The 288,358-nt window shown below is 40.4% G+C and overlaps 6 protein-coding genes across 21 annotated transcripts in view; 4 read left to right on the forward strand and 2 right to left on the reverse strand.

The window, feature by feature from the left end:
• LOC113026583 (1-phosphatidylinositol 4,5-bisphosphate phosphodiesterase zeta-1-like) overlaps positions 1-8,328 on the reverse strand; it is a 20,325-nt gene extending 11,997 nt beyond the window's left edge. The window contains exons 1-5 of one of the 2 annotated variants that reach the window (XM_026175518.1): positions 7,947-8,328; positions 5,709-5,901; positions 3,804-4,005; positions 1,003-1,147; positions 590-742 (exon numbers count right to left, since the gene is read on the reverse strand). In XM_026175518.1, coding sequence (XP_026031303.1) covers positions 590-742; positions 1,003-1,147; positions 3,804-4,005; positions 5,709-5,895 — 687 coding nt within the window. In that variant the 5' untranslated portion in view covers positions 5,896-5,901; positions 7,947-8,328. The remainder of the gene's footprint in view (positions 1-589; positions 743-1,002; positions 1,148-3,803; positions 4,006-5,708; positions 5,902-7,946) is intronic. The other variant, XM_026175519.1, reaches the window with a different exon arrangement.
• Positions 8,329-26,496: 18,168 nt separating this feature from the next.
• LOC113026584 (pleckstrin homology domain-containing family A member 5) lies at positions 26,497-119,309 on the forward strand. 11 transcript variants are annotated; one of them, XM_026175520.1, is made up of 29 exons: positions 26,497-26,664; positions 26,786-26,862; positions 29,316-29,373; positions 82,294-82,377; positions 91,244-91,364; positions 91,508-91,612; positions 93,429-93,501; positions 95,349-95,449; positions 96,746-96,861; positions 98,736-99,230; positions 100,435-100,915; positions 102,021-102,104; positions 102,791-102,910; positions 103,902-103,955; positions 104,793-104,873; positions 107,211-107,273; positions 107,361-107,441; positions 108,054-108,203; positions 108,330-108,431; positions 110,390-110,548; positions 111,622-111,777; positions 112,592-112,712; positions 113,356-113,471; positions 115,790-116,005; positions 116,121-116,282; positions 116,864-116,997; positions 117,379-117,521; positions 117,817-117,901; positions 118,160-119,309. In XM_026175520.1, exons 1-29 carry the CDS (start codon positions 26,573-26,575, stop codon positions 118,215-118,217), a joined length of 3,888 nt encoding a protein of 1,295 aa, XP_026031305.1. In that variant the 5' UTR covers positions 26,497-26,572; the 3' UTR covers positions 118,218-119,309. The 11 variants fall into 11 exon arrangements, with proteins under 11 accessions (XP_026031305.1, XP_026031306.1, XP_026031308.1 ...); XM_026175521.1 differs by having other exon boundaries at positions 117,817-117,919; positions 118,160-118,224; XM_026175523.1 differs by lacking the exon at positions 117,817-117,901.
• A 1,179-nt stretch (positions 119,310-120,488) lies between these two features.
• LOC113026587 (zinc finger protein aebp2-like) lies at positions 120,489-145,729 on the forward strand. Of its 3 annotated transcripts, XM_026175531.1 has the most exons (10): positions 120,489-121,163; positions 121,736-121,946; positions 123,130-123,237; positions 123,364-123,550; positions 124,525-124,539; positions 127,165-127,289; positions 134,809-134,876; positions 141,753-141,866; positions 143,171-143,200; positions 144,247-145,729. In XM_026175531.1, exons 1-10 carry the CDS (start codon positions 120,607-120,609, stop codon positions 144,251-144,253), a joined length of 1,422 nt encoding a protein of 473 aa, XP_026031316.1. In that variant the 5' UTR covers positions 120,489-120,606; the 3' UTR covers positions 144,254-145,729. The 3 variants fall into 3 exon arrangements, with proteins under 3 accessions (XP_026031316.1, XP_026031318.1, XP_026031317.1); XM_026175533.1 differs by lacking the exon at positions 143,171-143,200; XM_026175532.1 differs by lacking the exon at positions 124,525-124,539.
• A 67,699-nt stretch (positions 145,730-213,428) lies between these two features.
• LOC113026588 (pleckstrin homology domain-containing family A member 5-like) lies at positions 213,429-216,479 on the forward strand. Its single transcript, XM_026175535.1, has 5 exons — positions 213,429-213,453; positions 214,034-214,167; positions 214,549-214,691; positions 214,987-215,071; positions 215,330-216,479. Exons 3-5 carry the CDS (start codon positions 214,550-214,552, stop codon positions 215,385-215,387), a joined length of 285 nt encoding a protein of 94 aa, XP_026031320.1. The 5' UTR covers positions 213,429-213,453; positions 214,034-214,167; position 214,549; the 3' UTR covers positions 215,388-216,479.
• A 1,173-nt stretch (positions 216,480-217,652) lies between these two features.
• LOC113026589 (zinc finger protein aebp2-like) lies at positions 217,653-242,859 on the forward strand. Of its 3 annotated transcripts, XM_026175536.1 has the most exons (10): positions 217,653-218,327; positions 218,903-219,113; positions 220,297-220,404; positions 220,531-220,717; positions 221,691-221,705; positions 224,332-224,456; positions 231,936-232,003; positions 238,872-238,985; positions 240,288-240,317; positions 241,377-242,859. In XM_026175536.1, the coding sequence occupies exons 1-10, from the start codon at positions 217,771-217,773 to the stop codon at positions 241,381-241,383; spliced, it is 1,422 nt and encodes a 473-aa protein (XP_026031321.1). In that variant the 5' UTR covers positions 217,653-217,770; the 3' UTR covers positions 241,384-242,859. The 3 variants fall into 3 exon arrangements, with proteins under 3 accessions (XP_026031321.1, XP_026031323.1, XP_026031322.1); XM_026175538.1 differs by lacking the exon at positions 240,288-240,317; XM_026175537.1 differs by lacking the exon at positions 221,691-221,705 and having other exon boundaries at positions 217,654-218,327.
• A 41,004-nt stretch (positions 242,860-283,863) lies between these two features.
• The window catches only part of LOC113024955 (probable phospholipid-transporting ATPase IM), a 7,645-nt gene continuing 3,150 nt past the window's right edge, over positions 283,864-288,358 (reverse strand). The window contains exons 4-10 of the mRNA XM_026172258.1: positions 286,711-286,769; positions 286,516-286,629; positions 286,329-286,427; positions 286,172-286,233; positions 284,498-284,570; positions 284,226-284,296; positions 283,864-284,080 (exon numbers count right to left, since the gene is read on the reverse strand). Of these exons, the coding sequence (XP_026028043.1) occupies positions 283,864-284,080; positions 284,226-284,296; positions 284,498-284,570; positions 286,172-286,233; positions 286,329-286,427; positions 286,516-286,629; positions 286,711-286,769 (695 nt within the window). The remainder of the gene's footprint in view (positions 284,081-284,225; positions 284,297-284,497; positions 284,571-286,171; positions 286,234-286,328; positions 286,428-286,515; positions 286,630-286,710; positions 286,770-288,358) is intronic.

The raw sequence follows: 288,358 nt of genomic DNA on the forward strand, positions 1-288,358 counted from the left end.
CATAAAGGTAAAAATGATATGGAGAATATGTGCTCCAAGGATAGAGCACAGCTCATTTTTGCAGCAGAAATCAGAAGTATCAAAGAGATTCTCATGAGACTGCACACATTCATCCACAAAGCCTTTATCCTCCTCGTCATAGTCAGTATACTGCAGTCTCATTGTCTTTCATACTGGTCACTTCATATTGAGCTGTGACAGATGCTTTCAAAGGAGAAGTCGGCTCGAGTGCCTCAACAGTCTCAAAGTGATGGACACTTATCAGGGTCTACTACGTTACGTTAGATTTGTGACTCTCTGAGATTAAAGAGGCTTGCAAATGCAGATGTCCATTTACCCCACATGATTGCGGAGGACAGGGAGCCTGGGAAGCCTAGGAAGGGAGACTAATGAGGCCCTTTGTGACGATGAAAAGGTCTCACTTTGTTCTTGTTTTGTTTTGCTCTGGCATACAATGAGGATTTACAGGTGCAAACACCATCATTCTTCCGCTTGCAACAGCTGTTCTACTGTTAAACACAGATTCATCTCCTTTCTTTCTTTGTTTTGCTACTCACACAGCCTAATTCTCACATCTTCTGAGTCTTACATTTGGACTTGGGAGGTCTCCCGCAGTTGGGTGATCCAAGGGAGCTATCAGCAGGTTTTCCCCCAGGATAGAGATAAGATACTCGGCCATGACCTCCTGCTGCTCCCGGGAGCAATGGTTTTCCAAAGACAGAATCACTGGATAAGCAGACACCTGTCAATAAAAATCCAAACCAGAAAGAAAAAAAGAACGTTTAGACCCTATTACCAGCAACTTGACTGTTCTCTCTGTATGGTCGTACATCACAGAGAATGGCCTGAAATGCTAAATCAAAGGCAGTTTGAAGGCAAGAGAGGTTATTAATGAGAGCAAATGCTGCTCGGTAGGGTCTCTTGGCGCCCGCAGAGGCAAGAGTGAGTGAGCTGGCTGCTACGCCAGAAGCAGTAATCATGTAACAAACTACATGCTGTTACCTCAAAGGCGTGCTGCCCCACAGTGGTGATGACATCCTTAAAAAGTATCTTGCTGGTGAGGGTGTGGCCATGGTAAACTACGGGCTCCGTGTCTGGCCCATCCCAGCAGTCAATCTCCAGGCAGCGACAGCCTTTCCTCAGAGCACTGTTCCAGACAGAAGCACACACGTGTACAGACTGTATCTTATACAAGATTGCTTTCTGACGGTGGAGGAAGAAAAACTTTCACAAAGAGGTTGGGGCAAATAACCACTTTGCTTATAATATTTTTTTCATGCAACACTGACACACACTTATATCCGCCTTTTTCTCCAGACATTTTCAATCAATGCTTGTCTAGAAGTTATTTGTGTTTTAAATGGAGCCTGGCGCATGCAAAACAGCTGAAGTCTGTGTAAGCTTTCAAGTGCTTTTCTTTGTAGTAATAAAATGTCACATAAGTGTTAAATGTGGCTCTGTTATTGCAGGCAAAGTTCATAGTATCACACTGTCAGTCTTTTGCTTTCTTTGGGTGAGTTACAGCAGACAGTAAAATAGTCTTTCCGGGTGTGATGTCATCATGCCTTCACAAGTATCTGTGCTCACATTCGGTATCGGGTAACCTGCACTATAGTGCTCTGAGTCAGTTACAACATGCCCAGCTAAAACTTGAAACAGAGACACAAACAAGATTGCATAAATACGGGTTTTCTGGCAGGTTGAAGTCAGCAGTGCAAAAAGTCGATCAAAGGCCATTCACACACTTATAAAAATAAGTCTCAGTCACTGACAGATTGCTAGCTGACTACATATACTGACCATTAGTACATTAGTGGTTTTGGGTGAAAATACACGTTTTTAAACAAATCTTTACAAGTGCCTTCAGAAGCATTTTTGAACTTCTGAGAGAGCCAAGCTAACTCTTTTCTTCAGCTTCTATTGTAATGCTAAGTTCCAAAGAAGGCTTGCTCATCTTTTTAGCTTTGATGCTTTGAAATAAAACTAGTGTCACCTTTTTCTGGAAAAAGGGGACCGAAGTGTGCAGTTCTCAACATTATGTTTTACAATTTACCTAACACAATTATCTCATATCACAGTTTTTGAAGTGAGAGTTAATGTGATACATACACAGCCACAGTTACGCAATCTTCATTTTAACAAGTACCAGGGTGCATATTTTAGTATTTTTGATGCATTCCTCGTAACTAGTATACATTCACTTCATGTTATTTTCATCCCTCTCCCACCTGTGAGCTAGTGGGATTTCTATAAAGCAGCTTGCTGTTCCTGCCAGTTTGCTTTCCTCTCAAGATCATTGCATCATTATCTAAGTAAACCAGAGCTCTCGGGCCGCTGGGTTGAAGGGTTCGCTCTACCAGTCAGCCAGGGAACTCAGCACTTTCACTGGAACCATAAATACAGCACTTCTGCTTCCATCAGCCTCTTTTGTAATCACCTCCATTGTCCCATAAAGGCACCACAGCAATTTCACTGTCTGCCTCAGCACAGGACTGGGTCAATGAAACCAGAGCGCAAAAGAGAATCCAAATGACAAACATGTTGGCCTGGAGAAGGAGACTAATGTTGTGTTGTAGGGCATTTAGAGCTTCATTGCAGCCATTTTTTGTGTTCTACTATTTTGCTTTTTTAAAAAAGATTTTTTTATTTGTCATAATATTTTACTGGTTAAATTTGCTAATTTGCAAGTAGACTTTCACCAGTATTGGCATAATTTTACATATAAATGGGTTGTGCAAAAATGTTACAATCTATAGATTATTTATTATATGACGTTTGCTATTTCTTGTCACTAAAGGCATTTGTAGCACCGAAAAGTAAAAATTTTAGAAGTAAAAAACACCCTTCAACTATTTTTTGGGTTATGACGTTAGATCATTTGTCTACAAGAGGGCACTCGGCAACTTCTCTGTTGGCAACACATGTTTGAAAAGGCACATATACAACAACTAGTCGATTCTGTGCAATGCAACAACAGGCACCACAAGGTACTTTATAGTGTAAGGTTAAAACCCTAAAATAAATGAGAAAAAACACCAGACAATCAGAAGACCTCCTATGAGCAAGTACTTGTTGACAGTGGGAAGGAAAAGCTGTAGTGCTTAGTATGTGGTACAACCTGTCAAAGAATGTGTGTCTGTGCAATGGAGCCGTGCAGTTTATGAATACAGTTTGCTAACCAAGCTTGGAAGCCTGATAACTTAGAACTCTATTCTTCTCATTTAAAGTAGCTCACTTCTGGCTCCAAAAAAAAAAAAAAATACAAAAATAACATGGAAAAGGCCAAAAAGATGAGTCAGAATTAAGAAACCGATGGGTAAGGTCATATTGACTACATCCATCTTTTATATACAGGCAGCAAATACACCAGGAATCATAAAAAAACTATCTTCAGAGGCAAGAAGAACAAAGAGTCTAAGAACTGTTGATATATCTCCCACAGAACCCTGATCTCCATTTCATAGAGTCAGTCTTGGATTATATGAAGAGACAGAGGGCACTGAAACTTAAAAGCAAAGGTTGGATACACCAAACATTGATTATATTTGTGTGTGTGTGTGTATGTGTGTGTGTGTGTGTGTGTGTGTGTGTGTGTGGGGGGGGTTGTTTCCATTTGCTGTGCTTGGTATAGCATACTCAACTTATCCACTAAAACCTATTTATGATATAATCTGTTCAAAGCATTCTCAATTTAACTTCAGTGCCTTAAAACATATTCACAGTACTCCCTCTGGCATTGGGCGAGGCTTTTTAAAATACTGCTAAGTGAAGAGGAACACTGTATGTAAACATTGCTTCCCTACCTAACATAGGCATCCAGGCTACTTTGCCCTACTAGCTGATCTCCGGTCAGGTAGGTGTTGTGTGATGTGGAGATGAAATAGCTGGTAAGAGGCTGGTCCATGTCCTGGTACACTGATGTGTGGGCCTGGTTGAACACACAGCACTCTTTGGACTCCATGTACCTGAGGAACCCTTCAAAGGTCATTGAGCTGTTTTCTCTGGCTGGAAGAGGAGGAATTGAGAAGACTTAAATTTCATCTTTAAGGATTAAAAAAAGAAGAAGAACAGCATCTACAATCAAGCCAGATAACTGCATTTAATTTCTATCTATACCACGTTACTTTAATAGTAAAACAATAGTCCTTCTTATAACATCTCTGGTAGAGTTACGGCTGGTGTGTTATAGATATTCATAAACCATTCATAAACCTCTTTGATGATCATGCTAGATAATAAAGTTAGGGAATCACTAAAGTCATTATAAGTCATCCTCCTACAGCCACAAGTAGCTGGGTGAAATTTCGTGACAGTCCATCAAATAGCTGTTTAGAAATTTGAAATTAGATTACAGCAGAGGACTGACCAGTGGAGCATCTCCAGAGCCATGATGTAGCCTCTGTGAAGTTTCTGCTGGTAATGAATTGTGATGTCACAAGTGTACTGTAATTATCTTTAGTCTGAGGTGGGAATAAAACTCATGCAGCTGAACAGTCAGCTCAAATGATGAATTTAATGGAAAGAAATCTGACATTAAATTAAAAAAGAAAAAAAAAGACTGCATTTCATTTGGGTGAACCAGCTGTGGGTTCCTGGTATTGTGTAAGCTGATTCAGTGCCATGTCTAACTTCATTAATAAAATATCTTTCACCACCATCAGAGCTCTCCCTGCTGTGACAAACTGTCTGCTGTGAAAACGGTTGATTTTACTGACTACACTGCTGATGGTTCATACCAACTGTATCTGCTTTTACATTTAGCAGTTTGGATGATTTTCTGATTTATTTTGAATAAAATCACCAACTATGGCATGATTTAATACGTTGTTTTTTTTAAAATTGCAATTCCTCTACGAATAACTGAGTTTGTTGAGAGAAATGTGTGATACAGTTTTCATGCAAGTGCAGAAAAAGAAAAACATGAGCACATTTGTTTATGCAAAGAATGGTAGAAAGTGAGGTCTTCTGTTAGGGATCCTTAATTATGACGCAAATCTGTATGAACATCATTGGACAATCTTATTTAATTCAATTACTCTCAAACTTCGGTAAAACAGTGGGTTTATTACACTTTAAAAAGAGCAGAAATATATCTTTGAAATAAAGTGGAAGGACTTTTAAAACCTATTTACTGTTTTTAATGTTTCACACCACAGTTGGCATGTTTGCAGTTTTGTTGTGCTTGTACAATTAGAATGGAGGTCTGGAAACTTGATTTACTTGAACTTAATAATAATTCAGAAGAAGTAACACCAAAATCATTTTAAAAAACTGAACTCAACTCAACGTTAGTAAACTAAAAGTATGTGTTTCGACAGCTCTTGTTCTGATAATTAGTGAAAGACAAAAGTCTAACTGAAATTAAAATTTGATTAATTTGGACAGCCCTGGCTTCTGTGTATTAATGGCACAGACTAGTTGTAAATCTTTTATCTTCTCTGTTTTGCTGTTTGTGTTGGTGTGAATTAGCCCACAATACATTGGAGAACATCCATTAGCCAGGTCCATTAGCCTGAGGCTGATGTGCCTTACTCTTCCATTTGTTTTTCTTTCCTTCTTTCATTTTGCCAGCCAGGCATCACAGCCTTTAAATTCTCTTACAACTAAATTAGCATCCTTACGTGACAACACCAAAGAATAGAGTATTTTTTCCCATGATGATGAACAGCAAGGCCAAAGACATTGTCCACATTTCTCCCTTTACTCACCTGTCTCGTTGATCTCAAATCTATCGATCAAACTCTCTGCTTTTTCTTCATTTGCTGTGAGTTCCTTCTGCTCCTTGTGGAGGAACGTCAGCAGTGCACGGGCACTCAAAGTTTCCAGTCCTGCAGCGTAGACTTGGTAGAGTTGATGGATTTCAGCTCTCCTGGAGGGGGGCTTGCTTTTCTTCATCTATCCCTGTGCACAATTATACAGCCTTGCAATCTCTTATTGTTACTCTTATTGCTCTATTTGTTCTCAATTCCAGCTCCTACAGATTGGCTGTTTGCCCATGTAAAACACAGATTATAATTAATCAGCCGATTACAGATCATTCTGATCTTAACTCTTATGTGTCTAAAGCCTGTCCACACAATCAGTTTCTTCTGTCGAACCTCTCTATCAGCGTAGGTAAGACGAGAGGGCTGTCAAGGGATGTCAGGGACAAGATTTTAGACCTACAAAAGGCTGGAATGAGCTACAAGATCATCAACATAATGAGAATGTGGTGAAAGGTGGTGGATCAACCCAAAATTACCCAAGAGGAGTGTGTTAATGATTTGAAAGCAATTGGGACCACAGTCAACAAGAACACACTACACTGTAATGGTTTGAAATCTTGCACTGCCGGCAAATGTTCTACTGCTCAAGAAGGGTCTTTCAGGGTCCTGGTCTTGACTTTGCCAGTGAACATCTAAATGATTCAGAGAATGCTTGGGAGAAAGTGCTGTGGTCAGATGACACCAAAAGAAAGTCAACCTGCGATTCTTGGAGGAACTGAAATGCTGCGAATGACCCAACACCATCTCCACAGCATGGTGGTGGAAATATTATGCTTTGGGGCTGTTTTTCTTCTATTGGTTCATGACAACTTCACCGCACTGAGGGCCAATGGATGGGAGTACTGTAAAATGTTAGATGAGAACCTACTTCCCTCAGCCAGAACACTGAATATGAGTCATTGATGGGTTTTCCAGCAGTTCATGGAGTGGTCTAACTTCTGTAAAGACTAGTGGGCCAAAATACCTCCTGAGATGTGTGTAAACCTGGCAACCACCTACAAGAAACGACTTACTGCTGTACTTACCAACAGTGATTTCTCCACCAAGTACTAAGTGATGTATTGCTTGGGAGATCAAATACTTTTTCTTTTTTTTTTAACTCAGTGACATGCAAATCAATTCATAACTTGTATGTGATGTGTTTTTGGTTGATATTTTGTCTCTCTCCATTAAAATGGAACTACCATAAAAATTGGAGACTGATCATTTCTTTGGAATTGAAAAAATTGCAAATCAAATAGTACGCATGAAACTTAGGAATGCTCATGACTTTCTGCAACACTCAATTTCCATAATGATAGTGTTGAAGGAAGAAAGTGTGAGATTTAGGCCCATTTAAGACTTAACAGCTTAGAATATTTTTCATGTCACCTTTTAGATATTTTACCTTCCCGTTTCAGAGACACAATACACCGCTTGCTCTCTAAAAATACACAGGAAGTAGTGAGTAGAAATGTCAAGCCTGAGATGCATCTCAGCATTTACCTCAGCTCACTGTTAAAACACTACTTTTTTTTTCAAACTCAGCATGAGAGAGAATAAAAGAGAAGCCACGGTGTTTGCTCTAGACAAAGTTCTCCCATCCTCTCATCCTCCATGCCTCCCCCCCATCGCCCCCATCTCCTGTCTGTATCTCTTCCATCAAATACTAAGGGTACATCTCTGTGTAACTTTCTCATTTTGGTCCCTCTCCTCTCCCTGTCATTCCCTTCAGTCAGTGAGACAAAAATGTCTGTGACTTTCTCTGACTTTGTGTGTCTCTTTCCCTCCACGGCTTTCATCTCTCTCTCTTCTGCAGCCCTTCACATTTCAGACATACGCCTCAGCCCTGCAGTGGGCTTGGTACCCCACTGCATCTGTCACCACAATGAGAGCAGCACGACGGCACCAGTACTGCTCTCTCCGTCATTAACGTTTCATGCAGTTACGTTAACTTTATCAACAGATCCCTTTGATTAATAACTGTCCAGGAAAACTTGGCAGTCTTACATAAGATATATATATATATATATATATATATATATATATATAGTGCAGCTAGTCTATTCTCACACGGACTAGCTGCACTATCTAGAAAAGAGCTGGGGGAGAATTAGTTAGCTTAGATGCTGTATCGTTTTGAGGCTAAAATGTTTCAGACAACTGTTTCCTGAAAACTCGATGTCATAAATGGAAACCTACCTCGGATATGGAAGCTCTTGGAGTCTCTGTAGTATAGGTATTTGGAACAATATCGGGGTAAAAATAAATTAATAAATAATCTCGGTTTTTAGCGAGTTTCTGGGGTAGTACACAAAGTTGTTGCCATAGTGACAAGACGTTGTCGTTATGAGGTCAAGTGTGGAAAAAACACACAGCGTACAACAGGAGGATTATACGCCCTATGTCTTTCTAGCGCTCACATTGCCAGGCATCGAGGGCGGACTTGCTGGTACCATAAACAATATAAGAAAGACACTTGGCACCTGAATATGAGAGAATTCTGCATCAGAGAAAAGGGTAGTGTAGGGCCAGCTGTCGTTTCCTGTGGACACAGCATTTTAAAATAGTCTTTATGGGTAGTCAATGAATTATCCAACTGCTGATTCTTCACAAGCAGTGTGTATGTCCTGGTGACCACTGAAATTGTAATAATTTTAATAATGCTTTGCACTGAATGTCCCTCCCTCCCTTAGCCTGATCCTGCTGGAGGTTTCTTCCTGTTAAAAGAGTTTTTCCTTCCCACTGTCAGCAAGTGTTTGCTCATCCAGGGCCATTTGATTGTTTGGGTTTTTTCTCTGTCATTGTAGGGTCTTATATATGCTTAGAGAGAAACCCATATCTGTCCTTCTCATGATTAAAGCCAGTCCTGTAACCTGCATAGCATTAGGAATCCCCCTTGGATGGCACAAACATACGCTTTACCCCACATTTAATTTGGTAAAATCTTCTCGCCCTATTATCCCTTTTATAGAGGAACTCTGATAATAAATTATGTAAAAGAAGAACTTTTTGCCTTCATGTTCCTGCCCGCATGGGGACAGTTTCACAAAGACATTTTTATAGTTTCAGACTGCTCAAAACTTTGCTAATGCAAGTTAGGCACTTTCACAGTTCATTTAAATGTACTTGAGCTAATTAGTGCTAGGCAGCAACCTCCTCTGGCTCATTTGCCACTTTTTATATTTTAGAATTCCCGCTATGTAAATGAAATGAATTCTATAAGGTGTACATAATTAGGGGCGTGGCTTTTTGAGTGACATTTAACTAATACCAACAGTTATTTACAGCTGTTGGTATCAAGCAGGTGTTTGATCCACCACTTTCATCAGCTAAGTTCATGCCAGTGACTTAATGGAAAATCTAACCTTTAGTTCATCTCCTGCGACTGAATTAATGGTATATTATTAGCCGTAGCTGCTTTATACTTCATGTTAGCGATGTACATTCTAATCTGAGACGGTGTGAAGGATTTTTCTTCTTGTCCATTCCCCCAATCATTAAGTCTGATTGCTCCCAGATTTGGAATAAAACAGGAAGTGAATGATGCTCCCAAATTAAGTCATGTTTCCTCTGTAAAACTGGAATATTATAATTGTGCAAGAGTAGCCGTGAGATAAATGTGTTCTTCGCACTTCAATTTTGATTTGGCTCAAATGCATTCTTGCTAACAGTTTCCTCCAACAGGATGGTTATTTGAAGCCGTGATATCTCCAGTGTCTGCTACAAGTGCTACAGGGTGTACTGAGCTACTGTATGAATATATCATGCAAATATATGCCGATAGAACAAGACACTGATTTCAGCGGTATTCGTTTTGTGGAACAAAGTCCACATTCTCAAAAATGCCACAGTGGATGAAAGTGTGAATACATCATGAAACTAATCTATGCATGTGAATGAAGTAAGCATATCCACTAACTCTGTGTTGGTTTGACAAGCACTTCCTTCCTGGTTGCCTGTGTAAATCGGTCTCCTATTGGCTGGTGTGAATCACTGGTGCACAACAGCAGTCATTGCCCAGTCATAGCCCTGCGAAGTAATTTCTGTCTACACCAGGCTTTAATGGTTTGGCCTTGGGCTTGTCAGAACCATTGGGCATACAAGTTTGATGTGATAATTCCCAGGCAGTGAACTTGAAGCTCCGTGTATGGCCCCATGTCTCTGCATCACTGCACCTCCCTCTCCACAGTCTGTTAGCTGGGCTCACTTGGGAGCACACTACGCTTGTGTACGTAGCTTTCAGGTTTTGTGCCTCTGCTTGTGCGCATCTGTGCATTCTGGAGAGTTGATGATGGTGAATACAAGATTAGCAGTTCATATGTGTGCTTCTCTAAGTGTGTGGGTGTGGGTGTGGGTGGGTGGGTGTGAAACAAATACTGCAATACTGTCCTGTGCTAAGATCTTGGTTTGATATCATCCCAGGGCTTAAGTGCAAGAGTGTGTCGAGACAGAGTTACGGCCACACCTGTGGGAGATGTTCAAGATGAGAATAGCTGAAACCCCTGCGCCTTTTTTGAAATGTGACTCTGCAGATGAATAGGGGGTAGTGTTGGTGGGGGTGGCGGCGAACCATTTTTCCTTTTGACAGTGTATTCCTGGCTGTATTTAAAAGCGCTGATTTGGTATTCATTGGCCGATTGGAACTTTGAGTCAGACAGCAGAATGCCAGTGGTAATGCCTGGTGTCGGGGGATAACTACAGCGGCTCAGTGCTGTGAAGCAACCAAAGCTCTAGAATACACTAAAGCATCTATACACAGTTAGAGCTTATGTGTTTTTACATTAAAAGTAAAGAGGATTACTACAATGGTATACACTTCATTAAAGAGTCATGTCTGCTTTAATGTAAATAGGCTGTGGACAATACGTAACAGTCTGGGAGATGTCACTCTCAGACTGCTACTTAGACTGAGGTTGAATTGCCTTGCAAAATGAGATTAGATAGGTAACTGTGAAATTGAGGAAGAAAATAATGGGACCCAAAACAGCCAAGATCTAGATCTAAAGTAACAGAGGTAGTTGGCATGCCAAAAATAACAAATAAGCACACAGAAAGGAAAAAACCCCACAGGTATCACAGGAAAACTAAACATGGCAACCCAGTAGACTGAGGAACACATCTTGTCATGACCAGAAAATTAACAGAAAATGAACCCAAATTCATAACTGCTTAGTATTCCTGCTATCTCATTCCAGTGATATTGTTATTGCCCTGAGCAAATGGCCATCTGTTGGAGAAAAAACTCCATCCAGCAGCATGCAAGTTGTTGAGGCATCAGAGTTTTCATTCTCTGACAGTGCTGCTGTGTTGAGGGAGGCAGGCAGTTGGTTATTAGGAGAAATTCCAGCCCAGGGAAATCAGCGAGTTAAAGCTGAAGGCGGCAGAGATGTTCATTTGTTATTCAGCTCAGGATCAAGACAGTGGTACAGATCTGAATCTATCCTAAGGAATGTGTAATACTGATACATGCAAACAGTATGCAAGCGTGCATGCAGTGACAGGTCTGCCAAATCCAGCTCATGCCACTAAAGACAAATAATGGTTACCGAGAGCCAGTCTGACAGAACAGGAATTATGAGTTCTATAGACACAGACAGGGAGGTATTATCAACACAGACACAGAGGCAGGGTATTATCAAAGCCTGTAGAACGTCTCTGGTGTCTTACTGCAGAGTTCAGACGATGCCACAAGTTCCTCTTTAGTGCCTCTCCTGAACACATTAAAATCTTTTAAGAAGGAACTGTTTATTTAAATGGTTTTGCCTTATATGTTACTTTGCAATTTGTCAAAATATTCCAGCTACTTAAACTGAACTAAATAAAATTAGCACTGTATGTATGTGCTACGCAAAACAGTATAACTACAAGATAATTAGAAAGCACCTTTATGAAGTGTTAATTTAATTAGCCCATTACAAATTATAGCACAATTGTCAAACTTTTGCTGACTGCTATTTTAATTATAGCTGGTTTCAGCCAACGTGCAGTGATCCCCAGCAAATTACATATCCCCTTTCTGTCTCAGTGTGCTTTCCCCATCTATTTTCTGGGTCCATAATAGCCATGGGAGATTAATTGTGTCTTTTAGCCTCACTGACTGCCAAGAGTGATGTGGGGAAAAGGCATTCACATGACTGGGAAAATTGGACCATTTAGCTTCCTAACATGGTTCATATACCTTCTCCATCCTCCCAGCTAATTACAGTCCTCTTATTAACCCAAATGGAGTTGGGCATCAAAATATGACCACCGTCCTCTATTAGACAGCTTTGACTCTACCGCATGGAAGAACTGATAATGTCTGAGTTGGGTCAGTTAAGTATTTGAACATCTGTCTTCATGTGTTTGTGCGCATGTATAAGTGTGACCCACTGTCCTGTGGATTGAGGCCATTTCTGGCACAGAAAATGCAAGCTATGTTTGTTCAACTACGGCTCAGCCAGCTATGATCATTGGGGAAAAAAGAAAAGAAAAAGAGGTTTTTCTCATCCACTTACACTGGCAACAAACTCCCAAAGCCTACTTCATAGGATGCCTTGTTCAGCACCCAGTACATATGCAGTCTCATGCCATGATTTACTCATGAAATTCTTTCTTTTCAGTCTTTTTAAATAAAACACATATTTACTGGATTTGTAACTAAATCTTAAAACCATGGTGCACAAGAAAACTGCAAAATTAGGACACTTTCGCAAGCAAATTACAATATGAGTATTGGAACGTCCATCCATCCATCCATCCATCCATCCTCTGCTGATTATCTACTGTGAAAAAAAAAGGCAACAAATTTAGAAGCAGGATATTTGTCTCTGTGGGGGAAAAAATCCAGGTAAACAAGTAAAAGTTGTCCCTTTTGAAATGTGTTTGTTGCACAACAAGGCCCATCTTTTACATGAACTTTGAAGGGAAAGACTTCGTTTCTGGCTCGCATTGCTATTGTTTCACCATCACTTGCTGGGTAGTTGCCCAGTGTTTGCAGATAATTCTGCATCCAAACAATGGAGGAATGTGGCAATCTGCTAGCAACAAAAGCAAGGTTGGATGAGGTTTTTGGGGCAGTGCCACTTTGTGACTGATTTCACCTGACACTACCACCAACCAGCAATCTATCAACCGGAAAATACACAGTTTACCCTGGCAATCTGTGGTTATCACGTACCAGTCTCTAGATCTGTGTACCTGAGGCCTAATGTAGCTTCATATATTGCCTTTACATAAGCAATTAAGCCGTCTTAAAGGCACTGTGTGTTTAAATAAATAGATTTTTCCCTCTCTTGGTTAAAATGTTTGAAATTTTGGGAAATAATGATAACTTGCTTTCTTGTGAAGAGTGAGATGAAAAGGTTAATACCCTCTCACTACTGTTAAATCACCAGTTGTTATTTTTTGCAAGCATAAGTGAGAAACAACCAGGCGTTTTCTGACTAAATGTAAAAAAAAGGAAAAATAAAGTTTCCACCAGCAGCTCTAAGAATCACTAATTAAGAAGTATATTATTTAGAAACACGTGAATATTGTCATCACTCTGCAGTTGGCAGGCAACCAGTGGATTAACTAGTCCAGCATATAATACTTTGTGAAATTAGCTACACTAAGATGTATTCAGTTTAAAATTTGGACATTAATCAAACCAAACCACCTGCTGTGTCTAACTCTGCAGAAGTCACGTAAGTATGCGAGTGGTAGTCACCTTCTCATCTAACACTGGGTAAGAAAGCAAATAAGTGCTATTTCCCAAATCATGTACTCAAGTATTCCTTCAAAAGTCTCCTTGTGGATATAAAATAAATGGCTCTCTATGTCCGTTAAGGTGTCAAAGCTGGTGGGGTCTTTGGACCACTGGGACTGAAATGAGCTCTCCCATACTGGCTCCACTGTTACTCACTCAGGAGGCTCTGCTAATTAATCAGTTGCTTGGCAACATCTGGCAGGGACATGATTTATGGCAAACAGCCTAAACACTTGTTATACTGAGACAGGAATGGGTGGAAGTTGAGTCACTGTGCAGCCCATTAGGCCCTTGCACAGGATAAATATCTGGCAGCATAATTTGGCTGGAGAACATTTGAGTTTAGGCTTTACATATTTAGGCCTCTTCCTGTCGATTTGAACAGATGATTTGGTTTGTATTGTAAACGAACACAATACCCTGAAGGATCTTTCAGCTGAAGTCGTATTTACATTTTTTTTCCACCAGCATCACTTCATCAGATCACTCACTGCGTGCCAGTTGTGGTTAAATGAACAGCATGCAAAACATTTCTGTTAGTACAGCTGATATAAATTCCGGCTTTGTGGCTTTACAAGTGTTTCCCTCACATCCTCATTAATAGCGTCATATTCAAACAAAGCTTAACTACAAAGCAGAGATTTCCAGAGGGTACCCCCAATTATCACCAACCTGCGTCCTGCTTCCTTCCCAAATCCTCGTGTTCTTGTACCTGCAGGGACATGGCAGCCATCCAGGGAAACTTGCTGTCTCACATTTTTCAGACTGCTTCCATGGCATCTGTCTCTTTGAACAAGCAAAACAAAACAAAAACAGAGATAGACCGTGTCCTCTGCTTGACACTCATTCCACAAAATAGGCTGTTTTGACATCTGTATCACCCCAGAGAGACCTTTGGTTCTTATTCTTATGTTTAACCTGGTGTGTGTCAGGGAGTTTAACACATTTTATTCTTTAATGTACAGCTGTAGTCAGAACTTTACACACAATCATGGGTGTAATTTCAGGGTTTTAATGATTTCTTTTACTGTTCTTTTCCAGGGTGGAATGATTTTGCAGAACACTTCTTTAAATACTTAAAAACAAAATAAGAATAGGGTGCACAAGTTTTAATTTATTTTGGATTTTCTATAACCTACACAGGGTCAAAAGTATATATAGGACCCTATATTTGGATAAATGTCCATTAGAAAGTTACACCTTGACAAGTCACTTTTGGCAGACATCAACACCATTCTGCCATAATTTGTCTGGATATTTTATCACTGTTCTTGGCAAGACTGGTAGAGAATTTTTAAATTGGTTAGTTTCCCAACACACACCAGGCTTTTAGGCGTATGCCATCACAGAAGCCTAATAGCAAACAATTCCAGGATCATCAGTTCAAACAGTTGTACATAAGTACAAGTTATTCAGATGTGTCACTACCAAGGTCTCAAAGAAGACCCTAACTATGACTATCAGAAAAGAGGGAATTGGTTAGGACAGGGGTGTCCAACCCCAGGGCTCAAGGGCCGGTGTCCTGCAGGGTTTAGATCTCACCCTGGGTCAACACATCGGGATCAAATGATTAGTTCATTAACAGGCCTCTGGAGAACTTCAAGACATGTTGAGGAGGTAATTTAGCCATTTAAATCAGCTGTGTTGGATCAAGGACACATCTAAAACCTGCAGGACACCTGCTCTTGAGGCCTGGAGTTGGACACCCGTGGGTTAGGATGTTCAGGGACAACTCAGCAACCACTAAGGTTCAAGCCTGCCATGAAAATTGACATTTGAAATTGGTTGACTGAAATTTGAATCTGCCCACACGGTCAAGCCAAATGTCTTCTGGAGAAAAGCTTTATGGTTATATGAAACAAAGATTGAGCTATTTGGCCGCAATGACAAGAGGTATGCTTAGAGGAGTAAAGGTGAGGGTCTCAAACGTAAGAACACTGTTCAGCTTGCAAAGCATGGCAGTGGTAGGATTATGCTTTGGGGCTGTTTTGCTGCCAGCGATACTCGTACACTATTACACAAGGTGGATGGACTAATGAAGGAGGTGGACCACTGCCAAACTATTAAGCCAAAATTATCCCAGAAGCTTGTTGATGGCTACCAAAAGGATCTTGCCAAGGGACATTTAACCAAATATTAGTTAGGGTGTATACCCTGGAAAAAGAACTGTTTAAAGAGTCCAAAACTGCCATGGCAGCCAAGCCCAGGATGAGTGTATGTAAACTTCTAACCACAACTGCAGCTACATCTAAAATTATTTAGATGTACTGTTCCTTTTTTGTTTTTTTGCACATCCTTTGAAACACACCTAGTGCTTACCCAGTGTGTATGGAGTGTATACTGCATTCTGTCTCAGTGAGCTCCCAGGAACTTGCTCATCACAGCTCACTAAATAAATTATGAATCCATTAATTGCATTTCACAGCAGTCATGATCTGCGAATTAGGAATCAGGGCACTCATTTTGTGTACACTGTCAGCGAATAGTACTGTAGTCAGAAATGTAATTATTTCCATGGTTTCTGCTCTAAATCTGGGCAAGTTTGTGCTTTTTCTGTCATTTCCTAATAATTCATCCATTATGAAATGTGTATTATTTCCTTTGAAATTGCCCACAAAGAAGACAGATAATGGTTAAACGGGGTCAGACGAAGAAGAGAATCACACTCTGTCATTTCAAATAAATAATTTATTTGAGCAGTCTCACCGAGTAACAGCTGAGCAGTTCAGTTTCTATTTCTCTCATCACCAGAGGCCAGCTACAGTTGACATTACACATCATGAATCCAGGAGGAGCAACCTGTGGATAACTTAAACCAAAATTCTAAATGTTATGTTAAAGATTTTATTCAGAGTAAATACATATCTGTATATTTATGTAGATATTTCCCTTAGTGAAATGATTAGAAATCATTAGATGAATTTTCATCTATTCATTTGTATTTCTTCAGTATTTTATCCATTTATCAAATATGAGCTGTGGGGAGAGAGCAGATATGACGTGCAGCAAAGATCTGACTGATGGAGAATTACGCCTGAAACCCTCAAGGCTATTTGTGCTCACCTCTCATGTATTTTTTTTTTTTGCCTGAAAGTGATTATTTCGACCACATGGTTGTACTCCACAAGCCAAATTGTTAACATCACTAGAAAATCTGCCTGTCTCTAAGCTCCATAAATGTTACATTGGCTTATTCTTCTTGATGTCAGGGACATGTCAAGGGAGTGGGATTGGGTCAAGAGGCACTACATTTATTTTAAATTTCTGATTAATATAATACAGCTACCAGTAAATTGTGCTACATTATTATAGATTGAGGTGCTCTGTAGTAAACAAATCATGTCAAATTATTACCAGCTTCAACATTAAAGTGAGAGATAAAACTAATTCATAATTAATCAGTGATAATAAAACTTCTTGTACTATGACAGTGGGAGGGGATAGGCTCCTGTCTCCTCCCTGACCCCCCTCACTGTATAATGAATACTTTTACTTTAGATGCTTTGAGTATATTTTGATGTTAATACTGACCCATGTAGAATTCTGAATCTAGGACTTTCACTTGTAACAACATATTTTTCTCTCTAGCATTCCTACTTTTACCTAATTAAAGCAAAACTGTTGTTTATCAATGCTGTTTTAATCTTAAGGCTCCAATGACATGTTTCATACAATACCATTTAGATTGGGGTCATGAACAACAACCTGTTTTAAGGGTATACCCACAAACGTGTCACATTTATAAAATATTGAAATACTGGAGAAAAGTCTGTGTAATGAAATCTCTCTTTCACAAGCAGTATGCTATATAATTGTCTAAACACAATTACTCGAGATGTCAAGGCACAGTGAATACATCACATATCTGCACAGAGTCAAAGACAGTGATAGCCAACACATGTCTGCAAAAGGAAATTCAAACGCATATTTCTTTATTGTCGCACTTAAGAATACTTTGAATTGTGCTTTTCAACACATTCAAATCTCAATATAGTGAGGATTTATTGGAAACTCAAAGGAGTTATGAAATATTGCACATAAAAATGTGCGACAGTAAATAGAAAAGGTGAAAAATTGGCCAGTGTTTAACATTCAGTGCACAAAGTCACAGTGGGGGATTTTTCTGTGGTACCAAACCATCATCTTCCTATGCTCTGTAAAATCTCCTGTCATTGAGCTCTTTGATCTGTAAGCTATGGAGCATTTGCATGCTCTTGAGCTTGCTTTTTGTGGAGTTTCTGCTGTTTTATTACGACTTGGAAAAGTGTTGATTATCTTGCCACTGTTACTGCTATTCTAGCTAGTTTTCCCCTTCTTTTTCTCTAGATGTGAGATCCCAAAAAGGCTTTAAAAATAGGATATTGTCAAAGGTCATTGTGACTTTGCAATCCATCTATCTTTGTGACTGTCAGTTTAGAGGGGTTGCTTGCTCTTTATTTATTTGAGCTGTCTGCTGAGCGCAGCAGTTGTGGTGAATGTGATCCATTCGGCCAACAAAGCACTTATTAATTGTCTGTCTGCATCAAGAGAGTGAGAGCCACAGTGGGATGAGGTTAAAAGATGGACAGTAAAGAGGATAGGAGCGTAACTGTCCATGCAAGGTTTGTCACATCAAACCTGTAAAAGTTGATGGTTCACTGGGTGGATAATTGCAGCCTTCCATTGCATGAATATACAATTTCAGTGTAATTATGCCTGCATGTTTGTTTCCTTAACATTACAGGTATGCAAGTAAAATTTTCCCCTTTTGTATATGTGAATGGAGTATATCTGTAACACAACACCATGCCTACCCAGCTAGCATCCCTCATTCCCCTCTCCCTGCAGGAGGTCAGAAGTGTGACATCTCATCAGCTAGGCTGTATTTGAGATAAGTGAAGAATCAATAGCCATTGATCAGGGGAGCTGCGACATGAAACTCTTTTTCTTTCCCCGCCTGCTTTGCCTGAACGTTCTGGTACTGGAGACAGATGGCCCTTACCCAGTGTTGCTTAGCACACGGGACTTGTTTAGTGGCCCAGACACAACCTCTCCACAGCGCTCAGCTGCGTCCTAATGCCTCTCCAACAGACTGACAAATTTAGATTTTCATACAGACGCTCTCTTTGGCACTCTGATCTAATCTTACGATTTTGAAGAATCTTATGAAAAGCTATAAAAGCTGTTTGATATTTTGTGGGGAATGTCATTAAAAAGCTCTTTTGTATTTTCAACATCTTGTCCTTCGGGTGAGTGAGCGTAAACACCCCTTTACATCTCTCTGAGATGTGCAGGAAATGTTGACGTACTACCCTTATATTTACTGGACCTTGAAAAGGGAGGGAATGAGCTCAGATTTCCCACAACCCAACACTCCCACTCATCAGTTCAGAGTCAATTTACTGTCCCAGCTCTTTTACTGTTGCTGACACCGGCCATCTTGCCACATAGCTCAACTACGAGCACTTTGACAATGCCAGCTGTAACCGGGAGCCTTGCATTCAGCACTCCAAAGAGAGCATTAAAATCACTACACCTGAACAGGTGCAGAGCAGAAGGGTGACTCAGCAATCTGCCACATATGGAGAAATGAACTACGAGATATCTTGTGCACCAGGAAACAAAGGCAGACGAGACACTCAAAAAACTTTTAGATTTTAGGATATTCTTAAAACAATTTCATTAACTTGGTTTCTAAAAATAAAACCATGCATCTGTTTGGATAAAACTGTAGCTGCAAATGACAGTAAATGTAAATTCTTGCGTTTGACACATATAGAACAAATTAAAACATTGTGTAGGAGTTTCACCAGTGTCTTCAAATGCAGAATAACAGAAAACCCCTGTTTTTCTTTGGTTGTATGAGCACCCTGTAAACCTTATAAGGTCTCTACAGAGAGCCTATTTGTGGCAGAACATTAAATTCTTCTGCAGCCTATCAGCATAATATGATGTCTGCTATAAAGCTGTGTGACTTCTGACTGCATACTTCATCAATCATTGACAGATCCATCTGAGAAAGTTACTACAGAGTGTGGCATCATTATATAAACAAATAAATACAGCAGCGCAGCTCGCGCTCAGATCTCTCCCTGTATCAGTGGAGTCGGCGGGGTTGTGAAAAATCAAGCACCTCGGTGACAGTTACGACTTCGCTCAAGTAGATTTAAGTCAGTCGTTCTCTTTTTAAACTGTACAGTGAAGAGCGTGATTAAGCACGTAGAGGCATTCACGAGGAACTCTGCGGATGAAAGGAGTGACCATTTTTCTGTTGAAATCCAAGATTTTGCAACAACTTCCTGTGTCCGACTCGTAGGAGTAAAGAGTAAAAAAAACAAATGAAGAAATTCCCCTAAAAGGAAAAGAGATGCATTTGAATAACTTCTCATTTAAAACAAAATAGGGAACCAGATGAAGCCATTACAGTATTTTCATTATGAGGAAGCTTGTGTGACTATATCAGTTATTCCATGACCTTGAATTTTAAAAACTTCAGGCCAAAAATAGCCCCAGAGAAGAGCAGATGTTCATACATAAATATGTGCACTGTGATGTCAAAGACTAGGTCACATGTTTTCTTTCCTTTACAGAATATCTAATTGAGATTTTGGTTTTAACTTAAGTACTTTGGAGGGGTCAGAATTCAGTTGTACAGTTAGCACAGCCAAAAGACCCTGCGTTTGAATCTGTGGCCTTTCTGTGTGGAGTTTGCATGTTTTCCTCATGTCTGTGTGGGTTTTTTCAAGCACTGCAGCTTCCTCCCACAGTCCAAATAGTACGAATGGCTGTCTGTCACTCTGTGTTAGCCCTGCTTAGAAAACCTGGTACAAAAACATGTACAGGCTGTACATCACCTCTCGCCATATGACAGCTGGGAAAGGCTCCAGGTCTTCCCCGACTCTGAATTGGATAAGCGGAAGAAAATAGATGGATGGATGGAAGTACTATTGTGCTTTTGCAAAGCCAGTGGTCTGTTAGGCATAAGAGTCAGTTTAATTCATCATTAAAAACTACTTTTGTGCTCCCTTTTTTAAATACATGCTCTTTTTCTTCTTGGAAAAAGGATCTGTACTTTGGCGTGCAAATAACTAAGCGTTTCGTTTCATTAGTAAATATGAATTAATACAGATCCTCTCAAATCCTTGAATTGCACGGCATAATAACAACAAAAAAATAGAAAGCAAGTTTACAAAGTCCAGCATCAGTGTTGTCCTTGAGGAGTTCCTGCCTTCCGCCTTAAAGAGTTATTCCGAGCCTTGAGCCTTTCTCGCTGTCGCTCACATGACCCTGGCTGCCCCGAGAAGATGCTCATGACCTGTTTGTCACACTGCTCTGCTTTCCCATCAAACACAGGATGTGTGCGCCATCAGGGAAGGACTGCATGCTGAGATTTCCTGAATGTTGCAAAGCCCAACAGATGTTGCGGTTGCAGTGTTGTACAGTACATGTCATCAGCTTCTGTGTTAAAAACAATAAATAAATAAATACAAATTCTCATCTGGCACGTCACCTTATTTAACGTGCATGCAGCGGAATGCTGCCTCTTCCATTCCCGCCACGCCAAGATAATCACGCCTTTGAAAGAGCACTTTTGCATTATACCAGCACTTGGCCTCAAGTAGTTCTCCACGAACTCCTCTATATCCTGCTACTTAAGCTATAAATGCACTGCAGGGTGAAGGCGCAGGCCTTGCACTCATGAAGATGAAACCAGGAGGTACTGCGTATCAGAATCTGTGATATCAGCACATGCGATGAGCTTTAACGAGCGCTGTGTGTTGGGGAATCGCACCCATGTCAGGTTATTTATGCATTACAGCAAAGTGGAGCTTGGATCCCTGATCAATGTTAAGTAGCCCTTCATCTTAATTAATAATCTGCTCCATTACTTAAATTACACAGCTGGGTTTTTTGAGTAATGACACCATCTGCAATCAATATAGAATCCGCTCCGGTTACGAGCGGATATACTTACAGTAGCCTTTTGTAGCACTTACCAAATGCAGATAGCAATTAATAAAGCAGTTTATGAAGCAGGGAGAGCCTCAGGGAGGCCGGCTAATTTCATTATCTAAACACAGAGGTCCTTGTCTAAACCAGTAAGGGGTAAGAGCGACATGTAGGTAAGAGTATGATGACTTTGTTGAATTAGATATTGAAAGACACATGAGTGTTGAGAGGTTGAGTTCTGGACCATCTTTCACAGATGAATGAAGTGTACCTGGTTCCACCGTTAGTCTCGCTGCTTGGGGTTCCTAAAGCAAAATAGTAAAACATTTCTGTTTCACTTTACATAGCAAAAATAAAAACAGTACATCTGGGAAAAAACACAGATAACACCCTCCCTCTTCACAGTCATTTACTTACAACCGAGTCAGGCCACTTGCAGCATCCTCTAATTACAAAATAGCATATCCACTCATTCATTCTTAATGACACATATCACTAGTGGAAGTCTCATAAAAGTAGGAGAGAAAAAAAATATTTGGACTGCACCCAAAAATCCGATAGATCCAGTGAAGTCGTCACTCTGGTGAACAGAGAGTCATTTGTGGGTTGGGTTTTTGTCAGGCTGTGACTAAGAGTGATTCAGGGAGGTGTGTTTAATGATTCAGAGTGGAGTTGTGAGAACTAAAACCGTCCAGCAGAGTCATTTTTCCACAAGCTCTCAAAGCCTAGCGACTCCTTCCAATCATCCATATTGTTACTTGTGCATTTGCGCGGCTACAGCTGAATTAAGCGTTAAACCATTTTTCCAGAGTTGCCAATTAACCTGGTCTGCTGACTTGACTGACCCTGATGGCTTTTTGGTTTGTGTGCTGAGCAAGCTAATGCGAAAAAAAAAGTGCTGTGCTGAAAGTGTATGACAGCGTATTTACATCATCTGGGAATCATTTCCATCGGTGATTTGGTAAAAGAGTGCAGTGCAGCAGGAAGTTATTGTGGCATGTGTTGATTTTACACTCTACTTGTGGGTATTATTACTATTATATTACTCCCTTCAAGCTTCAGTAGGCAAAACAACAACAAAAAAGATAGTGACCATGTTGAAGTGCTGTGTTCAGGCTTAAAGATAGCTCTATCTACACAGCCTTGTGACTCCAACAAATGAGAGGTTTGCACAGATGCCGAGCGGTTCCAGTCTAAAGAGGAGGGTCCTCTTACCTAGCACAGACAGGCAAGAGGCTACTGCCGAGCTGGCACCAGAACAAAGCCCTCAAACAGCTGCTTGATAATGTGCAACCATTAATTACATTCTGATGCCTCAAGTCTGGCCTGTGTCACTGAGCAGAGAACCCTCGCCTCGCTGAGCATGGAGCAATTATGTAAGAATATGTTGCGCAATGTTAACCAGACACAACGCCGCGTGTCTTTATGAAGATTCTTTATTGTACTTTTACCAGGTCTTCTTTACATTAATTAATGTTTTGTTAGTTGAACTAAATTTTCTGATACCTGCTTGCATTACGTTATTCAGCTGGAGACCTTTAATCTTCAAAATAAGCATATAAAGTAGGGTTGTCTTTACAGGAAGATGTTTCAGCAGAAGTTTCTGCTGAGTCAGTTGTGTGCTTGGATTGCATGTGACCAGAGGCTTGGGATCCCAGAGATGTCACTGCCTGACGAATGACTTAATGGCTGCAGATCTGTTTGGCTTGCTTCCCCATTCATTTTCATTTTCTGTAACTCAGTAGATGCTCCTAAGAAACATTTGCACAAAAAACATATGCACGTCCTGCACAAATGCTACCTCTCCAAGTTCCAGCTCTCATCTGACTCCCACTTTGGCTAATGGTATTAGGCTCTTTGAGTGAGGACCATAAGTTATAGCTCAGTGGAGCATTGTTCACCCTGGCAACTGTGAATGGCAGTTGAGAAATGTCTGCCCCTGCCAAAAGAAGAATTACATGACCCACAGTGCTGGACTTTCAGCTATATCAATACTGTCAGTACTGGAACTAGAACAGCGGGGATACTGTCAAGTTCTTTATCAACCCTGTAACTTGAGATTATATGAAAAAATAAAATAGCTGAAGGTAAACCTCACTGAAACAAGTGCTGTGTGATATACAGGGAATAGTACTTTCATTTTCTGTAAGTTATGAATGGCATGACACAGGCCTATAGGCTCTCTAAACAGATCAAAAGATGACTGCTTGAAAACTGAGACGTGAAAGGCTCCACTTTCAGGCACTACTTCACTTTCAGATCTCACGGGTAAGCTAGCACATTTAAGCAGGTGTCAGGCTCTAATCTTATCATTTTCACTCTGATGGATCCTACACATAGATATGCTGGAAAAAGATCATGGATTGAAAGAGGGCAGGTGAGATCCGCATTTTCCAGCAAGTCCTTCACTTAAATCATTATGCTGGTTGTTTGCTCTTCTCTGTCTAAAAAGACTAATTAAAGAGTCTTTGAAACGTGATTGTTTCCAATGAAAGCATCGACTCTCAGCGTGCTTACTTTGATTTTCCTTGTAATTTGGTTAGGTTTAGGCACAAAAATACACTGTCAAAGTTGTTGATTACCTGTATTACTCACAGACCCCCTAGAAGATGGCTAACATTATAATGTAAGCATAGGTCATAATAACAGCTTGCCAAAATGACAGACAGTACCTGGTTGTTTCTGGGGAAGACAGTCTCTTTTGTTTCCTTAAAAAATATATATATTTTGACTGTTTCAGAAAGAAAAGTTGGAATTTTTAAACTATATTTCAGAGATTGGGGGAGGACTTTTTCTAGATTGTGCATTTTAAAACACAGCTCATGTACTACTTCTCATATCAATATCAAGTTCATGAAAAGGGCAAATAAAGCGCAGCTTATTTTAATATTGTTATTTTCCCATCTTCTTTTAGACCACTGCCCCCTTACTTGGGAAGAAACAAGCAGTTCCTTTGTACGTCACATTACCAGAAAACTGTGTTACTCTGCCCCAGGTAAACAGAATACAAAGAGCTCAGTGTGTGACTTCTGACCAGGATTCAGTGTTTCACTGCTTCCTTGTCCTTTAAGAGTTCCTCTCCAAGTGGTTGACCTGGCAGTTGGCAGACATGTCCACCACCCATTACCACCACCACATGCTCAAAAACAGTGGCCTATCATGTGTGCAGAAAAACAATGCAACACAAAGCAACAACAGGCCTGGCAAAGTGGTGTTGGATAACATGTTTTTGTATTCTGTGAAAAGCTGATGCTGCAGTTTCGCTGCACAGTGACAAAAGGTGGAGGCCAAGAACCGAATGGTAGAGTTGAAACTGTGGGTGCGGTAGTAGACTGTGGATATTTTTCTCTGTATGTCCATCAGTCTGTGCCCCCCAAGCACATGAAGAAGGGAACTTTCCTATGACAATGGATGTTCCTCAGAAAACTCCAGACTGTCTGTGCATCATCTGGTTTGAGCTAATTTAATTGATCATTTGTTTTGGAATATGTACCACAAAAGCACAATACCATCTAACACTATAAGAGCCTCAAAGTGGTTCCTGCTATTAGCCGATGTGACTCGGGGGCACTATTTGAACATGAAGAGGAGAGAGGATTTGAGTTTTGATTAAAAATGTCTAAAGTGAAAAAAGGCTTTTGGAGGTCCAGCAGATCAATTTTGTCCTGGGGCGCTGGTGGCAGGTTTATCTTCCCCCCCCCCCCCCCCCCCCCCCCCTTATGCTTAATGTGCCTTTGTATGTAGAAAAGCTACAACGACAGCCATGGGCACAGGTTTTGTTTGAGCACTGGGGGGTGAGTGTGGATTAAGCAGAAGGTCTCGAGGTCTTCCCCAAGGAATTACTGACACTTATTTTCCTTCTGGTGAATTTTAGACCTCTTCTGCCCCCGTTTCTGATAGAAATGTCTTTTTTTATATAGAAGAAAAAATTTTTAAAATCAATTCAACATGCCTGGAAGTTATGTTATTATTGGTGGGAACAAATGTGTGAGATGGGCGCCTGCATTCACCACTGACATCTGTACTATGATGTAGCAACCAGATCCCACAGACGAGACATAGAAGGAAAAAAAAACATATAAAGAATGTGAAGAGTGTAAGGGTGCAAAACAGAAAATATACACTCACCAAACACTTTGTTAGGTACACCTTGCTAGTACTGGGTTGGACTCCATTTTGCCTTCTATGTCTAGAAATCTATGTCAAGTCTTCTTGACATAGATTCAACAAGGTGCTGGAAACACTGCTCAGAGATTTTGGTCCATATCGATATGATAGCATCACTCAGTTGCTGCAGATTTGTTGGCTGTGCATCCATGATGCACATCTCTTCCATCACATCCCAAAGCTGCTCTACTGGATTGAGATCTGCTGACTCTGGAGACCAATGTAGTATACTGAATACATTTTCATGTTAAAAAAAAACAAATCAAAAAACAGTTTGATATGATTTGAGCGTGACTACCTGTACTAAGAAAATATCTAATCCTACACCGTTACAGCAACTAATTTAGTTACAACCCTCTCATTTTAAAGCAGTGTCCTCTCACTTCATTGTGAGAGGAGACATTGTGAGAGACATTGTTGCGCAGAGTACATGTTTTTACACTATCTGTAAACACCAGAGATGGATCTTCGGGGAAAATCCCACCCAACCACAGACGATCAGGAGTTTCTGAAATACCCAGACCCAGATGGCACCAACAACCATACCACTTAAAAAGTGGCTGCTGGGAAACCGATGTTCAGTTTTCAACTTCAGCAGGTCGCCCTGACTATGTCTACATGCCTAAATGCACCGAGTTGCTGTCATGTGAGTTTGCTGATTGGACATGTGGTTTAATATCCTGGCTGTATATTTAAGTCGTAGAGAATCATAAAGAACCATAAATCCAAAAGGACTTTTTTGACTAAAGCCATGTACACAGCGATGCAAAAACTTACCTAAAAGTAAAATAACTCTTTTATTGTGTCAGTCAAGAAATAAAATACATTTTGGGTTAAAAAAAACCCCTCGGCTGTCCAGCCATTATTCTCCCATACAAATGAATGGACTTTACCTGTCTGCTCTACACCCTGCTCTCAGCCACCCGCCGTTGCCAAGGTTTCCGTGTACGCGCTGCCTGGGAGAGCGGAGCCGCGCGATTGTCATACAGTACTGCCAGACATGGCGGCGGAGCTACAACCCGAGTGGATTTCTTGTCTCCCGTCTTCCTGGAGTTATGGTGTTACTCGGGATGGACGTGTCTTCTTCGTTAAGTAAATATCCCTTCCAAAAGCAAACGCTTCAAGTCATTCTGCTCGTTTCTATTTCGAACAAAGTCACCGCTGGATTTGAACGCATATCTCGCTCTTTCTCTCTGTCTCTCCTTCTCAACAGCGAAGAAGCCAAGAGTACAACCTGGCTGCATCCAGTAAGTGGTGAGGCAGTTATAACCGGGCACAGGAAAACTCCAGGTAAAGATGTCACTGTCAAGTTTTTCTCTTATCTTGAACGCCTTTCGTGTTCGCCCCGGCAGTGTGTTGTTGTTGTGTTACCCAAAAGCGAACACTTCCCACGCTGTGCGTGTGTGTGAGAGAGAGAGGCTGTGATATCCACGCCGTGTTTCTTAACACACGAGTGGGTTTTTGTCGCTCGTGCTGTGAAAATTGAGCCCTCTCGTGCCCACCTCTGCCCAGCTAGTGCCACTTCCTTCGCTGCTGCCTCTCCCCAGGGTGGTCAGTCAGTGGAGTTGAAGAGTGGACACTAGCCAATATCGCCCGAGAACTAGTGAAGAGGCGACCTTTAGCCTAATAGCAACTAAAGCACGTAAACAAATGTAGGAAGTCGTTTTTTTGTTTTTGTTTTGGCTTTGAATAACCCAACGCATTATGTTGACCGTGCAGGGGAGTAAGATTAGTGCATTTAAGTGTTTTGACACAGGACCCTACTTAACAGTAAGCTCCTGTGTGACAGGTAAGCAGGAAAACTGTAGCAGATTGAAGTATAGCTCTGCTGAATTTCATCATTAATTTTTTTTGCAGTGAGCTTATATATATATATATGTATGTGTGTGTGTGTGTGTATATATATATATATATATGTATATATATATATATATATATATATATATATATATATATTCCTACAAAAAGCTTGACTTATCTTAGAGACATGGTACAATTAGCTGCTCAGTGCGCTTTTCTAGTGAGATTATGATGCAACTATATACAGCAGCAGCAAGCTCTTCTTTAACTTCAAGCACCCCCTCTCCTGTTAAGAGTGTCTGCTTCATCTGAATATGGCTGCAACCAATGAGTTGTTTTTTTTTTTTAATAATGTGTGAGTTCATACATTTTCTTTTCTTTAAAAAATTGTATTCTATTAGTATCAAAAATTGAAAAATGTCCATCAGTATTTCACCACAGAGCTGAAGCCCAGAAGGCAGGCAGCTATTCTAAAAAAAATAATTACTAATATCATGATATAGCTCTGTTCTTTTCAGTTGCAATGATATGCTTTTATTAGCGTTGTGTAATAGTAAATGAGATATTTTTTTGTGGTTTCCGGGGGCAAAACCACAAAATTTGAATGTATTCTCAGTCAGTTTATTGACCAGATGACTGAACTGATTTATCAAGAAACTAAGTGACAAATTGAGCACAGGCGGAATAATTAGTTCCAACCCTAAAGGTGATGCATAAAGCTGGCAGAGGCAGCATATTTTTGGTGTCACTCACTAATTCATGTGAATGAAGAGGGGAGTAAACTCGCACTTTTTCTGGGCTCTCGTTCAGGGCACTAGAAAATCTAGCTTGTAATGAAGTACTTGGGCAAAAAGTAAAGTTTGTGCAGAAAATATGCAGTAGTGCGATGGGTTAAGTAGAGGACTTTTACAAAGCAGAGCAGTTTTTGAATCCCATGTGAAGCTCAGCTTTGAGTGAGTTTTAGCTTTTGTGAAGCACGAGCAGATGCCTGCATTTGTCTGATGGGAGGGTGTTAGGAGGAGAGCTGCCAATTTTCATATTCTAATTTCATAGCAGTTTTATTTATTTATTCTTTGCCTCCTATTGCTTTTTTTCAAAACATATTTTTCAAATTTTTAAACATTTCTCCTTTTTAACAAACTGGAACTTTCGAAATTTGCTTGAAAATTTGAGAAACTCTAAATTTTCAAGGTGGTTGCCTAGTTTTGGGTAAGTGGGTCTTTCATGTCTGGCCAAAACACCTTTAACTTTCTGGGACAAACACTCATACATACATGCATGCTGGAGGTGTTGTGTAGCATCAGCTTCTACTACACTGGCTGCAGGTGGATTGCTGAGCGGGGCTTCATGGACTAGACTTGTTCTGGTGCTCACTCATGGAGCTTTAACCTCCTAGGACCTGGCATCTACATATGTGGACATCACATTTTGTGTTATTTAGACCAAAATACTCAATTTTACTCTGCAAGGGCCTGATATCCACTTAGGAGGACATTATACTGCCACTGTTCTATCGAAATTTTAAACGAATATCCTCATATGTGGCTCTCATTTTTCTTAGAAACAAAAATAAGGTTAAAAAAAATCTGGTAATTCTTTGTTTTTTACATTCATCGAGTGCCAATATGCCCAAATATCAAAGAGAAATTAAAAATGCATGCTTTGGAAGAGTTCGGGTCTTAAGAGGTTAAAGACCATTCACGAGAAGTATTTGCAGTCTGGCAGCACAAGTCGTCCCATCAGGAAATGTCTTTTTCATGGTGGTGTGTGCTCGGTCTGCATCTTTATGAATGTCAGGACCCAAGAGGCCCAACAGAACCCCAACAGAACATAGCATCGTAATGACATGATCAATGTTATTTGCTTCACCTCTCAGTGATTTTTAATGTGGCTGATGGCTGCATGATTGTTCACATATTTGTCCACCTTTCCTTCTTTCACAGACTTACCCACCGGATGGGAGGAGGGATATACGTTTGAGGGAGCACGGTGCTTTATCAAGTGAGTTTCCTGCCTATTTTACCGCATGACACGCACACCCATCGCAACCTTAGGACCTCTGCATACAAACATGTCATCTAAATTCAAAACACTTCCCCGTTGCGCGCCACCGTGGTACCTCGATTACAAGCATAAATTAATTTATTTCCACTTAAGTCACCTCAGAGGAATGAAACGCTCCTCTCAATAGTCTGCAGCTCCTGAAAACACGCCTTGTGGTGGATGTGTCAATATAAAGAGGTTGTAAATTTGGAACCTTTACTCCCTTTTTGTGTGGCCTATCCCAAAAGTTAATGATTACACAGCTACATTGTGCAAATAACAGGCAGACATGGACACAGTGTGCTTGCTTTCCTCTTGCAAGCTGTTTGTATTTATTCAGACTAGGGCTGCCACGATTTGTCGACTAGTCACGATTACGTCGACTATCAAAATCGTCGACGACTGATTTAATAGTCGACGCGTCGTTTGAAGCTTTGTAAGATCCCAAAAGACCCAGGAATAAGTAGCAGGATTTAAGAGTGTAATAACGGACTGAAACAGAAGATGGCAGCACTGCATGTACAAGGATGCCAGCTGCCGTTAAACCCCGAAGAAGAAGAAGAAGAAGAAGAAGAAGCAGCTTTGTCCCAGAATTCATAGCGCGGCCCAGCTTAGTTTCCAACAATGGCGATAGCTAGTTAGTTTTAATATTACTCTTATTATTCTTTCTGGGTCACAAAATAAACGTTTAACATATTTTCAGGCGAGAATGTAGCTGTGTAAACCTCAAATATCGGCTCAGTTTATCAGGACACCACATATTTTCAAAAGCGCTCCGACGTTTTCGGAGACATCTGTTACCCACTAGCTCGATAGCTAGCCGGGGGCTAGGTCACTAGCGCTGTGAGAACACCGGACTCCCGGCAAATTGTTTTCAAACCCACCGCCGTCTTTCGCTACTCAGGTTAAATATATATGAGTCACTTAGATAAATTAAAAATGTTGTTGTTTGGCTTTTTTTTTTCAGTATTTTAGTTGTTCCTGAGTAAATCGGTTTGTCTGAGATTAAAGTTATAGTTTTTACACAGCTGAATAAACGTCAGCAGACAGCTGATCATCAGAAGTGTGAGATGCTGGAGAATTTACTCCTGTGTCCTGTTATATTTTCGATAGCAAGGAGTTTATTAAACTCCACCGAGACAATACTGATGGTCAAACGGCAGATGGTCAAATAATTCACATTTAAAAAAAAACGCCCAAGCAAACATATTGCACATATAATTTCATTAAAATTGAATTGAATAAACTATCATCTTGTCTTTATTTTTAGTTAGCACCTTAAAAGCTTAAAGCTGTAAGCTAATGATAGTTATATAAGAGTAGATGCTGCTGGTGCAATAAGCTGTAGTTTTACGTCCAGTGGATGATGATCTGATTAGTCGACTAATCGCATAAATAATCGGTGACTAGTCGACTATCAAAATAATCGTTTGTGGCAGCCCTAATTCAGACTTACCCTGCTCAAAGCTGAGTCTGCTTGGAAGAGTTGAGCCAAAGTATAATGCGTTCTCTTTTTCTGACAGTTATCCTCGCTGTTTGGGTTTATACGGCTCCTCACATTTCAGGATGACACTTGTCCCTAAATAGATGCGGGAGAATATTTCCGAAATACTACATGCCAGTCCACTCCGCTAAAGGAAACGTAAATGGCTTCTCATTCAAAGTCTCCTTCCAGTGATTTTTTTTGACATTTTTTTATTCCTACATCATATCTCAGGTATGCTAATTTCTTGTGGCTGTGTGGGCAGGGGAGAATGTCATATATCCTCTGTGTCCACTAAAACACTTTGTTCAGTTCGTGACCCTCTCCGTGTGAAGCCCAGGTTCTGCATGAATTACGTGAGCAGTCGGCCATAGTCTTTGAAATACAGTAAATTTCACATTTTGCTCTCTTCCCCCAGTAGCCTGATGTATGCGGCTAATCAAAAGAGATCACAAGTGCTGTCATTCATTGGGGTCTGATTCATCATCTGTCCTCCAAATCCAAGGGTATGAGGGGGGGAAATATGTTGTTATTTTGCATGTTCTCTTGCAATTACGTTGCACGGCACGTATAGATGCGTAGTATGTGAACATCTCTGCCAAAGTACAAGAAGGCTTCTGAATGACTGAGGATATAGCATACGCGCCATATGAAAATAGGATATTATACCCTATTATTCTCATCGAATCCTCTCTCCTTTGACTTCCTCATGAATTTGAGGAGCTTCATGTGGCAGGCTGCCAGGCAGTCGGACTGAAAGGCAGTAATTTTATATTCCAGTATTTTATCTCAGCTTCTCGGTGCAAAACAGACTTGAGGAAGACATTCATTAGATGATCACTGTGATTTTGGCACAGTCCAATGACATGGTAATGTTGCCTGTAAAACAACTCACAAACTAATCATCCTGCCCCCCCACAAAGCAGGCCATCTGCATTTTTGTGAGAAAAAACCCATTTGGTTTAAGCCGTAGGTTGAATTTTAGTCAAAACTGTGAAAAAGTAAAAGCATTTTAAATGATATCGTTGCCTTTTATCTCATATACTGGCATACTGGCGCTTCAGCAGGGTCAGAGTAAACAAAAATATGCGGATGGCTGATTCAACTGAGCTTGTCCTAAACTGAAGCGAAGCAAGTAAAATACACAGAGAAACGGGTTCAGCATACTGATTCTCCCTTCTGTTGACCTTCAATAGCAATTCCCTCTTTTTTAAAACAGTAATGAAAATCTAGTAACACGGAGCAATGTGACCAACATTTGACCGACACTTTCACCATCTTCCTTCTGTGTCCTCTTTTAGTAAGTAAACATTTACCCCGTCCTGTTTCTTGGGAACGACTTTGCTTCTTTTGTTGTTTTAACTTAGCAAGAGCTTTTAGAATTTGAGTCATGTCGTCAGAACTGCGAGTGTTTTAAAGATGGTGGCACATGCTGGAAAAATATTTGGTCAACTTAGGGCACAAGATCAGCGATCAAGACATCTTTAAGGTGTTTTTATGCTTTACGTTACGAGGTTGCGTAAAACCATGCCTGTTAATTTCATTGTGACTCATGTTTTGACATAGAGCTTTGTTGATAGCTTTATGTGATAACTGTCTTGGACGGTCCTTGAGGCATTTTGAGGCTTTGTGTGAGGTTGCCAGTAAAAGCCTCTCAAAGCTCTCCAGTACAATTAGCCCAGTGACAGCTGTTCTTATGTTTTACAGTAGGTTATTATTGCTTTGTCATCATTTTTGTATTAAATATCACAAGTTTGGAGATCCTTTTTTTTTTATATTCAAGCAGTGGCTCTAAACACACACTTGTGTGAAATATAGACACGTTTATTGATCAATTTCTGTGGCTGTTTTGCTAGAAAGCGGAAAAAAAAAAACCTTGTGCCAAAGGATCTGGCTTATTCACATGCTGGCTGTGTGGCTTGGCTGTTACCGTCGGGTTACACAGTGTGAGCATCAAGGAGCAGATTGTGCTGACGCAGGCTGTCCTCTGATGAGATGTGCTGGGAAGGATGAATTGCAGGTTGTTGGTGTGATAGTGTGGACTAGAGGCATGCTCCGTCCCAAGATTTGATTAGTTTGTGTCGCCGTGAGTTCTGAATGAGTGAAGGTCACTGGAGATGTTAATTGAATCAATCATAGCTTACTGCTCTCCTCAGACTCGCACCACTTTTCTGGATTGGTTTCTGGGTTGCCTGATGCAAAAATAGGATTTTTTTTTCTTTTTTTTAACTTTGTGGTGTGTTCCAACTGGCAGGTGGTGGGTGCTCGCTACCCAAGTAACAGAGATCCTGGTGAGGTAGAAATCAGCAAGCTGTTAACTTGTTAATTTCATTCACAGGCAGTCAAAACAGTCAGTGCAGTGCAAGTGCTTTGCTTCCATGTCTGACAGGACTGCAGGCACTGAAAGTGTGCCGGTCCTTTTTGCTAAGATGCTTCAGTAAAAATGCCAGATGTACCTAAGTAGGACTGCATCCAAATTTTTAAGTCAGGAGTTTTGGCCACCTCCACAGCTGTTGAACTTGGTAATAAATCAGAGAACACTTCAGCTATTCTCCTGACTTTACTCTGAGATGATAATCCACATATAAGAATAGTAGACACCTTAGAAGTTGGGTCCTATCTCTCATTAACTTAACCTCTATGCACTCCTGGATGCTGAAGATACATCTTTTACAAAAGTATATACAAGCACAAAAACTATATGCATTGCTCTGTGCAGACTACTGCAGGCAAAGTCAAGCATTTCTACTTTTATTTTAAGACATTTTCTCTCCCTCGTGTCTATGAGTAAATCCAGCAGCCACCCAAATCTGTTCAGCTTGTTATTATTTGTGATGAAACAGTATTTTATGAGACTGGTCCATCTGGCAGATTTGTTTTTTCATTTTATCTCCATAGCACATAATCCCAGATTCTAACTCAAGCCTCATTTTGAACAAGAAGTGGGCCTGTGATTTAGGCACTTTTTGCTGTGTTTTGTCACATTTTGCTAATGAGCATTCCAGACCTGTGAAAACCTCTCAGAAGTGTGTGTCAGGGCAACTTAGGTGAAGTGACTTTGAGTGAAGCAAAGGTGTCATAGCATTAATATATAGTAGGAAAGCGGTGACACTAATTGTAAGTTTGCTGCCTCGTCGATGCTGTAAGTGTAAATATGTTTATGAAAGACAGGTGCAGAAGTCAGTTCCCGGTCTTTGTTTGCTATTCTTGTCTCATTAATTCTGTCTGGGAATGGAAAAAAAACAAAAAAACCCCGCAAACTGCTGAACTCAGGGATAATTGCGCTATGTTTGTCAAAGAGACTGCTGTTATCTTGTTTTGAAGCCTAATGAGTGAGTAATAAGCAGTCTGCATGTGACCCTACAGTTTTACTTGATGGCTGTCCAGTTAGTAATGCTTCATTTGACGACTTTTTGCAAGTGAGCTTTGAGGACAACTTACCGTTTCCAATAGCTTATCAGTGTGAAATGCAACATAAAATATACATATCGTGCTAGTCTGCTCTCCAACTACCATTTTCATTAGGCTATTCACTTCTGCTGCTGCATAATTCATCACTCAGAGCAGAAGAAAGCATGTCAATTAAAATGCCGTCAATTATGACAAAAATCTCCTCAGTGGATCTGTGTTTAGCTGTTGGCTTTCTCTGCTTTAAAAGCCCGTGTACTCACGTGTCAGGTTACTCCCAGACAAATATTCATTGGTGGTTAATGTCCATCAAAACTAAATAATGAAGTTCATATAATAATCTTTTTAATGACTGTGTGTTTTTTTTTAAATTGATAACCTAGATTCTGCTTATAATAGGTTTCCTGTTGGGATGCAGCAACATCGGTGTTTTAAATAACAATCTGACTGATTGCTGATGCAGTGTGGGGTTTTTTTGTTCTGCTTATTTGCTATGTTAATTATCTGTTCCATCTTTTGTGCAAGGGAGGGATCTTCATTCTTTACAAAAAAGCTTTTAGCTCTTTGACATTTGTATGGGGCAAATCTTGTGTGGTACAGCTGCTGGCATCTATAAATGTTATGTTATATGCTAATATGTTGATATCAGTTAGCATCGTTGATACTGGCCTATAATAAGTCAATATTTTTCATACTGACTCACATTAAATCTCTTGTTCAAAAGAAATACACTTTGAACCTAAAGAGGATGTTCTGTTTGAAATTATGTTAGTATACATCCAACTATCCTCCCTGCCTCCGGCTCGGCTGGTTATCCGGGTTCAGGTCACTGCGGCAGCAGTCTCAGCAGAGATGTCCAGGCCTCCCTCACCGACCACCTCCTCCAGCTCATCCCAGAGGACACTGACACATTCCCGAACAAGAGACAAAGTCTCTCCATTATGTTCTATCCTGGGGCCTCCTGCTGGTAGCGCATGCCTGAAAAAACGCTTTCTAGGAGGCATCCCAGTTAGATGCCTGAACCACATCAGCTGGCTCCTTTCCATGTGGAGGAGTAGAGGCTCCACTCTGAGCCCCTCCCAAATTATTGAGCTCTTCACCCTGTTTCTAAGGGAGAGTACAGCCACCCTTTGGAGGAAGCTCATTTCCATCGTTTGTATCCTTGATCTCATTCTTTCAGTCACTACCGAGAGTTCATGACCATAGATGAGGATAGAAATGTATGTTGTCTTACTCTTTATCACAACAGACCAGTATAGCGTCACAGGAGGATGCTGCACCAATCTGTCTGTCTGGAGGCCTACATGGTCCACCCTCCTTTGGGTGCACCACTTGCAGGAGTGGCCGTAGGGGTTCATCCCCAGTTGATGAGCTATTAGTATTTTTATATCTTAATTTTTATTTACCTCTGCATAGTTGCAGTGACTGTAGAAACAAGCTGTGAACACAACAGAAATATTACAACCTTTGAAGTTGGCAAGCTGGCTGAATGTCAGTGTCATCTAAGTAACAGTTATAGACATGTCTGACTAAAGTAATAACACCCAAACAGTTTTCGTGTCCTTGCAGGGTAAAAAAAAACTTAAGTAAACTTTTAGACTTAAAGTTGAGCTACTCCAGCAGCAGCAACCTTTCTCAGACATTTCCTGTAGCTGCTTATGAGACTTGCACAATGATGAGGAGGAATTTTGGATCTTTTCTTCCTACAAAACTGCCTCAGTTCATCAGTATTTCTGGGATGTCTTCATTCAACAGCCTTCTTCAGGTCATGCCACAGCATCCCAATTGGGCTAAGGTCAGTTTTGCAATACTAAAACAGGATTTTTCTTCATTTTTAACCATTCGTGTCACTGATTTGACTGTGTGCTTTGGGATTGTGATCTTACTGCATCTCCCAACCTCTCTTAAGCTGTAGGTCATGGACTGCTGCCCTGACAGTATCCTGAAAAGCTTACTGATACAATTTTATGGTATTGCTCTTTCAGTGACTCCAAGGTGTTGAGCAGTCCTTTGCCTCAGCTGAAACATACAGTGGATGAAAGTCAGAGCACTAATTGCAAATAATCAATGCAGAAGTCCTGGTAATTCGAATGGGTTCACAAACATTTTATTGCATTCGATGCATTCACCTTTACCAGTGTTTTTGGCTTGCCTTGTGTCTTTTAAAGTCTCATTTTCAGACAATGACATCTGGAGTTTCAGTAAACCCAGGCGTCTTATCAGCGATCATAAGATGGAGATTAAAAAGTCACAGCCCTCGAAGATGGGGTAGGGGGTGGGGGAGTTTGTTTTTATTGACCAGAGTGAAAATGATTTTTTTTAAATTGAAGAATGACTTCACTCTATTTCTCATTTCTCATTTCTACCTGGGTTTGCTGCATCATTGTCAGTAGCTTTTCAAGAACTCAGAGTTGAGGTCCTAATCCTTCTGTGTAAGAACGATGGGAGTCCCTATGAACCCTCCTTAACTGTGAGAATGACAGTTATGGCAGACATTTAAAGACACTCCCTTCTCTCCAGGAAATAAACCATAGCTGTGAGCAAAGCCTTATATCAGCCCTGATTATGTAACCCTGAAAATCCAGTCATGGAAGTGGAGAGGAAGGCACAGAATCAAGCCCTTGGACTTGAAAATAAATAGATGCAAGTTAAGGTTGTATATTAAATTGTCTGATAACACCTACAGGTTATTTAAACCCTGACTTGTGAAAGCAAAGCTGTGATCAGTCATGCAGAGAAGGCTTTTTTTTACCATATGTGCCCTGGCTCGTAGTATATCAAGAGATTTATTATAGAGGGAACAAGTAAAGCCAGTTCCTTTCATTTGTATTGCAAGAGCTGTAGCTTGTTCCACAAGACATTGTATGAGAAGCAGGGTGCGCATAGGAAAGCCTGCCAGTCTGCCTCACAAAGACAGATGACCACAATCACATGTACAAGGTAATTCATTTCTGATTCTACTAACTTCCTCCTTGTACATTGTAGGAAATTTGAGCACTTGTTAAAAATTGAGGTGACACACAAACCTTTAAGCTGGGAGGCCACACAAGAAACTACTCAGTGATAAAGAATTGTGACAGTGCACAGAAAAATTAATTAGAAAGCCAGAAGAAGGGAGTTAATATTCAGAAACAAACTCCTGAGTTTCTGAGATTAAAGATGCAAATTTATGAAATAAAGCCACAAATTTACAAGAAAAAACATTCAAATTTTCTGACATTTGTAAGGTTAGATCGACCTCATTACACCACAGATGCTAGTGGTAAACAGGGGATGCTGCATGCACACAACTGGATGATGTAGCGATATGCTTGCATGCTGTCCTTTGAGTTGTAGTCCCTCATCACAGGCTGTATAAAAGATGTATGAACCTTCTGGGTCTGAAAAGTGAACCCATGGAAAAACCTGCATTCTTCTTAAGGGACCAGTCGAGAGCAACTCCTGTGGTTATTTAGATGTCTGCGACTGTGAAAGCGCCTCTCAGCTCCCTCACTCCGTGACCACTGTAAACATTTTCCTCATGAATTTGTGCCTTTACTGGTTTCAGGTCATGTTAATAAAACCTTAAGTTAATTTTGCAGATTGTGGTCATTATTAGAATTAGAATTAGAAAACCACAAGTTGCCATCCAGTGAGTGAGCGGTTTCTCAGTCTGATCCAGCGCTCGCTCCTCGTGTCATATGTTAAAACAATGAGCTACTTCTGGGCAAACTCTCTTTACCAGGCTGACATCAGAAATGTATGAAAATGTTCTGCATGTGGACGCAGCAGGAAGAGATCAACGTCTGTGTGTATGGGGTTTATTTGTTTTATTTATTTATACACGGTGCACAGGTTAAGAGTCCTGCGTGTCTAAAAGCCAGCGTTGATTGATAGCTTAGATTGAATGCAAGTCTGTGGTGAATGACGGATGTCAAAACTGCTTTCCATGTGGAGTGGCCTGGAAAAAAAAAGCTTTGAAGTTCCTCTGTTTACCACTTTAAGACAAACTGATGTTAGTCACACGTGCATGTTTCAAGTTTCACCACAAAAAATCACACCCTTGGTTTTGAGGGTGTTCCAGTATCAGCAGCATTAGGTGGAACTGCCCGCTCCTTTCAGGAAGAGATCTATGAGCAACAGAGAGGAGCAGCAGGACAGAACATACAGCTCACGGTTGCAGATTACACAGAGGTGAATGAAATGCTGTGTCACTGCTCTGACCTTCTTTAGTACATTATGAAATTTTGTCCTTATTTTGGATTTGACTCAATTACAAACTTTGAGTCAAATGAAAACCAGATTTTAGTTTTCAGTCATAACATCAAAGCCTATTGGGTTATTGTTTGTAAGTTGGCCATTACACGTGACTAACTTTAAGAAAAGGCACACGGGACAATGTCTTATTCAAACTGCAAAGTGCTGAGAGAATATTTACTCATCCTCTTGGCAGGGGGAGGCTCTGATGTGTGTGACTGCTGACTCACTAACACTGTCTGTGCTCAGTACTCTTGCAGAGCACTTGTGTGTGTAATGTGATTTAAGAGGGAGACCAGACTGCTGTACATCATCCTGATCTCCACATCTATAACTCTCTGTTGTGTGGCTGGGTGCTGACTGGGAGACAGACAGTCAGCGAGGCGAGCTTTGAGCTGCTCGCACTGCTCTCACGCCTTTAAGTCTCGGTGGGGTCCTCACCATCTGGCTTCTATTGGGAGGGGTAAAGTGTGTATCTGTTTAGATGCTCTGCTTGTGAACATATGTGTAAGAGATGCTCTGATGTTGGTGGCTGCCCCAGGTGCTGATTAAGACAGTTTCTCAGTGTAAAGCCACATCAGACCAAGTTAGCCCTTTTGTAATGTGCATGTTGTTTACAAATTGTGTGCACAGAGATTGCTTCTCCTTTCATCCCATGAGGAAAAAATGGAGGACAAAAAATATGGGTGGGGTTTTAACATAATCATAACTCACCTTCTATGGCGTTTTAGGTGGGATATGGATGTGTTTGCACATATGACTTTGCTGTAGTCCACACAAGCCTTGCTGGTGATCAGATGTTGTGATTGTTTTATAGTTATTTCTGTAATTGAGCCCTTTCTGGTTAAATCTTACAAAATATATAAAGCAAATGTAGGCCCACACCTTTGGGTTAAGTAAGGGAGCATATAGATGACAGTAATTCTTTGGTCCTAAAGCCTCTTAGTTATGCGGCGTCTTTCATTTAATGCTGAGAGAGCTGTTGAACCTGATTAATCCCTGTATTAATCTGCAATGAGCCATCCTTTGTTGATGTTGTGTCAGGTTGAATCCAGGGACATCTGCCTCCATGGAGGTCATGCTCTAGTCTGCTATTACCCCACAAATGCTTTGGATTACGTATGAAAACTTGGTATGCTGGCTGTGTTGTAGTTTTTCAGATTCTGATTTTCGAGGGATAATGCTTAAGTCTCATTCTGCATTCGCTTCACTATAGTCAATTTTCCTTGATTGCAATGTGCACATTACAGAGGGCTATGAAGTCTTAAGTCACAAGGACAATATAGAACATTTCAAAGGGAAGGGAAAAGCGACTTTTATTTGCAACTGGAATACTTTACTTTTTGCCCATGTTATCAGTTCTCTGATCTATTAGTGGTGGATATCTCTTACGCTCTTAACATGTTACCGCTTCCATATCATACCCTGAAAAATCTTTTACTTTCCTTCCCCAGCTTTATCTTTCTCTCTCTGCCTCTCTTGTCTGTCTGCCTCGGTCCAGTGGACAGTGCACGGCCCAGTTGTTTTCCAGATGGTCTGTGATGATTAGGGAGCTTTTGGAAGCCATCATTCTGCTCAAATGCTCTACAGCTGTGAGCTCTTGGAGCACCGTGTTAAAATGTCCACAGAGGACTCCGGACCACTAATACAGATAAATTAAACTTCTGAATTCGTCTTTAACAAATCCAAGCAGGCAGGGGGTTGCCTCTTTCTTTTTATTTTTTTAAATTGTCTTTTTTCTTCCACTTTATGTATAAAGCGGAACCAAATCTCTGTTTTCACAGTGAAGCCTTCGTGTGAAAAGGGTCCATTAAACTATTGGGCCATATTGTCATTTCACACATTTCCAGAGAGTTAAAATAAAAGGAAAAGTGGTAGAAATGAAACTTCAACACTGCTGTTAATACCTACTTGGTCCTATTGATACTGTGGCTTTGCTTTTTTGTCTGTCTCTCTCCTGGCAACAGTGTTTCTAACGCTGTCCCTCTGCAACCCCTACAGTCCCACAGTGGGCTTTCATAGGTACGCATTATTTAGGCTCTGCATCTTGCATGCTATTAGCAGGACATTGTTTCTCTTTGTGGCTCTCCCCTTAAGTTTTTAATCCTTTCACGGCTCTCATCTGTGTTTCTTAAGCTCAGCCACGGCACAGATGCTTTAGTCTCCCTACGATGTTAGCCTTTGATATCACTACCTCATTTGTACAGTGATAACCCTTACCTAATCTCTAGTAATTGTTTGTTCACTTCTAGAAGAGAGAGCTTGATGCTTAGCCTTTAGCCCATCTGCGTTGCTGGCATTTGTAAAAGCCCTTCATCTATATATAAAACGTACCTGTGCGAAGGGTTTCCATAGCTATTTTTGAGCATCGCCTCACTTCATTTTTTTAAAATGTATTTATTTTTTTTAACAAGCGCATCAATCCCCCCCACCGTGTGCCAGTGTGCATGCATTTTAGCGCGAGGCCCATCGTGACTTGAGTGCACTGCTACTAGATGGGGCACTCACGGATATAAATAGTAGCAGTTTGTCACGACTTCTTCAGAGAGTAGAGATATGTAAAAACTTGTTGAAAATAAATCAGTATCTATATAGTATGCACAGCCAGTTACTTTCAGGGGATTTGGTTCACTTTATGTGGGACAGAGAGATGAGCACTGACAGTAGCAGTGATTGCATACAGTGCCTTTTGTTGCTCCTCTGTGGGCGAGTCGCTCCTCCCACACTCTGTCCTCAGCTGTCCCTGCCTAAACAAATATTTGAACTGTGTGCCAGGTCTGTCGTTGAATAATCTGTGCTGCTGTGATTGATTTGTTTGTATCGCATGCTGAATGGCATCACCTGAGTTACCACACGGGAGGAATTTGCCACAGTGAAACGACATATAAAAAAACAAACACACAAAACCCAGGGGAGGACAAACTGCTAAATGTGTATCCCTTGATCTAAATCTGTGCCATGGAAGCCTGCTGGGTTTCTGCATCCTGGAGTTTGAGCCGCCTGTTTGAGATCAGGTGATTCACAGTTAGCTAGAAAGAGATGCATGCCTGGGTACTGGACATAACCTTAACCCAAACTCTCACTTTGGATGTTCTTTTGAATTCAAGGTGGGTTTTTATTTTTTTGTTTTTTTAATAGAATGTCGGAAGGCATTTTGTTGAAGTTTCCTTTTAGTATGAGGGCTAGTCAAAAGTTGTACATGTGTCACTGTTAGTATGCATCTTAAACCCTAATGTGCCATGAAACATTTGCAAACCTCCCCTTTACATTAGGTTTACTGTTGTCTTTCAGCCTTTATAATACAGCAACAGCTCCAGCCATTTACTGCACTTTGCAGAAATGTGCCCTCGTACTCGGGATTGCATTACCAGTAGCAGTTGAAAAAGCTCCATATGTTACCTTTAGAGACTAGCTGCAATGAAATCAATCTTTTCCACCTTTTCATACGGCGTATCAGCTCCACACAGCCTGCTTTCAGTTTTGTTGGGAGGCTGTGTGTGAGAGATGAGGCCAGAGTGGTGTGAGCTGACAGGGGCTTCATAACTGTAGTAATGGCTGCACCTCATATTGATCCATCAGTCTAATCAGCTGTCAGCCCTCCGCAGTATGTTTCTGCAGCATTCAGCGACGAGTGCTTCCAGAAGTCGAGAGTCTGCTTTAAATATCAACGGTACTTGCTCAAGGATAAATGCAGCCTTCCCACATTTGTGCTGCAATTCACAAAGTGATGTGTGCAGGCATTCCTCCTCCTCCTCTGAATGAGAGGAAACCCACTGTTTTCCACTGTAAGACCCCTGCTGGTGGTGCAGATAAATGCACCTCTGCTTCTCATGTAAGGTGGCTGGATTTAGCCACCAGTTCAAATGAATCTTTTAGAGAATGCTTCAAAATGTCTCCCCGTGTGATGGCTTTATTACTGCCTGCCACTAGTCTGAGGGTCCTTACTGTGTGTATTCAACTGTGTGTTTGAAAAGGATGGGAAATTTAACCTGCGTAAATGTCAGAATGGTGAATAGATGGGCTATGATATCATTCTGATTATACAGTTAGTGCCACCACAAGGTAGATTTTGTCACCTCACATAATCTGCACTGTGCACATGTTGACGCATGCTGAGAGTGCAGAGTGTGATGATTAGAGCTGCTAGGGTTAGCTGATTGGTGAAAACTTAACATATTTTCAAGTGATTAACAGTTACAAATTTGACCGTTTCTCAGCTGTGTGAGTTAGTTTTACCTTAGAGTACAGTGAGCATATACAGTATGAGTGAGTGAGCTTGTATATGTGCAGATTACTTTACTTTTATCATTGATAGGAATTCAGAGCCCTGATAGACAGCATACAGATTTGCATGCAAACTGGTTTTTCAGGTTAGTTGCTGGTTGAGTAAATGCTTTCATGGTGTAAAAAAACAAAACAAACTATATTTTGCCTGCTAGTTAAAATTTGATTTGACATGATACACCAGCAATGAATCTCAGTTTGCTGTTTTCCATCCTACCAGTCTTAACAGTCAGAATAAAAAATGAGACATCATGTTTCCTTATCGACAGTCTGTGCCTTAAGCTTCGTGTCTAACTCTCGAGCAACTTTGTATTTTTGGTCCAAGTCAGACTTAATGAGTTCTGAGCGGTGAAGTGTTTGATAAATGTGGGCCCTGGCCTGTAATATGTCTGAAAAATCCAAAACCTCCCTCCACATCTATAGCAGGTTTTCGTGTAATGATTTAGAACTAGCTGTAAGTGGACTGCAAGCTGTTAGAGTTGCCACTCGTCCCGTTTGTTTTCATTGCTTATTTATGGAGGAGGGAGGCTCATTAGTCATTCGGTGTGACGGCGCAAATGTGTACACAAGAAGTTAGCTCTTTGCCAAGAACTAAAGCACAGTTGAAGATGGCTCACTGCCAAGCTTAAAATTGGCTTCACCCCTACCCACACTCAAAATGGCAATGTTCAAAAAATTCATGTTTATTCAGATTTAGAAACTTAGCCAGCACAATGCTTCAAAGACATTTCTTTGAAGCAGAAGCATTGTGTTGGCTAAGACTTGATTGTGGTTACATTCATCCAACTCAGTAATGTATTTACCTAAGTCATATCATTTTCATAGTTTACTAGTTAAAGACTAGTATGATAGTAATGTTGCCTGATCAGGTGCCTCCTGCATCTCTCTGTTATGTAGCTGGGTGGGATTCTTTGTGCTCTAAAGCTCTGGAAATGGTTATATTGGCCTCTGACAACCAATGGGCACATTTAACAGAGAGGCTTCATTAGGAGGTTGGAGAGCTGCTGGTAGAATAATTCCTGGGGTTAACAGCCAGGAGACCCTGGTTTAGCTTCATGCTGAGCCTTTTTCTTTCTTTTTACACTTTCCACTTGTTAGCTAGTTTAGGCACTAAAACCTATTTGGTTTGGGTTAAAACATACCTGTTTACAACAGTGGACACTTTGTGCCTAAATTAGCTAGCGGCTAGGGCTTTCTTTTGAGCACTCCTGGTGCCTCGTTGGGTTTGAAACTTCCACATTTGGATTGTTAGTACAACAGTGTTTTAAAATGTCTTTGACTGAATGTCAAAGCGTCTTTCCATAATAACAGAGAAACAGTCTGCTGTGACTCCAAAGCAGCATTTTAGTAAACTACAAAGAGTCATACAACTGAAATACTGTTTGTGTTGCTCACAGTTATGAGCTTCAGTGATACCCAAAGTGGCTCTGAATCAGAGGGTGATTTATGTTCTTCATGGAGACAGCTGTTTACCACAACTGCTTTTGTAAATTGCACATTGTATGATCTGATTGGATGGTGTGCTTTCTCTCAGCTGGTGTGATGCAATAGCACAAAAGTACTGCTTCACCTACACATTACTAGAGATGGACCGATCCGATATTACGTATCGGTATCGGTCCGATACTGACCTAAATTACTGGATCGGATATCGGAGAAAAATAAAAAATGTAATCCGATCCATTAAATATCACGAAAGCACCTCACAAAACTTGCAACACGCCGTAACTCACCTCAGAACGTATGCATCACGTGATAGAGCGGCTGTGGCATGCGGGACCTGTGGTCTGGATAGCATGTGGAGCTTCGCTAGCAACCCGGCATTTCATCTCCGACAAAGTTATCCCCGAGAGAAGTAAAGCAAGTGTGTAAGTCCATCTCTGAATGTTTGTAAAGCATTCCTGCGTTAACGAGCGACTGCCTCTCGCTCTCCGGCTGCTACTTCAATCGTGAAACTGCTTAAATCAGCTGATCGGCTTTTCTGTCGGGAGTACGTCTCTCGTTTGTTTTTGGTCCACTTTGCGCCAGAAAGAGCAAACCAGCGGCTGAACAACAGCAGCACGTTTAAGCTTGATAAGCTGTTGTTAGAATTTATTTAATATTAATTTCTACACCAGGATCTTTTTCTACGTAGCTGACGGCTGGTAACTGTGCAGGGGCGGATCTAGCAAAGTTTAGCCAGGGGGGCCGATAGGGCATTAACTGGGAAAAGGGGCACAAAGACATACTTTTCTTTCTTATTCTCATTTAAAATGTCTAGCTTTTAATAAATAATTATCTGACACCCAAAGTTTTAATTTGATGTAAAATGAATAGAAGTCCATTACTGTATATAGTGACTATTAAGTCTAATATATATACCCTAGTAAGCTATAGTACTTTTTCCTTTGGGAAGGTACCATCTGTGCAGTCTGCAATTTTGTTGAAGAAAGATGTTGAATCTATTTAATATTTCTTGAAAAAAAATTGATTTCTGTGCATTTTTTTTCACACTGCATCAAATTAAGGTTGATTACGTCGATTAAGCATCATGAGGTGGAGCGTGAGGGGTGGTTCCCTATTTTTTATTTATTTATTTTTGTTGTTGCTGGGAGTTGGAACCCTATTAGTTAGGTTGCTTAATATTTACGCTAAGTACTCTTTAAAATACCAGAATAGGGAGGATGGTGTAGGTCTAAGTTTATTAGATTGATCAGTATTGCTGAACTATGAAATATTTTTTTTGTATACAGGTATAACAGAATAGCTTTAGTGTAGTTGTTGTTTTAAACTTGAGTATGAACTTGCAGACTTGCAAAATGCAGCAAGATATTTTAAAAAACAGTTTTGTTGATTAAAAAACACTATATCGGATTCATATCGGTATCGGCAGATATCCAAATTTATGATATCGGTATCGGTATCGGACATAAAAAAGTGGTATCGTGCCATCTCTACACATTACACCTGCTTGGCTGCGGAAACCCATGGCATGAAGCTCAGCGCACAGTTTTTGTGCTGATGTTTTAGACTTTTAGATCAGAGGTCCCCAACCCCCGGGCCTCGGACCGGTACCGGTCTGTGAGTCGTTTGGTACCGGGCCGCGAGAGTTGAGGCTCAGGTGTGAAATGTATGGTTTTCAGGGTTTTTATCGGTTTTCAGCGTTATTTTGTTATCGTTTTTATCGTTAACTCGGTTTTCCTGGGTCTTTTCACGTGTGTTATGAATTAATCTTCTTTTTTTCGGTACCGGTACTAGTTTTATTTTGTTGTATTTATCCGCGACACCTTAAAGGCCGGTCCGTGAAAATATTGTCGGGCACAAACCAGTCCGTGGCGCAAAAAAGGTTGGAGACCGCTGTTTTAGATAATAACGCTATCGACACTATTTGACTTTCTCAGCATTTTTTTATTTGAGGGGAAAGGGCCCTTATTTGGGGTTTCTGGGTTAGATGAGACCCAGAAACTGATATTTGTGTCTCTTGGTTCAGCGTGATTCTTGTGGTCCCTGTTTATGTCAAACCTGGCTGTAGGCACTTTAGTGCTGTCCACACATATTGGTTCAAGCTTCCATCACCCTAAAAGCACAGGACTGCACGCTCTGTCTTTGTTTTTGAAGCATCAACTGATCTTTATGTAAAAGCCAGGGACCAATAATGATCCATAACCTTGTTGGCTATGCTGTCGGCGATGCTAGCAGAAGCATTCAGCTAATGAGATATCGATAGAGCCTTCTGCAAGGAAGGATAAGAGAGGTATGTGTGAATTAGGCCAGCTTTTCTCTCTTATACTCCCACGCATCATTGCAACACAGCAGACAATTTTAAAAACTGACAGAAGAAACCTTGGTGCATTTAGCTTTTGGGAATTGGCATCAATGAAAGAGCCTGTACATGTGAACCTTAGTTAACTTGACATGAAAAAAAAGAATAGCACCCAAAAGGGATATTTTACTTTACACAATCGTTCGTGTTTATGCTCTTTGATGGATTGTTAATGGATAGAAAAACCATGAATAGTAGCAGCTAAAAAGACCAGTCAGCAGAAACAATAATTCGATGATTTTCATATATTCTTTAATAGTTCTCACCTATATCAAAAGTGCAATTTACTCTTGTGATATGGGAGGTAACTGTGTGGGAGATATGAAATCACATGGATGTGCTAATTCAAACATTTTAGTACTGTGAGTGCTTTGCTGATCGACTGATTAGTCATGTCGTGCTCATGGTAGACCCATTAGTCCAGATTTCTCTAGTTTCCATTGTTCTTTTAACAGAACCTAACAGGTACTGCATAACGTTTCACTGCAGCTGAGTCGATGAAGGCTTGTGTGTAGGACATGTTCTGTTTTGTTTTACATAGAAAGTGTTTCAAGGTGCCTTAGACTGTAGATTTGGTACTTGGCTGTGTAATGGTTTTCTGATGTCTGTGAGCATATGTGAATTCCTCTTCCCTTGAATCAGATCTTGATTACCACCTTGGTTTATAGTTAGGCTTGTTTATAACTCTCCTGGGGAAATGAATCATGGTCTATCGGGAACAATTTTAGGTTCTGTCTGGAGAACTTATCAGCTCTCTGTCACAGTCTCGTCACGGTGAGGCTTACGCACTGTAAACTAATGGACACTTCTCAGACAGATGTTACCATGTCTCACTGTTAGATGCATTTTTTATTCGTGGTTGTCTAGATCTAGGTGTGTGGTGTTTTCATTCCTATTAGTAGTCCTATCAACTATGTTGATATGACTTTAAGTCAGTAATATGACAGGTTTAAGTATACTTTTGATGTGTGTGGGGTTTTTTTTGTTTGTTTGTTTGCTTTTTAACCCTGACATAAAATTTTTAAGATGGATACTGATATTTGATCGTTTTTAAAAATCTAATATATCAGCTGACATTTTTTCCCTTTCAGAACATCAACAGATTTCACCATTTGTTATATGTAGTCCCTACTAAGAAAATATGAAAATGCGGTTTAAAAATAGTCTTGTAGTGTTTAAAACAACAATTTGCCTGATACCCTGATTGCTGATATTGATATGTTTTTTTTCTTCTTTCTTTTTTTGTTGCTTTTTTCTATATTAAATTTTCTATATTAAAAATAGTTGTGTAGAAGTCATTCAGTTCTTTATTACACTGTCACCGAACACTAAACGAGCAGAAAATCGATGTGACACAACAGATAGCATCTGCAACTGACATTGATTAATGCCATTGTATTGCTATCATGCCGGTAATTGGCAACGAGGCTCAGCAAATATATTGGAAAATCACCACTATTCCCAAATGGATTTAACTACCTATTTGTGAATGTATGATTGCCTCAATGAGAAATATCCAACGTATTATCTCTGCTGGAAATATTTTATTGTAAAGGAACGAAATGGTGCAAGACCTGGTAGATTGTCAGGGATTTAGAAAAGGAGAAACCCTAGGAGCTTCAAGCCATGTGGTCTTTACATGCTTTCAGCCTGGTCACATGTTCACTGTCTCTGTTTCTGATGCCACATGTTAAGCCCCACCTGAGGCCAACATGTTTTATTCCTGCTGCTGAGGTGTGGTCAGAATAAGGTCTGACACTTTCTATGGTGGTTTAACCGGTCTGTAGTTTGTATGCGACTTACTGTTTTATTGTGGATGAGAGAGAGAGGGCAGCAGTTCAGTGTGGTTGATTTAAAACAAAGCATTTGTACTGATCTTCACCTCTGGTCAGACATAATGCCAGAGAGGCAAGCAGTCAAAAAATAGAAGCTTGCATCATTTGTCATGATGACAGGTGGAGTTCAGTGACCCCCCGCTGGACCCTGGAGCAGCACAGCTGATTCCCTCTGTATTGAGCAATTTGAAGTGATTTAGGCATGTGGAAAAGATAATGCCTCCAGCTTTACTTTCGGTTGTTAACAGATGACTGATAGATGACTTATGACTCAGTGGAGAGGGTGTAATGTTAAAACTGGCCTGCTGGCACCCAGGGATCCCCTACAAGCAGCTCGGAAAAAACCTGCTGGTTTTTTCTGGAATGGAATGGAGATAAATAAGAGAATTAATTGATGATCCTAATAGGGCGGAGCTCATGAAAGCAGTTTTTTGACTACTCAGGGGCTTCAAGAGCGTGCACTCCTGATTGTCTCAGTAACATGTGCTTGTTTTATTTTCCTCCAGCACAGCCATTAGCAGAACGAGCTGCACATCTACACGTGTGTGGGGGGTAGAGAGATGAAAGGCTCTTTGATCTAAATTATTTTGAGGTTTCATTATTTGACTGAAGTTATTTTAAAAAATTAAATGGGGGCTGTTCCTTTGATCAAGGGTTAGTTTCTGACATTGTCTGATTGAGTTTAAACATTTGTCTATTCTTTGATCTAAATAATATCTGTGCCTCTGTGGGAATAGAAAATCCATAAAGTTTGATTTTTTTTTTTTAAAAAGCAAAATAAAACTTTTGAAAGTAAAACTCAGAATCCCTGGTGGATTTTGTCTATATACACTTTGCTTTTGTTTGAATAAACAGTAGCATTTTTTATAGTACGTTTTGTGACATTAGCGTTGCATTTCTGCACAGTATAATGTCGTTTCTCATTAGGTCAGTATGCTTTGTCCTGCTGTCATATATATTTTTTGTCTTTGCCAAAGATAACCATGAAATACTGGATGAACTCAGCATTTTTCTGGATTTGTGATAGCATTGAATCTTGTTACTAAAAGTACACTGAAATACAGCAGTGTTGGGTTTTACTGCAGGGAAGATGTGGTTTACAAAAAGGAGAGGGAAAAAAGGCTCGTTTGTGCTTCGGATTTGTCTCCATCTATTTGTAAGGCTTCTCCTCCAAACACGGATGAGTCTTAACAGTCAAGCAGCTGTGCTCATAAATCGCCTTCATTGTGATCTCTTTGATGAATTTGAATAGATTTACTGGGATCATCCTGGCCTCCTACCATGTGCCGTTTATTGTTTACGCCCGCATGCATCCCTTTGCTCTTCTTCAGAGACTGATTTTATTGTGTATCCCATTCCAGCTGCAGGGGTAGCGCGCTGTGCTGCTGAAAGTGACAAATTAGCATTGAGATTAGGACCAGATGTCAGCCTGCATGTTATAATTGTGCTCACTAATGGTGTAATTGGATATTTTATCCAGCAGAGGGCATCATAGTAGCTGAAATAAGGCCGGAACTGCAACTGCAGAGAAAGTGAGAGATCTTAGTCAGATTGTCAGTTTGAATTAAAATAGACTTTAGTTCCAGTTGTGTTTAAAATTAGGTGTTTTATCTCAGTGGTTTTTTTTAATTCTTTAAATGCTCTAGGGGAAACCTAGACATAACATGCTGTGTGAATCCCCCACATTTCCACTCCAAAGAAAGGCTTATTGAACAGTGCGAATCGATGTTTAGAGTGCCTCTTTGTTAGCTTCAGAGCTGAGCAGTGCTCTAAACAAATGACAAGTTGCTAACCTAAGCTCCAAAAAAGGGAAAGAAGCTATTCAACAAAGGGCTTCTCACTCCTGCTACGTGCTTGTAGGTTTGCTTATATTTTTAGTGCACTGCTTGCAAAGTGAGGTGGATGTGAGCTGGGGTTTAAAAACAAAAGATCTGCTGTCATCCAGTGGTGCAATCCAGAAGCTGCAGTCTCTTTGAGTGAATCAATCACAGAGCCCCCACCTCCTCTGGTACAATGTACACCCCTCCTATACAACCTGAAGGGAGGAGAGGGATGGAGATCTAGCACAAATGTAGAGAACAGGTTCATAACATCAGAGGCCTGTATTGTAGTTTATGTCTCATCATTCACCTGACGAGTGTAAGATCCCCTGTTCGATCTCTGGAGGAGACACAGACTTTGGTGGTTACGCCAGGGGGAAGAAAAAGAAAAAGAAAAAAGCTAAATCAAACATGTGGAGCTACCTGCTGAGAAGACCCCTTGTGAATATTGGTGCCCTGCAGGTAGCTTACTTTTATTTGGTGATGTAATTGCACAGCTTTGGTAGGCATTAATAATTTATGCCTTAAAGGTTCTTGAAGCAGGTTGCTTCAGCTTTTTGATGTATTTATTCTGACTTGATTCAAATTGCCCGGGTCTGGTTTTGTTTTTGTTTGTTTTTTGTTTTTTGTTTTTTTTGGAAATGATGTGTAACATTTTGTTTTTGCCATTGGGAGGCAGTGTTGGATCTTAACATCTAGCAGCCCTGTGGTCACTGCTTCAATGTAGTTGTTATTATTGCCTTAAACTTTTCTTCATTATATATATAAAAACATGCCTCTGTTAGAATGTGTGTGCAGATTAATTAAGTTTTTTGTGCATGCTTGTGTTGTGTGTGTGTGTGTGTGTGTGTGTGTGTGTGTGTGTGTGTGTGTGTGTGTGTGTGTGCATGCTTGTGTTGTGAGTGTGTGTGTGTGTGTGTGTGTGTGTGTGTGTGTGTGTGTGTGTGTGTGTAGGATGACTCACAGCACTTCCTACTGTTGGTTTGCAACAGATTTTTTTTGTTGTTGTTGTTCTTTGCTTTTGTTTTCTCTCCCACCTTGGTTGTCTTTTTGTGCGCTTCTTGCATCACCAATCCATGTAAGTGGCACTTAGGAAGATGTTTCACTTAAAAACTAAAAAGCTCTGCTCTGCTGAGAGTAGGAGGATGACTGTGTGTTTTACCTTGAGGTGCTTACAGTTGAGTGTGGTGTCTAACTTGGAACATTCCTCCCTGCTGTTTTAACTGCTGTCTGCCTCTCACACAGCTGCTAACTCAGTTTTTAGAGGAGCCGCCAAAAACACTTTGTCCTCAATCCTTTTTTGTAGGTCTTTGTAGTTTCACCTCCTGAACAGGGAATTGGGTGACATATGCACTTTTTTTCTTACAATGTTTTTCTAGTTCAGCCAGCTACACTGAACCATTCACTCGATTTACTCCATTTCACTCCCCATCCGCTCCCGCCTCTCCGAGTCGTTCCCTCCCTTCCCGTAATCTATGTGGCTGTCGGGACGTTGATGAATTGCCTTGTGACCCCTTACAACTCTACACCTGACATATGCAGCTGTCGGTGGGAGGGCTACAACCAGGAAGGAGGTGCGGCCCGTTAAATTTAAAACAGGCTCTCGCGGAGCGTGTTGATAATGAAACAATATTGTCCTTTCACAGTTATCATAAATACGCTGGATCTGACCGCTTGCTTGTAGGCGTGCAAAGCTGCAAAGAAACAAGATTTGAAAGTCAACAAGAATAGCTTGTTGTCCTTTTTCTCAGAGGCGCATTTGAGAAATGCAGCTGCACCTACAGAAATAGCACCAGGGGACCTAAGAGGAGACACACCTTGTAAAACAGACTGAGATTTGGCTCCTTGGCTTTAAGGGCTTGTTTATAAAAGAGCTGAAAAATATGGAAAATACTTAAGACAGCCATATTGATGATATCCTCCAGACTTAAAGCTTTACAAATGTCTTTCACGCTGTGGAGACATACTGTGTTGATATGAATGACGACTATGAGGGAAGGTGACAGGGCGAAAGATGCATGAAGTGCCATTAGACTGAGTCACTAACTCAGTTGACTGCTCAGCACAGAGAGCTGTCCTCAATTTGTCAGCTGTGCCTTCCTCTGCACACTCCCAGCCCTTGTTTTAGAGTGGCATTGATTGGCCCCATTTCAAATATGGATTAACAGGATGCTATAATAGAGGGTCAAATCAGGACGTAAGAAGCCTCAGCGAGTATGCCGTTTGTTTGGCTTGCTCTTATGACCCCGCATTTTTATTTCACCTTTTTCTTGTTGTTGTTGCAATGCTTATTTCCTGCATGGAAAATAAATGGAAAGATTTTTCCCCTTCCTGCCAACCGTGCATGTCTGTGCTGTACTCTCATAAACCTCATGATTCATTCATGAAGTAAAAGAAGTAAAGTTTTATGCTTTCTGTTTACTTTAATATTTATAATTTATATCTAATCCTTATAAATAGGTTGCACGAGAAAACTGCGAAGATGCAGCTTTCATGACTAAATCATAAGACCTATAGATCTTACAAGCCGTATTCTAAAGCTTGGGTTTACCTTGAAAACGTTTTAAAAAGGGAACATTTGTTTTCATCTAATGCAGTGTAAGTTGATCATAAGGCTATAAATACCTGTTAATTTCTGTAAGCATATAAAAGCCTTTTAACAATCGCTCTTGCTCTAAAGGCATGTCATGTTACCTAATGCAAGCTTATCATATTAAGTCTCTAACTGATTGTGTTAGCACAGCTGATGTGATTCGGCTGGTTATGGAAGTGAGGAATTTGGCTTGTTGATTTTCTCATAATGGCCATTTTTTTCTTATGATGATTATTTACCCTTTTTACATGATAACCCTTAAATTATGTAACATACTGAGCTACTGCAACAGCATTACTGGTTGCTGAAATTGACCATCTTTGGGAATTTATTTATGCATTCCACCAAAAAAAGTCATATATACATAAATTACACTTAGTGTTACTTGGAGTTATTAATTTAAGGTTATTGTGCTGACCTGAACTAATCTTAAAACTAAAGCTAAGTGTGAAGAACATATTACACTGCCACTTTTTGATCATAGTGTAACACAAAGTTCAATCTGTCCAGTGAGGAAGCAGGAACAATTCTGAATGCGTTTTACCTGCTTTGGCACAACATTGCAGAGGGAGTGCTGGACAGGGCAGTCAAAGGGCGTCAGACCAGCAGCAGGACTGGTATCTGCTCCTTTCAGAAATGGTTCTGGTGTAGTCTGTTAAATGCCAGTGTTCTCTGCTGGGCTGTGAACACAGTTTCCACTAAAAGACGCCAGCCATTTTCATAAAGTCTGTGTCTCACATTTTGGTCAGAAACATGGCTGTGAGTAGCCTGCTTGTGATTCTGCATGGCTCTGGCATTGCTCCTCCTGCTCTTCCTGTTTCTCCTGGTACAAAAGAGCAGATACTGGTCCTGCTGCTGGGCTGATGACCTTCTACTGTCCTGTCCCACTCTTCCTGTCTAATGAGCCATCTCATGGTATCTCCTCCATTCTCTTCAGAGTCTGCTGAACAAGACAGCAAAATTAGTTGTGGCAGTATGCAAGGATATGTCATCCTTGAGGAAGCTGGACTACCTGAGCAACCTGAATGTGCTGGTGGTGGTACTGTAGTGGCACTAGCAAAAAAGCAAAACTAGAGAAAAATCAGTCAGGTGGGATAAGGAAAGAGCAATGGTCTGTGACCACCACCTGTAAAAACATTCCCTTTTGGGGGTTGTCTTGGTGCCTTTCAAGTGCACTTGTTGTCACTTTCAGTTCATCCAAAATGCTGCTGCAAGAATACTGACGGGGACTAAAAAAAGAGAACCCATATCTCTCCCATATTGGTTTCTCTCCCCGTTAAATCAAGGATGTAATTTAAAATCCTTCTCCTTACATACAAGGTCTTGAATAATCAGGCTCCATCTTATCTTTAAGACCTCATAATACCATACCACTGCAATAGAGGACTTCACTCTCAGACTGCTGCCTTACTTGTGGTTCCTAGGGCATTTAAAAGTAGAATGGGAGGCAGTGACTTCAGCTTCCAGGTCCCTCTTCTGTGGAACCAGTTTGGATTTAGGAGACAGACACCAGCTGTACTTTTAAGATTAGGCTTAAAACTTTCCTTTTTGACAAAGCATATAGTGAGTGCTGGATCTGGTGATCCTGCATCCTCTCTTAGTTACACTGCAATAGGCCTAGGCTGCTTGGGTTTCCCATGATCCCTTGAGTGTTTCTTCCTCACCTTCACCTTTTTCACTTACTGTGTGTTTCTACACCACTATGCATCCAGTCATTAGATATTGTTAATCTCTCACTCTATTCTACAGTATATAAACCTCCCCTCAACCCCAACCGGTTGTGGCAGATGTCTGCCACTTCCTGAACCCAGTACTACTGGAGGTTTCTTCCTGTTTAAAGGGAGTTTTTCCTTCCCACTATTGCCAAGTGCTTGCTCATCAGGGGTCATTTGATTGTTTAAATTTGTATTATTGTAGGGTCTTTCCTGGAGCTTGACTGACTTTTTGTTAATGTAGTTAACATTGTAGTTGTTGAGCAATGTCCTTAACTGAAAAAAATAAAATAAATGAAAGCTTTCTGTTCTTACAAAACCAACTAAAATAAATGAAAACAATAGAGTAATGTCCTTAGTTTTAGACTTTGTCAGTGTGGTCAAATATGTCAACACAACTAGCCTGTTTACTCAGATGTGGTATGTCTACATCACTGTGAGTCAGCTGCCTTCAAAATCTCATATGCTTGTGTTGTAATATCTAATCTGAACTTCATAAGTCCTGCCCTTGATAAACACCCTCTTTATTGTGATCTTTAAAAAGACTGAAACTAACAGTGAAGCTAATGAAAACTAGACTGAAGCTGACCATTTTTACACTATAAAAACAAACAAGCTAATGCACTGAAAACAAAAACTTAAAATAAGATTATTTCGGATTTATTTTAACATTTTCATGTTACATTAAAATAAATATTACCTGAGCTTTTTTTGTGTTTCTGGTCTATTTTGGTGCTTCCACAGATATACTGAATATCTCAGATACCATTATGGAAACTGCGTCAAAATGCCTCTACGCATATTAATAACACAGCGGGATGTGTTGACTTAAAAATTAAGTACATATGATGACCTCTGACTGTGGAGCGGTGATGTTCTGGGTCAGCTTGTTTTTCAAGATCACCGCTGCCTCTCTGTGTACTCTGTTTATCTGCTGGCTCAGATTAGGCCTGCTGAAGAGACAGCAGTCAGGTTGAAGTTTCAAAGCTGTGACCAATCCATTTCTCCTTGGATCGAGTGTCCATGACTGAATTGTTTGGTGCTGCACTGAAGTCTGTATATCTATTGGGGTTTATGTCTGTTCACAGCTCCTGTCTTATATTAAGTTTGCAGTCTACTTGCTTTATCTAATACATGTTATACATAATTCAGTAAATGCACAACAGAGGAAACAAATAGGCCTTCAAAAATTAGTCTGTACAGCAGATTCAGTAACTTTATATGCTGGGGTTTTTTTTTAGGCACTGAAACTGCAGGCAAGAGACCGAGTATGTGCTTTCCACAATGTTTGTTTAGTCATCTGCTGTTTGCGTTGCTTCAGCCTGAAGCTGATAATATTTGACAATCCACAGCATACGATGAGTGTTCTTATTTTTGTTGCCACAGAGCTCACCTTGTTTAAAAAAAAGAAAATAAAAGAAGAAAAAGCAAAAAAGAGCTTAGAAAACGTGATTCTAATAAACAAATATACATGTAATTTTAAGGTGCCACTCATATTTTAGTAAATATTGTCCATGATTACTGACTCTTTGAGGTGTAAACAAACACTGTTTACTCCTGAAGTCTGCCTCCTTCTAATTTTCAACATGGAAAGCTTCTGAAGTTTTAACCTCACATGAACTTCTGCCATCTCTCTTGCTTTCTTGCTGTCTCTTGGGTATCTTGGTATGTCACTCTTGCGGCTGACCCACTTGCATTGGTCAGCTTTTCTATAATCAGCTGCACCAAAGTGAGAGCGGCACTGCCGCGCCATGTCTCTGCTCACGCTAGCTGCTATCCTTGCTTGGGGACCAGAGGAAGTAGAGCTGAACAGATCCTGTATGGCGTTTCATTACATTGTCGGCTAAAGGCTGCCGTTCTTTAAATCTTTCTGTTGCTCTAGAATGAAAGTTGTTTTCCTTCAGCTGCAATTTAAGTTGTGCTTTGTCCTTTAACTGCAGTCTTTGCCTGTTAAAATTCTGGATGATGGACAGACCAATAATCCCCGTCAGGGGTGGTATTTTTTTTGCTTGTTGCTTTGGCTGATTAAATTGGATTTTTACCCATTTATTGAGGCCACACACTCTCCTCTCTGTCACTCATTGTCTGTCAGACACACGCACACACACACACAGTGCAAAGAAACTTTCCATGACATTATTGGTTTTATCAGAAGTAGGCCAAAGCAGGAGCCTGCCCCCCTGGCAGCCTTACTGAGCATGCTCAGCACTGCTGAGGGCGACGTAGTGGATCGAAACCTTGTTTTAGACATTTCCCTCTCTTTCTGTCTGTCACAGCACAGGCTTGTTGATTCAGACAAAGAAGGAGACAACACATGAATTAAAAATGATATGCCAATGCTTTATTCGAGGGTTTTGGCTATGGTAAGCTTTACTGTCACTGGCATTTCTACTGAGTCTTTTGAGTCTTTTTGGCCTTGAAGTCTTTAAATTAGTTATTAGTTCTCCAGTTTCAAATGTGAAGATAATCTATTACTAACTCAAAAGGCAAAGTAGTCAGCAAATTATCATATTAGGGATGCTGAAATGATGTAATATTTGGGCTTTGAAATGCCTAATGAATTAAATATCTATAGTCTTTAATTATCTAGTAGTTGTAGCTCTCTTTTATTTATAGATAAGGCAGAATTAAAGACGTAGTGGGATAGGTTGTATTCAGTGAAACCAAAGCAGAATAACATCTCAAAGAGCCTGAGCGACCCATGCAGATAACACGAAGTCTATCAGAAGCTATTCTAAGGTTTTCTCTAAACAAGTCAAAAGACACATTTTACCATTTCAGTCTTTTGTTCCTGTTTATATAGCTTCAGACAGTTAGCTTAGTCTTCAGTTGAGTGTCATACAAGTTTTATTGGGGAGTATTTCAGCTGGTGTTGTAGTCCCTGAACTGTGGTGTTTCATTCAGATCTTTTGTTGTGAACAATGGAGAAGCACTTATGAGAGAAAGATTGGCCTTTGGAGTCAGTAGATTGTCCCTCAGGCTGCAATAAATGAACGTTGTGTAGAAATCAGAGAAAATAAAGCAATGGATGTTTGAAAAGGAGATCACATTCATGTTTTTATACACATATAAATCTTAAATAAAACTGACAACGTACTACATGCAGACATATATTGCCTCAAGCTTGATGCAGCAGAGCTGATTGCATTCACAGCGTAAAATTTGACTCGGCTCACTTGCTGTAGTGTTTGGTGGGCATTCGTGTGGCAAAGCTGATCCGGCATCCGTTCTCTGTGATCAATCTGTAACTAAAATAATAATCTCAGGAAGGAAATAAGCTGATAGAGTGAGCCACAGTATTTTTCATGCTGCACTGTGGCTCTCCATTGTTGTATAATCATCAGTTTTGTGGTTGGTTACAGGGGCTCCTTGTGCATGTGGAAGAGGTTGTCATTACTGGCTTTAACAAATCAGTTTCTCAGCTTGCATTATCTTCTCCTGACAGGCTTATTATGCTCAAAGACAAGAGTTAATGTGTTCATTAGGCTCGCAGTGATGAACTGTGTGCAACTTGTGTGTCGATTTAGGAAACTCAGCAAGAATAAGACCTGACTTCTGATGCTTAATATTATACTGTAATACCAGCATTTGCTCACAGAAAGTGTGCCCACTATTTCTTATTATGTATAGGCTTTTGTGCTCTAGTGTCTGGTAGGCAATTTGACAACTTTTTCAGCTGATTACTTGATATTTATGTAATTTATGTAATCGAAATCCTCTATTTTTGTTATGCTCTGAAACTCCATTATTAAACCATTTAAGAACTGTGAATGGGGAAACACAACCGTTGTGTTTTCAACCACTGTGGTTTGATTTGTGACTCTTAAACTGATGTTATTTAAACCACTATCACAATTGCAGCCTGTAGGCAATATAGTGTGTAGACTTGGTTGTACAGCCATATTTTATTACGTTAACAAGCCTCTGCTGAGGCGATTCAGTCTACCTGAGTGTGCTTCAGTTGGATGGATAAAATTCCAGGATGCAAACTTTCATCTTTTACGTCAAATAGTTCGCACCATTTCTTCACTTTCTTCTTCTTAAACATTTTTACAAGTCTTTCAGATTACCTTCAAATTACACGAAACTGGGACATTTCTGTGTGATCTCAGGCAAAGTAATATAAAGTAGGATTTAAAGATCTAAGTGCCAAATAAGAGGTAGTGCTATGTATTACTTTTTAATAAAGGCACAAACGTCCTCTTTGTATTAATTATGCAGAACCAGCAAGTATATTTTTTCTGGAAAAAATATTGACTGTATATTGCTAAATCTAAGCAACTTATTTTCTAGGGGTACATACAGTATAATACACTTGGCTCATCATTCTGCACAACTGAAGCCCAGTGGATTGATGCTCTGCTTACCTAAAGGTTTTAAAGTTTACTTTGAGCGTTGAACTATAAATTATTCATGTCCAAATAATTACCTCTGTGTTTGGTTGCCTCGCTGGTGTAAACAAAAGTTGACAGGCTGATGCTGACAGTTGTTTGATGATGGATGTAAAGCATCAGTACATATTTCTTTAACGATAGGCATTGGCAGCACCTGCACTTTTTGCTGGTACTCTACATTTAATGGGGGAAAAAAAGAAAAAAAGAAAGTCGAGCCTGGTCAGCATGTAGACGCGATTGCAACAAGGGCTGGGTGAGGCCTCTTTGCAAGAGTGCATCACTGTTGGTATTTTGACTAGTAAACTTTGGAATGTGTGACTGTCAGTACTGCTAATGCTCACAATAAGCCTGAGCAGTGAAGTGAGTCAGTCCGACCCCCTCTGTTCACATGCTTACCTGTGATGTCACTCACAATGCCCACATTGTGGTTAAGAAATACTGCAGGTTCACTGCCCTGCTGACATAAATTTCATTCCATCCCTTGGTGTTTGTGACTTTAGCATCTTGGTCTATGAACATGAACATTAACATAACCCGTTCCTCCGATTACAATATGTGCTGCAGATTGAACATGTCATTGGGACAGGGATTTCTAGCCAGCTTTTACAGTCAGTAGGATTCTACACTGCCATTCACTTCTCCCAGACTTCCTGCCAGACTGTGAGTTTGACTTGTTATTGACTGAGTTACTTGTTTGCCTCTGTAAAATTAGCCATGTTGTTTTTGTGTGTGTGTGTGTGTTGATTTAAACTAATCTTTATTTCATTGTATCCGCTAACAAAGAAAACCATTGTGGTTCAAAATGCTAAGTGCAAGATCTTTACACAAGTTCAATACACCAAAAACAAATTATGTAAAAACATCGTACAAGTTGACTGTTTTCATTCAGTGAAAACACAATGACTGCAGTCAGTTTGGTTCCTCAGAAATGCTTTCTTGTTTGCATCAGATGTAAATGCTTTCGTTGTTGTAACCCAGGCAGATGATAAGACCCTATATTGTTGAGGGATTTCTCAGTTCCTGTCAACCATGTCTCCTACACAAAGATAGAAACAGCTCTGGTAGTCTCTCTCTCTTTTGCTGCTCTTCTTGTATTGTATTGGATAGCATCAGTGGTGGCTTGTATCTCCTTGGGCAGCATACCATGCCTTATCGCAAATTAGTAAGAAGTCCTTTGAATGCACTGAAAGATGCATAGTTTTTCATTCCAGATTACACTTCCCAAATTCATGTCCTTTGACTCGGATCCCTTGGTTTAATCAGTGCTAATCAGTCAGGTTCAGTGTTCACCGATTCCTTTATTGAATAAAAAAAAATGTAATTCACTGATGTTATTAGAGTAACTTTATCTTGGTCTTGTGTGTCTGGATGCGCTCACTCAGGCACACAGGAGTGAAATGTTTTTCAGCTCCATCTGACACACTCAGCTAATTACTGGAGCGGGAGACACCCCCATTCTCACACACTGGCACACCAAGAGGGTGGCCATATCAGCCCGTCTTCTCACTGGCTCCCTGGGGACAAGCTGGGAATTGAACTGTTTATGCATGCAGTATTTTATTCGCTGTCACACAGTAGGAACAGAGGCCCCCGCAGAGTGCTGGAAAACGTGCCGCTTTGATTCTGTGTGGCTTGTTCACAGTAGAACCTCAGGCTACTGCTAGTTGCAGCCATTGTACGTGCAGCATTTCAGAACACTGGCAGGTAATAATCTGCACCTTGGCGACAAAGGAGAGAGCTTGGGAGTGTAGGTGGAAGAGGAAAGAGCCAAAGACGAGAGCGAGTGGGCAGGTAGCAGAGGCTCCTTTGAGAGTGGATAAACAGTGTGAACACTTAGCGATTTCCTCTCCCTTCCTGTCTCTCACTGACTCTGAGTGGGCAGTTAATGAGTCTGAAAGCTTCTCCCTGAGATCTGTCAGCCGAGAACGAGATGAAACTTCTAGTTCCAGCTACACCTGAAGAGAAGCACTCTGTTGCCCACTAATAATCAGTCCAATGTATAGAAGTTTTTTAAATTTCTTTTTACTTTTTAGCTTCTTTGTTAGGTTACTATGTGGCTCCAAAGGTCCTGTAATGCACATTAACCACATGTTATTAGACTAAGTATTATTATTATGCTTTTAGAACAGAATAAAGTACAGTCAGCTCCTAATGGTACCCAAAATTTACTTTAAAGTTACACTGTGTAAAATCTCACCACTAGATGTCAGTACATTGCAGATTTCTGTCAAATGAATTCTGTTTTCTTAACCCTTCCAATTCAAGTGCATAATCCTAGCTAGAATGGCCGCTGTAGGACAAACAACTCTGGCCACTGTTCATCTGTGGTGAGTGTGGGCAGTCAGTCCACTGTTTACCTCAGCTGTCAATATGCCAAATGTTAACATCTATTACTCTGGAGGAGACTCTAAACCTTTATGAAAGGAGTGAGATACACGTCAATGAGACTTTTCTGTTTTTAAGAAGTTACGTTTTTTTGCTGCTGTTAGCGTCTGTTAGCTGCTGTTAGCCAGGATTACTGAGACTTCTTTGAAGTGGATTTAAAATTGTTGGACCGTAAACTCTCATATGACGTGACAATGCAATCAAGCTGTGACACCTGACCAAGCCTGGTTCTGCTGGATGTTTCTTCCTGTTAAGAAGGGTTTTTACTCCCTGTTGTTGCCAAATTGTTGCTCAAAGTGGTGGGTTGTTTTTGGGGCTTTTTCTCTGTAGCGTCTTCACCTTACAATATAAACTTCCACAAGGCAACTGTTGTTATGATTTGGCACTACATAAATACAATGGAATTTTTCTATTATCCAATCCAAGTTAAGCAACCTCAAAAAAGACTTACTATACTCTTAACATAGCATGTCATGCACACTATGAAACCTTTAACCTTTTTAAATAATAAAGGTCCAGAGGGGTTCTCTCTTCATTATAAGTCAAAAACAGAAAACCATTAACACATAACTCATCACCTGCCTGATAAGGTGCAATTCCAAAGGATCCTTTTTAAAGTTGGTGTATTACAGGTTTGTTGTTCAAGTTGCATTATGTTGCACAGATGTTGCTATTGTTCACAGCCTCTGTATCTGCTTCCACAGAAGGTGCATTGTTTCTTTAAAGGCTTTCAGCTTGGACAGCCAGACAGGAGGGGTGAAGTTAAATAATTCTGCTGTGATAACATCAACAGATCTGAGCTTGCCCCACTGTGTTAGCCTTTCGCTCATAAAGCTTAATGGTGCACTGCCATAAAATTAAGTGTAGCTGAGTTTTGGTTTGGGATGAAACAGACTGTATAACCTTGGTTTGGCTATACCACCACTTAAACTAATTCTTGGAACAGTTTTTAGGACTCTCACTCCCACTGAAACCTCTCTGGGGGTTTTCTGCTGTGAGGTTTAACTTCACGCTTCCTAATTTATAAAAAATGAAAAAAATGACAACAAATAGCATGCAGTTGCAATTGTAACAAAAGATCAGTGGCTGGGTTGATCGGGACTGGTTTCATTTTTTTTAAGCCGCCAGGCACACAAATCTGAGCTACTGAAGTTGTGACATGTATGATTTTGAAAACATCCTGCAGATCTGTGCCTTGGGGTAACTGAGACAGACCTGGTGGTTGCAAGGGCTACATTTTCTTTTTATTCTCATAGATGCCCTTAAATGGAATTAAGCATGATTCATAGAGCTCACAGTACACATCTCAGCAACGCAGACTGGTGCACAGCTAATGCAATAGCTAGTATTATTCCAAGCACATAAGCTGTTTTTATTTGTTTTCATAGCTCTAGATAGACTATAGACTAAATCGATTCTGAAGTCTTCTCTGTTTCCTACAGTAAGAGTAACTTTTGTTCAGTGTTTTGGCTCACAGTGCAACATGATTATCTCAGTTTCTCTCTCCCACTACAGCATAGGATTCAACACAAGACTATAAATCAAGCTTTACAACGAGTGAGCAGATAGAAACATTTTTTTTTCCAAGGGAGTACTTTGATAAAACTTGTTAAACAGAGCTTGGTTCTTGTGAGAATCAAATGTGTGGATGCGCTGTCGTCTGTAACCACCCTGTCACACTTTTATGTAACAAAGTGAAGACCTTGGCAGTGGACAGACTTTTGTGTAGATTAATAGACTGCTGTTTGCTGTTTGATTTGGGCACTGAAAGCAAACACTGATGTAGTCATCCTGGATAAAACCACCATGTTCGCCACACAGCACATACACAGATGGCTGAACAGCTTGCTTTGACTTTCCCCTCTGACACTTTTTTTTTTGTGGGCGTTGGAGCACAAGATCTTCATTCGCCATGGATTCATCTTCCTGGGATTGGGTCACTAAATATCTTATCATATATGTGCCAAATACTCATTATTCCCATCTCCCTCTGCTTTCTCTTGGGGTATGGTGTCTGTTCTGTGCCCCAGGTGGTGGCCATATCCCCTAGCTCTGAGCGCCAACATGGAGGCTCTCCCTGGAGGACCAAGGATGGCTGAAGGAGTGAATACACCCCCTTTACTGCTCTCTTTGTAATGGAAGCTCGATGCATTATTTATGTAGCTGGTCAAGGTAGTTCACGTATTACAGATGGCGTTATAATGTGTAATTCCGCTTTACTGCATTTTCTGCCTATAAAAAATACATTCAGTATTTGAAGGCATTTTTTTATCTGTCTCTTTGAGAGATACAGTATACTCCTTAAGGAGTGTTGAAGTATTATTAAACAGAGGCAAAAGGGAGAGAAAAGCAGCCGCTAAGAGTGCATTGACTGTCCCTGGGTGTCTTCCTGCACCATTCACTGCACCCAGCAGGTTGATGAGTGGAAGAGCTGTTTGGCTTCTTGGTAGAGGCTGGGGTCATTGTCCGTGCTTTCATGTCCTCAATAGCTGCGGGCTCCCTGCTGAATCTACTTGATATTCACTTCTTTCTCTTGCTCTGTCCTATTGAAACTAACAAGCCTCAACCAGAGATAGTACAGTTCCAGTAACTGGGATGCAAAGGAATCAAAAACCAGAGCTAAGAAAAACTAGTTAAATGTTTTAAGCGTGCTTACACAATGGCTTCAATGTTTTCCACATGTTCACAGCAACTTTTATCGCTATGATCCAAAGAATATTTTCAGGATGAGGCTGAGTTCACTTTCAACACGGCCCTTTGTCAGGACTTGTTGAAGAATGAGCTGAAGGAGGCGCACCTACCCACACTCATATTTAAGGCAGTAAATGCCAGAAATAACACAGCTCGGCTCACCCAGGAGCTACAGCGCTTAGACTCATTGATATTCACATTATTGACCTGCCTGGATGCATTCCTAAATAAACATCGGAGGGATGGTGTATGTTTCCATCTCAGATGTGGTTCAGTTATAAATGTGTCCAGCTGTTACTGGGCTCCCCGTATTTTTCCATGCAGTTATATTACCCCCCACCCCATCCCATCCCATATGAGCGGAGGAGTTGGGGAAATTTGCAAACTGCGTTTCAAGAATAAATCTTGCGTGGCTACTGTGGAGAAAAGTCCACCAGTCTTCCGTTTGTTTTTTTAATTTCGCCTTCACCACACGGGAGCCCTTCAAGTCTTTCAGCCTGCGTGAGTCAGGCTGTGCCAGCGTGGTATTGGCGGGTTTGTACCGCTGTGCTTTTCTATATATTAAAAAAAAGCGAGAACGCCACCGGTGTTCCAGATCAACTGGCGTTTAGATCAACTGGCGTTGGTCGAACAGATGTGTGGCAGTCTTGCGTTTCAGGAGCTCCTACCGACAAACCAGCAAAAAAAACGCCAAATGTGTCATCTGTGACACTTGTGAGGTTATCTCAAACACACTCCGTCAGTCTTGATGCTGTTGAACAACAAAATGTTTAAAAATGTGGCGAGTTTACCTGGTGATATCCTCATGCGCGACGCGATCGCGAAAACAGCAAACAAGTAACACCACGCCGTTGTTGTTCACAGGACAGCAAGAGTAAACGATCGGGAGACCCTTGTCGTCGTTATCGTTCCACTCGCACGGTTTATTTCACCGAATTCAGCGTTTTTGCTCCACAACTAAAGCGAGCAGTTTGCTCTGTGCACTAACATGGACTCGAGTCAACCAGCGCCACCTCTGGCCAAGTGCCACAGCCTACAGCCAGATCAACCTGTGACACACATCTGCACCACGTTTGAATTCGTGTCATGCACATTTGCACCTTTCAATTGTGTGTTTGTGCGTCATGCAAACAAACCTTTGAAATGAATGAAATGATATCATGTATTTAATATCAGCCTACATTTGTACAAAATGCCAAATGACATACACATAAGAATCACCATCCTGATATCAATACTTTTGCCCATACGAAAAATGTCGTGAACACACTAATATTTCACCAGTGTTGTAACATCACATGTCGTTAGCGTAGTCTGTCTGTGTCTTCCCTCTGCAAACAAACATGTTAGAGTTGGTTGTGATATACAGTCTGCATAAGTGTGGTCAATCTAATAAACATTTGTAAGGAGATGGCAGTTACTGTGAATGTACAGCAGGTGATTAGTAATAAACAGCCAGACAATGACTCTGACAATCTCATTCAATCTTGCAGATTGCACCTTCTGTGGAAAGTGGTACCACACAGTGTGTGTGGACTTCCCCTGTGCAGAAGGCGACTACAAATGTTGTGGGTGCTAAATAAACAGAAAAAAGTGATCCCTGTTGTCTTTGCTTACTGATTGTTTTCAGTGTTGACAATCCACATTGCTGGCATTGCATCTTTCAACATGTTTGTGGGCAGATTTGGATGTACCAGGGGTAAGTGCAGCCACTCAGCCTCTACTCACTGTGATCATAGCAGCAGGTGCAGATGTGTCACAAGTTAATCTAGTAGTGGGCTATGGTCATGTGTTAGTGGTGGGAACAGTCATATCCACTCACTCTCACTGGCTGTTTATTACTAATCACTGTGTAACTGCTGTGGATTCACAGTAACTGCCGTCTCCTTACAAATCTTCATTAGATTAACCACACTTATACAGACTGTATATAACTCCAGCCATGTTGATGAATTGCCTATATTGGCTGGAAATATTCATTTTCAGGGAAAAGACACAGACAGACTATGCTAGCGACATGTGATGTTACAACACTAATGAAATATTGATGTGTCATATTTGTCCAAGGCGTATTTCATTGTTATGGAAAAAGAGAATATTAAAATCATGATGACCAATTGGAGTGGTGATTTCTATGACTTTGTGTATATAATTTGGAATTTTGTACAAATGTAGGCCAATAAGGAATATATGATATCATTTCATTCTTTTCAAAGGTTTATTTGCATGACGCACAAACACACAATTGAAAGGTACAAATGTGCATGACACGAATTCAAACGTGGTGCAGATGTGTGTCACAGGTTGATCTGGCTGTAGGCTGTGGCACTTGGCCAGAGGTGGCGCTGGTTGACTCGACTCCATGTTGGTGCACAGAGCAAACTGCTCGCTTTAGTTGTGAAGCAAAAACGCTGAATTCGGTGAAATAAACCGTGCGAGTGGAACGATAACGACGACAAGGGTCTCCCGATCGTTTACTCTTGCACCCCGGCTACCTTCCTTTCTTTAAACCCGGACCGTGACATCATCGCCTCTCGTGTTTCACTGTGTCCCTACTACAGGGCGCACGCGGCAGTCAGCAGTCCACACTGAGCCGTGTGTGAGAGCAGAGCAGCCGCGGACGGGGAAAGCGCACCCTACGACGCACGCTTGTTCTTCACTGACAAACTGTTCACGTCGTTTTTTGCAACGTTCACATCTGGATAAGACGGTGTTTGTTGATGTTGTTTTTCTTTTTTGTTTTACCTGCTCGTTTTCTCGCCTGCTTGACTTCACTGCGATTTGAAGCCGCCTGGACATTCATGGAAGCGTTTCTTTGTAAGTAAAAAAGACAAGCAGACCTCAGGCTGTACTGCGTGCCACTTGCACTGAACGGGATTTACTGTGAAGTAAGGCGGTAGTGATTTGGGATATTCGGGATGTGAAATGTATTGACGCTGATGGCTGATGCTAGCAAAAGGCTATTGAGATGCAGCCCCCGTGATTGCCTTGTACTGTATTGCAGCTCTAATCAGCTCCGAGCAGGCTCCAGTCAGCGTTTTGTTCTTTACATGGCTTTATGCTGGACACTACCGTTCTCCATAATACCGCATTTTATCTTAGTTGGGGTTCTTGTTTGTGTAATGGCACACATGCTGTGGTGCTTATGACCCCTTATGTGGTATCTTTGATCTATTTCTCGTGTTTTTGTTAAATACATGTAATAGATCATCCTTATGGTTAAGTGCAATGGTTCAAGCTTGGTGTGAGAAACGCTTCCTTCCTACTCTACTTTGGATCAAAGCAGTTGAATTCAAATATGTTATTCTTTTTTAAAATGTTTTACTGGTGGTCAAATGTGATAACAGGAGTTTTGATGGAGACAGCAGTTTAAGTAAGCCACATCAGGGGAAATACTTAAATAAAATCTGAGACTTTCTCATTCTGCGTTTTAGTTTTTGAATGCTGTTGATGCAAATCGAGTTTCATGCTTTTCCGAGTGTATTATCATGGTTTCATGGTGCAAGTTTTAAACCACTCTTTGCAGCTATTGAAGAAGCATTTCCATCTCACTTTTTCAGATTTTTCCATCACTTAACTGCAAGCAGTCCTCAAGCCTGGCAGTTCTCACCCTCATGGCTCTGTTTTGTTGTATTAGTTTTTTTAAAAATTCCTTACAATACTGATCTGCGCAGTGGTTCTGTGATCTTTAAAACCTTTTATCTGTCCATCACAGTCAGTAGAGCCACAATTACAGTCTTTCCAGCAGTGACCAAGACCATGCACTCTTTTAATAAACTGCTAAGCTCTACGTTGCGACAGACTGGATTTTATTTTTTAATTTGGATTTTGTGGTTTATGCCAGAATTTCTTGGAATAACCAAACAATTAAGTAGTTGAGCCTTTTCCTCCTATCCTTATCAGATGTGTTTTTATTCATGCTGTTCGCTGTTTTCCTTATTTCTACATTCATGTATGAGCTGCGGATCATACTCAAGCATCATCTGTAAAGGTAGTTTTTGGATTTGATTGCATTTAGACTGGAGATTGAGTTTCTCTGTATTTGTCCCCTACAATTGAACAACATATAAATGGTATATCTGTGGGGGGACTAGTGTGGTCAGGACTCAGTGGGGTTTAAGTGATTATGGGATAAAGTTAGAGTGGAGAGCATTAATTGGATGTTGGCATACAGACGTGGAACATAGTGGCGTATCACAATAAGGATGAGATACTTGTCAAATCGAGAATAATAAGGAGAATAATAGCCATTCTGTAGTTAGTATTCATTCACTTTGCGTGTGAGTGTATTCAGTCCATATACCCACTGTTGTTTTATGAATGGGATCTACTCTGGGCTGGAGCACTCCATCAACTTAAACTTGAGTCCTCTGCAAAACATTAACAGCATTCACAAGCTAATGTCTCTTTAACCAATCAGTGTGATTTAATATAAATTGGACTTTTAGACATTTCAACTGGAATTTTAAAGGTATAAAGAGTTGATTTGAAAATTTTGGATGGGTAGGTAGCTTTAGATAGGCTATCCAAATAAATGTTATGAATGGGAGGCACAGGGCAGGCCCAGAATAATGGAGATAAACAGATGCCCTGATGATCTCTGCTGATCCAGCCCCAGCAGTCACTGAGCAGAAGACATCAAGGACAGGCAAGGGCGGGGCCCCATTTGTTTTCAATCATCGACTCATGAGAGATAAACCAGCAAAATGGCAAAAACTTGAGATGGATGTCAGCCCGTTGAAATGCAGTTGTGTACAAACCAATTGTTATTGTGTACTGTTTACATTTTTGCAGAGATATATGGATAGAAAACAATGGGTGAAATGTTTAAAAGCATTTCCTTTTCAAACTCTGTCTTTTAGATTCACATGTAGTTGTGTGATGGCAGCAGAAGCAAAAATGTGTTCATGCATTTTGTAAGTAGGGAAAAAAAAACACCAGAGGAAAGGCTCGGGCTCATGTGCAGGCAGCCTGTGGTGAGGAAACCTTTTCAGTTCTGCATGATTTAAAATTTGGCTCTTTACTCCAGTATGTAGCAAAAAAAGGGGAATGAACACATAAAAGCTGTTCTTACTTCTCACTTTAAGCTTAACCTTTTAATGTTTAGAAATTTGAACGTATAAAAAAATAGTAGTCAATAGTCCAGTTCTTAATTTTGCATTTGATTGACTACTCCACCACCACCACCACCACCACAGCCTCTCTCACTATTTCTTTAAGGAGCTGACCTTGATTAGAGTTTGTGTTATTTTAGGGTGCCACACTTATGCTCTTTGTCCTGCAACAGACCTAAATAGCTGTGGTAGCTCTACAAATGGTAATAGTGATGGTATATAGGCATAATTTCTATATGCGCAAATATAAATACAATTTTTTTCTGATACAGCCGTTTTGTATGCAAGCCTAGTGTTGTCTTTAATGAAGCTTGAAATTGAACATGGAGTAGTTAATAAGGGAAGTTTCACAACACTGAAAGTGAAGGTAGAAACTTTAGATGTGTGGCAAGTATATGGGTGGGAAGATAGTATTTGGTTCATCAGCAGACCTTTAAGGAACCATTCCTTTTGTTTAATGAGGAACAGCTGGGACTGGCCTCTGGCAGAAGGTCACAGTGTAGCTTAGTCTACAAACATAGGTGTTTACCTCCAGCATACTTCCTAAATTTTCCCCATAAATGCTTGGTTTCACTTCTTTCAGCCTTTGTGTCTGTTTTTTCTTTCCACAATAAGGCAGCTTGTTTCCATGACTCTGAAATCTGCTTGAATTGCCCGTTCAGCTGTGTCACCTTGACACACTTTGCTCGCAGTCACAGCTGCCTCAGTTGAGCTGCTAATTTAATTATTTGTGCAAAAAATCAGATTTATTGCCCGAATGAGCAGCTGTTTTCTGTGAATACGTTTAAAGGTCTAAGGTGAAGGTCTAAGCTAATCAGGCCTCCAGATTAAGCTATGGGTTCTATTTTCTGCAGTATTTGTGCTTCAGCACAGTGTGTTTTCATCATGTTTTCATCACCACATCACTACGTTTTGGAACACTGTCTGTCCTGTGACTTGTGTGGACTGCAGAGCTGCTATTTTGTCCTTTATTGTCTTTTCTCCCACTGCCCCACACACGCCCTCTCATAAACTGCCTATTCTGCCTATTCAGCTCAGCTATTGTGAGGAGGGCTATTCATACCTCTGGTCAGCATCCATGTGGTATTGGAGAGTACCATACCAGCCCTAACGCTTTTCATGCTTGCTAGGAGTACTTACCTGATGGCACGAAAACCCCAATTGGCACTCGTGGGCTTTGTCTGATGTTCAACTTCCTTCTCGTGTAATGGGATTCGATTTTTGACCTTTGCCAAAAGAGTTATCATTATGAGGGTCTCGTTGATGAGCTGACGTTTCATTTGTTTAAGAGACAAAGCAACATTTTTAAATTCATTTCCTTTAATATCCTGTCAATTTAAAAAAAAAAAAAAACAAACAAAAAAAAAAGTGTGATCCTCTAGTATTACAGATATGAAGTTGGGTTTAGCCTGATACCAATACCGTATTTGGTGATTTATAAATCAGGCTGATGACTTTTTCCCTGACATGTCTTATGTGTCATTATTTATTAGATATGAGAGAAAATAACTACAATTAAAAATAAACTTGTTTTATTCTCACGAGTTGTGCATCACTCGTTTACGCTCCACCTGGGTCTACTCTGATCAACTGTTAATACTGATACACTGACAAATAGAGCAGGGCGATATGGCCAAAAATATTTATCACGATATATATTTGAAAATTTGCGATAACGATATAACCGACGATATAATTGATGCGAGACAAAATACAACTCCACAACATTACTAGCGCAAAAAGACAACCTTCCATTTATTTTCACTTAAACAAGAAGCTGGTTTTTATGTACATTAAAGCTTTATAAAAATGTAACAGTGCAAATGCAAATTCCTTGCTGAAAGTTTAACCAAAAGGCATTTCCAGTAGAAATGGGCTGACATATCCTGAGCATAACCATGTATAATATCCACTGAAGTTAAAAAGAGGTGCTTTGTAACATTAAACTGCAGTGTGCAGTATGTATTTTTCGGACCATAAGGTGCACGGGATTATAAGGCACATTAAGCGAAACAAAGCAGTCAGATAAATCAAACTTTATTAAACTCATTCTTCTTGCTTCCTCCACTTCTGTACCATTGATTCATTAATGTTGAATTCTCTGGCAGCTGCTCTATTCCCATGTTGTTGCAGTCTATTAATGACTAACCTCGTATTGTGGATGGATTATCTCAGTTGTTCTCCTGACTGAAGTTTGGTCCGTTTACAACATCCTGCCATGCGATTGCATTTGTCTCTAACCATGAAGAACCTTCACGTTAACTTTTATAAGTGGAAAAGTGTTAGTGTTCATCCTCCAGCTTCACTGTTTATATTATGCTAACATAGCTGTGTCGCTAGCGATCACGTAGCACATCATTATATACCAGCTAGCCCAACTTCAGTAACCCTACAAACGTCACTGCTGTTTAGTTTCCTGTCTTCATTTATGTTGGAAGTGATAGCAGAACTGTACGTTTGATTTTTTTCAGAAATCTCTCAGTCAGAACATGCAATAACATGCTTAGGTAACTAGCGAAACTAGCGAGCTAACTTCCGCTAGCTTCCTGCTAACGTCTAACTCCGTTAAATGTAATAACTTTAGTTTTCATGGATGCCTGGAAGTTAAACTTCATAGTTACACCTGGTAAAGCAGCAATGCTGATCGTTTTATTAAAGATGAAAGAATTTAGACAGTTTTTAACTCTAAGTGATGCTGCAGTGTTGTTTGACCTGAAGGATACGGAGTTTAGGACCCAGATTACTCCCAGATTTAAGAGCATCTTAGTCCGACAAATATGACAATAACAACGGCCGCTTGCATGTTCTGCAAAAAAATGTGCTTTGTCGTGTATCTGACGGACAAACACCAAACCAGTTCCACATCACGGAAGTTGCACCATTTTTACAAACCAATTCTGGTTCATCTGTTTCACTCAACAATCGGCCATGTGCGTATGAAAACAAAGGCACTGCGCATGCGCGTTTTACTCCCATTCTATCGCGATATTTCATTTTCCTATCGTTGCCTAACATTATACCGGTATTACCGTGAACGGTATAATATGGCCCAGCCCTACTGACAAACAGCTAATATCAGGCTGTGCCCATATGTATATCGGTGGGGCTTTACTAGGGGTGAAGGTTGCCAGATAACAACATATAAACGCAGTTAAATGTGCTGCAGATATATAATTTATTTATGATGGTAACTCTTGATGATTGTCTACCATCTGATCTACAGGGAGTGCAGAATTATTAGGCAAGTTGTATTTTTGAGGAATAATTTTATTATTGAACAACAACCATGTTCTCAATGAACCCAAAAATCTCATTAATATCAAAGCTGAATGTTTTTGGAAGTAGTTCTTAGTTTGTTTTTAGTTTTAGCTATTTTAGGGGGATATCTGTATGTGCAGGTGACTATTACTGTGCATAATTATTAGGCAACTTAACAAAAAACAAATATATACCCATTTCAATCATTTATTTTTACCAGTGAAACCAATATAACATCTCCACATTCACAAATATACATTTCTGACATTCAAAAACAAAACAAAAACAAATCAGCGACCAATATAGCCACCTTTCTTTGCAAGGACACTCAAAAGCCTGCCATCCATGGATTCTGTCAGTGTTTTGATCTGTTCACCATCAACATTGCGTGCAGTAGCAACCACAGCCTCCCAGACACTGTTCAGAGAGGTGTACTGTTTTCCCTCCTTGTAAATCTCACATTTGATGATGGACCACAGGTTCTCAATGGGGTTCAGATCAGGTGAACAAGGTGGCCATGTCATTAGTTTTTCTTCTTTTATACCCTTTCTTGCCAGCCACGCTGTGGAGTACTTGGACGCGTGTGATGGAGCATTGTCCTGCATGAAAATCATGTTTTTCTTGAAGGATGCAGACTTCTTCCTGTACCACTGCTTGAAGAAGGTGTCTTCCAGAAACTGGCAGTAGGACTGGGAGTTGAGCTTGACTCCATCCTCAACCCGAAAAGGCCCCACAAGCTCATCTTTGATGATACCAGCCCAAACCAGTACTCCACCTCCACCTTGCTGGCGTCTGAGTCGGACTGGAGCTCTCTGCCCTTTACCAATCCAGCCACGGGCCCATCCATCTGGCCCATCAAGACTCACTCTCATTTCATCAGTCCATAAAACCTTAGAAAAACCAGTCTTGAGATATTTCTTGGCCCAGTCTTGACGTTTCAGCTTGTGTGTCTTGTTCAGTGGTGGTCGTCTTTCAGCCTTTCTTACCTTGGTCATGTCTCTGAGTATTGCACACCTTGTGCTTTTGGGCACTCCAGTGATGTTGCAGCTCTGAAATATGGCCAAACTGGTGGCAAGTGGCATCTTGGCAGCTGCACACTTGACTTTTCTCAGTTCATGGGCAGTTATTTTGCGCCTTGGTTTTTCCACACGCTTCTTGCGACCCTGTTGACTATTTTGAATGAAATGCTTGATTGTTCGATGATCACGCTTCAGAAGCTTTGCAATTTTGAGACTGCTGCATCCCTCTGCAAGATATCTCACTATTTTTGACTTTTCTGAGCCTGTCAAGTCCTTCTTTTGACCCATTTTGCCAAAGGAAAGGACGTTGCCTAATAATCATGCACACCTGATATAGGGTGTTGATGTCATTAGACCACAACCCTTCTCATTACAGAGATGCACATCACCTAATATGCTTAATTGGTAGTAGGCTTTCGAGCCTATACAGCTTGGAGTAAGACAACATGCATGAAGAGGATGATGTGGACAAAATACTCATTTGCCTAATAATTCTGCACTCCCTGTACTTTGAGTAGTATGATATGTTATTACTCTAGCACTTGTAGGATCATCTTACTAGGCTGTGTGTGATATTTTTTTTCTTATAAACAAAAAATCAAGAACCAAATGCTCTCACTTATCCTGTGATTAAAGCATCATTATAATTGGTTCATGTCTTTAAAAATGCAGGCTAGATAGCTTGACTCCTCTGACCTGCCTGCACACTTGAATGCCCAGTCTAGAGACCTTGAGGCAGTTATAAAGGCATTCAATTAAAAATAGGATGCATTTGCTGTGGTCAGGCAGTGTGTATTTATAGAAGTTGTGAGGAGAGAGAAAGCGGCATGGGTTTCCTTGCTTGAGCTTTCCCAGAATTAGAAAGCAGTTACAGAAAATGCAGAATTTGAATTTTCTGTCTGGAGAAGTGGAACATTTTACCATTTCAAGTTGTTTAATTGATGTGATTTTGTGTCGTAAAGTCACTTAATCATCAGTTCAAGTCGGGACAGTGCTTCATCTTTTACCCTTGCAAGGTTACCTTTGTGTTGCAGAGTTTGTTTGAAAAGCCCTTTTTCAAAATCTAAATTTGCCACAGTGGTTTTTTAAACTCTGCACCATGACTTGGGGGGAATTTCTTCCAGTTTTTCAACAGAACACAGAATGAGGAAATCCCCTTCAGTGGCTTTTTCCCTCCTTTTTTACTGACAGCAAAATATATGACAGCCACCGCTGTTTATAGTGGGTTTTTTCTTAATATTTTTATTGGTAGAAACCAAGGATTTAATAATCTTAATTATTAAGTTTTTTATTTTTACATTAACCAAACTTAGGATCACTGTATTAAGTCTTTTTTTTAAGCTCAAGATTGTTGAATAAACATCAAAGATATTTTATGAGATTTCAACAGGGTTCCTAAGTTCTGGTGTTAAAATCCAATTATATGTTGTCAAAACTCATGGAGCCCTATCCCTCTCTCTATAATGGTATGGATCTTTCTTGCAGCCTCTTAGTTATTTGTGGTTAAACTGCAGTGGAACGAGAGCATGGGATCAAAGTCCCACCCGGAGCAATAAAAAGCTTAGCCTGTGGAGTGCTGGAGTGACCCCCCCCCTCCCAGACCTTAAGCTCTTCATTACTGCAGCTCACTGCTAATTATTTTGGACAGGACAGTTCAGGAGACAGAAAACTCCCCAACCCTCCTCACTGCAGGGTGGTCGGTCATTACTCCCACTCCTAGTCCCGCACCTTTTGTACATCTGCAGAAGATCCTGTGGGTGCACTTCACCCATACCCGCCCCATGAACAAACAAAGGGAGAGATCTTACACTAAAATGTAGAGGAAACAATGCGTCTCTGCTCTACTACCACATGCCCGTCTTACAGTAAAACACTGTGATTTTAAGCTAATTTAATCTGGACCGTATTGACCACAGACCACATCCTGCAGAACATGTGTGACTATTTTAAATGTTGTTGCAAACTAAAATTAGCTGGGTGAGGTGGAAAACATATTTACTCACAGTTAGGAGGTCACAGTAAAAGTAGATTTTTAAAAAAAAAAAATTGTTAAAACAATAACTGCCATCAACAGTCATTAAGGACTAAGGTTTAGTGATATTTTTTGGAAGGCCCTCATGTTGTTTACAACAAGGAAATCGAGCCACATTTCTTGCCAGTAATTGTTCTGTAGCGTGTTCCTGTCATGGTTGAATTTAGCTCCCAGTGCCATATGGATACAGCAAAATTGATTTTGAGGAAATTCTTCTCACTATTGTCAAGGCTGTCAATCATGTTGTGAATGTTTCTCTTGTATAGCTTGAATAGATGGAAAGGCTAGCTCCTTTGTAGGTTGCTTTAAAAAAGGACCTTCCTTTTTTAAAAAGGTCAGAAAAAGTATATTGTATCATCATACCTTTTTTGGCCTGCATACAGGCACAGATGGTTGTGATGGGAATGTTTAGGATCTTCTCAAATTACTTCTGTCCAAAAAGGTGTGCTATACAGACACTGACCTCTGACTTGTGTCAGCTTGCCCATCTCTATAAACCTCTGTGAGAGCAACCCTTTCATGTAAGGGTACATACAGTGGGGCAAAAAAGTATTTAGTCAGCCACCGATTGTGCAAGTTCCCCCACCTAAAATGATGTCAGAGGTCAGTAATTTGCACCAGAGGTACACTTCAACTGTGAGAGACAGAATGTGAAAAAAAAATCCATGAATCCACATGGTAGGATTTGTAAAGAATTTATTCGTAAATCAGGGTGGAAAATAAGTATTTGGTCAATAACAAAAATACAACTCAATACTTTGTAACATAACCTTTGTTGGCAATAACAGAGGTCAAACGCTTACTATAGGTCTTTACCAGGTTTGCACACACAGTAGCTGGTATTTTGGCCCATTCCTCCATGCAGATCTTCTCGAGAGCAGTGATGTTTTGGGGCTGTCGCCGAGCAACACGGACTTTCAACTCCCGCCACAGATTTTCTATGGGGTTGAGGTCTGGAGACTGGCTAGGCCACTCCAGGACTTTCAAATGCTTCTTACGGAGCCACTCCTTTGTTGCCCGGGCGGTGTGTTTTGGATCATTGTCATCTTGGAAGACCCAGCCTCGTTTCATCTTCAAAGTTCTCACTGATGGAAGGAGGTTTTGGCTCAAAATCTCACGATACATGGCCCCATTCATTCTGTCCTTAACACGGATCAGTCGTCCTGTCCCCTTGGCAGAAAAACAGCCCCATAGCATGATGTTTCCACCCCCATGCTTCACAGTAGGTATGGTGTTCTTGGGATGCAACTCAGTATTCTTCGTCCTCCAAACACAACGAGTTGAGTTTATACCAAAAAGTTCTACTTTGGTTTCATCTGACCACATGACATTCTCCCAATCCTCAGCTGTATCATCCATGTGCTCTCTGGCAAACTTGAGACGGGCCTGGACATGCACTGGCTTCAGCAGCGGAACACGTCTGGCACTGCGGGATTTGATTCCCTGCCGTTGTAGTGTGTTACTGATGGTGACCTTTGTTACTTTGGTCCCAGCTCTCTGCAGGTCATTCACCAGGTCCCCCCGTGTGGTTCTGGGATCTTTGCTCACCGTTCTCATGATCATTTTGACCCCACGGGATGAGATCTTGCGTGGAGCCCCAGATCGAGGGAGATTATCAGTGGTCTTGTATGTCTTCCATTTTCTGATGATTGCTCCCACAGTTGATTTTTTCACACCAAGCTGCTTGCCTATTGTAGATTCACTCTTCCCAGTCTGGTGCAGGTCTACAATACTTTTCCTGGTGTCCTTCGAAAGCTCTTTGGTCTTGGCCATGGCGGAGTTTGGAGTCTGACTGTTTGAGGCTGTGGACAGGTGTCTTTTATACAGATGATGAGTTCAAACAGGTGCCATTCATACAGGTAACGAGTGGGGGACAGAAAAGCTTCTTACAGAAGACGTTACAGGTCTGTGAGAGCCAGAGATTTTCCTTGTTTGAGGTGACCAAATACTTATTTTCCACCCTAATTTACGAATAAATTCTTTACAAATCCTACCATGTGAATTCATGGATTTTTTTTTCACATTCTGTCTCTCACAGTTGAAGTGTACCTCTGGTGCAAATTACTGACCTCTGTCATCATCTTAAGTGGGGGAACTTGCACAATCGGTGGCTGACTAAATACTTTTTTGCCCCACTGTAGTTTGTATCCTTAAATGAAAGAGCCCTAGTCAGGTTCATTTTGAGCGTGGTACTTCAGCTATCTTTGAAACTTTAATTTATATCAGTATGTTTCGGAATATTAAGATCCACCAGGTCACTGGTGGAACACCTAGGGTTGGGGTTAGGGTTAATCAACATCCACCACTTGTTTTTTCAAAATTTTCACCCATAAGGGAAAAAACAGAAAAGCTTTAAACCACAAAAATCTAATATCAACATGAATGTATGGGGCTTCATTTGAAAGGCACCATCTCTTAGGTTTTTTGTTTGTTTGTTATTGGACGACAGCCTTAACACCTTACCGGGGTGTCCAACTCCAGGCCTCGAGGGCCAGTGTCCTGCAGGTTGTCTACAGCTGATTTAAATGGCTAAATTACCTCCTCAACATGTCTTGAAGTTCTCCAGAGGCCTGGTAATGAACTAAACATTTAATTCAGGTGTGTTGACCCAGGGTGAGATCTAAAACCTGCAGGACACCAGCCTTTGAGGCCTGGAGTTGGACACCCCTGCCCTTGACATTTCAGTGGTAACCTGGTGGATGTCAGAAGGGTGTGGTATGTGTTTAAGGGTCAGCACTTGTGCCGCTCTAACAGCCTTGTAGCTTGTAAACTCTCAAGAATACTTCAATAGTTTAATATTTCTTTTAATAGAGGTAATATATTTCTTTTTCAGATTCAGGTGAATTAATTACAGACATGTAAATACACTGCCCTAATTAAATTAAGTTCATCTGTCTTTTTGGATTAAGTGCATTTCCCATAAATAATTTTTGATAATTTTGTTTTTAATCCAGGTTTCAGTGTTAAGTTTCTAATTTTATTATATTTCCTCATGTACCCGTTTAACATTTCTTACTATAGACAGAAAGAGATTGTGACGGGAGTCACTGGAGCTTGATTATTTTAGCAAAGACTGTGTAGGGGTCCTCTCTGAGTTGCCTCACATCCTTCGTTTGGTCTCCAGACTACTGGGAACTGTCTGGTGTCTTTTGGCTGCTACAGCAGATGTTTGACTCCTTTTTGTTTGTCCATTTTTTTTTTTTTTTTGCCAGTTTCATTGCGCAACTAATGTATAATTGACTTCTTTGAGCTGTGTGTCGAGCAAGCCCCTACTTTACTGTACCATCTTTCAGAACCTCTGGGATTTTACCACCCAGACTGCCAAACCAAAACAATGAGCTGAAAGAAGCTGAAAAGTTGTAAATAGGGTGATGGTTTGGAAGTGGGATTGGCAGTCTGAGCAATCTTTTAACACTAAACAGTCTTTTTGTGTTTTCATTCGGTGCGTTTTTGTTTTACTGCATAATTATTGCACTCAAAGAAGTGTATCTTGACACATACAAAGTTCTTTATGATGCATTCACCCAAAAAGTGTAGGTTAATGCATACTAACAAGGTAAAATAATGCTCTAAGATCTTTACCTTACAGTATGAATGGCTTTGACATTGTTATTCTTGTGAATTGTTCTTATATAAAATGTATTTAATTGCACTGAAACAGCAAGTTTTAGTGTCTTCCTGCAGCATTTAAAGAGTTTCCCGCTGCTATGTATGTGTGTTTGTGTTTATTGCAAACATCCTCAGATGTGGGAGGTAATGGATGTTGTCGTTGCCCTAGAGCCCCACTACAGATTGACCACATGTATGCATTTTGTGTAGCTTACTGTGCATTTGCTGTACAAGCCAGCACAAGCAGCACCTTTGGAGAAATTCTCAGCTGTACCTGCACCACAAGTAGAGCAACTTAGCAATAAGAAAACACTACGTGGTGATCAGGGCTTTAAAATGTTGCAATTGTATATTATTGTTATTAATAACCCTTTTCCTTGAATGGTGGCCTGCCAGCATTTGAATGGCTTAACTTTGATGGGAATTTTACATAGTTTAAAGTGAATAAAGAAAGACTGCTTTAGTGAAAATGCATTACTGTTTTTGTTGTGTACTGTTGTTTGCCTAATGCAGCATAGCACATGCAGAAATCGCAGTTGTATGATGGGCCACTGTAAGGAAGTCACTTCGTCAGGAGCTCTGAAGAAGTTTTTGGCAAATTGACGGTGACCCTTCCTTAATGCTCTCATCTCCCAGATTAGAGTTGACAATGATACAGCTCTGATCCTTGATGAACGAAGGCCAACTGCAGGTGAATGTAGCTGAATTTGGTTTTTTAGCTGGGAGCAGAACCTCTGGCCTAATTCTACCACCATTTTACAATTGAGTGCTGTGCCTAGCTATGCCCATTGTCTGCTCTTTATGTGGTGAGTCTGGCTTGACCCATGCTGTCCTGGATGATTGCTCTCCAGAAATGTACTGGCCTAGACTGACAGTACGACCAGGACGGGATGTTTTCGGGTTATTGGAGTTTGGTAGAACAAGCGTGGAGAGTTTTCTCTCTGCCATTGATAGAGTTTTTTGGAGATGACAGGGCATCTGAACTGACAGCGGTCATAGTCAGTATCCAAACTTAGAAATGTGAAAAAATGTGATTGATTGGAGCTGATTCTGTAGTAGAAATCATTATTGGGACTGTTGTGCAAAGGAATGTTCTTTTTTGTGTTCCACTATTTTGTGTATCTATACTTTTTCTCTCTCTGGTATTTGTAGCCAACCTATGCAGACCAGCATAGGCATGTGTGAGGGATGCCAAAGAAATATGGTGCCGCTGGCTTGCCCAAAGACCGCACAGAGTGCTCTGCTGCCAACAGAGCCTCCAGTAATTATAGACCAGGGCTGTGGATACTGTTGCTCTTCAGGCTAAAATGAAACTAAACCCCATATTTTATACTTGGTATTTGGTCGTTTCTTCAGTGTTTAAACACTGTGTTATTTTTGGGCTGTAGCTTGAGTCTCTTGTGTTTATAGTACAGCCTGACTGAGTTAAAGTATAGAATAACTATCAAGAACATAAAGGCAGGAGTAGCTTTGATGCCTTTGTTGACATTGCAAGCCATATGTTTTGTTAAGTCTCCATTTTTGTTATTATGTTGATTAAGATATGTATAAAATACTCAGTTGCACCCCATCTCTGTATCAGTCACTAAATAACTATCAGTTTCTATTTCTAAATTGCAGGTTATGTGGTAGGAAGCTAAATTGTATGTTGATGTTAAATTTACAGTCTTGGCAGTATTCCACCGACACTGTTAAAGCAACAAATGATTAACATGAGTGACACTAAAGCCCATCAGCGAGCTTCCTCACCCCGAGGCCATTCACACTGACCGCTGGCTCCTTTACCAGTACGCTGCTGTTCTTCAAGGACTGTGAGGTCGCTGTCCTGGTGTTCTAATTATGTCAGGGTGGAACTGACTGCAGGCCGCTCTAATTGGCCAACAGGATAGTGGCATCATTTGTTCCTCTGTTATTAGATTTTGAGTGTATGTTAGCACAACAGCCTGCTGGAACCCTTTTTTAATGATCATTTTCATGATTTCTTCACATGGGCTTTCAAATGATTTTGGATGTACCAAATATCCTCTATTTTATAAATTATAAGAGGAAAAACTGACATGTTTAAACTTAAATATATACATTTTTTGTTTGTTTTTGTTTAAGAGAACTACTGCCATACTTTTTATTTAAACGCCTCTTCTCTCCCAAGTCCATCCCAAGTAGACAAGCCATAAGAATTTTTGCCCCTATTGAGCAGCCATAGTACCTAGAGTACCTATTCTGGTGAACTGACACAATGTGTGTCAAGTTAGGTCAGTTTCCACTATCTCTTCTAGTTGATTATAATATGTATGAAGTTAACGGTCTACTGAGCAGGCTCAGAAGCAGTGCTCACAAATGCCAGGTCTACATTCTTCTCGTTAAAGAAGAAGTCTTTAATCCTCGAAATTAGTTCGATTGAAATGCCTCCAAGCTGCTGCCGCTTTGCTGTTAGCTTGCAAGCTTTCCATGCAATGTTAGCTCTCCTGCTAGCAACCAGTGGACTACTGCCATTTACAACTCAATTGATTGGGTTGGCTGTTGGTCAGCACATTGTCAGTGATTTTGTGTCAAGATGGGACTGATGTGTCATGATGGGGGGCTTGAGAGAAGGTCTATTATTAGTGTGCTGAGAACTACTAGCAGTAATAGGAATGGCTTTTTTTTTTTTTTTTGAGGGAGGGGTGTAATAAGACTATAGTTTTAAAGATTGAACTCAACAATTAAAGACAGTAGATAATTTAAGGAGGTATAAGTTGACAAGAAATTACACATGAGGCTCTAAAGTTTGATATATGCTTAGTTTTATACAGAATTGTTATCGACTTTTACATTTTTCCTTTAATACAGTAGTTTTGTTTCCATGGCAATGTGTTATCAGTCCCAACACCTACAAATTTTCTGGCTTAAACTCTGTCATTTCAAGTGTGGTCAGTTTCTTAATTGGTGTGGCTTACTACTACTTCCGCACTGTGTGTGCAATTTTCGTTACCATACACAATATCAATTGTTTGATTCTCTTATATTTTGCTAGTAAAAGTTTCAAATAAAAGCAAAAATTTTAATTTTTCTGAAATTCTTCTGTGTCTAAGCTGTTAAGCAGCATGTCTATTAGATATTTTTAAAAGTAGGTATAAATGGAGAGATCTATTATTGACAGACTTATTTTTTGACAAAAACAATAATCAGTATTTTTTTTTCTTCCCTGTCCTCCTCCTCGTTAGCCACAATGAACGGAAGGTGACCTGCAAGCATCCTGTGTCAGGCTTACCCTCGCAAGACAACTGCATCTTTGTCATCAACGAACAGTAAGTCTCTTGTTTTTTTTCTTTTCTTTCTCTCAGAATGCCACTGTGCAGCATTTTTAGCACTACAGTATGCTGTTGAAACTCCTCATGTGTAGGCAACATTGCATAAGTTGTTGCCGTGCCATCGTCTATTTGCAGTTCTGCCCTTTGAATTCAAAGGCTCTATTCAATGCATCCTCAGTTATGCGGTTTCATAAAGAAATTTCTCAGCAGTAAGAAGGAAAGTTCTGTTAAGAAAAAAAACATTTGTAGGTAACTTTTCATATTTCAAAGACTTAAATTTTAGTGCTGGTGCTAAGGCCCCAGAGTAAAAACCATTATTATTTCAGGCATACATCAAATAGTGGAAAACATGATTAATCACATTTTGGCCCTTGTTTTGACCTGGAGAGAAGTTCATGTCCTTTTCAAATACAGTACAGGGTCAACTGTGTGACGTCCATGTGATCATCTACACTGCTTTCAGTCATCAAATTTTTGCCCACATGACTGAATCAGATGTCAGTCATCTCAAGCTTTTACTTACAGGAGATAAACACTATGACTCTGTCCAGTATTTTCATTACCATCCTCTAACTTCATAACCTTCCTGATTGACTGTTTAAGTCCGCAGCATGTCGAAAGTGAGGACAAATATCTGTCTGCTCCACTGCCCTCCTTAACTAGTTCCCATTCTGATTTACTTCAGTCTGTAAGATTGCTAAATATACACAGCTTACATCACAGCCCACAGCGCTTTCATGGTTTACCCTAGCCATCAAAGCTTAATGCTGCGTAGCATGTTCCAGCTCTGCTCAGTTTCTAAGTTAGATTTTAAACCCCATTCATTGTAGATCTCCTCCACTAGATTGTTCCACTAAAATCAAGCCATCACAACTGGTGTCACTTATTTTAGCACCGAATACTGATTGAAACACGTTCTGCTCCAAGACGTATAATTTCACTCTCAAGTGGTTCGGCAGTAAAGAAGAAATCCCCCAGTCGTTCTTTATGAGTACCAGTTTCAGCTTTTTCCAATATGTGGGTTAGAAAGTTGTTTTTTTTTTCCAGAGCATGCTGTAGTGACCTATTTGTGTCTCTAAAATCTTCTGAGCAGCACTTTTCTTCGGTATAGATTGAATAATCAGGAAAAAAAAGTTTGTGAAGAAGCTTGTTGTACCAGAACTGTGACACTGCACTCGCTTGACACATTCCTCTCTCCACTGTGTTGCTCACACATTTCTGCCGCTTTTCACGCTAAGAAGCACAACATGTCAGTGCTAGATAATATCTAATTTAGCAATTTGAGTTTTATCATTTACAGAATCTGCAAAAAAAAAAGGAGAAAAAAGAACGCACATCGGGTCCAGTTAGCGAAGGCAACACAGAAAAGCGGTAAACCTACATGACTCACAATTCGAAGTTTATTACAGAGCATTTCATCCAACAGTTGGCTCTGTTTTAGTAAAAATAGTACAAGGCCAAAATCTGCACCGTGGACGAGTAATAAAAGGCAAAGACGGATTTAAGCTGCCACAGGGATAAAGAGGCCTTGCTGAAAATCTCCGCTTAATCTGCTCTGCACTTTAAATGCACTCAAAACACAAATCTTTGCCTCAGTTTGGCATTATAATCAGTCTAGTATAACATAAAGCCTGCCTCAGCCCACCTTAAGATGGAATAAAAAGTGAGTAATTCAGGTAAAGGAAGCTTAGATTAGATTTGAGTTAATGGATTGGAGAAGACAAGCAGCCATGTTTACTTTGAGTCCCTATTTGTGTCCCATTAGGGTAGCTATAGCAATGATATGTGAAGCTTTATTATGAACACTTAAACTGCAGTAAGTTACAGGATCTTCTTTCCCTTAAACAACTCTCAAAAAAGAGCTCTGCTGCTGGAAAGAGGTACAAATAATAAACTGCAGATTTATGTAACAAAACAAATGTCAGTTAGTTACATCATTTTCAATTATTTTTGTAACTTTGCCAGATAATGGGGTGCTTCTCTGGATCACTGGTTGAGCAACTGATCCATGTGCCAAAAGGCTACTGCAGAGGCCCGGGTTTAGCTCCACTCCAACCTGTCCCTACGTGTTACCTTTTAACTTTCTCTCTTTTTCACTTGTCCCTTGTAATTTCCCTCATAATCGCTTGATCCATTGACCGCTCATACTGAGGCTCATATTGAGGCTGTTGGCTTGGAGATGGCCCTGAGCGCTGGATAGCGTTAGCTGTTTTTTCTTTGTTAGTGTCTTTAAAATGTTCACGTTGAGCCGGGTTAGGGTGATTTAAATGTCTCATTAGGTTTGTCGTTAGAATTGTTTTTCCGCCGGTCTCCCTGTGGTTTACTTTGCTGAACTCTGGGTCTTCAGTCACAGTGAAGAGCTCCCACGATAACGACATGTTAGCATGTGGCCGTGAGTGTGTACAGGATCTGCACATGAATAAAACAGATCAGCTGGCAATCAGACATGAGAGGCTGACCGGCTGGTCACCAGTTCAGGCTGTGCACACTGAAAATCAACCATTTCCAGTCTCTGGCTAGTCAATTGCTACACTTTCAACAGGAAATTCTAATAATACTGTAATTATACCGCTTTGTTCTGGAAAGCTGTCACTTATCAAGAGACTGATTTTACATTCTGAAAAGTATTAACAAAACAAAGCTGCTCTTTATGTTAACATAGCTAAGAACAGTAACCAGGAACAGTTTCCCTTTCTTTATTTCTCTATTTCTTTAGTTATTGTGAGTTTCACTTCAAGGTTCAGTTTGTAGTCTTCAGTTACATAAATGTGTGACAGGAACACATGACACTGTCACTGCTACATTGCTACGCAGGGTATAATTAAAGCTATTATTTGCACATTAGTGTTCTCAAACTGCTATAATATTCATTAAGAGGCTGTATCACTCATGTGTCATACATACAGCTGTGGTGCGATGTGCGAAGTTACCACTAAAGTGCTGTATGCGCCATGTGACTGTACCCATATCTCTCATTGTCAGCTTCACCATTCTGTTATACTGTGTAAATGTTTTCCTGTTTTTAGTGTTCTGCATGATCATGTGCAGGCTAACAGGAGGTATTTGTTTACAGCAACTCACATGTAAAAATGTTGACCAAAACGCAGTCTCACCACGTGTTCAGCGTGTCAGCTGTTTCACAGTGCAGTTTACTGCGTACCGTACTAGCTGTTCATTTAAAATGTATGTGTCCATTGGAGTGTTAGGGACAATGTTAAAAACAGGGCTGTTTTACTGTAGTGTTGGGTTGATTTTTCTTATTACAGGTTGTCCTTTAGCTAAATTTGCTACTTTAATCATTTTAATTTTCAGCTTACTTGTCCCTAGGGCTGCCACGATTAGTCGACTAGTCACGATTATGTCGACTATCAAAATCGTTGACAACTAATTTAATAGTCGACGCGTTGTTTGAAGCTTTGTAAGATCCCAAAAGACGCAGGAATAAGTAGTAGGATTTAAGAGTGTAATAACGGACTGAAACAGGAGATGGCAGCACTGCATGTACAAGGATGCCAGCTTCTGTTAAACCCCGAAGAAGAAGCAGTGTCCCAGAATTCATAGCGCAGCCCAGCTCAGTTTCCAACAATGGCGGCAGCTAGTTAGTTTTAATATTACTCTTATTATTCTTTCTGGGTCACAAAATAAACGTTTAACATGTTTTCAGGCGAGAATGTAGCTGTGTAAACCTCAAATATCTGCTCAGTTTATCAAGACACCACATATTTTCAAAAGCGCTCCGACGTTTTCGGAGACGTCTGTTACCCACCAGCTCGATAGCGAGCCGGGGTTCAAGGCTCACTAGAGCTGGAGAGAACACTGGACTCCCGGCAAATCATTTTCAAACCCACCGCCGTCTTTCACTACTCAGGTTAAACGTGATATATAATTCACTTAGATAACTTAAAACTGTTATTGTTTGGCTTTTTTCAGTATTTTACTTGTTCCTGAGTAAATCTGTTTGGCTGAGATTTAAAGTTATAGTTTTTTTACACAGCTGAATAAACGTCAAGCAGACAACTGATTATCAGAAGTGTGAGATGCTCGAGAATTTACTCCGGTGTCCCGTTATATTTTAGATAGCAAGGAGCAGACAGCTGAGTTTATTAAACTTCACCGAAACAGTCTGCAAATGTCATTACAATTTAATAAACTATCATCTTATCTTTATTTTTAGTTAGCACCTTAAACACTTAAAGCTGTAAGCTAATGATAGTCATATAAGAGCAGGTGCATGCTGGTTCAATAAGCTGTACGTTTTACGTCCAATGGATGCATGATCTGATTAGTCGACTAATCAAAATAATCGTTTGTGGCAGCCCTACTTGTCACTATCTTGATACATAATGACATGATGCAAAATAAGATGAGATAAACGTTTCCTGACCGAGTAGTATTTGAGCAAGTGTTACCTGATTACAGTAGTCCTCAAAACCCAATCTCAACAAATTTGTTTTCCCTCTGTTTTGTGGTGTAAAATGTGGAAATGTGTCTCTCAAGCACAGCTGGATGACTGCACCGTTTCTTTTAATGTAAAACAACTTAAATGTGTTTGTCTGTTAATATTTGTCGTTGTTGCGCACTAACAATAGACTCTGCAATATACTTGTACTACAAAATCCCATGATGTGTATCTAACTGTCTGAAACATTTCTTTTGTTCAACTAAACTTTATGAACAGACCCCAAGGAGATCATTACTAACATTTCCTGAGCTAAAGTCAAGCTGCACATCCTTTATAAAAGCTGAGCTGTCAGACAAATCATCTTTTGTACCACTGACTCTTCTTTGTTGAAAGCATACTGGTTTTTTTTGTTTGTTTGTTTTTAAGTCTGTGGACCAATATAATTGGCCAATATTAGCCTTTTGCCAATCCATCTGTATTAGCATTTATTACAGCCGATTAACGAAAATGAAAACGTTAATGAAGAAATGGGAGAAAAACCCTTCAGCCATGTTATGAGTGGCACTTTGCAGCTTCCCTGCTGACAACACACCTGTTTTGAACACCACAGACTCTACTCTAGCTGCATAACTAAAAAATAGATAAAAAAGATGGATTAAAAAAAAATACATATTTTAATGTTAAGCATATTAAAATGGATTTGAAAAGGGCAAATTACAAAAGGTCGCTGTACTGCCCTATAAACCTCTAAAGTTCTTAAAAAGAACAAAGAATAAGAGTATGCAACATACTGTTCCCAGAGCAGTAAGTAAATAATGCCCAGAGAGTGAGCGCTCTTGTTGTTACCGGTTAAGGCTCCACGGTTTCATATGTTATTAGTTCTGTAAGTAGGGTAATAATAATGTGGGTAATGTGGACCCACAGCAAAAAGGGGTTTAGTTGATCTCGGTTTAGAACCTTTAGTATCTGTAAATCTTTGGTGCACGATCCAGCTCTGTTCTGCTCTACACCAGTGGACCTAGTTACACTGTTACAGATCTGATTATGCTTCCCTTGTGTTCCAACCTTTTGTTCATTAAAAAGATAAAGGCGCAGTTCAGCAGCACACAAAGGTGTTTTAGAGCCGCCTCGTCTCTTTAGAAATGCTGTGTGGTCATTTTAAAATGCGGCCTCAGCCTCTTCGTTCAGTGTTTTGTTTTTTTCCCCCCAGTGTGCTTAGAGTGCTAGGCTTCAGTGACAGTCTAATCCCTGCTCTTTCTGCACACACAGACCCCCACATTTACACAGACACAGAAAATCCATGCAAGGGGCAGCCTGTATCTGTCACTTTTAACACATACAAGTTTGTTGAATTGATGCAGCAACATCTATTTTGTTTGTCTACAATAATGGCTCTATTAGACAAAAGGTTGATTGCACAGTTCGCCTAATTTCAACTTTTACTCTGTGCGGAATATTTAGAGTTCAACCTTAAGATCTGATGTTCAGTTCTCGGTCTCATTTGAGAGTGTTTAGTGTTGAAAACTATAATGACACTGGCGAAAACTAAAATGGGAAAACTGTTGCCGCGACATTGATCTTAAGACAGACTGGCACGCTGTACAGACCTTCCTTCCCGTAGGTAACAGAGCAGCTCGACATTGCTGAAAACAGAACGTCACATGGCCTTTTCAGCTTGACTTTTGGGTTCATTGACTTTGTTGTTGACATTGAGCTCTGGTGAACACAGCGGCGAGTGTTGCCCGTGGTATTTCACTATACAGTGATTTCCACTGTGGGCAGTGCTGTCAGGAGGCAAGCCCCATCCTAAACCAGACAACAGGAATTGAAAACAGACAGGCATTCAAAACAGCATGATAAGAGTATGAATAGTGGCATATAAGCCATGTGGGTATTATTGTATCATTTTACACTAAATAAACGAAAGTTAAACAAAATATAGGAATGTGTTGGTTTTCATTGTGTGTGCACATGTATGTGTTTGTGGTGTTTTGACTCTAAATAACTGTGAAATAATTACTGGTGAGGCCCTGGGAACACTGCTCAATTCATTGGCCGAGTATTGATATCAGCTGATATTAGCTGAACATCCTGTGTGTAACACTTTGAAGGCTGATGCCGGTGTATTTGCAAATAAGATGGCATTTACTGATGGCGGTGGATGATATATATCTGCTGTGTCACATCAATTTTGCACAGGCTAAATGTTCAAAGTGTGGTAAAGAGCTGAAAGGGATGGATGCAGCTCAGGTGGTTGAATAGATTGTCCAGCAGATCGGAAGGTCAGTGGGTTGCTCCTCGGCTCCTCCAGTCTATGTGTCAAACTAGCCTTGGGGAAGATGCTGAAACCCAAGTTGTCCCTGATGCGTCTATCGGCGTGTGTCTCTTTGTGAATGTTCGATAAGTGCTTTTTTGTGCAGATAAATCACCGTATGAATGAAGCTTGTAGTAGAAAGTGCTTTCACTGCAAAGGATTGAGTAGAAAGGGGCTATATAAGTGTCACACCGTATGAGCTTTATGGCTTATAACTCTTTGTGATAGAGTATGAAATGGATTTTTACTCCCGAACCTTATTGTTGAGTTCTTTCTTTTAAATACTGGTTTCAGTGAAACGTTTCATAGTGATGCATCCTTAATTTTTAGGATGTTGATCAGAGAAGAACACTATTGATTATAGATTTATTTATTTTTTCATGTTGGTAAATTGCAAATGACTGGTGTTGGTTTGGTATTCTGCAAATCTTCCGTACATGTTTCTAGTGTGATTAGGAATATCTTTTTTTGTGTGTGTGCATGTGTTCAGTCACTTGTAAAAAGATCTGTAATGATTACGTGTTCCTTATTTTTCATATTAGATTCGATTTTTATGTTGTATTCTGTTTGCTTTTCCAATAAGCACTGAAATTTCCAAATAGAATATGTATTGTAGTGTGGGTGTTTTAGGTTGTCAGGGCTGTAATGCAAAGTAATTTCTCAATTTTGTTTTTAATGTGCCTATAGTCGAAGGCCAGCTCTTACATTAAAGCTATCAAATTGACACATTTGTATCTTCTCGGTTTGATTGCATGCGGAATGATTATCACTTCCAAGCTAATTATCTGTAGCCGAGAGCCTAGACGTGTCGTGATGCCAAATAGAGCATCAAATAAAGCACTATATCTCTTACAGTGCAGTCATTTCACACGTTCCATCCTTCCCGACCTTTATTAGATGACAATTTGACTCACCATTGATTATGCTTTAATAAGGATTTCATGAGTCAGTGGAAGTGCTCAAAACGTTTAGACCTCATTTTCAGAAGCAAATTTATTGGACTGAGAAGAAGGCAAATCTCAGTAGTTACTCACCCATCTGTAAAAGCGCCTTTTCTTTAGATAAATGAGTTAGTCACTCGTCACTCGTGTATGTGTATCCATATATCTAGTCACATACTTTCATATCTGAAATTATCAGAAAACATTAATAACATACTGCTGCTTTTTCTAACTAAGCTTTCCCGTCTAACTAACTACTGTACGTAGCTTTCCTTCTAAATGCCGGTAAGACCGGGTCGGTCTGTAATAGTCATTGTTTCGAGGAGTTTCCAGGTGACATCAGATCTGTCCCTTTGCTGCACGGGAATGAACATCCTGTGTGTGTCACGTATGGTCGTCCATCGTGATCCCCTTTTTGTGTTTGTGCACCTTGGGTATGACCGCATGGTTTGAACGGTTTCTAATTGAATGCTTATGTTTTCTTATGTTTTCTTGTTGCATTTCTAACAGACGGTTGCACTGAAAGATGGAACTTGGTGATAAAACATGATCTGGACCGTACAAATGTTATATTGTTGATCACATGGCTCGGTTAGATCGGGGAGTGTTTTTAATGCAGAGTCAGCAGTTTCAGCCCTTACGTGCAGCAGAATCACTGGATCTGTGGAGATATCACTGCTGCAGTATTTTTGATCCCCTTTGGTTTTCATGCCTTGTTCCCACTGGACCACAGCATTGTTCCTATCTTAGTGAATGTAGGACATCTCCGTGGGTCGTGTACTGCTTATTCACGTGGTGTTCTTTCATATGCCACAATTACTGATCCTGTTATGCTTTTCCTTTAAAAATAAGACAGATTTTGTCTTTTAAGAAACATCCTGACCCTGTTCACTGCTGCAGCTGCTGCTTCTGGATATGTCAGGCGCACTTTGCAGGACATTCACTTTAAGCTCTTAGAGAACTTAAAATGTATCAGCAGTGACAGGGTGGGAGTAATTGGTTTGATTCATAAGCCCATGTTGAGATCTCATTATAACAGAGCTTGAACTTCAGAGGACAGACAGGGAAACATATGATAAGGGCTGCCTGCTCATATTCCTGCTCCTCTGAAGGTCACTGGAGATAAATATGTTGGATATAACACAGTGTCTATTTCTGATTAATGACTTGCTTGTCTGCTCTTGGCATGTTGTGCGTTTTGTTTAGATCTGCTTCCAAAGTGCCGGCGAATGAGAAGAAGGAACGACCAGTAAGCACCATGAGTGAGGCCTCTAACTACACGGGCGGCTCGGAGCAAGCTGCAAACCCCAGTAGCCCCGGAGGAAGGGTGAGTGACAGGGGGGCTTACGATTCATGCCTGTTATGTTAGAAAATAATGGGAAAAACAAGTGGATCACATTTTAATGGCTTAAAACATCTAGATGTTTCTTTTCCGTGTGTGTGTTGAGCTTAATTTGATTTAACTTGTAGCCCTCAAGACCTTCTAAAAAAATTCACAACTTCGGGAAACGATCCAACTCCATCAGGAGGAATCCCGGTGCCCCGGTTATCAAGAGAAACTGGCTGTATAAACAGGTGAGTAGGAGTGCACGGCTCCAGGTAATCTTTACTCCAGAAAATGCAATCAGAAATTTAAAGGACAGATCATACAATTTGTTTTCTTCGACGCATGTGTGTATCAATATTTTTAAACCACTGTGGTTATAACTGAAATGTATCAACGTGCGGATGGATTTTTGCAGAAATCTTTTTGGTTATACCCTGACCTTTTGTCTTACACCACCCTGTTAACAATTTGTGTGAAAGTGCAAAATATCAATAAAGTTGATAAACATGGAAAAAATACGTTAAACAGCATGTTAGCATTATTAGTCCGAGCATGCTCACGTCAGGAGCTCCCCTGATTTCTGCTGGATAGTATTATCTTTGGAGTCAGAGGCAAAGAAAAGCTTGGCTATACAAAGGTGATAATATAAATCAGTGTTGGGTCTGTTTCCATTTTTAACTGCAAGTGGTTATGCAGCAGCAGCAGTAGTCTTAAGATGAGCACAATCTGAGCATTTCTTTGTGCATCTCTGTTTTTGCTCATCCAGCAGGGCCACTGTATGAATGCAAACCTCCCTGGTTACTTACAGAAGAGTAAAAAGGGGCCAGACCGGACACCCTTGTGCATCCTAACTGGGAGTTTCATTTAGCGGTGATTGCAGGCACCCTGTGCAGTTTTGTGAGCACACGATGGGCTCCTTTGGTGCAGCTGCCAGCTGCTTTTTTCTTTGGAAACATCAATCAGGGTGACGTAGATCAAGCAAAAGACTCACAAATCTGCTAGCCTGAATAAAAGCTGGATTTGCACTTTTATTTCCCTGCCTCATTGAAAACTGGAAGCCATTGAAGTCCTTGGCTGAGGGGAAGCTGCAGTCCTTCGGTTGGTCCGCTGCTAGAACAAAGTGCCGCAGTGATTGATGTGATAGCGAAAGCCTCCAGAGAGCAAGATTCGACAGAACTTTTTGATAAAGTTTATTTATTCTTCTGCTACTGACATTCAAAAAAGGGGGGGTTAAGACCTGGATTTAATTGAGGAAAGGTGGTGGACACAAGATCTTTAAAACTTGTTACATTTCACATCTACCTCTTTTATGAACATACGGCGCAGCATCTGGTATTTTGAATCTCTCTTGATACTAATGTTTTAACCATTCTGGTTTGTGGAAGTGAATTTCCATTTCAAGTAAACTGCAGCCCACATGCTTTTTGACCATAATGACAGAGTTGTTAAGATCCCCCCTCCTGCTTTTGTCTCCTGGTGGAGGCTACAATTAAGGACTTTGCTCAAGTTTTCCATTAAAGTAAACCAGGGAGTTAATACCCTTTACTTCACCCTTCATCTTTTTCAGGCAGCAGCGTTAAAGGCTTTGAGCTGATACTGAAGAACAACTTAAGCAGAGGAAGTTTGTGTGTGTGTGTGTTGCATTGTCTTTGTTTCATGCCACAAATTAAGTTTCCCCATCTCAGGCCAAAAATAGCTAAATTTGAGAGTCCGAAATTTTGCAGTGCTGATCGGATGACTTCCATAACCCGTCTTCATTTAAGCAAGGGGTTATTTCATAATTTCCAAAGTTCAGAGAGGCATTTTGGATCACAAATGCAAAATGGTGACCTGTCTCAGCTGGAAACCTAGAAAGTCGTACACAATTATGTAATACAACAAAGAAGTGATTGGCTGTTAATCCTTAGAGATGATGTAGCAAACAATTGATCACATGGAAAGGATTGTATCACAGGACTACAGCATGTGCTGAATAGGATAAAAAAAGACAAAGATATTAGAAAAAAATCAAAGCCCCAAACATTTGTGGAGTTAATGTCCTCTATTGCTCTGGTGTCTTTTCAGGACAGTACAGGGATGAAGCTATGGAAGAAGAGGTGGTTTGTCCTTTCTGACCTCTGCCTCTTCTACTACAGAGGTGAGTTCAGTCCTGTCATCTAGCGGCACCGGTTGTCGATTAATAGTTCAAGTGCTTTTGTGATCTTCAACAACAAGCGATGCCTTTTCTCATCATTGTTATGTCTGAGTCCCTGTGATAAAGAACATGTCAGGACCAACTGAGGAGACTTATCAGGTGAAAAAGCTTGCAACATCACCTTTTTTTCCATCAAGCAAAGCCAGGTCCTTACGCAAGACCTGGATGCAGAGTTAAACATTAAAGCATACTAATAGGATTCCACACTTAATGTTAAGTCATGATGAAACAAGATGAAACAAGTTTATTGAATGATTCCTTTTTATGCAAGTCATGTCATCATTCATGCTTTTACATGATAGGAGTCTGAAAGTAGTGTTAGTAGTAGTTACACTCACTTACTGTAGTTTGCATTTTTGTAAAATGTGTGGACATTTCGATGCGATTTATCGATTTTATATAATCTATTATTGATTAAAATGTGATTTTAATGGCTGTTCTCTCATGTTGGACCAATCTTCACATCTAATTTTGACACATCTCTGTTTGGAGAATGTTTAAAGTGTAGACCAAGTGTAAACTAGGTGTGCTGTTTGAAACTGTGAGAAAATACAAGCCTTACCTTTGTACAAGGCTGCACTTCCCAGTGCCGCCGCTTTATGCAGATGTAGTCGTCATTTCTGCTGATCAGGATGACATCCAGTCTGTGTTATTTCTGGTGTCTGCCATTCCCGTCGCCTTCTTTCCACCCACTGACTGACAAAAGCCGCGGACAGCGGCGGACCCAAAGGCTTTATCCAGATGGATATGTTGAGAAACTGTATCCATCAGCAGAGAGTGGGCAGAGAGGTCGTGAACTCTGCTGCTTCATCTGAATACATCCGTTATCTGCTGTTGTAGTTATCACTCTATTTCTGCGCATCAGGATATCCCATGATGAGACTGCTCTGCTGAAGCCTCTGCCTGTTGTGTTTTTTGAAAGAGGCAGTGGCAAAGAGCCCGGTTGGTTGCAGACAGGTGACGCTGTCAAAAATCCATCCGCCCCTCTTTTGAAAATCAGTTAAGCGAGGCAGGTCTCTAACACAACTTCTGAGCAAACAGCTCGACTTCTGATATGTTTGGGAATGTCCAGATTGATGTTACCATATATTTCCCTAAATATTACTCACAATGTTGAACTTTATTCATGATCAGCCTTATTCATTCCATCATCGCCAATATGTGTTAAAAGACTTTGACTCTAACATAATGGTTTTGAGTAACACACATGCAAACTTGCACATAAACCAGACAAAGTCCATGCCTATAAGGGATTGCAGCAGTCACTGTTTTGTTTTCCTGCACTGTTTTGGGTAAGCAGTACAGTTTGCTTTTATGGAATTTGGAGAGTAAGCTACTCTGCTTAAACTTGGGACCCAATCTAATCCCCCCCCATGTGGAGTGTGCACAATTGTCAATGTGGAACCCTGTCTGTTAACTTAATGAGGATTAGAGCAGCCTAGCTGCATACAGAACTGAATCAGTGCTCATCTTTTCCAATGTTTTGACTTGGTATCCTATGTTTATCTGACCAAAACACTGCACAGTTTTTCCTTTCACAGTCCACTTGACTTGCGTCCTGTTTACAAATAACGCTTTAAGATAAGAGTTGACAATATAGTGTGTATATATATATATGTGTATGTATGTATGTATGTATGTATATGTGTATGTATGTGTATACATATATATATATATGTATATATATATATATATATATGTATATGTATATATATATATATATATGTATATATGTATATATATATATATGTATATGTACATACACACTGTGTTTTGTTTTTCCTCTGTAGATGAAAAAGAGGAGGGGATTCTCGGCAGTATCCTCCTGCCAAGCTTTCGTATATCCATGTTGTCTGTGGACGATCACATTACCAGAAAATATGCCTTCAAGGTCAGTGCATGTTTTCATTCCTGTCAGACTTTGTTAGGCTGCATATTTTATGGTTTATTACACTTAAAGAAGAAAAGACAGGAATTAGTTTTCTAGAGAAAATGGAAAAACTTGTAGATAAGGCCATAAAAATAAATGTGCAAGTCTCACAGAAGGTACATTTTAAAACTGGTGCTGCAGTGGCTCTTATCGTGATCTCACAATATATGTATGTGTATTTTTAGACATGTTGAGCAGTTTCTAGGTTTTATTTCCTATTTAACACTTTGGTTGTTACTTCAGAAGTTTTGGTTGATTGACAAAGCGAGATGTTTAGTCGCTAATGCTAACAACTAAAGTACGACTCATATTTCTACACTGACTACTGACAGCAGTGAGGTAGGACTACAGTACTATGATGCTATAAGTTGACTCGCAGGATTCAAGTTTCAGGGCAACGGACTTATAATATGAGATCACAGTGGTGTGTAAAGGATTTGACTGTGGGTTCTTCATAAACCCAAAGAGACAACAAAGTTGTCCTGCCAAGCACAGCCAAACACAGACGCCCAGAAGTCTGCTCAAGGTCTCTCCAACCACACAGCCCACTCCTTTTCCAACTTAGATTCAGGCTGAAAAAAACCCCCAAAACAAGACTTAGAAAAGAGAAAAGCATGAAAGCAGGACACAAGCTCTTCAGTTCAGTGATTCACTCAGAAATGGGATGACCTTTTGACTGTATATTTTTCATTCTCAACTTTTCCTGTCTCTTGTTGTGGCCAAAGGTCATATCAGTAAGTGTGTTATTTCTAAAAATTATTGTGAAGCAATTAGAAAAATTATAGTCTTGTCTTTTTTTAAACATTGGAAAACTGCACATTGAGGTTGTTTACGAAGCATTATGTCTCTTCCTGTGTTTGTTTTAACAATATATTGGTTTGTTCACCACGAGGGAACCAAGAGACAACCGACCATGTGTCTGCCATACAATGCACTGAATGGTAAGTATTGTGGCAGATTTACTTCCCTAATCTAGCATGACTTAAGGATTTGATTTATTATCATTAACTGCAGAGAATATCTCACAAGTCAGCACCGATTGCCATTAGTTGCTAAAAAAAAGTGTGTGTGCGCGTGTGTGTGTGTGTGTGTGTGCGTGTGTGTGTGTGTGTGTGTGTGTGTAAAATGCAATATTCTACCCTCCTGTTATTGTGAGGAAACCTTAAAAATCCTAGTCAACCAGTTTTTGTCTTCTCTCTTTCAGGTAACTGTGTGGATAACTCTTCCTGTCCTTGATCCCGTGTACTGTCAAAACAGGCGACACATCCCAACATGAGGACGTACTACTTTTGCACAGACACAGCCAAAGAGATGGAATCTTGGATGAAAGTGATGACAGATGCTGCACTCGTGCAGTCAGAGCCAGTCAAAAGGTTTGTAAGAGCTTTGACAATAAAGTCATGTTTGCTGAGTGGGTGTGTCATTTTTGAATTGCGAGCGCATGGGGGGGGGGGCGGGGTTTGAAAAAGCCATTTGAGGACAGTTCTTCAAACTAGTACTAACAGCTGTGCATCACGTGGTTCATTTCTAGACTCTGATTTCTGTTTGTACTGGAAGAGAGTACTTTTAAATTCCCTGTTAAGTTCTTCGGCAACACTTCAACACCCACTTTTGACATCTCTGGTCTCTGGGTTTGTTGAAGAAGCTACGATGTTCTTTCATGTTATGTAACTGTTTCAAGCGCTAAAGTTTATTATGGAGTAACATACATAAGACTGTGGGTGCACTGTGAAGGCATGATGCAGGTGGTTTAAGGGATGATGTGCACAGCTGCGCTGGCTGATCAGGATCACTGACTCATCAGGACAGGGTTTTTTTTTTCCTTCTTCTTTTTTAAACTATGTTAAATATCTGCCATTTGGCAGGCTGCCTGTCTAATGCCCTGCTTTTACATGGGCGAGCAGAAACGTAATAGTAACGAGCAGTGTAATTACACAGAGCAGTAGTGCCTGAAATCCTCTGAAAGTCTCTGCTAAATGGGACCGTGTGATGCTACTATAAGATTATCTTATATAACTACACATTGTTCAAAACAAAAAGGTTCTGTAATTTCATCTTTTTTTTTAAATTTACTTCATCGTTTGTTTTGCAGTTGTGTAACTTGAATGCTCGCAGGGCTAAATGTGTGCTCTGCTTGGTTGGTGGAGGCACAGAACGATGGAGAAGTCATTAAGTGACTAGTGCTGCTATTTGAAACTATACAAGTGGAAACTCTGAAGGAATGCCTTTTCTGCAGCTCTCTTATTGCTAACCCAGTGAGCCATGCTGCTGAGAGGAATTTGCCAAACTTTGAAGTTGTGACCTTATGTCTGTCTAAGGTCAAGGCATAGTGGCATCTATTACCTCTAGATAACTCGCTAGGGAGCACAGAGTGGTATGCAGGTCTTCTAGACAGGAGGCAAAAGAGAGAAGCAAATGGATTACTGGGATCTGAGCATCACTTTTCTGAAGTGTCTCAGCTGAGGTATTGTTTTACTGGAGATATCTGATTTCCTTTTACACGCCTCCCCTTCTCTGGCAGCTGGAAGAGGCATTGTGCACTTTGCTTTAGTTTGAACTGAATTCACAACATTAGTTGTGTAGTATATTGTAGTATAAACCTAAAAATGTGAATCAAACATCGTTTACAGCAATTCCTACCAAATAATTAGTTGGACATGAATCATCTCACCCAGATTTACGTAAGGGTTAATCACATTAAAGACATTTTAGCCTATTGTCTGAGGTTGTAACAGTTTTTACATGAACAACAAAAGGAAGGAACGATGCCTGAATACTTAGGTGCAAACTTCCACATGTGCTTGTATGACATCATCCAAGCAAGACGAACAGCAATGCTTCTCAGCTCAAACGTGGCTAAATTGGAAAAAATACAAACACAACAGAAGACCAAGCCAAATACTGTGTGGAATACAATACAAATGTGGAAACCGTTTATGGATCCATTCAGAAAACTAAAAGGGCACTTTTCAGCATCAGCAGCTACTTTATGCCTCATTGGTTTCATATTCATATCAACAAGCATCAAGTTAACAGTTCATGTAGTAATACAGTCTGTAGGATTAAGTTAACAGTGCTTTCAGAGGGGTTGTAAACAGATTACAAAGGCGGGAAGATAAAACAACACGCCACTCTCAGATTTCACTTGAAGACAAGCGTATCTTAAGTCTGGATAATCCAAAATGTCTATTGAAAGAGTTCCAGTGTTTTGTGATTTTTCAAGCCTGAACCTTCTTGTCTCTTTTAGGTTGGACAAACTAAAAGTGGAGCAGTGTGGACCTCAAGAGATCAACCATGTGGCCAACCATAGAACAGAAACCGAAATCCAGAAGAATGAGCGCAACCGTGAGGTTGACCGTGAGCACGCAGCCGTCTCCCCCACCACAGAAGAAGAGGAGAGAAAGCAGCGAGATGCAGAGCGCTACGGCTTCCAGAAGGATGGGGCCGACCGTGAACGTCCACTCACCAAAATAAACAGTATCAAACTGCAGCCAGCGCAGGCGGCAGCCATCAAGGCTAATATGACCTCGCCGCAGCCTCAGACCGAGGTTGACGGATCACAACACAGCCCCCAAGTTAATGGATCTGGAGAACAGCGTCCAGCTAATGGGACTGGAGTCCCTCCTCTGCAAAGTTCCCCACATGAGCCGGATCGCAGCCTGAGTCGGACCAGCTCGATGCAGCAGCTGGAGCAGTGGGTTCGCACACAGAGAGGACGTGGCCAGGACGACGATACCAGAAGGTTGGTTCAGTGCTATGCCCAAAAAAACCCGTCTTGACATGATACTGTATAAGCTTTAAATGTAATTGTTTGATTATAACATGCGTACACTGCAAGAAGGGAAATGATGCTATTCAGATGGCGCTGTCGTCTGTACAGTAGCACCAGTTATCTTCAGATTACTCCACAAGAGTCAAATCTTAGACTGTTTCCACAACATGAAGTCAGATTTGGCTTTATTGGGTGGAAAGTATGACACTGGTCTAAGTAGTTAAAGTATATTGATGAGGTTTTGATGAGAGGATTTAATAAGCTGGTTCTTGATTCCCATCCCTGGTGTTCACATTTTTGTTAAAAATACATGTTTTAGTCAAGAGATACGTTTGTCATCAGGCTTGTGTTCATATTTGACACAGCTTTGCCTCATTCTGTGGTTATTTGTTTTTTTTTAACAAATAGACATACACACTCGCTTTAGAGTATACCATGGGCAAAACTAATAAGGCCTCAGTAAATATTTTTGTGTTGGCCCTCTGAGGTAAACATTTAATTCTCTCTCCATTAATCTCTTTCAGCTCCTTTTGTCATGACATGCATGTTCTCTAGACGGATGTGTAGCAGTCACAAGCCTTTATTATAACACTGGTATACTGGGATTTAAAGACCAGTGAGTGTTTTAGCCCGGATCTGTCAGGTCTTCTTATTATTAAGCTCTCCGTACTGACTTTGAACTCACTGAGTAAGTGGAACTTCTTAAAGCCTTGCTGTCAATAGTAAGGTCTAATTTGTTTCTGAGTAGGGAATTGCTTTGCGAGATTCTCTAAAGACACACATGTAAACAGATAAAATAAGAATCATCCTTGTTTGATACTTAATTAGAATGATACTCAGCGTGAAGTGCTTTTCAACTACAAAGTTTAAACCAAACCAACAAATGAAAAGATTCATAACATGGCATTGCTTTGATAACTGATGTTTTTGACTGGTTATAATCAAAATAAAAGAAATCCAATGAGATTTTTTTCCAACTATAAACAACTTGTTGCGTCCTTTGAACCTGACAGAGCCTAAAACCACGTTTATCTGGTGTTGTGTATGGAATATATGAAGAATAATCAAATTGTTATACCAACACAGATCATTTTAGGTCTGTGTTAGTGTAACACCATGCAGGTCATCTACTATATCATACATGATTAATTATCTGGTTTTTCTTTTACCCCAGCATCACATCGTACCAGACGCTGCCTAGAAATTTGCCAAGCCATCGGGTACCCTACATGCCTCATTATGGAGATGGATATTGCAGTATGCCCAGGAATAGCATGGCACAGCGGGACAGCATCTGCAGCATGTCCCCATCGGTATATGACCAGGCCATGGGTCCTTCAATGACTGAGAAACGCCGCTCCATGCGCGATGACACCATGTGGCAGTTGTACGAATGGCAGCAAAGGCAGGCCTACAGCAGGCAGCCAGGGCTGTACAGCAATATGGCCAGTCCCAAAACCATGATCAACTTGTCAGAGCATGCTGCACCGAGCCACTCCATCCCCCCCTCGCCCTCCCATGGCTCCCTGTCGATGTACGGCGGCTACTCTCCAATGAGATCTTACAACATGGGCAACACTCGCTCTGAAATTTCCTCTCCCATCTTCCGAAGAGACATGACTGTTGAGAGACGGCAGAGGCCACCAGTCAACAAGGTCAGCTAAGAGATGCATAAACAGGAAATGTTCAGTTCATCCTCATAATAACAAAACCGCCTACTATGCAATAGTCTTCAGTCACCCCTTATTTCTTTATATTTTGCTTCCAAGCATCCAGAATAGTTCTCCAGGCTTTCTGAAGGTCTATCACGTTTTTTTCTTTGGACACTGGCTGCTTTTTCAATCATTTTCAGTCCAATCCTTATACTTGACCATTTTCAAAGGAGTGGGGTTATTTTTTTTGTTCATCAAGCCATTTAACACTGAAAAATGCACCTAATGCCAGAACCAGTTACCAATGTTGTGTCTACAGATAGCAGACAACTTAGCAAAAAGTCTATTTTAAAGGTATCGTTAACAGCTTGTTGCAAAAAATAAAAGAAATAAAAGAAATGGCAGGCCTAAAAGTAAGATCTACAGCAAAGGAACACAATCTGAAGCCTCATCAGAAATGGTCTCAATGGAAGAGTGGCTGTAAGAAGCCATTCTTAACAAAGAGCAATGAGGAGAAAAGTTTCAGGTATTTTAAATGACAATAGAGCTGGACTGAAAGTCAGTAGCAGCAGGTCTTATGGAGTGATGATCATTAGTATGGAGGAGATCAGGGGAGATGTAAAACATTATGAATGCAGAAAAGTACTGTCAGGTTTTGATCCACTGTGGACAACAGCCAAAGAAGAGCATTGAATGTCCTTCAAGAAGCCTGGAGAACTATTCCTGAAGACAACATACAGAAATTAAAGAAAGCTTGACTAAGAGAGTTCAGGCTGTGCTGAAGAATAAATGAGGTCATACCAAATACTGATCTTCAAACTCATCAGAATTGTCAAAACCCTGTTTGTGCCTACTTTAGTTCCCAAAGTTCAAAAGTGAGGTCATGTGTTTCATTTGTTTTTAAGCAGCGCAAACAAAATTACATTCAGCTTTGAGCATATTTATAGTGACAGAAATATGAGAGGGATATATACAAAAATATGCATCAAGGGTAGCAAATGTTTCTTTGTACTTGGATGAACCCCGTGGCTATGGCTGACTATTATATCAAAGATATTTAATGTTGCACATGACAGGCCTTTTTTCATATTAAATCTGTGTTCTGCAGTATGCTTACCTGCCTGATAGGAGGTCTATGCCAGCAGGGATCCCAATCCAGACCATCACTGCCCAGTCTTTACAAGGCAAAACAGTAAGTCTTGGTCTATGTCAGTCTTCTGGCTACCTAGATTTATATCACTGTGCTGTTCAGCTGAGATACTTCATGCTTGGTTTCTGTACACCTATACAGTCTGGGTTTAACTGGATGTCTTTCAAGGACAATGCTGTTTTCTGATGATGCCACCTACTCTACCCTTCTCCCTCTTTCTGTCCTTCATATCCCTCTAAGACATTGTGACAGAACTCTTTCGAGACAGGTTTAGGCAGATCTGTGTTCCAAGGATTTAGGGTGTGTTCACTTCAGGAGCTCCTTAGACTCTCTTCAGTTCAGTGGAGACTTAAAAACCCTGTCACTCAAACTCTCTAAGCCAGGATCAAGAATTTATGTCAGAGCTGCACACAGTTCTCTGTACTCATTGAGCTTGTAAAGTGTGAAGTCAATTCTGTAATGAGTGCCAACTGTTCTGCTGTTTTGAGTGGACATAAAAGAATGTGCATGCTGCTAGCTAACATGGTACTAAATTGCATGAAACGCAAGACTAGAATGCAGCAACTGTTCACCTACTGGGATCCTGGTACCTCTAAATCTCCTATCCTGGTGTGCTCTCTCTCCTTTCTTCTCACCCCCAATCCCTGCCTCACCCCTGCGGTGTGTCCCTGTTTCACTGTGGCGATGCATCCCCCCCGCCTCCTCCTCTTCCTCCCTCCTCCTTGCAGCCTGAGGAACTGACTTTGCTGCTGATAAAGCTGCGTCGGCAGCAGGCAGAGCTAAACAGTATCCGGGAGCACACTGTAGCACAGCTTATGCAACTAAACATGGATGGCGACAACCCAAAGGTCAGGCCCCCAGGGACATCTCTGCAGGCGTGTATGTTAGCGTGTGGTGTGTATGCCATCTTTATCCACTTCCATTATCCATCTCGATCCGGAGGATTTGTCTGGTCTTCACACATGGCTGATTTAAGAAGGAATTTTCTTCTAACATGACTATGCGTAATGGCTTCATGTTTTTTGTGGACCAGCTACCTTCTCATCAAAATGTGTGGAAATAAAACACTCTTCTTCCAGTTTCAAAATAATTTTGCAACCAGCATCTGACTTAAATCAGTGCATCAGATAATTAGATTTGGGCCATTTTAGCAGGGCAAGCAGCTGATTGAGTCATTTATCCCCCTAAAGAATATAGACAGATGTTATCCGCAGATGAAACTTAAAGCCATTGGCGAGCTTAAAGAGTGACCAACTAATGAGGCTAAGGCCACTGGCATATGTAAAAGTTAATTCAGGATTTTGGGACTTTAAGTCTCCAGACTTGATGCCAGACTGCAGATTTTACCATTAATGATGTAGGTCAACCAGGACTGTTGAAGATTTTTCCATTTTACGGTGTTTTTGTTGTTGCTTTTCTTAATCTACTACTGTGCAGTTAATGCGAGTTTTCCTTGTAGCTATACAAGTTGCCCTGCTTCATTAGGGCAACCTGCTTCATTAGTTTATGTTTGCGTCAGCGGACACACACCACGTTGTGTGGTACTTTGACTTGCCATTGTCTTTGTTTTTTGCATGCACTCGGTCAAGACTAGTCCTGCAGTGTACTCATTCTGTTACCTTTGAAAGTACACCTGGTACCTGACCTGTTTTCTTCACCTTGATTGGTCCTGCTTTCCTTTCTCTCGGGTTATCTTTGGGTACATGACATGCTTGTGTGATTGTGGATGTAAGAGAGAGTGTGACAGAGACAGCATCAGTGAAAGAATGTGACTTGCCCTTTCTTTTGTCTCACTGTCCTTTTGCCTTTTCTTTGCTCTCTTTTTGCTGCTGATGATAGAACGACATTCTTTCTCACCACCTCCAAAGGAACCTCATGTATTTGGACAATCAGGTGGGGTAATGCATGAATGCATGCCCTGTCTTCTTCTGTCATGACCTCATTTAATGCCTCTGCTTTTATTGTATTAATCCCTGCTCTGCGGCTGTTTTAGTGATTTGCAATCCCAATGCCAGGCTAACTTGTTATCTTTTATTGTGATTTTAAATGGCTAAAAGTTCAGATCGCAGCATTTTTAGCTCACGCTAGTTCATTTACTCACACATTATCCAAATAACTGATCATGACTGTGGACAGTCGTTATTTCTGCCATATAAAGAACACGTAGAGATGAAGGTATCATATTTAACGTCTAAGTGTTTGCAAAGGAATATTAAAGCTTCATCTGCTTTTTTTTAACGATCTTAAGTGCTTTGTGAGTTTTAATTGCTTTGTATATAGCACACAAAGGTCCAGTAAAACCTTTCTAATAATTATAGCAAAAGGAAGCCTTAGATTTGTGTAACCGCTGAGAAATAAGTAATTTTAATTTCCTTGACTTGGACTGATGAGCCTTAGCATTTGTGATTTCTTGCACCTCTTGTAAACGCAGTTCTTTTTACATTCCTACACATCAGCGTTTAATGGGAACTTTTCACTGCTAATAAAAATGAACCTTAGAGCTTTGTACTTCCGTGTCTTCCTGCTCCTGCTCCTGAGCGTCTTCTCTCTGTTGCTGTTAACCATCCCTGTCGTCTCTGGATGCACGTTTCTGTGTGAGTCTACCTCATCCGAGAGCGAGAAAGCGAGAGCGAGTGAGGTGTAATCACACTGTGGGTGTTGTCTCAGAAATGAAAAGCTGCTGTAAACTTTCTGACACTTGCTATATCGCTCCTCTCCACACTGGACTAGATGAAGGAAAATGAGCCTTTAATCGTCATGACTCACACTTTGATTGAGAACTCTGCCCCAAGGCCTCAACTTTACCAGCAAGTAAGGCCAGCCTAAGGCTTTGCTCCACCTCATCCTCACCAGTCGCTGTTGTTCTTTTTGGTCTGTTTTGCAATGCTCCTCCTTCGATGTCCAAGTCCTCACGGCATCTTGAGACTGGTCTCCCTGTATCGTTTGTATTGCTAGCACCTCTTCATCCATTGCTTATGACTGTTCCCTCTTATTATTGAGAAGTCATGCTGATGCAGGCATGACTTTTAAGACTTGGAGAATGTATGAATGCTCCACTGTTGGGTTAAATCTCTTCCTCACTGTGGTGTTTGAATTTATTTGTTTATTTATTTATTTTTCAATAATCCTGCGCAGAATGTGTTCCCTCTCATTACCCGAGCCACCTGAACTTAACAAGATGACTCTAATTAATTTGACTTAATTACATGTTGCTAGTCTTATTGCTTGTCAGTCTAGTTTATTGCCAAATAATTCATGTTTTTGTGGAAAACGGACCCAATTAAGGGCCAGCAGAAGAGCGATCATTAGAGTAAAATGGCATAAATAGATTTTCATGTTTATCATCTATGACGCATGAATATTCTGCTATAGTTAAAGAGAAAAGTATGTACGCAATCTCAGCATCCCATTTAGAATTTATGTTCAGCCTGCCTTTTCTTGATTTTTTTTTTTTGTTTCCGCCTGTGCAAGTTAGCCAGACATTTTTCAGATGTAGGGATTAGCTTAATAACCTTAAGCACCACAGCTTCAATCACTGAATCGACTCTATATCTAAAGTCTGAGGTGGCGATACTGACGAAGATGAATCCTCATATTTTTTAAATTTAGATTAGCACTTATTTATCTGTCTTCATTACTTCCCCTTCACCCCCACTGGTCATTCTGCTGATGGAAAGGATAAAGGGGCCGGCTTGTGTGTGCCGATGGCTATGACATCACATTGCCACTTTTGAGACGCCCCTCGAGGTGTAAAAGTGTTGCTGAGACTCACCCCGTCACTCATTCACTAGCATACCGCCACCTCAACAGCTGCATTCCCACCTGTTCAGCTGACAAAAATCTGTCTTCCTCCTCCTCCTCCCTACGTCTCTTGTATATTAGTCCACGCCACACAAAACCCACAGTGAAGCTCTTCAAGCTGTGGGAGAGTCTGCATGTTCTGTGTGGAATGCCATGTGGTTCTTAAGCCCCACCTGCTTTTAGCTTTACTATGTTCAGCTGCAAAAAAAAAAAAAAAAAAGGTGTTTGTGAGAGAGTGCAGGCGTGGATGTTGATTCAGAAAGTATTTGGACAGTAAGTCACTTTTTTTGTTGTTGTTTTGCTATTTTTGGGCACATTTGATTTGAAATTCAATCATGTCTTTGAGGTTAAAGTGCTAGGTGGTGAATCTAAACCTTTTCAGTTATATCAACCGAGGATTTGTTTGTTTTTTTTATAAGGGCCTGACAGGTATTTTATCTGATATGTGATATATTTGTTTGCTGAAAACCAGACTGAAAGCTTAAAACCAGCAATAAGGAAATGGCTCCAGTCGAGTTCTGGCAGAGTGTCTCAAGTGAATATACAGAGGATGTGCTGTGTCTGTAGGTTGTACACTTTCCAGGAAGGGAATTAAATCTTACACTTGGCACTTTGAGCCTATAGTCATTGAGTCATTTCATATCAAATGTGACTAAAAACACAAAATAACACAGAAATATGTCACTGTCCTGATGTCTGTGGTGTGTACTTATAATATTATAGGTTTAGCAGAGTGGGTGAATGACTATGTGATCTGTTGATTTTTCTGGAAACATGGGATCCAATGCAGCTGCAATGATTTTCTTTGTTTGAGAAGTAGCTGAATGACATCAAGTGGAAACATGGACGACTTTTGGAGTTTTCTGACTAAACACTGACGTTGTAAAATTAATGTAGAAACCATAACCGTACACTTGGGCACTGAACAAAAGTAACAGGGCGCTTTGGCATGCACACGTACACACACAGTCTCTCATTAGTTAACCCCAGATTATGCTGTAGAATACATGATTGGTGGACAAAGCTTATGCGCTAACTTCAGAGTGAAGTAAGCCAGATTGTTTTGTATGTTTTTCCATAAAACCATTGTGCTGATGGAGACAATGACTGTGCATGATGAAACACGAGGCGCAAGAATCAACAGCAGAGACTCTGTTTAGACTGGCCGAGGTCCCACTGCTGGTTTGGTAATGCAGATCGTCTGATTTAGTGAAATATGAGTTCCTTCTGAAGGATAAATCCTGCGGCTCAGTGAGAGAGCTTGGTCTTGACACTGCATTAGATCTCCAGATTCTAATGTGTATGCACAGATTTAGTGCCCCTGTCTAATGCTGTCTCTCTCAACAGATGAGTCCAGAGAACTACAGGGAACAAGCCTATACATGCATGCCAGAAGAAGTGGACACTGATGTAAGTTCAGTGCTGCAGACTTGCATGACATAATGTTCCTTTTAGCTGTACACAGCAGGTCATGACTCGTTATTGGTTTCTCTTCAGACTAAACTTAGCATGCTGTGTGAGCAGGACAAAATGGTCAGGATACAGGAGGAAAAACTGCAGCAGCTGTACAGAGAGAAGGTGACTAATACTGCATTTGTCGTCATGTTCACGCAAAACATTGTCTAAACATGCTTACAAAGATTTGGTATCATGTGCAAAAAATGTAAATTTGAAGGAATGCACAGTTTGCAGTTCCTAAGAGTAAAGTTTCTAAGCATGAAACAGAGCAAGTTAGGAGACAAAGTCTGTAACTATAACTAACTATAGCCTGTAAGTATAACTACCATCATCAGATGGAAAGACTTGTCTGGTTTGCATTGCTTTGTCATATTCAGCAAATCTCACTGACTGTTTTATGTTACTAGTTGATGTGCAGTGATTGTAGGTATAAAGAAAAAATATAAAATCATTTCTAGTCAATTTTGAGTCACAGCTGTGCCCTTTGAACTTTGGATAAGACAATTAAGTAGTTTGAAATGCTTTCTTTAGGCTCTGAGAGGGGCTGATGGGCATTTGTGATTATTTTGACATTTTAAAGATGGGATAACCTCCTGTTTAGTGACAAAACAGCTCAAAACAGTGATGTACAGGAAATATTTAAAAATAATCTACTATTCTGAAATAGTCTTACTGAAGTTTTAATGATGACTGTTGTGCTCTGTGTATTTGACATGATGCGTGTTGCTTCAGCACACTCTGGAGACAGCACTTCTGTCAGCTAGCCAGGAGATAGAGTTGGGCTCCGACAACCCGGCTGCCATGCAGAGTGTCGTGCAGCAGAGAGACTTGCTGCAGAGCGGCCTCCTCAGCACTTGCAGAGAGGTGTCCAGAGTTACTGCCGTAAGTAATACAGTGCATTCACACTCCAGACAATGAAGGCCTCTTGGGGTTTTGTTTTTCAGGAGTATTAATAATATGGTCATTTTTCTTTGTTTGTTGTATAATTGTTGTTTCTATCCTCCCCAGGAGGTGGAGCGGTTATGGAGGGAATATGACAGGATGGAAGGAGATGTGACTATGGCTAAGAACAACCTGCTGGAGCAGCTAGAAGCACTGGGAAGCCCTCAGGTAGGAACATTTTTGACAGTGAGTCTGCTCAACTTCTTCTCTCTAAAGGCCATTAAACTCTGAGCATGTTGGGGAAAAAACAGCACAAAATTGGGCATAGTTTGGAAATGATCTTGTAATGTGTAACATATATACTGACCAATCGGTCCTCAAGAATCACACTGTGGGGAAAAGAATGAAGCAAAAATCAGGCGATGATGAGCTGGTTCTGGTGTTTTTAAACAAGAAAAGGAAGAAACTGAAATTCTGGATTCAGCCAAATCTCAAGAGAAGGCAGCAGCAGGGAGAGTTTCATGGTTTGATCCAGGAGTTGAAGCTGCATCGCGGCTGCTTTCATACATATTTCAGGATGTCAGCAGGGCAGTTTGAACTCTTGTTGGCAGAGTCGGCACCACATCTGAAGAGACAGAGAAACTATTTCAGAGAGCCAATAGCAATGACTAGCTGTGTGTCTGAAGTTAAATGGTATCATTTTACTATTTCAGAAGCATCGTATCTTCAGTACCGGTGTGCGTTTTGAGCTACTTTGTTGCCAAATGCAGTGGTCAGATTGGTCAGATCGGTTTATTTGCAGGTAAAAAATCTGAAAAATCTATTTAAAAAATACAAAGTCAACAACTTCGTCCTGTGAGATTATACAGTCAGTGTGAACAGCTGCGTTAAGCATCGATGACTCTGGAAAATATTTTTAACACACAAATTTTTCGCTTCCATGTGAAAAGACCTTAACTCTAACTCGACATTAAGTGTGTAGAAATATGCTGATAATTTTGTAAACAATCCAGCACTGACACATTTGATGTTTAGTTTGCCATGGCTAAGCATTTCAGTAAGTACTGTATACTCACTATACAACTCGCTTCTCACGCTGAACCCGTTAGGTTAGACCGAGTCACTCACGCAGGAAGAGTTCGGCTGTTTCTATGTGATTGAATGATGGGTGCAGATGGATGAAGTGCTGGGGACTTGATTCTTAATTTAATTACCGATTTGGCAAAAGAAGATGTCCCACAGTGCTCTAGGCTAGCAGTAGCAGCTGTGCCTTTCATCTTGACCCAAAGGTGTGTTTACAGAAATGCTCTTGTTCTGGTTGAGTCACTGTAGTTTTGGTTCTCTGGTTTAGCGTCATGATTTTTTTTTTTGCCTGATAGGGTTTTTTTTAACGAAGCGCGCTCTCAGTAGCTATCATGATATCATCATTCTTGTGAATTCCTTTTGGCTAAAGTAATGGTGTAGTGAAAATCTGATACTGCGGCTGACCTGCTTGGCATACTTGCAGATTCATACGCTGCAGAGAAATCTGTAAACCTACTCAACCTTTTTGCAGACACGTTTTCTGGACTTTGGGAGAAAAATATGGAGAGAAGTAAATGGAGATCAAAGCAACACAGGGGGTGATTGATGACCGTTGCAAGGATGGAGCAGGTCTTAATTAAGTTTGTCTTTTATCTTCTCTTTCATCAAGGAAGAGGTGCAGAGACAAAAAGAAATTGTTCTAGCAGTTATTCCTGGCTTGTACTGAGTAATGATAATTTAGAATAGAGAAGTCAGAGGGCCAGCAGGGAGTCTGGACATCCTCTTCTTAAGTCCATCTCACAAAGACCAACCTGCCAACAGCGAGGGGGAGATAATTACCTGTCTTTTTTTCTTCCCCTTTTCCAATCCTAATCTCTCCTCTGATTATCGTGTTGTGAGGCTAGTATCTCTCGCAGACAGTTGGAGCCTGATCAGATCTGTGTCTCCGCTGACTGCACACCTTAGCAGATACAGACATTACCCTTTTACTGTTCTTTTGCGATGCCATCATGCTAATTTTTTTCACTTCAGCTTTCTGTCTGCCTTCTGTGTGTTAGTCTTATTTGCTATAGACCTCCACCTTAGATCTCAGTCTGCAGGTGTTTTTTTTGTTGTTGTTGTTGTCGTTTGTTGACGTGCGTCTGTTTTCTGTGCACACCCAGACAGAACCACCCAGCCAGCAGCATGTCCGCATCCAGAAGGAGCTGTGGAGGATTCAAGATGTGATGGAGGCCCTGAATAAACACAAAGCCCAGAGAAATGCTCTTGATGGGATGGGTTTCTATGGGCCCAAAGCCAACTTCAGTAAGCACAAAAATGAGGTGAGGCACCACTTGTAGAAAAAGAAAACTGAACACCTGGTCTGACAGGATGCTGAAACAATAAGGCATTTTAAATCATCATTTACTGTTCCTAGCTTTTCAAATGTGAGAAAGAGTTTTTCTTTTTTTCCTGCCTAAGGCTTCAGTCACACAGGCCTTGAAACTGATTAGCAACCATCTGGCAATTACTGGTTGTGAGGCAAAAAAAGTGTATTACCTGACCGGTCATGAGTGATTGGAGGCAATTGGTGTGAAATTAATTGCTAAAGTCCCAGTCAAACAGACCTGGAGACTAGCCAGTGACCTTACTGGCAGTCACCAGTGTGAAGGTGGTGTCAAAGAGGTATATAGTTTGGTTGTTAGTAGGTTGCCTGTAGTTTGTAAGGAAGATGCCGACTTGGCTGCAAAAACAAACTACATGCCAAGCAGTACTGAAACAAAGACCATTTCCCTTTAAAGTAAAAGTTCCGCCATTTGAAATGCATGCATGTTGTGCAGCACTCTTTCAAGTTTCACCTCAGTTGAAAATATCTAGCGTTTGCAAACCAGTTGGCATCTTTCCTGCGAAATGCCACTACAATCCAAGTTTTTTTGTGTAGTGTTCTCTTTGTAATCGTTTTCACGTGACCACAGTCGGCAATCGGCGGTTGTTTAGGAGTTGCTGACTAGTCTCTAGGCCTGTGTAAGGCTTTGGACAGGTGGTTGTCATTACAAGCAAATTAAAGATGTGAGCTTAACGGTAATTTTTTCACCTTTTATTGGAGTTAATTAATGGGGAAAATTGATCATAAAAAAATAAACCCACATCACCAGCAGTTTTGAAGATGATAATCGACGTAAGCTGAGGGCTCTAAATGCCCACCCCACTCATGGATGGTGTGAGTAGTGGTGTCTGGAGGAATGTGTCACTCAAGCCATAAAAGCATCTGGAGCGCTCTCTCTGGCTAATCAACTGTTTAGCCCATCCTGTGGCCCAGAGCTACTCTATACCAGATGGCTGTAGCCCTGAGCCTGTATGGTGGCGCCATGTGTCACCTTGCTTCCTGTGCTGTCATACCCAATATAATCCCCAGGAGGAGGACTCTGTACCCCCACGGCCACCCCTACCCCAGTCTTACGAGCCCAACCCCCCCACCGTGCCCCCTATGCCGTCTCATCCCGGCGTGCGCCCTTCATCACTCCACAAGCCAGAGGACAGGAAGGCCAATCACAGGAATAGCACGCACAGCGTAAGCCTGTTGACCTCTTGGTTGACCCTGCCCTCAGCTGTATCATCCCATGTCCATGATGATGAGTTCACTTTGATTTCCATAAATATCTCGTGTCTGTTGCATTTTTTTTTTCCATTTGTTCCCGTCATTGTACAGCATAATTTACTTTTCAGTTATTTGGTTGAAGTCCAGCTTGTGTTTTTATTTTTGTTTTGTTTTTTTAAATTTTGTTTTTGACTAAATTACCACATCCCCCTTTTCTGTCTCATCCTTTATGTTGAAATGTAATATTTTTTTGGGTCTGTTTGTTTCGCCATATCGAAGTTTGAATGTGTCTGCCTACCTTTTGTCTGAGTATTTCACACATTTAAATTTAAGGTGGCTCAGTCTGCAGGGTTTTTCCTGTTTTCCGAGCAGGGATTTTGGAGATGAATTAGTGCAGTCGCCTCATGTGCAGTACAGGCAAACCGTTTTTATTGCTTAAATCTATTTGTTTTCATGTTATTTCTGAGGCGTCGATAAACTATAAGTTTATTATGTATGAGTAAATGAAACTACAATTAACAAATACGATTAAAAGAAAATATTTCTATTACAGTGCTTGTTATTTTCCTCTGTAGGGGGCACGAAAACGTCTCAAAGCAGAAAAAACCCTGGTCAATGAAGAATTTTATTTTATTTTTTCATCTTAAGTCATTCTGTAAGAGATAATGACACGCTGAGTTATGCAGAGTTTGTTTACAAACTGACTACATTTCAGAGTTTTTCTCATTTGTGTTGACCTCTTTTTTTTTTCTTTCTTTTTTTTAACCCCCCAATTTCTCGTCTCCAGGGTCCTGACTACAGACTGTACAAAAGTGAGCCAGAACTCACCACAGTGGCCGAAGTGGATGAGAATAATGGAGAAGACAGATCTGAATATCCATCTGATAGAGAACATGTTGGAAATAAAGGTACTTTGGAGAGATACTGGTGCAGTTTCGCAGTGAAGCCTAGTGTATAAAAATACAATAGAGTGGTCATTTTAGTCTGTATAAAACTGGAGCTTTTTATCATGGGACTAACAAAGTCTACACATTGTGATCGCTCCCTTTTAGAGTATTTGAGGGCTCTCTAGTGGAAACATTTACACGCTCAGAAGGTGAACAGCATATGGAGTGCACTATGCTGTAAATATGGAGTGATTTCTGACACAAACCTTGTCTCTAACACAATTTGAGTTGGCATTTGGATTATTTGGATCTAGGTCAGTATATCACAAAGTAACTCTCATGGCAACCATAATTTTGCTGGTTACCATGGATACAGTGAGATTTGCACCTGCATGCATCTTTTTAAACTTGGCCAAAACATGTGAGCTATAATATTTGTTTACTGTATTTAAACTTTCTGCCACCAAACATGTGATGTGAATAGATGAGCTGAATTTACCACAAAAGGGAAATTGATCTACATTTATTGAAGAGCTTGCAGGTCTTTGTTGGATGGAAAGTGTTAATTAAAATACCACCTGTAATTGACCCTATCTAATTTTTTACTATAATGTGATTTCAGTTTGACCTTTTATTGATCTCTTGTCTTCTTTTCTGTGGGTAGGTATGTCCTATCCAGTTGGTATCGTCCCACCAAGGACCAAATCTCCAGTGCCTGATTCCTCCTCCATAGCTTCATATGTTACATTAAGAAAGAGCAGGAAGCCTGACCCTAGAACGGTGAGACCTTGGGCTTTAATAATAACTAAAATGTTCTTAGCATTTGTAGATTTGGATCTATCGGACAATAGAAAAACAAACGAAATACAGTCACGATCAGGACTATAGTCAAAAAAAGACTGGTATATATATATATATCTGCAGTTATTTAGATTTGGTAGTATGGCTTTCTGACCTTCCTGCGTTCCTATATACATACTTGGACGAAGGCCCAGGCAAAGGGGAAACGAGCAGGAATTAAGTCAGATACAGCAGCGGTCCCCAACCCCCGGGTCACGGACCGGTACCAATCCGTGAGTCGTTTGGTACCGGGCCACGATAGTTGAGGCTTGTGTGTGAAATTTATGGGGTTTTTTTAGGGTTTTTATCATTATTTTTTTTATGGTTTTTATCGTTAACTCAGTTTCCCTAGGTCTTTTCCCGTGTGTTATGAATAAATCTTCTTTTATTTTTTTGTACCATTACTGGTTTTATTTTGTTGTATTTATCCACAACACCTTAAAGGCCGGTCCATGAAAATTTTGTTGGACATAAAGCGGTCCGTGGCGCAAAAAAGGTTGGGGACCGCTGAGATACAGCAAGAAAGTTGGAGCTGAGCTAGAAGTGGGTTGTAAGGCAGCTTGCAGGTGTGCAGCAACTATGGCCAGGCTAAAGTAGCTTAATTGTTTGTGCTATCTGCAGATTGCCAGTTGTGTAGAGGAGTATCAGCTGAGCCCTTAGTTGATGTAGCCCGGTACTGTGTTTGGCTTGCCTTGATCATTTTTTGGCTTTGTGGTCCGCCTGAATTAACGCTTTCTCAATTAATAATGATTATGGGCAGCTGTGAACTAACCACAGTTAATTTTGAATTGTGATTACTCCTCTCCTAATTGGTTGTTTTGCTTGTAAGCTGCTGGTTGAAAACTCACATGTGCAGTAAAGGCCAGCTGTCACATGGTGAGGGTGTGACTCATGCTGCCATAAAGTAGATGCCAAACTGTATTTAAACAGTTTCCAGCCACGAATCCTATCAACTTAAACACACTAACCATATCATTAGTGCACCACACTGCAGGGTGTGTCCTGCTTTTGCTGCGCCTGTGTAACTTTGACCGTTAATGGACATGTAGTACAAATGAAAATAGATAAACGCACAATATTTCTCTAGGCTTATGTGCTTTAGCACTTGGTGCTAAGAGAGCATGCCTAAGGCGTAAGAGTTCAACTTTAGATCCTGGGAGAAATAACAAATGAGTTTCAGTGGACTCGTCTCTGTGCTTGTCCTGTTAGACCTCAGTGCGGCATTCAGTACTGTTGACCATAATATTTTATTACAGAGATGTATAGTGCATGCCATAATTATTAAAGGTACTGCGCTGGAGTGGTTTGAATCATATCTATCTAATATACAGCAATAACATACATTTTCATTGCTATGCAGGTGACACCCAGCTTCATCTGTCATTAAAGTTTCATGACGCACACAAATTGGTTAAACTGCAGGAACGTCTTAAAGAAATAAAGACCTGGATGAGCTCTAATTTCCTGCTTCTGAATTTGGATAAAACTGAGGTTGTTGTACACACTGCAGGGTGTGTCCTGCTTTACTGTGTCAGTGTGAGTATGAACATGGATCGATGTGTAATGAAAATAGGTGATTGCACAAACTCCCTCTAGGCTTATGTACTTCAGCCTATGGTATTAAAAGAGTATGCACTTAGGTCCAGGGATATCTTGGACAGTGTGGACAGTGGGGACTATGTCCTTGACCTCTGGACTGAGTTTACATCTGCCTACCCTCCAGTGTGGCACAGACCTGAGAATGAACAACTTCTCCTCAGTTCACTTCACATCAGCCTCTCCTGCTCAGGCATTAACAAGCCCCCAGCCGCTCTGAGTGCACCCATGTGTTCCAGCGGGAGCGTGCAAGCGCACAACAGCCAGGTTGTTTGGCCTTTTGCCAAATGTAGCTCAAAGAGAGCAAATATTTAACAATTTCTCAGTCATTATGTTAAGTCCAAAGTGTCTGTCCTGTTTGTTACTTTTGTTTAAAAAAGTAAAATGTTTTCCAGTACATACATTAAGGGTAGAGATTATTCTTCTTTGTAAAGTTTAGACTTTTTTTAAACCGTGCCTAGTTCATCACGCTGCAAATGCTGCGTCATGTGAAACAACCCAAGTAGGCAATGACACCATGTAACTTCAGATCTCTACCATGCACACAATTGGGGATCACAGTAAAAAAAGTTACCATGGCGGCAACCTCGTAGTGCTGAATGTCTTCACAGTAATGCTATATCATTATTAAATTATATTCTGTTGTCGTCTCTGGCCAACAGGAGCGTCCACGCAGTGCAGTGGAGCAGCAGCTGTGTGCTGTGGAGAGCAGCCGACCCAGGATGAGCGTGGAGGAGCAGCTGGAGAGGATCCGTCGCCACCAGCAGGGTACCCTCAGGGAGAAGAAAAAAAGCCTCAGCATCAGGGGTAGCAGCCAGGAGAACACACCCTCTCGCAGCCACTCATTTACTAAAGAAAACCATTACCGCAACACGCAGGTACTGGCTGAGTGACTCAGACCCTATTTGACATTAGGGTAGCTCTGAAGTCAGAAGATGTTCATATGATATAATGTCTCTGCTTCTTTTATGTTTCATAATTTATTTCTTTTAGTTTCAAGTGAGACGCAGAGATGAGGTGATAAGCAGTGACATTCAGGAGCTGGAGGCCTCTCTCAGGCAGCAGGAGGTGGTGGGGGAGCAGGAGACGCCCGCTGAGGAGATAGCTCGTCTCAAAGAATCCTCCCAGGCTGATCACTTTAATGTCGACCGAGAGGTACGGCACAGCAGTTAGCCGTCGTTCCCATCAGCCTGCTGGTTTTTTTACAAGCCATTACTCAGAGGGCTAATACTGTCATGGGCAAATTATTATGAAGGTGCCGTTTACCAACAGAACATCATGTATTATCAATTCAATTGTTAATACTGCAGGAAAAAAAAGTTTCAACTGGAATGGAGAAGTTAACAACTTATAACTGTATAAGCGTTGTTCAGGCTAACTGAACATTACACAAAGGCCTCTGTGCCAAAATCTTTTCATGGGATGCTCATAAGCTACCAACATGATTTGCATGACTTGCTGCCTTGAGAAGAGTTCACGGCCTTGCTTTAGATTACATCGGTGAACTTCTTACAGTTGATCTCTGCGTAGTACAGAATGCCTCAGAGTAATTGACAGTGACACTCCATTTACTTCTAAACACCCAAAATGTAAAATAGTCTTCCTGCACGATAGATGCCGATCAGGGTAATAATGTTGTTTGCACAGAAGTGGAATTTTCTGTGTCAGTTTAGAAAACCATTCATTTGTACCAAATGTGCTAAATAAGTGTTTCTTGTCTGGTGGCTGTTCCTCAGCTTTCTGTGCCTGACAAAGTGCTCATTCCTGAGCGTTACATTGAATCGGACCCTGAGGAGGCTCTGAGTCCTGAGCAGGAGGCTGATAAGCAGAGAAAAGTCGACCGCATCAAAGCCCTCATAGCCAAAAACAGGTAAGCACACTGTCATGATCCATCTAAATCAGTAATCGGTTATTAGCATGGACAGGTCTGCTCAAGCCTTGAATATTAGATAAGGATACTACGGTGAAAGAGCCAGCTTTGCAGGTGAGCAGATGTCGTGCATGAAATTCCTTCTAAAAGTAAAAGGTAAGTTTAGGGTCATAGCATAGATGTCTCATGCGCTTGGCATGCAGATCCATGCCTCAAATGTGCAGAAAAGGTCTATTTGCTCATCTCTGAGCCACTGTGGCATTTTATTCTAAATGTCAGTGCCCTCATATTGATTTTTAAAAACTGGCCTGTTTGTTGGTAATTAGAAGTTGTCCGTCGCATGCTGTAGAGAAAACCTTGCTGTTTTGTGTTTGCTCCTAGCATGCAGAATGTGCTGCCTAGTCTGGCTCTGAGCCCTGAGGAGGAGACTGAAGAGGAGGTTACTGTACAGGAAAAGGAGAAGATGATTAATATCTCCTATGAGCTGGCAGCCGAGGCCTCCAAACGCAGCAAGCTGGTAGCAGGTACGTCTCTAGAGAGACGAGAGGGTGGAGGTGGGGTGGTTGGATCAAAGAAAACGCATGCAATAAAACAAAAGCTGGTGGGAGCCTGTTCTTAGAAACAAACTGTAGCTGCTTTCATTGTGTATGTGTTAGGTAATTTACTTACTACTTACTCAGTAGCTTTTTCAGTAATTTCACTCACTTTAGTGATTATTTCTGTTTTATTTAGCCATTCACTCATTATCAACTGTTCTAATTTGTTGTTTTGTCATTTCATGCGTGCGCCTGTGCTCACCATGTTGTCGTTTCGTTGCAGTGAAAAGCCTGTCGTCCTCTTCCCCACCCCATCCGCAGTCTCCCACCACCACACCCCCCCAGCTCACTGACGGTTCTCACTTCATGTGTGTGTAGTAGCATCAGTAAGGGCCTCCATCCACCCTTTTTTCACTCATACTCATAATGCTGAAGTGTTTTGATTGTTAAATTTGATTTCTGGGGTTTTAAAAAAGCATTTCAGGATAATTAGTTGGGTTCATTTCACGTAACAATGCGGGGAGTTTGTTCTCTATGTGTTGCGGTATCACTAATACACTGTTGTATAGCAGAACTATGAGGGAATCTCACTATAATTTCACTTCTGTCCTTTTGTTCTGCTTCAGCCCAGGCTCTGGCCTCAGTGAAAACCTACACATGAAGGAAGCAGCTGGGGAGGCCTGAAGCGGCTCCTGAGGACTTTCCTAAAGAGTTCAGCACAAGGCCTTTGGCTACAGAGTGAAACTGCCTACTTCATACTCATGGGTCTCAACCTCTGACTTCTGTATTGCTCACTGTGACGTCTTAAGCTCCTCCCTCTTCGGGGGGCAACAATCTTCTCAACCTGGCAAGACAGCACATGGATTCATACCGTTTTACTGCTGCAGTTTCAGTTTTTACAAGGCTTTTATAATCATTTTTATTATTTATATGGTTTTATTAGGTTTTTGTGTTCGAATCTGGGCCAAAGTCTATCTGTATATACAGGAGGCTAATAGACTGAACTCTGTTCTGAGCCTGATAGCCTGTGGCAGAGTATGTTGGTCTGTTATACGTTTTCATTCATGTTTCATCAACTGTTCGAAAAAGTTTCAGAAGCAAGTTTCACATTTTCTCTGCATTTAATTAAGCCTTTAATAATTCACTTAATTTTTCCCCCCCACACATTCGACATCATCTAACCAGGCATATTTATCCATTTATTGTAAAGAACATGTGTCTATGCTAAAGATGAGTAGATAAAAGATATAGATCCCTCCATTATTATATAAGGAGGAACCATTTTATTGCTGCAGACTAAGAGTATTTGTAATTTCTCATACTTCTGAGTTCTAATTATTTAAAGATGGGATTTGAAGTCCCTGGCACTTTGTTGCCAATGCATATGTGAATGTTCTGACTTGAGTCAATCTATACTGTCCTTTTTTTTTAAATTGCTGAGAGATATATTTAAACTGAGAGATGGAAAAAGAGATCTTGATTATATTTTATGACAAAAAATCAAGAACATTTATGACATGTTGGTTTGGAGCCCTGGAACTAAAAGAAAACAGGATAAGGATGTGTAAAAAGCAATAGAAATAACCCCTTTCTGAATCTGAGATAATTTTTTGTGTGTACAAAGTGTAATTATCAGAGATTTACTGTGTATATAATGTACATGGTATATCTGGATGGGAGGATATGTTCAACATACAGTTACATACTAGATTTAATTTGCAAATGTTCATATCCCATCTGTTTTATATCATGTTAAATAAATGTTTCTGTTCCTAATGAGTGGTTGTGTTATGCTCTTTATCTCCCCTGTAGCTACATGCAGTAGAGATGCTGACCAAAAGGGAGTTTGACTCAAGCCTGCAACATAATCAAAGATTACATTCTCAAAAACTGTTGACCGAAAGAATTTTACTTATTTAAATGAACTCCAGCTTAAATAGACCCCAAAATATAAAAATCGCATGCATGGAAAGTGTTAAATTGACTCCAAAATATAGATTTAAAAAGCGTTTCCCCCATGACGGTTACACTTTTACTATGAATTCACTTATAGGATTTTTTTGAATTGTTGAGTCCCTCATGCAAAATTGCATGCCTCTGGTTCAAATAGTAATCAAAAACAATCAAATATAAGATATGATTTCATTTGATTTAACAAGCATGAATGACAGTTTAAATGAGGGGCTGTGGCTCCCTCTGGTGGTCATCTAGCTGTAGCAACATGGACCATATTTTTGTATTCACAACACGTTTCTAACATTAATCATAGCATTCATAAATTATTAATAGGCCACTTTTGGGTGGCCATGTTGTAGAAATGCCCGTGCTTACCTTCCTGTTTGGCATTCTAGCAAAAAAAAATTAAAGCTCTTTGGTGCATGATGGAAATGTTGTAAATCAAAGCCGTTTACATGTGAATGCCTGATTAATAAGAACTCAGTAAACAATGTACACGCAATTTGAGGCCAACAGATGCAAATATATATATATTTAATATATATTATATTAGGCTATCTCAAGGATTCAATGTGCAGTTAAACGTCTTCACACTGATAGAAGCGGGAGTCTCACTGGTGCAGCCCACTTAAGATCAAAGTGCATGTGCTGTATGTGCCCGATGGTGTAAAATGAGTTTGACATCCCTGGCCTAAAAACTATTATCTACACCATGTCTAAAAAGATGTAACGTTATGCTGACAAACTGTTAAATCGATATATTTGAGGAAGACCTGGAAACCCCAAAGGTATTCTCATGAATCGGTTATAAAATCATTTCTAGCGCGATAACTAGCTATCCAACTATGAGTACATTTATTTATTCATTCATTCATTCATTAAACTTAATATTTCAAAGCTACTTATAAGCTTTAATACTAATACTCCAGTTTTTATTAAAAAGGAAAACCATGTGCTTTCGGAAACACGAGGAAACTTTAAATACTACGTCATAGTTCGCCACCTCGTGCCGTCTCCGTCCAATCAGGGAGCGGACTGAATTTAGCCAGCCCTCCTTCTGCAGAGAAGCTTTTGACGGTGGCATGAGTAAATTTTAATACCGAAAGTATTCCCGGCTATGTCCGCCGCCGAAATGGCTTCTGCGGCTTCAGAAGAAGCACCCGCGCTAAGCGACGAGAAAGACGTACCGACGGTGGCCACAAACAACGGCAATGGCGAGGAGAAGGAAAATGGCCCTACCGAACCGGAAACGGAACAGCCAGACGGTAGCCTAGAGCCGAAAATGGAAGCGGTGGAGGCGGAGGTTGGCGAGGAGAAGCCCGCTGCAGATTCAGACAAGGCCGCGAGCGAGGTGGTGTCAGACGACTGTGTTTCTTTGGGCGACAAGGAGGTGACAAATGCTCCCGGAGAGCCAGAGCCAGTAACGGAATCACAGCAGAGCCCGGGAGACGGTCACAGCGAACCTACCGGCGATAGCACGATAAAAGATGCTAAGGAGGAGACGGGAGAGGATAGCCGGAGTTCGGGGACAGACAGCGAGAAAAGCAAAACTGTCAGCGAAGATGGAGATAAAGCCAGCGCTGGTGGTGGGGAGATGGGTGACAAGAGGCGGGCGAGTGTGGAGATATCATCCTCGGATGGTGAACCCTTGAGCCGTATGGACTCAGAGGACAGGTTGGTCGGCGGAATAACTCTTGTAGTGTAGGTGCTGTTGTAGTACCCACCCACCCAAGTAGTGACTGAACGAGTGCAGGATGGCAATCCAGTCTTTGTTTTTTAAAGTTGTCTGTTTTTAGTGTTAAAGTTTAAATCTCACATTTAAAGGTAAGCACAGAGGGCCTTTAACCTCCAGCAGCTGGATGGGAAAAACAACTTTTCAGTGGCTATTCAGATCAGTGTGAAGTGTGGGGATGTATCTAATAAAAGGTTGTTAATGCTGAACTAATCAAATTGTAGCCACTTGAAATTTTAAACCTTATTTGTTTTGCGAGAACACTGCTGACTGTGAGCCCTTTGATGGAAGCACAGCAAATTTGTAATACTATGCTAAGAAGCTATGTGTACCGCACTCATTAAGTTGATTTGGCATGAGTGTTTGTGGCATGCATGGAAAATCCCTTTCAGCCCGAAGGCTTTCAAGCATAGCAAGTATGTAATATCAGCACCTGTTCTTTATGGCTGTGCAAAGCCATCTTTGTTTTATAACTGTGACACTGAATTCCTCCTTGCCCTCTCCTCTTGCTCAGTATCAGCAGTACCTTGATGGAGATGGAGAGCCTAGTATCCAGCGGGCGCTCCACCCCTGCCATGATGAATGGACAGGGTAGTGCCAGCCGCTCTGGAAACAAGTCGATGGCTTACCAGTGTTGCTGGGACCTCTGTCCAGAGTGCTTCAACTCTAGTCCTGATCTGGCAGAGCACATCAGGGGGATTCATGTGGATGGGCAGAGAGGAGGGGTCAGTAGACTGAAAAGTTTTGTAGCCTAGTACACTAGTGCCCCTTTTTGCTCTAGCTCAACACTAACTGCGAAGAGAGCCAAATCACAGTAGAGCAATTTTCTGTAATTGGACGACTTTAATTTAAATTTATAGTTGGCCATTTTCACTTCATCGCTTCAACACCCTGGCAAATCTAAAATAAAGGTCATCTGAATCCTTCTTTTGTTAAAGTGAACTGCATAATTCATTTTCTTACTAATTTCTAGTGACATCCAGTATGCCACTGCACACTCATAAAGCACCTTATGTGCCTATAATCTGATTAAAGTGAATGTTAAACTGCTTTTTCACCAAACACTGGATCCTTTTTTTGTAAGCAAAGTAAATAAAATTTTTGTTGCCACTTTTGTAACAAAATTACTTTTTTTTTCTATATCCCATAAATCAATTAATGTAACGTTCATGCAGTTTCACAAGTCATACTGACATCTTCCATCTGTTGGCGGAATTTGAGAAAAGGTTATTGAAAGTTTTATATTTTGTAATTAGTTTTTACTTTTATTTCATTTTGACTTTAGCTTAGTGTCAGTTACCTTCCAGAGTGGATTTTCTTGTTTTAGTTTAGCTTTTGCTGTTTGAAAATCTTTAGTTTTTATTAGTTTCGATGTTAGTTTTAGTCTTTGTAATTGTTTTTTATGTATGGAGGGCATATGTCAGAGGCAAGATTTAGGAAAACCAACAAAGGCGTTGCAATAAAAAAATCTAACTTATTTTAAAGCAGTTGACTCACACTGCAGACGTCAGGCAAGTTGTAATAGCCTTTTTTATCAAACTAACAAATACTAATGATATTTTCTCTATGTTTTCATATTACTTTTAGGTCATTTTCCAAGTTCCCAGTCGTGTGTTTGTTTTAATTTGAAAGTGTAGTTTTAAACCCCAGCCTTAAAAGGCTGATGTTATTTTTTGTCTCGTTGAACTAAAACGTTTCTTACATCTAATTTTCGTTTAGTTTTAGTTAACTATAATAACGTTGGTCTTTAGATAACAGGGAAAGTTAGGTTTAGATCATTTCACACATGATCTTAAAAAGGCCTTTCTTCAGGAGTCTTTATCCTCTGTTCAATATTCTGTTATGAACTATTTTTTCTCTCTGTAATCTCTTTTTATTTTGTCATGCTTGCCTGTCTGTGTTCCTCAGGTTTTTGTGTGTCTGTGGAAGGGTTGCAAGGTGTATAACACGCCATCCACCAGTCAGAGCTGGCTCCAGAGACACATGCTGACCCACAGTGGGGATAAGCCCTTCAAGGTAAAACCATAAATAAACTAAGACTTAATGTCCCGCTCTTCTCTTCATTGTCTCATTATCCTTCATAGTATGGGTAATATCCTGACAGGGCCATATGTTTTTCTTGTTTCTGCTTCTCTGCTGCAGTGTGTAGTTGGTGGCTGCAATGCTAGTTTTGCTTCTCAAGGTGGACTGGCTCGTCACGTACCCAGTCACTTCAATCAGCAGAACTCCTCGAGAATGTCTGGTCAGGCCAAACTCAAGGAGGACTCCCCTTCTAAGGCCGGACTCAACAAAAGGAAGAAGCTCAGGAACAAACGCAGGTGCTCCTTACGTACGTACCTTACAGGCGCACGCACCGATCTTATTCCAAAATGCTTCTCATTGTGCTTTTCTCTCCTTTCTGTGTTGAAAAGGATTACAACCTGAGCACATTTTTGAGGTCGCGCTGTGCTTGTTTTGCTTCTAAACTCCCACATGTCTTTGTTGGAAAAGTGAGAGCTGGACCACACACACAAACACCAACACAAACAGGAACTGCTGCCAGCTAGACAGACACACTTTCCACATGGCAAAGTGCTGCATTTCAGTAGGAAGTGTTTCATGTAAAAGTGTAGTTTCTCAATGCTTGGACAGGTACAGATCACTACCTCGTTGCAGGGTTTGCCTTAAATGGCCTGTTTATGCATTATGCAGGTATTATTTTTAATTTCTACACCTCTGTTTGTCTTAATTCTCTAAACAAGAGGTAGTTTAACAACACATGTACAACATTTTCAGTTTTGTAACCTTGGATACAGATGTGATTTGTGCAGTAGTAAACCACCCATCCACCAAGAAATATTGAGTCTTTAAGAGTCTTTTGTCAGGAGTTTTGCATATTCCAGTCAATTTGTAAATTGTGTATGCTTGCCATTATTACCAACTATTAATATATAAAACATACTTTTCTTAAATGGCAACTAGATTGCAATAATATGGATTAAGAAAATCCAAATCTGAACTGAGACATTTGACCTGTATTCTAATGCAATCGAAGGTAATATTCTGCCGTTCACACTTTCTGCTGATAGTCACCTACGCATACGTTCGCTGGTCGTGAGTCATATGTGGCAGTGGTTTCTAAGCGTTTAAGGTTTAGCTGAGGGGAAAAAAAATACAGTTACAAAATCCAAAGTTGTGTAATAGTTAATAATTGCCATATTTTCCTTGTTTGGTTGTCAAATCAAGTAAAGGTATGAAAATTTCCTTTCTCCTAAATGTATACTTCTGGTGATTTTTTTCATAATAATGTTTTTCCTTTCAAAGACTGCAGAGCGCTGTGTAAGTATTTTAGAAAACACGATGATGACAACTTCAGATGTTAAGAGGTCAGAGTTTTCTTTCTACTGAATTGTGTCACAGTTATTCAGAGAAACTAAAACAGTCATCTATTGTGTGAGTGCTGTAAAGTGTTCACACTGCATTTTCGCAGGAAATGCAAATTTTTCCAGTTTCATACAGCTTTCAATTGAGAGCTGTCATTTGTTTAACTTGTATGTACAGCTGGGCGATATGAGATTTTTTCATATCACGATATGTTTTTTTCATTTCAGGCGATAACGATATCTATCACGATATAAGCCAAATAACTATATTTGTAAGATTTAAATGTGCCGTTGCTCACAAGTAAAATGTGAAATAATCAGCAGCTTGTTTTTATTTAAATATTTATTTCCCATAATAAGTTCAACAGGGTAGATGTACTTAAGGAACATGAGACTTTTTCAGATAAATAAAGGCAAATATTGCAAACTACACAAAAGGCAGCCGCTAAAGCGTTTAAGTTTCAAAATAGAACAAATGAAACAGACTAAATTGTCAATTCCACTTAGAAACAAAATATTAATTCTAAAAATAAATCTTAGTTTGTTTTACAGAAGAACAGACAAAACTGACTAACTTTTGTCAATATCAAATAAACTGAGAACTAAAAGGAAATTCTCAATCTCTCCTTGTTGTATAGCTTAGCTTTTCAAACAGTTTTAACAGTTACTTTAGTCTGACAAAAGCCGAATGACGAATTAGCGCTTCCAGTCAGAGACTGAGGCTACGTCCACACGTACACGGGTATTTTTGAAAACGGAGATTTTCCGTTTTCGTTTTAAAAAATAATCCCGTCCACACATAAAGGCGGAAATGAAGGAAAACGCTGCTATGAACATGCCAAAGCAGCAGGTGGCGCTAGATTCCTAACCGTGCAGAAATGTTGGCCAATCAGAAGTCTAGAAGCCTCGGTGGGAAAAAGTAAACAAAGCTGGGGCATAGAAGCAGAACCGAGTCGTATGTGTGGAGGGACAGTAACTGTGTGTATATGTAAGCATTTAAACACTGCAGAGAGTAGAATTAACACTATTGTAGAAATTCATTTCACCGAAACAATAACGTGGCGCACAGTGTGACGCATGCACCAGTTTATTGTATTTCCAGACTTGCTTTCGGCACAATTTACAGTGCACGCTACTCTGTTTTTTGTCAGACTTGAAATAGCCGAAATACCTTCACACTACGGAGCTTCTATGGCTCTTCCGTTTGACAATCTCTCCGGCGTTGGAACCATTATCTGTTTTCTCTTCGGTCACGCGCGGTTGATTTTTTTTTTTTTTTTTAATTAAACTTTATTTACAAACAACAGTTTAACATACAAGGCACCATCATTAATCCGATTATGTTACATCCTCGGTTGAGCATTATAGCAAAACAAACAAACAAACAAAATGAACAAAAAAACCCCCAAAAACAACAACAATAAGCACAAAGTTAAAAGAGTTAGCACAAAAATAAAGAACAGTCATTGAAGGATTCGAACCAAAGGCAAAAACTAACGTGCAAAAAAAGGGCAGTCGTGATTATAAAATAGGGAGTTTTTTGTTTTTTTTAACATAGGTTAAACTCTTTAAATAAAACAACAAGTTTATGGGCTTTCTTGTTATTCACAAGTTTCAGCGATTTAGCCCAGAGTCTAAAGTCATTCAGCCATCTGTTTATACATGGTTTAGCTTTAAAGTATCTGCATTTGTGAATAAAAATTTTTCCCATTAACAAAATCGTCCTAATCAACAGGTCAAAATCTGCATTCTCAGCAAGTATTCCAAATTTTATTACTGTCACCGTCAAATGTGGTAACTGAATTCTCCTGGACTGTAGCCAGCTCCACATGTCAGTCCAGAAGGAGTGCACTGATTCACAGTTGAAAAACAAGTGATCCAGACTTTCAATATCATTTTCACAAAATGTGCAGGCGTTCACATCTAAATTAAATTTCCGTCTTAAGAATTCATTGGTTGGATAAACCTCATTAATGATTTTAAAGTGAACCTCTTTTGCTTTAGGGGAAAGAGGAAGTGAAATATACTTTTTTCTTATCGCCTTAACCTCCATGGTCTCAAATTCTTTAAGGATATAATTTCTTTTAACCGCTCGGTTGATTTTTCTAGTCGGCACACTCATTTCCTCCATTACGCGCTGGCTCCATTACCCGCTGGCTGCTTCCCAAACAAACACACGTGCGGCTTGGCACTTGTGCTGTACGTAACAAGTCCCGCGACGTGACGCTGCGGCTGTGATTGGTTCGGCTCTGCGCTACTTAGTTTGGATTGGCTGACCTTTTTTTTTTTTTTAATTTTATTTTTTTATTTTAAGAGGACAAGAGCGGCGAGGTCTATCGCGATAGCTTAATTTCTCTATCGAGTAAAAGTTATATCGCGATACATATCGTTATCGTTCTATCGCCCAGCTCTACTTGTATGGGAGCTGTTGTTACAAAAGATTAGTATTTTTCAGCTGTGAGATGATTGGGGGGCCCAAAATTGGACAAATGGTTTTATATAAACGTGTGTGTACATGTTTGGGACTTTGACTTTACTCCTGTTTTCTGCCTCCCCCCACCCCCCACCCCCCACCCTCCAGCGAGACCCCATGACTTCTTTGATGCCCAGACCATGGATGCCATTCGGCACAGAGCCATCTGCCTCAACCTCGCCACCCACATTGAAAGTGTGGGCAATGGCCACAGTGTTGTCTTTCACAGTACGGTATGTGCTTGACTGAATGTCTTGTAGTTTTTCTAGTGTCTTTTTTCCATTTTAATGGGTTTACACACAACGGGGGAGGGGGCGGTTCAGAGAGAGCAGGCTTTCTCCTTTTTTATGCTTTCCTCTTCTTCATGTCCAGCTTTAATTGGCCTCTTGCTGTGTTTGTTAAAGACTGGAAGAGTAGAGAGATTAAATCAAACACGCAGAAAGGGAAATGCATGTAAAATATTACGTTTGTTTTAAAGTTAGACCAGAAACAATTTTGGCTCCCTCTGGTCATATCTAAAACACTCTTTACTTATGTAAAATAAAAAAATAATTTACAGTTAAACTGATTTCCTCAAAATATCCTGATGTCTTAAAAATGTTAGTGCTAAGACTATTAACCACTAGGAATTCATTCACCAGATTGAAACACACTTTTTGGGCACACTGCAGGCCGCATTATTTGGAAAATAAAGCCATTAAAAATGGTTTAAAAATCACTAACAGCACAAAAATGGTAATGGAAAACAAAGGCAATAAGAATAGCTTTTTTGATTTCAGATGCAAATTTGTATGACTGACATTTGCTCATCAGCTATTTGTATGAGAATGAAAAAGCCTGGTGGCTGTCATGGTCATATGTGAGATGGTTTAGAGGTCCAGTTCACAGCTTTGAATTGGCAGAATTAAGGCCTTTGTCCATACGCCTGGCAGTCAAAGCAGAGACAGACTTCATTTTCAGACCTATCAGTATAACTCTCGGATGATACATTAAAAATAAAATAAAAGTCACTCAGTTGTTGTGAAGGGAGAAACGACACATGGAGAACAAACAGTAAATGTGCTTTTTCGCGTTTTTTAGCTGTGCGTTTGCACATAGTTTTGCTTTGGGGATTGACTTGCATTTGGCAGTTAGAGGTACTGCAGTTTTGGCCTTTCAGAGTTAATTTTTTGTGTCTTGGAAGTTGCTACTTTAGATCAGTGTTGGTCAAGTTACTTCCCCAAAAACATAATCCCGTTACTTTACTGATTACTTATTTTCAAAAGTATATATTACTTAGTTACTTTTTAAAAACACGATTTACAACCTGAATAGGTGATGAAGAAATAGATCTTTCAGCCCAATTCTACTTTTTCTGCATAATCTATCATACAAAGTGTAATCAAATGGAAAAATGTCTTTTTAAATCTCGTTTTATTAGTTTTAATCTTTTAACTTTATGCATCAAGCAAAAATTTAATTATATGCAACATTCTCTGACTGGAAGAAATTTGTTTAACATTTAAACCTATTTTCTGCACATTCCAGCACATAAAATATTTTGTTTTTTTGTGTGTTTACACTCAGTCTTTCAAATAGATGCCAGTAAAACACAGCAGAAAATAAAGTCAAAGACTCAGCGGTCCTGTTGCTCTATTTTCACCTGTAAAGCAGGAGTGGCATAGGCGGAGGTTTACCCTGGTGCAGGTGTGCCGCGGTCAGTTGAAGAATCCGCGAGTTTCTCTGTGAGTTTCCCATTACGTCATTGCACACTCGGTGCTTGCTTGGAAGTTTAGGGGTTTTTTCGCTGTAAAAAGAAGTTTTCTTCCCACGCACGGTGGACGCTAATGTTTTTGTCACTTTTTATGGAATCAAACTCAAAGTAAGGTCAGTACTTCCATGCTTTAAACGCTGCACGCTCATACTCTCTCCCACAATCGATATATGATCCACTGTTGATCTGCACACAGCTGTTGTCACGAATATCGCACTCGCTTACGTCATTGTCATGAGACATTCTCGCAAAAAAATCACGGTCTTAGTAACGCAGCGTTCCTACGGGAAAGTAACGGTAATCTAATTACCGTTTTTGCAATAGTAATCCCTTACTTTACTTGTTACTTGACAAAAGTAATGGGATTACAGTAACGTGTTATAAGTTATACACCCTTACTAGTTGGTCTCCGGGTTCTCGCTACTTTTGTATGTTAAAAGTCTATTTCTTATATAATTGGAACAGGACTTGATTTCTCTTGGCTCAAAATAGGCCCTTTGTGAATGAGTGCAAATGTACAGCTGATCAATGTACAGTTAAGGCACTGAGTTGGTTACATAATTTTATAGAAATTTGAGCTTTTTGCTGCCATTTCTAATGATTTGATAAACCAAAAAATCTTTTACTCTATAATGCAGTAAATAAGAAAACAAGGTTGGAACGCTTGTGTGTCAGAGCACCAAGATCAAATAAGATAAAGAATATTTTCAGGAAACACAGCTGAACTTTCCCAAAGTCATTTATCCGAAAGAACACATAAGAAATTAATAACATTTTCAACGATGGTTTAGACCTTCATCATCATAATGAGCAATAAAATTTGAAGCTGACTTTGTCTTCAGCGTCATCTAAATCTTTTGTCTTCCCTTCAGGGACACCAATAAAGCTGCTCGTTTGTAAATTTATGGCACTGTAATGTTACTTTTTGTACATCCCACATTTTTATTTATATATATATATATATATATATATATATATATATATATATATATATATATATATATATATATATATATATATATATATATATATATATATATATATATATATATATAGAGCAGATTTTTTTTCCTCTTTGCACTTGAATTGAACCTGTAGCAACAGCCCAAGGCCTGATGTTGTTTTTCTCTAAATCGGGCTTCACAGGAAAGACAATTGGTGTGTTTTATGTGTGCAGCTTTCCCCATTTTGAGCCTTGTGCAGAATACATTATTAATGTGTGGTAAAGTGCCCTTTTCACCTTAAACTGGAGCCACATGTGAGCTCTCATAGGAAGAAAAATCTTTTTTTCTGACAAAAATTCCTTAGATAAATGGAGTTTCTGTTAAGAAAACTTAACTGTAGCTGCTATTCTAATGCATTTCCACAAGGGAGCACTCTGACTCCAGTTCAGATTGAGTGATGTGGTGTTCTTCAAAAAGATTGAGGGGGGAGGAGTAAGGATCATCTGCTGCCTAATCCTCTTTTGTTCACATGGTGTACATGAAACACACACAGTCCCACTCCTTTCTCGGCGCAGTCTCTCTTTACATTTGTAAAGCAGCAGTTTTCCTGCCAGTGTCAGTAATTCTGTTTACACTTGTTATCTCCAGGCAGAAATCTATTCTATTTTACCGGCCTGTACCACTCTAGCTATGAAATATTTCCATTTGACATTTTCCCAAAAAGATATAACAATTCTTAAAAGCGTTGTTGTAGAGCATCACCATTGGCTGATCAGAAACGGGAAACAAAATGTCTCCCCTTTGGCCTCTAAATAAAACCAGCCTTTCTGAAAAGGGTTTTAACCACCATGAAAAACACACAGGAGTAAAAGGGTCGTTTAAAAACAGAGCCCGGTTCTGTTAAAATGTTTGTTTCGGTATTAAAAAGGGTATTTTGTACAACACATTTGCAGTTGTCTCAGTGATGACAACAATGATTCATCCAGTGTAATTTTTTGTGATGTTAGTAAATGAGCACACAATAAATCACAAATATGTAAGCGGTACAGTTCAAAGGAAAAACAAACAAATCTGGCCAGTTAGGTGCACATTAGTGTGTACACCCCTAAACGAATACTTTCTTGATGTACCTTTTGATTACTGACAGGGGTGTTTACACTTTTTGTATTCACTGTACCTCTTTAATGCTTGCATGTCAGCTATAGCAACACCCAGCCCTTCATTATTTGTTAGATTTTTTGTTTGTTTCTTTTCTGTTTTTTTTTTTTTTAAAGTAAATAATTGATGCATAAAGTGGGTGCAGCTGAGGAGTATTTTTACAGGACTCCTGTTCAGCTCTTTTCTCCTTTGCATTGCCTCTATAAACCTCAACCGGTCAGCTGCAGCAGCCAAGAATTTAAAGACAGGGAGGGAAAATTTGAAGATAAAGCTTGGGAAGAGGTTAAGAGAGGTAACTATTTGGACACAGAGTCAGAAGGAGGAAGAACCAGTCAAGGGAGGGAGAGTAACAGACTTGGAGAGTGAGGACAGGGAACAGGGGTTAAGTGAAGGTTAGGGTCATGGAATCGGAAGGAGATCTTGCCAGTTGGGCATAGATTTTTTTTCTCTGTAATCCCTGAAGGATTGTGGTGACGGGCTGCGATGCTGAGTTAGACCCCTGGCCCCAGTGGTCCCTCCCAGGCCTGGGGTTATGGAGCAAAGCCGTGGGGGGTTCTGTGGAGCTTGGCCAATGGGTCTGCTGACCTGTTGGAGCAACTCAGTCATGTTTATGATGGGATATTTTTGCTATTGCACCAATCTGCGTCATCCACAGCTTGACCCCATGACACTAGACAGGCACCCAGTTTTAGCAGGCCTGTCCTCCCCCAGCTGGATTCCTGCAATTTTCACTGCTTTGTTTTGGAGCCACATTAATATCTGCTGTTCACTCCCTAAGTCCTCCTGCTCTCTCTCCCTCCTATTCTTTTACTTCCCCCTCTCTTACCGTCCTCCCCTGGGTTTATAGAGGATTAAGATCTGTCCCTTAAAGCACAGACCATCATCATCAGACCACTCAGCTCACAAATCACTTCATGCTGCTTAAACACAAGCCCACTTCTTTACATACATGTTCATGGCCCTTTCAAGTGTAGGCTTGGCTTGTGATTATTAACCTGGTGCTACAAGGTGCCTGAGGGCATAAGTTAGCAGCTATGCATTTTTAAATAAAAAAGCAGTAAAGCAGCTGGTTAGTGCACTGAGTCTTACCCGCGGGGCTTAAGACACTCAAGTAGGGCTCACTCCAGCTAGCACAGGAGTTTGACTCTCGTATACAAGCCCTGCTGTTGTCTCTGAGAAACTGTTCCTCTCCATGTGAACTGACGGAGCTGGAGAGCTAGCAGATAAAGGAAGAGGGAGATAAGCAAGAACAAATGAGATACAGTGCTTATTTATGAGATGTGACTAATAGTCTGAAAGGAGTTTTTACATCTTCTGAGGACTAAGTTAGAAAGTTGGAAGAGGCACATCTGAGAGCATTTTAAGTAGAATCCAGTTAGCAAAGAGGTGCAAGTCTGTTTTGATTGTTTGTTTTTGCTTGAGTGAGATATAATATCGGTAGGGAAATGTACTCGGGCAGCACGGTGGCACGGTGGTTAGCACTGTTGCCGCACAGCAAGAAGGTCCTGAGTTCAATTCCAACATCAGGCCGGGGTCTTTCTGTGTGGAGTTTGCATGTTCTCCCCGTGTTTGCGTGGGTTCCCTCCGGGTACTCCGGCTTCCTCCCACCGTCCAAAGACATGCACTTAGTGGGGATAGGTTAATTGGATAACCCAAATTGTCACTAGGTGTGAATGTGCGAATGAAAGTGAGTGCGAATGGTTGTCTGTCCCTGTATGTTGGCCCTGCGACAGACTGGCGACCTGTCCAGGGTGTACCCCGCCTCTCGCCCTATGACAGCTGGGATAGGCTCCAGCGCCCCCCGCGACCCTGAAAAAGGATAAGCGGAAGCGAATGGATGGATGGGATGGATGGAAATGTACTGTATCACTTTCTCCTATAATATATAAACAGGTGCTCCAGACTTTTTCCTCTAATTTGAATTGTCAGAAACTGCTAACTACGTGGGGTCATTGGGGTGGCTGGAGCCTATCCCAGCTGTCACATTCTGAACCGGTCAGCAGTCCAACAGAGACAAAACGCAGAGCGACAGATAACCACATGCTCTCACAGCCACACCTGCGGTTAATTTTAGATCGGGACTTAACCTTTCATGCAAGTTTTTGGGAGGAGAGACCCCCGCTGGTACAGGGAAGACTAGCAAACTCCAAAACCAGTGCTTTGTGAATAATAATGAATATTTGAAAGTGACTTAAACTGGCAGTTATCTCACGGCTGTTTGCAGCTGTGACATTTGCAGACTTCCTGATTTATATCACTGTATGTCACATTTCAGTGTATCACACTGTATCACTGTGATACCATTTAGAACTGCCTGTTATCACGGGCAGTGTATCGAGATACGATCAGATGGTAAGTAACTCTTTTAATTCCCCAAGCTATTAATCAATCACCCTGTTTTAGGTGCTTTGATATCCCTCCTTGTGTTTGTCAAGACTTGTGTGTCTGCACACTGTATTGCAGACAAAGGGAACATGGTTGATCTGCCAACTTGGCTGCTGTTTGCAAAGCGTCTAGCAGACAATGTTAAGGCACAAGTCCAGAAACAACAAAATTAATCTCACCTAACCTAGCCTAAATAGTCCTCGTTTCATTTTTTTTGTTTTGCTTATTTTAAAGTTAATCAGTTTATTACAGGTCATGTTTGTGTCCTCCTTGCTTTCCTCAAAACATCACAAAGGTGGAGGAAGATGAAAATACATAATTTGTCAGATTATCCATCAATTAGCTGTATCTGTTTATCATTGAGGTTAGTGGGATCTCAGATAAATAAAACAGATTGAAGCTACTTAAAACACAAAAATCATGCGTTTTGTGAAATGCAGGAGCCGTTGTAAGAGGAGGAGAGCGAGTCTTGCCTCTGTCTCTGTGTCTTGTCTCAGTGGAGCCTGCTCCTTCCTGTCCTCAAACCAGTTTCCATCAATGCCAGAGCTAGTCCCTGGAGTCACAAAAATAATCTCAAAAATTCATGTGCGTAAGAGAAGTTCTTCACATGTGAGCTCATTCACAATCCTAAAAACAGACGCCCTCAAAAAAAAGGCAATTGACGCAAGAGGTTATATCTGTGGCTATTTTTGCCTCTCCTGGTTATTTTTCTTGCTTTTCTTTTCCCTACTGACAATATTTGTGAATTCCACACCAGTTTACTATAAACCAACACAGCATGAAAGATGAAATGCTATGCATGAAAAGGGCTAGATGGGGAGGAAGTCTTGTATAGTCTCAACTGTATTTTCAAAGAAGAAAAGCCTTGAAGTTTGTAGCTGCAGTGGCTGTGCAAAAGGTTTGTATTGAAACCAGAAACCAAAGCAAAATGAACACAGGTTTGTGATGCAAACATTCCTCTGTAGGAGTTGGTCTCCGCTAAACGCATTCCTGCCTAACGTGTTGAAGCTTTCGGTTGCGACATAACCCGCAACAGGAGCAGTGACTTTGTGACGATGGAAATGTCTCATGTGCTTTATCTTCTGTCTGAATTAGTTTCTTGGTCTTGCAGTGTGTTGCGGGGCATAGAGCACCCTGAAAATAGAAATCTCACTGAGCTCTCACATGCATTATTAAGACCGGCTGATGATTACACTAACAAGCAAAATGAGCACTGAATCACTTGGTAGGATGTTTGAAGCATGTAACCGTATTATTCATTAGAGAGGTGAGGCCAGAAATAAGACGCATCTTTGAAGCCTTTTCTCCACAGATGCGAGAGAATGCTGCAATACAGACTAAACCCGATACGTCTGTGCTCATGTAAAGCAGCAAAAGGGGCTTGAAATGTAAAGGTTAACAGCCATTTGGGTTAAATTATATTCCTGTGTAAATACTTTGTTCTGAATCTTCCTTGCTGAAGCCAGCTTAATATTTTGTTTTGTTTTGTTCCTCCCATGATTGTCTGTGTAGGTGCTAGCCAAAAGGAAAGAGGGGTCTGGCAAGGTCAAGGTTCTTCTGCATTGGACACCTGAGGACATGTGAGTAAAACTTTTCCTACATGTTATTATAGATCTGCATGAGCATTTGCCTTATATTAAATAATATACAGGGTGTAAGCTTTCGATTTCATAGTGCTTTAGTTCCTTAGCTGTTCACTGGCAATGATCGAAACACATACCGTTAGAAAGGAGGGATTTGTGAATTTCATGTGGTTGCCAGTATGTAGTAATAACGACTGCAGTGTCTCCAGGGATGGGTTTGACTATCGTATGGATATATGCCACGAGTCTGGAGGGAGACACATTTTGTAAGCTTTATATGTAATTTTTAAAATTTACTGCAGGCTTCTATGTCCATTACTTTCAAAAATATATCCTTTTGAAATGGGATGCTTGTTTTTGATAGACTGTGTATAAGCCAAAAAATAAGTGCCAGCATGTTTTAAAGATGTTTTGGCAGGCCTCCTCTGACTTCTAAATTGTGAGACTATTCATGCTTCAGGGGCGTCTGTATGAACCATCTTGGGTTTTGAACTGAAACTGAACCTGACACTTACATGTCTGCCTTGTAAACGGGACAGTCTTTAAGTTGTTGTAGTAACCTTGTCGTGCAAATACTTCTGGGTCTGACTACGAGATGAACTTATTCACTAGTTTAACCCCACTGAGAAGGAGAAGACGTGCACTCTGACATTTGTTAATAATTAATGTGGAAATGTTAAAAAGTAATATACTTTATTTCTATAGGACCTTGCAAAACTCAAAGTTACAAGGTGCTTGGGGGTAATGGTCTGCACTGATATAGTCCCATTTATCCTTGTTTCTCATTCGCACACTTGCACACTAATGGTGGCAGCGCAGCCATGCTCACCTACCATCTGATTTGGTGTCTTGTCCAAGGGCAGGTTTGCAGCATACTTTACCACCTCAGCCATGGCCACACAATAATAATAATTTATACTAATATTTGTAAGCCATAATATGTAAATGTAACCAGTGTACAACAAGGCAGCTCAACACCTCTTGTACAAACCTCCACATCTGTAACAATCCAAAGACTGAACCACTTGTACAAAATTTACCTCTTTGAGCTGTAGCCGTTTGTACGAGTATGTGTCATCCAGCTGCACATGCAGCGATCTGGGCTTCCTTCATGTCGGGGCTTGTTATAAATCTTCCTTACTTGGCTGAATGAATGGATAAACTTGTACTAAGCCCACTGAGACTTGGACCGTTCTGCACAGTCATCACCCGTTTAAATGCCTTTTGCCAGCTTAGCCTTCCTGGGCTCAGTCCACTGGAGGTGAACATTGGAAGCAAAAAGAGAGAGAGCTTCACAGAACTCTGTGATTGTCAGTAGGGCTTTTGCTCACGGGTAGATCCAACCAAACTCCCAACTCTCCCACACTCCTATTAAAGGTTTTGACTGAAAGGCATCTGAAAATGATCAGAATGCCGACTGAGAAAGAGAACAAGGATGACTAGAGATAAGCGGGAAAGAACTAGAGAAACAGAGAAGGAAGGGAGCGAGAACAAGGTCAGTGGTGGCAAAGAAATAGTTTGAAAACAAAGGGACCTGGCAAAGACGGGAGTACTGGCACAAGTTTGCAAATTCAGCTGTCTGCTAAAAGCTTCCAGTGAACAGACTGTAGAAAAATCTTTATTCTCTGATGTTTCTGCAGTCCATCCTCCTCTTCTTTCCTTTTCCCATCTCCGATCCACCTCTACAGCCTTCTGCTTTCCATGCATGTGGGAGTTTAATCTAATGTGGGGAGAAATAATAAGGGAGTGGGGAAAGGAAGAGAGAGATGAAGTTTGGTGATTAGGAAACATTTCTTCAAATTAATTTCCAAACAGAGAGGACAAAGATTGAGATTGATGCTGAGACCCCAAAGACAGATGCAGGCAGAATAGATGAGGAAAGAATAGGAGGGAGAGAGATGGAGGAAAGTGAGAATAGGAGTTGGGAGCAAAATGGCTGTGGGAGTGAGAAATGTGAGGAAGAGGCAGAATGAAATCAGAGGGAATGAATGATAGGGAGGGGATTTAACAGAAGATGGGAAGGCAAGAATGAGACGCCTTGGTTCATGGCAGAAGAAGGGCAGTGGTAGTACTGAGTTCATACATTTGCCTTGGGCAGAGGAGTGCTTGGGTCATTAATATGGATAATTATCCCATTACGGAGGGGGGTTACAGTAATGTCTTAAGCCGTGTGGTTTGTGAGGGTGGCTTGAGTACCTCAAACAGATGAAAGTTGACCAGGGGAACCGAAACTAAGTTGCTTGTACAACATTTGCGAGGCTGTCTTTTCTATTAAGTTTAGAGGTGACTATTTTTGCCACCTCTTGTTGGATAAAGTTCTTTAGTCTGTCAGGCTTCTTTCTTACAGAGGCACATTTTTTTTAGTTTACATTGATTTTCGGGGCACATTTACCGCGTTTGTAAAACAATAAATCTATGAATTTTCAGACAAGAAGCTTTTCAATCCATAGCCAAGAACCTGTGCCAGGTCTCGTTAAACTAGCAAGAAAGTAAGAAAAGAACACTTGATCTCATTCGGCCTCGTTCACTAATACATGCATAGAAATGTTCTTACCCTGCACAAGAAATGAAAGCTCATGAAAAACTACCCTTGGATTTATTAGACTTGCACACTGACCACTGTAGTCTTACCGCCACACATATGTTTGTGAGTTCAGAATAATTTAAGTCAGTCTGGCCTTATTTCTCTTTTTAAGAAAGCATATTTACCTTGAGGAGAAGTGGAGAAAGTGGTGAGGATGTTGTAAGAACGAAGTATGCTTTCTCCCAGCTAAAAACTGGAAGAGAAGACAAGTTGGAAGTCAGAAAAGGCGCAAAGTGTTTCCATGGGAGTGACAATGAGGTCAAAACAAAGTGAACTGACGGAGGTGCCTGATATCTTTTCCACTGACAGGCTCATTGTGGGTCTCGGGGGGAGTTTTGACACTAAGGTAATACGAAATACAGACTAATAGACCAAAAGAAAAAGAAACCTGGTAGAGAGAAAAGAGCAGCAGATCAGCCCGAAATGAGAAACACTCAACAATGAGTGAAAAACATGTTATCAGATCTGTGGGATAGTGCAAGGAATTAGACTGTAAGTGATGACATCACTTATAGGATGAAAAAAGTCACAGCACACACTGCCTAGTTTGTGAGGAACTGTAAATGATGATAAAGCAGACAAAGTGTCGAAAGTCACTCCATCATCATTTGTCCTACACACATCTGAGGCGGCTCTAAATGTGTAATTTGGTAGAATACCCTAAGGATAAGGAAGAATGTAAGCATATAGGCTGCAATGTGCATGTGTGCACATATGTTTCTCAGCCACTGAGTCAATGATTAGCTGTGTGAATGTGGGAAGTCATGTTTATTAATGCTCAAGCTAACCATTCACTGTGTGACTGACACTCATTAACTCCATTTGGATTAATGAGTAACTGATTAACATGAGCCATTATGAACTGAGATTTACCAGCAGTTCACTGAGGAGGAAAAGGGGGATGGGAGGGCTGGGAGAGAGAGCGAGAGAACCATAATTGGAGTCTAATCTTTGATGGATGGGTGAGTGGATTCCCCTGCACGCTGTTGATTGCTTTTGAATAACTAACACTAGAATACACAGTCACTGACAATGAACACCTCCAGCCACCGAATCTGTCCTGCACATAGTTATGAAAAAACTAGACGGAGCTTATATTTCCCAACATGGATTTATCTCTTAAATGTTTATGTTTTTTTCCCCAAATTCAATTTTTTTTATTGCTTTGTTTACTTTTAGGCAGCTGCCATACAAGCTAGTGGAGATCTAACAAAAAAGCAACAGTTTCCAAAAGAAGCACCTTTAATATTTATTCTAGTCACTTAAGCAGAAGCAGTTTTATAAAAAGGAAAAAAAAAAAGGGGGGGGGGGGGTATTCACTGTGTAGAAAAGAAAAAAAGTGTAAAATTAGATTTTCTTTTTTTTCCCCTGCTCTGTTTTCAGTCTGCCCCGGGGAACTTTGTCACAAGTTTGCAAGAGTAAGCATGCAGAATTGTCTCTAAATGTACTAAAGATCAATGTAGCTTTGATCTATGATGTCTGACTACATTTTGAAAGCGCACTGGGGGTATTGTCTGGTGGGTCTCTGACCAGTTACTTCTGCACCATAAATTTTGACACGAGGCAAAAGAATTAATGCATAAACCTGCATCACTGCTATTTCTAAGTTTGCTTGTGAAACTCGAGCTGCTAATTTGATCTGATAGGAAGAAAAAGACCGTGTCAAGAACATCCACTTCCTTCCACGCATTCTGTCTGTAGTAGACATGTATGTAAGCCCCCCCCTCTCCTCTCAAAAAAAAGAGAATAAATTTATTTTTATTTTAGGAAAAATTAGTGTGAATGTCCATTTGATGTAACCTATGCTCTATTTACTATGAATGGGTTTTTCCTGGCTGAGAGTAGAGTAGGTGTGACTTGACTCCTTGGCAGTAAGCATAATAGAGTGAAGGAGGAGGTTATTCTTTGAGCATTTATCATGTTGATTACATTTTTTTTTTTTAATTGTTAAACTGATTTTGGTTAGCACTGTTGCTATTTTTACCAACTAGGTCTTGGGTTTGAATCTGTGGTGTAAACCTGACTAAGCAAGGAGTAACGTGATCTCTGGGAAGACAAAACGCATCTAAAATCTCAGAATTTCAGAAGTTTGAATTCGTTTTTAAGAATATATAAAAGTATATTGTATTTTAAATAGAACCGTTCCTAAAGTATTGTGGTGTAAAATCGTAATAGGAAGTTGGGGTGCCGATGGGGTGTAGCCTCTCTTTAGGCTGCAGTGAGTTTTATAGTCAATGAACCGGCTTTCTGAGCCTCCTGTTCTTTGTAGTTTATCAGGACACTTCATATAAAGCCATTTAATATTTTACCAATCTGATTATACTCTTTAGTGGTTTATGATAAACCTTTTGCTTCTGTCACCACTGGGAGCTTCAAGGCCTGGAGCCAGCCATCAATTCAGGGTTGAAGACGAGCTTCACTCTGGCAGGCGTTCCCCAGTAGCTTTCTCAACAGAGGGCCTCCCGCACAATATACATTTCTGGCTCATAAAGACGCGAGGCAAATAACCTTCCCAATTCTCCTCCTGAAAATAAAACAAATCCATTTGTCTTTATTTGGTTTATGTGACTGAATGGGGTTTTTCGATCTTTTAGGGCTTTGAAAATGTGCACGTGTGTTTGTGAATGATATGAGCACTTTGGGAGTGTTTGTGTGTGTGTATTTTCGACACGTGCAACATGCTGCCCCCACTCCCCCCAGTGCAGCCTTCTTATGCATTTCCCAGACACAAGGATATAATAAGTCATCAGTACCACAGCGCACTTACTGTGAGATGTTTACATGTGTAAGTACGAGCACACACACACACACACACATACACACACACACACACACACACACACACACACACAGGTGTTTACTGCATTTTTAACACTCCGCAGGTCCACCTCTGTCATTTGAGGTTTGCTTTGGAGAACGACACTAACTCAAGAGTAATCCAAACTGTAAAGCTGCTTTGAAGGGGGCTGTTTCTTGTCGTATCTCTGCCTCTTCTCAGCTTCCTCTTTCTTCTCTCCCCACCATTAAAGGGGATAGAGGGACTTTGTGCACTGCAGAATCAAAAAGGAAAACAACTTAGCATCACACTTCTTTACTTTTTTCAAACTTAAAAAACAACAACAACCAAACAGACAGCATATGCCCTTATCATTTGCATGAGCAAGCTATGTTTTTGCATGATTTAGGGTATTTTGTAGTCCTTTGCAACCACACACTTGAGCAAAGGCATATATATACATTATGCAGCTAGCAGCACCTTCCAGGCACTTAAACATACCATAAAAGGGTTTTTGCAACTACTGAAGTGAATCATTTTACTTTAATGTCTGCCATCCCTGCCTCCACTGCCACTTCATTTTGCTTTCCCTCCTTCCATACTTTCCTGTCCTTCATTTGTCAGTTTTGCATTATATTTTCTCTCTTTAGTTCTTCACCTCTACCTTCAACTCTGCAACATCTGAAGCGATACCTGCACACCATAATGCTGAATGGGCTGACTAGGCATGTGAATGACTGATTTGGCTTGGTGACTGCATGCTTGCCTAGCAGCCGTGTGTGTGTGTGTGTGTGTGTGTGTGTGTGTGTGTGTGTGTGTGTGTGTGTGTGTGTGTGTGTGTGTGTGTGTGTGTGTGTGTGTGTGTGTGTGTGTGTGTGTGTGTGTGTGTGTGTCTGTCTCTGGGGGCTCCTGTGATGACGCACATAGTGACGGGGGAACGCTGGGGGTGGAGACGGGGAGGTGGGGGCTGTAGGAAGGAGGGGAAGCGCAGCAGACTTGCTAAGCTCTTTGTTTCTTTCTTTTGCACCTCAACTTGCCACGCCATTACTCGGCACACTCCCATACTGTGGGTGCAGTAAGGTGCTACTGCTCAGTTCAGCATTTAATATAACACACTCTCTAATTGAATTTTAAGGGGGAATATAATCAGTCTGTTGTCATTGTACTTCTAAGCCAGTTTTTCCATTTTGTAGTAAAATTTGCAAAAGAAATCACTGACACATACGATCTGATCATGCAAATGAGAGGAAGGTACACTTTTTCCACCCTTTGTGTGTGCTAGTCTGGTCACTTGTGCACGTATGTCTGTTTCTGTGGTTTGGTTCCTTATAGAAACATACCTAGTCTTCAGAGATAGGTGTTAACGTGTTCATTTGACTCACTGAGGCTACATCTTTCCCACCCTGCTCCGTTCGACCCTACTCCCACTCCGTCCTCGGTATCCTCATCTTCGTCTTGTAACCTTGAAATCTGACCACATGTCCTCTTTCTGCATGTGTGTGCTGTCTCGCAGACTGCCTGACGTGTGGGTGAATGAAACAGAGCGATCTCAGCTGAAGACTAAAGTGGTGCACTTATCCCAGTTGCCACAGGACACAGCCATGCTATTAGATCCCAACATCTATCGGTGAGTGTGTGACAATGCCAGTGACCTTTTTGTTTGCATGCATGCATGTCTGAATGCACAATGGCACAGTGCTGCAGATCGGTGTTTTACTGCAGTCAAATACATGGGTAAATATTACCTAATTAAAATGACACTTGTGTGTTTAAGGTTTTTGCCTGCACAGCTATGTGTATGTGAGAATTTCTGCAAGTAGGTCTGTCAGGTTGTTTGTGTCCATGTGCTTTACCATTCTTCCAGCAGGTGGCACCAACTCATGATTTTAGCAGATTGGATTCAACAACCTGATACAGAGAAAACACGTTTTGTGTTCCTTGTAAGGCGAAAAACATTATCTGTTGTGCAGGCTGGTCAGAGAGGTCAGCTTTTGGTTAAAGTACAGATGCATTTTTCTGTTACTTGCATATATGCAGATTGCATTTTACTGAGCAACTGATAAATTCATAAAATGAATAATAAGTTGTTAGTGTTGCTCTCCACATGACCCTGTTTTTTTTTTTTTTTTATTTCTTTTGATTTTTTAAAAAAAATGGAACTTGTCACAATACAGTTTTAATACAGGAAAAAGTAATTTCCTGCTGTTGTGCAAATGCAACTCAGTGGACCACGTTTTCTGTCTTCAAGTGCACCACACACCACTAAACATTAGCTATGATATTATTTGAATCCTGCACAGCTCTTCTAGACTTGCACTCGTCACTGACATGAGAAAACAAGGGTAACTTTATGGCACCCCATAAAAGTCTGAAAATGAATCCTGAAAGAGGAACAATGTGCCTAAAATAACAAAGTGGTCATCTTACCAGAGATATATGGCACACAAGTGTGCTAATCAGCACACAGGCTGGCTGATTTTAATTAGAGGTGAAGGCTCAGTAACTGCAGAGGCTGCTGCTGGACTCTGGTTTCATAGTTGAATATAACCGTCAGCACCTAGCCAATTTATGTCAAGGTTGTCCTCGTGCATGAAATCCCAAAACAAATGTTGTAGCTGCTGCTTATGGCAGCAGATATTATTTGTTTGGACTCCTGTTCATGTATATGAGATGGAATAAAAGACCGTCATAGTGGCAGTGCTTCCGTGATGAAATGTATCCGCCTGAAATCAGCTCAAGCACACGAAGATTCTCTTGAAAAAGTGTCTTGATGCATGCTAAATCGTCCAGGTAAGGATACCCCACAGAGTTGAGTCTGTTCATCTGGACGTAGTGTTTTCTATCTACAACGTTTCTCCCACTAAAAACGCTACGTGCAGATGAACAGACTCAACTCTGTGGGATGTCCTAAAAATGTTTCTTTCTTTTCAGAGCACTTCCTCAAAAGCGTCTGAAGCGCAGGTAAGCTGAACATGTTCAACATCGAGGTGTTTGTGAAGTATAAATAAAATCATTTTAAAAAATGGATTTTAGACACTCTCTACTATATACAAAGGCATGTATGTTGGTTCAAAGCCAACTAGTAGTCATGTTAATCAATTACAGCAGGTACACAAGTAACTTGAATAGGCTATTAATGTGAACCTGAGCTACAAACGAACAGTACAGGACTTAAAGGAGCAACTGGATAACAATATATTTTATGTAGTTTACTTACTACAGCATCATTAATATACACACACACACACACACACACACACACACACACACACACACACTGTTTATACGAATTATTTTAGTGAAGTATTTAAAGTGGGAGCTTTGTGGAAGTTTGCAGCAGCAACAATGTTTTCAGTGACGTGCAAAAAGTCTCAAGACACGCTTAAAACATATATGCGTGAATCATTAAAGTCACATCAGACTCTTGTGTGAAGATGAGTGCATGGTTTTTGAAGTTCACCGTGGTGTTGGTGCGTGTATGCAGATAAGACAGAACTGCTGCCTCATTCTTGCTCGCCACCTCGGCTGTTAAATACACATATGCAGTTGAAATGTCTTTTTTCTTCCCGCTGTGACGTAGATCAAATGATGCACTGACGATAATGTTCGTGCGTCTGCAGTGTTGCTACCCGTGGCTGTGACTTCCCTGTAGTGAAATATCATTACAGAGGATTACTTATCGCCCACAGCTCGGCAGTTCCTGTGTAGCATGAAGCCAGTTAACTGAGAAACAGGCCATTTTGAAGCCACAGCCTTTGGCAATTGTTAGCCTCATTCAAACATTAGCTCTTATTTGGACTTTGTTTATTATTCCATTAATTGACCGCAGTAGTGAAGTACATCCAAAAAAGGAAAAAAAAAATGCACTAAAAGCTCTTAATGTAAAGAAGTCAGCTCAGTGTCTGAACACCGAGGATAGATCCAGTTTTTTTCTTACTGAAATCTCTTTGCTGGCAGATTAAAAACTCGAGTCTCCATCTCTGTTTCTCTCCTGTCTTTGTGCTCAGCCTGTAAGGGGTCATCTTTGGACTTGATGCTTAAGTTGAAGTTCCTGTATGGGACGCTCTTCATCCGTCTCTGCTGAATGGGGGGAGTGACATGGCGATAAAAGGAAACAGGCTTTTCTGCAGTTCTCCTTTTCCCTCTCCAGCTTTGTATATAAAATGATTGTTGTAGCCAAGTGTGATGTCAAATGGGACTGAAAATTTTTAAAACCTTTGTGTTTAACAGAAAATGAAATGAATGTTGTTGTTTTTTTTTTAAACAAGAACCAAACATATTAACTCCAAGTAGTGTAAAAAAAACTGCAACAAAAAACCTGTTTTGTGCAAGCTTGTCAGATAACACAGCATCATTTTATAGCTGTTTTGTGTAAAATATTTATCCAGATTTGTAACTTATTTTTATACCTTGAAAATACTGGTGTACTGTGGATTTCTGTGAAGGTTTTGAATAGAACCGTATTTACTGTGATAATATATGTAAGCTGTCACCTGTAGGGATACTTGGAGATTTTCTAGTTGTAATTACGTTGTACGTCTTAACAAATTATCCTATTTATAGTTACTGAATGCAGTACTGTTAACTATGTGTGCGACGGTGAAGAGTGAGGCTGTGCCGGTCGTCAGACAGTTCAAATGGTGTCTGGAGCAATAGGGACACTACAGTGTAGCTCTTAATCTCACCCAATCTGTAGACAGCGTGCCAGAAAATAAAAGGCAGGCATGTAAAATGTTTAAATTGCAGCAACTAACGCGGCCTCCTCTTCCACAAGTAACACGAACTGTATGTATCATAGTTGTTAAATGTTCATTGATTAACATTACCGCTATTTAAGCACTCAAGAAATATTGGTAAGTGTTTTCTACGTAATGTTTGAAATTAACTATTGTGTTTGTAATAAAATTGGGGAAATGATGTTAATGAATTGAACTTGTATCTGTAATGATCCAAATGGCTACATTGGCAATGGCGCAATCCACTGTTGCGTGGCTGTAGTGGAGTGTAAGTTCTTTAAGGGTGTGCTGGAGGGATTGGCTTTACTTGGCATCCATTAGCAGAACAGCTTTGGGAGCATGCTGTGGAGAAGCTAATGACTGGGCTGGCAGAGCAGGGCCACTGCCAGCCTCAAATGTTGGTGAACATGCCTGCAGAGAAAACAGAGTTCAGGGAGAGGTCTGCTACAGTGTGGCTGTCCTGCTCGTCAATATTTCATGCACTGGTCACACATACAAAATTCTTTTGGACTCCAGTGCCTGAAACAGTGTGGCTGAAGGTTTGCTTTTGTGAGCGTTTCTAATATCTGCAATGGTCTGTTGAAGCTTATAGAAATGTTTATGGCAAATGATAATAATGTAATGTTCTAATAATGTAGGCAACTCTGTGTCAGCATGAAATCTTCATAGTCCCACTGCTGGACCAGTTTACATTTTTGGTACTAATATGTGAACCTTTTGATACGGAAATAAATAAATGTTTGTTTTGTTTCTTTGTGGGTCCTTGGATCAAATTTTTAATTTTGTTCACTCAAATATTCTGGTCATTTTTAGCTATTCGAGTGTTTAGAAAAACAGTTTCTTCTGTGTGTTCTTAGAGTCAGTATTTTTGTGGTTTTGCCTCTGTGCAGATCAAACAATATGTCACTGAAGTTATTTCTTTTGCCTTTAATTTGTATGATTTTGTATTTTGTATTTTTTTTTTTTTATACACAGTCCCCCTTTTTCAGAGATTTGAATGTAACTGGACAGTTTACCTAATGGGCAGCTTCATGTCCAGGTGAAGTCTCTTTTCCAAATAAAACCTATCAGAGAAAAATCAATAATCTGGTTCCTGAATGAATCCAGTGTTCAACTCGGCTTACAAAAACGCTTTAAAAACCATAATGACAGAATTATTTTGATGGTTAGGAATAATAGCTTCACAACATCTAACCAAGTCACGAACACAATGTCAATGACGGGATTACAACCAGGCGAAAACTACAAATTATGTTAAGAACAATGAGGCCAGATTAGACTTTGCCAGAAACCACCTAAAAGAGTGCACAGTTCTGAAAATAAAATCTTTGGACAGATGAAACAAAGGTACACGTGTACCAGGATGATGGGAGAAGGAAAAAGTATGGAGAGACACCACACTATCTGTCAAACGTGGTGGAGGCAGTGTTATGGCATGGTTGTGTATGGCTGATGGTGGAACCAGATCATTGGTGTTAACTGATGATGATACTCTCTGATCATATTCAGTCCAATGCTGTTAAACTGATCAGACAGAAGCAACCTCAAGGTAAAGAAATGATATGTTCTTCAATGGCCAGATCAGTCACCTGATTTAAAACCAACAGAGCATGCTTTTGAGTTACTAAACACAAAACTGAATGTAGAAACACCTACACAAGCAGTAACTGAATGTGAAGGCAGTCTAGGCCTATAAGAGCATATCAGCATTTGATGATGTCCCTGTGTTCTCGACTTCAGGCAGTCAGTGACTACAAAGGTTTTTCATGCAAGTACAAAAAAGAATCCTTATAGTTAAAATCATGTCCGGGTGTCCAATGAATTTTGAGTCTGTGAAAACGAGGGACTGTGAATAAAAAAAGGATGTAACCTAAACAGTTACTGTGATACTTGTGTAAAACCCCTCGAATTAAAGCTGAAAATCTGCACTCCAATCACATCTTGATTTCTTGGTTTAAAATCCATTGTGTTGGTGTACAGAAGCAAAACCACAGAAACTGTCTTTGTCCAAAAAAATCATGAACAAAACTGCAGCAAATTTAAATCCATTAATAAGCAGGAATTTGTCATTAAGAAATCATGTAATGTGAGTCCGGTCAGTGCATCATTTACAGTAACTCTCAGTAAGTTGTTTATTGTGGAAGTCAGTGACATTCTTTTCAATCCACTGTTGGTCATTACTGCAGAGTCCATTTATCACCCTGTGATGAGTTTTCCACTTGAAAACGCAGATCATTATTGAACTATTTCGTAGATTAATTGCTTTTATAAACATGCGATATAGCTGACCTGGAATCCTCAAATTTAATATTAATATAAATTACTTAATAACATTCAAAGCACCAACAACATACAACTTTGGGAATGCTTCTTGGCCTAATAATTCTTTCCCTGGAGTGACTACCATGTTTTCTTAATGTCTCCATTTCTCTGACGCATTATATTTCCAGCACTGATTATTTGCAGTGTGTCTTGACTGAAGCACCCAAACATTATTAAGGTTCGTTCAAATCACGACTCCAGAAGTGACAAACAGACCGACACGACCAGCAGGCGTGTTTAGAAAACGGACAGGAGCTCCGCCTGCAGGCCCTAATCCCGCCTCAGCCTGCCTGTGAAGGAAACGCTGGCTTTTTACCCTGATGTGACGTCTGCCCACTCAACCCACAAGACGATTCTCCCTCCTTCCTTCTCTTCCTCTAAACACCCAGTGTGATGCCAATCCCTTTGACTCCGTCTCCACTGGAAAAGCCCAGATAAGCAGTTAGTTAACATTTATGTTTTTCATTCTCTAATATCAGTCTACAAGTTTTAGTCTTGTGTCACACTGTATCTGTAAGTGTTGCCTATTAGGCAGTGTTGGTCAAGTTACTTGAAAAAAGTAATCAGTAACTAATTACTGATTACTTCCCCAAAAAGTAATCCCGTTACTTTACTGATTACTTATTTTCAAATGTAATTAATTACTTAGTTACTTAGTTACTTTTTAAAAACACGATTTACAACCTAAAGAGGTAATAAAGCGACAGATCTTTCAGCCCAATTCTACTTTTTCTACATAATCCATCATACAAAATGTAATCAAATGGAAAAGTCTCTTTTTTTTTACTTGTTTTATCAGTTTCAATCTTTTAACTTTATGCATCAAGCAAAAATTTTATTATATGCAACATTCTCTGACTTGAATAAATTAGTTTAATATTTAAACCTATTTTCTGCACGTTTTCTGCACGTTCCAGCACATTACACTCACTCTTTCAAATAGCTGCAAGTAAAACACAGCAGAAAATAAATAAAGTCAAAGACTCAGCGGTCCTGTTGCTCTATTTTCACCGGTAAAGCAGGAGTGGCGTAGGCGGAGGTTTACCCTGGTGCAGGTGTGCCGCGGTCAGTTGAAGAATCCGCGAGTTTCTCTGTGAGTTTCCCATTACATCGTTGCTGCTTGCTTGGAAGTTTAGGGGGTTTTTTCACTGTAAAAAGTTTTCTTCCCATGCACGATGGACACTAATGTTTTTGTCACTTTTTATGGAATCAAACTCAAAGTAAGGTCAGTACTTCCACGCTTTAAACGCTGCACGCTCATACTCTCTCCCACAATCGATATGTGATTCATAGTTGATCTGCACACAGCTGTTGTCACTAACGGCGCACTCGCTTACGTCACTGTCGTGAGACATTCTCGCAAAAAATCACGGTTTTAGTAACGCAGTAACGCAGCGTTCCTACGGGAAAGTAACGGTAATCTAATTACTAGAGATGGCACGATACCACTTTTTTATGTCCGATACCGATACCGATATCATAAATTTGGATATCTGCCGATACCGATATGAATCCGATATAGTGTTTTTTAATCAACAAAACTGTTTTTTAAATATCTTGCTGCATTTTGTATAAGTTCATACTCAAGTTTAAAAAAACAACTACACTAAAGCTATTCTGTTATACCTGTATGCAAAAAAAAATATTTCATAGTTCAGCAATACTGATCAATCTAATAAACTTAAACCTACACCATCCTCCCTATTCTGGTATTTTAAAGAGTACTTAGCATAAATATTAAGCAACCTAACTAATAGGGTTCCAACTCCCAGCAACAACAAAAATAAATAAATAAAAAATAGGGAACCACCCCTCACGCTCCACCTCATGATGCTTAATCGACGTAATCAACCTTAATTTGATGCAGTGTGAAAAAAAATGCACAGAAATCAATTATTTTTCAAGAAATATTAAATAGATTCAACATCTTTCTTCAACAAAATTGCAGACTGCACAGATGGTACCTTCCCAAAGGAAAAAGTACTATAGCTTACTAGGGTATATATATTAGACTTAATAGTCACTATATACAGTAATTGACTTCTATTCATTTTACATCAAATTAAAACTTTGGCTGTCAGATAATTATTTATTAAAAGCTAGACATTTTAAATGAGAATAAGAAAGAAAAGTATGTCTTTGTGCCCCCTTTTCCCTGTTAATGCCCTATCGGCCCCCCTGGCTAAACTTTGCTAGATCCGCCCCTGCACAGTTACCAGCGTCAGCTACGTAGAAAAAGATCCTCGAGTAGAAAGTAATAATAAATACATTCTAACAACAGCTGATCAAGCTTAAACGTGCTGCTGTTGTTCAGCCGCTGGTTTCCTCTTTCTGGTGCAAAGTGGGCCAAAAGCAAACAAGAGAGACGTACTCCCGACAGAAAAGCCGATCAGCTGATCGTTAAGCAGTTTCACCATTGAAGTAGCAGCAGGAGAGGCAGTCGTTTGTTAAGCTTAACGCAGGAATGCTTTACAAACATTCAGAGATGGACTTACACACTTGCTTTACTTCTCTCGGGGATAACTTTGTCGGAGATGAAATGCCGGGTTGCTAGCGAAGCTCCAAATGCTATCCAGACCACCGACAGGTCCCCATGCCACAGCCGCTCTATCACGTGATGCATACTGCTCCGACTGCTAACGTTCTGAGGTGAGTTACGGCGTGTTGCAAGTTTTGTGAGGTGCTTTCGTGATATTTAATGGATCGGATTACATTTTTTATTTTTCTCCGATATCCGATCCAGTAATTTAGGTCAGTATCGGACCGATACCGATACGTAATATCGGATCGGTCCATCTCTACTAATTACCGTTTTTGCAATAGTAATCCCTTACTTTACTCGTTACTTGAAAAAAGTAATCATTTACATCTCTGCTATTAGGTCTGTATTTCTTCAAATCTGGACACTTTCCATCGTCTGTGTGTCTGCTTTGGTCCTGAATCAGCCATCTGAGTTTCTCTTTGTGCACAAAATCTTCCCTTTGCATTGGCTACATGCGCTGTTGTCTCAGTGAGGAATGGAGGCATTTCATCAAAAACAAAAACAATGAAGCCCTTCTCTAAATCCCAGCCTGGAATTGTTTTTCCTCAGTATTTAATGTTTTTCAAAGAAAGAAATAGTAGGAACAAAGTCTGACTAGTTCACAAGTAACACTAAGAAAGTTTCTATATTTAAAAAAAAAGGAAAAGAAAAAAAAGAATGTTGTGAAAAAATTTCCAAAAAAGATAAAATTTCTTAAATTCTCTATTCGTGAAAAATTTCAAGGCTTTATTTATTTGTTGTTTTTAAGTTGTGGCTTACAGCTCAGCAAAATCAGAAATTCAAGAATCTCAAATTATTAGAATATTTAATTTGTAATTAAAATTAATACAGTATAAACACTGTAAACACTTTTTCAGGCTCATAGGGAAGTCTGCTGACTTGACAGCTGACCAGATGATGATCATCGACACCCTCCACAAGGGGAATAAACCACAGAATGGCATTGACGAAAAGGTGGGCTGTGATAAGAGGGCTGCATTGATATAAAAGTTGACTGGAAGGGAAACAGGGACGACCAAAGCCTAAGAGGACTGTCAAATAAAGTTGACTCAAGAACTTGGGAGAGCTTCAAAAGGAGTGGACTGAGCTGAGGCTGGTGTTACAGTATTGAGCCACCATGCACAGCCATCTTCAGGAAGGAGCTGCAGCTCTCGTATTTCTATTATCAAGCCACTCCTGAACCAGAGACGATGTCAGAAACATCTCCAAGGGGAAGAACAGGAGTGCTGCTCTGTGGTCCTCTTTTCAGATAAAAGTCATGACAGTTCCCTTTCTTCCTCATTCTGATCTTCCGTTTGAACTTCAGCAGGTCTGTGACCACGTCTGCATGTGTAATTGCTGTGCAGTGTAATCAAGTGGTTGGTGAGTTTGAATTTTGCACTTCATCCTCAAGTCTGGAGGAAAAATGGAGAGGCGCAGAATCCAGGGTGTTTGAAGTCCAGTGTGAAGTTTCTGCTGTCTGTTGGTGGCAGTTGCTCAGCTGTGTTTAATCACATCCAAAGTCAGTGCAGCCATCTACCAGGAGACTACAAAGTAGTTCATGCTTCCACCTGCTGACAAGCTTTATGGAGATGCTGATTTCTTTTTCCAGCAGGACTTAGCACTAGTCCACAGAGCCAAAAGACGACTCTCAAATCAATTGCTGCCCATGTTATTGCTTCTTGATTGATTAGCAAACTCACTTGAACCCCACAGAGAATCTGTGGGGGGTAAGAAACACCTGACCCAAAAATAAAGATGAGCTGAAGGTCGTTATCAAAGCCTGAGCTACAGTAATACCCCGGCAATGCTGCAGGTATGATCGCCTCCATGGAAAAGGAGCCCCAGGTAAGATTTGGGTGCACACATGAACAAACCTTTCACAAGAAAACACAAGTGTATGTAAAAAAAATAATAGAAATACTGTAATAGATTAACAGACTTGATTTTATGAGCTGTGAACTGTGATCAAAAACATTAAATTAAAAATGGCCTTTGCACAAAATATATGAATGAACAGTTTCATTATGTTCAACCAAATCAGTAATGTGGAATCTCAAATGCTTTTGTAAAACTGTGAGCAATTATCACAGTCTTGTGAACAGCTCTTTTGGATATTGGTCACTTCATAAAACAGCATTTCAATTTGTGGCAAAATATGTTAGTCATATAAGCTCGTTGGCCAGCGCGTTCTTTTTCACAAGCCCCGGAGCCTCATAAACAACATCTCAGCTTTGAAGACAGCGATTGTAAACGACAGAATCCAGAAAACCTTTACACAAACATGACATTTTCACATACGGCCTCTAAAGCGTGAGCGACCGGTGGGGAAAATGTTTTGATAACTCTTTGTTTTGTGGATATCGTTTTCAGCGGTTTTCAATCATGTTTGTCATTCTTACGCCGCGTCAAGAAGCCCTAATGGTCTTTTTATTGAGCGAGCTCCTCATCTGTCTTTTTTTGTTTGACTCTGTTGGAGATGTTGCAAGTCAGTGTTGTGACACGGCTGTCTGTCCAAAGCTTCCTGTCCTTGTATTATTCATTCTGAGGGATTGTGCATTTGTTTAGGCTTTGTGCACAAATATATTTTGACAGCTCTGGACCCTTCCATTAGCGCAGAAAGCGTACCAGAGAAGCACTCAATAGGCTGTCCTCAAGTGGCCCTGACTGTTGACCCCTCCTGTTAACACAACGACCTGATCCTGTCTTAGCATCCTCCAGCTAGGGAAACAAGTGAATACTCAGTGTTATAGTGCAGGGTATCCCTCCCATCAGTTTCAGATGTTGTGTATTAACACTGATAATATATCTACAGTGAGCTAAATGCAACATCTGTGAAGTAACTGCTGCTGTGACTTCACGTCTAACGCATCTGCGTGTTGTGATATCAGTTTAAGTTGAGCTAAGGCCCGGCTGTACTTTTGTGCAGTACCGGTTTGTACCACAAGATGGTGTAGTGAGCGGAAGCACTAAATGACCAGGCAAGTTGGTAAGATCACAGTCTTATTGACATTGAAAAAAAGCAAAACCTCTTGTAGATGTCATTGTAAACATCGGCACACATCTGGGCCCCGTTCCAGGAAGCTGGTTGAACAAACTCTGAGTCTACAAATAAACTTCGAGTTGATTAATGCAGACATGGAAACTCAGAGTTTTTAGTTGATCCCAGCTCCTCAGTGTCAACTCTGAGTTAAACAAGTTGTTGACTAGTGAAAGAAAGCACTCATCAGAAGAGCTCTGATGCCGATGATTCACCATGGCAACAGGTAACTAAAGAGCAGAATCTCTTTTTTAATCCGATGAATGGAGGAATATGAATGTCTTTCAATCTGGACCCTCGTGTTTGTGTTACTTTTACTCAATGGGTCGAGCTGGAATCACGCCGAATACGTTAAATTTCTTAAAGTCTCATCAGCTGTAATTTGACAGGGACACAATACAGATGGTGGCTACTGCAAATAAGACTGTAGATATGTAGACTTTTGGTCAGCACGACTGATTTTGGTCATCTGTGGTTGAAAAAAATGTCTCAGCAGCCTGGAATAAAAAACTGTGGGGAATTTATAGCATGATAAATGATTATTCACTGATTATTGTTTTATCTGCATAAAGCTCCATACAGATTAGGCTATTTAAAAAAGTAATTACTGTGTCAAGTTCGAGTTTTATACTGCCTGACACTCATGTCAAATTTAAAAAATGTAAATGGGATCATAATGTTTGTAAAGATTTCTGTGCTCTGTGAGTCGTGCCATCGCGGTTCACTCCAGTGGGCCATCTTTTGGATCGTGGTACCTTGCAATCGTTCCAGAAGTTAGCAACATACGCTAGCTATGCCATAGAGATATAGCAGCACAGAAGTTTTAGATGCATTTTAAAAGGTAAGAAGTTAAAAAGAAAGTCTGCCTGTGATCAACACACATTCCAGCTGCCTGCTAAGCACTAAGGCTACACGATCCATGTGATGACCCTGAATTCTGACCCCCCCCCCTGACAGGACTCTGTCTTACTCAAGAGTCTGTTACCGAGGTAACTGACTCATGGTTTAAATTAGCTTTCTATGTGGATAAGAAAACCCAGAGTTTTCAGGGAACAGCACTTTCAACCTGTTGAAGGGTTTAGTTACATTTTGCATAAGAACTACAACAAGCACCTTTAACATGATTTTGTTTGGCTATTTTTCTGTCAAACATAAAAAGAGATCAATATCCACTTTAAGCTCTACCAATTAGCTGGCAGGGTGAGCGTCTTATAGCTTTTACCATCACTCTGAACATTTGAAACAATAATAATAATGTAATTTTGAAATATTTCATAACAGTGATATAGAACTAGTTTCCAATCATGTAACATCCATCTTTACTCAAATACAGCCTCCACATTTATTGTATTGTGGGTATAAATTGTGCTTCTTGTGTTGCAGTTTTCCATCTTACTAATTTCTCTTTCTTCAGGTTTTCATAGCTCCGCTTCTTCTAAAAACAGAAGAACAAACTTTTTTCCCCCTGCAAACTCTACAAACTTTTATCACTATTGCAAAGAAAAAGAATCACATTTCCAAAGAAGGTGAATACCTGTATGTCTTTAAGGCTTTTACATGTCCTTATAATGTTAGGAGTCTGTCTGGTCTCCAAATTTACATTTAACGCCCCAAACGCATAGCCATAAACAACATGCTATGTAGTTGTTTTTCTGAAATTAGCTACTTATGAAAACCAAAATTGTTGTTGCTGTTTTTCATATTGCATTTTGTCTGGCATGAACAATGGTAATCTGTGAGCTTGACCTGTGTTGTAGGCAGATTATCGATTTCTACCTGTACTAACCGGAACCGATCATAACCTGGCTGCAGTTTAATACCCAATGCTAACACTCAAAAGCCACTTTCCACTTTTATCTAATCTACCAATCACATGGCAGTAACACCAGGGCATTTAAGCAGGTAGACATGGTCGAGATGAGCTACTGAAGTTCAAACTGAGCAACCTAGCAGGGAAGAAAGGTGATTTAAGTGACTTTGAACACTGCATGGTTGTTTGTGTCAGATGAGCCGAGTATTTCAGAAATTGCTGATCACTGGGGATTTTCCAAACACAGGCATCTCTTGGGGTTTACGGAGAATGGTCTGAAAAAGAGAAAAAATCCAGTGAGTGGCAGTTCTCTGGGCCAAAATGCTCCCACAAGTCAGAGGAGAATGGGCAGACTGCTTTGGGCTGATAGCAAAGCAAGAGTAATTCAAGTAACCACTCATTACAACCAAAGTATGCAAAAGAGCATCTCTGAATCCATAACATGTTGAACCACGAGGCAGATGGGCTACCGCATGAAAAGACCACACTGAGCAGGAAACTGAAGCTCGCAAAATTTTGACAACAGCAAAAAACATTGCCTGGTCTGATGCGTCTCAATTTCTGCTGTGCCATTTGGATGGTCGGGTCTGAATTTGGTATCAGAATTGGATCCATCCTGCCGTGTAACACTGGTTCAGGCTGCTGCTGGTGTATTGGTGTGGGGGGTATTTTCATGGCACACTTTGGACCTCTCAATGAAAATTTGTTAAAATATGCAGCCTACATGGGTATTGTTGCTAACCATGTCCATCTCTTCATGACCACGGTGCACCCATCTTTAGTCACAAAGCTCAAATCACCTCACACTGGTTTGAGTTCATTGTACTCAGATGGCCTCCACAGTCATCAGATCGCAATCCAACAGAGCACCCTTGCAATGTGGTGGGACGGGAGATTTGTCACATCAACACAAACCAAAATATCTGAGGAATGTTTGCAGCACCTTGTTGAGTCGATGCCATGAAGAGATAATTCAGAAGATAAATGGAGTCTAACGCGGTACTTGCAAGGTGTACCTAATAAAGTGGCTCGTATTTGAGAGGTTTTGATCTTTCTGCCTTAATTATAGAGCAAATGTGACCAATGTGAAGTTTCCCAAAGAGCTACATGACTGTTCCTTAAACCAACCCGGTCGACTCCACTGACATGGAAACGTCCAATCACAGCCCTCCAAAGTGGGGAAAATCAGAATGTAGAGATTACATAAGTCATCATTACAGATGACCTGGAAGCGCTGGGAAGGCCTGCATTCATGAGTTAATATCAAGCCCTGCCTTTGTGCTTGCCCGAGACTCAGTCACTGCTCTTTCAACATTCATACTCGACCGCAGTAGCCCTTTGGCCATTTACCCGCCCTCACGCTCCACTTTCCCAGCAGACTGCGTAGCGAGACAATAGTAACGGCTTTTATTTATAGTTGATAACATTTCATCAGTTCCACGGCATGTCATAGGCACTGGGAGGAAAAAAGCAGCAACAACGGGGAGTGGAAGAGTCGCAGCGTATATGATTGAGGATGTTCCTGTTTTCAGCCCAGAGTTATGCTCTGTCTTTGGATTCGTTTGTAAGAATGTGTTCATTTATCATACAGTTTCTCCTTTCATGTTTATTTTCTGCTTCTTGTGGGAATTTGGCAGGATCTGCTGGGACTAGATTGCACAGACATAAAACTGAATGACCTCCAGCTGGTCATCATCATGTGACAAATAATCACCAATATAAACTCTGAGCAATAATTTGCTGCTTTTAAACTGGCATTAAATTATGCTTCTGACCCCGGCTTGTGATTTATATTTCTGATATGTATTTGTGAATTTTGCCAGCAAATGAGACATTTACAGCAAAAACACAGGAAGAAATTAGAGCGTGAAGTTATTTGGGACCCAGTGTGACTAACTGGCATAAGCACATCAGACAGGTTGACGAGCTGATCCGTGATGGTCAAGGTCAACCGACTGGATGATATAGTGGAGACAGAGGCAGAAGCAGAGCTTTTGGGATGTTTTCTGTATTCTGAACTGAGGCCTTGAGGGAAACCAATTAGTACAGGTACATTAACCATGCCGAGCATCAGCTTTTCTTAGACCGCATGTGAAATAAGTCTTTTACAGTCCTTAGGGTGCTGTGCCATATTTCCCATACGTGCAGTAGGTCTCTCCTGGAACGGGAGTGTGAATGACTGAGGTTGCCATATCAGTTCTCAACCAGTTCCCCCTCGTCAGACTGCTTTAGATCATCCTTAGCCAGGACAGAACAAAAAACACACCTCTCTGTGACAATGATAACGCAAGATAATGTCAAAAGAAATTACTCACAGGACATCAAGTTATACAATAATCATCACGACATTTACATCTCTCCCATCTTCCCATCTTCATGATTACCATCAGTTAAGCATATGAGGCTTTATGGTTGTGTTGAATTTTCCCTTTTTTCCCAGCTGGATCCCCCCCCCCCATTCGCCTCCCTTTTTTCTCTGATGATTTAATACATTTGTCATTGAACTATGATTGGCCTGCTACCTCTTCTCTTGCGGCCTCCCATTTTCCAGGCTTCAGTGATTTGTCAGAGTCTGTGCCCAGTTTTCTATGTGGTCTTTTTTTTCATGTCTTTCTCCTCTCTCCTCCCTTCATTATCTCCTCATGATATCAAGTATTACGCTCTGACAACTACAACTCTATTTCCTCCTAACATTAAGCAATATCTTAGAATAAGATGAAAGCCCATCAGTCCCATATGGCTTTAGCAGATCTGCCAACAGTAAATGGAGTATGATTTAAGTGTGTGACTTAATCTTTTGCTGTACAGCATGTTTTTGCCATTTTATGCATTGAACCGGCACGGTGGTTAGCACTGTTGTCGCACAGTAAGAAAGTCCTGAGTTCAATTCCACCATCAGGCCAGGGTCTTTCTGTGTGGAGTTTGCATGTTCTCCCCGTGTTTGCGGGGTTCTCACTGGGTACTCCGGCTTCCTCCCACTGTCCAAAGACATGCACTTAGTGGGGATAGGTTAATTGGTAATCCAAATTGCCCATAGGTGTGAATGTGAGTGCGAATGGTTGTCTGTCCCTGTGTGTTAGCCCTGCGACAGACTGGCGACATGTCCAGGGTGTACCCCGCCTCTCACCCTATGACAGCTGGGATAGGCTCCAGCGCCCCCCGCGACCCTGAAAAGGATAAGCGGACGCGCCTCCCAAAATATGCTTGTGTATATTTAAGATTTGGTAGTTGGTGAATGGATTGCTGATTGTGCATAAGTAACACAGCTCAGGTCCGAATATCTGTGAACTCTGATCTATAATACAACATTATGTGTGATAAAATTGGGCCTTGTCCACATTTTTGTGCAAAGGTGACACTTTTTCTGAGATTTTTAGTTGATGCACCAGTGGTATCAATTTGAAAATCATACGTCTTCTTGTTCCTCGGTTATCACATTCAAGAACTTGGGTGTCCACGCCACCCACCTGCCTGGTGGGGTAACGACAACACTTTCTCCAGCAAGTAATGTATTGAATTATTTTTAATAAAATTATCAAATAATGTGTAATACGTTACTTTTTCTGAGTAATGACCCCAACACTGGTTAGAGCCAAGGTATGAGGAACAAAAAAGCAAACAACAAAGAAACAACACGTCACATCAGGTGTGGTGCCTGTCAACTAAGAGCAGGAAACTGCAGGTGAGCCTGTCCTGCAATTTGAACGGGCTCACCAAAATCAGACAACATGGCCTGATGTGATGAGTCTCAAAGCATGGATCCATCCTGCTATATCAGCAGTTCAGGCTGGTAAAACGTTGCAGGCGTTTTGTGTCTCTAAGTAGCACTTGAGCATAGATTGAACACCACAGCCTCCCTGAGTACTGTTGCTGACCATGTCCATTACTGCATAAAATGACCATGACCACTTTTTGATGGCTGCTTCCAGCAGGGCGATACGTTGCATTGCGAAGCTTAAACCACCTTTTTGAACATGACAATGAGTTCATTGTACTCAAATGACCTCCACAGTCACCAGATCTCGATTCACCTTTGGGACATGGTGGAGCAGCATAGATGCACAGCCGACAGATCTACAGGAACTACAGTGTGCCGTCATTTATGGGTGAAAACCTCTGATGAATTACTCCATGTTCAGTCTATATCATGAAGATTAAGGCAGTTCTGAAGGTACTAGAAAGATGTACCTAATAAAGTTGCCAAATAAATGTAAAATACAAATGCATTTACTAATCAGGTGGTTACCAACTGCATAACTGAAAATGAATGTGCTAAAGTAAACAAGTTTAAGTATTCTCTAGTATTGTTTGACCATTAGAGAATAGTAAAAGCCTCTCTAACAAAATAGTGTGAAAAACACTCAATCCACTAAATCACAAGTCAAAAACAGCAAAAAGAAGTCAAGGCGGTCAAAAAAAAAAGTTCTGTCAATCCCACTTTTCTGGTTAGATGTGACTGACGTACAAGGTTAATGTTTAGCTATCTGATCAGGACACGTTACTTAATAGAGTGGTGACCAATCTCTCTCACAGACACACAGACAAACACACAGAAGAAATGGGCATGTCACGCAAACTCTGGCATGGATGCTACCCTTTCGTCTAAGCGCCAGCCCACTTCTTTGAATAAACTCCCTGAGGCCAGCTGCATTGCCTGATATGGAAATAACTTGTGACTGTAACACAAGCGTTTGTGCGTATGAGCTCACACGTTTTTTTACACCAACAAACTATTGTTAAACTATTTTTAGAAATAAGATCATCAAGCCCTAGACAATGTGAGAGCTGATATGTTGCCAAGTAGTAGGTTTGTGTCTGAATTAGCAGTGTTTGCGCACAGGTAATTGCTAGCCTGACCATTAGCCTCTGATCTTTACTGCTAGGAGTGACCAACTGAAAGCCCAGATGACATCAGGCGGCTTAGCTATTCTTATATTTAAGCTCTTCCCTTGAACACCATGAAGAAAAACTATCTGAACCCCCTTTAAGACAAGGCGTTGCTCATCTAACCTCAACATACAGATTCTGATGGACTGCCTCAAATATTAAAAGTTCCTTTTCTTTTCAAAACCTATTTTCCAGGACGATATTTCATGTGTTCTAGTTGTTATTGGCCCCACTAGTGTGGTAAATCAAAGCTGAGGAAATAATATTTTAGCATGTGGACAGAGAAAATAAGCCTCATACAAATTCCTGAGCAGGGTTAATTTTGGCTATTCCAGCTGTTTTGTTTTGTCAGTCGATTTAAATCCAAAGAACAATTACAGTACTGTGTAAAAGTCCTGAGTCACCCCTCATTTCTTTATATTTTCCTTCCAAGAAGCCAGACTTTGTTGTGGTCTTAAGCAAAAGTTCTCTAGGTTTTCTGAAGGTCTTTCAAAGGTTTTCTTTGGACTTTGGCTGCTTTTTCACTCATTTCAAGTGCAGTCCATTTGAGAGGAAAGTCTGTCTGTCTGTTTGTTTGTTTATTAAACCACTTAACACCGACCCAAGAATCATTCAAACACACAAAAGGCCCCAAACTCAAAAGATGAACCAGTGTCGGGTCTACACATAACAGGCAACTTAGCAAGGAACAAATTTTAAATTGTATCTTTGAGCACTTAGCACTGTTACTAACAACCAGTCACAAAAACATAGAATGTCTTAATATTTGGTTGGTTAAATGTATGAAAAATGCCAAAGGTGACAGGCATAAAATTATATTTTTGCACCAACAACGTGATTCCTTAAGTCCTTTTAGGTGAAAATGTGACACAGCATGGTGCACAATTAAATAATTTGAGGAAACTGAACAAGTAGAGGACAAAAGAAACAAGTTAAAAGCTTGAAAAATATCTACAAGAAGTGAAGCCTGTGTGAAAGTAAATGTAAACTTGGAGAGAAAACGAAACAACTGAACACTGTGAGTCATGGATTGGCCTCCCCAGAGCCCGGACCTCCACATTATGGAAGCAGTGTGAGAACGGAACAAAAGGCAGGCATCAGAAAGCTTGTTTAAGAGAGTTTGTGTTGTTTTGATTAATAAAGGCGGCCATGGCAAAATATTCACATTCATTTTAAGCTTATTAAAATTGTACAAACTTTTTTTCTTCTTAGTTTTTGCCTTCTCGACTGTATTTCCATGTCTGTTTACACGTTTCCCATTTTCCAAGTGAAATATAAAGAAATGAGGGGCGGCGTAAGACTTTTGTACATTACAGCAGATTGCTGATTATATTTGAGAGACATCACGTGTGGAAATTGTTTCCTTTTCTGGTATGCTGGAACAATCAAACATTAAACACTTAAACTCGATCAACAAGAATATAAACAGGCATCAACCTCTTGAGGGTAAGTTCACCTTTGGCCTCATAGGGACAGTAAAATGTCCGATTTAGGAGAAATAACTTATGGATGACTGTCGTCAGTCTACCATATTAGCCTACTGAACCCTTCCATTGAAAAATTAATGTCGTTTCAAGGTGTTTGAGGGGTTTTGATCCCCTGTGCATGCTTTTACATGTACTACCTGCTTCAGATCTTCAGTCGAAAGCATTTCAGTGGCATTCGTTTACCTGCCCATTAAATAACACTTCATTTGTTATTTTTGATCTGTGTCCTGGTGGATTTGCATGTGTGCTTCGGTTCATTTTGCTGCTAAAAGATCTGTTTCTGGTTCAGTGTAAATCTTTGAACAGACACCTTCACAATACCTTCAAGCGCTCCTTGATACGATGCAGAATTCATGGCTGATTCAATTACTGCTAACTTCCAAGTCCCCAAGGGAGCGAGGCAACCCCAAACAATAACATTTCCACCACTGTGGTTTGCAGTTATTATGAGGTTTTTCTCCTCAAAAGCTGCTGTTGGCCTGTTTCTGCCTATCTGTCATCTGACTATCTTGACTAAAGTGCTGGCCTTTAGAGTAAAAGTAAACTTTTACAAGGAAGACAGTTCTTTGTTGGACAGCAGTAACTTTTTCCTGGCACTTCTCCAGTGTAACACAGATCTATCCAGTCTCTTTCTGGCTGTAGATGCACTTTGACATTGAAAATGGCCAAACTTACCTGCATGCTGTAATGAAATTTGGTTTTCTTTAGATGAGCTTTTTTTTTTTTTTTTTTTTTATCACATAAACTGATCTTAATGGTGAATTTGCTGGGGATGTCAGTCTTAAACTTGCAGCCATTTGAAATTAACGCCAGATGATGTTCCCTGCAGCGGAGTGATTTATTTGCTATCATTTGGAGATCATTTGGAGATCTTTTGCCAGACTCTTAGGCATAAATGTTTTGGGGTTTTTTCCCCCTGAAGATCTGAAGGAGCTCTTTAGATCTTGGAATGATGAGACCACACATTTCAGTGGCAAAGTGAACACCAGATGTCAGATTTAAATAAATCAGGTTCCACCTGTCTCTTAAAAAGGTTCTAATCACTGACACATATCCTGCAGCCTCTGATTCCAAATTAAAGGAACTTAAGCTGACATAAATATCGAAAAAAAATTTTTTAATGATGACTGAGTGCATCAGCAAATCTCAGCTTGAAAACAAAAGGAAATATTAATCAGAAAAATCAGGCCTATACTGCGCCATCATCACGCCAGCCGTAGTCACGTGATTTAAAACGAACCTCACAATGAGATACATAACATCCACATGTAGCAGCAGTTGTTGAAGGCATGATGACAAGCTGTCTCCTGCTTTCAGAGAGAACAAAGAAGGTCATTGACGATGAGAGCTGAACGATGTATTTGCACTGCAGTTCTCGGGACGAAGACACGTGAAGAGGGGCCTTTACAGCCTCCTGCCTCACAGGGCTCCTTTGGCCTGTGTATAATTGATGAGTGGAGTGAATAAGGGATGAGTTTGTGACTGTCAGCCACCCTGATGGGGACAGACAGAGCTCAAGTTTGGCTCTCCTCATCTGGCTGATGATGACAATGATGGTGATGATGATGCTCCTGCTTCTTCCATGACTCCTTCGTGGTCTGTGTTTGGACTGTGCATCACCATTATCGTCATGCTCACTACTACCTTTTCTGGATGGCATGCGGGGGGGAGATGAAGTAAGAGAGAAACAGCTTGGAAGTGGAGAAATTTGTTCAAAAGAAATGATGAAATGCAAATAAGACCGGGATTTGGTTTGAGAACAAATCGATCATTGCAGAAGGAAAGTTTTAAATCATACATATACATACATATAAGAAGATGTGCATTCTGGTCGACTAAATCTTTGGCAATCGTAGCCTATAAACTCAGCAGGCAGAAAAGATTCCCGTGGATAATCTTGCCATCCTTATTCTTCTCACATTTCACTCTCAGGAAATAAAAGCACCTTGGTCATACGGGATGTTTAAAGGTACATCTTCCCTCAGGAATTCTTCCATCATGGTAAGGTCAGCCAGAGTCACCAGGATTTGGTTTAACATAAGCCTTTGAAGCCCACAGTTTGATTGGATAGTTATTACATGGGAAGATCCTCACTTCACGTATCTGTCATTGTTGTCCCAGTACACCACTGGGGTTACGACCTTTACTGCTCCTCCTGCTGATCCCGTCTAGTGACTGAGATTGATGTGAATGCTCACAGGTTAGAGGCGGGAGGAGAAAAAAAGTCAATATATGCCCAGGTCACATAGGACGCAGTGTGAGGTGACGAGATGGAGGAACTGCGATTAGAAAACTGAGCAGGAAACACCTTTCACAGTTTACTGCGCTTCCAGAGTATCTATTTTCAGTCTCAGGCGCTGCCGCAGAGTCTGTGATCGAAGAATGTTTAACCGAGGGCCCTGACACATTTAAACAGTTATAACGCCGCTCTAGTGAAACTGTATCAAGCAGAATATTGTCATGATTGCGATCGAAAGGGCCTGCGATTGCATGTGTAACATCAGGAACGTTAGGACAGCAGTGTATGAATGAATTACTGAGTTTGCCCCTGAGTCATTTTCAGTCTGTCTCCTCTTTTTAATAACTACTCTGCCATTCTGAGACAACAATTTACATATCAATGTGATCCTTCTGAGAGGGATTACCAGCAGAAATTGGACTTGTTACAGATTTGATGGGGGGGAAAAAGCGTTCTACAAATGGCTTATAAAGGAAAGCTTCCTGAATGCTGATGTTAAGCTACCATCATAGTGCCGGGAGATAACTTGGCCATGTTTAAACTTTCTAGGACAAAACTGTCAAGGATTGACCGAGCTTTGAGAGGTGAATGTTAATCCCCCGCCGCAGTTAATGAATGAAGGTAATGTTGGAAAATGAGGATGTGTGCTTGTGAGCTTATGTGTATATACTTGTTTAATCGTTAAATGAAATACACATCTACACATTAAAGCCTCTTTTCAGCGCCAGATGGAGCATTGTGAGAGAAGGAAAAATTGCTCTAAATGTACAGATAATAAAGCTTACACGATGACTACAATTTGTTTGTAAATTAAAACATAATCTGCAATTCAGCCTTGTAACGTGGCATGTGTCAGTTGTGGGGTAAAAACACCATCTGGCATCGGCTCTAAAACTACACTCCTCGGTATTTGGATGGTTTGCTTTTTTTTTTCTTTCGGAACAAAAGTCGTCATATTTCTTTGAGAAAAGTTTTACATTTTTAAACGGATTATGTTAACATTTTACAGCCAGCCGCCTCTTCAGTCAGTCGTTCTCAAAGTTAAAATAATAATGATGGTCTGTAAGCAGACATGGATTATAGTCTATCAAGACAACTCAAGAACTGCACATTAATCTGACTTTTCTCTTTTATTTATAAAGATAAATAATGAGTCTCATTGAGATTGACATTTCCAAGAGAGGGGCCTGGCCATACCACACATATAAAAACACAGCAAGTAAAAAACAAATACAATATTCCACACAAACAAGTGAGATCATTAAGAGCAACATTAAAAACACTCACGCTCACTAAAAGACTAATTCTCTCACTCCTTAATAATGGACTGCAGGGTAACCAGTGTATTCCGCCTTTATTACCGATTCAATTTCAAATTCAATGACGTTTTTAGACTTAATATAGTGGCTGCTATAATTTTGAATTATGTAATAATTGATCACAAGAAAATCCCCTAAATATCTCTCCAATCAAGTGAATAAGAAGGCCAGAGTGGACAAACTAATAGAGTTAGTTCAAGATTGGGAGAAGCAGAAAAATTCTTCTGAAAATTTTCTCTCTAACCTCTGGAGAACAGGTGGCTGGGCAAACTTTTCAATCTGCTGAAATGGTTGTCTAGTTTTTTTTATTATAGATACTCGCGGCTGTTCCTGGGTGAACTCTAAAGATTTTTTTCCAAAATGCCTTGCCAGAGTACCCCTCCTGATTGCTGTATCACTTCTTTAAGAAACTGTTGTGTTTACATTTTCTTTCTCTTGAATCTACTGACGCCACAGACAGTCGAAGGCTCGGCAATATTTTTATTTATTTATTTACTTTTGCTCAATAATCATGTAGATGCATAAATCATTGATATCCGGTTCATCCTTTAAATATGAAATAGAGGAAAGGTTAGGGAATCTGATGGTTCAGTGAAAGGCATCATTAGTGGCATGGCGAAAGAACATCTGCCCTTTCCACAACCTCTGAGACTAGGTGACTGACATTTCTGGTAATGTCATCATATGAGCCGTGCCATTTCAATGAAGACATGGACAGATGCCACCCTGTGCCTACACCACCCTGACCACACAGGAAACTCTATGTCTCGCTCTGTTTTCAAACGAGAGCCTTTGGAAGTAAAGTTTCTGAAGCCTTCTATGGAACTACGCTGAGTCCTTAAATCTCAAATGCTGAATTATTCAAATGATCAATAAGTGCAGGGGTCAACACGGAGGCAAGCACATTGTACGCTGGGACATCACATGGCTGCACATGTGGAAGGTTTTCAGTGCTTCTCGCTACAGGTTTAGTTTATTCGCAGACATGGCAAGTTGCGTGTCTGAATGTCATTTACCGCTAACATTTTGCAACGTGTTTTGTTCAGATGAATCCCATTTGTTAACAATGCATGATCTACTTTTACAGCAGTCCCTGTAATCTGACGGGAGTGAGAGCTTGCAGAGCTCTGAACTCTCTCGGCTCCCTGACAGACTGCACTCACCCTCCCTCTACTTTGTGTCTTTTGGGGGAAGGTGTTAGTTGGATATGAAGCAGACGAGCCGGCAAGCAGCGTAGCAAGGGGAGCGAAGTGTTTCAGCTGAGTCCAGCGTTTTTCTCTCCACTCGCTGATGGTTCCCAGATGTTTTTAGCAGACACTCTCTCTGTATTTGTTCTCTTCATACCCCCTGTCTCCCTATCCCTCCTCTCACGTATTCTCCTGGCTTCTTCCTTTCAGTGTTTTCCTCTCTTCAGGAGTCGCACCCTTGACAAAAGTGCTTGCTTCACCTTGTCTGATCGTAATCGCCCTTCGCCAAATAAACGCTCCTTCTCCACACTTGTTCTCTTATTCTGTGTCTCTTCTTTTCCCCACCCCTGCTTTTCCTTCGTTTGCTTCTTCCCCTCCCTCTCATCTTTCATCACTCATCATCTGGTCTGATTGAGGGCAACGGCGTACTGTTTCTCCTACAGTGTACCTGACCTTCTCATGTTTTTGCTGTGTTTGACCACAGATCAAACTGCCTTCACCATCAAATGCATTGCACATGTGAAAACTCTGTGATTGTAATGATCTCCAGGCCTAGCAAAGATTCATGGTTTTTCACAAGGAATCTAAAAAAAACAGTGTAAGAAAAACATTTTATCCATATTGTTGATATCAAAAGTTTCCACCACTAGTTTGGTCTTCATCAGCACATTTAGACATCTGATTGCACTTTTTCAGTAACTACTTGGACTTCTACAAACTCTTGACAATCACTGCCCTTTTTTAGTTTTGCCTCTAGGCAGTTATTATAAAAACCTTATGTAAAAAATTAGCAAAAGCTGCAACTTGTCATTGTGTATAAAAAATTCATGTAAATAATCACCAGTGAAATTTGATAAGCTTTTTGTAAAACGCAAAGCTTATTATACTGTCACACAACAGTTCAACTTAGTTCACCACAAAAAGAATGCAACCTAATCTTCTGTTGTTTTTTATACATTCTTTTATCTAACCTCACCAGCGCACTCGAACAAATACCATGTCGTGCACTTGGCCATAGTATTCTACGTATAAATATTACCTATATATTTATGACAATAATGTACATTTCGCTGCAGCTGAACCTGTCATGAACCTCTCTGTAGAACAACACAATGTCTTGTTTCAAGGTTAGCCCTTTGGGGGTAATCGTGAGATTACCGCCATCTTTGGTCGGTGCAGGACTCTTTCGTAAATTTCTGCTAAGCAGTCTTTCTCTGACCTTATTAGTGATGTCAGAAACGGCATCAGATAGCATCAAATGTGGCACACATCTGCAGTTTTTATGGGGCTACATAAGGCCTTCAATGATAGCCTTGACTCACAGGTCAACATATTACATGCCCTGTGTCAGATGTGGGCAATATCTGGTCCACATGACATTAGCCAATGGTGTAACTGAGTTGTAAGTACCAAAAGTAACCCACATGACCCACTACTTCTGTCTGCACCGAACCAGTAATGCTAGAAGTCTTATTTGCACAGTGAATGACAAAGGGCTCTGACATGTTAACTATTCAAACCTAGCTTAGCAGTAATGTATTAGTTAAGCAGTGTTACAGCCTGACAGCATAAAATGGAGAAATCAGAGTTTTTAGAGTTTATTTCAAATTGCTATGTAACCTATTCTAAAAATAGCAGCTAGGAGGGCAGGACATGGCCTAGCATGTAACATGCCCAGGCATCACTTGCACCAGGTAAGTGCTGCAGAGGAGTGTTATGCTAGTAACACCTAATGCTAACAACTGGCTAAGGCTAATAATGCTGAGCAGGTTGCTAGTTAAATGCTCCTTTGATATTACTAGTTAAATAGTGAGGTTTAAAATGTCATAATGGTGGATAATGACTCCAAAGGTTCAGTTTTGGCATCAGGTATCTTTATTCATACGGGGAAATAGTAATTTTACTGAATGTGGGAGTGCTCTTTGAAAACCTTTGTATTCTTTTCAGAGAGGTAAGGTAGAAACTTAGGGAGCTTATTTGTCATATTGCTCTGTTTGCACACATTCTGGATATAATTAGCTTAAAAAAAATTAGTCAGCTAGAGTCAATTACCATTTTTAAGCCCATAGTGTTTACTGTTGATATCATTTTCTTAACAGCCACGGATGGATTGTTGCAACAGCTAGATGCAGGTTTCACATGAGCTTGCGCTGACAGACAGTGAAGTTGACTGTAAACAGCGTGATCTGTTTTGATGACGCACAACCCACTGCAAGCTCATTGATATGGAGAGTGAACTGAGGGCAGGAGCTGCTTCCCCAGCACACACATTCCTGTAACGTTGACCAAATGAACCCCACAGTCTGCCGTTTTGCATCTAATGGAGGTAGATATGCATTAATGGTTAAAAGCCCAGAAATGATCACACAAGCAACTATTAAATGCACCCAAGTAACTGCCTGAAACTCTATATCAACCTTGCACTCTTTCATTCTAATTCCCATTTCACACCACTTTTTTTCATCATCTCATTTTATGTAACCCTATAATCTCCAAAAGCATAAATGAGAAGCAGGTTGTGATGAAAGCAACCTATAGGGAGAGATTTTCCTCTACAAACATAAACATAAGCACGAATCTAAGCTAATTATTGCACAACAGTTCCTTTAATTAGAAGACTACACGCTGGTGCACTTTAGCACAATGACAACTTACTCCAGATTCTTCAAATCATACGTGTTGCAACAATACTCGTTACGAGGAGCTGTGTAAGTACCTCTTCCTGCACCCATCTCTCATTATTTTCTTTTATTTCTCTTACTTCTTTTAATGCATTTCTATTCTGCTAAAGAGGTTTACCCTGCTCTTTCTGTGTCCTCCCGCTCACTCACTCTTGCTGATTACCACTTACTGTATCAGAGTCCTTTCCATAATCCCCCTCCATCCCCTCTCCTCCCTCTGTCCCTCCTTTTTCTTATTAAAAACTCTTCCACTTGAGTGTTGCTCTGGCCCAGGTCCCACTTTTCTCTACCAAATGATCCAAGGCATCCTCCTGGGGGTTTCGACTCCTCCCCGTCCTGCCTCTCTCCTTCCAGCTCTCCCTCGCTGGCTGGACGTGTAAAGAATGACGCACGGTGCTGCTGCTGGGGCGAGATAGCAGACCTGGCTGTTCCTGTGACGTCACCAGGTTATTCCAAGCTGTTCTCATGCGGTACTCAGACCGGCTTCAAATACACACACATGAACTTGCATGTGTAGTGTTTAGCAGTTGCAGAAGCACAGCTGTCGAGATTACAGCGCCTCTGCAATGCTCTCATGTTTCACACCTCCAAAAACTGCACATCAGTTATCAGGGCACATGCCTTAGTGCCACACTAAACGCTACACTACATCGGTTATTTACGTGCTCCCTTTTCTTTTTACTTGTAGCAAGCAACCACTCATTAATACATCTACTCTTCTCTTCTGCTATGCTCAGATCAGACTTGCTGCATGTGCACAAATGAGTGCGTCCTACTTTATACTACAAAATATCAATTAATGAGATCTTAAAGCAGAATATTTGAGTAGGGATGTGCAACATGAGCTGGGGATACACATTGGGACACATTGCTGCCTTTCTTTCCAGCCTTTAATATTCCATACAGTCATTTCAATCAGTAACTCATAGTAGTTTTGAAAATTGTGCCAAATGCCCATCGGTTATCCAGAACCCTGTTTGACACTGTCACCTGTCTTGTTCAGTGCAACTAATTTCCAAAAATCCAAAATAACGATATTTAATAATTAGTGGGAGGAAATTACACAACATTTTATTCACGAGTACCAGCAAATGTTTGGTATTTTTGTCTGGTTTTAAATTGTTCCTACTTTTATTGCAGCCATTTCAATTCACATTGTCATGCAAACAATTTCACAACTTTTTTTCAAATGTGCTCATTAGAATTAAAATAAATGTAACGACTTTGTAAGTAAAATTAGAAAGTTCTACTTTTGCAAGCAGAATAAGAATAAAATCAAATGGGCGCAATAAATGAAACTGAAACTCACCAGTCTGTGATGCAGTTGTGCCATTAGTTGAAAAAAAGAAAATTAAAATACTGATAATGGGAAAATATCCCTGCTGTCAAACCATTAGTGAGGTTAATTTGGAACCAGTGAGCTCCATTGCTGCACCACCTCCTCCAGTAATGAAGGGAGAGGCGAGCTTGGCTGTGGCATGTTTTCACAGGTGGGTAGTAGACCCAGAGTGTGGATGATGGATGAATATGGAGGTACCAACCCCCGGACAGCTGTTTGATCAAGACTCTTAACTTGTGATGGTGGTTATATTTATACTGCATATTAGTGAGCCTACAAGCTCAGAATGCTTTTATCATTTTTAGGACCAAAATCAAATGCACGAGATTCTTCTTCCAAATTTCCAAATGAACCATATTTCCAAGTGGCTGGAACTTTGCATGCATTAAAATCAACCCCCACCCCTCATATCCATCATGCTCAGTGTATTCCTGGAGTTACACGTCCATCAGAACTGCATTTATAGTCACACCACCTCCTAATTGTAATTTAAGTGACCAGTATTTAACGAAAAACATCCACCCATCACTCTCTCCATTTTCTGTGGCCTTATCCAGTTCAAGATGGCAGGATGGGGTGATTATCCCAGCCAGCATAGGGGAACACACATTTTCGACAGGTCGTCAGTCTATCACGGGTAAAACAAATCCTGTTTACATGAAGGTAAGAGTGCTCTACACACAATATACACCAATGTAGCTTTTGTGAAGACATTTGCAATGCATGTGCCCACAATATTTCCTTCCTAGATGTCAATCCTTCTTAGATGTGTACTAGCATCCAACCTTTGCAGGTTTAGTTAGTTAGTTAGTTAGATAGATAGATAGATAGATAGATAGATAGATAGATAGATAGATAGATAGATAGATAGATAGATAGATAGATAGATAGATAGATAGATAGATAGATAGATAGATAGATAGATAGATGGATGGATAGGTAGATAGATAGATAGATTCCTCCGGTAAAGCTAGCTGAAACGTTTTCTGTTGCTTTTTTTGTTTTTGAAATATTATGTATAATTATACTAGCTGTAGAGGCTTTTAAAATAGGTCAAATAAGTCAACAGGTCAGTTTGAAACTTTCCTAATATGCATTACTTCTAATACAAAGTTAAGCTTTTTCTGGTTTTTGGTTTTTATGACAGCATTTATCCCTTAGGTACTGTTAAGAGTACACCACTTCCACAGAGAGCTGCACTGGAACAGAGAGCATTTTTTCTAATAGAAATTTTCAATGCCTGATTTCACATTCACAGTCAGTCTTAGAGTAAACCTTGTCCAAGCCCCAAACTGATTGGAACCTTTACGGCCAAGCACAAAAAAGGGCCAGTCTTTCAATATTCCTTTGAAGTAGAAAATCAGGCAATGGTGAAGTTCAGTGGGTTTGGGTGGGATTCATATGAATAAAATTGGACGGCCCACTTTTTTCCGCTTCATTGAACTCAGATGAGGACGTGATGCCAACTCTTAGATGTGTCGCAGAATTTGGCAGTCGTAACTTTATGCAGAGGCAGCTGTGTTGAATAGCGTCGACCTCCGGTAGAACTGGGAGACTCAACCACCCAAATTTTGATCTTCTTGTTCTTTGCAATCATGTATGGATTCTTCTTTTTCACCACATTTGTTATTGTTTTCTTTTTAGAGTAATGAAAGAATGTTTTAATACTTTTCTCATATTGCATTGAGTGTCTCTCTAGGCTGTCATCAACATCCTGTCCGCCACTTGGCTGCATGGAGCCCCGATCTTACCAGAAATGGGGCAGCCAGATGCAGGCAGATGTTTGGAGTGGTGTCTGGTTGTGTCCATGAAAAATGTTAGAGGACAACAAAAACAGCAGGACACACTTCTCCTAGCTAATGATGCTGGGTACAAGAGGAGAGGACTGGGATGGATGCCGCCACTGTGCTTTGCTTTGTGTTCACCGGCTTACATCAGCCAGCCCTGATGCAACGTGACTGAGGAGAAGAGGGTCACAGTAGACTGCTGCAGAATACCACTTTGAACATGAACTCTATGTGATAGTGATCTGACATTTACAGCATGTCAGGAGAATTTGTTTTGATTCTTTCAACGTAAGGGTGCAAAGTGTGATCACAGTGGTCTCAAAGTCTGCTTCTGTTCACTTGCATCTTATTTAAGCTGTGAGGCGTCACAGTCATGTTTGTGAAGTTATCAGAATCAGAATCAGAATGGGTTTATTGCCAGATGTTGAGGTTTACAACATTAGGAAATTGCTGCGGTGCTTCAGTGCAGACAATAAGAATTAAAGTGCTATGTAGAAAGAAAGATATGTGCATGAGATATACATGAGATATATACATGAGAATAAGAATTATGAGTGCTACGTAGAAAGATATATACATGAGTGCAGGTGGTGATCAGTGCCAGACATGAAATGATGCAGTGACACAGCGTAGGGTCATGTGTTAGTGGCGGGGACAGTCATGTGGTTATTGTTCATGTGTCCAACAGCAGAGGGGAAGAAACTGTTCTTATGGCGAGAGGTTCTGGTGCGAATGGACCGGAGCCTCCTGCCTGAGGGGAGCAGGTCAAACAGACTGTGTCCAGGGTGAGAAGGGTCAGCTGAGATCCGGGCTGCACGCCGCAGAGTCCTGGAGGTGTACAGGTCCTGCAGAGATGGGAGTCTGCAGCCAATCACCTTCTCAGCAGAGCGCACAACACGCTGCAGTCTCTGTTTGTCCCTGGTAGTGGCTCCAGCGTACCACACGGTGATGGAGGAGGTGAGGATGGACTCGATGATTGCAGTGTAGAATTGCATCATCGTCCGTGTTGGCAGGTTGAATTTCTTCAGCTGCCTCAGGAAGTACATCCTCTGCTGGGCTTTCTTGATGACGGAGGTGATGGTGGGCTCCCACTTCAGGTCCTGGGTGATGGTGGTACCCAGGAAGCGGAATGAGTCCACAGAGGTGATGGGGGTGTCAGTCAGGATGATGGGGGGGAGTGGGGCTGTGTGCTTCCTGAAGTCCACAATAATCTCCACTGTCTTCTGGGCATTCAGCACCAGGTTGTTGTGGCTGCACCAAGACACCAGACGTTCAACCTCCCTCCTGTAGGCAGACTCATCCCCGTCAGAGATGAGCCCAATGACGGTGGTGTCATCTGCGAACTTGATTAGCTTGACAGACTGGTGGGTGGAGGTGCAGCAGTTGGTGTACAGGGAGAAGAGCAGAGGAGAAAGAACACAGCCCTGAGGGGAGCCGGTGCTGATGGTCCGGGAGTCCGAGACATTCTTTCCCAGCCTCACGTGCTGCTTCCTGTCCGTCAGGAAGTCAGTGATCCACCGGCAGATGGGATCAGGCACATTCATCTGGGAAAGCTTGCCTCGGAGATGGTCTGGAAGGATGGTGTTGAAGGCAGAGCTGAAGTCCACAAACAGGATCCTGGCGTAGGTTCCTGGGGAGTCCAGATGCTGCAGGATGAAGTGTAGGGCCATGTTGATGGCGTCGTCTACAGACCTGTTGGCTCTATATGCAAACTGCAGGGGGTCCAGGAGGGGGGCCGTGAGGGTCTTGAGATGGGAGAGAACTAGGCGCTCAAATGACTTCATGACCACAATAAATATGAGATTAAAATACAAATGTGACAACTGCAGTGCATTTGCAGTTTGCATGAGCTAACACCCACATCATCAACAGTTGGAAAAGGTGAAATTATCAGCATATAAGAGATGCAACTTTCCCGTTCCTGACACATAAAAAACAAAACAAAAACAAAACACACCTGATTCAAATTTAGAGGTGATATTTATCTCCCCTTCAATATCATCTCTTTGTGCACCCCTGGACGTCTCTCAGTGCAATTTGACCATATCCACTTCTGGCTCTGCACCATGTCACAATGAACTTGAAATGATACAAAGAACATGTATCAACTTATTACATTTATCTCAGGAGCTGGGTTTCTGGCTATGACGCAGATACTGAATCAAGAGTTCAGCTGAAGAATCTGCAATGACCCAGTAGAGCAGGGCGATATGACCAAAAATATTTATCACGATATACATTTGAAAATTTGCAATAACTATATAACTGACGATATAATTGATACTAGACAAAATGCTTTACAACTCCACAGCTTTATTAGTGCAAAAAACCCCATCAATGTATTTTCACTTAAACAAGCAGCTGTTTTTTTATGTGCATTAAAGTTATATAAAAATGTAACAGTGCAAATGCAAATTCCTTGCTGACAGTTTAACCAAAAGTCGTTTCCAGTGGAAATTGGAAAACAAATCCTCAGCATAACCATGTATAATATCCACAAAACTTAAAAAGAGGTTATACACATACAATACGGTAATATTATGTTGAAGCACAGTACGTACCGTATCACTCCGTGAGGCTCCTGCCTATGATAACCGTAATGCTCCGACAATCCATCAAGCGGTGCGGGTTCGTAGCTTAGCAAAGTCGTACTAAAACATTTGACAGATTGCTGAGCGCCGTGTACGACATAAAATTGTTTCGAGGTCAGTAAACACAACCAGAATTCATACATAAGGCACACGGGATTATAAGGGGCCCTGTCGATTTTCAGAAAATTCAAAGGATTGATTTTAAGTGTGCCGTATTTTCCAAAAAACACGGTAATAACGACGGCCCGCTAGCATGCTCTACCAAAAATAGTGCTTTGTTGTGTATCTGACGGACGAAAGCCAAACCAGTTCCACACCACTGAAGTTGCAGCATTTTTACAAACCAATTCTGGTTCATCCGTTTCATTCAACGATCCGCTTTCGCCCTTCTCATTCTCCGCCGCCGCCGCCATACTTTTTCCGCTATGTGCGTATGTAAACAAAGGCACTGCGCATGCGCGTTTTACCCATATTCTACGCGATATTTCATTTTCTTATCGTTGCCCAACATTATACCGGTATTACCGTGAACGGTATGATATGGCCCAGCCCTATGACCCAGCTCAATAATGGCGCAGTAGGTAGGGAATATAAGCATGAGGATGTTTGTTTTTTTTGATGTTCTCAAATATTGTACCCCATGAATTTGTCCACCATGTTTTCATTGCATAGTTCTGCACTAATGTCCTTTTTTTTGTCTTGCAGCACATTAGAAATGTGGGGGTATTTTTGGCCACACCAACACAACTGTAGCTCACCATGAGCAAGAGAACTTGCTTCCTACAATTTTCTCCTCCCTCCTAAAATGACATGCAAACCAAGTTTCTGGTTTGACACAATAGAGGCGATCCAGTGGGCATGACAGTGTACACATGCAAGTGGTCAGACTGCGATTTCCATGAGTAATCTAAAAATCATAGCCAAGGAGCGACTTTGAAGGGAACATCAGCCAAATAAAAATCAGGCAGCACTTCAAGTTCACCCACCCTATTGACTGATAGGCTCTAGTGCATTGTTTAACCTTAGTTTAATATATTCAGTCTTCTGACCAACAAACAGATGTTGAAAGTGTCATCTCATTTTATTAATAGTGTAAAATGTATCATGTAATATGAATAATAATAATGAAAATTTAAAACTTATCTTAAAGGCTTAATTGTTATTTTAAAATGATCTGCACAGCTATCCATGTGGTGTATCTGACTAACACATCCAAACCAATGGTCCACTGCTGCAGTCAGGTCAGCTCATCTGAAGCAAATTTCTTGGATGAGTAAAACAGCTCTTTACACCTGTCGTCCAGTTCTCATCAAATATGCAGTATGCATAATTGTCTGGCTGTACTATTTTTTGACTGTATTTTTTTTTAATTCAAACCCTGTGTGAAAAGGTGATTGCCCCCCCCAAACCTAATAATTGGTTGAACCACCTTTAGCAGCAATAACTGCAATCAAGCATTTACAATAACTGGCAACGAGTCTTTGACTAGGCCACTCCAAAGTCTCCATTGTGTTTTTTTAAGCCATTCTGACGTGGATTTGCTGTGTGTTCTGGATCATTGTCCTGCTGCAGAACCCCAATGCATCAGCTTGAGCTTTTGAGCTTTTGTCTCGTCAGTCTGCAAAAAATATTTTTGGAAAATGTGAGATAAGGCTTTGTGCTCGTTTTGGCCAGCTATTTTTTTCTCTTTGAACTCGCAAATCAATGCTATCATAGTCTCTTTATATTGTTGAATCAAGAACTCTGACCTTAACTGAAACACATGAAGCTTGCAGTTCTTTAATGTTGTTCTGGGTTCTTTTGTGACCTCCTGGATGAGTTGTTGATGTGCTCTTTGAGAAATTTTGGTCAGCCGGTCCTGTTCCACTCCTGGGAAGCTTCACCAGTGTTCCAAGATTTTCCCATTTGTGTATAACGGCTCTCACTGTGGTTGAGAAATGCCTTTGTAAACCTTTCCAGACTTATAGATGCCATGACTTTGTTTCTCAGCTGTTTCTTTAGGTTGTGGCCTGTCAGACAGCTTCTACTTAATTGATTTCTTGATTCATGTCTGTCAGTAATCAAATCTGAGTGTGTTTAGTGAAACTGAACTTTTTTAAAAAAAATCACAGTTAATTCATGATTTAACAAGAGGGGCAATTGCTTTTTTACAAAAGACCAGGTAGATTTGAACATTTTTCCCTTGATCAATTTCATTTAAAAACAGAATTTTGTATTTCTTGGGTTATGTTTGTCTAATAATAAAATTGTTTAAGTTGGTTTGAGTGTGCCTAATATCCAAAAACTAGAAAACCAGGAAGGGCTTTTTTACACCACTGTGTGTAGTGCTAGAACTAGCTTCCAGGACACACAAGTGTTCTTTTTACTTTTCTAGGCTTACTTTTCCCGAATCCTCACATCATCAGTCAGCACAATCAGTTCTTGGCATACACATAAACAGTTGGCAGTGTGCGAAGATGGCATTCCTCTCTTTTGGGGATTTCACTCCTGCAGGCATGATAGTGTGATTCACAGTTCATCTGACTGTAAGTCAAACTAAGGAGAGCGCAAGGTCAGAAGCAGTGACCACAGTCCCTGTGCTCAAATGTGCCAGCTTTCTTTTTTTTATTATTGTTGTTTGTTTGTTTTGGGTGGGTTTTTTTCTGTTGTTTTCCTTTATGGTCATCATAAATTTGAAATCTGAAATCTGTCAACCTGGCAAAGGCAGGCATAGGCAAGTGCCAAAACCGGGAAACAATCTCTTCATTTGCTCCACATCAAAAGAATGCACTGTGTGCAACATTAACAACTCTAAAGGGGACAGGAAAGAGATTAGTGAGGAGCTTAAAATGCAAGGCAGATAATGATGTCCTCGGTTTGCTTTGGAAAGATCCTTTGGAGCCAGCACCAGAGCAATCAAACAGGTCAATGAACTATAGAAAAAAATAGCCCCAAAAGCCCAGCAGGTTTCATCAGTCTCCCTTCAGTGAAAGCTGATCTCCTTCCTGACTCAGTGTATTAAACTTATGAACATTCGCATAATTCACGCTGCAATTTTACCTCTCGCTGATTGCTAAAATATATCCATTCAGTAAAAGTTGTTTCCCAGTTCACTTCATGATGACAGATAGATAATCCAAAGTGTATCAGAACCTCTGGTTCTGACAACAAGCCAATATTCCATGCTTAGCTGGGAAGGATTTACTGGGCTGACTGACGAAAGATGACTGGAGTGTTTCTGGGAGTTGCTATGTACGGTGGAAATGTCTGAGTAGTTCTGCTTGTTCTCCCTCATGTATGGACGTAGTTATTTTTCTAATAAAACCACTTGTGTCATGGATCCAAGCTACTGGGTTATTAATGCATGTAGGGCTGCTCAATTATGGCAAAAATGATAATCACGATTATTTTCACTGAAATTGAGATCACGATTATTTGACGATATTTATTTAACCCTTTAAGACCTACTATAGAACCAAGTCCACCAGAGCTTTTTTTTTTTTTTTACATGCTGTAGTGCCATTTGTGGGAGCATTTCAAGTTGCTATACAACTGTTATAGCCCACATTTTACTAATATGTATGCATTAAGTCCATAGTAACTACATTAATTGCAAAAAAGTGCAATAAACTACAAAAAAAATTGAAAATCGCTTTTGTTTTGTTTACATATATTTCTTACAACAACAGGAAATTTATTTTGAGTGTCTTCATAGTTTTATTTTGGAGATACAGCAATTTTTATATATTGCAGGAAAAACAAAAAACAATCCTATGATGCAAATTTGCAAAGAAAACAGCATGTGCATCATTTCACTGTGGGAAGTGTTACGAACAGCTGATAGGAACGGCGAAGCGTGTTTCTGGAATATTATGTTTTTGTTGCTGCAAGCGCTTTTTATGCAATTTTTGCAAAGCTATATGTGGAACGAAACCGTGACCGAGGACAAGCTGATGGCATAAGATGTAAGTACAACTCCTCCGGTTTCATATGCAAAACAAATTATTGCGCTAGCTTACATGGTTCAGGTTCTACAGGGATTTAAAAATAGTTACGCAAAACGGAGCATGCTGCTCTGACCGGCTTTAAAGGGTTAACAATGACTTAAAAAAAATAATATAAAATAGTGTGCAACACCACTGAAGTTTTTTTTTAAACTGTCTTTTCAACCAACGGCAGTCACTCTCCAAATAACTTCTGCTTAGCTTTCCGAGCTTCCCTCGGGTCCTCTTAATCAGCGGTCTCCAACCTTTTTTGCGCCACGGACCGGTTTATGCCCGACAATATTTTCACGGAACGGCCTTTAAGGTGTCGCGGATAAATGAGGGAGGGGCTAATAATCGGCTCAGTCATTTTTAATGATCGTTGAAAGCCCAGATCGTAATCGTGATTAAAATTCGATTAATTGAGCAGCCCTAAATGCATGTGATTCAAAATGACCAGAAATACTTACAGAAAGCAAAAAATGGTGATGGGCCGATGGGACCGTGTAATACCTGTTGCCTGCAACTGCTTACCTGGAATAGATAACTCTGAAACACTGTCTCAGGCCATGCAGAGAGCTCCCTGTCAAATCAATATATTTTCCACCACTAGAAAGATGTTCAAGTCCTGTGCACGTCCTTATTTGTGCTCTTTTTGCCTAATGATTTACTAAGTGACAATGCTTTTGCGATTTTGACTTTGGGAAGTCAACATGACATTATGAAGTCACAATAGTTGTGTGGGTTGGTAGTCACTAACTTTTTCAGTTATGTTTAACTGCCTTTATTCAGTCAACCCACGACAGAGATGACAGAGATGGAGAGTGCCATTGTATACATGTATGAAGCAGTGGCGTTTCATCAGGACAAGACAAGCATTCAAGCAGTGCTTGTTTTGCCAAATGTAATAATGGGCATACATTAAAAAAGTACCCACGTAAGGCGATCTCCCACAGTACGGTCATAAAGTTCCTTGCCTGTCTGCGCACATCCTTTACATTAGTACCACGTTGTAGCTGCAGTTGGCTGTTGTCGCTGAAATCATGTTTTGTTTCACACTCAAAGGAAACTATATCTGTCTCCATTTTACAGGCATTTCCTTCTCCTATCAACAACAATTGAGCTGGGCAAGCTGAGATGCCGGCAGCTTTCCTCTGGGCATTTGTGGACTTTGGTGGTAAACTGATGGGAAACCTGTGTGCAAAGCAAGCTGGCTCTGCTTTCAGTCATCTTAGGTCAGTTACGATCTGCGCTTCGTGTGGAATCACAGGTAGCATTAGCAAGTAGGTGAGCTTCAGTGTTTTATCCTCGTTACAGATTGGTTTCTTTATGCTAACCACCATGGTAAATGGCCTGTATTTGTATAGCGCTTTACTAGTCCCTAAGGACCCCAAAGCGCTTTACACATCCAGTCATCCACCCATTCACACACTGGTGATGGAAAGCTACATTGTAGCTACACTGCACTGACAGAGGCGAGGCTGCCGGACACTGGTGCCACCGGGCCCTCTGGCCACCACCAGTAGGCAACGGGTGAAGTATCGTGCCCAAGGACACAACGACCGAGACTGTTCAAGCCGGGCCTCGAACCGGCAACCTTCCGATTACAAGGCGAACTCCCAACTCTTGAGCCACGATCACCCCATGGCCAGTAAGTGAAATGTAGAGAAAATGGAGTGTGAAAAAATAATTAATAACTCCTCTAGTAGATTAGCAAGAAAAGCTGTGATGATGACGGAGAGGGGACAGCACCTCAGACCATGTCCAGTCAAATCAAACAGGCAAGTTATCTAGGTAAAGGGTCAGCAGCACTTTCAGATTAGCATCTGTGAGAAATCACTTGGTTGATTGACTGTAATAAGTTTAACCAGCTCCATTACGTTGCCCTCACAGGACAGATGAGCACTGTCTAGTTCTTTCCGCCACTATGCTGCTATAAGAGACGGATGCTTTCGCTGTGCTTATGCGTGCTTCATGCCTCTACCCTATTACTCACAAAAAGGCTGCAAATTAGCTTTCTCTTCTGGATTAAAATTAAGGAAACTGCATTAAAGACAAATGTGTTCATCTTACTGGACACTGGAAATGGATTTTGTGGGACAAAATGTCATTATGTGTGTGTTATTACCGTTTGGTGTGTTGTCCTCGACCTACGCGACTCATCAGGGCACAAAAGAGACGTGCAAAGTCATCTCTCACGGAGTTCAGACTTGGCAATAGTGAAGCATAATATAAATGTCAACTAAATATGAACATATCGGACTTAGTAAGACTGCCATCGGGACTTTTTTGGAGATGTGATGAAGGAGTACGTATCTGTGAGGGCTATTGTGTAGTGTTCATATGCAGCTGAATTATTCATGCAAAAGAACAGCAGAGTTTTATTATTTCTTTGTCAACTATTTAAAAAAAAATTGATGTTTATAAGAAATTAAAAGAAAATTAAAGAACTGGTCATTAAATTAAACTTTAATTGACAATGTTGCCTTGTCATTTGAATTGGTGGCCCAAAGCATTCATACGGTCAACTACAACACCTTGAATTAAGGTTTTGTTGCATGAGTAGGTTTAATGACTTAAGATTTGATTCAGTCATTGGATAAAACTTCATGCACAAGTTTTTCAAGCATTTTAAATTATTTTGTCTTAACTATTTATTTAATTATTTACTTTCTCACTTTAATGCTCACTTCCTTGATATTGTACAATTTCATGGGCTGGGATCACACAGGCTGATGGTGTATTTAATCTCCCGCTTTTGCTGGCATGACAGTAAAAGGCCAAACCCAGATGTGGCTGTGATAGATTACTGAAGTGCCCTCTGCACTGTTTATCAGACCTCTTTCTTTTTTACTGCCTGCATCTACCAGGCTCACAGTAGTTAAATACTAAAGATAAAAGCATGTAGTGCTGGGCCCACATAAAAACAGCCTCTCAGTTGATTTATTAAGCCGTCCTCCACCACCTCCACTGTGGCCTTGTGGTTCTCAAGGCCATAGGACAATGATGGCTGCCCTGCAACATGCCATGTATCTAGTGTTGTGCTGTATCCACTGACAGCTCTATCCACTGTGCCCCCTGGCAATAATTGTCAGCTTATTAATGGCTTTTCTACTTTGATGCATTTTTCACATGTTGGTCGAACATGGAGCTACTTGAACATGTTCTTTAGGTGGCCGCCTGATGTTGTATGTATTCCACTCACAGTTTGTCGTGCCATAGATTGTTTCCGTTTCCTTTAATTCTAAAATTTAAAGGGGGTTCCTAATTGAATAAGGCATGGGGAACACCTCTCCTGCGTCCTGTGGTTGTTTAAAATGTGTTGCCTGTGGTTCTTTTCTCCATTTGATTGACATTTAGAGATAACAGCAGCTGAGGGAAAGTACCTGTTTGCTCACAGTAAAGCAGGAGCAGGGTGGGCAGCCAAGAAAAAGAGACTTGAAAAGATAGACAATGTGATAGAGAGAAAATGGGAGGGCAAACTGAGATAACCTCAAGTCCTCCTCCGATGACACATGCTCCTATCTCTGACTAGGTCGATTATGATGACAGCAGCCTTTGCTCACCCGGGTTCAGCATCAGCATCACATTCCTCTGTCTGATGAAGACATGTGAATAAGAGACTTCTTGTTAAAGCAAAGAGGACGATTTTGAAAATTTCAAATGAAAGCTTTGGTGTAATGCTTTTAAAGCCAGTTAAACATGTAAAATACTATTTTATAAAGTGTTACTAGGAAGAAGCAAAAACAAAGAAAATCAATGCACAGGCCAAAATTTACATCTGAAATATCATACTGCAGTTCCAGCTTCCTGTCCCATGATACCCACAAGAAACCTGGCATGCACATTTAAAGCATGCTAGTCTTTAAATGTGCTGTAATGTTTCAGGATCATTAATGAGTTAACTATAAATATAAGAAGAATTTACAGCCTAATTAAAGCTACTTCTTTGGCTGTCATTAAATTACCATCAGGCAGGCAGATAACACAAAAATATCCTCTTTTATGTTCTTTATCTGATGTAAAGAAAAACCAAGGAATGAAGCGAAACCAATTAGTGAGCCATGATTCTGGGGAATTTCACACCCCTCATATTCATTTCAAGTTATTTATTTAACATGGGCCAATGCAGTTAACCCAGTTCCAATACGGGGCATGTCGCTGATGTGCTGCACATAAAGTTTGTGGCTGTTGCTGATTTCCAACCTTTGACCCATGTTGGGTTTTTACATCTACAGTACACAATCAAAATTATAACACCCAATTACGTAAAACTACAATACACTATGAATATAAAACTTTTTTTAAAATTAGAAGCACCTAATAGTTTGCTTTAGGAAAAAAAAACAATATTCCTTTATAAATTGAAGTGAAAGAAAATTAATGAACAATGGTTGGTTTATGGAAGTCTCACGCTACGTGGATGTCTACTAAAGATAGCTTTGTGTGGCAGTTGATAAGGACTCTGAGAAGAAGTTTGCTGAGAGTTTTATGACTCCATATTGTTCTACGACAATCCACTGCCAGATCTTTGATAATTCCACATCATCTGCATTATTAAGTTTTGTGTTAATTATCTACTGGGATCATGTTTGATCTCTTATAAATACTGACGTACATGCTGTCCTCATCTGGAGAAATATTTTCTAATGCCAAACCCCTAGTTAATGAGTGGCCACAGTAAGAGATTGTGTTACAGAATAAATGCTGAATGAAACCACATTTAAAAGACATTTAATATTCTGTCATCAACTTGAGTGGCAAGGGCTTAGACATCAGTTTTCAATATTTCACTGTGTGCTCAAGCCTTGGCACTACACGAGACTTGGATGTTGTGACTGTGTGATCGTGGCGTAACCCCAGCATTAATGTTGTCACATTTGTCTGTATTTGTATGCATTTTGTGAATTTAAAAAAAGTAACATCATTCAACCAAGATTGCTTCTTGTTATTGAACTGTTGGCCACACATTTGTAACTTATAAAAAAAAACAATGAAGGGCACTGAAAGAGTGGAAGTATATATGCATACACAGTCGTGAAGCTTTTACATATCAGGACCAGAGATGGGCAGTAACGCGTTACTGTAATCCGATTACTTTTTTCCAGTAACGAGTAACGTAAGGGATTACTATTGCAAAAACGATTTTTTTTGCCAGAATGTTTCATGACAGTGACGTAAGCGAGTGCGACGTTCGTGACAACAGCTGTGTGCAGATCAACAATGGATCATATGAGTGTGGGAGAGAGTATGAGCGTGCAGCGTTTAAAGCGTGGAAGTACTGACCTTACTTTGAGTTTGATTCCATAAAAAGTGACAAAAACATTAGTCTCCGCTGTGCGTGGGAAGAAAACTTCTTTTCACAGTGAAATAACCCCCTAAACTTCCGAGCAAGCGCCGAGTGCGCTATGACGTAATGGGAAACTCACAGAGAAACTCGCGGATTCTTCAACTGAACGCTGCAGCACACCTGCACCAGGGTAAACCTCCGCCTACCCCACTCCTGCTTTACAGGTGAAAATAGAGCAACAGGACCGCTGAGTCTTTGACTTTATTTATTTTCTGCTGTGTTTTACTTGCATCTATTTGAAAGAGTGAGTGTAAACACAAAAAAATATTTTATTTTATGTGCTGGAATGTGCAGAAAATAGGTTTAAATATTAAACAAATTTCTTCCAGTCAGAGAATATTGCATATAATTAAATTTTTGCTTGATGCATAAAATTAGAAGATTAAAACTAATAAAACAAGTTTTAAAAAGAGGCTTTTCCATTTGATTACATTTTGTATGATAGATTGCAGAAAAAGTAGAATTGGGCTGAAAGATCTATCGCTTTATCACCTATTCAGGTTGTAAATCGTGTTTTTAAAAAGTAACTAAGTAACTAAGTAATTAATTGTTTTTGAAAATAAGTAATTAGTAAAGTAATGGGATTAATTTTTTGGGGAAGTTGCTCTCCAACGCATGTAGTTAAAAAGCACTCAGTTGTGAGATTGGGTGAATGTGGGATGTTGTATAGAGCGCTCTCAGTACTCTGGGAGAGAGAGCAAAGCGCTATATAAGAATCGGTCCAGTCCATGTTTTTCTTAGAAAGAAGTCGCCTTCTCTTTACAAATATGCCACATGTGTTCAGTCTTTTCTAATTGTCCCTTCATGAACTTTAAACATTTAACGAGATAATTGAGTTTTATAGCTTTTAAAGAGGTGACCACACGCTTATGATCAGTTATTCAAGTGTATTACATTCGCAGGTCATGGCTGTTACTTACCTTCTGAATTCCTTTGGAAGCAGGAGTGGTGTACTTGTGTTCTTTTTTCCCCTCACACTGGCTGTTGTTTATCTGAAGCTTCGTTAACTTAAGTTAAGATTAGAGATGGCACGATACCACTTTTTTATGTCCGATACCGATACCGATATCATAAATTTGGATATCTGCCGATACCGATATGAATCCGATATAGTGTTTTTTAATCAACAAAACTGTTTTTTAAAATATCTTGCTGCATTTTGCAAGTCTGCAAGTTCATACTCAAGTTTAAAACAACAACTACACTAAAGCTATTCTGTTATACCTGTATACAAAAAAAATATTTCATAGTTCAGCAATACTGATCAATCTAATAAACTTAGACCTACACCATCCTCCCTATTCTGGTATTTTAAAGAGTACTTAGCGTAAATATTAAGCAACCTAACTAATAGGGTTCCAACTCCCAGCAACAACAAAAATAAATAAATAAAAAATAGGGAACCACTCCTCACGCTCCACCTCATGATGCTTAATCAACGTAATCAACCTTAATTTGATGCAGTGTGAAAAAAAATGCACAGAAATCAATTATTTTTCAAGAAATATTAAATAGATTCAACATCTTTCTTCAACAAAATTGCAGACTGCACAGATGGTACCTTCCCAAAGGAAAAAGTACTATAGCTTACTAGGGTATATATATTAGACTTAATAGTTACTATATACAGTAATTGACTTCTATTCATTTTACATCAAATTAAAACTTTGGGTGTCAGATAATTATTTATTAAAAGCTAGACATTTTAAATGAGAATAAGAAAGAAAAGTATGTCTTTGTGCCCCCTTTTCCCTGTTCATGCCCTATCGGCCCCCCTGGCTAAACTTTGCTAGATGCGCCCCTGCACAGTTACCAGCCGTCAGCTACGTAGAAAAAGATCCTGGTGTAGAAAGTAATATTAAATAAATTGTAACAACAGCTTATCAAGCTTAAACGTGCTGCTGTTGTTCAGCCGCTGGTTTGCTCTTTCTGGCGCAAAGTGGACCAAAAACAAACAAGAGAGACTCACGACAGAAAAGCCGATCAGCTGATCATTTAAGCAGTTTCACGATTGAAGTAGCAGCCGGAGAGCGAGAGGCAGTCGCTCGTTAAGCTTAACGTGGGAATGCTTTACAAACATTCAGAGATGGACTTACACACTTGCTTTACTTCTCTCGGGGATAACTTTGTCGGAGATGAAATGCCAGGTTGCTAGCGAAGCTCCAAATGCTATCCAGACCACCGACAGGTCCCGCATGCCACAGCTGCTCTATCACGTGATGCATACTGCTCCGACGTTCTGAGGCGAGTTACGGCGTGTTGCAAGTTTTGTGAGGTGCTTTCGTGATATTTAATGGATCGGATTACATTTTTTATTTTTCTCCGATATCCGATCCAGTAATTTAGGTCAGTATCGGACCGATACCGATACGTAATATCGGATCGGTCCATCTCTAGTTAAGATCAAATGATTTTTATGATGCCCTTATTATTAAAACCTTAAAATTGAAAGAAGGTATTCATATTTTTTTATATGACCATATATTTCATAAATCGATGTCTGCAAACATGTCTCAGTCTCAAGAGTTCTTCTGCAGCTCGATGGCATTTGTACATTACATCACCTTCATGTTCACAGTAAGTGATTCTATTACTTCTATTCTATTACTTACTATTGATTCTATTATTCATACCTTTTATATTTCAGCGATTCACATTTTAATTTCTGTCCTGTTGCTTTTTTTTGTTCAGGGAAATTTAACACCTTTTCAGCAGCAGTAGACGCGGCGTCGGTACATGATTAGAATCTTTTAGCCCAACCGCAACCACCACTGCCGTCACCACCACTGCCACAGACCTTCGAAGGAATAGATCACCTCCAAATATCATGTTATGCAACCTTTAAACAACTGCAGATTCCTCTCTCTCTCTGCCTCTTTCTTGAGAGACATGGGACCACAAGCGTGCCTGGAGGCCATATGCAGATGATGGTCTGTCAGTTTGCGGACCCATGGTCAGGCCATCATGATGACATTTGCACTCCAAGAATGTCTGTAGCACTCATTCTCAACCATCTTTCCACCCTCAGCTTGAGCAATGTAGGCTAATTCTCCCCCTGCAGAATGCGGATTGTTATGAGGGATTGCTCATTCAGTATGTTTGTTAGACCACAGTACTCCCTCTTTAGGTAAGCCTTTTTTCTTTGTGGTGCATGCAGTTCAGTGATATATAGTCTTGGCAAGATTCTGCACAAGCGTCGAGATTGAAACATATTTGACAGAATTCCTTTTTTATCAAATATTTGTCTGGATTTGGGGTGTAAATATCAGCAGTTATGTGCGATGTGCTAGCCGCAGTGACCGTTCGAGCAATTCTGTGCAACATCAGCGAGTGTAAGTGAGGATAGATGAAAAGACATTTTCATGCATGGCAGAAGTCCCTCTGGATCTGCTAATGACATGGAGAACTTCAAATATTTTGAGCGGGACATGCATACTTCCATTCAGTCAGTCTCACCACCTGACTCTGTCTCGCTCTTCCTCCATTTTTTTCTTTCTCTGGCCTTTTTTTGTGATAGAAGCCCTGATATAAAGAGAGTTTCATGAAAGAAATATTTAGACAGATCACAAGCTTGAACCGGTGCTTTGAAGCCCACGATGGTGGTGTTGACAGCAGCTACTGGAGCAGCTAATTAGGCTGCAGAGACGGCATCTCTGTGAGGGCTTCTGTGATGCAACTTGGAAGGAGCCCAGCTAGTGCCACCACAGTAACACTGCAAAGATAGCGCCTTTGAAAGAACTGATTAGAGTTTACAGTGTGTCAATTGGATCTGTAGCATGGATTTACACTCAGGTTATAATTGCTGAGCACTTTGGAGAATGCCTGGTAGAAGTTACTAGGTTGCTAGTACACTGATCTGAAGGTTTGAGGTTAGCGGGGGTGCAACAACAGGGCTTGGCGTGTCGCTCACGTTTGATGTACAGCTTTCTGGGAAACGATCAATCTTGGCTCGGAGTTCCGTGTTGATAAAATGTCTTAGGCAGGAAACTAGAATAGCTGTTGCCTGTATAGTCAGCTTCCTGTATGGAGTCTGACTCTGTTAGGCCCTGTGTGAATTAAATATGGACCAGGGCCATTATAAATGACAGGTCAGAACAGCCAAATAGGGTTGGTGGAAAAACAAAGAGACCAACAGGATCTATCATGTCTGCCAGCTCAGTGAAACTTTGTTGAGTAAGGTCATGTCATCAACAAACAAACTAATACTAAAAATCTCTGACTTGTCTTTTACTGTATGTACCACCTTTTGCACATAGTACAAATACTACAGTACTCTTATAATAAAGTTTATTTCTATCTATCTAAAATAAAAATAACTTCATTTATATGATGTGGCAGAGGCTGTTTTTTGTGTGGTGTGGTGTTGTTGATGGTTTGTTGTAACTGTCTGATTGATACTGCATTATTCCTACACCATGATACTTAAGAGAACACTTTAGGCATGTGCCTGTATTCATTATCTACAGAGACTCAACCTAATGATCACAATAAAGTTTCCAAAACAAATGAAATGCTCATTAAAATGTAACAGGTTTACTTAAATTTAATAAGCAAATCTGTAGCTTATAACATTTATACAGTATGATAACTAACATGTTTTATGTAGAGATGAAATGATTCAAAACTTAATGATTTTATGTTTTTTTTTCTTTATAGGAATGACAAAACTTCACATGCAGAAAGGGTTAAAAATATTTGTGAAAAATATTCTGATTACTCAAAAATAATACTTAAAACTTGTATTTGCCAGTATCCTGTATTGTTCAGGTTATGTCCAGTGTGTCTTTTGTGCAGCATCTGTGTAAATATTATTTTGCCAGCTAGAAAAAGCTTATTTTTCACTCAGCAAATGTTTCCACTTGACTTTGTGATGAACTTTCAAATAAACCCAGATTCACATTTCCTGGCATCGCTGACTATCTTTGGGTATCTGTGTGTGTGTGTCTGAAGCATTTTCCTTTGACTCATCTAAAAAAGTGAAATAAATTAACAGCTCTATATAAAAAATAACATTTCATAATGATCAAGGAGATTGCTACTAACCGTCATTCATCTGAAGCTTTCATGTTTACTTGTCATTGTTGTAGCAAATGCACTGGGCTATCTTCTCAAGGCCAAGTCACTGCCAAGACTGCCAATTCAATCCAAGGTTCTCACTGGAAAAAAAACCCAGTTTGTTTCATATGTCTCAGCCTTGTTATCAGGAGCAGGAAAAAACACTGTGATAAAGTAGACTGTTAAAGAATGGTGTAGCTTTACAAAAACACATTTGTCTCTCACCTTGTGAAAATAAAGTGAACATGTTTGGAGTTAACACGCAGGCCTTAGCGATCCTTACTGCGGCTGGTCAGTAAATGCCACTGGTTTGGGGCATTAAGAAATAACATTAAAAGGAGAAAACCTTTACATACATGGATTACTAAATTAATTTGATTTGATTTTCACGTGTCTGTATCTACAAGTACATTATATCATAAATTACTTATGAATAGAACACAGCTTTGGCCACTTATTGTGCCTCATATACAGAAATTTCTCTTTTTTCATGTACCTGTTTTTTCTTTTACTGGGCGTAAATGCAAAACATAATCATTTACACTGCGTTTTCTCTTGTTCTTACATGTAGGCTATGTTTATTCACTTAGGTTTCAATCTTTCCTTTGTTCTGTTGTTCAGACGATGTGTGCTCTCATTTTCTTGTAAACATTGTAAATGACTTTCTTGTAAACTACAGTTATTTAAGTTTTTGAAAGCAGTTGTTTCAGGGTTAATCGTCTCACTTAGAGTTTGAGGCACCAAAATGTCACAGTTGGAGTTTTTAATTGTAATGTCATTTACAAATCTCTATTTACCTACACACCTACTTATGTACCTACCTACCCCCCCCCCCCCCCCCCCCCCCCACACACACACACACACCTACCTTTTTGAAAGCAGTTGTTTTGGGTTTAATCATCTCAGAGTTTGAGGCACCAAAATTTCACAGTTAGAGTTTTGATTGTGATGTCATTTACAAATCTCTACCTACCTTCCCACACACCTATCTACCAACCTACCTACCTACACACCTTCCTACACATCTACCTACCTACACACCTGCTTACACACACACCTACCTACCTATACACAAGACATTTCTGGTGAATTCTGAGCCAAAAGCTAAGCTCAAGTCTGCTTCAAAACACTGTTTTAGACTGTTTTTCTAATCTTGGCTATGTATGAAGTCAGTGCTATGGATATGCCTAATGTGGTCATTTCAGGCATACAGCTCTGGCCATGAAAGCAGGAGCCCCACCCACTTGTGATTCAAATTTTCCTGTTTATCAGATTCAGCCAATCGAGAGAAAGTTGCCTTAAAAGGGAGTTCAAACTGATGATTAAAGCAGTGGATTAACTAATGGTCTGCACCGTCAGCACCAAAGCCCAGTATAAAGATAAAAAGTTTTTTTTTTAACTGTGGAAGAAAAAAAGCTGCTACTGGAGTCCAAGCATGAAAATATGAACCTGGAAATGAGCATAATAGATCCATTTAAAATATAGCCCCGAGCCTCCTCGTTTCCTTAATCAATTAAACCCGCTGGATTTCTTGCAACCTGAGCCTTATTAATAGTTTGATGCCTATCGAGTTCTCATACACTGTAATATAGCAAACTGCAGGCTGACTCATACCCCTTCAACTCACAGTTTCTGTTTTAATTGTAACACTAAATAATAATGTGTGTTATTACAATAATCTTCTCCTGCTAATATTGTAACAGCTTAGTGCATCAAGCTTGACTTTAGGGCCAATTAATTTCTCCTGGTGGAAATGACAGCTTGTGCTGTGTTTTCCTTGGAATACTGAGGAGATCGTTGGTTAACACAGTTCTCTCCGGGGTTTAACATTAGGTCAGAAGGTTGGGAGCTCAATCTGTCCTACAAGCTGAGCGTATCCCAAAGCTCACCAACCAATAACTATAATTAACCCTCTGCTCCAGAGAAACGTGAACTTTTGAACTTTTCCCCGGTAGTTACGTTAGCTCACCCTTTAGCATCGGGACAGGGAATGGGGATTTCTCTCGGCAGACAAACTCCCTCTTGAGATAACTGGCCTGATAAAGTTGTTGACATCCTCTGCCAACTTTCACAGAACAGTTATATTGTACTGTCAGTTTTCCATTCCCAGCCACTGAGGGTTGGAAGTTTTCCACACAAAGTCAGTTTTAATGACAGCTTTGCCAAATTAAACCCATAGTTTCTCTCTCTCTCCCTCTCTTTCAAAGCATGTTGTAAAAACCGAACTCAAATTCCTGCGTTCACAAGACTGATTGCGTTTGTTGCATCTTTGTATCATTCCAAACTGAATATCTTTGGAGGTTTGGTGTATTGGTCAGAAAAAAAACAAGGAATTTAGTGACCTCATCCCTCATCGTGGCTTCTGTGATTGACAGTTCTTCACATGTTTTGTGCATTAGACTTTTCCTCATCTGTTAGTGGTGAATCATGCTGGCAGATTAATAGATAGTGAATGTTTGTTTCAATCCTACGGTCGTGCTTCTCTGTGCTGGCCTCCTTGCTTTCATTTACTGCTGTTGGTGCAGGGTGCAACTCAGTAACTACGCATTAGGCGTATCTTATTTTATAATTTTATAGTATATATTTGTTTTAAAATATTGAACCACTCTTTTGCATCTTGGACTAAACCTTCAAGTCTTGTGAGAACCGTAACTTTGAATTTCAAAATGAACATAATAGTATATCTCAGTGGGTCAAAGGTCAGCATCAACATTATTACAGTGCTACATACGCAGCTAGGCAAACCTCTGATGGGATTTAGCCGAGTTTTTGACTGTTATCTTTTTGAAATCCTAATCCACTTGCAACAGGGATATCAGTTGTAAGATGCTCTTTGGAAAGTGACCCATTCCTTTCATCCCTTGAATTTATCTTCTCCCTTTCGATGTCAGGCCTTTTCCCAGCCATAAATCCAGTCTCTTACAAAATGCTCTAAAAACCATGTAATTGTACATTGCTAACCAAACAGATTCCTTTCTTGATTACTGCTCAGATAGAGGGGCCAGCTGGAAAGTTTCCCTCGTAGATTCTGCCCTGAACACAACAGAGCAGCCAGAAGAAACATTAGTCGGGTGGCACGGTGCAGGGCAGCGGTCAAAGCTACCCACCCCACACTCGAGGGTCAAGGATTCGGTTTGTGCTCCTGTAAATACATCACTGGCAACAGCACACAATTTAAAACTACATAAAGATATCAGCGAAGACCTAAGTAATATAAGCAGATAAATTAAAGGCCCTCAGATGGTTAGGCAAACACAGTCAAGTCTTAATTCTCGTTTATCTAATAAATACCCCGATTTTCCTTTCCATTGTTTTACAAGCAGATTACGCTGTGGGTGTCCTGCACTGTTAGTATGGCTGTATCTCTCACATTCCTTTTTGTCAGACAGACTATCGTCTAGTGTGGTCTAGAAGGTAAACAGGACCCAGGGGGGTCTCTGAGCTCTAGTCTGCATTCGCTCCTCAGTGTCAGAGTCAAGTGTTAGCTAATGGAGCCTGTCAAAATCCCTCTAGCCTAAAACCACCTGCCTTGAGAGGCCTTGTGCGTCGATGTCAACTTGCTATACTACTCACTAGCCCTGGAGCTAGAACCAATACTGTGCTATCACACTTGATTTATACACTAAGTGTGGAGGAATAAATGCTTCAATTAATCTTAATTAAGCCTTAGTAATCCTGACAGAGCTCTCTTAGCTGTGACTTGTGTGACCTTTAAATTGAAAATGCCTATGTTTTCACACGGTCACTTTAATAATAACCCTACAATAAATTAGAGTTGAGGTGCAGCTGTGTGGTTTACAAACAAGGTTGTCTTACCACTCAGGAATCCATATAGCCACTTTGTTAGGTACATCTGTTCAACTGCTTTTTAACGCAAATTAGCGAGTCATATGGCAGGAACTCAATCAGCGCCAAATCACAATAGCAGTAACCTCAAGGTGCTTTATATGATAAGGTAGACCCTACAAGAATACAAAGAAAACAGAGAAAACCAGCAAGCACAAGGAAGAAACCTGCAGCAGAACCAGGCTCAGGGAGGGGGTGGCTATCCTCCGCGGCCGGTTTGGGTGAGGAGAGGAAGACAGGACAAAAGAAATGTTGTGGAAGAGAGCCAGAGTGTACTAATACATAATAAGTAACTCAATGCATATCGACATGTAGTCAAATGGCTTGCTGAAGTACAAACTGAGAATAGGAAGAGAGGTGATTTAAGTGACTTTGAACGTGGCAAGGTTGTTGGTGCTAGATGGGCTGATCTAAGTATTTCAGAAACTGCTGATCTACTGGGATTTTCCTGCACAATCATCTCTAGGGTTTATACAGAATGGTCTGAAACAGAGAAAATATCCAGTGAGCAGCAGTTCTCTGGGTGAAAATGTCTTGTTACTCCCAGAGGAGAATGGCCAGACTGCTTCAAGCTGATAGGGAAGGTAACTCAAAAAACCACTTGTTAAAACCATGGTATGCAGAAGAGCATCTCTAAACACCAACGCATCCAGCCTCGAAGCACACAGATTATAGCAACATAGATTCAGATGGTAGGGTCAGAAATTTGTCACAAAAAAAACATGAAAGCATGGGTACATCCTGCCTCATATGTTGCCAGGTCTTGAGATACAGCTGCATTAATGCAATACACATGGCATCATGGTAAGTGAGTTTACATGTGCGTGGACCATATGTTTATTACCTGGTTAATAAATACATCATGTTTTACTGAGTAACATGTAAAAACATAATTTGTTTGTTTATGTATATTTATGATTATTTCAAATCAGTTTTCATGCCACATTGTCAAATGCCCCTTATTGACCTGTACTTACCTTTACTGTCCACTCTTTCTTATATTTTTCACAATCACTGAGTGTGAAATTCACAGTAACATATTTTCCCTGGAAAATACAGCCCTTGCACCATTAGCTGGCAAACAAACTGTGTTTGTGTCGAGCTGCACATAAACAGTTTTTGTATTTGGTGATAATTGTCACCAAGTACATAAATACCGAGGACTGAAAAGTGAATGAAAAAAAAAAATATTCCATTTAGGTTTGCTTATTTTCAGTGCAGCCAGCTAGAGGCAGACGGACTACAACCGCAACTTTATTGACATGTACATAGATTAACATAATCGGGTTGAGAAGGAAAAAAGGGATGCGTGCCATATCGTGACTCAATTGCGTCCTTGGCATCATTGCCATTCTGCAGCACATGAAAAATAAACTTATTTAAAAGCATTTTACGGTGGCCCCGAGAGGCCAAACGGATCGCAACTTAAGAAAACACCAGCAAAAGCACACAAAACACAACGGAAATAGGAAAAACGAAAACAGAAATAGAAAAAACGAAAACAGAAATAGGAAAAACAGAGTTCCTAAAGCACAAGGGAAGTGTTTCTGGGGAGACAATAATCCGACGGACCAGTTGCAGGAACCAAAACATGCTAGGTAAGTGTATTTTAATCTCATGATTTATATAATACTGATGACGGATTTTTAGGCTAATGGTTAGGCTAACACACTTACCTCTCGTCTTTTCTTTCCTCACAAAACTAATAGATCCTCCACATCTTTTAAGTGTCTCCCTGTGCAATTGGTCCGTCGGATTATTGTCTCCCCAGAAACACTTCCCTTGTGCGTTTGGAAATCTGTTTTTTCGTTTTTCCTATTTCCGTTGTGTTTTGTGTGCTTTTGCAGCATTTTTATTATTGCTGGTGTTTTCTTAAGTTGCAGTCTGTTTGGCCTCTCAGGGCCACCATAGCAGGGGCATTTTGTATTTAATTCCCTAGAGTAAATTACACATTAAGTGAAAATGCAAGAATGCTATTCTGAATGATTCAGACCCACTTTGACTCCTGTATTTAATCACCCAATCAACTCAATGCTCTGTGCTACCATGGTCAGACTCAAATGTACTTAAAAACTTGAACAGCCACCAACCTAGAGTGTCTTTTAGGATTACTGAACAAGACAAAACAACATCCACTTGTCACTTAAAATTCCCATACGCTTAATATAATTTAAACAGTATGTTTCTACAAGTTGCTATCATAAATGGTAAACACTTTTTGTTAACATGTTTATTTCTGATTTAAAGTATTTCATTTTAAGTATTAAAAGTATAGAAAAAATGAACGTAGGTCCAGACACTATGACTTCACCCACTGGACTCAGTATTAGCGCCTTGGTTGTCATCATGTTGGGTGGAGGGCTCAGACTGCAACCCCCACCTCCTTCATTGCTGAAGTTGGGGTCTGTCTTGCTCTGAAGCTAACCTCCGGTGGCCATTCAATTATTTATTAGCCACTCCTAGCGTGCACTACATTTTTCATATTGTTCTGTCAGTTAGAAGCTGTAATTCATAAAATGGGTTGCTAATGTGGTTTTTATGAATGGAACAATAAAAAAAAAAAATGATGTGATTTTCTTGAATGCAGTATAATTTGTCTCTATTTGATGGAAACAGCTAGTGGTCATACGTTTTACTGAATACTGCACCACTGACAGTATAATTTTAAAGGAGCATGCTACCCTGGGTAGATAAAACCACATGATGTCATAGCCTCCTGCATAGCACGCTACACAGTAGGTGTTTCAACCTTTTTCTTCAACGGAAACGCCATCCAGCTTCTCTTCCAGTCATCTTGGATCAGCCAAATATCAAGCTAAGGAAACTTGAAAACACTCCGTTCTTCCCAGATGGTGTGCCTGCTGTTAAATCCAAACATGATGTGTGTGTGTGCCCTCAGCTGTACATACAAACAAATATAAAAAGCTCTCATACGCATGCAAATGTAGCTGCAGGCTGGGCTTGTCACGCACACTCAGCTATGGTTATATGCTCATGCATCCATCTACAGGCATAAGTTCCCTTAACAGACGTTATCTTTGGATTCCTGAGTGGTTAGTTAGTTGGCAGGCTTATCTGGCCTCTGAGGCCAACGTCAGAGTGCACATGTAGAGGAAGGAGCACTTTCCCCGTGCACTAGACTAATAACAAGCTCTGCTGGCTTTTCATGCCCAGTGCAGATTATATCAGAGCCAGTGCCTGATGGTTTGGTCTATCTGAGACTCTTTTTGCTCTTACCATTTGGACTATGTGGAGGTTTTCTCCTTTGGGAAGCAGAGTAGAGTGACGCAGGGAAAGTCAAAGCCAGCACACACTGGTCCAAGCACCAGGAAGTGCAGACAGGAAGCGACCTGGGTCTTTGGAAGTCATTAAACCCTTAATCTGATACCACGGGGAATGGACACACTTCAGCAGCTGCCATTCCCTCTCCTGTCGATTTATTATTCAGTTTTTCTAGGGAAGTTTTCAGCTCGTTATTTCATTTTTTTTGCTGCACAACCAGACTGTTTTTGTTTGATTTGATTACAGACGATGGCTCAGATAAATTATTAAATTCGCGAAAGTATTAAATATTTTAAAATCTAACATATCATACAAAGTCAGATAAAAATAATCGCACCACTAATATACTTCCAACAGAGACAAGTGTTAAAATCATTACAGTCAAATATTGACTAAACAGAAACACGTCCTAGATTAGAAAGTCCTAGATTATACATTTTTCTTTTCTTTACTCCGTTTTCACCAGAGTTTGGTTGCTCTGTGCACCAGAAATTTAAAACACATCCTTTTTAAGTCTCTACATGGCTTATGCCCTGTGAACATCAAACTGGTGGGACGACGAGAACAGTGCAGTGCTCAAGTCCAGCAAAAAGGGGGGTGTTTAAATTTTAAACATATGCCATTTTAGTCTTTTAATTATTGAATGCTCACAGTGAGCCATGAATAAGTTGTGCATAATGTACACCCAGAGAAATGTGTCAGCACCGTATAGTCAGAAAGATTTGGCTCACGTCTGTATTCAGTAGTTCTCATTACAAGTGTCTGAAAGAGCGGACAAAAATGAGCAGCGAGAAGATTGTTGTGTGATGGGACTCGTAAGTCAGTTATGACACATGTTTTGCCAACATAAATTTCTTGATCGGAATTCCTCTATTTAAGTGAATTTGACTGTAAATGTACTGAAAAAAATAAATAAATAAAAAGCAACCAAAATTACAGAAGACACAACAGAAAACCCAGATGTCAATTTCCTGAGACAAAGCACTCAATGATTAAAGCAAAATACTTAATGACAGGGTTGCTTCATATTTTGAAAAGAAAACATAATATTTAATCGAGTGTCGAGACTATTAATCATTATCGAGCTCAGGAAATACATAAGTATGCAAATGCCCAAATTAAACAAAAGAATAGAAAATAAAAAGAATAGAAACAACATTAAAGTAATAAAATTGAATTTCTAGTGGCACGAATTGAAATAAACAAAGTGTTTAAAAAATTGGTTTCCTTATTTGCATTTCATTGTGCGTTCCCATCTGGAGCGTCAAACTGATTTTAATTCCCAGGCCACATACAGCTGGACAACTTACACCGTTGCATAACAGCCCATAAAACTAAGCACACTCCATTTTTCCCGTTTCTTTTAGTGTAAAAAAGTACATTCTGAATCCGTTCACATTAAACAAACCATTCATTACAAAACAGAAAAGTGCAATTTCGATGGTATCTCTCAGGTTTTCCACAGTCAGTCGGTTTGCTGTCATTAGGAAGAAACGCTTGTGTCATCACTCAAAGAAACACATCAGTACGGCTCCTTGGCTTAACCACCTCCCTTTGGTGTGGTATGGCAGGCTGTGGGTAATATCTTTGTCAATAAGAAGGCTGCAGAAGTGACGACTGACACATCTGGCTCAGATCGTGTCGTGATGACACATGATCCATTTCTAATGACTTGTAAGACAATGCTTTAGGATGGAGAATCTAGTGAAACTGCGACAGGATTTATGCCTTTCAACTACATTTTGGTGTTTACTTTTCTGGCCTTGATGCCCCTGCTTTAGATGCTGGTACTGTATAAAACTCATTTATATTGCACTGGATATCCAAAGCACACTAAAGAGTGTACTTGCTGTATCTATGGAAAAATTTGGCTCTCAATTTTTGTTATTCCTTTTTTATAATTATTACTATTCACAAACCTTTAACTTTATATTTACCTCGACCCTGCGTAGAAAATCTGTATTATCACATTTGGCACTATTACCAGCCTAACAATACCCTGACCGCTCGCTTTTCCTTTAAAGGGTAACACAGATCTGTTGGTGCAGTCTGTGCATCACAGTGTTATAAACACTCCTGACACGGGGTAATGTTCATTGTATCTAGGGGCACACACGCTTTCTGTAAAGAAAAGAGGAGACTGAAAAAAACAGAAACAAGTGAAGCCATATATTAGCACTGGGAATGATAACATTTAAATTTATGCTTTAAAACATGCCGCTTAAGTCTAATCTTTCACGCTGAATTGAAATTTATGTCCTTAATCCGTGGCAACTCTAAGTCATTTGTTAAATAATGTCAGTCAAAACAGTTCCTATTACCAACAAAGCACTACATTTCTAGATTAGTCCAAGCAAAAGCTTTAGCTGAGCTGCTACTAAATTATGACATTATTTGTGTCCATTTCCATGGCAATCGAGTAAACATATTGAGTCAGCGAACATCTGGAGTAGTGCCTTTATGTTAATATAAAGAAAACAAGTGTAGTTTTTTCATTGTCACCAGCACCGGTTTTGGTATTTTGGCTTCTTGAAAGTATCCCTTTGTCCTGTTCTGGGTTTGACAACGCTTAGATATGAATATTGCACAAGTGCATTATTTTTTTTTCTCTTTAAAGGAACATAAAACACTTGTACAAAGGGGTAGAGGTATTCACAATGGTTTTTTTTTCAGCACATCTGGAATTCCAACACTGCTTATTCATTTAAACTCCTTCTGTCAAACATAATGTTTTATGCCACCGATAGATGTTTCTGCTTTTGATCTCTTTCGAAGATAATATATTGTAAGATGAATATAACTCTTGTTTCATGAGGTTAAGAAAATATTGTCCTTTCCACTTTGGTAAAGCCTAACTTACGGCCAGTGATGGGAATAACTAACAACCAACAGCATTACTTTTTTCAGTAACGAGTAATCTAACTAATTACTATTCCTATCGCTACAACGCCGTTACCGTTACTAACAAGAAAATGCGGTGGGGTCGCGTTACTTTTTTTCAAGAAACAGACAGTTGAAGCTGTGTTCAGCTTACCGCAATTTATATCAGTTGCACGGAAGTAGCTGTCTACGTAAGTAATCTGGGCGCTACAGCTTTAAGCAGCTGCGCGCGCTCCCGCGGACGGTAATCACGATCACTTTTTGGCACAACACCTGGAGCAAAGGGGGCAAAACAATCGCATGAGTTCTGCTGTTTGACTGAGGAAGATTAAAGTAGTCGTGGTAAGCCAATCACATGTCCACTTCTAGATGACAAAGCAACAAGGTGATATATACCAGTTTTTAAATTGTGTTGATAGGCCACATACAACCATGATGTAGATGATAAACAATATATATGCAGCGTTTTTTCCTCAATAGTTTCGTATCATCTAACATCTAAGGACAGTGCTAGCAAGCACTTTCTGCTTATGAGCAAAAAATTAAAAAACAAAACAAAAGACGCCCTTTCGTGTTGGTGGAAAAATGTACTATGTGACCAATCAAAAAAATGATATGACAACATGACATTTGGTTGTTTAGGAAGAGGGGGAAGTTTTAGGAGTGATGGCGACAGAGAGAGAGAGAGAGAGAGAGAGAGCAGAAAAAGAGAGAGAGCAAGTACGTACATATTGAATGCAGAACAGCTGAGTGTTATATAAATAGTTTGAAATGGTTATAAAAAAGAGGGTAAAAGGTAAACAGCTGCAAATAACTTTGTTGTTTGCAAAACTTGTGCATATGATTTTAAAATTGACAACTTATATTTGCATTTAAAGTTATGAAATATGACTCAATAAACATGTTTGTGATTATTAAAAAAAATACAGTTTTTCCACTCGGATTTTATGTTTTTTATCAGATTATACATCAATTGTGTTAATACAGTATGTCAAAATGAAAACATAACTGTAAATTCAGAAACGTGAGGTTGTGCTGAAAAGAATGATACCAAACAAGGCAAAGTAAATCGTTTTTAAAGGTTAAATGTAGAGGTAAAATCAAAAGTGGTTAAAAATAGCCAATTATACCCTGGAGCCCAGGGGGTTAAACTTTTTTTTTTAAAGTAATGTAACTTTTCAAGTAATTAATTACTTTTAGAATCTTGTAACTCGGTTACTATTTTGAAGAAGTAACTAGTAACTATAATTAATTACCCTTTCAAAGTAACTTGCCCAACACTGATTAAGGCACACATTGTACTCAACAGATGCTTGTGAGTGGCAAGGATCATGTAAGATTTTTCCCTGTTTACAGTGTTCAGGCTCAACCAAATGACAACTGTAAGCTGTTAGCGCGATTTCTCCTCTTTGTCAGTTTACTTTAGACAGTCTTTCCTCCATTAAATGACGTCAAACGGCCACGGGCTAGACTAAGTAGGGCTTTTTAAAGTCTCTTGTCCGTCTACACGAAAGTCCTCACGCTGATCTTAATGGGGGGGATTTTAAGTCCATCTTTCTCCGCTTATGAGAACAGTGGTGAATACTTTGTATTCTAATTTTAAGAGCTAAAAAACCCCCCTGTTGCCTTAAAAGTCTCTGTTTAGGGTATCAACGATGTAGGTGTTTCCTATAAAATGTTAGATAAATGACAGAACAAAAGTGCAGCGCGAGAGTTTGTAAATGGAGGCCTAAATCTGCCTCCTTCCTCTAGGGAGACCACACACTTTACGGATTACTTCCTCCTCTTCTCTGGTCCAAGAACAGCATAATGTGTGCCGGCGCCATGCTCTGTGATGGCAACCGGGATGAATTGTACAAACAGCGGGGGATACGAGGCAGCTTAAAAGCTTCTGTCCCAAATAAAAGTTACAAAGAACCAGAAAGGGAGAGGGGTTGTGACAATCCTGAGATGAAGAGTGGCTATGTGAGAGGCAAAGCTGATTGGACAGAGATGGGATCAGTCTGCCGTTTCTTCTGCTGCTTCTTCCCTTTCTTGGGGACGGGAAGTTCTGGCTCCCTGACTTCTCACAGCCTCTCCTTCTGTTTAGAAGCCAGTTTGCCTGTCTGCTGTTTTTGGCTGCTTTTTTGAGGACTGTTTGTAAGTCGGCCAACAGCAACCTAAAATCTCATTCTATCCTCTTTATCGCAGGACAAAATCGTGTTTTACAGTAAACTGCTAGACAAGTGATTCAGAAAGAAAACAAAACAAAAAAAAACTTTTTATGAAGGTCTGCTTAAATTCAGAGGATTTGGCCTGAGGAGAGGAAAGTTGACTTGCATGCTTCACTGAAAGCCCACAGCTGTTTGATGATTCTTAGTGGTGCCCTAAATTGTTCCGTAGGTTTTCGTCCTTGATGATTGTTTGTGTCTGGCATTTGAAAGACCACTTCAGATTCCACTGTGTATGAAGTCCTCCTTACGCAGCTAGACACATTCTCCAATAGCATATTTATGCCCTAGGAGAATAAAGTGTCCAGCCAGCCTAGACAATGTTACAAAAATATTACAGCAAGGAATCTGACCTTCTCTCCTGATATGAATTTTGACCTACACTTAGGTTATACATCTGGTGCTGCAGCATACCAAATACCACTGCTCACTTGTTCCCAGATTTAAACATAAGTTACAGTCATGTGAAAAAGAAAATTTTCACTGGACTCTGTGAACGTGCTGTGAAAAACTAAGTGCACCCTTACTGTTTGTAATCAAGAGGCAGCGGTAGCAGCCAGGTGCTGCTAACGAATGACTTAACTGATTCAAACTGATTAAAAAAGCAGAAGTGTTCATTGTTTGCTGGCCTGGAAATTTCCACGTGTCTGTTAACACAATGCCACAAGTGGACATCCTAGCAAATCGGATGATTTGGCTGGAAAGGAGAAAACGTTTTCTCTCTAAAACATGGCAGTTAAGCTAAGGTTTACAAAGTTGCATCTGAACAAACCACAAGGTTTCTGGCACAATGTCTTTTGGACAGATGAAGTAGAAGTTGAGATGCCTTACTAATGCACAGCACCGCAGTTTGCAAAAACCAAGCACAGCATTTCAGCACAAACACCTCATACCAACTGTCAAGCATGGTGGTGAAAGGATGATGATTTAGGCTTATTTTACAGCCACAGGACCTGGGCACCTTGCAGGCATCGAGTCATCCTTGAACTCCTCTGCTTTCCAAACTATTCTAGAGTCAAGTTGGCGTGAAATTTGGTCATTTATGTATTTATTTATGTGCTTAAATTATCCCAAACACAGCAGCAAGACTGTAAAAGAAAAGAATCAAGGTGTTGCAATGGCCCAGTCAAAGTTCAAATGTCAACCTGACTGAAATGCTGTGGACATTGAGTGCTTTCATAGACTGCAGAGAATTGTGTGAAAACTTTCACACTTTCACTGTATATATGACAATTTCAGTCCTTGTGTTGTCCTGTGCTAGCTTTCTGTGTTGATACAATTTTCCAGTTTAAAAAAAACTACATATAATTTTGCTAACATTAACATAATAAGCATCATAATAAGGGAACAAGGGGTCAGTATAGTCTCGAAATTACTAATCAGACAAGTAGCTTCATACCAATTTGTAACAGAGCTATATTTGGCCTTACTTTCACTAATCAGAAGCAGCTTTGATTCTTTAAGTTGAGCTACCATTTATAACTAATGAATCTAAGAAATGCGCTCCCGAAAAAAAGGTTGCATTTGGGTCCCGATATGCAAACACTGTTAGTTTGAAAAAAGAAAAACCTGAGTTTTCAAATTGTCCAAAATATATTTTTTGAGCTTGACAGTCATGCTTTTTGACTCCATCCAGTTGCCTTGGAACGAGTTTCATCTGCAGAAGTATCCTGGGATTTTATAATCCTATAAAAGTCCTTGTGATCCTTCAGCTGAAAGTCAACAAAACTGGAACTGCACAGTTTCTCCTGACCGTGGTGTTCCCATGACAGGCGTGTGCTGCAGTTAATAAGAATTTATTTGATTGTTATTTGTGATTATGCTTTTGGAAAAGGCTGCCTGTTGCCACCATGCTTTTTTTCCTGACAGGAAAGTTGCCGTGAAGCACTTTATCCATGACCCCATGTTTCCCTGACAAGTGAATCGAGGCTATGGATCTGTTTCTGGGCCTCAGCTCCAAGTAGCATTCCTCGTGTTTAGGAAAACATGTAAACTGACGTTAAAAAAATAAAAGTGAGCAGTCAGCTCTTTTGGCCTTTCTTGCACGGCCCAGATGCCCATATGAAAGCTGACTTTTGTATGCTGGACAACTCTCACACAAGGTGGATGGCCTGTGTTTTTCCTGGCATGTCTTGAACAAACACAGACCAATTACATTGGGCTGCCTGGTGTGTCAGCCTATGATCTACAGTTGTATTTTGCATTATTTGAACAGGCTTAGGAAGTAGGTTTGCTCTTTGCAGAACAAGAGAGACAGAGATATATAATACAAGTTCATACAGTTTCCCTGGGTTAGCATAAATCCCAGGCACAAACTGATATCTAGTTTCGAAGACAGGCTACATCCTGTGCCAGCAAAGTGCCACATGGTTTAAGCGAGCTACAGTTGCAAAAAGAACTTTGAAAACTTTGATCTGAAATATTCAAAACTCATACATGCAACTTTTCTGAGGCTCCTTAGTATATATGCATTAAAATGCGTGGCTCCTATCCCACTCAAACCGTAGAATTGCATTATTCATCTGAGGCAGTGTTTCAGCGTTCTCTCCGAGGCCGCAGTGCTCCCACCCACACAACCGAGTACCTGTCTTCTAATTCACTTTGGATATTCTTTGCAGTCACACTCCAAACAGTGAGTCTTGTCAGCGCGTGCATGTTCTGACTTTTTGTGCATGATAGAGACACATATGACTATTACACCTAATCATGTCAAAGAATGAACTAGCAATAGCACACTATAAGAATATGTACTGCTTCAATTTTACTTTTGAAGAGTCATGAAAGTATTAGTTAAAAATGAATTACTTCAAATTTGGCAGGAAGGGACAAACTCAGTGGTATAATTGAGGAACCGAAGGGGCGGTTCTTGTCATATTTGGTTTGATCCACTACTAAACTGATGACAATAATTACAGACATCCAATTAAACTGATTTGATTGTGTAGGAGTCATTTGTGAGTAATAGTGGGCAAACTTTTAAGGCTCGTGCAGATTTACCATGTGGGAAGGTGGATGGGTGGCAAAAAACATGTTGAATTGAATTTTTTCTGGCCTGCTGTCTCACTGGTGATGAGACTTCTGGTTTTATCCCTCGTTTCTTTGTATTTTGCTCTTGAGCAAAGTTCTTTTTGGACATTGGCTTGTTTTACAGGTATTTTCAGTGTGTACTCATAATCACTTTACTTGGCCATTTTCAGAAGAATTGTTGTTTGTTTGTTAAGCCACATAATACTTCAAAAAGCATCTAATTCTACCTTGATGAACTAGTGTTGTGTCCACACAAAACAGACAACCGAGGAACGAACGGATTTAAATTTTAATTTTAGACTCTTTGTTATTATAAAAACCCACAATTTGTTCCCATTTCTTTACATGAATCCATGAAATATGTCAAAAGAGCACATTTTGACACGCATAAAATAGTTTTTTATGTGATAGAGATGATTCCAAAAGTGCTAACTTGGCTTATCTTGGCACATTGTTCAGCATTTGCTTAAAGAAATTTGAGTAAATGGGACAAGTGGAGGACAAATGAACAAGTGGCAGTCCTAAAAGTCCACCTAGAGCAGATTGGCAAAGTCTGAAAAACATGTTCTCAAGAAACAAAAAGAATCCAGCAAGTACTTCACCCAAGACCTGACCTGAGAGATGCGTCTGACCCTTCAGCTGATCCATATCCGGTCGTTAAGTGATGACGTGACGAATCCTACTTCCGGGCCTAAAGTAGTCTGCGTTTAATATGGCTTTTGTGTTGTTAACATGTTTAATGTTATGTATTTTCTTCTATTTAATCTCAAAAAGCTCCTAAAACAGTCAGTGATCACTGTTGACCTCCCTCGGCTTTTATTACCGCTAATCATTTATTTAAGCTCAGTTTTTAAAACCTTAGGATGTAACTACAGCCCAGCCCATGCAGCAGTATATGAATGACTAACCTCGTATTGTGGATGGATTATCTCAGTTGTTCTCCTGGCTGAAGTTTGGTCCTTTTACAGCCTCCTGCCATGCGATTACATTTGTTCCTGACCACCGAGAACACTCACGTTAACTTTTATCGAGTGGAAAAAAAGTTAGCTTGTTTATATTATGCTAACATAGCTGTGTTGCTAGCGGTCACGTAGCACATCATTATATACCAGCTAGCCAAACTTCAGTAACCCTGCAAACGTCACTGCTGTTTAGTTTTTCTGTCTTCATTTATGTTGGAAGTGATAGCAGAGCTGTACGTTTTAATTTGTTTCCAAAACCCCGCAGTCAGGACATGCTATATTGTATTTAGATAGAAGCTAGCGAGCTAACTCCCTGCTAACTTCTAACTCTGTTAAATGTCGTAAATTCCGTTTTCATGGATGCCTGGATGTTAAACTCAATTGTTACACCTGGTAGAGCAGAACGCTGATCATTTTATTAAAGATGAAAGACTTTAGACAGTTTTTCAACTCTCAGTAATGCCATAGTGATCATTTGATATATGGACCTGCAGCGGAGTTTAGGCCCAGACACGGCTAGTAACGTCAGACTTAACGACCGGATACTGTTCACTGGATACTCACCTGAAATGGTCTCAGTGGAAGGTTGAGTGTAAAGAAATATTCTCAAGGAAGGTAAACAGGGAGAGAAGGCTGAAGTACGCTTAAGTAAACTGGACTTTAAATCATTGGCAGGAAATCCTACGTGGTGATGAATCCAAATTTGACATCATTATTATGTATAGAAGAGGTCAGTACAGGGCTACAACAGTGTAAAACATGGCCGAGGCTCTGTTATGGTTTGGGGTTGCATATAAGCCAGTCATGTTGGTGGGTCAAAATTGATGTAATTATGAAGGCAGAAAAATACCATCAGATCTGGATCCACTGTGCAGTACCATCTGGAAAGCATCTGATTAGCAACAACTTCCTTTTTCAGCTTGGCAGTGATCCCAAACACACTGTGAATACAATAAAAGCATGCCTGGATAGAAAGAAACACACAATGCAACACTATCAGTTATGGATTGGCGTCCCCAGAGCCTGGATCTCAACATTATTGTTGCAGTGTGGGATCATCTTTACAGAGAACACAAAGACAGCCAACAGAAGAACTTTGAATGTCCTTCAAGAAGCCTCTAGAACTATTCCTGAAGACTGCTTAAAAAAATAACAAGAAAGCTGGCTTAAAGAGCTCAGTTACCAAATATTGACTGTCAAGCTGGTTAGAGTGATACAAACTTTTTGTCTCACATACTGTTTTTCCAGATATTGTTTGCATATGTTTCATTAAATAAGTGCACCTATTTCCCATTTTCCGTGCAAAACATGGAAAAATGAGGGGTCACTCAAGACACCTTTGCTTTGTTACTCAGATCCCCCCTTCATTTGCCACATTTGGTTTCAAAGTCAAGGTCCTGTCTCAGAGTGACGCTGAAAAACTAGTTCATGCATTTATTACTTCCAGGCTGGACTACTGTAATTCATTATTATCAGGATGTCCAAAAAACTCCCTGAAAAGCCTTCAGCTAATCCAAAATGCTGCAGCAAGAGTCCTGACAGGGACTAGAAAGAGAGAGCATATTTCTCCTGTTTTGGCTTCCCTTCATTGGCTTCCTGTTAAATCCAGAATTGAATTCAAAATCCTGCTCCTCACATACAAGGTCTTAAATAATCAGGCCCCATCTTATCTTAATGACCTTGTAGTACCATATCACCCTATTAGAGCACTTCGCTCTGCAGGCCTACTTGTTGTTCCTAGAGTATTTAAAAGTAGAATGGGAGGGAGAGGCTTCAATTTTCAGGCCCCTCTTCTGTGGAACCAGCTTCCAGTTTGGATTTGGGGGACAGACACTATCTCTACTTTCAAGATTAGGCTTAAAACTTTCCTTTTTGCTAAAGCATATAGTTAGGGCTGGACCAGGTGACCCAGAATCCTCCCTTAGTTATGCTGCAATAGACATAGGCTGCCGGGGGATTCCCATGATGCATTGAGTTTTTCCTTTCCAGTCACCTTTCTCACTCACTATGTGTTAATAGACTTCTCTGCATCGAATCATGTCTGTTATTAACCTCTGTCTCTCTTCCACAGCATGTCTTTATCCTGTCTTCCTTCTCTCACCCCAACCGGTCGCAGCAGATGGCCGCCCCTCCCTGAGCCTGGTTCTGCCGGAGGTTTCTTCCTGTTAAAAGGGAGTTTTTCCTTCCCACTGTTGCCAAAGTGCTTGCTCAAAAGGGGTCATATGATTGTTGGGTTTTTCTCTGTATCTATGAAGCGTCTTGAGGCGACTTTTGTTGTGATTTGGCGCTATAGTCTGTCGCAGGGCCGGAGAAATACTAAAACTATAAAAAAACAACTTGTCTTGCTATAAATTCAGTGTACTTGAAAGTCAATCTACCAAATCTACATCATGTGTGTGTGTAAATATATTGGTAATAGACATCTGTTTTGGTGTGACATTTCATAACACATCCTTCTAGACACAATATGTTGCAGTCTGTGGAGAGTCAGCAGTATTATTTACAAACAATAAAAAGGTGACTTTGTTGAATGGAATCATTTATTGTAGAATTCAGATTCTAAAACACATTGATAATTAAAGTTTCCCAAAGCCCACGTGAGTTGTCTTGTTTTTGTACGTCCACATTCTTCAAATCACTTCTCAGATTTTCAGACATTTCCTGATAAATAATCTGTCGGCAGACCTGTGACTAATCTCTTACTTATCGCAGATTATTTAGCGATAGAACATTGTTATAAAATTGTATCTTGTGCAATCTGATGGAAATTCGGAATATTGACTTGAAAATTCTGGCCGCTGTCGGTGTCACTGACCTAAACTGATAATAAAGTTTTTGCCCTGATTGTGCAGAAGAATCCGGCACAGACTAATTCCAGTTATGTTACGAACAGGCTCCTCTTTGCAGAGAAAGGATGCTCGCTGATTCCTCGGTTGCTCGTGCTAGAAGGCCCGTGCTCTACAGGCACTCGTGCAACTGTGTGTACGAGTGCCTGACACAAATAAAAGACTGTGTCAGGGGATGCGTGCACGTGCATGACTGTGTATATGATGGCGGTGGCATTTGTGTCTGTGTGTGTTTGTGTGTAGCGATGGGTGCCCACAGCGCCACAGTGGAAACTTGGCCACGAGCCAGCTTTTGCCCATGAGGGCTGGTAAACACACCGTGATGGATCTCGTTCTCTGCACTCAAGTGCCAAACACAATGTAAACTTGCTTCCATCACGCCACTCAGCCACTCTTCTCCTTCTGTTCTTTAGTAGTTCAACACTACATTAGGCTGCATTCGATGTGTAACGTCAAGAAACAGCTTTTTGCATCTCTTTTTAACATTTTTTGACAAAATCAAACAGACATCTGCAATTTGTGTATACTTGAAAGCTATTTACAACACAAATTGCCTGAAGTGAAACCCAAGCGTAGTATATGGCATCAGATCATGTTCATATTGGATTCATGAAGCGCAAAGAGGCTTCTGGGTCAAGTGGTTTACTGGTAAATAAGCTGGCCTTTGGATATTCACACTTCCAGAGTACACATCTTCCTGTAGCAGTCTCACAGGCCGGCGTTGGTCTGAGAAAGGTCACTTGTGAAGACTGCACCCCCATGCAACATCAAAACCAGATGTCTGATGAATTGCTCCTCATAAAAGATTCCTCTTTTACAATGGAGCGTGGCATTGCCAAATACGGTAAGACAGTTAGGTGAGCATTCCCCAGTTGTTAAAATTCCTTTGGGTAATTCAGAATAGTAGCGTTTTGGAGAGACAGTCGCAGGAACGTTTCACAATGAGCTTGCTGTAAGATTCTAGATGTAGTGCGGGATATGCTCCAGGTTTGGAGTGATTTCCTTTCATCTGCCACAAACAGTCTGAAACAGGATGTGATGCTTTTCATTGAAGAATCTATCTGACCGTTGACGGGTTTGTGCAAAACAAGGGCAGCTGTTAGCTTTAAATTTTGATAACACAGGTGGTGTCCAAAGCATCCCAACCTGGTGTGCTTCCCTTTACACAATCTATTTTTGCAACCTATCACATAATAAAATCATGTTGCATTTCATTACCACACACAGCGATTTAACGAATGCGTGTATATCCTGTATTCTGGCTGACTTCAGCTCTGCCCTCTTTTGTCTTCCTCTTATCTTCCGTGTTTGAAGAGGGAATGTTTCTGTTCCTATCACCTATGAAATAAACCATTCTGATAAGGCAACATTGTTTCAGCTCTCCCTGAGAAAACTTACCTATGGGTTCTGATAAGCTGAAAAAAAAAGTCCCAAAAAATGTGGAGCCAGCAGCTGCCTGGTGACACGCTGCACTGAAAGGACTGTCTGGCTCTCTGCGAGCGTGTGCTGAGAGGTGATGGACAAGACCCGGCCTCCTCCCTGCTCCTATCACTCCCTGTTAGCGCGTCTTCTCCTCCCCTGCTTCTAACTAATCACAGCTGACAAGGCATACACAGGGCTCTGTAATACGCCATTGGGTGGAAGGAGTTGTGCTGACCTGTCTTAATCAGGGGAGAAGGAGCAGGAGAAGGACGTTGGGCTATAAAAGCGCGACCTCGGCTTAACAGAGACAATGCTCTGTCTTCATGAGAAGACCAGATGTTAAATGTTAAACAGCTTCAGGGTTAAAAGTGTGTGCTTAAGTGTGTGTGTGAATGTGTAAGAGAGAGAGAGGGAGAGGAGGGGGGGTGGGTCAGGGTTGAGAAAGAAAAAAAATACTAGTCCAACGTGAGGCAACTTCTTTGCACAGCATCAAATATGAGATTACCTGTGCTTGCTTTGGTGGATCTCTGTTTGCATATGGTGCATCCAATTCACGTGATAAGGATGTAATCCCACGAGATTATAGCAGGCCATGTGAGGAAACACACATATGCACCTCATGAACTGTGAACACCGTGCATTTATACACCCACAGGCTCTCTTGTGCTGAAACATTGATGCAGACCTTTCACTGTGACGTAATACTGTATATCATCACTGACACTTACAGTGGGATGATGGGATAAATATTTCAATGGAAGGGGGGTCGAGCTGGAGGACAACCACAGCACTGTTCCGGGAATTTCGCCGAACTACAGTTCGCATGCAGAGCGCCCCGTTTCTCTCATCAGCATCTGCGCATAGCCTCAATTTAAAATGAATTCATCTCGAGGCAATTTGAAGCTCTGAAGTTTGCTTGGTTCTCCTGAAAAAATAAAATAAAATTTTTGACAAAAAAATAATGTAAGAAAATGATAAATTAAAATAAACTCTTTGTGATGTAACGTGCTTTGAATTTTTGTTCCTAAAGACCCCGTAATTACGCCAAACAGAGAGAAACTCCAGGGAAATATAGGTCGTCCACATTTTTTTTAAATTTTTTTAAATTTTCTATCTTAAAAAAAACGTATACAAATACTCATATGCATGTATATGTTACATGGTGATGTATTAAAAATGTTTAAAAAAAATATATGTGAGGACAACGCCTGCTGGGCTGGCTGAGGAGGATTTGGGGGTTTCACTGCCGCTGCAATATCTTGCTCCCTGTGTGAAGTAGGAACTCGGGGGTGTGAATGAGCTGAGACTCACGGCTGGTTAAAGAGCTGGTGACAAACACGCGAAACGCTGAGCGACAACCTGGCGGACACTCACTCGAGCGGCTTAAATTCCTCAGCGGCTTTTATCCTCGAAAGTAACCTGAGACTCTTACCGTTTGGGGAGAAACCGAAAAGTGTCGAAACAAATGGTTTAAGGCTGAATGTTCGCAGAACGGGACGGATGTTTTGCAAAGACTGCTACTGCTGCTGCTGGTGCTGCTGCACGGGCCGTGGATGTACAAAAGAACGAGAATGACAGCAGACAAAGTCAAAGAGACGGCGCGCCACAAAGGAGGGCAACGCGGGACATGTGTGTGCAAAGAAGCGGTGCCCTAGATCTGTAACACATCTGAGTAATTCTGTCGTCCATGCTTCTTTTATGTTGTTTTGGGGCAGCAGTTCCTCATCCCGCACCTGGAAAAACAAAAGAGTGCATTCCCTGGCAGTACATCTCCATGCGTAAATGGAGAGACGTGTGTGCGTATTCGCCGTGCTCTTTTCCTTTGTGCTTACAATAAATTACGCTTGTTTTGTCACTTGGTCTGTCATCTCTCTCCGGGTCACGGACCGGTACCAATCCGTGAGTCGTTTGGTACCGGGCCACGATAGTTGAGGCTTGTGTGTGAAATTTATGGGGTTTTTTTAGGGTTTTTATCATTATTTTTTTTATGGTTTTTATCGTTAACTCAGTTTCCCTAGGTCTTTTCCCGTGTGTTATGAATAAATCTTCTTTTATTTTTTTGTACCATTACTGGTTTTATTTTGTTGTATTTATCCACAACACCTTAAAGGCCGGTCCATGAAAATTTTGTTGGACATAAAGCGGTCCGTGGCGCAAAAAAGGTTGGGGACCGCTGAGATACAGCAAGAAAGTTGGAGCTGAGCTAGAAGTGGGTTGTAAGGCAGCTTGCAGGTGTGCAGCAACTATGGCCAGGCTAAAGTAGCTTAATTGTTTGTGCTATCTGCAGATTGCCAGTTGTGTAGAGGAGTATCAGCTGAGCCCTTAGTTGATGTAGCCCGGTACTGTGTTTGGCTTGCCTTGATCATTTTTTGGCTTTGTGGTCCGCCTGAATTAACGTTTCTCAATTAATAATGATTATGGGCAGCTGTGAACTAACCACAGTTAATTTTGAATTGTGATTACTCCTCTCCTAATTGGTTGTTTTGCTTGTAAGCTGCTGGTTGAAAACTCACATGTGCAGTAAAGGCCAGCTGTCACATGGTGAGGGTGTGACTCATGCTGCCATAAAGTAGATGCCAAACTGTATTTAAACAGTTTCCAGCCACGAATCCTATCAACTTAAACACACTAACCATATCATTAGTGCACCACACTGCAGGGTGTGTCCTGCTTTTGCTGCGCCTGTGTAACTTTGACCGTTAATGGACATGTAGTACAAATGAAAATAGATAAACGCACAATATTTCTCTAGGCTTATGTGCTTTAGCACTTGGTGCTAAGAGAGCATGCCTAAGGCCGTAAGAGTTCAACTTTAGATCCTGGGAGAAATAACAAATGAGTTTCAGTGGACTCGTCTCTGTGCTTGTCCTGTTAGACCTCCAGTGCGGCATTCAGTACTGTTGACCATAATATTTTATTACAGAGATGTATAGTGCATGCCATAATTATTAAAGGTACTGCGCTGGAGTGGGTTGAATCATATCTATCTAATATACAGCAATAACATACATTTTCATTGCTATGCAGGTGACACCCAGCTTCATCTGTCATTAAAGTTTCATGACGCACACAAATTGGTTAAACTGCAGGAACGTCTTAAAGAAATAAAGACCTGGATGAGCTCTAATTTCCTGCTTCTGAATTTGGATAAAACTGAGGTTGTTGTACACACTGCAGGGTGTGTCCTGCTTTACTGTGTCAGTGTGAGTATGAACATGGATCCGATGTGTAATGAAAATAGGTGATTGCACAAACTCCCTCTAGGCTTATGTACTTCAGCCTATTGGTATTAAAAGAGTATGCACTTAGGTCCAGGGATATCTTGGACAGTGTGGGACAGTGGGGACTATGTCCTTGACCTCTGGACTGAGTTTACATCTGCCTACCCTCCAGTGTGGCACAGACCTGAGAATGAACAACTTCTCCTCAGTTCACTTCACATCAGCCTCTCCTGCTCAGGCATTAACAAGCCCCCAGCCGCTCTGAGTGCACCCATGTGTTTCCAGCGGGAGCGTGCAAGCGCACAACAGCCAGGTTGTTTGGCCTTTTGCAAATGTAGCTCAAAGAGAGCAAAATATTTAACAATTTCTCAGTCATTATGTTAAGTCCAAAGTGTCTGTCCTGTTGTTACTTTTGTTTAAAAAAGTAAAAATGTTTTCCAGTACATACATTAAGGGTAGAGATTATTCTTCTTTGTAAAGTTTAGACTTTTTTTAAACCGTGCCTAGTTCATCACGCTGCAAATGCTGCGTCATGTGAAACAACCCAAGTAGGCAATGACACCATGTAACTTCAGATCTCTACCATGCACACAATTGGGGATCACAGTAAAAAAAGTTACCATGGCGGCAACCTCGTAGTGCTGAATGTCTTCACAGTAATGCTATATCATTATTAAATTATATTCTGTTGTCGTCTCTGGCCAACAGGAGCGTCCACGCAGTGCAGTGGAGCAGCAGCTGTGTGCTGTGGAGAGCAGCCGACCCAGGATGAGCGTGGAGGAGCAGCTGGAGAGGATCCGTCGCCACCAGCAAGGGTACCCTCAGGGAGAAGAAAAAAAGCCTCAGCATCAGGGGTAGCAGCCAGGAGAACACACCCTCTCGGCAGCCACTCATTTACTAAAGAAAACCATTACCCGCAACACGCAGGTACTGGCTGAGTGACTCAGACCCTATTTGACATTAGGGTAGCTCTGAAGTCAGAAGAATGTTCATATGATATAATGTCTCTGCTTCTTTTATGTTTCATAATTTATTTCTTTTAGTTTCAAGTGAGACGCAGAGATGAGGTGATAAGCAGTGACATTCAGGAGCTGGAGGCCTCTCTCAGGCAGCAGGAGGTGGTGGGGGAGCAGGAGACGCCCGCTGAGGAGATAGCTCGTCTCAAAAGAATCCTCCAGGCTGATCACTTTAATGTCGACCGAGAGGTACGGCACAGCAGTTAGCCGTCGTTCCCATCAGCCTGCTGGTTTTTTTACAAGCCATTACTCAGAGGGCTAATACTGTCATGGCAAATTATTATGAAGGTGCCGTTTACCAACAGAAACATCATGTATTATCAATTCAATTGTTAATACTGCAGGAAAAAAAAGTTTCAACTGGAATGGAGAAGTTAACAACTTATAACTGTATAAGCGTTGTTCAGGCTAACTGAACATTACACAAAGGCCTCTGTGCCAAAATCTTTTCATGGGATGCTCATAAGCTACAACATGATTTGCATGACTTGCTGCCTTGAGAAGAGTTTCACGGCCTTGCTTTAGATTACATCGGTGAACTTCTTACAGTTGATCTCTGCGTAGTACAGAATGCCTCAGAGTAATTGACAGTGACACTCCATTTACTTCTAAACACCCAAATGTAAAATAGTCTTCCTGCACGATAGATGCCGATCAGGGTAATAATGTTGTTTGCACAGAAGTGGAATTTTCTGTGTCAGTTTAGAAAACCATTCATTTGTACCAAATGTGCTAAATAAGTGTTTCTTGTCTGGTGGCTGTTCCTCAGCTTTCTGTGCCTGACAAAGTGCTCATTCCTGAGCGTTACATTGAATCGGACCCTGAGGAGGCTCTGAGTCCTGAGCAGGAGGCTGATAAGCAGAGAAAAGTCGACCGCATCAAAGCCCTCATAGCCAAAAACAGGTAAGCACACTGTCATGATCCATCTAAATCAGTAATCGGTTATTAGCATGGACAGGTCTGCTCAAGCCTTGAATATTAGATAAGGATACTACGGTGAAAGAGCCAGCTTTGCAGGTGAGCAGATGTCGTGCATGAAATTCCTTCTAAAAGTAAAAGGTAAGTTTAGGGTCATAGCATAGATGTCTCATGCGCTTGGCATGCAGATCCATGCCTCAAATGTGCAGAAAAGGTCTATTTGCTCATCTCTGAGCCACTGTGGCATTTTATTCTAAATGTCAGTGCCCTCATATTGATTTTTAAAAACTGGCCTGTTTGTTGGTAATTAGAAGTTGTCCGTCGCATGCTGTAGAGAAAACCTTGCTGTTTTGTGTTTGCTCCTAGCATGCAGAATGTGCTGCCTAGTCTGGCTCTGAGCCCTGAGGAGGAGACTGAAGAGGAGGTTACTGTACAGGAAAAGGAGAAGATGATTAATATCTCCTATGAGCTGGCAGCCGAGGCCTCCAAACGCAGCAAGCTGGTAGCAGGTACGTCTCTAGAGAGACGAGAGGGTGGAGGTGGGGTGGTTGGATCAAAGAAAACGCATGCAATAAAACAAAAGCTGGTGGGAGCCTGTTCTTAGAAACAAACTGTAGCTGCTTTCATTGTGTATGTGTTAGGTAATTTACTTACTACTTACTCAGTAGCTTTTTCAGTAATTTCACTCACTTTAGTGATTATTTCTGTTTTATTTAGCCATTCACTCATTATCAACTGTTCTAATTTGTTGTTTTGTCATTTCATGCGTGCGCCTGTGCTCACCATGTTGTCGTTTCGTTGCAGTGAAAAGCCTGTCGTCCTCTTCCCCACCCCATCCGCAGTCTCCCACCACCACACCCCCCCAGCTCACTGACGGTTCTCACTTCATGTGTGTGTAGTAGCATCAGTAAGGGCCTCCATCCACCCTTTTTTCACTCATACTCATAATGCTGAAGTGTTTTGATTGTTAAATTTGATTTCTGGGGTTTTAAAAAAGCATTTCAGGATAATTAGTTGGGTTCATTTCACGTAACAATGCGGGGAGTTTGTTCTCTATGTGTTGCGGTATCACTAATACACTGTTGTATAGCAGAACTATGAGGGAATCTCACTATAATTTCACTTCTGTCCTTTTGTTCTGCTTCAGCCCAGGCTCTGGCCTCAGTGAAAACCTACACATGAAGGAAGCAGCTGGGGAGGCCTGAAGCGGCTCCTGAGGACTTTCCTAAAGAGTTCAGCACAAGGCCTTTGGCTACAGAGTGAAACTGCCTACTTCATACTCATGGGTCTCAACCTCTGACTTCTGTATTGCTCACTGTGACGTCTTAAGCTCCTCCCTCTTCGGGGGGCAACAATCTTCTCAACCTGGCAAGACAGCACATGGATTCATACCGTTTTACTGCTGCAGTTTCAGTTTTTACAAGGCTTTTATAATCATTTTTATTATTTATATGGTTTTATTAGGTTTTTGTGTTCGAATCTGGGCCAAAGTCTATCTGTATATACAGGAGGCTAATAGACTGAACTCTGTTCTGAGCCTGATAGCCTGTGGCAGAGTATGTTGGTCTGTTATACGTTTTCATTCATGTTTCATCAACTGTTCGAAAAAGTTTCAGAAGCAAGTTTCACATTTTCTCTGCATTTAATTAAGCCTTTAATAATTCACTTAATTTTTTCCCCCCACACATTCGACATCATCTAACCAGGCATATTTATCCATTTATTGTAAAGAACATGTGTCTATGCTAAAGATGAGTAGATAAAAGATATAGATCCCTCCATTATTATATAAGGAGGAACCATTTTATTGCTGCAGACTAAGAGTATTTGTAATTTCTCATACTTCTGAGTTCTAATTATTTAAAGATGGGATTTGAAGTCCCTGGCACTTTGTTGCCAATGCATATGTGAATGTTCTGACTTGAGTCAATCTATACTGTCCTTTTTTTTTAAATTGCTGAGAGATATATTTAAACTGAGAGATGGAAAAAGAGATCTTGATTATATTTTATGACAAAAAATCAAGAACATTTATGACATGTTGGTTTGGAGCCCTGGAACTAAAAGAAAACAGGATAAGGATGTGTAAAAAGCAATAGAAATAACCCCTTTCTGAATCTGAGATAATTTTTTGTGTGTACAAAGTGTAATTATCAGAGATTTACTGTGTATATAATGTACATGGTATATCTGGATGGGAGGATATGTTCAACATACAGTTACATACTAGATTTAATTTGCAAATGTTCATATCCCATCTGTTTTATATCATGTTAAATAAATGTTTCTGTTCCTAATGAGTGGTTGTGTTATGCTCTTTATCTCCCCTGTAGCTACATGCAGTAGAGATGCTGACCAAAAGGGAGTTTGACTCAAGCCTGCAACATAATCAAAGATTACATTCTCAAAAACTGTTGACCGAAAGGATTTTACTTATTTAAATGAACTCCAGCTTAAATAGACCCCAAAATATAAAAATCGCATGCATGGAAAGTGTTAAATTGACTCCAAAATATAGATTTAAAAAGCGTTTCCCCCATGACGGTTACACTTTTACTATGAATTCACTTATAGGATTTTTTTGAATTGTTGAGTCCCTCATGCAAAATTGCATGCCTCTGGTTCAAATAGTAATCAAAAACAATCAAATATAAGATATGATTTCATTTGATTTACCAAGCATGAATGACAGTTTAAATGAGGGGCTGTGGCTCCCTCTGGTGGTCATCTAGCTGTAGCAACATGGACCATATTTTTGCATTCACAACAGGTTTCTAACATTAATCATAGCATTCATAAATTATTAATAGGCCACTTTTGGGTGGCCATGTTGTAGAAATGCCCGTGCTTACCTTCCTGTTTGGCATTCTAGCAAAAAAAAAATTAAAGCTCTTTGGTGCATGATGGAAATGTTGTAAATCAAAGCCGTTTACATGTGAATGCCTGACTAATAAGAACTCAGTAAACAATGTACACGCAATTTGAGGCCAACAGATGCAAATATATATATATATATAATATATATTATATTAGGCTATCTCAAGGATTCAATGTGCAGTTAAACGTCTTCACACTGATAGAAGCGGGAGTCTCACTGGTGCAGCCCACTTAAGATCAAAGTGCATGTGCTGTATGTGCCCGATAGTGTAAAATGAGTTTGACATCCCTGGCCTAAAAACTATTATCTACACCATGTCTAAAAAGATGTAACGTTATGCTGACAAACTGTTAAATCGATATATTTGAGGAAGACCTGGAAACCCCAAAGGTATTCTCATATAAAATCATTTCTAGCGCGATAACTAGCTATCCAACTATGAGTACATTTATTTATTCATTCATTCATTCATTAAACTTAATATTTCAAAGCTACTTATAAGCTTTAATACTAATACTCCAGTTTTTATTAAAAAGGAAAACCATGTGCTTTCGGAAACACGAGGAAACTTTAAATACTACGTCATAGTTCGCCACCTCGTGCCGTCTCCGTCCAATCAGGGAGCGGACTGAATTTAGCCAGCCCTCCTTCTGCAGAGAAGCTTTTGACGGTGGCATGAGTAAATTTTAATACCGAAAGTATTCCCGGCTATGTCCGCCGCCGAAATGGCTTCTGCGGCTTCAGAAGAAGCACCCGCGCTAAGCGACGAGAAAGACGTACCGACGGTGGCCACAAACAACGGCAATGGCGAGGAGAAGGAAAATGGCCCTACCGAACCGGAAACGGAACAGCCAGACGGTAGCCTAGAGCCGAAAATGGAAGCGGTGGAGGCGGAGGTTTGCGAGGAGAAGCCCGCTGCAGATTCAGACAAGGCCGCGAGCGAGGTGGTGTCAGACGACGGTGTTTCTTTGGGCGACAAGGAGGTGACAAATGCTCCCGGAGAGCCAGAGCCAGTAACGGAACCACAGCAGAGCCCGGGAGACGGTCACAGCGAACCTACCGGCGATAGCACGATAAAAGATGCTAAGGAGGAGACGGGAGAGGATAGCCGGAGTTCGGGGACAGACAGCGAGAAAAGCAAAACTGTCAGCGAAGATGGAGATAAAGCCAGCGCTGGTGGTGGGGAGATGGGTGACAAGAGGCGGGCGAGTGTGGAGATATCATCCTCGGATGGTGAACCCTTGAGCCGTATGGACTCAGAGGACAGGTTGGTCGGCGGAATAACTCTTGTAGTGTAGGTGCTGTTGTAGTACCCACCCACCCAAGTAGTGACTGAACGAGTGCAGGATGGCAATCCAGTCTTTGTTTTTTAAAGTTGTCTGTTTTTAGTGTTAAAGTTTAAATCTCACATTTAAAGGTAAGCACAGAGGGCCTTTAACCTCCAGCAGCTGGATGGGAAAAACAACTTTTCAGTGGCTATTCAGATCAGTGTGAAGTGTGGGGATGTATCTAATAAAAGGTTGTTAATGCTGAACTAATCAAATTGTAGCCACTTGAAATTTTAAACCTTATTTGTTTTGCGAGAACACTGCTGACTGTGAGCCCTTTGATGGAAGCACAGCAAATTTGTAATACTATGCTAAGAAGCTATGTGTACCGCACTCATTAATAAGTTGATTTGGCATGAGTGTTTGTGGCATGCATGGAAAATCCCTTTCAGCCCGAAGGCTTTCAAGCATAGCAAGTATGTAATATCAGCACCTGTTCTTTATGGCTGTGCAAAGCCATCTTTGTTTTATAACTGTGACACTGAATTCCTCCTTGCCCTCTCCTCTTGCTCAGTATCAGCAGTACCTTGATGGAGATGGAGAGCCTAGTATCCAGCGGGCGCTCCACCCCTGCCATGATGAATGGACAGGGTAGTGCCAGCCGCTCTGGAAACAAGTCGATGGCTTACCAGTGTTGCTGGGACCTCTGTCCAGAGTGCTTCAACTCTAGTCCTGATCTGGCAGAGCACATCAGGGGGATTCATGTGGATGGGCAGAGAGGAGGGGTCAGTAGACTGAAAAGTTTTGTAGCCTAGTACACTAGTGCCCCTTTTTGCTCTAGCTCAACACTAACTGCGAAGAGAGCCAAATCACAGTAGAGCAATTTTCTGTAATTGGACGACTTTAATTTAAATTTATAGTTGGCCATTTTCACTTCATCGCTTCAACACCCTGGCAAATCTAAAATAAAGGTCATCTGAATCCTTCTTTTGTTAAAGTGAACTGCATAATTCATTTTCTTACTAATTTCTAGTGACATCCAGTATGCCACTGCACACTCATAAAGCACCTTATGTGCCTATAATCTGATTAAAGTGAATGTTAAACTGCTTTTTCACCAAACACTGGATCCTTTTTTTGTAAGCAAAGTAAATAAAATTTTTGTTGCCACTTTTGTAACAAAATTACTTTTTTTTTCTATATCCCATAAATCAATTAATGTAACGTTCATGCAGTTTCACAAGTCATACTGACATCTTCCATCTGTTGGCGGAATTTGAGAAAAGGTTATTGAAAGTTTTATATTTTGTAATTAGTTTTTACTTTTATTTCATTTTGACTTTAGCTTAGTGTCAGTTACCTTCCAGAGTGGATTTTCTTGTTTTAGTTTAGCTTTTACTGTTTGAAAATCTTTAGTTTTTATTAGTTTCGATGTTAGTTTTAGTCTTTGTAATTGTTTTTTATGTATGGAGGGCATATGTCAGAGGCAAGATTTAGGAAAACCAACAAAGGCGTTGCAATAGAAAAATCTAACTTATTTTAAAGCAGTTGACTCACACTGCAGACGTCAGGCAAGTTGTAATAGCCTTTTTTATCAAACTAACAAATACTAATGATATTTTCTCTATGTTTTCATATTACTTTTAGGTCATTTTCCAAGTTCCCAGTCGTGTGTTTGTTTTAATTTGAAAGTGTAGTTTTAAACCCCAGCCTTAAAAGGCTGATGTTATTTTTTGTCTCGTTGAACTAAAATGTTTCTTACATCTAATTTTCGTTTAGTTTTAGTTAACTATAATAACGTTGGTCTTTAGATAACAGGGAAAGTTAGGTTTAGATCATTTCACACATGATCTTAAAAAGGCCTTTCTTCAGGAGTCTTTATCCTCTGTTCAATATTCTGTTATGAACTATTTTTTCTCTCTGTAATCTCTTTTTATTTTGTCATGCTTGCCTGTCTGTGTTCCACAGGTTTTTGTGTGTCTGTGGAAGGGTTGCAAGGTGTATAACACGCCATCCACCAGTCAGAGCTGGCTCCAGAGACACATGCTGACCCACAGTGGGGATAAGCCCTTCAAGGTAAAACCATAAATAAACTAAGACTTAATGTCCCGCTCTTCTCTTCATTGTCTCATTATCCTTCATAGTATGGGTAATATCCTGACAGGGCCATATGTTTTTCTTGTTTCTGCTTCTCTGCTGCAGTGTGTAGTTGGTGGCTGCAATGCTAGTTTTGCTTCTCAAGGTGGACTGGCTCGTCACGTACCCAGTCACTTCAATCAGCAGAACTCCTCGAGAATGTCTGGTCAGGCCAAACTCAAGGAGGACTCCCCTTCTAAGGCCGGACTCAACAAAAGGAAGAAGCTCAGGAACAAACGCAGGTGCTCCTTACGTACGTACCTTACAGGCGCACGCACCGATCTTATTCCAAAATGCTTCTCATTGTGCTTTTCTCTCCTTTCTGTGTTGAAAAGGATTACAACCTGAGCACATTTTTGAGGTCGCGCTGTGCTTGTTTTGCTTCTAAACTCCCACATGTCTTTGTTGGAAAAGTGAGAGCTGGACCACACACACAAACACCAACACAAACAGGAACTGCTGCCAGCTAGACAGACACACTTTCCACATGGCAAAGTGCTGCATTTCAGTAGGAAGTGTTTCATGTAAAAGTGTAGTTTCTCAATGCTTGGACAGGTACAGATCACTACCTCGTTGCAGGGTTTGCCTTAAATGGCCTGTTTATGCATTATGCAGGTATTATTTTTAATTTCTACACCTCTGTTTGTCTTAATTCTCTAAACAAGAGGTAGTTTAACAACACATGTACAACATTTTCAGTTTTGTAACCTTGGATACAGATGTGATTTGTGCAGTAGTAAACCACCCATCCACCAAGAAATATTGAGTCTTTAAGAGTCTTTTGTCAGGAGTTTTGCATATTCCAGTCAATTTGTAAATTGTGTATGCTTGCCATTATTACCAACTATTAATATATAAAACATACTTTTCTTAAATGGCAACTAGATTGCAATAATATGGATTAAGAAAATCCAAATCTGAACTGAGACATTTGACCTGTATTCTAATGCAATCGAAGGTAATATTCTGCCGTTCACACTTTCTGCTGATAGTCACCTACGCATACGTTCGCTGGTCGTGAGTCATACGTGGCAGTGGTTTCTAAGCGTTTAAGGTTTAGCTGAGGGAAAAAAAATACAGTTACAAAATCCAAAGTTGTGTAATAGTTAATAATTGCCATATTTTCCTTGTTTGGTTGTCAAATCAAGTAAAGGTATGAAAATTTCCTTTCTCCTAAATGTATACTTCTGGTGATTTTTTTCATAATAATGTTTTTCCTTTCAAAGACTGCAGAGCGCTGTGTAAGTATTTTAGAAAACACGATGATGACAACTTCAGATGTTAAGAGGTCAGAGTTTTCTTTCTACTGAATTGTGTCACAGTTATTCAGAGAAACTAAAACAGTCATCTATTGTGTGAGTGCTGTAAAGTGTTCACACTGCATTTTCGCAGGAAATGCAAATTTTTCCAGTTTCATACAGCTCTCAATTGAAAGCTGTCATTTGTTTAACTTGTATGTACAGCTGGGCGATATGAGATTTTTTCATATCACGATATGTTTTTTTCATTTCAGGCGATAACGATATCTATCACGATATAAGCCAAATAACTATATTTGTAAGATTTAAATGTGCCGTTGCTCACAAGTAAAATGTGAAATAATCAGCAGCTTGTTTTTATTTAAATATTTATTTCCCATAATAAGTTCAACAGGGTAGATGTACTTAAGGAACATGAGACTTTTTCAGATAAATAAAGGCAAATATTGCAAACTACACAAAAGGCAGCCGCTAAAGCGTTTAAGTTTCAAAATAGAACAAATGAAACAGACTAAATTGTCAATTCCACTTAGAAACAAAATATTAATTCTAAAAATAAATCTTAGTTTGTTTTACAGAAGAACAGACAAAACTGACTAACTTTTGTCAATATCAAATAAACTGAGAACTAAAAGGAAATTCTCAATCTCTCCTTGTTGTATAGCTTAGCTTTTCAAACAGTTTTAACAGTTACTTTAGTCTGACAAAAGCCGAATGACGAATTAGCGCTTCCAGTCAGAGACTGAGGCTACGTCCACACGTACACGGGTATTTTTGAAAACGGAGATTTTCCGTTTTCGTTTTAAAAAATAATCCCGTCCACACATAAAGGCAGAAATGAAGAAAAACGCTGCTATGAACATGCCAAAGCAGCAGGTGGCGCTAGATTCCTAACCGTGCAGAAATGTTGGCCAATCAGAAGTCTAGAAGCCTCGGTGGGAAAAAGTAAACAAAGCTGGGGCATAGAAGCAGAACCGAGTCGTATGTGTGGAGGGACAGTAACTGTGTGTATATGTAAGCATTTAAACACTGCAGAGAGTAGAATTAACAGTATTGTAGAAATTCATTTCACCGAAACAATAACGTGGCGCACAGTGTGACGCATGCACCAGTTTATTGTATTTCCAGACTTGCTTTCGGCACAATTTACAGTGCACGCTACTCTGTTTTTTGTCAGACTTGAAATAGCCGAAATACCTTCACACTACGGAGCTTCTATGGCTCTTCCGTTTGACAATCTCTCCGGCGTTGGAACCATTATCTGTTTTCTCTTCGGTCACAAGCGGTTGATTTTTTTTTTTTTTTTTAATTAAACTTTATTTACAAACAACAGTTTAACATACAAGGCACCATCATTAATCCGATTATGTTACATCCTCGGTTGAGCATTATAGCAAAACAAACAAACAAACAAAATGAACAAAAAAACCCCCAAAAACAACAACAATAAGCACAAAGTTAAAAGAGTTAGCACAAAAATAAAGAACAGTCATTGAAGGATTCGAACCAAAGGCAAAAACTAACGTGCAAAAAAAGGGCAGTCGTGATTATAAAATAGGGAGTTTTTTGTTTTTTTTAACATAGGTTAAACTCTTTAAATAAAACAACAAGTTTATGGGCTTTCTTGTTATTCACAAGTTTCAGCGATTTAGCCCAGAGTCTAAAGTCATTCAGCCATCTGTTTATACATGGTTTAGCTTTAAAGTATCTGCATTTGTGAATAAAAATTTTTCCCATTAACAAAATCGTCCTAATCAACAGGTCAAAATCTGCATTCTCAGCAAGTATTCCAAATTTTATTACTGTCACCGTCAAATGTGGTAACTGAATTCTCCTGGACTGTAGCCAGCTCCACATGTCAGTCCAGAAGGAGTGCACTGATTCACAGTTGAAAAACAAGTGATCCAGACTTTCAATATCATTTTCACAAAATGTGCAGGCGTTCACATCTAAATTAAATTTCCGTCTTAAGAATTCATTGGTTGGATAAACCTCATTAATGATTTTAAAGTGAACCTCTTTTGCTTTAGGGGAAAGAGGAAGTGAAATATACTTTTTTCTTATCGCCTTAACCTCCATGGTCTCAAATTCTTTAAGGATATAATTTCTTTTAACCGCTCGGTTGATTTTTCTAGTCGGCACACTCATTTCCTCCATTACGCGCTGGCTCCATTACCCGCTGGCTGCTTCCCAAACAAACACACGTGCGGCTTGGCACTTGTGCTGTACGTAACAAGTCCCGCGACGTGACGCTGCGGCTGTGATTGGTTCGGCTCTGCGCTACTTAGTTTGGATTGGCTGACCTTTTTTTTTTTTATTTTTTTTATTTTTTTATTTTAAGAGGACAAGAGCGGCGAGGTCTATCGCGATAGCTTAATTTCTCTATCGAGTAAAAGTTATATCGCGATACATATCGTTATCGTTCTATCGCCCAGCTCTACTTGTATGGGAGCTGTTGTTACAAAAGATTAGTATTTTTCAGCTGTGAGATGATTGGGGGGCCCAAAATTGGACAAATGGTTTTATATAAACGTGTGTGTACATGTTTGGGACTTTGACTTTACTCCTGTTTTCTGCCTCCCCCCACCCCCCACCCCCCACCCTCCAGCGAGACCCCATGACTTCTTTGATGCCCAGACCATGGATGCCATTCGGCACAGAGCCATCTGCCTCAACCTCGCCACCCACATTGAAAGTGTGGGCAATGGCCACAGTGTTGTCTTTCACAGTACGGTATGTGCTTGACTGAATGTCTTGTAGTTTTTCTAGTGTCTTTTTTCCATTTTAATGGGTTTACACACAACGGGGGAGGGGGCGGTTCAGAGAGAGCAGGCTTTCTCCTTTTTTATGCTTTCCTCTTCTTCATGTCCAGCTTTAATTGGCCTCTTGCTGTGTTTGTTAAAGACTGGAAGAGTAGAGAGATTAAATCAAACACGCAGAAAGGGAAATGCATGTAAAATATTACGTTTGTTTTAAAGTTAGACCAGAAACAATTTTGGCTCCCTCTGGTCATATCTAAAACACTCTTTACTTATGTAAAATAAAAAAATAATTTACAGTTAAACTGATTTCCTCAAAATATCCTGATGTCTTAAAAATGTTAGTGCTAAGACTATTAACCACTAGGAATTCATTCACCAGATTGAAACACACTTTTTGGGCACACTGCAGGCCGCATTATTTGGAAAATAAAGCCATTAAAAATGGTTTAAAAATCACTAACAGCACAAAAATGGTAATGGAAAACAAAGGCAATAAGAATAGCTTTTTTGATTTCAGATGCAAATTTGTATGACTGACATTTGCTCATCAGCTATTTGTATGAGAATGAAAAAGCCTGGTGGCTGTCATGGTCATATGTGAGATGGTTTAGAGGTCCAGTTCACAGCTTTGAATTGGCAGAATTAAGGCCTTTGTCCATACGCCTGGCAGTCAAAGCAGAGACAGACTTCATTTTCAGACCTATCAGTATAACTCTCGGATGATACATTAAAAATAAAATAAAAGTCACTCAGTTGTTGTGAAGGGAGAAACGACACATGGAGAACAAACAGTAAATGTGCTTTTTCGCGTTTTTTAGCTGTGCGTTTGCACATAGTTTTGCTTTGGGGATTGACTTGCATTTGGCAGTTAGAGGTACTGCAGTTTTGGCCTTTCAGAGTTAATTTTTTGTGTCTTGGAAGTTGCTACTTTAGATCAGTGTTGGTCAAGTTACTTCCCCAAAAACATAATCCCGTTACTTTACTGATTACTTATTTTCAAAAGTATATATTACTTAGTTACTTTTTAAAAACACGATTTACAACCTGAATAGGTGATGAAGAAATAGATCTTTCAGCCCAATTCTACTTTTTCTGCATAATCTATCATACAAAATGTAATCAAATGGAAAAATGTCTTTTTAAATCTCGTTTTATTAGTTTTAATCTTTTAACTTTATGCATCAAGCAAAAATTTAATTATATGCAACATTCTCTGACTGGAAGAAATTTGTTTAACATTTAAACCTATTTTCTGCACATTCCAGCACATAAAATATTTTGTTTTTTTGTGTGTTTACACTCAGTCTTTCAAATAGATGCCAGTAAAACACAGCAGAAAATAAAGTCAAAGACTCAGCGGTCCTGTTGCTCTATTTTCACCTGTAAAGCAGGAGTGGCATAGGCGGAGGTTTACCCTGGTGCAGGTGTGCCGCGGTCAGTTGAAGAATCCGCGAGTTTCTCTGTGAGTTTCCCATTACGTCATTGCACACTCGGTGCTTGCTTGGAAGTTTAGGGGTTTTTTCGCTGTAAAAAGAAGTTTTCTTCCCACGCACGGTGGACGCTAATGTTTTTGTCACTTTTTATGGAATCAAACTCAAAGTAAGGTCAGTACTTCCATGCTTTAAACGCTGCACGCTCATACTCTCTCCCACAATCGATATATGATCCACTGTTGATCTGCACACAGCTGTTGTCACGAATATCGCACTCGCTTACGTCATTGTCATGAGACATTCTCGCAAAAAAATCACGGTCTTAGTAACGCAGCGTTCCTACGGGAAAGTAACGGTAATCTAATTACCGTTTTTGCAATAGTAATCCCTTACTTTACTTGTTACTTGACAAAAGTAATGGGATTACAGTAACGTGTTATAAGTTATACACCCTTACTAGTTGGTCTCCGGGTTCTCGCTACTTTTGTATGTTAAAAGTCTATTTCTTATATAATTGGAACAGGACTTGATTTCTCTTGGCTCAAAATAGGCCCTTTGTGAATGAGTGCAAATGTACAGCTGATCAATGTACAGTTAAGGCACTGAGTTGGTTACATAATTTTATAGAAATTTGAGCTTTTTGCTGCCATTTCTAATGATTTGATAAACCAAAAAATCTTTTACTCTATAATGCAGTAAATAAGAAAACAAGGTTGGAACGCTTGTGTGTCAGAGCACCAAGATCAAATAAGATAAAGAATATTTTCAGGAAACACAGCTGAACTTTCCCAAAGTCATTTATCCGAAAGAACACATAAGAAATTAATAACATTTTCAACGATGGTTTAGACCTTCATCATCATAATGAGCAATAAAATTTGAAGCTGACTTTGTCTTCAGCGTCATCTAAATCTTTTGTCTTCCCTTCAGGGACACCAATAAAGCTGCTCGTTTGTAAATTTATGGCACTGTAATGTTACTTTTTGTACATCCCACATTTTTATTTATATATATATATATTATATATATATATATATATATATATATATATATATATATATATATATATATATATAGAGCAGATTTTTTTTCCTCTTTGCACTTGAATTGAACCTGTAGCAACAGCCCAAGGCCTGATGTTGTTTTTCTCTAAATCGGGCTTCACAGGAAAGACAATTGGTGTGTTTTATGTGTGCAGCTTTCCCCATTTTGAGCCTTGTGCAGAATACATTATTAATGTGTGGTAAAGTGCCCTTTTCACCTTAAACTGGAGCCACATGTGAGCTCTCATAGGAAGAAAAATCTTTTTTTCTGACAAAAATTCCTTAGATAAATGGAGTTTCTGTTAAGAAAACTTAACTGTAGCTGCTATTCTAATGCATTTCCACAAGGGAGCACTCTGACTCCAGTTCAGATTGAGTGATGTGGTGTTCTTCAAAAAGATTGAGGGGGGAGGAGTAAGGATCATCTGCTGCCTAATCCTCTTTTGTTCACATGGTGTACATGAAACACACACAGTCCCACTCCTTTCTCGGCGCAGTCTCTCTTTACATTTGTAAAGCAGCAGTTTTCCTGCCAGTGTCAGTAATTCTGTTTACACTTGTTATCTCCAGGCAGAAATCTATTCTATTTTACCGGCCTGTACCACTCTAGCTATGAAATATTTCCATTTGACATTTTCCCAAAAAGATATAACAATTCTTAAAAGCGTTGTTGTAGAGCATCACCATTGGCTGATCAGAAACGGGAAACAAAATGTCTCCCCTTTGGCCTCTAAATAAAACCAGCCTTTCTGAAAAGGGTTTTAACCACCATGAAAAACACACAGGAGTAAAAGGGTCGTTTAAAAACAGAGCCCGGTTCTGTTAAAATGTTTGTTTCGGTATTAAAAAGGGTATTTTGTACAACACATTTGCAGTTGTCTCAGTGATGACAACAATGATTCATCCAGTGTAATTTTTTGTGATGTTAGTAAATGAGCACACAATAAATCACAAATATGTAAGCGGTACAGTTCAAAGGAAAAACAAACAAATCTGGCCAGTTAGGTGCACATTAGTGTGTACACCCCTAAACGAATACTTTCTTGATGTACCTTTTGATTACTGACAGGGGTGTTTACACTTTTTGTATTCACTGTACCTCTTTAATGCTTGCATGTCAGCTATAGCAACACCCAGCCCTTCATTATTTGTTAGATTTTTTTGTTTGTTTCTTTTTCTGTTTTTTTTTTTTTTAAAGTAAATAATTGATGCATAAAGTGGGTGCAGCTGAGGAGTATTTTTACAGGACTCCTGTTCAGCTCTTTTCTCCTTTGCATTGCCTCTATAAACCTCAACCGGTCAGCTGCAGCAGCCAAGAATTTAAAGACAGGGAGGGAAAATTTGAAGATAAAGCTTGGGAAGAGGTTAAGAGAGGTAACTATTTGGACACAGAGTCAGAAGGAGGAAGAACCAGTCAAGGGAGGGAGAGTAACAGACTTGGAGAGTGAGGACAGGGAACAGGGGTTAAGTGAAGGTTAGGGTCATGGAATCGGAAGGAGATCTTGCCAGTTGGGCATAGATTTTTTTTCTCTGTAATCCCTGAAGGATTGTGGTGACGGGCTGCGATGCTGAGTTAGACCCCTGGCCCCAGTGGTCCCTCCCAGGCCTGGGGTTATGGAGCAAAGCCGTGGGGGGTTCTGTGGAGCTTGGCCAATGGGTCTGCTGACCTGTTGGAGCAACTCAGTCATGTTTATGATGGGATATTTTTGCTATTGCACCAATCTGCGTCATCCACAGCTTGACCCCATGACACTAGACAGGCACCCAGTTTTAGCAGGCCTGTCCTCCCCCAGCTGGATTCCTGCAGTTTTCACTGCTTTGTTTTGGAGCCACATTAATATCTGCTGTTCACTCCCTAAGTCCTCCTGCTCTCTCTCCCTCCCATTCTTTTACTTCCCCCTCTCTTACCGTCCTCCCCTGGGTTTATAGAGGATTAAGATCTGTCCCTTAAAGCACAGACCATCATCATCAGACCACTCAGCTCACAAATCACTTCATGCTGCTTAAACACAAGCCCACTTCTTTACATACATGTTCATGGCCCTTTCAAGTGTAGGCTTGGCTTGTGATTATTAACCTGGTGCTACAAGGTGCCTGAGGGCATAAGTTAGCAGCTATGCATTTTTAAATAAAAAAGCAGTAAAGCAGCTGGTTAGTGCACTGAGTCTTACCCGCGGGGCTTAAGACACTCAAGTAGGGCTCACTCCAGCTAGCACAGGAGTTTGACTCTCGTATACAAGCCCTGCTGTTGTCTCTGAGAAACTGTTCCTCTCCATGTGAACTGACGAAGCTGGAGAGCTAGCAGATAAAGGAAGAGGGAGATAAGCAAGAACAAATGAGATACAGTGCTTATTTATGAGATGTGACTAATAGTCTGAAAGGAGTTTTTACATCTTCTGAGGACTAAGTTAGAAAGTTGGAAGAGGCACATCTGAGAGCATTTTAAGTAGAATCCAGTTAGCAAAGAGGTGCAAGTCTGTTTTGATTGTTTGTTTTTGCTTGAGTGAGATATAATATCGGTAGGGAAATGTACTGGGGCGGCACGGTGGTTAGCACTGTTGCCGCACAGCAAGAAGGTCCTGAGTTCAATTCCAACATCAGGCCGGGGTCTTTCTGTGTGGAGTTTGCATGTTCTCCCCGTGTTTGCGTGGGTTCCCTCCGGGTACTCCGGCTTCCTCCCACCGTCCAAAGACATGCAGCTTGTGGGGATAGGTTAATTGGATAACCCAAATTGTCACTAGGTGTGAATGTGCGAATGAAAGTGAGTGCGAATGGTTGTCTGTCCCTGTATGTTGGCCCTGCGACAGACTGGCGACCTGTCCAGGGTGTACCCCGCCTCTCGCCCTATGACAGCTGGGATAGGCTCCAGCGCCCCCCGCGACCCTGAAAAAGGATAAGCGGAAGCGAATGGATGGATGGGATGGATGGAAATGTACTGTATCACTTTCTCCTATAATATATAAACAGGTGCTCCAGACTTTTTCCTCTAATTTGAATTGTCAGAAACTGCTAACTACGTGGGGTCATTGGGGTGGCTGGAGCCTATCCCAGCTGTCACATTCTGAACCGGTCAGCAGTCCAACAGAGACAAAACGCAGAGCGACAGATAACCACATGCTCTCACAGCCACACCTGCGGTTAATTTTAGATCGGGACTTAACCTTTCATGCAAGTTTTTGGGAGGAGAGACCCCCGCTGGTACAGGGAAGACTAGCAAACTCCAAAACCAGTGCTTTGTGAATAATAATGAATATTTGAAAGTGACTTAAACTGGCAGTTATCTCACGGCTGTTTGCAGCTGTGACATTTGCAGACTTCCTGATTTATATCACTGTATGTCACATTTCAGTGTATCACACTGTATCACTGTGATACCATTTAGAACTGCCTGTTATCACGGGCAGTGTATCGAGATACGATCAGATGGTAAGTAACTCTTTTAATTCCCCAAGCTATTAATCAATCACCCTGTTTTAGGTGCTTTGATATCCCTCCTTGTGTTTGTCAAGACTTGTGTGTCTGCACACTGTATTGCAGACAAAGGGAACATGGTTGATCTGCCAACTTGGCTGCTGTTTGCAAAGCGTCTAGCAGACAAATGTTAAGGCACAAGTCCAGAAACAACAAAATTAATCTCACCTAACCTAGCCTAAATAGTCCTCGTTTCATTTTTTTTGTTTTGCTTATTTTAAAGTTAATCAGTTTATTACAGGTCATGTTTGTGTCCTCCTTGCTTTCCTCAAAACATCACAAAGGTGGAGGAAGATGAAAATACATAATTTGTCAGATTATCCATCAATTAGCTGTATCTGTTTATCATTGAGGTTAGTGGGATCTCAGATAAATAAAACAGATTGAAGCTACTTAAAACACAAAAATCATGCGTTTTGTGAAATGCAGGAGCCGTTGTAAGAGGAGGAGAGCGAGTCTTGCCTCTGTCTCTGTGTCTTGTCTCAGTGGAGCCTGCTCCTTCCTGTCCTCAAACCAGTTTCCATCAATGCCAGAGCTAGTCCCTGGAGTCACAAAAATAATCTCAAAAATTCATGTGCGTAAGAGAAGTTCTTCACATGTGAGCTCATTCACAATCCTAAAAACAGACGCCCTCAAAAAAAAGGCAATTGACGCAAGAGGTTATATCTGTGGCTATTTTTGCCTCTCCTGGTTATTTTTCTTGCTTTTCTTTTCCCTACTGACAATATTTGTGAATTCCACACCAGTTTTACTATAAACCAACACAGCATGAAAGATGAAATGCTATGCATGAAAAGGGCTAGATAGGCAGGAAGTCTTGTATAGTCTCAACTGTATTTTCAAAGAAGAAAAGCCTTGAAGTTTGTAGCTGCAGTGGCTGTGCAAAAGGTTTGTATTGAAACCAGAAACCAAAGCAAAATTGAACACAGGTTTGTGATGCAAACATTCCTCTGTAGGAGTTGGTCTCCGCTAAACGCATTCCTGCCTAACGTGTTGAAGCTTTCGGTTGCGACATAACCCGCAACAGGAGCAGTGACTTTGTGACGATGGAAATGTCTCATGTGCTTTATCTTCTGTCTGAATTAGTTTCTTGGTCTTGCAGTGTGTTGCGGGGCATAGAGCACCCTGAAAATAGAAATCTCACTGAGCTCTCACATGCATTATTAAGACCGGCTGATGATTACACTAACAAGCAAAATGAGCACTGAATCACTTGGTAGGATGTTTGAAGCATGTAACCGTATTATTCATTAGAGAGGTGAGGCCAGAAATAAGACGCATCTTTGAAGCCTTTTCTCCACAGATGCGAGAGAATGCTGCAATACAGACTAAACCCGATACTTCTGTGCTCATGTAAAGCAGCAAAAGGGGCTTGAAATGTAAAGGTTAACAGCCATTTGGGTTAAATTATATTCCTGTGTAAATACTTTGTTCTGAATCTTCCTTGCTGAAGCCAGCTTAATATTTTGTTTTGTTTTGTTCCTCCCATGATTGTCTGTGTAGGTGCTAGCCAAAAGGAAAGAGGGGTCTGGCAAGGTCAAGGTTCTTCTGCATTGGACACCTGAGGACATGTGAGTAAAACTTTTCCTACATGTTATTATAGATCTGCATGAGCATTTGCCTTATATTAAATAATATACAGGGTGTAAGCTTTCGATTTCATAGTGCTTTAGTTCCTTAGCTGTTCACTGGCAATGATCGAAACACATACCGTTAGAAAGGAGGGATTTGTGAATTTCATGTGGTTGCCAGTATGTAGTATAACGACTGCAGTGTCTCCAGGGATGGGTTTGACTATCGTATGGATATATGCCACGAGTCTGGAGGGAGACACATTTTGTAAGCTTTATATTTAGATATGTATTTTAAAATTTACTGCAGGCTTCTATGTCCATTACTTTCAAAAATATATCCTTTTGAAATGGGATGCTTGTTTTTGATAGACTGTGTATAAGCCAAAAAATAAGTGCCAGCATGTTTTAAAGATGTTTTGGCAGGCCTCCTCTGACTTCTAAATTGTGAGACTATTCATGCTTCAGGGGCGTCTGTATGAACCATCTTGGGTTTTGAACTGAAACTGAACCTGACACTTACATGTCTGCCTTGTAAACGGGACAGTCTTTAAGTTGTTGTAGTAACCTTGTCGTGCAAATACTTCTGGGTCTGACTACGAGATGAACTTATTCACTAGTTTAACCCCACTGAGAAGGAGAAGACGTGCACTCTGACATTTGTTAATAATTAATGTGGAATGTTAAAAAGTAATATACTTTATTTCTATAGGACCTTGCAAAACTCAAGTTACAAGGTGCTTGGGGGTAATGGTCTGCACTGATATAGTCCCATTTATCCTTGTTTCTCATTCGCACACTTGCACACTAATGGTGGCAGCGCAGCCATGCTCACCTACCATCTGATTTGGTGTCTTGTCCAAGGGCAGGTTTGCAGCATACTTTACCACCTCAGCCATGGCCACACAATAATAATAATTTATACTAATATTTGTAAGCCATAATATGTAAATGTAACCAGTGTACAACAAGGCAGCTCAACACCTCTTGTACAAACCTCCACATCTGTAACAATCCAAAGACTGAACCACTTGTACAAAATTTACCTCTTTGAGCTGTAGCCGTTTGTACGAGTATGTGTCATCCAGCTGCACATGCAGCGATCTGGGCTTCCTTCATGTCGGGGCTTGTTATAAATCTTCCTTACTTGGCTGAATGAATGGATAAACTTGTACTAAGCCCACTGAGACTTGGACCGTTCTGCACAGTCATCACCCGTTTAAATGCCTTTTGCCAGCTTAGCCTTCCTGGGCTCAGTCCACTGGAGGTGAACATTGGAAGCAAAAAGAGAGAGAGCTTCACAGAACTCTGTGATTGTCAGTAGGGCTTTTGCTCACGGGTAGATCCAACCAAACTCCCAACTCTCCCACACTCCTATTAAAGGTTTTGACTGAAAGGCATCTGAAAATGATCAGAATGCCGACTGAGAAAGAGAACAAGGATGACTAGAGATAAGCGGGAAAGAACTAGAGAAACAGAGAAGGAAGGGGAGCGAGAACAAGGTCAGTGGTGGCAAAGAAATAGTTTGAAAACAAAGGGACCTGGCAAAGACGGGAGTACTGGCACAAGTTTGCAAATTCAGCTGTCTGCTAAAAGCTTCCAGTGAACAGACTGTAGAAAAATCTTTATTCTCTGATGTTTCTGCAGTCCATCCTCCTCTTCTTTCCTTTTCCCATCTCCGATCCACCTCTACAGCCTTCTGCTTTCCATGCATGTGGGAGTTTAATCTAATGTGGGGAGAAATAATAAGGGAGTGGGGAAAGGAAGAGAGAGATGAAGTTTGGTGATTAGGAAACATTTCTCAAATTAATTCCAAACAGAGAGACAAAGATTGAGATTGATGCTGAGACCCCAAAGACAGATGCAGGCAGAATAGATGAGGAAAAGAATAGGAGGGAGAGAGATGGGAGGAAAGTGAGAAATAGGAGTGGGAGCAAAATGGCTGTGGGAGTGAGAAATGTGAGGAAGAGGCAGAATGAAATCAGAGGGAATGAATGATAGGGAGGGGATTTAACAGAAAGATGGAAGGCAAGAATGAGACGCCTTGGTTCATGCAGAAGAAGGCAGTGGTAGTACTGAGTCATACATTTGCCTTGGGCCAGAGGAGTGCTTGGGTCATTAATATGGATAATTATCCCATTACGGAGGGGGGTTACAGTAATGTCTTAAGCCGTGTGGTTGTGAGGGTGGCTTGAGTACCTCTAAACAGATGAAAGTTGACCAGGGGACCGAACTAAGTTTGCTTGTACAACATTTGCGAGGCTGTCTTTTCTATTAAGTTTAGAGGTGACTATTTTGCCACCTCTTGTTGGATAAAGTTCTTTAGTCTGTCAGGCTTTCTTCTTACAGAGGCACATTTTTTAGTTTACATTGATTTTCGGGGCACATTTACCGGTTTGTAAAACAATAAATCTATGATTTCAGACAAGAAGCTTTTCATCCATAGCCAAGAACCTGTGCCAGGTCTCATTAACTAGCAAGAGAAGTAAGAAAAGAACACTTGATCTCATTCGGCCTCGTTCACTAATACATGCATAGAAATGTTCTTACCCTGCACAAGAAATGAAAGCTCATGAAAAACTACCCTTGGATTTATTAGACTTGCACACTGACCACTGTAGTCTTACCGCCACACATATGTTTGTGAGTTCAGAATAATTTTAAGTCAGTCTGGCCTTATTTCTCTTTTTAAGAAAGCATATTTACCTTGAGGAGAAGTGGAGAAAGTGGTGAGGATGTTGTAAGAACGAAGTATGCTTTCTCCCAGCTAAAAACTGGAAGAGAAGACAAGTTGGAAGTCAGAAAAGGCGCAAAGTGTTTCCATGGGAGTGACAATGAGGTCAAAACAAAGTGAACTGACGGAGGTGCCTGATATCTTTTCCACTGACAGGCTCATTGTGGGTCTCGGGGGGAGTTTTGACACTAAGGTAATACGAAATACAGACTAATAGACCAAAAGAAAAAGAAACCTGGTAGAGAGAAAAGAGCAGCAGATCAGCCCGAAATGAGAAACACTCAACAATGAGTGAAAAACATGTTATCAGATCTGTGGGATAGTGCAAGGAATTAGACTGTAAGTGATGACATCACTTATAGGATGAAAAAAGTCACAGCACACACTGCCTAGTTTGTGAGGAACTGTAAATGATGATAAAGCAGACAAAGTGTCGAAAGTCACTCCATCATCATTTGTCCTACACACATCTGAGGCGGCTCTAAATGTGTAATTTGGTAGAATACCCTAAGGATAAGGAAGAATGTAAGCATATAGGCTGCAATGTGCATGTGTGCACATATGTTTCTCAGCCACTGAGTCAATGATTAGCTGTGTGAATGTGGGAAGTCATGTTTATTAATGCTCAAGCTAACCATTCACTGTGTGACTGACACTCATTAACTCCATTTGGATTAATGAGTAACTGATTAACATGAGCCATTATGAACTGAGATTTACCAGCAGTTCACTGAGGAGGAAAAGGGGGATGGGAGGGCTGGGAGAGAGAGCGAGAGAACCATAATTGGAGTCTAATCTTTGATGGATGGGTGAGTGGATTCCCCTGCACGCTGTTGATTGCTTTTGAATAACTAACACTAGAATACACAGTCACTGACAATGAACACCTCCAGCCACCGAATCTGTCCTGCACATAGTTATGAAAAAACTAGACGGAGCTTATATTTCCCAACATGGATTTATCTCTTAAATGTTTATGTTTTTTTCCCCAAATTCAATTTTTTTTTATTGCTTTGTTTACTTTTAGGCAGCTGCCATACAAGCTAGTGGAGATCTAACAAAAAAGCAACAGTTTCCAAAAGAAGCACCTTTAATATTTATTCTAGTCACTTAAGCAGAAGCAGTTTTATAAAAAGGAAAAAAAAAAAGGGGGGGGGGGGGGTATTCACTGTGTAGAAAAGAAAAAAAGTGTAAAATTAGATTTTCTTTTTTTTCCCCTGCTCTGTTTTCAGTCTGCCCCGGGGAACTTTGTCACAAGTTTGCAAGAGTAAGCATGCAGAATTGTCTCTAAATGTACTAAAGATCAATGTAGCTTTGATCTATGATGTCTGACTACATTTTGAAAGCGCACTGGGGGTATTGTCTGGTGGGTCTCTGACCAGTTACTTCTGCACCATAAATTTTGACACGAGGCAAAAGAATTAATGCATAAACCTGCATCACTGCTATTTCTAAGTTTGCTTGTGAAACTCGAGCTGCTAATTTGATCTGATAGGAAGAAAAAGACCGTGTCAAGAACATCCACTTCCTTCCACGCATTCTGTCTGTAGTAGACATGTATGTAAGCCCCCCCCCTCTCCTCTCAAAAAAAAGAGAATAAATTTATTTTTATTTTAGGAAAAATTAGTGTGAATGTCCATTTGATGTAACCTATGCTCTATTTACTATGAATGGGTTTTTCCTGGCTGAGAGTAGAGTAGGTGTGACTTGACTCCTTGGCAGTAAGCATAATAGAGTGAAGGAGGAGGTTATTCTTTGAGCATTTATCATGTTGATTACATTTTTTTTTTTTTAATTGTTAAACTGATTTTGGTTAGCACTGTTGCTATTTTTACCAACTAGGTCTTGGGTTTGAATCTGTGGTGTAAACCTGACTAAGCAAGGAGTAACGTGATCTCTGGGAAGACAAAACGCATCTAAAATCTCAGAATTTCAGAAGTTTGAATTCGTTTTTAAGAATATATAAAAGTATATTGTATTTTAAATAGAACCGTTCCTAAAGTATTGTGGTGTAAAATCGTAATAGGAAGTTGGGGTGCCGATGGGGTGTAGCCTCTCTTTAGGCTGCAGTGAGTTTTATAGTCAATGAACCGGCTTTCTGAGCCTCCTGTTCTTTGTAGTTTATCAGGACACTTCATATAAAGCCATTTAATATTTTACCAATCTGATTATACTCTTTAGTGGTTTATGATAAACCTTTTGCTTCTGTCACCACTGGGAGCTTCAAGGCCTGGAGCCAGCCATCAATTCAGGGTTGAAGACGAGCTTCACTCTGGCAGGCGTTCCCCAGTAGCTTTCTCAACAGAGGGCCTCCCGCACAATATACATTTCTGGCTCATAAAGACGCGAGGCAAATAACCTTCCCAATTCTCCTCCTGAAAATAAAACAAATCCATTTGTCTTTATTTGGTTTATGTGACTGAATGGGGTTTTTCGATCTTTTAGGGCTTTGAAAATGTGCACGTGTGTTTGTGAATGATATGAGCACTTTGGGAGTGTTTGTGTGTGTGTATTTTCGACACGTGCAACATGCTGCCCCCACTCCCCCCAGTGCAGCCTTCTTATGCATTTCCCAGACACAAGGATATAATAAGTCATCAGTACCACAGCGCACTTACTGTGAGATGTTTACATGTGTAAGTACGAGCACACACACACACACACACACATACACACACACACACACACACACACACACACACACACACAGGTGTTTACTGCATTTTTAACACTCCGCAGGTCCACCTCTGTCATTTGAGGTTTGCTTTGGAGAACGACACTAACTCAAGAGTAATCCAAACTGTAAAGCTGCTTTGAAGGGGGCTGTTTCTTGTCGTATCTCTGCCTCTTCTCAGCTTCCTCTTTCTTCTCTCCCCACCATTAAAGGGGATAGAGGGACTTTGTGCACTGCAGAATCAAAAAGGAAAACAACTTAGCATCACACTTCTTTACTTTTTTCAAACTTAAAAAACAACAACAACCAAACAGACAGCATATGCCCTTATCATTTGCATGAGCAAGCTATGTTTTTGCATGATTTAGGGTATTTTGTAGTCCTTTGCAACCACACACTTGAGCAAAGGCATATATATACATTATGCAGCTAGCAGCACCTTCCAGGCACTTAAACATACCATAAAAGGGTTTTTGCAACTACTGAAGTGAATCATTTTACTTTAATGTCTGCCATCCCTGCCTCCACTGCCACTTCATTTTGCTTTCCCTCCTTCCATACTTTCCTGTCCTTCATTTGTCAGTTTTGCATTATATTTTCTCTCTTTAGTTCTTCACCTCTACCTTCAACTCTGCAACATCTGAAGCGATACCTGCACACCATAATGCTGAATGGGCTGACTAGGCATGTGAATGACTGATTTGGCTTGGTGACTGCATGCTTGCCTAGCAGCCGTGTGTGTGTGTGTGTGTGTGTGTGTGTGTGTGTGTGTGTGTGTGTGTGTGTGTGTGTGTGTGTGTGTGTGTGTGTGTGTGTGTGTGTGTGTGTGTGTGTGTGTGTCTGTCTCTGGGGGCTCCTGTGATGACGCACATAGTGACGGGGGAACGCTGGGGGTGGAGACGGGGAGGTGGGGGCTGTAGGAAGGAGGGGAAGCGCAGCAGACTTGCTAAGCTCTTTGTTTCTTTCTTTTGCACCTCAACTTGCCACGCCATTACTCGGCACACTCCCATACTGTGGGTGCAGTAAGGTGCTACTGCTCAGTTCAGCATTTAATATAACACACTCTCTAATTGAATTTTAAGGGGGAATATAATCAGTCTGTTGTCATTGTACTTCTAAGCCAGTTTTTCCATTTTGTAGTAAAATTTGCAAAAGAAATCACTGACACATACGATCTGATCATGCAAATGAGAGGAAGGTACACTTTTTCCACCCTTTGTGTGTGCTAGTCTGGTCACTTGTGCACGTATGTCTGTTTCTGTGGTTTGGTTCCTTATAGAAACATACCTAGTCTTCAGAGATAGGTGTTAACGTGTTCATTTGACTCACTGAGGCTACATCTTTCCCACCCTGCTCCGTTCGACCCTACTCCCACTCCGTCCTCGGTATCCTCATCTTCGTCTTGTAACCTTGAAATCTGACCACATGTCCTCTTTCTGCATGTGTGTGCTGTCTCGCAGACTGCCTGACGTGTGGGTGAATGAAACAGAGCGATCTCAGCTGAAGACTAAAGTGGTGCACTTATCCCAGTTGCCACAGGACACAGCCATGCTATTAGATCCCAACATCTATCGGTGAGTGTGTGACAATGCCAGTGACCTTTTTGTTTGCATGCATGCATGTCTGAATGCACAATGGCACAGTGCTGCAGATCGGTGTTTTACTGCAGTCAAATACATGGGTAAATATTACCTAATTAAAATGACACTTGTGTGTTTAAGGTTTTTGCCTGCACAGCTATGTGTATGTGAGAATTTCTGCAAGTAGGTCTGTCAGGTTGTTTGTGTCCATGTGCTTTACCATTCTTCCAGCAGGTGGCACCAACTCATGATTTTAGCAGATTGGATTCAACAACCTGATACAGAGAAAACACGTTTTGTGTTCCTTGTAAGGCGAAAAACATTATCTGTTGTGCAGGCTGGTCAGAGAGGTCAGCTTTTGGTTAAAGTACAGATGCATTTTTCTGTTACTTGCATATATGCAGATTGCATTTTACTGAGCAACTGATAAATTCATAAAATGAATAATAAGTTGTTAGTGTTGCTCTCCACATGACCCTGTTTTTTTTTTTTTTTATTTCTTTTGATTTTTAAAAAAAATGGAACTTGTCACAATACAGTTTTAATACAGGAAAAAGTAATTTCCTGCTGTTGTGCAAATGCAACTCAGTGGACCACGTTTTCTGTCTTCAAGTGCACCACACACCACTAAACATTAGCTATGATATTATTTGAATCCTGCACAGCTCTTCTAGACTTGCACTCGTCACTGACATGAGAAAACAAGGGTAACTTTATGGCACCCCATAAAAGTCTGAAAATGAATCCTGAAAGAGGAACAATGTGCCTAAAATAACAAAGTGGTCATCTTACCAGAGATATATGGCACACAAGTGTGCTAATCAGCACACAGGCTGGCTGATTTTAATTAGAGGTGAAGGCTCAGTAACTGCAGAGGCTGCTGCTGGACTCTGGTTTCATAGTTGAATATAACCGTCAGCACCTAGCCAATTTATGTCAAGGTTGTCCTCGTGCATGAAATCCCAAAACAAATGTTGTAGCTGCTGCTTATGGCAGCAGATATTATTTGTTTGGACTCCTGTTCATGTATATGAGATGGAATAAAAGACCGTCATAGTGGCAGTGCTTCCGTGATGAAATGTATCCGCCTGAAATCAGCTCAAGCACACGAAGATTCTCTTGAAAAAGTGTCTTGATGCATGCTAAATCGTCCAGGTAAGGATACCCCACAGAGTTGAGTCTGTTCATCTGGACGTAGTGTTTTCTATCTACAACGTTTCTCCCACTAAAAACGCTACGTGCAGATGAACAGACTCAACTCTGTGGGATGTCCTAAAAATGTTTCTTTCTTTTCAGAGCACTTCCTCAAAAGCGTCTGAAGCGCAGGTAAGCTGAACATGTTCAACATCGAGGTGTTTTGTGAAGTATAAATAAAATCATTTTAAAAAATGGATTTTAGACACTCTCTACTATATACAAAGGCATGTATGTTGGTTCAAAGCCAACTAGTAGTCATGTTAATCAATTACAGCAGGTACACAAGTAACTTGAATAGGCTATTAATGTGAACCTGAGCTACAAACGAACAGTACAGGACTTAAAGGAGCAACTGGATAACAATATATTTTATGTAGTTTACTTACTACAGCATCATTAATATACACACACACACACACACACACACACACACACACACACACACACACACACACACACTGTTTATACGAATTATTTTAGTGAAGTATTTAAAGTGGGAGCTTTGTGGAAGTTTGCAGCAGCAACAATGTTTTCAGTGACGTGCAAAAAGTCTCAAGACACGCTTAAAACATATATGCGTGAATCATTAAAGTCACATCAGACTCTTGTGTGAAGATGAGTGCATGGTTTTTGAAGTTCACCGTGGTGTTGGTGCGTGTATGCAGATAAGACAGAACTGCTGCCTCATTCTTGCTCGCCACCTCGGCTGTTAAATACACATATGCAGTTGAAATGTCTTTTTTCTTCCCGCTGTGACGTAGATCAAATGATGCACTGACGATAATGTTCGTGCGTCTGCAGTGTTGCTACCCGTGGCTGTGACTTCCCTGTAGTGAAATATCATTACAGAGGATTACTTATCGCCCACAGCTCGGCAGTTCCTGTGTAGCATGAAGCCAGTTAACTGAGAAACAGGCCATTTTGAAGCCACAGCCTTTGGCAATTGTTAGCCTCATTCAAACATTAGCTCTTATTTGGACTTTGTTTATTATTCCATTAATTGACCGCAGTAGTGAAGTACATCCAAAAAAGGAAAAAAAAAATGCACTAAAAGCTCTTAATGTAAAGAAGTCAGCTCAGTGTCTGAACACCGAGGATAGATCCAGTTTTTTTCTTACTGAAATCTCTTTGCTGGCAGATTAAAAACTCGAGTCTCCATCTCTGTTTCTCTCCTGTCTTTGTGCTCAGCCTGTAAGGGGTCATCTTTGGACTTGATGCTTAAGTTGAAGTTCCTGTATGGGACGCTCTTCATCCGTCTCTGCTGAATGGGGGGAGTGACATGGCGATAAAAGGAAACAGGCTTTTCTGCAGTTCTCCTTTTCCCTCTCCAGCTTTGTATATAAAATGATTGTTGTAGCCAAGTGTGATGTCAAATGGGACTGAAAATTTTTAAAACCTTTGTGTTTAACAGAAAATGAAATGAATGTTGTTGTTTTTTTTTTAAACAAGAACCAAACATATTAACTCCAAGTAGTGTAAAAAAAACTGCAACAAAAAACCTGTTTTGTGCAAGCTTGTCAGATAACACAGCATCATTTTATAGCTGTTTTGTGTAAAATATTTATCCAGATTTGTAACTTATTTTTATACCTTGAAAATACTGGTGTACTGTGGATTTCTGTGAAGGTTTTGAATAGAACCGTATTTACTGTGATAATATATGTAAGCTGTCACCTGTAGGGATACTTGGAGATTTTCTAGTTGTAATTACGTTGTACGTCTTAACAAATTATCCTATTTATAGTTACTGAATGCAGTACTGTTAACTATGTGTGCGACGGTGAAGAGTGAGGCTGTGCCGGTCGTCAGACAGTTCAAATGGTGTCTGGAGCAATAGGGACACTACAGTGTAGCTCTTAATCTCACCCAATCTGTAGACAGCGTGCCAGAAAATAAAAGGCAGGCATGTAAAATGTTTAAATTGCAGCAACTAACGCGGCCTCCTCTTCCACAAGTAACACGAACTGTATGTATCATAGTTGTTAAATGTTCATTGATTAACATTACCGCTATTTAAGCACTCAAGAAATATTGGTAAGTGTTTTCTACGTAATGTTTGAAATTAACTATTGTGTTTGTAATAAAATTGGGGAAATGATGTTAATGAATTGAACTTGTATCTGTAATGATCCAAATGGCTACATTGGCAATGGCGCAATCCACTGTTGCGTGGCTGTAGTGGAGTGTAAGTTCTTTAAGGGTGTGCTGGAGGGATTGGCTTTACTTGGCATCCATTAGCAGAACAGCTTTGGGAGCATGCTGTGGAGAAGCTAATGACTGGGCTGGCAGAGCAGGGCCACTGCCAGCCTCAAATGTTGGTGAACATGCCTGCAGAGAAAACAGAGTTCAGGGAGAGGTCTGCTACAGTGTGGCTGTCCTGCTCGTCAATATTTCATGCACTGGTCACACATACAAAATTCTTTTGGACTCCAGTGCCTGAAACAGTGTGGCTGAAGGTTTGCTTTTGTGAGCGTTTCTAATATCTGCAATGGTCTGTTGAAGCTTATAGAAATGTTTATGGCAAATGATAATAATGTAATGTTCTAATAATGTAGGCAACTCTGTGTCAGCATGAAATCTTCATAGTCCCACTGCTGGACCAGTTTACATTTTTGGTACTAATATGTGAACCTTTTGATACGGAAATAAATAAATGTTTGTTTTGTTTCTTTGTGGGTCCTTGGATCAAATTTTTAATTTTGTTCACTCAAATATTCTGGTCATTTTTAGCTATTCGAGTGTTTAGAAAAACAGTTTCTTCTGTGTGTTCTTAGAGCCAGTATTTTTGTGGTTTTGCCTCTGTGCAGATCAAACAATATGTCACTGAAGTTATTTCTTTTGCCTTTAATTTGTATGATTTTGTATTTTTTATTTTTGTATTTTTTATTTTTTTATACACAGTCCCCCTTTTTCAGAGATTTGAATGTAACTGGACAGTTTACCTAATGGGCAGCTTCATGTCCAGGTGAAGTCTCTTTTCCAAATAAAACCTATCAGAGAAAAATCAATAATCTGGTTCCTGAATGAATCCAGTGTCCAACTCGGCTTACAAAAACGCTTTAAAAACCATAATGACAGAATTATTTTGATGGTTAGGAATAATAGCTTCACAACATCTAACCAAGTCACGAACACAATGTCAATGACGGGATTACAACCAGGCGAAAACTACAAATTATGTTAAGAACAATGAGGCCAGATTAGACTTTGCCAGAAACCACCTAAAAGAGTGCACAGTTCTGAAAATAAAATCTTTGGACAGATGAAACAAAGGTACACGTGTACCAGGATGATGGGAGAAGGAAAAAGTATGGAGAGACACCACACTATCTGTCAAACGTGGTGGAGGCAGTGTTATGGCATGGTTGTGTATGGCTGATGGTGGAACCAGATCATTGGTGTTAACTGATGATGATACTCTCTGATCATATTCAGTCCAATGCTGTTAAACTGATCAGACAGAAGCAACCTCAAGGTAAAGAAATGATATGTTCTTCAATGGCCAGATCAGTCACCTGATTTAAAACCAACAGAGCATGCTTTTGAGTTACTAAACACAAAACTGAATGTAGAAACACCTATACAAGCAGTAACTGAATGTGAAGGCAGTCTAGGCCTATAAGAGCATATCAGCATTTGATGATGTCCCTGTGTTCTCGACTTCAGGCAGTCAGTGACTACAAAGGTTTTTCATGCAAGTACAAAAAAGAATCCTTATAGTTAAAATCATGTCCGGGTGTCCAATGAATTTTGAGTCTGTGAAAACGAGGGACTGTGAATAAAAAAAGGATGTAACCTAAACAGTTACTGTGATACTTGTGTAAAACCCCTCGAATTAAAGCTGAAAATCTGCACTCCAATCACATCTTGATTTCTTGGTTTAAAATCCATTGTGTTGGTGTACAGAAGCAAAACCACAGAAACTGTCTTTGTCCAAAAAAATCATGAACAAAACTGCAGCAAATTTAAATCCATTAATAAGCAGGAATTTGTCATTAAGAAATCATGTAATGTGAGTCCGGTCAGTGCATCATTTACAGTAACTCTCAGTAAGTTGTTTATTGTGGAAGTCAGTGACATTCTTTTCAATTCACTGTTGGTCATTACTGCAGAGTCCATTTATCACCCTGTGATGAGTTTTCCACTTGAAAACGCAGATCATTATTGAACTATTTCGTAGATTAATTGCTTTTATAAACATGCGATATAGCTGACCTGGAATCCTCAAATTTAATATTAATATAAATTACTTAATAACATTCAAAGCACCAACAACATACAACTTTGGGAATGCTTCTTGGCCTAATAATTCTTTCCCTGGAGTGACTACCATGTTTTCTTAATGTCTCCATTTCTCTGACGCATTATATTTCCAGCACTGATTATTTGCAGTGTGTCTTGACTGAAGCACCCAAACATTATTAAGGTTCGTTCAAATCACGACTCCAGAAGTGACAAACAGACCGACACGACCAGCAGGCGTGTTTAGAAAACGGACAGGAGCTCCGCCTGCAGGCCCTAATCCCGCCTCAGCCTGCCTGTGAAGGAAACGCTGGCTTTTTACCCTGATGTGACGTCTGCCCACTCAACCCACAAGACGATTCTCCCTCCTTCCTTCTCTTCCTCTAAACACCCAGTGTGATGCCAATCCCTTTGACTCCGTCTCCACTGGAAAAGCCCAGATAAGCAGTTAACATTTATGTTTTTCATTCTCTAATATCAGTCTACAAGTTTTAGTCTTGTGTCACACTGTATCTGTAAGTGTTGCCTATTAGGCAGTGTTGGTCAAGTTACTTGAAAAAAGTAATCAGTAACTAATTACTGATTACTTCCCCAAAAAAGTAATCCCGTTACTTTACTGATTACTTATTTTCAAATGTAATTAATTACTTAGTTACTTAGTTACTTTTTAAAAACACGATTTACAACCTAAAGAGGTGATAAAGCGATAGATCTTTCAGCCCAATTCTACTTTTTCTACATAATCCATCATACAAAATGTAATCAAATGGAAAAGTCTCTTTTTTTTTTACTTGTTTTATCAGTTTCAATCTTTTAACTTTATGCATCAAGCAAAAATTTTATTATATGCAACATTCTCTGACTTGAATAAATTAGTTTAATATTTAAACCTATTTTCTGCACGTTTTCTGCACGTTCCAGCACATTACACTCACTCTTTCAAATAGCTGCAAGTAAAACACAGCAGAAAATAAATAAAGTCAAAGACTCAGCGGTCCTGTTGCTCTATTTTCACCGGTAAAGCAGGAGTGGCGTAGGCGGAGGTTTACCCTGGTGCAGGTGTGCCGCGGTCAGTTGAAGAATCCGCGAGTTTCTCTGTGAGTTTCCCATTACGTCGTTGCTGCTTGCTTGGAAGTTTAGGGGGTTTTTTCACTGTAAAAAGTTTTCTTCCCATGCAGGACGCTAGTGTTTTTGTCACTTTTTATGGAATCAAACTCAAAGTAAGGTCAGTACTTCCACGCTTTAAACGCTGCACGCTCATACTCTCTCCCACAATCGATATGTGATTCATAGTTGATCTGCACACAGCTGTTGTCACTAACGGCGCACTCGCTTACGTCACTGTCTAGTCACTGTGGTGAGACATTCTCGCAAAAAATCACGGTTTTAGTAACGCAGTAACGCAGCGTTCCTACGGGAAAGTAACGGTAATCTAATTACTAGAGATGGCACGATACCACTTTTTTATGTCCGATACCAATACCGATATCATAAATTTGGATATCTGCCGATACCGATATGAATCCGATATAGTGTTTTTTAATCAACAAAACTGTTTTTTAAATATCTTGCTGCATTTTGTATAAGTTCATACTCAAGTTTAAAACAACAACTACACTAAAGCTATTCTGTTATACCTGTATGCAAAAAAAAATATTTCATAGTTCAGCAATACTGATCAATCTAATAAACTTAAACCTACACCATCCTCCCTATTCTGGTATTTTAAAGAGTACTTAGCATAAATATTAAGCAACCTAACTAATAGGGTTCCAACTCCCAGCAACAACAAAAATAAATAAATAAAAAATAGGGAACCACCCCTCACGCTCCACCTCATGATGCTTAATTGACGTAATCAACCTTAATTTGATGCAGTGTGAAAAAAATGCACAGAAATCAATTATTTTTCAAGAAATATTAAATAGATTCAACATCTTTCTTCAACAAAATTGCAGACTGCACAGATGGTACCTTCACAAAGGAAAAAGTACTATAGCTTACTAGGGTATATATATTAGACTTAATAGTTACTATATACAGTAATTGACTTCTATTCATTTTGCATCAAATTAAAACTTTGGGTGTCAGATAATTATTTATTAAAAGCTAGACATTTTAAATGAGAATAAGAAAGAAAAGTATGTCTTTGTGCCCCCTTTTCCCTGTTAATGCCCTATCGGCCCCCTGGCTAAACTTTGCTAGATCCGCCCCTGCACAGTTACCAGCGTCAGCTACGTAGAAAAAGATCCTCGAGTAGAAACTAATATTAAATACATTCTAACAACAGCTGATCAAGCTTAAACGTGCTGCTGTTGTTCAGCCGCTGGTTTCCTCTTTCTGGTGCAAAGTGGGCCAAAAGCAAACTAGAGAGACGTACTCCCGACAGAAAAGCCGATCAGCTGATTGTTAAGCAGTTTCACCATTGAAGTAGCAGCAGGAGAGGCAGTCGCTTGTTAAGCTTAACGCAGGAATGCTTTACAAACATTCAGAGATGGACTTACACACTTGCTTTACTTCTCTCGGGATAACTTTGTCGGAGATGAAATGCCGGGTTGCTAGCGAAGCTCCACATGCTATCCAGACCACCGACAGGTCCGGCATGCCACAGCCGCTCTATCACGTGATGCATACTGCTCCGACGTGCTAACGTTCTGAGGTGAGTTACGGCGTGTTGCAAGTTTTGTGAGGTGCTTTCGTGATATTTAATGGATCGGATTACATTTTTTATTTTTCTCCGATATCCGATCCAGTAATTTAGGTCAGTATCGGACCGATACCGATACGTAATATCGGATCGGTCCATCTCTACTAATTACCGTTTTTGCAATAGTAATCCCTTACTTTACTCGTTACTTGAAAAAAGTAATCATTTACATCTCTGCTATTAGGTCTGTATTTCTTCAAATCTGGACACTTTCCATCGTCTGTGTGTCTGCTTTGGTCCTGAATCAGCCATCTGAGTTTCTCTTTGTGCACAAAATCTTCCCTTTGCATTGGCTACATGCGCTGTTGTCTCAGTGAGGAATGGAGGCATTTCATCAAAAACAAAAACAATGAAGCCCTTCTCTAAATCCCAGCCTGGAATTGTTTTTCCTCAGTATTTAATGTTTTTCAAAGAAAGAAATAGTAGGAACAAAGTCTGACTAGTTCACAAGTAACACTAAGAAAGTTTCTATATTTAAAAAAAAAGGAAAAGAAAAAAAAGAATGTTGTGAAAAAATTTCCAAAAAAGATAAAATTTCTTAAATTCTCTATTCGTGAAAAATTTCAAGGCTTTATTTATTTGTTGTTTTTAAGTTGTGGCTTACAGCTCAGCAAAATCAGAAATTCAAGAATCTCAAATTATTAGAATATTTAATTTGTAATTAAAATTAATACAGTATAAACACTGTAAACACTTTTTCAGGCTCATAGGGAAGTCTGCTGACTTGACAGCTGACCAGATGATGATCATCGACACCCTCCACAAGGGGAATAAACCACAGAATGGCATTGACGAAAAGGTGGGCTGTGATAAGAGGGCTGCATTGATATAAAAGTTGACTGGAAGGGAAACAGGGACGACCAAAGCCTAAGAGGACTGTCAAATAAAGTTGACTCAAGAACTTGGGAGAGCTTCAAAAGGAGTGGACTGAGCTGAGGCTGGTGTTACAGTATTGAGCCACCATGCACAGCCATCTTCAGGAAGGAGCTGCAGCTCTCGTATTTCTATTATCAAGCCACTCCTGAACCAGAGACGATGTCAGAAACATCTCCAAGGGGAAGAACAGGAGTGCTGCTCTGTGGTCCTCTTTTCAGATAAAAGTCATGACAGTTCCCTTTCTTCCTCATTCTGATCTTCCGTTTGAACTTCAGCAGGTCTGTGACCACGTCTGCATGTGTAATTGCTGTGCAGTGTAATCAAGTGGTTGGTGAGTTTGAATTTTGCACTTCATCCTCAAGTCTGGAGGAAAAATGGAGAGGCGCAGAATCCAGGGTGTTTGAAGTCCAGTGTGAAGTTTCTGCTGTCTGTTGGTGGCAGTTGCTCAGCTGTGTTTAATCACATCCAAAGTCAGTGCAGCCATCTACCAGGAGACTACAAAGTAGTTCATGCTTCCACCTGCTGACAAGCTTTATGGAGATGCTGATTTCTTTTTCCAGCAGGACTTAGCACTAGTCCACAGAGCCAAAAGACGACTCTCAAATCAATTGCTGCCCATGTTATTGCTTCTTGATTGATTAGCAAACTCACTTGAACCCCACAGAGAATCTGTGGAGGGTAAGAAACACCTGACCCAAAAATAAAGATGAGCTGAAGGTCGTTATCAAAGCCTGAGCTACAGTAATACCCCGGCAATGCTGCAGGTATGATCGCCTCCATGGAAAAGGAGCCCCAGGTAAGATTTGGGTGCACACATGAACAAACCTTTCACAAGAAAACACAAGTGTATGTAAAAAAATAATAGAAATACTGTAATAGATTAACAGACTTGATTTTATGAGCTGTGAACTGTGATCAAAAACATTAAATTAAAAATGGCCTTTGCACAAAATATATGAATGAACAGTTTCATTATGTTCAACCAAATCAGTAATGTGGAATCTCAAATGCTTTTGTAAAACTGTGAGCAATTATCACAGTCTTGTGAACAGCTCTTTTGGATATTGGTCACTTCATAAAACAGCATTTCAATTTGTGGCAAAATATGTTAGTCATATAAGCTCGTTGGCCAGCGCGTTCTTTTTCACAAGCCCCGGAGCCTCATAAACAACATCTCAGCTTTGAAGACAGCGATTGTAAACGACAGAATCCAGAAAACCTTTACACAAACATGACATTTTCACATAGCGCCTCTAAAGCGTGAGCGACCGGTGGGGAAAATGTTTTGATAACTCTTTGTTTTGTGGATATCGTTTTCAGCGGTTTTCAATCATGTTTGTCATTCTTACGCCGCGTCAAGAAGCCCTAATGGTCTTTTTATTGAGCGAGCTCCTCATCTGTCTTTTTTTGTTTGACTCTGTTGGAGATGTTGCAAGTCAGTGTTGTGACACGGCTGTCTGTCCAAAGCTTTCTGTCCTTGTATTATTCATTCTGAGGGATTGTGCATTTGTTTAGGCTTTGTGCACAAATATATTTTGACAGCTCTGGACCCTTCCATTAGCGCAGAAAGCGTACCAGAGAAGCACTCAATAGGCTGTCCTCAAGTGGCCCTGACTGTTGACCCCTCCTGTTAACACAACGACCTGATCCTGTCTTAGCATCCTCCAGCTAGGGAAACAAGTGAATACTCAGTGTTATAGTGCAGGGTATCCCTCCCATCAGTTTCAGATGTTGTGTATTAACACTGATAATATATCTACAGTGAGCTAAATGCAACATCTGTGAAGTAACTGCTGCTGTGACTTCACGTCTAACGCATCTGCGTGTTGTGATATCAGTTTAAGTTGAGCTAAGGCCCGGCTGTACTTTTGTGCAGTACCGGTTTGTACCACAAGATGGTGTAGTGAGCGGAAGCACTAAATGACCAGGCAAGTTGGTAAGATCACAGTCTTATTGACATTGAAAAAAAGCAAAACCTCTTGTAGATGTCATTGTAAACATCGGCACACATCTGGGCCCCGTTCCAGGAAGCTGGTTGAACAAACTCTGAGTCTACAAATAAACTTCGAGTTGATTAATGCAGACATGGAAACTCAGAGTTTTTAGTTGATCCCAGCTCCTCAGTGTCAACTCTGAGTTAAACAAGTTGTTGACTAGTGAAAGAAAGCACTCATCAGAAGAGCTCTGATGCCGATGATTCACCATGGCAACAGGTAACTAAAGAGCAGAATCTCTTTTTTAATCCGATGAATGGAGGAATATGAATGTCTTTCAATCTGGACCCTCGTGTTTGTGTTACTTTTACTCAATGGGTCGAGCTGGAATCACGCCGAATACGTTAAATTTCTTAAAGTCTCATCAGCTGTAATTTGACAGGGACACAATACAGATGGTGGCTACTGCAAATAAGACTGTAGATATGTAGACTTTTGGTCAGCACGACTGATTTTGGTCATCTGTGGTTGAAAAAAATGTCTCAGCAGCCTGGAATAAAAAACTGTGGGGAATTTATAGCATGATAAATGATTATTCACTGATTATTGTTTTATCTGCATAAAGCTCCATACAGATTAGGCTATTTAAAAAAGTAATTACTGTGTCAAGTTCGAGTTTTATACTGCCTGACACTCATGTCAAATTTAAAAAATGTAAATGGGATCATAATGTTTGTAAAGATTTCTGTGCTCTGTGAGTCGTGCCATCGCGGTTCACTCCAGTGGGCCATCTTTTGGATCGTGGTACCTTGCAATCGTTCCAGAAGTTAGCAACATACGCTAGCTATGCCATAGAGATATAGCAGCACAGAAGTTTTAGATGCATTTTAAAAGGTAAGAAGTTAAAAAGAAAGTCTGCCTGTGATCAACACACATTCCAGATGCCTGCTAAGCACTAAGGCTACACGATCCATGTGATGACCCTGAATTCTGACCCCCCCCCCCTGACAGGACTCTGTCTTACTCAAGAGTCTGTTACCGAGGTAACTGACTCATGGTTTAAATTAGCTTTCTATGTGGATAAGAAAACCCAGAGTTTTCAGGGAACAGCACTTTCAACCTGTTGAAGGGTTTAGTTACATTTTGCATAAGAACTACAACAAGCACCTTTAACATGATTTTGTTTGGCTATTTTTCTGTCAAACATAAAAAGAGATCAATATCCACTTTAAGCTCTACCAATTAGCTGGCAGGGTGAGCGTCTTATAGCTTTTACCATCACTCTGAACATTTGAAACAATAATAATAATGTAATGTTGAAATATTTCATAACAGTGATATAGAACTAGTTTCCAATCATGTAACATCCATCTTTACTCAAATACAGCCTCCACATTTATTGTATTGTGGGTATAAATTGTGCTTCTTGTGTTGCAGTTTTCCATCTTACTAATTTCTCTTTCTTCAGGTTTTCATAGCTCCGCTTCTTCTAAAAACAGAAGAACAAACTTTTTTCCCCCTGCAAACTCTACAAACTTTTATCACTATTGCAAAGAAAAAGAATCACATTTCCAAAGAAGGTGAATACCTGTATGTCTTTAAGGCTTTTACGTGTCCTTATAATGTTAGGAGTCTGTCTGGTCTCCAAATTTACATTTAACGCCCCAAACGCATAGCCATAAACAACATGCTATGTAGTTGTTTTTCTGAAATTAGCTACTTATGAAAACCAAAATTGTTGTTGCTGTTTTTCATATTGCATTTTGTCTGGCATGAACAATGGTAATCTGTGAGCTTGACCTGTGTTGTAGGCAGATTATCGATTTCTACCTGTACTAACCGGAACCGATCATAACCTGGCTGCAGTTTAATACCCAATGCTAACACTCAAAAGCCACTTTCCACTTTTATCTAATCTACCAATCACATGGCAGTAACACCAGGGCATTTAAGCAGGTAGACATGGTCGAGATGAGCTACTGAAGTTCAAACTGAGCAACCTAGCAGGGAAGAAAGGTGATTTAAGTGACTTTGAACACTGCATGGTTGTTTGTGTCAGATGAGCCGAGTATTTCAGAAATTGCTGATCACTGGGGATTTTCCAAACACAGGCATCTCTTGGGGTTTACGGAGAATGGTCTGAAAAAGAGAAAAAATCCAGTGAGTGGCAGTTCTCTGGGCCAAAATGCTCCCACAAGTCAGAGGAGAATGGGCAGACTGCTTTGGGCTGATAGCAAAGCAAGAGTAATTCAAGTAACCACTCATTACAACCAAAGTATGCAAAAGAGCATCTCTGAATCCATAACATGTTGAACCACGAGGCAGATGGGCTACCGCATGAAAAGACCACACTGAGCAGGAAACTGAAGCTCGCAAAATTTTGACAACAGCAAAAAACATTGCCTGGTCTGATGCGTCTCAATTTCTGCTGTGCCATTTGGATGGTCGGGTCTGAATTTGGTATCAGAATTGGATCCATCCTGCCGTGTAACACTGGTTCAGGCTGCTGCTAGTGTATTGGTGTGGGGGGTATTTTCATGGCACACTTTGGACCTCTCAATGAAAATTTGTTAAAATATGCAGCCTACATGGGTATTGTTGCTAACCATGTCCATCTCTTCATGACCACGGTGCACCCATCTTTAGTCACAAAGCTCAAATCACCTCACACTGGTTTGAGTTCATTGTACTCAGATGGCCTCCACAGTCATCAGATCGCAATCCAACAGAGCACCCTTGCAATGTGGTGGGACGGGAGATTTGTCACATCAACACAAACCAAAATATCTGAGGAATGTTTGCAGCACCTTGTTGAGTCGATGCCATGAAGAGATAATTCAGAAGATAAATGGAGTCTAACGCGGTACTTGCAAGGTGTACCTAATAAAGTGGCTCGTATTTGAGAGGTTTTGATCTTTCTGCCTTAATTATAGAGCAAATGTGACCAATGTGAAGTTTCCCAAAGAGCTACATGACTGTTCCTTAAACCAACCCGGTCGACTCCGCTGACATGGAAACGTCCAATCACAGCCCTCCAAAGTGGGGAAAGTCAGAATGTAGAGATTACATAAGTCATCATTACAGATGACCTGGAAGCGCTGGGAAGGCCTGCATTCATGAGTTAATATCAAGCCCTGCCTTTGTGCTTGCCCGAGACTCAGTCACTGCTCTTTCAACATTCATACTCGACCGCAGTAGCCCTTTGGCCATTTACCCGCCCTCACGCTCCACTTTCCCAGCAGACTGCGTAGCGAGACAATAGTAACGGCTTTTATTTATAGTTGATAACATTTCATCAGTTCCACGGCATGTCATAGGCACTGGGAGGAAAAAAGCAGCAACAACGGGGAGTGGAAGAGTCGCAGCGTATATGATTGAGGATGTTCCTGTTTTCAGCCCAGAGTTATGCTCTGTCTTTGGATTCGTTTGTAAGAATGTGTTCATTTATCATACAGTTTCTCCTTTCATGTTTATTTTCTGCTTCTTGTGGGAATTTGGCAGGATCTGCTGGGACTAGATTGCACAGACATAAAACTGAATGACCTCCAGCTGGTCATCATCATGTGACAAATAATCACCAATATAAACTCTGAGCAATAATTTGCTGCTTTTAAACTGGCATTAAATTATGCTTCTGACCCCGGCTTGTGATTTATATTTCTGATATGTATTTGTGAATTTTGCCAGCAAATGAGACATTTACAGCAAAAACACAGGAAGAAACTAGAAAGTGCATTTTCTGAAGAAACTGCAGTGTGAATGCTTGAATCTGAATGTATGCACTGAAATGAATTAATTGCTGAATTTTGAGTTAAAAATATTGAATGAGATTAAAAAAAAACAAAAAAAAAAAAAAACGAATTTAACCTGAAAACAAAGGTGCTGAACTGCTAAAAGCTGAAGGTTACACAGAAGAAGGAGTTGGAAAAAAACTGAAAATGTTTTAAATGTAAATTAGAAAAACCTAAGAAATGAGAAAAGAACATTTAGAGTCAGAAAACATCTGAATGAATATTAAAAGGTCATATTCTTTGAATCACTGAATGACTCAAATGTGATCCCTCCACTTTGATCCACACAGTTTAAAAAGTTTACATCTCTGAGCTTTGAAAGACAAGATGTTGGAAAAAGAACAACGATGGCGACGTTTTGAGGGTAAAATGATGGCTGTGACACTGTGGACACAGCAGCAGTTGAAAGAGAAGTGTTTAAGATGAATCTTGGCACAGTGGCAGGCAGAGCTCGTTAAGCAGGCAGGTGTGAGCCTGGTTGCTATAGTGACTGCACCCAATGGCTCCATACACACGACACAGACATGCACCTCACTTTTGCTGCTTAAAATGAACAGAAAAGTCAGGCCGAAACAAATCGTTCCCAAATTAAAAGTACAAGTCGTATTGACAAAATTCTTTCACCGTGAGCGACAGCAGCTTCTAGTCTACCGAATTCTCAGTTTTCATGCCTGTGGAGTTTATTATATGGACGTGGTGACAGTGGAAAGACACCATGCTCTTCTGATTTTCAAACGAACCTTCTGAGCCATTTTAACATTAGAGTCTATGGAAGAGTTGGAGGGAGGAGGCTGTGCATTGGTGACATTTATGAAAGAACCATAACACCTAGTACAATAGTAAACACATTGGATGAAAGAGGACAGCCATGGCTACGTTTTGAGGGTAAAATCATACCTGTAGAGCAAACGCTGTGGACACAGCAGCAGTTTTAAAAAAGATTTTAAGATTAATTTTTTTGCTCCTCTCACTCTAGCAGTTGAGCTGTCTCACTCTAGCCCCAACATTCCGTCCCATACACACCCATTATAAACTCTGAAACGGGTGAAAAAACATCATGAAACTTAAACTGGAACTGAAGAAAAAGTATAATAGATATTGAAAAGATAAATGCAAGTTGAATAGTTGAATGTCTTGTCTTCGTTTTAAAGTTTGAATGGTGGCTCTATGTCAATGTATGTGGAAGTAGTAAGAGTTTAAAAATGAGTAAGTTGAATGAGGATTTGAAGGGTCTCCCCATTGAAATACATTATAAATTTTTGTTGAATAAAGTTGAATAAAATTAAAAATATAAATGTTAAAAATATGAAAAATGGAAGCAGTGTTGTCCAAAAGAATAGGAATCTAACGGTGTTGGAATGGTTTTTCTAAGTTGAACGGTTTTGAAGGAGTAGGATTACAAAAAACGTACGGAATACAGAATAAAATATAATAATAATAATAATAATAAAGATTACAACAACAATACTGTGAATGCTTTTCAAGCATTCACACTAATTAGAGCGTGAAGTTATTTGGGACCCAGTGTGACTAACTGGCATAAGCACATCAGACAGGTTGACGAGCTGATCCGTGATGGTCAAGGTCAACCGACTGGATGATATAGTGGAGACAGAGGCAGAAGCAGAGCTTTTGGGATGTTTTCTGTATTCTGAACTGAGGCCTTGAGGGAAACCAATTAGTACAGGTACATTAACCATGCCGAGCATCAGCTTTTCTTAGACCGCATGTGAAATAAGTCTTTTACAGTCCTTAGGGTGCTGTGCCATATTTCCCATACGTGCAGTAGGTCTCTCCTGGAACGGGAGTGTGAATGACTGAGGTTGCCATATCAGTTCTCAACCAGTTCCCCCTCGTCAGACTGCTTTAGATCATCCTTAGCCAGGACAGAACAAAAAACACACCTCTCTGTGACAATGATAACGCAAGATAATGTCAAAAGAAATTACTCACAGGACATCAAGTTATACAATAATCATCACGACATTTACATCTCTCCCATCTTCCCATCTTCATGATTACCATCAGTTAAGCATATGAGGCTTTATGGTTGTGTTGAATTTTCCCTTTTTTCCCAGCTGGATCCCCCCCCCCCATTCGCCTCCCTTTTTTCTCTGATGATTTAATACATTTGTCATTGAACTATGATTGGCCTGCTACCTCTTCTCTTGCGGCCTCCCATTTTCCAGGCTTCAGTGATTTGTCAGAGTCTGTGCCCAGTTTTCTATGTGGTCTTTTTTTTCATGTCTTTCTCCTCTCTCCTCCCTTCATTATCTCCTCATGATATCAAGTATTACGCTCTGACAACTACAACTCTATTTCCTCCTAACATTAAGCAATATCTTAGAATAAGATGAAAGCCCATCAGTCCCATATGGCTTTAGCAGATCTGCCAACAGTAAATGGAGTATGATTTAAGTGTGTGACTTAATCTTTTGCTGTACAGCATGTTTTTGCCATTTTATGCATTGAACCGGCACGGTGGTTAGCACTGTTGTCGCACAGTAAGAAAGTCCTGAGTTCAATTCCACCATCAGGCCAGGGTCTTTCTGTGTGGAGTTTGCATGTTCTCCCCGTGTTTGCGGGGTTCTCACTGGGTACTCCGGCTTCCTCCCACTGTCCAAAGACATGCACTTAGTGGGGATAGGTTAATTGGTAATCCAAATTGCCCATAGGTGTGAATGTGAGTGCGAATGGTTGTCTGTCCCTGTGTGTTAGCCCTGCGACAGACTGGCGACATGTCCAGGGTGTACCCCGCCTCTCACCCTATGACAGCTGGGATAGGCTCCAGCGCCCCCCGCGACCCTGAAAAGGATAAGCGGACGCGCCTCCCAAAATATGCTTGTGTATATTTAAGATTTGGTAGTTGGTGAATGGATTGCTGATTGTGCATAAGTAACACAGCTCAGGTCCGAATATCTGTGAACTCTGATCTATAATACAACATTATGTGTGATAAAATTGGGCCTTGTCCACATTTTTGTGCAAAGGTGACACTTTTTCTGAGATTTTTAGTTGATGCACCAGTGGTATCAATTTGAAAATCATACGTCTTCTTGTTCCTCGGTTATCACATTCAAGAACTTGGGTGTCCACGCCACCCACCTGCCTGGTGGGGTAACGACAACACTTTCTCCAGCAAGTAATGTATTGAATTATTTTTAATAAAATTATCAAATAATGTGTAATACGTTACTTTTTCTGAGTAATGACCCCAACACTGGTTAGAGCCAAGGTATGAGGAACAAAAAAGCAAACAACAAAGAAACAACACGTCACATTAGGTGTGGTGCCTGTCAACTAAGAGCAGGAAACTGCAGGTGAGCCTGTCCTGCAATTTGAACGGGCTCACCAAAATCAGACAACATGGCCTGATGTGATGAGTCTCAAAGCATGGATCCATCCTGCTATATCAGCAGTTCAGGCTGGTAAAACGTTGCAGGCGTTTTGTGTCTCTAAGTAGCACTTGAGCATAGATTGAACACCACAGCCTCCCTGAGTACTGTTGCTGACCATGTCCATTACTGCATAAAATGACCATGACCACTTTTTGATGGCTGCTTCCAGCAGGGCGATACGTTGCATTGCGAAGCTTAAACCACCTTTTTGAACATGACAATGAGTTCATTGTACTCAAATGACCTCCACAGTCACCAGATCTCGATTCACCTTTGGGACATGGTGGAGCAGCATAGATGCACAGCCGACAGATCTACAGGAACTACAGTGTGCCGTCATTTATGGGTGAAAACCTCTGATGAATTACTCCATGTTCAGTCTATATCATGAAGATTAAGGCAGTTCTGAAGGTACTAGAAAGATGTACCTAATAAAGTTGCCAAATAAATGTAAAATACAAATGCATTTACTAATCAGGTGGTTACCAACTGCATAACTGAAAATGAATGTGCTAAAGTAAACAGGTTTAAGTATTCTCTAGTATTGTTTGACCATTAGAGAATAGTAAAAGCCTCTCTAACAAAATAGTGTGAAAAACACTCAATCCACTAAATCACAAGTCAAAAACAGCAAAAAGAAGTCAAGGCGGTCAAAAAAAAAAGTTCTGTCAATCCCACTTTTCTGGTTAGATGTGACTGACGTACAAGGTTAATGTTTAGCTATCTGATCAGGACACGTTACTTAATAGAGTGGTGACCAATCTCTCTCACAGACACACAGACAAACACACAGAAGAAATGGGCATGTCACGCAAACTCTGGCATGGATGCTACCCTTTCGTCTAAGCGCCAGCCCACTTCTTTGAATAAACTCCCTGAGGCCAGCTGCATTGCCTGATATGGAAATAACTTGTGACTGTAACACAAGCGTTTGTGCGTATGAGCTCACACGTTTTTTTACACCAACAAACTATTGTTAAACTATTTTTAGAAATAAGATCATCAAGCCCTAGACAATGTGAGAGCTGATATGTTGCCAAGTAGTAGGTTTGTGTCTGAATTAGCAGTGTTTGCGCACAGGTAATTGCTAGCCTGACCATTAGCCTCTGATCTTTACTGCTAGGAGTGACCAACTGAAAGCCCAGATGACATCAGGCGGCTTAGCTATTCTTATATTTAAGCTCTTCCCTTGAACACCATGAAGAAAAACTATCTGAACCCCCTTTAAGACAAGGCGTTGCTCATCTAACCTCAACATACAGATTCTGATGGACTGCCTCAAATATTAAAAGTTCCTTTTCTTTTCAAAACCTATTTTCCAGGACGATATTTCATGTGTTCTAGTTGTTATTGGCCCCACTAGTGTGGTAAATCAAAGCTGAGGAAATAATATTTTAGCATGTGGACAGAGAAAATAAGCCTCATACAAATTCCTGAGCAGGGTTAATTTTGGCTATTCCAGCTGTTTTGTTTTGTCAGTCGATTTAAATCCAAAGAACAATTACAGTACTGTGTAAAAGTCCTGAGTCACCCCTCATTTCTTTATATTTTCCTTCCAAGAAGCCAGACTTTGTTGTGGTCTTAAGCAAAAGTTCTCTAGGTTTTCTGAAGGTCTTTCAAAGGTTTTCTTTGGACTTTGGCTGCTTTTTCACTCATTTCAAGTGCAGTCCATTTGAGAGGAAAGTCTGTCTGTCTGTTTGTTTGTTTATTAAACCACTTAACACCGACCCAAGAATCATTCAAACACACAAAAGGCCCCAAACTCAAAGATGAACCAGTGTCGGGTCTACACATAACAGGCAACTTAGCAAGGAACAAATTTTAAATTGTATCTTTGAGCACTTAGCACTGTTACTAACAACCAGTCACAAAAACATAGAATGTCTTAATATTTGGTTGGTTAAATGTATGAAAAATGCCAAAGGTGACAGGCATAAAATTATATTTTTGCACCAACAACGTGATTCCTTAAGTCCTTTTAGGTGAAAATGTGACACAGCATGGTGCACAATTAAATAATTTGAGGAAACTGAACAAGTAGAGGACAAAAGAAACAAGTTAAAAGCTTGAAAAATATCTACAAGAAGTGAAGCCTGTGTGAAAGTAAATGTAAACTTGGAGAGAAAACGAAACAACTGAACACTGTGAGTCATGGATTGGCCTCCCCAGAGCCCGGACCTCCACATTATGGAAGCAGTGTGAGAACGGAACAAAAGGCAGGCATCAGAAAGCTTGTTTAAGAGAGTTTGTGTTGTTTTGATTAATAAAGGCGGCCATGGCAAAATATTCACATTCATTTTAAGCTTATTAAAATTGTACAAACTTTTTTTCTTCTTAGTTTTTGCCTTCTCGACTGTATTTCCATGTCTGTTTACACGTTTCCCATTTTCCAAGTGAAATATAAAGAAATGAGGGGCGGCGTAAGACTTTTGTACATTACAGCAGATTGCTGATTATATTTGAGAGACATCACGTGTGGAAATTGTTTCCTTTTCTGGTATGCTGGAACAATCAAACATTAAACACTTAAACTCGATCAACAAGAATATAAACAGGCATCAACCTCTTGAGGGTAAGTTCACCTTTGGCCTCATAGGGACAGTAAAATGTCCGATTTAGGAGAAATAACTTATGGATGACTGTCGTCAGTCTACCATATTAGCCTACTGAACCCTTCCATTGAAAAATTAATGTCGTTTCAAGGTGTTTGAGGGGTTTTGATCCCCTGTGCATGCTTTTACATGTACTACCTGCTTCAGATCTTCAGTCGAAAGCATTTCAGTGGCATTCGTTTACCTGCCCATTAAATAACACTTCATTTGTTATTTTTGATCTGTGTCCTGGTGGATTTGCATGTGTGCTTCGGTTCATTTTGCTGCTAAAAGATCTGTTTCTGGTTCAGTGTAAATCTTTGAACAGACACCTTCACAATACCTTCAAGCGCTCCTTGATACGATGCAGAATTCATGGCTGATTCAATTACTGCTAACTTCCAAGTCCCCAAGGGAGCGAGGCAACCCCAAACAATAACATTTCCACCACTGTGGTTTGCAGTTATTATGAGGTTTTTCTCCTCAAAAGCTGCTGTTGGCCTGTTTCTGCCTATCTGTCATCTGACTATCTTGACTAAAGTGCTGGCCTTTAGAGTAAAAGTAAACTTTTACAAGGAAGACAGTTCTTTGTTGGACAGCAGTAACTTTTTCCTGGCACTTCTCCAGTGTAACACAGATCTATCCAGTCTCTTTCTGGCTGTAGATGCACTTTGACATTGAAAATGGCCAAACTTACCTGCATGCTGTAATGAAATTTGGTTTTCTTTAGATGAGCTTTTTTTTTTTTTTTTTTTTTTATCACATAAACTGATCTTAATGGTGAATTTGCTGGGGATGTCAGTCTTAAACTTGCAGCCATTTGAAATTAACGCCAGATGATGTTCCCTGCAGCGGAGTGATTTATTTGCTATCATTTGGAGATCATTTGGAGATCTTTTGCCAGACTCTTAGGCATAAATGTTTTGGGGTTTTTTCCCCCTGAAGATCTGAAGGAGCTCTTTAGATCTTGGAATGATGAGACCACACATTTCAGTGGCAAAGTGAACACCAGATGTCAGATTTAAATAAATCAGGTTCCACCTGTCTCTTAAAAAGGTTCTAATCACTGACACATATCCTGCAGCCTCTGATTCCAAATTAAAGGAACTTAAGCTGACATAAATATCGAAAAAAAATTTTTTAATGATGACTGAGTGCATCAGCAAATCTCAGCTTGAAAACAAAAGGAAATATTAATCAGAAAAATCAGGCCTATACTGCGCCATCATCACGCCAGCCGTAGTCACGTGATTTAAAACGAACCTCACAATGAGATACATAACATCCACATGTAGCAGCAGTTGTTGAAGGCATGATGACAAGCTGTCTCCTGCTTTCAGAGAGAACAAAGAAGGTCATTGACGATGAGAGCTGAACGATGTATTTGCACTGCAGTTCTCGGGACGAAGACACGTGAAGAGGGGCCTTTACAGCCTCCTGCCTCACAGGGCTCCTTTGGCCTGTGTATAATTGATGAGTGGAGTGAATAAGGGATGAGTTTGTGACTGTCAGCCACCCTGATGGGGACAGACAGAGCTCAAGTTTGGCTCTCCTCATCTGGCTGATGATGACAATGATGGTGATGATGATGCTCCTGCTTCTTCCATGACTCCTTCGTGGTCTGTGTTTGGACTGTGCATCACCATTATCGTCATGCTCACTACTACCTTTTCTGGATGGCATGCGGGGGGGAGATGAAGTAAGAGAGAAACAGCTTGGAAGTGGAGAAATTTGTTCAAAAGAAATGATGAAATGCAAATAAGACCGGGATTTGGTTTGAGAACAAATCGATCATTGCAGAAGGAAAGTTTTAAATCATACATATACATACATATAAGAAGATGTGCATTCTGGTCGACTAAATCTTTGGCAATCGTAGCCTATAAACTCAGCAGGCAGAAAAGATTCTTGTGGATAATCTTGCCATCCTTATTCTTCTCACATTTCACTCTCAGGAAATAAAAGCACCTTGGTCATACGGGATGTTTAAAGGTACATCTTCCCTCAGGAATTCTTCCATCATGGTAAGGTCAGCCAGAGTCACCAGGATTTGGTTTAACATAAGCCTTTGAAGCCCACAGTTTGATTGGATAGTTATTACATGGGAAGATCCTCACTTCACGTATCTGTCATTGTTGTCCCAGTACACCACTGGGGTTACGACCTTTACTGCTCCTCCTGCTGATCCCGTCTAGTGACTGAGATTGATGTGAATGCTCACAGGTTAGAGGCGGGAGGAGAAAAAAAGTCAATATATGCCCAGGTCACATAGGACGCAGTGTGAGGTGACGAGATGGAGGAACTGCGATTAGAAAACTGAGCAGGAAACACCTTTCACAGTTTACTGCGCTTCCAGAGTATCTATTTTCAGTCTCAGGCGCTGCCGCAGAGTCTGTGATCGAAGAATGTTTAACCGAGGGCCCTGACACATTTAAACAGTTATAACGCCGCTCTAGTGAAACTGTATCAAGCAGAATATTGTCATGATTGCGATCGAAAGGGCCTGCGATTGCATGTGTAACATCAGGAACGTTAGGACAGCAGTGTATGAATGAATTACTGAGTTTGCCCCTGAGTCATTTTCAGTCTGTCTCCTCTTTTTAATAACTACTCTGCCATTCTGAGACAACAATTTACATATCAATGTGATCCTTCTGAGAGGGATTACCAGCAGAAATTGGACTTGTTACAGATTTGATGGGGGGGAAAAAGCGTTCTACAAATGGCTTATAAAGGAAAGCTTCCTGAATGCTGATGTTAAGCTACCATCATAGTGCCGGGAGATAACTTGGCCATGTTTAAACTTTCTAGGACAAAACTGTCAAGGATTGACCGAGCTTTGAGAGGTGAATGTTAATCCCCCGCCGCAGTTAATGAATGAAGGTAAATGAGGATGTGTGCTTGTGAGCTTATGTGTATATACTTGTTTAATCGTTAAATGAAATACACATCTACACATTAAAGCCTCTTTTCAGCGCCAGATGGAGCATTGTGAGAGAAGGAAAAATTGCTCTAAATGTACAGATAATAAAGCTTACACGATGACTACAATTTGTTTGTAAATTAAAACATAATCTGCAATTCAGCCTTGTAACGTGGCATGTGTCAGTTGTGGGGTAAAAACACCATCTGGCATCGGCTCTAAAACTACACTCCTCGGTATTTGGATGGTTTGCTTTTTTTTTTCTTTCGGAACAAAAGTCGTCATATTTCTTTGAGAAAAGTTTTACATTTTTAAACGGATTATGTTAACATTTTACAGCCAGCCGCCTCTTCAGTCAGTCGTTCTCAAAGTTAAAATAATAATGATGGTCTGTAAGCAGACATGGATTATAGTCTATCAAGACAACTCAAGAACTGCACATTAGTCTGACTTTTCTCTTTTATTTATAAAGATAAATAATGAGTCTCATTGAGATTGACATTTCCAAGAGAGGGGCCTGGCCATACCACACATATAAAAACACAGCAAGTAAAAAACAAATACAATATTCCACACAAACAAGTGAGATCATTAAGAGCAACATTAAAAACACTCACGCTCACTAAAAGACTAATTCTCTCACTCCTTAATAATGGACTGCAGGGTAACCAGTGTATGTAAAAGCCTTTATTACCGATTCAATTTCAAATTCAATGACGTTTTTAGACTTAATATAGTGGCTGCTATAATTTTGAATTATGTAATAATTGATCACAAGAAAATCCCCTAAATATCTCTCCAATCAAGTGAATAAGAAGGCCAGAGTGGACAAACTAATAGAGTTAGTTCAAGATTGGGAGAAGCAGAAAAATTCTTCTGAAAATTTTCTCTCTAACCTCTGGAGAACAGGTGGCTGGGCAAACTTTTCAATCTGCTGAAATGGTTGTCTAGTTTTTTTTATTATAGATACTCGCGGCTGTTCCTGGGTGAACTCTAAAGATTTTTTTCCAAAATGCTTTGCCAGAGTACCCCTCCTGATTGCTGTATCACTTCTTTAAGAAACTGTTGTGTTTACATTTTCTTTCTCTTGAATCTACTGACGCCACAGACAGTCGAAGGCTCGGCAATATTTTTATTTATTTATTTACTTTTGCTCAATAATCATGTAGATGCATAAATCATTGATATCCGGTTCATCCTTTAAATATGAAATAGAGGAAAGGTTAGGGAATCTGATGGTTCAGTGAAAGGCATCATTAGTGGCATGGCGAAAGAACGTCTGCCCTTTCCACAACCTCTGAGACTAGGTGACTGACATTTCTGGTAATGTCATCATATGAGCCGTGCCATTTCAATGAAGACATGGACAGATGCCACCCTGTGCCTACACCACCCTGACCACACAGGAAACTCTATGTCTCGCTCTGTTTTCAAACGAGAGCCTTTGGAAGTAAAGTTTCTGAAGCCTTCTATGGAACTACGCTGAGTCCTTAAATCTCAAATGCTGAATTATTCAAATGATCAATAAGTGCAGGGGTCAACACGGAGGCAAGCACATTGTACGCTGGGACATCACATGGCTGCACATGTGGAAGGTTTTCAGTGCTTCTCGCTACAGGTTTAGTTTATTCGCAGACATGGCAAGTTGCGTGTCTGAATGTCATTTACCGCTAACATTTTGCAACGTGTTTTGTTCAGATGAATCCCATTTGTTAACAATGCATGATCTACTTTTACAGCAGTCCCTGTAATCTGACGGGAGTGAGAGCTTGCAGAGCTCTGAACTCTCTCGGCTCCCTGACAGACTGCACTCACCCTCCCTCTACTTTGTGTCTTTTGGGGGAAGGTGTTAGTTGGATATGAAGCAGACGAGCCGGCAAGCAGCGTAGCAAGGGGAGCGAAGTGTTTCAGCTGAGTCCAGCGTTTTTCTCTCCACTCGCTGATGGTTCCCAGATGTTTTTAGCAGACACTCTCTCTGTATTTGTTCTCTTCATACCCCCTGTCTCCCTATCCCTCCTCTCACGTATTCTCCTGGCTTCTTCCTTTCAGTGTTTTCCTCTCTTCAGGAGTCGCACCCTTGACAAAAGTGCTTGCTTCACCTTGTCTGATCGTAATCGCCCTTCGCCAAATAAACGCTCCTTCTCCACACTTGTTCTCTTATTCTGTGTCTCTTCTTTTCCCCACCCCTGCTTTTCCTTCGTTTGCTTCTTCCCCTCCCTCTCATCTTTCATCACTCATCATCTGGTCTGATTGAGGGCAACGGCGTACTGTTTCTCCTACAGTGTACCTGACCTTCTCATGTTTTTGCTGTGTTTGACCACAGATCAAACTGCCTTCACCATCAAATGCATTGCACATGTGAAAACTCTGTGATTGTAATGATCTCCAGGCCTAGCAAAGATTCATGGTTTTTCACAAGGAATCTAAAAAAAACAGTGTAAGAAAAACATTTTATCCATATTGTTGATATCAAAAGTTTCCACCACTAGTTTGGTCTTCATCAGCACATTTAGACATCTGATTGCACTTTTTCAGTAACTACTTGGACTTCTACAAACTCTTGACAATCACTGCCCTTTTTTAGTTTTGCCTCTAGGCAGTTATTATAAAAACCTTATGTAAAAAATTAGCAAAAGCTGCAACTTGTCATTGTGTATAAAAAATTCATGTAAATAATCACCAGTGAAATTTGATAAGCTTTTTGTAAAACGCAAAGCTTATTATACTGTCACACAACAGTTCAACTTAGTTCACCACAAAAAGAATGCAACCTAATCTTCTGTTGTTTTTTATACATTCTTTTATCTAACCTCACCAGCGCACTCGAACAAATACCATGTCGTGCACTTGGCCATAGTATTCTACGTATAAATATTACCTATATATTTATGACAATAATGTACATTTCGCTGCAGCTGAACCTGTCATGAACCTCTCTGTAGAACAACACAATGTCTTGTTTCAAGGTTAGCCCTTTGGGGGTAATCGTGAGATTACCGCCATCTTTGGTCGGTGCAGGACTCTTTCATAAATTTCTGCTAAGCAGTCTTTCTCTGACCTTATTAGTGATGTCAGAAACGGCATCAGATAGCATCAAATGTGGCACACATCTGCAGTTTTTATGGGGCTACATAAGGCCTTCAATGATAGCCTTGACTCACAGGTCAACATATTACATGCCCTGTGTCAGATGTGGGCAATATCTGGTCCACATGACATTAGCCAATGGTGTAACTGAGTTGTAAGTACCAAAAGTAACCCACATGACCCACTACTTCTGTCTGCACCGAACCAGTAATGCTAGAAGTCTTATTTGCACAGTGAATGACAAAGGGCTCTGACATGTTAACTATTCAAACCTAGCTTAGCAGTAACGTATTAGTTAAGCAGTGTTACAGCCTGACAGCATAAAATGGAGAAATCAGAGTTTTTAGAGTTTATTTCAAATTGCTATGTAACCTATTCTAAAAATAGCAGCTAGGAGGGCAGGACATGGCCTAGCATGTAACATGCCCAGGCATCACTTGCACCAGGTAAGTGCTGCAGAGGAGTGTTATGCTAGTAACACCTAATGCTAACAACTGGCTAAGGCTAATAATGCTGAGCAGGTTGCTATTTAAATGCTCCTTTGATATTACTAGTTAAATAGTGAGGTTTAAAATGTCATAATGGTGGATAATGACTCCAAAGGTTCAGTTTTGGCATCAGGTATCTTTATTCATACGGGGAAATAGTAATTTTACTGAATGTGGGAGTGCTCTTTGAAAACCTTTGTATTCTTTTCAGAGAGGTAAGGTAGAAACTTAGGGAGCTTATTTGTCATATTGCTCTGTTTGCACACATTCTGGATATAATTAGCTTAAAAAAAATTAGTCAGCTAGAGTCAATTACCATTTTTAAGCCCATAGTGTTTACTGTTGATATCATTTTCTTAACAGCCACGGATGGATTGTTGCAACAGCTAGATGCAGGTTTCACATGAGCTTGCGCTGACAGACAGTGAAGTTGACTGTAAACAGCGTGATCTGTTTTGATGACGCACAACCCACTGCAAGCTCATTGATATGGAGAGTGAACTGAGGGCAGGAGCTGCTTCCCCAGCACACACATTCCTGTAACGTTGACCAAATGAACCCCACAGTCTGCCGTTTTGCATCTAATGGAGGTAGATATGCATTAATGGTTAAAAGCCCAGAAATGATCACACAAGCAACTATTAAATGCACCCAAGTAACTGCCTGAAACTCTATATCAACCTTGCACTCTTTCATTCTAATTCCCATTTCACACCACTTTTTTTCATCATCTCATTTTATGTAACCCTATAATCTCCAAAAGCACAAATGAGAAGCAGGTTGTGATGAAAGCAACCTATAGGGAGAGATTTTCCTCTACAAACATAAACATAAGCATGAATCTAAGCTAATTATTGCACAACAGTTCCTTTAATTAGAAGACTACACGCTGGTGCACTTTAGCACAATGACAACTTACTCCAGATTCTTCAAATCATACGTGTTGCAACAATACTCGTTACGAGGAGCTGTGTAAGTACCTCTTCCTGCACCCATCTCTCATTATTTTCTTTTATTTCTCTTACTTCTTTTAATGCATTTCTATTCTGCTAAAGAGGTTTACCCTGCTCTTTCTGTGTCCTCCCGCTCACTCACTCTTGCTGATTACCACTTACTGTATCAGAGTCCTTTCCATAATCCCCCTCCATCCCCTCTCCTCCCTCTGTCCCTCCTTTTTCTTATTAAAAACTCTTCCACTTGAGTGTTGCTCTGGCCCAGGTCCCACTTTTCTCTACCAAATGATCCAAGGCATCCTCCTGGGGGTTTCGACTCCTCCCCGTCCTGCCTCTCTCCTTCCAGCTCTCCCTCGCTGGCTGGACGTGTAAAGAATGACGCACGGTGCTGCTGCTGGGGCGAGATAGCAGACCTGGCTGTTCCTGTGACGTCACCAGGTTATTCCAAGCTGTTCTCATGCGGTACTCAGACCGGCTTCAAATACACACACATGAACTTGCATGTGTAGTGTTTAGCAGTTGCAGAAGCACAGCTGTCGAGATTACAGCGCCTCTGCAATGCTCTCATGTTTCACACCTCCAAAAACTGCACATCAGTTATCAGGGCACATGCCTTAGTGCCACACTAAACGCTACACTACATCGGTTATTTACGTGCTCCCTTTTCTTTTTACTTGTAGCAAGCAACCACTCATTAATACATCTACTCTTCTCTTCTGCTATGCTCAGATCAGACTTGCTGCATGTGCACAAATGAGTGCGTCCTACTTTATACTACAAAATATCAATTAATGAGATCTTAAAGCAGAATATTTGAGTAGGGATGTGCAACATGAGCTGGGGATACACATTGGGACACATTGCTGCCTTTCTTTCCAGCCTTTAATATTCCATACAGTCATTTCAATCAGTAACTCATAGTAGTTTTGAAAATTGTGCCAAATGCCCATCGGTTATCCAGAACCCTGTTTGACACTGTCACCTGTCTTGTTCAGTGCAACTAATTTCCAAAAATCCAAAATAACGATATTTAATAATTAGTGGGAGGAAATTACACAACATTTTATTCACGAGTACCAGCAAATGTTTGGTATTTTTGTCTGGTTTTAAATTGTTCCTACTTTTATTGCAGCCATTTCAATTCACATTGTCATGCAAACAATTTCACAACTTTTTTTCAAATGTGCTCATTAGAATTAAAATAAATGTAACGACTTTGTAAGTAAAATTAGAAAGTTCTACTTTTGCAAGCAGAATAAGAATAAAATCAAATGGGCGCAATAAATGAAACTGAAACTCACCAGTCTGTGATGCAGTTGTGCCATTAGTTGAAAAAAAGAAAATTAAAATACTGATAATGGGAAAATATCCCTGCTGTCAAACCATTAGTGAGGTTAATTTGGAACCAGTGAGCTCCATTGCTGCACCACCTCCTCCAGTAATGAAGGGAGAGGCGAGCTTGGCTGTGGCATGTTTTCACAGGTGGGTAGTAGACCCAGAGTGTGGATGATGGATGAATATGGAGGTACCAACCCCCGGACAGCTGTTTGATCAAGACTCTTAACTTGTGATGGTGGTTATATTTATACTGCATATTAGTGAGCCTACAAGCTCAGAATGCTTTTATCATTTTTAGGACCAAAATCAAATGCACGAGATTCTTCTTCCAAATTTCCAAATGAACCATATTTCCAAGTGGCTGGAACTTTGCATGCATTAAAATCAACCCCCACCCCTCATATCCATCATGCTCAGTGTATTCCTGGAGTTACACGTCCATCAGAACTGCATTTATAGTCACACCACCTCCTAATTGTAATTTAAGTGACCAGTATTTAACGAAAAACATCCACCCATCACTCTCTCCATTTTCTGTGGCCTTATCCAGTTCAAGATGGCAGGATGGGGTGATTATCCCAGCCAGCATAGGGGAACACACATTTTCGACAGGTCGTCAGTCTATCACGGGTAAAACAAATCCTGTTTACATGAAGGTAAGAGTGCTCTACACACAATATACACCAATGTAGCTTTTGTGAAGACATTTGCAATGCATGTGCCCACAATATTTCCTTCCTAGATGTCAATCCTTCTTAGATGTGTACTAGCATCCAACCTTTGCAGGTTTAGTTAGTTAGTTAGTTAGTTAGTTAGTTAGTTAGATAGATAGATAGATAGATAGATAGATAGATAGATAGATAGATAGATAGATAGATAGATAGATAGATAGATAGATGGATGGATGGATAGGTAGATAGATAGATAGATAGATTCCTCCGGTAAAGCTAGCTGAAACGTTTTCTGTTGCTTTTTTTGTTTTTGAAATATTATGTATAATTATACTAGCTGTAGAGGCTTTTAAAATAGGTCAAATAAGTCAACAGGTCAGTTTGAAACTTTCCTAATATGCATTACTTCTAATACAAAGTTAAGCTTTTTCTGGTTTTTGGTTTTTATGACAGCATTTATCCCTTAGGTACTGTTAAGAGTACACCACTTCCACAGAGAGCTGCACTGGAACAGAGAGCATTTTTTCTAATAGAAATTTTCAATGCCTGATTTCACATTCACAGTCAGTCTTAGAGTAAACCTTGTCCAAGCCCCAAACTGATTGGAACCTTTACGGCCAAGCACAAAAAAGGGCCAGTCTTTCAATATTCCTTTGAAGTAGAAAATCAGGCAATGGTGAAGTTCAGTGGGTTTGGGTGGGATTCATATGAATAAAATTGGACGGCCCACTTTTTTCCGCTTCATTGAACTCAGATGAGGACGTGATGCCAACTCTTAGATGTGTCGCAGAATTTGGCAGTCGTAACTTTATGCAGAGGCAGCTGTGTTGAATAGCGTCGACCTCCGGTAGAACTGGGAGACTCAACCACCCAAATTTTGATCTTCTTGTTCTTTGCAATCATGTATGGATTCTTCTTTTTCACCACATTTGTTATTGTTTTCTTTTTAGAGTAATGAAAGAATGTTTTAATACTTTTCTCATATTGCATTGAGTGTCTCTCTAGGCTGTCATCAACATCCTGTCCGCCACTTGGCTGCATGGAGCCCCGATCTTACCAGAAATGGGGCAGCCAGATGCAGGCAGATGTTTGGAGTGGTGTCTGGTTGTGTCCATGAAAAATGTTAGAGGACAACAAAAACAGCAGGACACACTTCTCCTAGCTAATGATGCTGGGTACAAGAGGAGAGGACTGGGATGGATGCCGCCACTGTGCTTTGCTTTGTGTTCACCGGCTTACATCAGCCAGCCCTGATGCAACGTGACTGAGGAGAAGAGGGTCACAGTAGACTGCTGCAGAATACCACTTTGAACATGAACTCTATGTGATAGTGATCTGACATTTACAGCATGTCAGGAGAATTTGTTTTGATTCTTTCAACGTAAGGGTGCAAAGTGTGATCACAGTGGTCTCAAAGTCTGCTTCTGTTCACTTGCATCTTATTTAAGCTGTGAGGCGTCACAGTCATGTTTGTGAAGTTATCAGAATCAGAATCAGAATGGGTTTATTGCCAGATGTTGAGGTTTACAACATTAGGAAATTGCTGCGGTGCTTCAGTGCAGACAATAAGAATTAAAGTGCTATGTAGAAAGAAAGATATGTGCATGAGATATACATGAGATATATACATGAGAATAAGAATTATGAGTGCTACGTAGAAAGATATATACATGAGTGCAGGTGGTGATCAGTGCCAGACATGAAATGATGCAGTGACACAGCGTAGGGTCATGTGTTAGTGGCGGGGACAGTCATGTGGTTATTGTTCATGTGTCCAACAGCAGAGGGGAAGAAACTGTTCTTATGGCGAGAGGTTCTGGTGCGAATGGACCGGAGCCTCCTGCCTGAGGGGAGCAGGTCAAACAGACTGTGTCCAGGGTGAGAAGGGTCAGCTGAGATCCGGGCTGCACGCCGCAGAGTCCTGGAGGTGTACAGGTCCTGCAGAGATGGGAGTCTGCAGCCAATCACCTTCTCAGCAGAGCGCACAACACGCTGCAGTCTCTGTTTGTCCCTGGTAGTGGCTCCAGCGTACCACACGGTGATGGAGGAGGTGAGGATGGACTCGATGATTGCAGTGTAGAATTGCATCATCGTCCGTGTTGGCAGGTTGAATTTCTTCAGCTGCCTCAGGAAGTACATCCTCTGCTGGGCTTTCTTGATGACGGAGGTGATGGTGGGCTCCCACTTCAGGTCCTGGGTGATGGTGGTACCCAGGAAGCGGAATGAGTCCACAGAGGTGATGGGGGTGTCAGTCAGGATGATGGGGGGGAGTGGGGCTGTGTGCTTCCTGAAGTCCACAATAATCTCCACTGTCTTCTGGGCATTCAGCACCAGGTTGTTGTGGCTGCACCAGGACACCAGACGTTCAACCTCCCTCCTGTAGGCAGACTCATCCCCGTCCGAGATGAGCCCAATGACGGTGGTGTCATCTGCAAACTTGATTAGCTTGACAGACTGGTGGGTGGAGGTGCAGCAGTTGGTGTACAGGTAGAAGAGCAGAGGAGAAAGAACACAGCCCTGAGGGGAGCCGGTGCTGATGGTCCGGGAGTCCGAGACATTCTTTCCCAGCCTCACGTGCTGCTTCCTGTCCGTCAGGAAGTCAGTGATCCACCGGCAGATGGGATCAGGCACATTCATCTGGGAAAGCTTGCCTCGGAGATGGTCTGGAAGGATGGTGTTGAAGGCAGAGCTGAAGTCCACAAACAGGATCCTGGCGTAGGTTCCTGGGGAGTCCAGATGCTGCAGGATGAAGTGTAGGGCCATGTTGATGGCGTCGTCTACAGACCTGTTGGCTCTATATGCAAACTGCAGGGGGTCCAGGAGGGGGGCCGTGAGGGTCTTGAGATGGGAGAGAACTAGGCGCTCAAATGACTTCATGACCACAATAAATATGAGATTAAAATACAAATGTGACAACTGCAGTGCATTTGCAGTTTGCATGAGCTAACACCCACATCATCAACAGTTGGAAAAGGTGAAATTATCAGCATATAAGAGATGCAACTTTCCCGTTCCTGACACATAAAAAACAAAACAAAAACAAAACACACCTGATTCAAATTTAGAGGTGATATTTATCTCCCCTTCAATATCATCTCTTTGTGCACCCCTGGACGTCTCTCAGTGCAATTTGACCATATCCACTTCTGGCTCTGCACCATGTCACAATGAACTTGAAATGATACAAAGAACATGTATCAACTTATTACATTTATCTCAGGAGCTGGGTTTCTGGCTATGACGCAGATACTGAATCAAGAGTTCAGCTGAAGAATCTGCAATGACCCAGTAGAGCAGGGCGATATGACCAAAAATATTTATCACGATATACATTTGAAAATTTGCAATAACTATATAACTGACGATATAATTGATACTAGACAAAATGCTTTACAACTCCACAGCTTTATTAGTGCAAAAAACCCCATCAATGTATTTTCACTTAAACAAGCAGCTGTTTTTTTATGTGCATTAAAGTTATATAAAAATGTAACAGTGCAAATGCAAATTCCTTGCTGACAGTTTAACCAAAAGTCGTTTCCAGTGGAAATTGGAAAACAAATCCTCAGCATAACCATGTATAATAGCCACAAAACTTAAAAAGAGGTTATACACATACAATACGGTAATATTATGTTGAAGCACAGTACGTACCGTATCACTCCGTGAGGCTCCTGCCTATGATAACCGTAATGCTCCGACAATCCATCAAGCGGTGCGGGTTCGTAGCTTAGCAAAGTCGTACTAAAACATTTGACAGATTGCTGAGCACCGTGTACGACATAAAATTGTTTCGAGGTCAGTAAACACAACCAGAATTCATACATAAGGCACACGGGATTATAAGGGGCCCTGTCGATTTTCAGAAAATTCAAAGGATTGATTTTAAGTGTGCCGTATTTTCCAAAAAACACGGTAATAACGACGGCCCGCTAGCATGCTCTACCAAAAATAGTGCTTTGTTGTGTATCTGACGGACGAAAGCCAAACCAGTTCCACACCACTGAAGTTGCAGCATCTTTACAAACCAATTCTGGTTCATCCGTTTCATTCAACGATCCGCTTTCGCCCTTCTCATTCTCCGCCGCCGCCATACTTTTTCCGCTATGTGCGTATGTAAACAAAGGCACTGCGCATGCGCGTTTTACCCATATTCTACGCGATATTTCATTTTCTTATCATTGCCCAACATTATACCGGTATTACCGTGAACGGTATGATATGGCCCAGCCCTATGACCCAGCTCAATAATGGCGCAGTAGGTAGGGAATATAAGCATGACGATGTTTTTTTTTTTTGATGTTCTCAAATATTGTACCCCATGAATTTGTCCACCATGTTTTCATTGCATAGTTCTGCACTAATGTCCTTTTTTTTGTCTTGCAGCACATTAGAAATGTGGGGGTATTTTTGGCCACACCAACACAACTGTAGCTCACCATGAGCAAGAGAACTTGCTTCCTACAATTTTCTCCTCCCTCCTAAAATGACATGCAAACCAAGTTTCTGGTTTGACACAATAGAGGCGATCCAGTGGGCATGACAGTGTACACATGCAAGTGGTCAGACTGCGATTTCCATGAGTAATCTAAAAATCATAGCCAAGGAGCGACTTTGAAGGGAACATCAGCCAAATAAAAATCAGGCAGCACTTCAAGTTCACCCACCCTATTGACTGATAGGCTCTAGTGCATTGTTTAACCTTAGTTTAATATATTCAGTCTTCTGACCAACAAACAGATGTTAAAAGTGTCATCTCATTTTATTAATAGTGTAAAATGTATCATGTAATATGAATAATAATAATGAAAATTTAAAACTTATCTTAAAGGCTTAATTGTTATTTTAAAATGATCTGCACAGCTATCCATGTGGTGTATCTGACTAACACATCCAAACCAATGGTCCACTGCTGCAGTCAGGTCAGCTCATCTGAAGCAAATTTCTTGGATGAGTAAAACAGCTCTTTACACCTGTGGTCCAGTTCTCATCAAATATGCAGTATGCATAATTGTCTGGCTGTACTATTTTTTGACTGTATTTTTTTTTAATTCAAACCCTGTGTGAAAAGGTGATTGCCCCCCCAAACCTAATAATTGGTTGAACCACCTTTAGCAGCAATAACTGCAATCAAGCATTTACAATAACTGGCAACGAGTCTTTGACTAGGCCACTCCAAAGTCTCCATTGTGTTTTTTTAAGCCATTCTGACGTGGATTTGCTGTGTGTTCTGGATCATTGTCCTGCTGCAGAACCCCAATGCATCAGCTTGAGCTTTTGAGCTTTTGTCTCGTCAGTCTGCAAAAAATATTTTTGGAAAATGTGAGATAAGGCTTTGTGCTCGTTTTGGCCAGCTGTTTTTTTCTCTTTGAACTCGCAAATCGATGCTATCATAGTCTCTTTATATTGTTGAATCAAGAACTCTGACCTTAACTGAAACACATGACGCTTGCAGTTCTTTAATGTTGTTCTGGGTTCTTTTGTGACCTCCTGGATGAGTTGTTGATGTGCTCTTTGAGAAATTTTGGTCAGCCGGTCCTGTTCCACTCCTGGGAAGCTTCACCAGTGTTCCAAGATTTTCCCATTTGTGTATAACGGCTCTCACTGTGGTTGAGAAATGCCTTTGTAAACCTTTCCAGACTTATAGATGCCATGACTTTGTTTCTCAGCTGTTTCTTTAGTTTGTGGCCTGAGGTGTTGCTTTTTGAGATCTTTTAGCTTACTTCACTTTGTCAGACAGCTTCTACTTAATTGATTTCTTGATTCATGTCTGTCAGTAATCAAATCTGAGTGTGTTTAGTGAAACTGAACTTTTTTTAAAAAAATCACAGTTAATTCATGATTTAACAAGAGGGGCAATTGCTTTTTTACAAAAGACCAGGTAGATTTGAACATTTTTCCCTTGATCAATTTCATTTAAAAACAGAATTTTGTATTTCTTGGGTTATGTTTGTCTAATAATAAAATTGTTTAAGTTGGTTTGAGTGTGCCTAATATCCAAAAACTAGAAAACCAGGAAGGGCTTTTTTACACCACTGTGTGTAGTGCTAGAACTAGCTTCCAGGACACACAAGTGTTCTTTTTACTTTTCTAGGCTTACTTTTCCCGAATCCTCACATCATCAGTCAGCACAATCAGTTCTTGGCATACACATAAACAGTTGGCAGTGTGCGAAGATGGCATTCCTCTCTTTTGGGGATTTCACTCCTGCAGGCATGATAGTGTGATTCACAGTTCATCTGACTGTAAGTCAAACTAAGGAGAGCGCAAGGTCAGAAGCAGTGACCACAGTCCCTGTGCTCAAATGTGCCAGCTTTCTTTTTTTTATTATTGTTGTTTGTTTGTTTTGGGTGGGTTTTTTTCTGTTGTTTTCCTTTATGGTCATCATAAATTTGAAATCTGAAATCTGTCAACCTGGCAAAGGCAGGCATAGGCAAGTGCCAAAACCGGGAAACAATCTCTTCATTTGCTCCACATCAAAAGAATGCACTGTGTGCAACATTAACAACTCTAAAGGGGACAGGAAAGAGATTAGTGAGGAGCTTAAAATGCAAGGCAGATAATGATGTCCTCGGTTTGCTTTGGAAAGATCCTTTGGAGCCAGCACCAGAGCAATCAAACAGGTCAATGAACTATAGAAAAAAATAGCCCCAAAAGCCCAGCAGGTTTCATCAGTCTCCCTTCAGTGAAAGCTGATCTCCTTCCTGACTCAGTGTATTAAACTTATGAACATTCGCATAATTCACGCTGCAATTTTACCTCTCGCTGATTGCTAAAATATATCCATTCAGTAAAAGTTGTTTCCCAGTTCACTTCATGATGACAGATAGATAATCCAAAGTGTATCAGAACCTCTGGTTCTGACAACAAGCCAATATTCCATGCTTAGCTGGGAAGGATTTACTGGGCTGACTGACGAAAGATGACTGGAGTGTTTCTGGGAGTTGCTATGTACGGTGGAAATGTCTGAGTAGTTCTGCTTGTTCTCCCTCATGTATGGACGTAGTTATTTTTCTAATAAAACCACTTGTGTCATGGATCCAAGCTACTGGGTTATTAATGCATGTAGGGCTGCTCAATTATGGCAAAAATGATAATCACGATTATTTTCACTGAAATTGAGATCACGATTATTTGACGATATTTATTTAACCCTTTAAGACCTACTATAGAACCAAGTCCACCAGAGCTTTTTTTTTTTTTTACATGCTGTAGTGCCATTTGTGGGAGCATTTCAAGTTGCTATACAACTGTTATAGCCCACATTTTACTAATATGTATGCATTAAGTCCATAGTAACTACATTAATTGCAAAAAAGTGCAATAAACTACAAAAAAAATTGAAAATCGCTTTTGTTTTGTTTACATATATTTCTTACAACAACAGGAAATTTATTTTGAGTGTCTTCATAGTTTTATTTTGGAGATACAGCAATTTTTATATATTGCAGGAAAAACAAAAAACAATCCTATGATGCAAATTTGCAAAGAAAACAGCATGTGCATCATTTCACTGTGGGAAGTGTTACGAACAGCTGATAGGAACGGCGAAGCGTGTTTCTGGAATATTATGTTTTTGTTGCTGCAAGCGCTTTTTATGCAATTTTTGCAAAGCTATATGTGGAACGAAACCGTGACCGAGGACAAGCTGATGGCATAAGATGTAAGTACAACTCCTCCGGTTTCATATGCAAAACAAATTATTGCGCTAGCTTACATGGTTCAGGTTCTACAGGGATTTAAAAATAGTTACGCAAAACGGAGCATGCTGCTCTGACCGGCTTTAAAGGGTTAACAATGACTTAAAAAAAATAATATAAAATAGTGTGCAACACCACTGAAGTTTTTTTTTAAACTGTCTTTTCAACCAACGGCAGTCACTCTCCAAATAACTTCTGCTTAGCTTTCCGAGCTTCCCTCGGGTCCTCTTAATCAGCGGTCTCCAACCTTTTTTGCGCCACGGACCGGTTTATGCCCGACAATATTTTCACGGAACGGCCTTTAAGGTGTCGCGGATAAATGAGGGAGGGGCTAATAATCGGCTCAGTCATTTTTAATGATCGTTGAAAGCCCAGATCGTAATCGTGATTAAAATTCGATTAATTGAGCAGCCCTAAATGCATGTGATTCAAAATGACCAGAAATACTTACAGAAAGCAAAAAATGGTGATGGGCCGATGGGACCGTGTAATACCTGTTGCCTGCAACTGCTTACCTGGAATAGATAACTCTGAAACACTGTCTCAGGCCATGCAGAGAGCTCCCTGTCAAATCAATATATTTTCCACCACTAGAAAGATGTTCAAGTCCTGTGCACGTCCTTATTTGTGCTCTTTTTGCCTAATGATTTACTAAGTGACAATGCTTTTGCGATTTTGACTTTGGGAAGTCAACATGACATTATGAAGTCACAATAGTTGTGTGGGTTGGTAGTCACTAACTTTTTCAGTTATGTTTAACTGCCTTTATTCAGTCAACCCACGACAGAGATGACAGAGATGGAGAGTGCCATTGTATACATGTATGAAGCAGTGGCGTTTCATCAGGACAAGACAAGCATTCAAGCAGTGCTTGTTTTGCCAAATGTAATAATGGGCATACATTAAAAAAGTACCCACGTAAGGCGATCTCCCACAGTACGGTCATAAAGTTCCTTGCCTGTCTGCGCACATCCTTTACATTAGTACCACGTTGTAGCTGCAGTTGGCTGTTGTCGCTGAAATCATGTTTTGTTTCACACTCAAAGGAAACTATATCTGTCTCCATTTTACAGGCATTTCCTTCTCCTATCAACAACAATTGAGCTGGGCAAGCTGAGATGCCGGCAGCTTTCCTCTGGGCATTTGTGGACTTTGGTGGTAAACTGATGGGAAACCTGTGTGCAAAGCAAGCTGGCTCTGCTTTCAGTCATCTTAGGTCAGTTACGATCTGCGCTTCGTGTGGAATCACAGGTAGCATTAGCAAGTAGGTGAGCTTCAGTGTTTTATCCTCGTTACAGATTGGTTTCTTTATGCTAACCACCATGGTAAATGGCCTGTATTTGTATAGCGCTTTACTAGTCCCTAAGGACCCCAAAGCGCTTTACACATCCAGTCATCCACCCATTCACACACTGGTGATGGAAAGCTACATTGTAGCTACACTGCACTGACAGAGGCGAGGCTGCCGGACACTGGTGCCACCGGGCCCTCTGGCCACCACCAGTAGGCAACGGGTGAAGTATCGTGCCCAAGGACACAACGACCGAGACTGTTCAAGCCGGGCCTCGAACCGGCAACCTTCCGATTACAAGGCGAACTCCCAACTCTTGAGCCACGATCACCCCATGGCCAGTAAGTGAAATGTAGAGAAAATGGAGTGTGAAAAATAATTAATAACTCCTCTAGTAGATTAGCAAGAAAAGCTGTGATGATGACGGAGAGGGGACAGCACCTCAGACCATGTCCAGTCAAATCAAACAGGCAAGTTATCTAGGTAAAGGGTCAGCAGCACTTTCAGATTAGCATCTGTGAGAAATCACTTGGTTGATTGACTGTAATAAGTTTAACCAGCTCCATTACGTTGCCCTCACAGGACAGATGAGCACTGTCTAGTTCTTTCCGCCACTATGCTGCTATAAGAGACGGATGCTTTCGCTGTGCTTATGCGTGCTTCATGCCTCTACCCTATTACTCACAAAAAGGCTGCAAATTAGCTTTCTCTTCTGGATTAAAATTAAGGAAACTGCATTAAAGACAAATGTGTTCATCTTACTGGACACTGGAAATGGATTTTGTGGGACAAAATGTCATTATGTGTGTGTTATTACCGTTTGGTGTGTTGTCCTCGACCTACGCGACTCATCAGGGCACAAAAGAGACGTGCAAAGTCATCTCTCACGGAGTTCAGACTTGGCAATAGTGAAGCATAATATAAATGTCAACTAAATATGAACATATCGGACTTAGTAAGACTGCCATCGGGACTTTTTTGGAGATGTGATGAAGGAGTACGTATCTGTGAGGGCTATTGTGTAGTGTTCATATGCAGCTGAATTATTCATGCAAAAGAACAGCAGAGTTTTATTATTTCTTTGTCAACTATTTAAAAAAAATTGATGTTTATAAGAAATTAAAAGAAAATTAAAGAACTGGTCATTAAATTAAACTTTAATTGACAATGTTGCCTTGTCATTTGAATTGGTGGCCCAAAGCATTCATACGGTCAACTACAACACCTTGAATTAAGGTTTTGTTGCACGAGTAGGTTTAATGACTTAAGATTTGATTCAGTCATTGGATAAAACTTCATGCACAAGTTTTTCAAGCATTTTAAATTATTTTGTCTTAACTATTTATTTAATTATTTACTTTCTCACTTTAATGCTCACTTCCTTGATATTGTACAATTTCATGGGCTGGGATCACACAGGCTGATGGTGTATTTAATCTCCCGCTTTTGCTGGCATGACAGTAAAAGGCCAAACCCAGATGTGGCTGTGATAGATTACTGAAGTGCCCTCTGCACTGTTTATCAGACCTCTTTCTTTTTTACTGCCTGCATCTACCAGGCTCACAGTAGTTAAATACTAAAGATAAAAGCATGTAGTGCTGGGCCCCACATAAAAACAGCCTCTCAGTTGATTTATTAAGCCGTCCTCCACCACCTCCACTGTGGCCTTGTGGTTCTCAAGGCCATAGGACAATGATGGCTGCCCTGCAACATGCCATGTATCTAGTGTTGTGCTGTATCCACTGACAGCTCTATCCACTGTGCCCCTGGCAATAATTGTCAGCTTATTAATGGCTTTTCTACTTTGATGCATTTTTCACATGTTGGTCGAACATGGAGCTACTTGAACATGTTCTTTAGGTGGCCGCCTGATGTTGTATGTATTCCACTCACAGTTTGTCGTGCCATAGATTGTTTCCGTTTCCTTTAATTCTAAAATTTAAAGGGGGTTCCTAATTGAATAAGGCATGGGGAACACCTCTCCTGCGTCCTGTGGTTGTTTAAAATGTGTTGCCTGTGGTTCTTTTCTCCATTTGATTGACATTTAGAGATAACAGCAGCTGAGGGAAGTACCTGTTTGCTCACAGTAAAGCAGGAGCAGGGTGGGCAGCCAAGAAAAAGAGACTTGAAAAGATAGACAATGTGATAGAGAGAAAATGGGAGGGCAAACTGAGATAACCTCAAGTCCTCCTCCGATGACACATGCTCCTATCTCTGACTAGGTCGATTATGATGACAGCAGCCTTTGCTCACCCGGGTTCAGCATCAGCATCACATTCCTCTGTCTGATGAAGACATGTGAATAAGAGACTTCTTGTTAAAGCAAAGAGGACGATTTTGAAAATTTCAAATGAAAGCCTTTGGTGTAATGCTTTTAAAGCCAGTTAAACATGTAAATACTATTTTATAAAGTGTTACTAGGAAGAAGCAAAAACAAAGAAAATCAATGCACAGGCCAAAATTTACATCTGAAATATCATACTGCAGTTCCAGCTTCCTGTCCCATGATACCCACAAGAAACCTGGCATGCACATTTAAAGCATGCTAGTCTTTAAATGTGCTGTAATGTTTCAGGATCAGTAATGAGTTAACTATAAATATAATAAGAATTTACAGCCTAATTAAAGCTACCTTCTTTTGGCTGTCATTAAATTACCATCAGGCAGGCAGATAACACAAAAATATCCTCTTTTATGTTCTTTATCTGATGTAAAGAAAAACCAAGGAATGAAGCGAAAACCAATTAGTGAGCCATGATTCTGGGGAATTTCACACCCCTCATATTCATTTCAAGTTATTTATTTAACATGGGCCAATGCAGTTAACCCAGTTCCAATATGGGGCATGTCGCTGATGTGCTGCACATAAAGTTTGTGGCTGTTGCTGATTTCCAACCTTTGACCCATGTTGGGTTTTTACATCTACAGTACACAATCAAAATTATAACCCCAATTACGTAAAACTACAATACACTATGAATATAAAACTTTTTTTAAAATTAGAAGCACCTAATAGTTTGCTTTAGGAAAAAAAAAACAATATTCCTTTATAATTGAAGTGAAAGAAAATTAATGAACAATGGTTGGTTTATGGAAGTCTCACGCTACGTGGATGTCTACTAAAGATAGCTTTGTGTGGCCAGTTGATAAGGACTCTGAGAAGAAGTTTGCTGAGAGTTTTATGACTCCATATTGTTCTACGACAATCCACTGCCAGATCTTTGATAATTCCACATCATCTGCATTATTAAGTTTTTGTGTTAATTATTACTGGGATCATGTTTGATCTCTTATAAATATGACGTACATGCTGTCCTCATCTGGAGAAATATTTTCTAATGCCAAACCCCTAGTTAATGAGTGGCCACAGTAAGAGATTGTGTTACAGAATAAATGCTGAATGAAACCACATTTAAAAGACATTTAATATTCTGTCATCAACTTGAGTGGCAAGGGCTTAGACATCAGTTTTCAATATTTCACTGTGTGCTCAAGCCTTGGCACTACACGAGACTTGGATGTTGTGACTGTGTGATCGTGGCGTAACCCCAGCATTAATGTTGTCACATTTGTCTGTATTTGTATGCATTTTGTGAATTTAAAAAAAGTAACATCATTCAACCAAGATTGCTTCTGTTATTGAACTGTTGGCCACACATTTGTAACTTATAAAAAAAAACAATGAAGGGCACTGAAAGAGTGGAAGTATATATGCATACACAGTCGTGAAGCTTTTACATATCAGGACCAGAGATGGGCAGTAACGCGTTACTGTAATCCGATTACTTTTTTCAGTAACGAGTAACGTAAGGGATTACTATTGCAAAAACGATTTTTTTGCAGAATGTTTCATGACAGTGACGTAAGCGAGTGCGACGTTCGTGACAACAGCTGTGTGCAGATCAACAATGGATCATATGAGTGTGGGAGAGAGTATGAGCGTGCAGCGTTTAAAGCGTGGAAGTACTGACCTTACTTTGAGTTTGATTCCATAAAAAGTGACAAAAACATTAGTCTCCGCTGTGCGTGGGAAGAAAACTTCTTTTACAGCGAAAAACCCCTAAACTTCCGAGCAAGCACCGAGTGCGCTATGACGTAATGGGAAACTCACAGAGAAACTCGCGGATTCTTCAACTGACCGCTGCACACCTGCACCAGGGTAAACCTCCGCCTACCCCACTCCTGCTTTACAGGTGAAAATAGAGCAACAGGACCGCTGAGTCTTTGACTTTATTTATTTTCTGCTGTGTTTTACTTGCATCTATTTGAAAGAGTGAGTGTAAACACAAAAAATATTTTATTTTATGTGCTGGAATGTGCAGAAAATACGGTTTAAATATTAAACAAATTCTTCCAGTCAGAGAATATTGCCATATAATTAAATTTGCTTGATGCATAAAATAGAAGATTAAAACTAATAAAACCACGTTTTAAAAAAGAGGCTCTTCCATTTGATTACATTTTGTAGTGATAGATTGCAGAAAAGTAGAATTGGCTGAAAGATCTATCGCTTTATCACCTATTCAGGTTGTAATCGTGTTTTTAAAAAGTAACTAAGTAACTAAGTAATTAATTATTTTTGAAAATAAGTAATTAGTAAAGTAATGGGATTAATTTTTTGGGAAAGTTTGCTCTCCAACGCATGTAGTTAAAAAGCACTCAGTGTGAGATTGGGTGAATGTGGGGATGTTGGTATAGAGCGCTCTCAGTACTCTGGGAGAGAGAGCAAAGCGCTAATAAGAATCGGTCCAGTCCATGTTTTTCTTAGAAAGAAGTCGCCTTCCTCTTTACAAATATGCCACATGTGTTCAGTCTTTTCTAATTGTCCCTTCATGGAACTTTAAACATTTAACGAGATTATTGAGTTTTATAGCTTTTAAAGAGGTGACCACACGCTTATGATCAGTTATTCAAGTGTATTACATTCGCAGGTCATGGCTGTTACTTACCTTCTGAATTCCTTTGGAAGCAGGAGTGGTGTACTTGTGTTCTTTTTTCCCCTCACACTGGCTGTTGTTTATCTGAAGCTTCGTTAACTTAAGTTAAGATCAAATGATTTTTATGATGCCCTTATTATTAAAACCTTAAAATTGAAAGAAGGTATTCATATTTTTTTATATGACCATATATTTCATAAATCGATGTCTGCAAACATGTCTCAGTCTCAAGAGTTCTTCTGCAGCTCGATGGCATTTGTACATTACATCACCTTCATGTTCACAGTAAGTGATTCTATTACTTCTATTCTATTACTTACTATTGATTCTATTATTCATACCTTTTATATTTCAGCGATTCACATTTTAATTTCTGTCCTGTTGCTTTTTTTTGTTCAGGGAAATTTAACACCTTTTCAGCAGCAGTAGACGCGGCGTCGGTACATGATTAGAATCTTTTAGCCCAACCGCAACCACCACTGCCTCACCACCACTGCCACAGACCTTCGAAGGAATAGATCACCTCCAAATATCATGTTATGCAACCTTTAAACAACTGCAGATTTCTCTCTCTCTGCCTCTTTCTTGAGAGACATGGGACCACAAGCGTGCCTGGAGGCCATATGCAGATGATGGTCTGTCAGTTTGCGGACCCATGGTCAGGCCATCATGATGACATTTGCACTCCAAGAATGTCTGTAGCACTCATTCTCAACCATCTTTCCACCCTCAGCTTGAGCAATGTAGGCTAATTCTCCCCCTGCAGAATGCGGATTGTTATGAGGGATTGCTCATTCAGTATGTTTGTTAGACCACAGTACTCCCTCTTTAGGTAAGCCTTTTTTCTTTGTGGTGCATGCAGTTCAGTGATATATAGTCTTGGCAAATCAAAGTCCATCAGTTTAGAAATGTCTCCTAAATCTGAGGTAACGGTTAAAGCCTGACGGACTTTTAGATTGGTCTCTCTGGAGGGAAGAAAAAGGAAGACAAAGAAAAGTTGGCTATTTTTGCTAAACGTCAAATTAAATATACGCATGCACTTTTTGTGCTCATATGAATGTCTTGTGCAATTGCTCCCATCTTACTTTTCATACCTTGCGCAGAACTTACCCATCTAGCTCTGCAGTCTCAACATAGCACAGACCATAAGGCTCACTGCTACAGAGAAGGAGGATGTCTGCCTGTGTGTGAATCCAATACAAAATACTCAGCAGTGGAAAAAAAGGCAATAAATCAATTTCTGCATCACTGAACCTGCAACAGCACTTAACTGGCCCCATTTCTCCCAAAAGAACCTATTTTCTTTACTATATGTTAATCTAAAAGGCTGATATTACAGTCTAGCATGTAGTGTGACAGTGTCGTAGCAATGCTTTACTCACAGCAACAAACTGATTGTTCTCTAGTTTGATGATATCCCCTACTCGAACGTTCATCCATTTTTCATTCTGCAAACTTGAAAAACAGGAAACACAAAAGGTTAGGAATAGCTGTAAATGTAGCCTCTGCAGGAAAGCATCTACAAATCCAATTCCAGAGTTGAGTTGGGACGCTGCCCAAAATGTAAATAATCACAGAATGCAATGATTCCAAAATGGGAAGTGCACGTGGTAAAATCTAAGCAGACCTGATTTTTCCTGTCCATGTTAAGACAGCAGTCCATTATTAATGTCTCATATTACCACGATACACCAAATCCCCCCATAAAGCATGTCTTCTCTTCATTCTGAAACAGTTTGACTTTTGTCTCCAGCAGAAACAGTAACAGAGTTACAGTTATTTAATAAGTGCTCAAAGGTGCCCATGGTAAATAAAGGATTGACTGAAACATTTTTGTATTTCATGAAAAATATTAGCTTCTTTGGAATTCAGTGTCAGCAACACGTCTTTAAAAAACTTAAGATGTGATCAACAAAGGCCAGAGAGGTAAGTGGTGCTAAACTGAAATAGCTGGAGGAAGATTTTGATTTGGCAGCAAGTCAGTAACATGAAAAGACATCTTAGAGAGGCAGAGTTTCTCAGAAGTAAAGACAGGCGGAGGTTGACCAAAGTACAAAAATAACAAAAAACTTAAAAATAATGTTCCTCCACATAAAGTTGTGAAGACTTTAACATCATCTACACACATAATATCATCAAAAGATTCAGAGTATCTGGAGAAATCTCCAGGCCACAGATCAATACTGTATGTCTGAGATCTATAGGCCTTCAGATGCCACTGCATTAAAACAGGTGTGATTCTCTCATGGAGGTCACTGTGTGGGCTCAGAAACACTTCCAGAAATCACTGTCTATGAACACAGTTCACCGTATCACCCACAAATGCAGGTTAAAGCTCGATCACACGAAGCAGACACGCCTCTGTCTCTTGGAGGCAAATCTCATTCAAAATGGACTGAAGCAAAGTGGAAAACTATTCTTTGGTCAAATGAATCAAAAATGGAAATTATTTTTGGAAAACACGGACGCCACATCCTTTGGTCTAAAGAGCAGAGGGACCATCCGGCTTGTTATCACTGAGTTCAAAAGCATGCATCTCTGATGGCAGCGCATCAGTGCCTATAGAACTGGCAGCTTTCACATCTGGAAAGGCAACAGAAGGACTGAAAGATACATAAAGGTCTGCTGCAACAGCATGACATCATAATAGAAGAGTCTGGGTTGCTGATCTGGCATGCCGGCAGTCCAGACCTTTCACTAATTTCATATATTTGGCGCATTATGAATTGAAAAATACAACAAAGCTGACAAGAATGGGATATTCCTCTCCCGAAAGTCCATCAGCTGGACTCCTCACTTCCCAGACATTTATGAACTGTTGTTAACAGAAGAGTGGATGCTACACAGTTGTAAACACAGCCCGTCATAACCTTTTTATCCTTGTTGCTGTCATCAAATTCGACACCGTCTTGTTTTGTTTTCTTAAAGTTTCCTCTTAAATATTTTCTCAGCTGAAACATTTGATCGGTTTTTATTGCATTCTGTTTATTTACATTTTACATACACATCCCAACTTTTTCAGAACTGGGTGTGTAAATGACAACGTCATAGAGTACCTTCCTCTGATGAGAACCTGTGACTGCCGGTTGTTGACTTGTTGGTCGCTCTTGTATCGGAACTGAAATTTTTAAAAAAGGGGGTTACAAATTTGAAGAAGAGACGTAAAAAGAATAGCATTCAAACAAATTGTAAGAGATAAACAATGAAACTAACATAGTCATCTGTGGCGTCCTTAACAGCCGTGATCACGAGCACAAAAACCAAAGGCACGATGGTTGTGAACCAGGACAGGGAGGATATTTCTGGAATTAGCTGTGAACAAAGTTTGCATTAGCCCTCTTTGTTTCCTACATCAATCAAATTATAGTTTAATGACACAATCAGTAGCACTTTTTCCTACCTGCAGTATTAAGAGCACTGAGAAGTAAGCGTTTGCCACCCTCTGGAACTGCTCAAACAAGTTGATGGGCAGGAAGGTGAAGATATTGTACTTTGAGGTTTTGATGCGATTATCCTGAAGATTCACATCATTAGAAACAGCGCCGATGAAACCCCACAGCCAACACTTAAAGCAAATTTAATGCAGGTAACTTACGGCATAAGAGAACCTGTCATTGTAGTCCCACGCGTTGGCTTTCACGCGGCGCTCTTTCTCTACAGAGAAGACAACACAGAGGAAAGGAGAACTTAAAGTAAGAGCTCCTTATTCTAAAGTCTGCCTCTCACACACATAGCAGAACAAATTTAACATCAATATGAGATTTTGACCATTTGCCTATATTTCTTTCCGTTTAAAATCCTAAAATACTTTTTTTCCTTTCAGACTGCCCTAACATTTATTTTCCTTCCAAATCACCTCTTGAAATGAGAGCAAAATCCTAAAGAAAGCTTAGTTAGCTTAGGGTAAAGTTTCATAACTGTGTATTTTATCTTTCTTTTTTTTTTTTATTCTCAAGATGAACACAGTAATTTGTCTTAGATTGATTTTTTTTCTTTTGCTCTTTATTTATTGTAAGAGAAGGGACACAGAGGTCTCGGTTCACTTATCTGCAAATAAAAGGATGATTTATTTATGAAGAGACAAAGTAAAAGACTGTTTCAAGCACCAGCATGTTCCTCTGGTGTGGTGATTATTGAAGATAAGGATGATGAAACCTTTTCCTACATTGCAGTATTTCACAAAGTATTACATGATCAAGCCAGCAAACCCCGTGATGTTGCAATGTCCCACTTTTAGTTAAGCTTTAGGAAGCTTGACTGTGGTTGATAAAACCTCCTTTTAAAAAAAAGTTTGACTATATTTACAATGGAGAGCTCACTCTCACGCTGGTACAAGAAGAGGTCATTCTTTGATTAGCACATGTTTTTTAATTATTTCTCCATTAAATTGTTAGCAACTTCTTTGATTACTATATCTACATAAGGTTCTAAGTCTTATTTCCTAAACTTTGAATAAGAGCTTCATTGAGGGATAAAGATGGAGACAGATCTTTAATTCATATCTTTATATGTATTAAAACAGACATCCTTATTTTTAGCTCCAAATAAATCTTGTACTTGTAAGAAATTTTATAGGCTGAATGGAGCACCCCCACCAAATTGTGGGTAAATTTGTGTTTGGTTGATTCAAACACACTTTCTTTGTTGAAAAAAAAAATTTGCTCTGGGAAATCGATTTTATATTATTGGAAAGGCTGTTTATTCCCCTTTAAATAGTGCCACATTTGTAAAGAACAAGCTGGGTTGAGCAGCAGAGTTGAGTATGTGGGTTACGCCCATTAAAAACTTGCCAGTTCTTCTTTGCCAATGCCAAACAGCTTATTCTGCTATTGATTCTCAGCAGCCTCAGTAGCATGATGTGGAAGGACACAGCCACAACAGCCTGGCACCTTCTCCTCACACTGTAGGATGGAAGTCTATTCTTCAACCAACATTTTTCACAAGTCAGCCAGTGTGGTTGTGTTGGTCACTCTGGGATGAAGCGCACACCCAAGCTGATCCCACAATGGAGTTGAAGTCAGGACTGCAGACAGGTAATTTCATCCTCTCCACTCACAAATTCTGGAGGTAGTCTCTGTTAAACCCCAATCTGTGGGAGACCCATTATCATCTTGAAGGACAGACTTCAGTCCCAGACTGTGGAGATATGAGATTGCCACTAGTTGCACGATTTCAACTTGATATCTCTCTGCATTGAGAATGCCTCCAAGGATGGCAAGCCTTGTTTTTCTAGTAGTGAGGTC

The sequence above is a fragment of the Astatotilapia calliptera genome, chromosome 7 (assembly GCF_900246225.1).
Source record: "Astatotilapia calliptera chromosome 7, fAstCal1.2, whole genome shotgun sequence".
Taxonomy (NCBI): domain Eukaryota; kingdom Metazoa; phylum Chordata; class Actinopteri; order Cichliformes; family Cichlidae; genus Astatotilapia; species Astatotilapia calliptera.

What these genes read in the sequence shown, in the direction of transcription:
- LOC113026584 (XM_026175520.1), top strand. Translation starts at nt 26,573, where the DNA reads ATGGCGGCGGAGCTACAACCCGAGTGGATTTCTTGTCTCCCGTCTTCC. An exon ending in AGGTGTCCAGAGTTACTGCC is followed by an intron (nt 108,204 to 108,329) that starts GTAAGTAATACA and finishes TATCCTCCCCAG; the next exon opens with GAGGTGGAGCGGTTATGGAG. An exon ending in AGAACATGTTGGAAATAAAG is followed by an intron (nt 112,713 to 113,355) that starts GTACTTTGGAGA and finishes TTCTGTGGGTAG; the next exon opens with GTATGTCCTATCCAGTTGGT.
- LOC113026587 (XM_026175531.1), top strand. Translation starts at nt 120,607, where the DNA reads ATGTCCGCCGCCGAAATGGCTTCTGCGGCTTCAGAAGAAGCACCCGCG. An exon ending in TGGATGGGCAGAGAGGAGGG is followed by an intron (nt 121,947 to 123,129) that starts GTCAGTAGACTG and finishes TGTGTTCCTCAG; the next exon opens with GTTTTTGTGTGTCTGTGGAA. An exon ending in TTAGATCCCAACATCTATCG is followed by an intron (nt 141,867 to 143,170) that starts GTGAGTGTGTGA and finishes CTTTCTTTTCAG; the next exon opens with AGCACTTCCTCAAAAGCGTC.
- LOC113026588 (XM_026175535.1), top strand. Translation starts at nt 214,550, where the DNA reads ATGCAGAATGTGCTGCCTAGTCTGGCTCTGAGCCCTGAGGAGGAGACT. An exon ending in ACGCAGCAAGCTGGTAGCAG is followed by an intron (nt 214,692 to 214,986) that starts GTACGTCTCTAG and finishes GTTTCGTTGCAG; the next exon opens with TGAAAAGCCTGTCGTCCTCT. An exon ending in ACTGACGGTTCTCACTTCAT is followed by an intron (nt 215,072 to 215,329) that starts GTGTGTGTAGTA and finishes GTTCTGCTTCAG; the next exon opens with CCCAGGCTCTGGCCTCAGTG.
- LOC113026589 (XM_026175536.1), top strand. Translation starts at nt 217,771, where the DNA reads ATGTCCGCCGCCGAAATGGCTTCTGCGGCTTCAGAAGAAGCACCCGCG. An exon ending in GTGGGGATAAGCCCTTCAAG is followed by an intron (nt 220,405 to 220,530) that starts GTAAAACCATAA and finishes TCTCTGCTGCAG; the next exon opens with TGTGTAGTTGGTGGCTGCAA. An exon ending in TTAGATCCCAACATCTATCG is followed by an intron (nt 238,986 to 240,287) that starts GTGAGTGTGTGA and finishes CTTTCTTTTCAG; the next exon opens with AGCACTTCCTCAAAAGCGTC.